Source organism: Paroedura picta, chromosome 3 (assembly GCF_049243985.1).
Source record: "Paroedura picta isolate Pp20150507F chromosome 3, Ppicta_v3.0, whole genome shotgun sequence".
In the NCBI taxonomy this organism is placed as follows: domain Eukaryota; kingdom Metazoa; phylum Chordata; class Lepidosauria; order Squamata; family Gekkonidae; genus Paroedura; species Paroedura picta.
Genome location: NC_135371.1, coordinates 131,952,045 through 132,240,402, shown reverse-complemented (window position 1 = coordinate 132,240,402; position 288,358 = coordinate 131,952,045). Strand labels below are relative to the sequence as shown.

At 43.9% G+C, this 288,358-nt stretch overlaps 3 protein-coding genes and 1 long non-coding RNA gene across 12 annotated transcripts in view; 2 read left to right on the top strand and 2 right to left on the bottom strand.

Annotated features, from left to right (window-relative positions):
- Positions 1 to 3,440, bottom strand: part of NAT9 (N-acetyltransferase 9) — a 7,748-nt gene extending 4,308 nt beyond the window's left edge. The window contains exons 1-3 of one of the 2 annotated variants that reach the window (XM_077327914.1): positions 3,115 to 3,440; positions 1,760 to 1,806; positions 726 to 835 (exon numbers count right to left, since the gene is read on the bottom strand). In XM_077327914.1, coding sequence (XP_077184029.1) covers positions 726 to 822 — 97 coding nt within the window. In that variant the 5' untranslated portion in view covers positions 823 to 835; positions 1,760 to 1,806; positions 3,115 to 3,440. Of the gene's footprint in view, positions 1 to 725; positions 836 to 1,759; positions 1,847 to 3,114 lie in introns of both variants that reach the window. The other variant, XM_077327913.1, reaches the window with a different exon arrangement.
- Positions 3,441 to 3,556: 116 nt separating this feature from the next.
- On the top strand, positions 3,557 to 103,430 carry SLC38A12 (solute carrier family 38 member 12). 6 transcript variants are annotated; one of them, XM_077327892.1, is made up of 12 exons: positions 3,557 to 3,681; positions 4,951 to 5,060; positions 6,155 to 6,261; positions 17,401 to 17,522; positions 23,644 to 23,725; positions 25,373 to 25,472; positions 27,383 to 27,418; positions 27,997 to 28,077; positions 34,845 to 34,944; positions 35,686 to 35,794; positions 72,189 to 72,282; positions 98,986 to 103,430. In XM_077327892.1, the coding sequence occupies exons 3-12, from the start codon at positions 6,217 to 6,219 to the stop codon at positions 99,744 to 99,746; spliced, it is 1,530 nt and encodes a 509-aa protein (XP_077184007.1). In that variant the 5' UTR covers positions 3,557 to 3,681; positions 4,951 to 5,060; positions 6,155 to 6,216; the 3' UTR covers positions 99,747 to 103,430. The 6 variants fall into 6 exon arrangements, with proteins under 6 accessions (XP_077184007.1, XP_077184010.1, XP_077184006.1 ...); XM_077327895.1 differs by having other exon boundaries at positions 3,676 to 3,807; positions 35,689 to 35,794; XM_077327891.1 differs by having other exon boundaries at positions 3,676 to 3,807.
- A 45,359-nt stretch (positions 103,431 to 148,789) lies between these two features.
- GRIN2C (glutamate ionotropic receptor NMDA type subunit 2C) lies at positions 148,790 to 254,970 on the bottom strand. 2 transcript variants are annotated; one of them, XM_077327888.1, is made up of 13 exons: positions 253,783 to 254,970; positions 220,902 to 221,325; positions 212,472 to 213,064; positions 206,967 to 207,081; positions 197,853 to 198,064; positions 191,333 to 191,510; positions 186,391 to 186,544; positions 168,092 to 168,217; positions 164,833 to 165,062; positions 163,385 to 163,545; positions 159,671 to 159,858; positions 154,548 to 154,780; positions 148,790 to 151,006 (listed from the first exon to the last, which is right to left on the bottom strand). In XM_077327888.1, exons 2-13 carry the CDS (start codon positions 221,316 to 221,318, stop codon positions 149,450 to 149,452), a joined length of 4,164 nt encoding a protein of 1,387 aa, XP_077184003.1. In that variant the 5' UTR covers positions 221,319 to 221,325; positions 253,783 to 254,970; the 3' UTR covers positions 148,790 to 149,449. The 2 variants fall into 2 exon arrangements, with proteins under 2 accessions (XP_077184003.1, XP_077184004.1); XM_077327889.1 differs by having other exon boundaries at positions 191,333 to 191,495; positions 253,783 to 254,961.
- LOC143832858 (uncharacterized) lies at positions 253,690 to 282,054 on the top strand. 2 transcript variants are annotated; one of them, XR_013229426.1, is made up of 4 exons: positions 253,690 to 253,760; positions 267,894 to 268,010; positions 275,291 to 275,524; positions 277,812 to 282,054. It is a non-coding gene; the product is annotated as an uncharacterized LOC143832858 (long non-coding RNA). The 2 variants fall into 2 exon arrangements; XR_013229427.1 differs by lacking the exon at positions 253,690 to 253,760 and adding an exon at positions 264,495 to 264,613.
- Positions 282,055 to 288,358: the final 6,304 nt, after the last annotated feature.

Genomic DNA, 288,358 nt, shown 5'->3' with positions numbered 1-288,358 from the left:
AGATCACCCAGAAGTGATTGTGAGAAAGTTACTGCAGATTGGGGTTGGGCATTTGACTAGTGCAGTATTTCTAAAACATGAACAATGAAAATAGTATTTCAATAATCAAAAAGTTTCATACTTGATTACAAAAGCACATAATTAACTCCTATTTTGAAACATCTAGTCTAGCTATTAAATAACTCTGGTCCTGTTCAGAGTTGTCTGTGGTTATAGAAGGGAATAAGTAGAAGGTTTGCTAGGCTGCTTAGGGCAGAACTTGATTACTGCAGGGCTAGTGGGCAAGTAGACTCAATTTGGGAAAAAAATAAACTGCTCAAGACTTGGTAGCATTCTTGGCTTTTTGGCATTCTTTTGTGGCTAGGTGACAGGCAACCTAATAGTTGATCAATCATCCGACTAGTCTGCCAGTGCCACTGGAAGTAGTTATCATTGTCATGTCAGGGTGTTGTTGGATTGTTGGACACCTGCAACTTGCATAATTTTGTCCTTCAGCAGTTCCTAAGGGTAAGACTACAGGCCATGTTCATACAATCCAAACAGAAAATTGGGTGTCACCACATTGTGTGAGAATCTGCTAAACTTTCATCAACACATCAGTTATGTTCACTTGGTGCCCCCCTGATCACATACATTTGTTTCATATACAACCTTGATTAGCACTTAGCAATGTATAGGGCTCAATACTCCATTCTCAAGCCCTGGCAAATATTCAAAACCCTCACTGTCTGTATCCTCTTGCCAACTGCGTTGCATCTCATATTCCTGTTCCAGGCTTAGTGGCTCAGATGCAGTCAGGCGCTGCAGCTCTTCTGATTTCATCCACTCATGGTATCTAGTGAGAAAAACAAGAAAGAAAACATGCCCTTTTCCAGGTCAATCATACTATACATGATGGGAGGAAGCTGGAGAACTGACCTATCTTCAACTCAGGTATGAAGACATATAAACATCAGTCTGACTATAACCCTTGCTCCTCATCCCAAATAAGCCAGGATTCACTATCTAGAAATATCACAGAGGCATGAAAGAGTGATAGAAAGATCCTGATACCCTGCAATGTATAATCTCTGTATAAAACTTAGTTTCCAACATTTTACATGTTATGTTTTTATCTCACTTTTTAGACAAAATTGCTGTTCCCAAAACGGCTCTCAGGATCAAAAATCAATACAATTGACCATGAAAAAGGGACAGAGGGTAAGAAAAAGCCAAGCATTGCTTTATTGAGCTTCAGCAGAAGACTCCCTTCCCATTTCAGTTTCTGGCAGCCATTAATAAGTCTGTAGAGCACATCTTCATTATTGCCAGGATCTTCTGCTGTACTGCTTGTGAGCTTCTCTCTCTCTCCCTCCCTCCATTTATCTATTCTTCACATTACCAGTTCCCCTTATACTGTACAGTCTATCTGTGAAGGTTTCAAAGCTGGATGTACTATGGAATCAATCACTCACCTTAATACTAGGGGGAAAAATTGGAAATAATTTTTTATACTTTCTACGTATTATATTCCAAAAACTTAAAAAAAAATTCTACAACAGTTATATACATATTCCATTAATTCAGTGAAGTAGCTTGAACTGGGCAATTGCAGCTATCCTGAGCCTAGTGGTCAAGAACAACGTCTCTGTATGTTCTTTTGTCAATAGAAATGAGATATTATACACGTTTTCCTTCTGAATGTTCAAAATTCAGAAAGAACATGTAACTTCCTAAGTCAAACTACTATGTTTTGTGGGGATGGAAACCTGTTTCCTACCTTGGTACATGAGCAGAGGTGTATGGTACCAAAGTCACTCTCTTCCCCTGTAATACAGTATTTTGGTTAATCCTCATAGCCACAAACCTGAAACAACAGGATACATTAGTGGAAGACATTACTTGACAAAATAAATGTAGATCACAACTGAAGGCAGTATTCACTATACATTTTTCTTTTGCTCTTTATTTCTCTAGAGTAGATACAGAGGATGAACAAACACAGTGTGCGATTAATGAAACTATAAATGATGCCATACAGTTTGGTATTCCACATTTACTTTAAACACTAGCTATTTCAAACAGGAACTACAGGCGTACATCTTTAACATGTATTCAGACAACGGACATTATTTTGTAAACTGGCTGTTTTCAGTGCAACTACATTGCCTGTCACAATATTCTGTAGAAGTAAGTTCTACAAGCTAATCCAGTCCTATACAAAGCTGGTTTAAAAAAAAAAAACAGGTTTATTACATTTCATCTGGCATCCTCTCGCTTATTAAAAAACAACAAAGCAACAGTTTCATATCCTACATCAGTGATACTCAGTGACTCAAAAGCCACGTGGCTTTTTGACAAAAAAATCTGTTTTTTTTTCTGAAGAAGAACTGATTGGCTGATTAGATTTATTGAAACTGAAGAAGAGCTGTTTTGAGGACCCTGCCTTATTACTGCCCAAAGTCTCAAAGCAGCTTGCAGTTGCCTACCCTTCCTCTCCCCACAATTGACATCTAGGAAGTGAGTGAGGCTGAGAGAACTGTGACTGTGCCAAGGTCATCCAGATGGCTGTATGTGGAGCTTCTCCAGATTCGACTGCTCTTAATCACTACAGCAAGCTGAGCACCATTCCCCAGTGTGGCACTCACACCATGTTCCAAGGGTATAGGAAAAGCCTTTGTCCAGTGAGACTTGTGGCTGACAAGTGGTTCCCACTTTGAAACATCCAACACCAGAAGGGACTTGTGGGTGGATGTGCAGGTCCTCTGCTAGGGACAACAATAAGGGCCTGGACACTCATTTGGATGAAGCCATAGTTAAATTCGTTCATTTAACAGTTTTGCCTTATATTATAGTATGTATGTGTTTGGTTGGGTCATGTACAGGACAAACAGTACTCTACCTACAGTACAGTTCTAAACAGAGTTTCGCCTACCTAATCCCTTTGACTCAAATTAACATAGGAGGGTATGACCCTGTTAGGATTTCACTGTTGATATTCAGAGCCCAAGTTTAAAAATACAAATCCTTCCTTACTTTCTCACTTTGTGAATTAAGCAGATGCCATCCCATCCCCCCCCCCCGAGAGCATATGCCCACTCTGCAGTTTAAAGATGGACTGAAAATGGTTATTACCTAATAGATCTACGATCTAAACACGAAGAAACCGTACGAACACACGTTAGTGCATTGAGAAGTGGGGATGCAGGAGGGGAGGCAATATAGTCGTCCTGAGAGGATGTCCTGGAGAAAAATAGCTTAGCTTCAACCCAAGATTAAACTTCAGCAAGTCCTAACCACCAGATTCAGGCTAAAATGCTCAGCATTAATAAAGGGCGGCGGACAGGAGCCACTAAGCGTCTTCCCCCTGCGAATATCACAACTCCGACCCCTCACTCGATCCAGCACTGTCCCAAGCAGCTGCCAACACAGCAGTCCACGCATGCGCAGTTCGCAAATGCACACTTCCTCTTTGTCATGTGCCGGTAGAAAAGAACCAATGGGCGTAGAAAGCGGTTCAGGCGGTTCTAGTCACGCGTACGGAAGGCGGCTGCAGCCTTTGATAGGGTTTTGATGACTGCAGTTGTACGCATGCGCTCTGGGCGTATTGCTTCCTCAGTGCGCTATGAGGGAAGCTGGGTTAGAGATGGGCGAGCGGCTGCTGGGAAGTGAGGCGGCAGCGGCGGGGAAAGGCTTTGTGCAGTGAGTGGCTTGCGGGGAGGCGGGGGTCAACGTGGAGGTGGGCGGAGGGACGCTGTGGGTGAGGAAGCGCCGTGGAAACCCAGGGAGGCTGAGGAATTCTCCCCCAGGAATGATCCCCTGGCACAGGTAGCGTTAAGAGAACGAATAACCTTCGCTGTGGGGCGCTCACCACAAAGCAGGGGGGCATCAGTAGGGGTTCTTAGCTGCAGTGTAATCTAAAAGGAAGTGAGAAATGGTGCATGGCTTAACTGACGTGTCTTATCTTAAGTTCCATAATTGTTATCTATATAGGGTAAGATGTAGCCTTTCTTCCTTGGCTCAGATATGTGCAGGTTTACAATGAGTCAGTGTAGATTCAAATGAGTAGTTGGTCTGAGGTCGTAGCTGAAGAAATGTACTTGCACACAAAAGCTTATACCTTGAGTAAAACTTTGTTGGTCTTCAAGGTGCCACTGGACCCAGACTTTGTTATGATGAATCCAGGCTGAACATATAACACATGCATTGTAGTAGAAAAGAGTCCAGGAACACCTTGAAGACAACAAAATTTGTGATAGTATGAGCTTCTGTGAGTCACTGCTCTCTTCTTTTTTGTTAGTCTTTCAGGTGCTACTGGACTCTTTTCTACAGCTAAAGATAGACTAACATGGCTATCGATTTAATATTAACACTATCATTGTGTGGTGTAGTGGATAAGAACATAAGACTTGTGCTAATGGTCCACTTAGTCCAGCATCCTGTTTCACATAGTGGCCAACGGTTCATCTGGAAGGCCAACAATAGGGCACAGAGGCCTCTGATATTGCCTTCTGGCTCTGACATTCAGTGGCTTAGTGCCTCTGAATGTGGAGATACCCCTCAGTCACTATGACTAGTAACCTCAGTTAGACCTATCCTACATGAATTTATGCAATCCCCTTTTAAAGCTGTTTATTTCTATGGCCTCTGGCAGCAAATTCCACATTTTAATAACTGTGTAAAGTAGAGTGGCAAACTAGAAAACTGGGCCACCTGCATTTGAATTCCTACCTCTACCATGGTTGATCATTGGGTGACCTTGAGCCTGTCACAAACTCTCAGCCTGGATGCTTCTCAGGACAGTTGCTGTGAAAAAATGATGCTGAGAAAAATTATGATCTAGAAACCACTTGGAGCCCCAGCTGGTGAGAAAAGCAGGATATAAACGAATAAATACATGCAAATACTTAACTCTAACTTTGTGAATTATATTTACATCTATTTGTTAAAAGTCTTATTGTATTTTTTCAGGATTCACATTGGCTTGTGGGGAAACGTTATTTTGCTTCGTAACAACCAGCCCTTCCTTTTGGAAAGTTCTGAACACATACAGCCTGATGCTTGTGCATGTTTACTCTGAAGTAAGTCCTATTTAGTTGCTGCCTTCGCTTTCAAGTCTGTGGTTTTGTTTAGTGTCCTTGCATGTGTCTGTGGAATTGAAAGTATTGCCTATACTGCACTGTGTTGATTGTATTATTCCTTAGTCTTGACATCCTGGTTTAGTGCAATGTTCTACCACTTCATTGGTTGTACATTTTAATCTATTTTTACAATGCAATCTCAAATGAAGTTACATCTTTCTAAGATCATTAACTTTAAAGGCATAAATCTGTTTAGAGTTGTATTGTAAAGGCATTGTTTTTATGTTTAGTTTGTTGTGCTTGTCAACAAGAAAGGTGTTCTATAATAAATTAAATAAATAAATACAGAGGTAGCCAGGCAACGTTGGCATTATGAAAAGCTTGTGTTCTGCATGTCAAAAGATTATTCTCCTGGCTTATATGCTTATAAGACAACATATTTTAACTATATTAGCAACTTATTTACTTCACTTGTACTGCAGTTTTTTCTCCAATGGTGGCCCAAAGGAGCTTACATCATTCTCCCCTCCCCTGTTTATCTTCACATTAATCCTGTGAGGTAGGTTAGGCCAAGGCCACCCAGCAAGCTTCTAAGGTAGAGTGGGATTTGAAACCGGGCCTGTCAGATTCTATTCTGATCCTCTAACCACTACATCAGGGGTGGCCAAACTGTGGCCCTCCAGATGTCCATAAACTTTAATTACCATGAGCCCCTGCCAGCTGCTGGACATCTCAAGAGCCACAGTTCGGCCACCCTTGCATGACATCATGCTGGTGTACACACTTGTGTGGCACTGACAATATGAATTTTATTTAAACGACGATTTCAAGCATGTACTTTAAGCTGTCTGCTTCGATCTTGTAGAACAGTAATATTGTTTGGTCTTTTACCATGATTATGGTTTCCAAAAAGGGCTGTGGCGTTAGTAGGAATTGCATAAGTTGTTATATGAGTGAAAAAATTTAGGTTGAAGTGCAAATACTAGCTGAGATCAAAGTCTCTCTTTACTTTTCATCCCAAAGAAGGGATGCTATTGCAACATACTGCTATGCTTGCTTTATGTCACTGATAGAACATGTGATGCTTCTTCCAGGACAGCCGTGGCAAAAAAAAAGGGGGTGACTTTTCCTCAGAGGTCCATCTGTCCCTTTCAACATGGCTGGAGGCATCACTGATACAGGGGAGCTCTATTCTCCTTATGTGAGTACTTAACATTAATATATTCACTTGCTGTGAATTTAGCCATTTTTTGCCTAAAATATTTTTGTATAGAACAGTTGCACTAGTCATGCTCAGAAAACAAAATAATTGATGTAAAATGAACTTAATTAGAGCATTGGAGCATGTTGCTCTTTATCTGGGTTCTTGTTTTTTTCTGAGTCTTGGGGTGTGAAAGTGAAGTGTGTGCATTCTTCCTCCACCCCTTTGCGTCTTTGAAGGGGGTGAGGGAACCCACCAAAATCAATGCCTTGATGCTTATGTCTTGACATAGAGAACTGCTAGTGAAAGTACATCTTTAATTAAAATTGTTTTGGTGAGCAATGTGGTTTCAACAGGTGAACAGAGGACTTCATCATTAAATAAGGATGCTAAAGACAAGATGCTAGTGACATTTCAAAACCAGGGTTCAAAGTGACATCCTCAAGGAATGGATTGAAGGCAGGTCTTGTCTGTTGCCTGGGTGGGATGCTTCTTGGGATCCATGTTCGTTTATGATGAGCCCTCCAGGGAAGCTGGGATATAAATATATTAAATAATTGATTATTTTTTCTGTATAAGTCTTGCAATATGTCTTGGGGATGTGACATGTTATCTTATGATCTAAAGTCAGGCCTGCCAATGCTTCAGGTTGTCTACCACAGGCCACCACAGATTGCTGGGTGTGTAGTATTGTGGAATTAAGTTACAAACTAGTTTGTTTTTCCCATTCTGCACAGTTTTGTTATGATACCAAGATAGAAAGTTAAGGTCAGCCTAATGCAGGCAGAAGTTCAACACCAGTTCACCATTGGGGCAATGGAACCTGTTCCCATCTTGTAGCACTGGGTTGTGTATTCCATCTCATAACCAAGGGGCCAGCAGAATGGCAGGCCATCTTGAAACCAAAGGACTTCAATTTGTGGGTTTGAAAGAAGAAATTCCACATCATCCAGGCCATTCAGAAAGGAGATCACCTGACATCCCTGGATTTGAAGGAGGCGTATTTACATGTGCTTATCTACCCAAGCATTCAGAAAATGTCTACTTTTTGTTTTTGACAGCCACATTACCAGTATAAGGTGCATGATTGGGGGATAGTGGAATGGAATACAGTGATTGCTGTACAGTTTCTGCAGAGACAGAGGAGTCATCTGTTCCCCTACAATGAACTTCACTCACCTGGGTGCCAGGATAGACACAATGAAAGCTAAAATTTTCCTTCTGTCAGAGAGACAGCAAAAAATCAGGGAGGAACAGTATAATTTTTTTTTTAGCTGAGAGCGTTAAAGCTGGCTCTTCTAGAATTCAGAGAATTAGTTCAGAACATTATTATTGTTGTTGTTGTTGTTGTTGTTATTATTTTATTATTATTTCATTAAACTTTTACTTATACCGCCATTCCCTTAGGAATTACAATAAAACCCATAGTTAAAACCATTAAAACCAATCCGTACTATCAATGTTGGGCAACAGGCGAGCACTAACTAACCCCACTAACCCCCCCAAACCGCCCCACGTTAGCCAAGGGACATCAGGTTAATAATATGGGAGTGAGGCAATCAGATCACTCAGATGAACCCAGGGAGTCCAGATCCAATATCGGGACTGCCCGCCCTGGCCTCAACCATATGCCTGGTGGAAGAGCTCCGTGTTGCAGGCCCTGCGGATAGCTGTTAACTCCGACAGGGCCCTTAGCTCTTCCGGGAGCTCATTCCACCAGGTTGGGGCCAGGGCAGAAAAAGCCTTGGCCCGGGTCGAGGCCAGGCAAACATCCCAAGGGCCCGGAACCACCAGTATGTTTGCACCCGCAGAGTGAAGGGCCCTGTGGGGGGCATGGGCAACCAAGCAGTCCCCTAGGTAGGCAGGACCCAGGCTGCATGTCGCCTTAAATGTTAAAACCAAAACCTTGAACTTGATCCGGAAACAAATTGGCAACCAGTGCAGATGTTGAAGTACCAGCTGAATGTGGGCCCTTCAAGGTGTTCTAGTGAGGACCCTAGCAGCTGCATTCTGTATCAATTGTAACTTCCGGGTCAAAGACAAGGGCAGGCCCGCGTAGAGCAAGTTACAGTAGTCTAGTCTGGAGGTGACCGTTGCATGGATCACTGTGGCTAAGTGATCTGAGGACAAGTAGAGCGCTAGTAGTCTGGCTTGGCTAAGATGAAAAAACGCCGTCCGGGCTACTTTCATGATCCATAGAAAGGGAAGCATCAAAGGTCACGCCCAAATTCCTGGCTATTGGTGCAGGTGTTAATTGCACTCTGTCCAGGCATGGGAGGCGCGCTTACTGAACCAGCCCTGTTCTACCCAGCCACAAGACCTCTGTCTTGGAAGGGTTGTTTCAGGCGACTCTGCCTGAGCAATCCAGCCACTGCTTCCAAACAGCTGGCAAATGTATTTGGGGGGGAGTCCGTCCGTCCGTCCATTAGGAAGTAGAGCTGGATGTCATCCGCATATTGGTGACATCCCAGCCCATAGCCCCAGACCAGCTGGGCTTAAGGGCACATATAGATGTTGAAAAGTGTGGGGGAGAGTATCCCCCCCTGCGGAACCCCACATGGGAGCTCGCAGGGTTCCGATAACTCATCACCCCCTGCAACCCTCTGCATCCGGTTCTGGAGAAAGGAGACCAGCCATTGTAGCACAGTCCCTCTTATTCCGGTTCCGGCGAGGCGGTGTGCCAATAACTTGTGGTCAACCACATCAAATGCGGCTGACAGATCTAAGAGCATGAATATGGGGGAACTACCTCGGTCCAGCTGGTGCCGGATATCATCTGTCAGGGCAACCAGCACGGTCTCCACCCCATGGCCAGGTTGGAAGCCAGACTGGTATGGGTCAAGGGCCCATAGCGATAGCAGCCGTAAGGCAGGACTGCCAGTCCTCTACCGGGGACCGGTACCGGTCCGTGGATCAGTTGGTACCGGTCTGTGACTCCTCCTTGTCCTCCTCCCTGGCTGCTGCCTCGGGGGCTGCCCTATCACTCTGCTGCCAGCTTACCTTTGGTGCTTTCCGGCGGCCACCATGACTGGGGTTCCCCCTTGGCGTGGCACTTTACAGCTGCAGTGCCCCCCACCGGGCGGCGGGAAGTCAGGGGTGCCGGCGGGAAAGCAAGTGGAGCAGGGGCTCATACGACGGCAGCAACATCCCTCGGCAAAAGACTACCCCCCACCCTGGGCCTCAGTAAAATTGTCAAGCGTTGGCTGGTCCCCGGTGATAAAAAGATTGGGGACCACTGCCGTAGAGCATTCAGAAATCTCTGGGGATCCATAAGTCTTTTTAGGGAGACTAAAATACGTCCATCACCCAAACGGGGAGAGGGTGGTACCCTCAGTCAAGCCTTCAGGGCATGGTGGTCTGTCCGTGGAATAATGTTATTTGCCACCAGATCTACCGCAACACCTGCGCCAAAGATCAAATCGAGGGTGTGGCTGGCCTGGTGAGTGGGGCCAGCAACAAACTGCGAGAACCCTAATGTCTCCATGGCTGACACCAGGTCCAGGCCAAGTCCTGAAGGCGGCGCGTCCGCATGGAAATTGAAGTCACCCAGGACTAAACGTCTTGGGTACTGCAACGTTCAGGCAGCCACCGCCTCCAGCAGTCCTAGCAGCGAATCTGTAGGTGCAGTGGTGAGCGGTACACCAACCAGATAACCTTGTTCTCGATCGATTCCCACTCCAAGCTGACACACTATCCTCTGAATCAATGGCACAGGGAGAGCCCTGAAGGAAAAGGACTCCCTGACCAGGATTGCCACCCCCCCCCCCGGAGCCGGGGTTGGTGCAGGACCGAATATCCAGGTGGTGTCAGATCTTTCAAGGCGACTGTCTCGCCTTCACGCACCCAGGTTTCGGTCAGGCAAGCCTGGTCTGCCTCATGCCTTGCAAAATAGTCCCGCAAGGTTGAGGACTTGTTGTTTATCGACCTGGCATTGCATAGGATCAGCCCCGGTTCCACCCTAGCCCTCTCTCCTGTGAACCCAGGTATGGGACAGAGGTTTGAAGGGCAGTGTCCGTGTCGACCAGGCCACTAGTGGTCTTATCAACCAGGCCACCAGGGCCTTCCCGGACCTATGTATGTTGCTGCCCCCCCCCTATTATTGAACCTCCTTCCATGTATGTCATGGTAAGAACTCTGTAATAGAGTGGTCCATAAATAATCAGGTATTCAAAAAGATATCAGACCAGTTTGGTACATTTGCAGCACGAAATAACTTGCTTGCATCAGTGTTTCACCCTGACTCCCACTGGCTCGGACATGGAAATTGAGCTGGAAGATCTAGTGCAGCAGTCCCCAACCCCCGGGCCAGAGACCGGTACCAGTCCGTGGATCAGTCGATACCACGCCACGGCTCCTCCTCGTCCTCCTCCCCGGCTGCTGCCTTGGGGGCTGTCCTGCCAGTCTGCCACCAGCTCACCTTTGGTACTTTCCAGCGGCCGCCATGGCTGGGGCTCCCCCTTGGCGTGGCACTGATGATGTCCCTCGGCAAAAGACTACCCCCCCGGGCTGCCCTATCACTCTGCTGCCCTATCACTCTGCTGCCAGCTTACCTCTGGTGCTTTCCGGCAGCCACCATGACTGGGGTTCCCCCTCACAGCTGCAGTGCCCCCCACCGGGCGGCGGGAAGTCAGGGGTGCCGGCGGGAAAGCAAGTGGAGCAGGGGCTCATGCGGCGGCAGCGACATCCCTCGGCAAAAGATTACCCCCACCCTGGGATTGTGGACATCATGGTGCAAGCAAAGAGACCTTCAACCAGATACCTCTATAATTACATCTGGTCATTTTTCAAGAAGTAGTCAGAGGAGTACAGTGTGAACCCATTAAAACTATCATACCAAGCTGTTCTTTCCTTTCTCCATCAGGTGTATAGTCTGGACATAGTTACCGTATTTGCCAGCGTATAAGACCACTGGACGTATAAGACGACCCCCCAACATTTCCACTCATAATATCGAGTTTGTTATGTACTCGATGTATAAGACTACCCCCTCCTCCGCACACCTTCCACACACCAAATAAAACGTAAAGGAGCATCAGAAGGGGGGGGGGAGAGAGGAAAAAGAGAGAGCCATAAAAAAAGAAAAGAAAGCAAGAAAGTATGCTTGGATTAGTGATTACCTCCCTTCCCCCAAAAAAGGTGAGAGGAGAGGGGTAACTCTCTCTCTTTCTGTCTCTCTCTTTCTCTCTTGCAAGTTGAGGCTGCTACAGCTTCCTCTGCTTATTTAACTGCAAACAAAGAGGGAGTAAGCAAGCGAGCGGAGGGTAGAGCAAGGAGTAACGTTACCTGCATGCCAAGTTTTCAGGCCCCAGTACTGGGCCGGCCGCGTTTGCTCTCTTCCTGAATGGGGGCGGCTTCAAAACCAGAAACCGCGAAAGGAAAAGGGAGGGGGAGTAGAGGCTGGCACCTCCCCCCCCCCAGTATCCTCCTCCTTCTCCACTCCTTCACCGCTCACTGGCCCAGCCAGCCTTTTGAGAGCTCTCTCTCCCCCTCCCACTTCAGAGTTTTATGTGGGAGGGAGGGCCTGTCGCTGCCACAGCGAGGTGGGGCGTGCACACAGGCACAAGTCTGGTGGGCCCAGTGCGTTCCGAGCCGGGAGGAGTTCGCAAGACAGCAGAAGAGTTCGTGAGCCCAGTCGACCCCCCCCCACCTGGAGGCATGTTTTTCAGGGGGAAAAAGTTGTCTTATATGCCGGCAAATGCAGTACATTGAATGGTTCAGTAGCAACAAATTATTCAGCAGAATTTACCTTTTGGACAGGGGACAGAATGAGTACCATCTGTAAACCACTCCGCAGAGAATAAAGCCCTAAGGGCTCTGTGGGCAGAGAAGGGGCGGGGCCTGTCCGTGATAAAAACCCGGAGGGACCAATCAGAACCCGTGAAGCGGCTCCTGATTGGCCCCTCCGAGTGCCACTCAGGGGCCAAGTGTGCGCGCCTCCCCATTGGCCACTTGGCCCGCCCTGGACTGCCCGCACAGATGGTTTGCTACTGGGAAAGGAGCAGGGACGGCGGCGAAGCAGGGACCTTGCTTGGGGAGGGGGATGTCAGGAAAGGAGCAGGGCTGCCGCGTCAAAGACGCGGCGGTCCTGCTCCTTTCCGGCTGCCGAGTCAGGAGCCTAACAATGGCGGGGCCTTCCCGAGCCTCCCCACCATCCTTCCCCCCAGGCCATGATTGCGGCCCTGACCACCGCTACTGCGGCCAGCTGCCCACCATCGCCGGCCTCCTGGAGGTGCCAGGTCATTGCGCCGCCACCCGGGGAGGGTCACCTTGCTCCCCTGCCCAGCCAGCCAGGATGCCTGCCGCCACCATGACTGACAAGGTAAGCTCCCCCGCGCCACCCCCACCCTCCCACCCTCCCTGCTCTTTGCCCCCCCGAACCGCTGCCACTTCACGCCGCTTTCCCCCCTCCCAACAACCCGCCCACCCACCTCTAGGAGTTGCTGCCTCGCTCCTCCCCACCACCGACCCAGCTGTCGCCGTCTTCCCCTCAACCCCTCAAAACTTAGATCATGACATGTGGTAACAGACCGATTCTTCGTGTTTGAAGTCTTAATGGGATCTTGATAGAACAGATCCAAGAGTATAAATAAGTTGGTGTCATATTCCAGGCAACTTGTGCAAGATCCACATGTATCAATAATATCTCAAGTGTACAGAAAAGTGCGGGTGCAATTAAAAAATTCTTCTGGCAGAAAGGAGGTCACTGCATACCAGCTGCATTGAATATCTTTAAGGCTAAAGCTCTCCAGTTGACTTTTGGGGCACAAATCAGTATAACTGCCAATCTAGACAGTAGAGAAAAGGTCCAATCAATTTCTGAGGTTGGTTTTCCTGGTGCTAAGCTACATTTCAAATGCAGCAGTTAGAACTGAGATGGGAATGGTGCATGTTCAGCCCAGGCTTTGGATATCTACTTTTATGTTCTGGTTAAAATTGCTGTTTCGACAGCAGGGCCTTTCAAGTTTAATTCTGACAGTCTCTTTTGTTGTGCCCTGGCAAACTGCACTCACAAAAAAACTGCTACTATGATATCTCATATCGATGTTGGCCATAGGCTATAGATCTTAATAAGACAAAGGTGACAGGAGTAGAGAAGCAACATGATCTTAACAAAATCCAGGATCTTCTTTTTAGGAACTCCTTGATGCAATATCTAATTAATGTTGCAAACTCTGAACCCAGGTGATCCTTTACCCTCCTTCATTATGATGTCCTACCCTCTGCATATTTGAGTGGGAAATTTAATAGACTCCGTGCCATGGAGCAGTTTTACATCTGCAAAGAAGGCCAAACTGAGACCACTAAGCATGTCCTATTTGAGTGCAAATTATATAATAGCTTACAGAAGTATTAGTATCAGTGCTTATAGATTGCCCCCATGACCTGACAAACCAATGCCTGCAACTGTTGTTATCAGATTAACAAATAATGTAGCTAGATTTGCATGGCTAGCTTCTAGAATTAAAAAGAATTGGGTTGCTAATATATCATTTGATGTACACTGGTAGGTTATATCTGGTTTGCTATTATTATTTTTTATCAGTTACTTTTATATTTTTTATAATTCACAAGATGTCATAGTCCCATTGTATACGGCACTGGTCAGACCACACCTGGAGTACTGTGTGCAGTTCTGGAGGCCTCACTTCAAGAAGGACGTAGATAAAATTGAAAGGGTACAGAGGAGAGCGACGAAGATGATCTGGGGCCAAGGGACCACCCCTATGAAGATAGGTTGAGGGACTTGGGAATGTTCAGCCTGGAGAAAAGGAGGTTGAGAGGGGACATGATATTTCAAGTATTTGAAAGGTTGTCGCTTGGAGGAGGGCAGGATGCTGTTTCTGTTGGCTGCAGAGGAGAGGACACGCAGTAATGGGTTTAAACTTCAAGTACAACGATATAGGCTAGATATCAGGAAAAAAAATTTCACAGAGTAGTTCAGCAGTGGAATAGGCTGCCTAAGGAGGTGGTGAGCTCCCCCTCACTGGCAGTCTTCAAGCAAAGGCTGGATACACACTTTTCTTGGATGCTTTAGGATGCTTAGGGCTGATCCTGCATAGAGCAGGGGGTTGGACTAGATGGCCTGTATGGCCCCTTCCAACTCTATGATTCTATGATTCAATTTTATATTCTATTGGACTGAGACCCAATATATTGAAGAGACATTTGACAGCTGTTGCAGCTGTGAACACATTTAGCGGCAGATAAATATATCAAATGCTGCCTGAAAGAGGCCACTCCAGTAGCACCCCCAGTTCATCACTGAAGTTTACTACCCCCTTTCATATGAACCAGCAGCTGGTATTGCCATAGTTTTGTCATCATCCTATACACCCACAGGTAAAATTGTGGCACAAATATATGAGGAGAGCACTGAGAATTTTCATTAAGAGGACTGAGTCCTTTAGATTGATTTTTTTTTTGTATCCCAAGGAGTTACCAATCTGGGCAGCATAGCTTCAAAATTGACTATAGTATTGGTAAGGCTTGTGAGGTACAAGGTCTCAGATGATCTCAGTGACATCAGCTGCTTTTGTGACCCTGACCTGTGATAACATTTTTGACATTTGTTAGGCACTATAGCCTGAATCAACAGAGTTCTATAGATGGTACCCTTGGGAGAAAGGCCTTTTAAAGAGTGTTGGGGTTAATTAAGCTTGGCTATATAATCAGTCTGAGAACTTCCCCCACTGGAGAATGAAAAACTGGACTTATCTGAAGGTTTCTTCTCTTCAGTGGAGCAAAGTCCTCCAATTACCCCACCTCTAAACTGGAAAAGATTTTCATTTTATGGTTATTCTGTTGAGTCTAATTATTTGGGGAGCTGAGGCTATTTTATGCCTGGAATGACACCCCTCTAAGTCCTGGAAAGGCATGCAAAAATGTGCATAGCCCTGCCTGGAGTGAGAGGTGGTGTGACTTAACCAGTCTTGAAAGACTTTGCCCTACTGAAGAGAATAAACCTTCTTCAGAAAAGTCATCCGAAGTAAGACGTATGTTATGGTCCAGTGTCATTCTACTTTTTTTGTGAAAAAATATAATTTTGACTTTTGGGTTGTATGTTGAAATGACATGTTGGCAGCACACTCTGTCAATATTAATGTTCCTAAATATTAAAGCCTAGGTTTAGGGGAATAGTTTTATCATTCCACAAATATGACTTTTGTTCAGTTCATTCATTCATATGCTGCCCCTCACTATGATGTCTCAGGGTGGTGTACATAGAACCAGTAAAGTGGGAAACACATTGAACTATTCTTTTAGTAGTGCACAGATCCAAACAGTGATAATATCAACATCAAAAATGTAATTTGGAACCATTGAACCGTAACTGTAGCAATTTGGAGAGGAGGAGATCATGAGCTTGGATCGAGTGGCCTGACAGAGATAGATCTGGTTGCAGGGAGGTCTCCCACTGCTCATGTTCAGTTGAAGGGCCAAATGCATGAGTTCTTAATTCCAGCACAGTACAGATTCTGCATTAACCCAAGGAATAGTTTTTAGTTTCTTCACAACAAAAACTGCAAGAAGTCCCTTTCTGCTGTAATAATCACTCTTTGGCAAACAGTGACTCCAGATAAAATATCATTTCAGATCTTGTGGGGTAAAAAGGGATTCCAGACTTAGCATTGTATAAAATTTCTTTGACATGGAAACTTTGAACTAGTCATTCTTGGTCAAACTTGAGAAAGTGATCCAAAAGTTTATAAATCCTAGGTAATACTCCTACATGTAATCAAAGTGAATCATATATTTTTTAAAAAACAGAAAAGTTGTTTCACAGAAAATGAAAAAGATGGGCACACAGACATGTATGAGGTTCATGGACCTATGTTAACTACAGGGGTACATTCTCTTTCTCCTTCCCCCTCTTTTTTATTGTGCAATACATATCTTTTTCAATGCTAGGTTTGTTTGAATGGATTCTATCTCCTTTTTATGGTTTAAATCTCTGTGCTAGTCTGCCACTTTTAGTGTTGCAAAAGCAATAGGTTAAGAAAAATCAGGACTATAATCTTTTTTTAAAATGAAGACTGAAGGGAAAAAACTGGTTTTGGAAATCACAGATTTTTTTTTTTAGTACAAAACCGAAATAATTGTACCTACAGCTTTGCAAGCTCATCTCTGTGGCATTTCTATTACTATATAGCCCTTAATACCTTTTTGTTCTCATGAGTGGTGATTTTCTGATTGCAAGTGAAGTTTGGAAAGGCCTAAATCAAATGATGCTTCCTGACGCACTTAGTCCATGTAAGATTGATCTCAGTCTTCAAGGGACAATATAGACCTCCAAGATGTTAAATTACCCGCTACCTTGAAGATTGAGAATTATAGGATTGCAGAGTCTTCAGGCTGTAAAGCTCTAAGAAGCTCTACCTGCCTCATTTTTAGATAAGAAAAAAATGCATTTCTAGCTGTGTGTACTATAAATCATTCTTCCGTGATACCATTCTTTTAAATCAGTTAAAGGAGAGCCTCCAAGGTTTCTGTCCATATACTTTCTCTACAGAACTAATTAAGTTATGGCTAATAGATGATACCTGCTGGGAATGGTACTTCTGCCTGGTTGGTTAAAAAAAATTCTGCAAACTGCTTGTCATCTTCCGGGAGATGAGTCAATAGACAAATTTCTATTCTGATGCCAGTAAGAACAGGAAAAACTTGTTCTCTCAAGGAAAAACAGATGCTTGTCTGAAAAGAGGATCCTGTATGATGTTATTTATGTCCCAACACTTCTGCCACAAATGCTTGGTTTAATGTAGTGTATGTAGAGTTCAGTCTCTGTCCCCACTAGCATAAAAATACTAAGAAAAACAACATAGCCTCAGGTTTGACTTTATAAGCATATGTTGAAACCTAGTTATCCCAAACAACTGTGAACAACTTTTGCTGTGCTACTTCACATGGAAAGGATGTAAGCAGGGATATTAGTCCCAGAAAAGAGAAACAAAATTGGCATAGGTTTCCCTTTGAAGCTAGACTCATAATGGCTACCTGACAGAAAAATGGCAAACAGTGAAATGGTACAATAAGCAAACTTTGTATCGGGGGGAGGGGAATTTCTTGGTACAATGTGTTTTAAGGCAGCTGATACATTTGTTGCCACCAAGTTCTAACATGCATGACCTCTTTTTGCAGGTTGGCCTGATTTATATGTTCAATCTCATAGTTGGGACAGGAGCTCTAACAATGCCGAAGGCCTTTGCTACTGCTGGTTGGCTTGTCAGCCTTATCCTAATAATGTTTCTGGGGTTTATGAGGTAAGAGCGCCTCTCTTCCTATTTGCACTTTACTAGGGGCTTGTATTAGTGAAACTGTGACTTCTATCTTTAAGACCACAGAATTCTGTCATCTTACTATTATGATTTCAACAAGAATGTTGAACTCGGCCTTGTTGTTTGGCCTTTATACAGTATATCTTGAATTCTGTGTCTTTTATAGCAGCGCCTAATGAATTTCTAGGGCCTCTTGTGGCGCAGAGTGGTAAGGCAGCCGTCTGAAAGCTTTGCCCATGAGGCTGGGAGTTCAATCCCAGCAGCCGGCTCAAGGTTGACTCAGCCTTCCATCCTTCCGAGGTCGGTAAAATGAGTACCCAGCTTGCTGGGGGGTAAACGGTAATGACTGGGGAAGGCACTGGCAAACCACCCCGTATTGAGTCTGCCATGAAAACGCTAGAGGGCGTCACCCCAAGGGTCAGACATGACTCGGTGCTTGCACAGGGGATACCTTTACCTTTACCTTTAATGAATTTCTGAAATTATTAGTTACATCTCTTTTCTGCCAGCTTAGGTGGGGTTCTTATTTGTATTTCAGAATTTCCAACCTGAGCAAAGCAGAAGGTCTTTCCTCTATGCCTTGATATTAGGACTGCTTCTCTTGCTGCTTCTAGTGTTTGTGTTCATGAATCCATTGTGAAAAATTCATTTTTGGCACTACTGCCTTTGTAATTTTAACAGGAGATGTTATTTATAGTCTGCCATTTCAAGGGAGATTACAAAGTGTAAGTCATTACAGTCAGCTGAATGTAATAAAGGCTAAATCAGAGTTGTCTAACTATTTTTTTCTGAAGTCTAAATCTGATATGACTGTTACTTTGTTGGGCTGTGCCATATGTGCCGTGAAATGTAACGTCAGGTACTAGAGATATAAACTTTATAAAAGTGATTTCAGATGGCAGTAGCAGGTGAATAACATTAGCAGACTTGATTGGGTTAGGTGTAATATGCAGAGGAATAGTACGTGTGGTGATATCAGCATTGGTATTAAGACAGGACACCTAGGTTTCAATTTGGTCCAGGAGGATGCAAAGAATAAATGGACATGTCTGACATTAGAAACCACTACATTAAAAAAAACAAACGGTGGGGAACAGTTTAACCATCCAGTACTGAGGTTGCACTACTCTTAAGAGTAGCACTACTCTTACAAATGAATTTCAGTGGGTGATTTGAAAGAGCGACTGCTGAATTGCAGCTTATAATGAAGCCCAAGACAATGCATCCTTCTGGACTGAATTGAGACCTGGGTTTCCTCATTAACAATGCCTGCTGTTGTCACTTGACATCCGAAATCACTCTTCAAGTTATAAGGACGGAAGGACTCACATTGTAGCTGACTCATGAAAGTTGCCACAAATTTTGTCAGTTGTTAAGTTGCTAGTGGACTCCTGATTCTTTCCACTAATAAAGATTGCAAGCTGCACTGTTAGAAATGGAGGTGGTGGTGGTGGGGGTCTCTCCAAGTGTTGATTTCAGATTGGGCAAAATCCTCTCAGTGCTAGTGATGGTAATGAAACAGTTAAAAAGGCAAAAGAGAGGGGGTTAATGTGAAGAGAAGCAGCCAGTAAGATGGGGAGGGAGAGAGGAAGATGTGTTGAACTGGAACATATGGAACGACAAAGGTATTATTAAATACTTAGCTATCTAATTCCAGCCATTAAACAATGGAATCCAGTCCAAGTGTTATAATTCCTAATCAGGGTCTTTTTGAAAGAAAATAAAATCCCAGATAAACACAAGAGAAATCTCATCTAAAAAACCCTCAGAATAAGCCAAAATAATTTATTTTAATTTCACTTTCTCCATATCCCAATGCATATTTTCCCATGCCCCCTTCTTTGCTTTTAACCATCTCTGTGTGTGACCTGGTCTCAAAATAAACAGCAATCTCAATGTAGATTATGCTTGTTAGAAGAATCTTCTTCACTGAAGAAATATGGGTGCACATGAAAACTTATACTATGAATAAAACTTCATTGATTTTAAAGGTGCCACTTAATTCAAACTTGGTTCTCACCTTGGGGTAGTGTTAAGAGTGGCAGCCTCTAATCTGGAGAATCAGGTTTGATTCCCCACTCTTCCACATGTAGCCACCTGATTGACATTGAGTCAGCACAGTTATCTCAGAGCTTTATCAGCTTCTCCTGCCCTACATGGTGTCTTTCCCGGGGAGAAGAAGGGTAGGCTGCTTTGAGACTCCTTCAAGTAGTGAAAAGCAGGGCACCCCCCCCCAAAAAAAAACCCCCAGCTCCTCATTACCCCCCCCCCCCCCAATGCTGTTTCTTCCCCCGTCATTCTGTTTTGTATAATTTAGGCTTTTCTCCAATGAGTGAAATGGCTATGGCAGAGCATGGTGGGGGAAGCAGTCTTGCAGATATGAGGGACCAAGGTCATGAAGATCCCCAATAGTGCCTGTTCCTTGTCTCTGAATGACAACTGAAATACTACTAGAATATGACTCCTGTCGTGGTAGAGCCCTTGATTCCTTTTAAGGGGAAGTGTGGCATTCTTTTTTGCTGGCTTCAGTTTGTTAGGTCAGGGTCATTTGCTTTGTTCTTCGTAAACAGTGAAGTAGGGGAAGAAGTTTGCAGACTCCAGTTCTAATAGCTTGAAATGTATGTTTTTTGTAACAAGAGAGAGAGAGAGATCCAAACAACCTTTTCTTTTAAGAGCATGCAAAATCTGTGTCAGTCTGGCCAGAATTATTCAGATCTTGTATGTTAAATTGTGAGATCATGAACAACAGCTGGAGGCAGAATTATAATATTACTAGGAAAAAAGCCCATTGCAACCAGGAATGCAATGGATGCTAGGACCCATGGGATACTGGCAGGCACAGATCTCTCTCCCCCTTGCAGTAGGAGCCACAGCAGGTAATCAGGGCTCGCTTGTAGCAGGGAATCAAGGCTCTCTGTGTCTCTCTCTCTCAGGCATCTGAGAGCAAAGTGGCTAGCCAGGGAAGGAGGGCGGGAGCTGTAGGGAAGGGCCAATCAGGCTCTATTCCAACTCAGACACCCGGACACGTTCCACAAATATTAAGAGGAACAATGGATAAGGATGAGAAAAAAATTATACTGCGGCTAAAAATGGCAGCCCCAGTTGAGAAAGAGGGCCCCCACTGGAAGTCAGGAAACTAGCCTCCCCGCACCCTTTGGAGATTGAATCAGAATGCCCTCCTCTGTCAAGTGAGTGAGCTGCATCTTCATATTGACTCTCACCAGGAGAAGAACTTAATTTCCCCATGTTGAATTCTTCATCGTCCCCGCCTTATCATAGTAAAGCTTTCCCAGTATCCCAGTGGCTTTGGCAACTTCATTTCTTGTCCCAGAACAGAGAAGAGTTTTTGCTTTGGTTTTACATAGACAGGATTTTTCCAGTCTCACTTTTGGGGGATAGGATTTTTCAGTTTCACTTTCTGTCTTTTTGCTTGTTGACTTCCTTTTCTTCTGTTTTCTCTCCACGTTTGATTAAAAATATAATTATCTCCTTTGCACTCGCTTGATCTTTTGACCAGTTGTTCCTTCCTTAACTAATTTTGGGAAGGTAAGACCTTGGAAGAGCCCATTTCTTTCCCCCAGAGAGAATCTGCAATGTATCATTCTATTGCTCTATTGAAGAGGGCCTTTGCCATTCAATAAAGACCAGGTGCTAAGGCTCTTCAGTCCGGGGTAGGGAACGCCTACTGCAACATGTCAATTTCAGAGTCCAGTGATCCAGGGCTTCTGTATCAGTTCACTTCCTGAACAATTAGCTAATTAATGGTGGAGCATGAAAACTGATGCATTATTACATTCATGTAGCTCTTCTACGGTAAATGTTAATATCTGGTCAATGTCTTGAGGTAGCACTAAGAACAAATATTAAAGGTGCCTGTCATGTCCCAGCCAGGGTCAGTGATAGTGAGGACTCCTCAGCCTGCAGTTGACAGTAGCTAACCAACAGGGGAATGAGGTTCAGGCATTCCCTGACTTACAGCTAAGAGATGGTGTAGGGTCACCTCTGCCCTCCAGCTCTGATCTGGCAATCAGGAGTTCAGAAACCTGCCCCCTCTTTCCCCAGAGTCACCAACTGCCTTGGAATTTTGTAGAAGAAGGTTCAGAAAAGACTTATAGGTTAGGCATCAGAGTGCACACCTTGTTGCTCAGTGCCAGGTGCCTTCAGATAGTGGAGATGAGTCTTTTGCAGCTTAGGCACTGAGAAGCTGGCTGCATGCATGCTGGCTCAGCCTGTGGCTATAAAGACTCATGAGAGAAACTTGTGGGTATGGATGCAGCATGTTTGCTAATGGTATGGACTGATATTTGGTAACCTGACTGCTTTGACATTACACTTCGGAGAATCCCTCTGGCCTTGTTTCTGCTGAGACTGTGAAACCTGACTCCTGGACTCCTTTGACATCAAGTTTCTGAAACTCCATCCAGCTTTGTTGCTGCTGACACTAACCTGACCCTGGAAGCTAGTTCCAGCTCTAACCAGCCTCAGAACAATACCATTTTTCTGAACAGCTATAGAATCCCTTTCCTGAATCAACATTTTTTGGGAGTATACTGTACCTTAGACTGCTACCTAGAATGATAGAGATCCCCACAGTCTCCAGATGCCTAATTCAGATCCCCCTTCTGTAAATACTCCGTATGTTTCAGTGAACTCATAGGAACAAGAGAACAAATCTAGTTTCTAGTGGCCCCTTTAAGACGAGCCAAGTTTTATTCAAGGTATATGAGCTTTCATGTGCACACACACTTCTTCATATACAATGTCAGGTACAAATGCATTGCATTGTGTGGGTGCACACAAAAGTTCATACCTTGAATAAAACTTGGTTGGTCTTAAAGGGGCCACTGAACTCTAAATTTGTTCTGCTGCTTTGGACCAACACAACTACCCACATGAATCTATCTTAGGAGCAAGGATTTCTCACCAAGCAGGTAGGAGAGGAAAGCTTTATCCTTCCTTTGAGTTCTCTGGCATGCTCAGAAAGGTCAGATGTCTTCACTTGTGGGGTTCAATGCACATGAGACACTGAGAAGCAGCAAGAGTCTCACTCCCTTGCTTTTGACTGTTTCCAGCCTGACTTGAAGTGAAAGACTAATGCAGCTCCTTCTCTGAATTTGCTCAGTGTATCAGATGAGTTAGTGATGACCACAACAGGGGCACCAAGGCAACCGAAATTTGTGAACCCTGCTTATGAATATATTTGCTATTTTAATTTATTATGACTATTGTATATATTTAACTTTTTCATCTCAGGGTACTTACTGACCTTTCAACAGAAAATAGTGATTCTGACTTTCAGTGCACTTCCTTCCTGAGTCCTGTTTGTGCATTGAGTTTGATCTTCTAAATTGCTTTACATCTGTAGAAGAGAAAAGCTCTATAAGAGTATAATTTTTTCTGAATGGAAGGCATAAATCATTACAATAGCAGTGACTGAATTGCTTTGGGAGAGTCTTTATAAAAGAAATCGTTCCAAAGCCTTGAAACCTGCTTATGGCATTCCCTGTTTTCTGTTTTGATTCTTTTCCATTTAATTTCTTGATGTTGCTGGGTTGTGTACAGATATGCTGCTTCATGTTTCATATCAGCCTTGAAATGTGTTACCCACTGGTGGTTTGGGGTTTGAGAATTATTACTTTGATACTTCCATTACTCTGTTTTGCACTTCTGGTTGCTTAATACCCTCTGGAGAATGTCAACTGCAGTAAAAGGACATAAGGGAAATCATTACCCATGCCTTTGGAAGGAGCTGCTATACTCTAATCCTAGCAAGACTAATTTCTCATTCAAAGTTGATAAATGAGTTTAGTGTGCCTAGCAGCAATAAGATTTATTTTTAGGTTCTAGTAAAAATGAGAGAAAAAAATCGTTTCACTGGAGTCATGGCAATTCATATTTAAGATCAACAAAGTAAATTGTGATGGTGAGTGGAGACTTCTGATGGGCCACTTGTAAGTCCCATAACAGGAATGACAATGGCATGCAAAAGTAGCCTTGATCTTGTGTGTCTCTCCATCCGTACAAGTTGTGCAGACATACTGTTTTGGTCAGACATTACAGCTTACTTGTATTATCTTCAAGTAACTAGCTTTCATTTTTATACTAGCTATATGACAACAACCTTTGTAATGGAGGCCATGGCTGCTGCAAATGCCCAACTTCGTTGGAAGAGGATGGAGAAACACAAGGTTGGTGTCGCAACTTAACTTTATTCCAAGTTCCATTTTCTATAGTCTTATGTTGTCTTTTGACTGGCTGTCTTTCACCTCATTCGTAATATTTACCCTATAAAATATATGTTGTTGCTGTTGTTAGTTGTGAAGTCTTGACTAGACACACTTTTATTGGCAGGGTGATGTCTCTGCTTTTTAGGATGCTGTCTAGATTTGCCATAGCTTTCCTTCCCAGGAGCAAGCGTCTTTTAATTTCTTTGCTGCAGTCCCCATCTGCAGTGATCTTGGAGTCCAGGAAAATATATATGTATACCTTAAATGGCACTCAAGGTGCTTTTGAATTTAAAAATAAAATATTTTAGTTAGCATAGAGGGGGATAGTCAGGTGAAATTTGGGGTAAAATCATTAAAAGTGCAGACTACAGTTTTTAATTTTTATGTCACTGAGAAAAACTTATGTTGAGAGACTTTTGTTCTAGTGTTTTCCACCAGACACTTCAGTACACTTCCTTCCTTCTAACTCATTTGGTTTCCACAATCCAGATACACTCTTTCTAGTACCCAGACCACTTCTTTTGAAGCACTAGTATTTGTCCAGAATTTTAAATTAACTCTTAAGGGCTCCAAAGGCAGTTTCCAGCCATACCAGACTAGGGTTCTCTGTGCTCTTCAGAGCTAACTCTCAGTTTGAGAGCAGGGAAGTTTCTTGTCTCTCTCAAAGATCTATCCCTTTTCCTTGGCCTGACTGGGAGTCTCTTACTTCCCTAACTTCCTTGCCAACTTTCCCCCAGTTCTCTCTCTGTGTTAAAGCTCTCTCAGCTAAGGCTGAAATCAGGGTCTCTCTAGTCAAGGCAGAAATCTGACTCTCGGTACCCACTCAGTTATTTATACGTATACTTATACATATACTTACTGCAAAGGAGCCTCAGCTCAACTCTTCCTGGGACCGAATGGGTTAGGCAGATTAGTGGCGGTCGTAATGGGGGGGGGCTGAGGGCCAATTGGAAGCTATGGTCCGGGTCAACCTAATGTCTAGTGGAGGAGCTCCTTTTTGCAGGCCTTGCAGAACTGTTTGGGTTCCATCAGAGCCCTGATCTCCTCTGGGAACTCATTCCACCAGGTGGGGGCCAGAATGGAGAAAGCTCTGGCCCTGGTTGAGGTTAAGTGGGCTTCTTTGGGGCCAGGGACCACCAGGAGGTTGGAGGTGGTAGAGCGGAAGGCTCTTTGAGGGGTGTAAGTGGAGAGGCGATCCGTCAGGTATACTGGGAAATCTGACTGAATCTCTTAAAGCAGAAATCTGACTGAATCTCTCTTCAGAATGCAGCTCTCTTAACACTTTCTCCGCTCAGCAGATGTTAACCCATCAGATTGCTTGGAACAGCCTGTCACTCAAGGACCACTGTTTCTGTGAAGAATTAACGCTTTTAAAAAGTGTAGCCCTTCACAGTCCCCTACAAATCCTGCAACATTTGTCTCTTTGTGAATGTCAGTCTTTTTCCCCCAGGGCTGGAACTGCAAGCATAATAAAAGGCCAGCAATTGATGGGGTTAGTTTCTTTTCATATACATTAATACTATTTGGTTTTCAGAACTTCTGTTTCTTGGCAGAATTCCACAGTAATCCCACAATTTATACAGTTATGGTCATTTCTTGCTCTTCTAGGAAGATGATGATGAGGATTCTTCATCTGGCGTTTCTGATAGTGATGTTCTCCTCCCAGATAGCTATGAGCGATCGGAGACGCGGCCTATCCTTTCTGTTCGTAAGTACCTAGTTGATGCCACTTTATTTAGATTTCTATTTATTTCCCACCCTTTCTCTAGCAACTTTGCTTAGGTTATAATAAAACAATATACATTGATAAAATACAATCTTTAAACCGCCCGTGGCGCCACGGGCGCCACGGACTATATAATTCGCTAAGGGGTATGAAGGTGGGATTAGTCCGTGATGAGGAAGGGTCCGGATTGGACCCTTCCTCATGACAGACAATCGGAGGGACCAATTGGCAGGCGCGAAGCGCCTGCCGATTGGTCCCTCCGATTCCCAGCTCCAGCAACTGCGAGCCGCGCGCAGCGCGGCTCGCAGTTCCTCCTGACCTGACGCGGCGAGAGGCGCTTTGCGCCTCTCGCCGCGTCAGGCCGCCGACCCAGGGAGCCCCTGGCAGTCGCGCGAAGCGCGGCTGCTGGGGGTTCCCTGCCTGGCGGGCTGACGCGGCGAGAGGCGCTTTGCGCCTCTCACCGCGTCAGCCCGCCGCCTGGGGGAGCCCCCGGCAGTCGCGCAAAGCGCGGCTGCCTGGGGTTCCCTGCCTGGCGAGCTGACGCGGCGAGAGGCGCAAAGCGCCTCTCGCCGCGTCAACCCGCCCACGCCGAAGCTCGGACCAGCCTGCAAGAAGGCCGGACCTCCACCGCCGCCGCTGCCTGCCGCTGCGCCGCCGCCTGCCGTTCCCCCGCCGCCGCCGCCGCCGCCGCCCGGCTCTCCCCGCCCCGCCGCCGCCGCCAAGGGGCCGGGCCCGCTGGCCAGCAGGGGAAGGAGCGTCGGCGTCGGCGGACAAGCGCCGGCCGAAGGGGACGCGCAGGCGGCCGGCAGGAGCAGCAGGAGGAGGCGGCGCCGGAGGAGGACCGAAGCCCCGGCTCGCCGCCGCCGCCGAAGGACCCGCAGACCAGCACGCCGAAGACCATGGTAAGGTCCTAGCGCCCGCTGCATTCCCCTGCAGCGGGCTTGATTACTAGTACTATATAAAAGTAATTAAATTGATAAAAACATGCTATGATAATGATGCTTTCCCCACTTATTTGAGTGCCCCTCTTCAATTGAAAGAAAACAAATTGATAAATTCTGCTCTTCTGCCAGATGGGTAGAGAGCAAGTGTGCATTCTGAAGGTTACCTGCCAGATATGGAGCACATGTAGAGTGCTTCTGTTCTCCCTGCTAGAAGGAATACTGCTCTAATGACCAATTGTACTCGGTTGACAGGTGGGAGGAGAAGGATGCCATATTTTGTTTTGTTGTAAGCTGCCTTGAAGTTTGTGTGTTTAAAAGCCAAAGTACAACATTTTATTTTTGTTTTTTTAAAAAAGATATCTATTAGTAATGTTAGGTCTAAACCTTTTTTAAAAAACCCTCTTCTAAAGCATCGATTCCTGGTTCTGTGGAGGCAGAGTGGTGAAATGAGCCCACAGGTATGTCGTTATACCACAGGGAATGCAGGGAATGCAGAATTTATTCAGCTAGCCCTGGTCTCCAGCTGCAGGGCCATAAAGTATTTACCTTGCCAGCCAACACACATAATTCTTTTTTTCCTTTCACCAGCAAAGAGAGAGAGTTAGAGATATGTTTGTCAGACTCTATATTTCTGACTAAGATAGTATCCTTCAAATGAAATATTATTGTTCTCCTCTAAACCACCATAGATGTAGGAGAACTTTGAAAATCTCACATCGAATAATTCAGATTCACACATGTGTCCCCCTGCCTTATCCTTGTACTTTGCTAAGCATTGGCTGAGTTAAGCTTCCATGTGAATAGAACAGGCCACCAGATCATCAGTTTTGGAAACAGAGATGTAGTTACTTGGATAAGCAGTCAAAGCATATAGCTGCACAACAATTTACTGACAACATCTGAGCAAAGGAAAATAAAAGGAATAATACATACATCCTCTCACCCTAGGTCTAAAACTTACCCCCTGTGATGGTGAAGTAAGAGGTAGGCAGAATAATCTTAAAAGTTTTGTTCAGGCTCTATTCATTTCTTTGTTTCTTCACCGGTTTTCTTTTGGGCCTTGTTCATGAAAGTCTGACTCTGTTCAAACACTCAAAGAATATCCAAGTCTTTTCTCTCCTCACAACCCCCCCCCCCCTGTCCTAAAATTTCCAATCAGCTTCCAGAAGATCCTTTGATGATTTAATGCAGCCCCCCAGGGAATGGTCTGTGTTCTTTTGGCTAATTCCATCAACATATGGATTGAAATCCTCCCCACATGGCTAGGCAAGCAAAATGTTGCAGGACAACTTGTTAAGGTGCTAACCTCTGAACAGTCAGAAGGAACAAATCCAGCATGTGCCAACAGCACTGTAATTGTCACCCAGGATCCTGGGGTGGAATAGTTTCCTGCAGGGAAGAGGTGGCATAGGCAAACCTATGCAATCGGTTGTTTAAAAGCCTGTAAAACGTAGAGAAAAAATGGCTTATGATTATGGATTGAGCAGAGTCTTCGTGCTACTTGGAAATATTTTTTTGGGGGGGGGAAATCTTAAGAATGTCCTTTTTGTTCCAACCTGCAGAGAGACGAGGAGCACCCAATATTTTTGAAATCACAGAAAGGATAGAGATGGGTCAGATGGCCTCCATGTTCTTTAATAAAGGTGAGCTTTGAAGATCCTGCTTCTTGTTGGATTATTGTGTTACATTTCCTGTAATTTAATTGGTTACAGTTGTTGAAAATTCTTTATACTTCACTGGAGTTAGACTGGTGGAACTCTGCGATTGCACTGCTAGTGTTCTTCGTAAAAAAGAAAAGGCTGAAAATGTGGCACTAAGTATCTTACAGGTTCAAACCAAAATACAAATAAAAATGTAATTTGATAAGGATTGCCTTTTGGATGAGTTGCATTAACTAAAACTCCTGGTTTTGGCAGCTAGCTGGCTTGCATACCATGCTGCTGATGAATGCCCTATTAGACCCAGATGACTTGTTAGAGGTGTGAAGAAAACATGATGCCATTCTGTTTAAATTGCTGCTATGGATAATATCATCCAGTAGAGGGTGCACATATTACACACAGTAATTCAAAACAAGGTATAGTGGCTGTTCTGCCTTAACAAAATACTAATTACTTGGTAATCGCAGAAAGGGATTGGAAAGGCTGTAAGAAATGCCTCCTCTGTCAAGAATGGCAAAGCAGGAATTTTGTGATCAAATCTGCGACTTTCTTCTTTTAATATAGGGAAGGACACTTTTGGGCTGTAGCATTCTGAAACACCATGCATGTTCCACTCATCCACAGATACAACCTGTCAGCATGGATATTCACATCCAGAGAATTGACTTCAATTTATTTTACAGTTTGATTATTTTAAGCAAATTTTAAAATGTGCATTTGGTGTTTACTAAAATTGTAAAGGCACTGAAAACCATGTGAAGCAGTTTGTGTTGAACCTGCATACAGATTTATACCCTTTACTTGTTTGTTATCTACACTGAAACTGTACTGAAACTTTATGCGCATTTGAATAACATGCGTTATTCTTCAAACCCAATTAGACTGGAACAGATTTTAGTTTTACAGAACTACTGATTTTTTCCAACGTGTCACACAAAACGGTGACTTGGTAGGTGAAACCAGTCATACAATGACAGTGCATATACAAAACTATTTAAAACCCATTTCCCATTTTTCTTCTACCTACCCACTGTATATCCTTCATTTTGTCCAATCTTTTGCAATGTTTTCCAGTCAGGTTCCTCATAACAGAACATAACTTCCAGCTCATTGTGCATGTTAACCTGGCCGATTTCCTATCAGGTACAAAGATTTATGTAGTACACTTAGCATAGTACTTTCAGAGTTTCAGGTCTTGCTGAAGGAATGTTGTGGCCTGGCCTGTTAAAAAGCAGAATCCTTATTCCAACTGTATTTTCTGCTCTCTTCCCTTGACTGTTTTAACAATCTGACATGGCTTAGATCTGCAATCTTAGATGTTAAGGTGTAGTTAAATCTTCGACCTCTGACTTGACTTCTTTCAGTAGGGAGCACATTTTCAGTCCAACCTGTAATGGGGGAGGATAGATTACTCACCATTTTCTGTGGCGGATCGCTAGTCTGAGGCATAGTTGGGTGCTCTCTACAGGGAATCTGCAAGTCATTTATTGTAATAATAGATTCTAGGCATATACATCATGTACTTTCCTTGCAGGAAGTAATTGATCTTCCTGTTTTGTGTGCTGTAATGAAAGTATTGATCAGTAAGGGTCAGTAGCAGTTGATAAAGCAGAACTGACACTACTGTCTGCCTGTAGGAGAGGACAGAGGTTGGCAAGTGGTAATGTCACGTGAAATCCTTTGCTGTTTATGAAGATCAACCTGTCCTGAACAAGTACTGAAGAGGGGGACTAGGATGTTCTTACAGAAGAGCAGCAAGACTGGGTGAAAAGCTGAATTTGCAAATTCCCCAGAATAAGGGGCCTTAAAATAGAAATCTGATCTTAGACTTAATGGCATGCTGCCTCTTGAATCAAATGCTTTGGGGTGTTCTAGTCAAGGGGCACGCATTTCTGTAGTCCAAAGAATGAAAGAGTGGTATAATCAGCACCTTATCAACAGCTTTATTCCCTTCCCAAATACTTCTTCTATAATAACATAGGATATAAAGCTCTGGTCTGGTGTAGAAGCATGATTCTAGCCACTGCAGTAGAAAGTGAGCACCATGCCCTACTAGTATATCAGTGTTGGCTATGAAAGTTGAATGTGAAATGAAATTTTAACGTTTATTGTTGAAATTGAAGCCCTAACAACTATAAAAATAAAGCATAAAAAAGAAAAAGCTCACACTAGAAACAAGTGATCGCAATCTTACTTTGTCCATGATATAATATGAAAATAAAATCTGTAAGAAGTTATTAAATGTGGATAAAATTACAAGTGTAAAGTAAATGAAATAGAATTCAGGTGCATTGACTATAGCGAGGATTTCTCAGCCATACTAGAAACAAACCTTTTCCTAAAAAATTATGGATGAGGAAATGAAATTAGCAATCATTAACATGGCAGGAGGGAAAACATCTGCCAAAAGAACCAGAGACAGTAGACAATATTGTGTTTAACTTAATTAAAACATCATCATATAGAGGGCAATGCAGGACATAATGAATAAGATCTTCTACTTGGTTAAACTCGCACTATATTGGCTATGAATACTTTCTCTTCCTAAATGTGGACACTTGCAATTCATCGTCTACTTTGCTCATTTATATGGAGTGGTTTGGGCATTGACTACTATCATTTGTGGAAGCCAAACTCATTGAGGTGTGTCCCGTTCAAGCATTTGCTCGGGGAGGGGCTGTGGCCCAGCAGTAGTGCATCTTCTTGTGTCTCAGAAAGGACCAGGTTTAATCCTTGACATCTGCAGCTAAAATGATCAGGAAGTAGGTGATGTTAAAGACCATTTCTGCCTGAAACCCTGAAGACCCACTGCCACTAGTAGGCAATATTGACCTTGATAGACCGGTGGTCTCATTCAGTATAAAGGTATCTTGATGAGTTCATGTGAACTCTTCATAAGTTTCAAAGTTTCAGTAAAAAGGGACTATGAAGAAAGATAGTACTTCCTTGGCTTCTTAAAAAAAGAACTTTCCTCAAAGCGAAATAATTTTTCCTCTTGTTGACTATATCGGATAAGAAATATCAACAGAAAATGAACTCTTCTGGACCTTTTAGATGAAGACTAATTTTATTGGATGAATCAATATCTGGTGGCATCTGTCAGACTTTTGAGAATCCCATCTTGGTGTCCCTTTTTTAAACTTTAAAGTTCTCATGGCTTTATTTGAGTGGAGTTGAGTTGCAAATAGATTAAAACAGTGTCTTAAAGGCTTTGAGACAAGTCTTGGATTATGGGCAGGATGAAGCATTCACAGCATCTTGATTCTTCATGTGAGTCCAAATTCCCTTGTTCTTTCCTACTGCCTGCCAGTAATTCATGAAGCCTTCTTCCTTTCTGTGATTTCATGTTTATTAATTTAGGGCATCGTATTCTTGGTTTACAGCCAGCCGCTGAAGTGGTGTGAATGGTTCGCAAGAAATAACCTCATTCTCCCCCTCCTTACAAACAATCCATTTTCCTGACCTGAGATAGCCCTAGGGACACTAATTACCCCACTTTGGGCTCCACATATACTGATGGGGTACTAGAAAATTTCTCCAGCAGGGCAAACAGCCCTCTTCCAAGGCTGTTTTGAATCAGGAAAGGCATATAAGCACCCACGTTCTACAATACTTATCTAAATCAGGGCCACTCACTTCATTTTAAGTTCCTGTTAGCAAAACATAAATACGCGTCTGACTGACAGGAGTTGTGTTAGACCTGAGCCAAGGACTGTGTTACATATATTTAGGTAACATGTAACTGAGACTTGCTTGATTTGAACACACATCATAGAGGCGTCTTGGATGCTGTGACTTGCTGGGAAAGTAGGACGTATGTGTTCTCTGTGTTTAATGTTTGAAGTAGAACAAGTGCCAGAGCAATCTAGTCATATATGGATGGCTCTGTTCTGTGTACTGGGGTTAGAACATTATATTAAAGATGTCATGAAGCACTCCATAATAGCAGTTGAAGTATGTTTTAACATAGAGATGCTAATGGTAGTTGGGGTTTGAAGCTAAGAATCTAAATTTCAGACTCATTAGTATTCTTACAGAGGTTCTCTTTACTTTTTTGCTTTCGTCCCATGATCCTATAATCACCTCTTTTTATGTGAAACAGTAGCATATGTTGTTTCTTTGTCTCATCTGCCTTTTGATACGAGATCTGTTTAGACTCACTCTACATTTAGGTTGAGGTGTTCAGTTTTGTTCCTTTCAAGCCAAATTAGTGCATTTTGGCATCTCTTTATCTTTTATTGATTCCTGCTCATCAGAGCAGAGCTGCCTCTTAGTAGTTCTTTTCATCTATAGAATTGTTGAAACACCCCCCTCCCTGCTTTCTTTAGAGAGTAAAGGTATAAGGGCAGCAAATGTCTCCCATGACACCATGAAGGGTAATCTGTTCCCATGCACGAAAACTCTTTGTCAACTGTAAGTGCATGTGGTTTTAAAACTGAGCTACTTATTTGATCTGTAAGGTGAATAATATGTATTTAGTAAAAGGCCTCTACAGCATGGAAGTCTGCAGGAAGAAGGCCACATCATCATTATAGGTTACTTTGCTTCTGACCAGCATGGTTTGGGTTGCCCTTATTGGTTGTGTTTTCATTGCTTGTGCTCTTGTGTTAAAAACACACGAATGTAATGTTGAGTCTCTTGGGAAAATTTGGCTGCCCTTAGAATGCAGAATCCTGGCCACTAAATGAGCCTAAATGTGATGAGCTGTGTCCTAAATGAGCTGTGATAATTAATAAAAGAATACAATAATATAGTGGAACAATGGAACAGTAGTGAATAGTAAAAACAGCAAACTGATGGCCCCATGGTTGGATGGTTCAGACGATGATTTTCATGGAATGGAGGCTCAGGAGCCCAGAGGAAGGTCTTGGTTCTGGTTGACTACAACAAAATGCCTGGCAGAGGAGCTCCCTTTTGCAGGCCCTGTGGAATTGTTCAAGTTCCGTGTGGGACCTGATCTCCTTTGGGAGTTTGTTCCACCAGCTTTGGCCCTGGTTAAGGTCAAGGGATCACTGGGCAGTTGGAGGTAGCAGAGCATAGAGCTCTTTGAGGGGTGTAGGCAGAAAGGTGGTCCCAGGTACACTGGGCCTAGACCACGTATGGCCTTAAAGGTGATTGCCTGAACCTTAACGTCTGATCCAGAATTCAACTGGTAGCCAGTGCGGTTGTTAAAGGATGGACCGAATGTGGTAAGATGTTGCTGTGAGGATCCTGGCTGCAGCATTTTGGACCAGCTGTAGTTAAGGTCAGGCCTGCGTAGAGTGAGTTGCAGAAGTCCAATCTAGAGGTGACTGTTACATGGCTAGGTATTCTGGGGCCAATTAGGATGCTAGTAGTTAGGCCTGGCAAAGAAGAAGAATGCAAGCTGTGCTACTCTCATGACCTGAGCCTCCGTTGAGAGTGAGGCTGCACTCTGATTGGCCCTGCCCCTGCAGCTCCCACCCTCTGTCCCTGGACTCTAGCCTCTTTGCTCTCAGATGCGCCTCAGTGGAGCCAGTATCAGGTAAGGGGAGAGGGCCCTCGGCAAAGGGTCATGGTGGAGGGCCTGCTAACGAGGGCCTCCGGGCCTGCTAAGGAGCTCTGTCCAGGGCCTGCTAACAAGCTGGGCAGCTCCCATCCACCCCACTTGATCCAGCTGACAGCTTGCGGCCCAAAGCCACCTTAAGCTGCCTGGCTGGGAGCCAGGGGAGGGGACCCTTTCAAGGCCCGTTCTTAGGAATGGGCTTTGAAGCTAGTTTAGACCAGTGGTCCCCAATCTGCGGGCCGTGGCCCGGCGCCGGGCCGCAAAGGCCATGGCGCCGGGCCGCGGCTCCCTTTCCCCGCCCCCCCACCGCAGTAAAAAACTTCCCAGGCCGCAAGCTTGCGGCCCGGGAAGCTTCTTACTGCGAGGAGGGCGGGGAGAGGGAATCAGGGCCGGGCCGCGCCAGTGCAGGCCGCGCCCGCGGCTCACGGACGTGGCCCGATCCGCGGGCGCGGCTCGATCCGCGGGCGTGGCCCGATGCGTGGGCGTGGCACGCGCGGGCGCGGCCCGATGCCCTGCCGGTCCCCAGCCTAATAAAGGTTGGGGACCACTGGTTTAGACCATAATCTGATTAGTTTGAATCACCCATGGTTTGTTTTGATTCGGTAGAATCTGTTCAATTGTATCCAAATTTATTCAACTGAATCCAAATCAATTTGGCACCATTAAAATCAATGGCGCCATTGAGGTCTATGCATTTTTTTCCCTTTTCATATTTTCTGGGCTCGGAGTAGGGTGGGGGGTTGAAGTAGAGGCACCAAACTTGCAGCATGGCTGCCGGAGCCTCTCCTCAAAAGAGCACTCAAGTTGCACAAAGATTGGATCAGCATGCCCAATGTTAGGGGCACCCAGAGATAAGAAAAAAAATAGATTTTCTGGTCTGTAAATAAAGCCTCATCATAGAAAATAATGGAGGTCAGGTGGGGGCTCCCTCTTTGAGTGCTCCTATAACTGCATCCCCTGGTTCAATCTTTTTGTAACTTGGGTTATTTTTTTGTTGTTGTTAAGAAGATTGGGTTGACTTCCAGCTCTTTTACAGTGAACTAAGTTCCATTGTTTGTTGATTAGTCTGCTTCATGCAGTCCAAGCACTATGAGTTTAAGAAAGCATCATTCACCAGCATGTAAAATATCCAAAAGGCTCCAACATAAATCTTGGTCTGTAAAGTGAAATGGCAGTAGTGGAATGGCTTAGCTCAAACCTACTTTTACTATTCCTTCCTTTACAGTGGGAGTCAACTTGTTCTATTTCTGTATAATCATCTACCTCTATGGTGATCTGGCCATCTATGCAGCTGCAGTCCCAGTTTCTCTCATGCAGGTGACCTGGTGAGTGTGCTTTCGGTGGCAGGTTTAAAAAAAAACATCAGATTTTAAAAGCATCTGGCTGAAATGTTGATGGACAAGTAGTTCCTTCATCCTAGGTGGCTCATACAGACGGCTGACCTGCATTGAGCTGTATTTAAGTGTTCTCTTGGATGCTCATTAACAGCCATTCAGGGCTGCTTTATTTTTATGGAGCTGCAGTGTTTCCACAGTCAATTAAATCATCTGGTTAAAAGGTGTCTCTGATGGATTAGCAGTAGACTTTAAAAATAATGGAAGTACTTATAAAACAGATACTACCTTAGAAGCATTCCCCTTTCTCTCCCACACAAAAGAGAATATCTCTTCTAAGATGGGTCCTAATGGGATATGTGTGGACATTGTCTCAAAACAAAACAACCCTTTTCTTTAGAACTGTTTGTTCTCAATCAAATAAATCAGTTGTGATCAATTAAATCATGCAATTAATCAAGTATGGTGTTTATAATTTAATGAAAGACTGAATGTACAGATTTTTATTGGCAGTTCTGTTATTTGCAGCTCTTTAATGATGTCAGGACCAAAGAACATATTTTTACATCTTCCCCAAAGCAAATTTCTAGAGGAATATGATGGTACTTGATATGTTTTGCACACCTGCCTTCTGCCTGAGCCTTTCTGCTGCGTGATAGTGGTGACTCAGAAGAGGCTCTTTAGGTTTCGTGAGTTGGATTAATTATGGTCTACTTTTGTTCTCCTCATCAGCAGCGTGAGTGGCAATCATTCCTACAGTGATGAAGATGGCTCCAAGTATAATGACACCGCCAAGTGCTGGGGTCCAATCAGACGGATTGATGCTTACAGAATTTATTTGGTAAGTGTCCACAGCTAAGATGTTGACTGAATTTTACATTATTTTCTGAGTAACTGTTTCTAAAGTAATATATTTATGCACTCTACACTTAATGTTAGTCATTCTGCCCTTCTCCTTTTTCCTTCCCCTCCTCTGTATTTTGTAGAAAATCTGTGAATCAAGTGATTTACATGGGCACTCTGAATGCTGGACTAAGCAGAGTTACACTCTTCTAAGCCCACTGACTTCAGGGAACTCAGAAGAGTGTCAGTCTGTGTATGATAGCACGGGTTGACTCACTTGATCAGCTTTGTAGTCTGCCTAACTATAAATGAATACTTGAATCAATGTAATGGGCCATCAAAGGTAATCTGGTATGGTTGCCCCTGCTCTAGCCTCATCGAGTAATCTCTTTGGAATAGATTCAAGGTGCACATGGAAATATGATGTCCTGATTACTTGTCCATTTTGTTTTGCTACTTATAGCTTTTTCACTTTTCCTTCTGCTGGGCCACTCTTTCAAAATACTGCTATAATAAGCCCCCCCCCCCCCGTTGAGCTACTGATAGCTATATTTCAGTATTCAGTAAAGTCATGAGGTTTTTCTAAAGCCGTGAAAGTTTATATTACAATGCATCTTGAAATCTTGTTTTGTTATCTACAGTGTGTGTGCTGAGATGAGTCATGTTGAGCGGTTTAGATAAGGCTGTACCTTGTATGTTCAGCAAGGTTCCAACCCATTAAGAAAGCTGCTTGTCTCTATTAGACTGGTTTCATTAGCATTTCAGTGAATTTTAGGATTTTCTCTGACTTCTATGTCTGTACAACTGGGTGCTCTGGAGCATCCGTGCTAGAAACTCGCATTGACATCTGTAGCAGATATAAGATACAATTCAAGAACAAAATATTTCTGTCAAGAAATGGGGAAGTTTTTAAAATGTATTTTCTGAATGTAAAAACTTAGCTGAGCATTCCAGAATGCAAATCAAAAATGAAAAAAAAAACTTGCAGATGATGGTAAACAAAGCTGGGTATGAGGGTGAAAATGACCTGGAGCAATATCTAGTTTTCATTTGAGTCTGCACACCTTTGGCCGAAAGTGGGGGCTTGTGTGTGCTGATTGGATCATTTTCCCAAATAGCACACTATATTATTATTTTTAGTAATAATGCTGTAGCAGGAGCTAAGCCTCAGGAATATTAGCAAATGCCACAGCCTACTTAATTATTTAAAAGAAATATTATTGCTTTATTAAACTGCATCTAGGCCTATTTCTTCAGAATTTTTACATGATTGAAGATTTCCTCATGGAATTTCAATAACTCTTTGACTCACCAGAAGGAACTCATCAAGCAAGGCAGGCAGGCATTAATTACTGCCCACACCTCCCAGATATTGCACTTATAATTCATAAAGATAATTGTCATTAGCCAAAGGTTTTAAAAAAAACCCTAGTAGCTATGTAGAAGTATTAGATTCCCTCCCTGAATGGGCAAATGCTATGATACTGTTATTTTTGCTTGTTTTTTATTTATTGTTTGAAGGCAGTTTTAATCAGAGTTTCAGTCCTATTATTCCTTGCTAATTTAAGTACTGCCATACAGTCAGAAGATCATTTTTGTATTCTATATATGGCATCTAACATTCCTTCACATAATTTAGCAGTTTAAAACAGAGGGCAAATACTATTTTGATCAGCCATAAGCGCATGTCCTTAATCTGTCTGGTGTCGAGGCAATTCTCTGGTCAGTTTTTAAAAATTTCTTTGCTGTGATATTCTTTCCATAGCATGTAGAAGAAAGGATCATGTCAATGTTTGAATGCTGGATGCCTCTTGACCTTGGGTACTGAATTTGCTAAACTAGGAGAGATGCTTGCTTCAGTGAACTGGAAGGTGGGATAGCATTAGGACTGAGAGGGAGAAAGTTACAGAGGAATATAGAAAGACGTGCTGTGAGCATACAGGTGGAGGGACAAGAGACTAAATTATGCACTTACAATTAAAATTAGCAAAAATTATAATTATTTGTTTTGAATAGTAGCTGCAGCAATATGAGTAATAATCAGTAAAGGTAAAGATGTATCCCCTGTGCAAGCGCTGGGTCATGTCTGACCCTTGGGGTGACGCCCTCCAGCATTTTCATGGCAGACTCAATACGGGGTGGTTTGCCAGTGCCTTCCCCAGTCATTACCGTTTACCCCCCAGCAAGCTGGGTACTCATTTTACCGACCTCGGAAGGATGGAAGGCTGAGTCAACCTTGAGCCGGCTGCTGGGATCGAACTCCCAACCTCATGGACATCGCTTCAGATAGCATGTCGCTTACCACTCTGCACTACAAGAGACTCTTCAATAATCAGTATCATACTTTTATTTAGATAATTTATATTCTACCTGTAGTCTCCAGAGATTTGCTTAAAGCAACTTGATTTTTTGGAGAAGGCACATTATTGAGCTCACCCACCTTTTGCATGTGCACCAAGCAAATACGTTGTTTTTAAAGTGTGTCCACATTAAATTGTGTAACTAGTCCTACCTTTCCTCCTCCCATGAGATATCAATAAAAATATTAGTATTGTTCATACACTCTGGAAATATTCAGTATATTTAGAATTACTAGAATGTCAGATTTAACCTTTTAGTAGGTAGGGATGTCTTTTCTCTACAAGCTGGGCTAGCTCTAAGAAGCCTCATTTGGGGCTAGGTTCCTGGCTTGGCCATTGACCTTTATTGCCAAGAGCTGCTTAAATCTGTCCATCAGCCCTTGCTGCTACTGCTGCAAGGTGGCCAGGGTTGCATTGGAGGGCAGGGTGGAACGGGAAGCTAGGTGGAACAGGGAGCCTTCCACCACAAGCAAATAACTTTCCTAAAATCTATAGGGTTTTCTCAATTTTTTTCTTACGATGTTGGAGCACTTAACATGGCTGAAGTAGAGCCTCTGCAGCAAGCTAGTTACAGCATAGGAAGGAATGAAGATTTTCAACCTGATGTTAGAACACTTTATTTAGATATTCTGTTAGGTACAATGGGAATTCTTGGCAAGTATTAGAATGGCAGGCAAAGAGAGAGCCTTTAGAATTGTGTGAGTTTCTTCAGAAACAGTAATGTTTGAAATCTTTGTAATACCATGATTGACAAATTTATTCTTAGGAATCTGAGACCAGTACACTTTCATTTCTACCTACTGTGATACATTTTTGAATTTATATACATTAGTTCCCACATTTGTTTGTGATTGTACAGCTAGGAAATCTTTTTTCTTTTTCTTTCCAGTTTCTTCTTTTAAAATTCATGACAATCATAGTTCTGGGATAATTAAGCATTTTAAAATATTGTATTACATTTCTATGCCACCCTACCTTGCGACTCAGGGCAGTTTACAGTAAAAATTCATGGAACAATACAAGGAAGTGTAATGATTATGAACATATAACATTTCTAAGGGTAGAACTTGTAGCAGTAGGACGTTTAACATTTAATCTTTACTATTAGAATATTTGGACACATCATGCGATCAAACTTGCTAGAAAAATCATTAATGCTCAGTCAGTGACAAAAGGAAACGTGGTTGCCAAAGGATCTGCTGGCTAGATATGATTAAAGCTGATACAGGGATGACCATGAACCAAGTAAAAGAATCCATCCGAGACAGGGGCGCATGGCGAAGACTTTTTTATAGAATCGTCGAGGCTTGGACATGAGTGAATGGATGACATCATCATTAGAACATTCTAACTGTACAACTATGTAATTGTGTAACTGTTTAGCCTACTGTGGTTTGGCTCTTTCATCTGCATTGTGTAGTTGGTGGTGGGAGAGGCCTCTGGGGCTCTAGTTGATTTCATTGGCCTTGACTTACAGCTTGGTGGAAGAACTCCATTTTGCAGGCCCTGTGGAATTTTTTAGCTCTCATTTTTCATCTTACATATAACTGTTTCTTGGAAAAGCCTTTCTATCTCTTTTGTGATTTTTTTTTTACTTCCTCTTCCCCTCCATTGCAATAATAACTTTATATCTTTGGGCTGTGAAACTGGAGGAGATAGTGGCTGACATAAAACCCTGTTTTATAATTTTGTCTCCTAAAGTCCTTTGGAAACAGTCTCTGTTACTATGCTTCATGAATAGAAGTAGGATGCTATGACAGCCCTGTTCACTTCCTTCCCTCAGAGGAAAGGTTTTCCCTCCTCCTTTCCTTTCTGTTACTGAGCCAGCCAAGGGATCTGTTTTCTTTCCTAAAGAACTCTAGCTGGCCCACCCTGTCAAAGTATAATATTTTGGTTAGTTGCTGAGCCCAGGAACCTGTGGGAAGGATTATGACCTTTCTTTAACTTGAATGGCACTTGAGACATTTTTATATTTCAAATTAACAAAATATTTTATTCAACATAGAGAGGGGAAAGTCAGGTGAAATCGGGTTGAATTTCTGAGGTAGCTCAATATAGATAATTGAGATAAAATCAGTACATGTGCAATTCTTATGTTTCAGGCTAATGAGAGTTTCTTAAACTTTTCACAGTAACTTAAATCTTTGTGGAGAGGCTTTTGTTCCAGTGTTCTCCCCAAAAACTTCAATATACTTCTCTGAGCATTCTCTAACTCTTTTTGTTTTGTCCACTATCCAAATTCCTTCTCTTGAAACACCAGTACTTGTCTGGCTCTAAAGGCAGTTTCTAACCACCATGACCAGGGATCTCTGTACTCTTCGGAGAACTCTCCCTGTTTAGACTGTTGGAAAATGCCACCTCTCTCTAGAAGATCTATCCCTTTTCCTTGGTCCAAATGAAAGTCTTTGCCTAATTTCCCAAACTTCCTTGCCAACTTTACTAAGTTCTCCATCTGTATTAAACTGCTCTCAGCTAAGGCTGAAATTGGACTCAACTTAGTTAAGGCAGAAATCTTAACTGATTCTCTTCTCAGCATGCAGTTCTCTCAAGACTTTCCCTGCTCAGTTGATGTTAACCAATCAGATTCCCTAGAGCAGCCTATCAATCAAGGCTCTCTTGCTCTGTGAAGGAATTAACCCTTCACAGTTCTTTAGTTGTTTTTACAACACTTCTAAGCTTTTTAAAAGTGCAGTCTGTCACAATGCCATCTACATAATGAGAATATTTAGACAGGTTAAGCTGCTCTCTGATGAGTTTCCTGCCTGTGCAGCATTTTTAATATTGCTCTGCAGACTCCAGCTTACGTAAGTGTGGCTGCATTGTCTGCACACAGTCTACTGGGCTTACATTAACCTTCATCCTGCAGAAATTTCAGTATTATCTCATTTCTCTTGTCAATCACCTTTGAAAGCACAGTCTTGAAAAATAAATAGGTAATGGAAACTTATGTTGTTAATGCTTAAATCAGTCTTCTTCCCCCTTCCCCATTTAATACTTAATTCTGTGTTCCTTATTTGGGGTTTCCAGATGGGTTTTGAACGTGAGGATATGCTGGCAATGGTGGCAGTTCTGCTTGACCTGGTAACCCTGGCTGGTTGGTTATATCTTTCTGTATTAGATGGATTAAAATAGTCTTTGTCACAGCAAATAGAAAGCTGTGGAGTACCATTGGATCTTCAATTGCTCTTTGAGAAACAAGCATAGACTGTGGCATGGAGTGCTTTCCCCCCTGCTCTGAAAATGTCACAAAAACTGCAGCTGGTGGAAAATGCAACTACTTTTCTGCGTATTTAAATGGGTAGGTTTGAGCATATATCACCATTGCTGAAGTGACTGCAAGGCTTCCAGTTTGTTCCTGAAGACTGTGATGACTTGGGCCCAGTCTAAGGGACTGCCTCTCATGGTGTAAACACTTGCACGTATTTAGATCTGCCTGTCAAGTTCTTTTATTCACCTACTTTCATCTATTAGTGTGATTAACCTCAGTGTTTTGTGAATGCACCACATTTATGGAACAACATTCATGAAGAAATCTGACACATCCTGAATTTCTTCAGTATGGCATGTAAGACCTGCGAGTTAATGCAGGTCTTTTGTTGATAGTTACTTGGATATTACTATTGATGGCAGTTTGGATATCTGAATGCTGTGTGAGTGGAACTAACTTGAACATTATGTGGTAGGTATTGAAATGGCAGGCTTTGTGGGTGGCTTCATAAAAATCAACATTGTTTTTATTTTGAATTATGATCATGATAGGTTTTAGTGGTGTGTTAGTCACTCTGAGCTTTCGTTTGAAAGAGTTGATACAAATGTTTTAAATAGGTCCATAGTTGCAGCAAATAATTTCTTTTTTGCTTTGTTACTGAGGAAAATGGAAGAACAGGATGCACATATAGTTTAAATGAACAATAATGTTTCAGTTTATTATTACTTCATATTCTCAACTTTTTAATGTTTATACAGGATGTTACTGGAATGTTAGCACATAAATGCAAATAGAGTACAGGAAAACAAGGTAGAAGAAGAGTTGGTTCTTATATGCCACTTTTCTCTACCCGAAGGAGGCTCAAAGTGGCTTACATTCGCCTTCTCTTTCCTCTCCCCACAACAGACACTTTGTGAGGTAGGTGGGGCTGAGAGAGTCCTGATACTATTGCTCAGTCAGAACAGTTTTATCAGTACTGTGGCGAGCTCTTGGTCACCCAGCTGGCTGCATGTGGGGGAATGGGTAATCAAACCTGGCTCATCAGCAGTTGGCGCTCCTAACCACTACTGGATTTGCAGTTTGGGCCCCCATTGTGTAGAAAGGTAGCATATAAATGGAGTAAATAATTAACTAAACATAGTAGATACTGCTTAATGGCTGTTCTATTTAGATTTCTAAGTCCAAGTTGGCATGAACCTGTTATTTGGAGCCATTTGTTGGACACAACACAGGTATTTGCTCTGTGATCTTGTTACAATACACCCCTGGAAGATACCAAAATGTTTCCTATGTAATCTGAGGTATTATTGTATTGTACCTTCACTGGTTACGTATGTTCTTTGTCTTACTGTTGATTAGCAATGGAATATAACTTTTTGATTGCTAAAAGACATTGAAATGCCTGTGAAATTATTTTTAATTGTAGTAGTAGATAGCCATCCAAGGTATGTGATCCTGGATGTAGCTCCATAATTGCAAACGTCACCTCTGCTCCCTTCCCAAAGTAGTTTTGCTTCCATTCTGCCTGTCTTCTTCCTTAGGGCATAGCCAGGAAATGGCTGAAGCTCCCAGGATAGGGAAGATAATTGCAGAAGAAAGCATTGCAGAAGGTGCTTTCTCCAGTGTCACTTTGTTCTGTTTGAGGCAGTCTGGTACATCTGTTCTATTAGGGTCTGGACTGGGGCTTATTAGCTAATCAGGATGGCGGCCTGGTATCCGTGTTTACAGGTTTGCAGATGCTGCAGGGAGCCCAGCATGTACAGGCTGAGCGAAGATGAGAGCACAGATGGTTTAATGGAGATTATCCCAGTTGGAAACATGCTAGTGCAGTGAATAAAATGAGGGCTCACAAGCATTTACCAATTCTCTTTAGAAAGGGACAATGTCACCCCAGCCTGACACTTATTAAAATACTGAGCAAGCAGAACTTTCCCTGTCTGATAAGAAAGTTATCCTGACTCCATCAGAACTCTTTAGATTCAGAATACAAACAGAAAGTACCAAAACTGAAACAAGTGGCTTGCTAGGTATGCATTTTTCCTGATCTTCTGTCTCTGTTTGGCGGTATGTGAGTGAAGCTTGTGTGCCTGCATAGACCCCAGCCAGCAGCTTCACTGCATCTCTCTAATTGTTCTTAGGGATATAACCGGCCATCACTGGGGGATATGTGATGTATGCCATGCATAGAAGGGCATCAGAAATAGATGCTAGTGCTGCTCATTTTCACTATATTGTGAAATGGATGCTTGGTAGAAATAGTCATTCTAGGTGTAGGCTAATAGTCCCAATCTTTTTTTTTTTAATTAAAATATTTATAACCTGCCTTTTCGAGTAGATGATAAAAAACAATGTAAAGTGTACAAAACAAATCCTCAAACCACTCCCCTATAAGATGCTTCCTATCTGTACTTCATTAAAAGCCCCTGGCAAGAGAGCCAGTGCCATATGGTATTTAAAAGTATCTGACAAGTTTCTGGGGGAATCTGAGTTCAAATCCCCACTCATGCCATGGAAGCTTGTTGGGCGACCTTTGTGCAGTCACACTCTCTCAGTCTAACCTATGTCCCAGGGTTCTTGTGAAGATAAAAGGGAGGGTGGGCAGTGATGAAAGCTTCCTTGAGTTCCCATTGGGGAGTAAGGCAGGATACAAATGAAGCAAATATAGCCCATTCCACAAAGTGGAAGCTACAATAGAAAAGATATGGGCTCCACTTGATGCCAGGAGGAATATCCTAAGTATGTAGTTGGGGCCAAACATATGGAAACTTGAGGAGAGCACCTGGCATACAGGAGAATATGAAGAAAGGCTGTTCTTTAGATGTGTGGGTCCGAGGTCATGAAGGGCTCTAAAATCACAATCAGCACTTTAGGCTGCACTTGGGGAAAAACTGGCAGCCAGCATAGCTAGTTTAAGATTGGGGAGATACAATCCTAATAGCCCCTGATAATAATCAGGTTCCCATTTTCTGAACCAGCTGCAGGTTCCAAGTTATCTTCAAGGGCAGGCAACAGAGCATTACATTGATCCAACCACAAGTTTACTAAAACATGGTGTGACTTCTTAGAAGAGAAGAGAGTTATCAAACAAAATGCAGCTGACAAAGTGCAGTCTTGGTCACTGTGCCAACCTGCTTTTCAAGCAACAGAGCTAAGTGCAATAACACCCCCCCCCCAGCTCTCAACCCAAAAGCTAGCTCAGTGCCATCCCCTGTAAGTGTATCCAGAGTAGGTCTAGTAGGTGCTAATCCAAAGAGTCAGGAATTGAAAAACTTACTCCTTCATTTTCTACATGTTAAGCTTCCCTTTATGTGCTTCTGTCTCAGTCTGCGGCTTCCCTGGGCACGTGCCCTCCTCACCGGAGGGCCTGTGGGTGGGGTAGTGGCCGGGTGGTGCCGCCGTCCCAATCCGGAAGTGCCCAGCTTTGCTGGGCGCATCCGGATTGGGCCATGTGCTCAGCTCCTGGAGGCAGTCGCTCCAGGGGCCGGGCCAATCCAGACTGGGTGCATCTGGATTGGCCCACTGACCTGGACACCACCCAGACACCACCTGGAAAGGGTGGCTGTCCAAGCCCTGACAGGCCGCCTACATGGCTCTTTTAAAATTATATAAGGTCCAATGGTTAAGATATATACGGTAAGTGTTTTTGCTTTTCAACAAGGTCTTTGAAACTTTGAGAGAGGCTTTTTTCTCAGTTTCTGCTTTAATTCACAAGCATATGTTTCTGAGTTTCACTGACATTTCACATTTAGAAGGCAGGAACATGACAACCAAGTTCACCAAATCCTTCTCTATACACAGACCAAGAATCTCTTTTTTAAGAGCTATCTCCTTTTTCACTGGGCAGGGATTACTTAACTAAAAGCAATTTTCCTTTTTGGCTTGAATGGGGAGCTTTGATCCACCCACTTCTTGAGAGGCCACTGCTCTTGTAGTAGTTGAGAGCAGTGGCCTCTCATCTGGGGAACTGAGTTTGATTTCCCCCACTCCTCCTCCCCATACAGCCAGCTGGGTGACCTTCGGCCAGTCACAATTCTCTCAAAAACTCTCTCAGCCTCACCTCACCCTCACAGGCTGTGTGTTGTAAGGAGGGGGATGGTAGGCAATTCTAAGCCGCTTTGAGACTTCTTTGGGTAGTAAAAAGTGGGGCAGAAACCCCTCAGCTCTTCTTCTTCTTCTGCCACTTTCCCAGTCCACAGTCTGTGCTATACTGTCTCTTCTCCAAATGTTACTTCCATACTGTCATTTCTTAACTGACGCTCAGTAGAATTCCATTTGAACTGTATGTGGAATTCAGTCACACCATTGCAAAGAAGATGATGCTGTTAAAGTGCGTCAGTGCTTGAGAGGAGACAGATGAAGTTTAATGGCAGGGTCTCAGTTTACTCTCAGTGTTCCACAATTAACAGCATATGTGTCCGTTAATCTCCAGTTTTGACAAATTTATTTCCTTCACTATTTTTCCCCCTAGAATTAGACCCAAACAAATTATAACTTATGTATCGTCCTTGAATCTGATAAACATCTTCATCATGCTGTATGATAATTTATTGCTCTCCTTCTATCTATATGTATGGAATGATAATTTCCCATTTAATTGTATCTGAGGAAGTGCTTGTACACACAAAAACTTATGCCTTGTTAATCTTAAAGTTGCCGCAGGACTCAGACTTTGAACTGCTTGTCACTTGGACTCTGTTAGAAAATTAACCCTTGAAGTCTTGCTGCCCCCAGCTCTGTAGCCTGCCCTGGAATGCCCAAAATAACATGTCCTATGGTGTGCCTCACACTCCATAGCTATCAAATCCTAGCCCTGGGTGCCCTTTCTGACCAAAGTTTGTGTGTTTGGCGGGTGGTATTTAATGAAAAAGGAAGTGCCAGATAGAACAAAACCCCCATTAGCAACCAGAAGAGAAAGTAACCAATAGTTGCAATAAATCTACCTGCTGCTAAGCCTTTAAGGCAGTTGTCCCCAGCCTCTGGTCCAGGGACCAGGACCGGCCCGTAGATCAGTTGGTACCGGGCCGTGACTTCTCCTTGTCCTCCTCCCTGGCTGCTGCCACTGGCAGCACCCCGCAGCGGGCGGCGGGAAGTCAGGGGTGCTGGTGGGAAAGCAAGTGGAGCAGGGGCTCAGGCGGCGGCAGTGATGTCCCTCGGCAAAAGATTACTCCTCCCCCACCAGGCCTCAGTAAAATTCTCAAGCGTTGACCGGTCCCCGGTGATAAAAAAATTGGGGACCACTGCCACCCACTATCCAATCCCTGTACTGGTGGGCCCTGCTGAAGCTAAGACCTTAATGAGTCCTAGGTGCTCCTCTGAAGACACTAAATGCCGACTAGCCATGCCTGTAGAACTGTCCTGGAGGTGAAGGATGTCTAGGCTTGTTCATTGCCACAGACCCAAAGAAACAAGGCTAATGCACGTTGTACACTGCTTCAGTCCTTGATATGGCACTGATAAAGAACATGAAGCTGGGAAATTTAAATGGCCAAAAGTCTCCAATCCACTGTGTGTGTGGGGGGGGGGGGGAGGAATCACAGCAGACCAATAAATCAGTGAATATGACACCACTTTAAATAGGGAAGGGGAAGGTAGAATGTGTCTCATGACAGCATCCCCTGGCTCAGGCCTCCCCTCCCATTTGATTGGCTAGCCCAGAAGTGATTGACCTGGCCATATAGCACTTCAGAGAATCCACTCCCAAAGAAGCCAAATGGATGGCTGTGGCCGGTGAAAGCCTTCTTTCTCCTTCAGTGGGGGAAGAACTCCAAGACTTGTTAGGTCACGTCTCCACTTGCTCCAGGCAGAGCTTTGCCTGTCCGTGCTCTCCTCAGGGCAGTGGTGGTGCAGGCAGTGGTGGTGCAGCAAATAGCGCCAGCAGAGTTCAGGTGACTTCAGTGGTGCAGCCTAGTAACCTGACAGGGAAGAGGGTTATCAGCAGGCTGGGAGGTGGTGTGATGTTCCAAGCTAGGCATCCAGTAACCAGAATTTATAATTATACCTGGCAAGCTTTTTAAACATGGGCATAAAAGCATAAAATTGATCTACTTATGCCATTTTGTAAAGACATTTAAGGTTTTTTTACATGAGGGGATAAGTAAAGGTCTGAGACCAAACACTCTAAAGAGACAGGTATCTGCCCTAGGGAGGTTAAAGGAATGAACAGTCTGTAATAATAAACTCATTCAAAAATATCTTAAAGGGTCACACGATAGTGTTTCCGGTTGAGCATAGATTCCCTACCTGGAGTCTCAGTAAGGTACTCCAGGCTTTGACAAAACATCCACTTGAGCCCTTGAAGTAACTGGAATTAAAATATTTGTCATGGAAGGTTGCCTTCCTCATGGCAATAACTAAAGCGAGGAGGGTTTATGAATTAGGAGCTCTATTCATCAATAAGGAGCTTTGTATTTTTCATAAGCATTCAGTCATCCTCAGAACAGACCCATCCTTTGTTCCAAAGGTGAACTCCAGTTTCCACTTAGCTCAACCGATACTGCTTCCTTCCTTTTATCCTTATCATTTGGTAAAGAAGGAAAACAAATGGCATAAATTGGATGTGAAAAGGGCCTTGAGGATGTGCTTCAAAAGAACTCAAATGTTCAGATTGTCAGATGCTTTATTTGTGGCACATTGTACAACAAACTTGGGAAGCAAGGTATCAAAGTCACTTTCAAGTGAAGAAATTTGCGAGACTGCTACTTGGTCCTCCTTCATGACCTTTGTTCATCACTATAAAAGAAGAAGGGGACGACAGAGAATGAGGTGGCTGGATGGAGTCACTGAAGCAGACAGTGCAAATTTAAATGGACTCCGGGGAATGGTAGAGGACAGGAAGGCCTGGAGGATCATTGTCCATGGGGTCGCGATGGGTCGGACACGACTTTGCACCTAACAACAACATAAAATCAAAGCCCTGGAAGTGGAGATTGCATTCAGCAGATATATTTTGAAGCAGGATTTGTGTTAAGCAGTGTAAAAAAGAAAAGAAAAAAAGATCACTTGCCCACCCTGTTTTTAGCTGGTTTATATAACCAGTCTTGTAGGACTTCCCCCACTGAAGGAGAACAAAACATTGGCTTACCTGCAGGGACATTCTCCAATATTATTTTCCCATCACTTAGATTGTTTGAAATTTGACATTGCAGAACCATTACCACAAAGGTTTGTTTACAAAAAAAAGTTGTTGACTACTTTTTGTGGTTATTAAAGACTTCTGAAATCTTGGCAATCTTATTATGGAGCTTGGCCATTCTATTCCTGGAGGAGTCAGCCTACCACAATTCTTGAAAGGCATACTAATTTGCATAGCCCTCTCTGCAGCAAATGGAGGTATGATCTAACCAGTCTTGGAGGACTTCACCCCACTGAAGAGAAGAAACCTTCAGGTAAGCCAATGTTTCAATCTCCCTGAGCTGCAAAGCCAGCAGGCAGGTGAATCTGCACTGTGGCTTGTTGAAAATACAAGAAATATTCATATAAGCACAACCTGGCATAGAGTGTATGCTCTTAAGCCCATTTATTGAAATGAAGAGGTTTAATGTCCTTAACTCTGTGTTGAATTGTTTCCAACTCCCATTAGAAACAGTTTGAACACTACATCGGAGTATAATTTGAGGCACAGAGATATGAGTGACAAGAGAAGTTTAAGGACCTATCTTGATAATGTGGGTCTCCCATGGGGGACTTGTTTAGTGCTATGTATGTTCTTGAATGTGTACTTTACCTTAGAAATGCATAATGTGATAAATTGCTTTAGTGTTATTTGAGCAAACCATTATTGTGGGAGGCTGATTTACTGGAGTATCACTTAGTTGAGGAATATCAGTTTTGAGAAAGCAGCTTGATTGCACTTGACAGTCTGAGACTGCTGTGAATACAGAGACTTGAACCCCTTTAATTGTATCATATGTCTAAAGAGACTTAGCATGCAGATCTTATTAATACAGGAGAAATCTCATCCTTTCCAGACTATTCTTATTTCTTTAACTTGATACATACAGCATTTGCTGGCGTATAAGACTACTTTTCCCCCCTGAAAAACATGCGTCCAAGTGGGGGGGTCTTCCTATACGCCGGGTGCACTTCAGTTGGGATAGACATAGCTGCCCATAGTGGCCTCCCGATGCCTGCCCGGTGCCCATAGTGGCCTCCCAATGCCCTTCCAGTGCCCATAGTGGCCTCCCCATGCCCACCCACCTCATTCTACATACTATCCAGTATCGCGCGGTATCCAGCGCGGCCGCAGCGGTTCATCACCGAGGCTGCGATGAGCATCAGCAATGAGACAGGGGTGCCAGCCTTTTTGGCGTGACCAGCCCGTTCTGCTCTGCAGGAAGCAGCGGCGCTCCGGCCTGCCCCTTGTCTACGCAGAGCTCATACATGCGCACTTGCACACTAGTGCCAGTCACAGGGAGATGCAGGGGCGGGCCGGAAGCGCTGCAGTTGCGCTGTGGCCGTACAATGATGACAATGACAAGTACTGTAATGTAATGTAACCAACTCTATATTTTGAGTGGAAATGTTGGGGGTTGTCTTATACGCCCAGTAGTCTTATACGCCGGCAAAGACGGTATATTGCCCTAGTGCTTGCTTATTAGACAAATCTGGCACACAATTTTACTAGTTTATTCACTTTAACCTAACATAGTCCACCCTATGTATCACATATCTTGAGGACTGTCTTACTCTAATGTTGTCAAACAAGAGACAGATCTTTCTTGTCTCCAGGTTTTTACAAGCCAAGTATAAATGCCAAGATGCTTTGAACAAGTTTCTGAGGTGGAACGTATTTTCTGGCTTTCTGTTTGGTCATTCTGTTGAGTTAGGATAAAAGAAAGATCAGATGACAGCATGGTGCTGTGGCCCCCAGATAGAGACTAATCCTTGTAATACACAGCAGAGGGGAACTTGAAGAAAAAAGAAACCACTAGCTTGACAGGATTAGGTTCTCTGTTTACAGAAAGATCAATAACACAGGGGACTAGAATGTATTCTTTACCCTTAACTCTGTCTGTGCTCCGTGATGAGAAACATCTTCCTCTTTTTAATTACTGTCACTCATTCTAACACTGAGATTTTCTGGTATATTTTTAAGAGGGGACCTCTACAATTGGTTTCTGCCCTCTCCAACACCATCAGCAACACTTACACAACAGTTACAGGTATGTTTGTTTGTCATCCAGCACAGTTTGTAATTACTGTCAGAGCCCTGTAGGCCAAAGAAACAGCCCAGCTGCAGAGGCCAGTATACTTTAGCTGTGCTAAACCACAGTGTGCCAGTCTTCCAGCATGGTATAGTGGTTAAGAACAGTAGCTTTTAATCTGGAGAACTGGGTTGCATTCCCCACTCCTCCACATGTAGCCAGCTGGGTGACCTTGGGCTATCTCAGCCCCACCTGTCTCACAGGGTTTCTGTTGTGGGGAGAGGAAGGGAAGGCAATTGGGGACTGCTGCTCTGGGGCAAGAGAGAACAACTCTATCCTCTATATGGCAGCTTTTTAAATACTTGAAGATGGTTATTGAATCCCCTCTTAGTCATCTCCTCTCCTGGCTAAACAGACCAAGCTCCAGGATAAACAGACCAAGCTCCCCCAACCTTTCCTCATACATCATGTTGTTTGATTTGTGTTTAGATTACTGAGAGTAAGATCTCTCCGCTCTTCAGTGACCAGATACTTTTTGGTAGTTCTGTAATGTCAAATTGTGTGTGTATGTGTACACACGTACATACACACATATACACACACATACATACATGCACACCTAGAAAACACACACAACCCACACAAGTATAGATGTTCATTAAACAAAGTTAATATATATGTTATGCTAATGGAGAGAGTGTAGGGGACAGCAAGATGAGAAAAGACGGATATTTAATAAGAGTAGGTGGCATAGGTTGCCCAAAGACTGAGATTGCTGAACTGCAGAACAAAGTATCTGGAGGTCCCAGGCAGCAGCTGCATATCAAGTAGCAGCTAGGGTAAGATTGGAAGATTTCCTTTTGGGAAGTAGACTATATTAAGGAATTTATGTAATGAAAATGAAAAAATATATATGGGAATGCTGCAGTGGTTATGTGGAAAATCAGATTACTAGATTTTAAGATTTTAAGATATAAACCTAAAGTTTCCTTTAAAATTTCATTTTTGAGGTCTGTACTTAAGTCTGTTTTCTATAGAGTGAATAGAAATCTGATTTTAGCTTCTAGATTTGTATTTAGAATTATACCCATGTAAAGATATATCACAACCCTGGATGGTATGCCACTAAAGAGGTTGCTTTGAATCTTAGGGTAGTCTGGAGTGGGGTTCAGGCACAAATAAGAAATTTAGAGGTTATATCAACCTAAAGAAATGATCCTGCAGAATGATGTGTCTTAGCTGCCAAATTGTTTTCCAAAGTGAAATAACAAAGTCCATTGGTCCGAGGAAGGCCAAAATGAGGAATAAGATTGATTTGATGTTGCAAAATAATAAAGCTTTTTATCCAGTCTCTTATCATTTTCTTTTAATTCAACTAGTAAAGCCAAAATGGATCCCAGGTATATAATACCCCATTTTCTATTTCTTCCTCTATTTCTTCCTCAGTGGCTTGTACCTTCATAATATTTAATTAATTTCCAGTTCTCTTCAATATATCTCAGTTTTTCTTATTATATACTTTGGCCCACTGCTCTCACTGTAAGTGGAGGATTCAGCAAAAATTCTATTATGGGGGCCTCCTACTTTTGCATGTGGCTCTTGTCTATGTGCGACCACCTGCCCCCTTGACCCCTGTACTTCTTGGCTCCTCAAAGGAGGTGGCCAGAAGATAGGGGGCCACCTCAGGAACATTATAAACTTCTCCCTGGATTTTGGGCCGTTCCCTGAGCGGTTGGTGGTGGTCCGCCCTCTCGTAAAAAGAACAACGCTGGACCCGTGGGACCCTGCCAGCTACCGCCCAGTGTCGTATTTGGCGTTCCTGGGTAAGGTGGTGGAGAGAGCCACGACGGACCAGCTCTTAGTGTTCTTGGAAGAAACTTCAGCACTCAATCCATATCAGTCTGGCTTCCATCCTGGCCATGGGGTAGAGACAGTGTTGGTTGCCCTGCTGGATGACCTCTGTTGCCAGCTGGATAGAGGCGGGTCAGCTGTACTGGTTCTTTTGGACCTATCAGTGGCCTTTGACATCATGGACAATGAACTATTGGTCCACTGCCTTGCCGGCACGGGGATAGATGGCACAGCCTTGCGCTGGATACACTCCTTTCTCCAGACCCAGACCCAGAGGGTAGCTGTGGGGGATTTCTCTCATCCCTACAGACTCCCGTGTGGGGTCCCTCAGGGCGCGGTTCTCTCCCCCACATTGTTCAACATCTTTATGCGCCCTCTGGCCCAGCTGGTACAGAGCTTTGGACTAGGTTGCCATCAGTACGCTGATGACACCCAGCTCTATCTCCTTATGGGCGCCCATCCGGACTCTCCCCTGGAACCATTTGCCAGATGTTTGGAAGCAGTGACAGAATGGTTTGAGCAGAGTCACCTGAAACTCAACCCCTCCAAGATGAAGGTCCTATGACTGGGAGGGAGGGGGCGGGTTCAGGAAGCACGCTTACCCACCCTGGCAGGGGTGCAACTTACCATCACAACCCAAGCTAGGAAGTTGGGTGTGACCATTGTCCATAGTCACCCTGACTATGGAGGCACAGGTCAAGAGAGTAGAGCGCCAGGCATTTTTCTATCTTTGCCAGGCTCGCCTACTAGCTCCCTACCTGTCCCCCAACCACTTAGCTACAGTGATCCATGCGACGGTCACCTCCAGAATAGATTACTGTAACTCACTCTATGCAGGCCTACCCTTGTCCTTGGTCACTGGTACACCTTTGGAGGGCCCATATCCAGTCTGTGCTGAGGCAGCTGCATTGGTTGCCAATTGCTGCCCAGATCCGGTTCAAGGTTTTGGTTTTAACCTTTAAGGCCTTACGCGGGTTAGGACCCACATACCTGAGGGGCCCCCTATTGCCCTATGCCCCCCCACAGGGATTTATGCTCTGCGGAGGGAAATCTATTGATTATTCCCGGCTCCAGGGAAACGCACCTAGCCTCAACCAGGGCCAGGGCTTTCCTTGTCCTGCCCCCCTACGAGGTGGACCGAGCTCCCGGGTGAGCTGCAGGCGCTGCGGGAGTTGGCAACGTTCCGCAGGGCCTGCAAGACAGAGCTCTTCTGCCAGGTCTATGGTTGAGGCTGGGGTCGGCGAGGGAGATCTATTGCCCCCCCCCCTGGATCTGAAGTGTACATCACTCCTGCTCCCTTTTTTCCGTCGCCTTAGCAGTGGAGTGGGAGTGGGTTATCTTTTTCCGCCATGTGAGTTGTGTCTTTTAATGGGGGGTTTAATGGAGTTTTAAAGACTGTTGTTGTTACCCGCCACGAGCCTATTAGGGAGTGGCAGGAAATAAATCAAATAAATAACCACAATTCTTGTTTCAAAAAATTCCAGGACAAGGAGATCATGTGACCAACCATCCTTGGTCCAAGAGAGTTTGGCTAGGCAGCTTTCTCTTCCTTTCTAGTGAATACTTGGTGTTCACAAAACTTTTTCTGTGAGTTGAATGTCAGAACTTTGTCCTCAATTTTTTGAATGCTAACCAGTAGTGTTATCATTTCCTAAATGTAGGGAAATTTGTTTCATTTCTGTCTCCCTTTTTTTCTTTTTTAATATTGCGTGGTATTAGGTTTAGTTTCTAAGCCTATGATTATAAACCATAAAATATTCTGAAGATACAGAGCGCTGAGAACCAATTTCACAGCAAGGTCTGTTTATACCTGTATGAAGGTTTTTTTAAGATGCTTCACATTTGAGTAAAAATTCCAGAAGTTGGCATACTAATAAATAGGCGCTCTGTGTTCACTGTGTATGACTAAGCATGGAACAGTATGCAGAATATATAACAAAAATATGGATATTATGTTCCTTAAGTTTCCAATATTAGCCTTATGAATTGAGCAATTTCCAAGGAAGGCAAATGAGACAATTGTAGCATGACCCTACCATGTGCAGCATGCATCTTTGATGAGTTTTTTTAAAAAAATGAAAAGAGCTCAGATGCAAGCAGAAATTTAAGTTGTACTCATTGCTGAGCCATAAATAATGAATCAACAAATGAGATTTATTATAGTTAAATCTTATTTTCCACAATGACTTATTTACAGTTCAGCAACTAGAGGATTTGGGGCAGAAAGAAGAAAAAAATTGGTTTGGGCACAATTAATTTCCTTTTTTGCTTCTCAGGATGCGTGTGTGTGTGTGTCTGTGCACGTGCATCTTTTAATAACGTAGTAATCATTCATGTTAATTTATTTTTTATGCCAGTATTAAAACAGCTGTTACTGTTTTCTGTCTTGAGCTGCAGCCCCACATTGGGACTGTGCATGTGCAGGCCTGCCGTGGAAGACATTTACTTGTTAAGCTCCTATAGAAGGCATTCACCCCTAGTGAACCGCGCCTGTGTGGGATTTCCTGCCGGGCTGGTCACATGCTCTTGGGGCAGAGCGCCCACCCTCCTCAGTTCCCTTTTCACTGCTGCAAGCTGAGGACACTTCTACTAGTAGCTATATCAACTTTTTTGTGTGTGCTGTATATTGTGGTCCTATTTTCGCCACCATTGAATTTTTCAAATTCCTAATGGCTTCGAAAGCAATCTTTAAGGCAGTGGTCCCCAACCTGCAGGCCGGGCTGCGAAGGCCATGGCGTTGGGCCGCGGCTCCCTCTCCCTGCCCTCCCCCCCCGCAGTAAAAAACTTCCCAGGCCTCAAGCTTGCGGCCCGGGAAGCTTCTTACTGCGGGAGGGCGGGGAGAGGGAATCAGGGCTGGGCCGCGCCCGTGCGGGCCATGCATGGCGCATGCGCATGGCGCATTCACGCCCGCGCCATGCGCGGGCGCGGCCCGATGCGTGGGCACGGCCCGATGCACGGGCGTGGCCTGATGCCCTGCTGGTCCCCAGCCTCAGAAAGGTTGGGGACCACTGCTTTAAGGAGTGCGGCCAGAGTAGGGTAAAATACCTCATTTGGGTGAACACGATCATTGCCTCCTTTGTCTAGGAGAAGGTCATAATGTGGGCAGTTGCCCAATATGTCAGAGGTTTACATTGAAAGCTCAGTCTGACAGAGCCTCTCACCTTAAGGCTGCCCTTTGGGAGAAAGCCCTTTCTGGAGCGGCTCCCACAAAATCTTTGTCAGCCCTACCTAGACCACCTTTGGTATCTAAGGGCCCATCAGTTCCGTGTTCCAATCTGCTTTCAGTTTGGTCTGTAGTGACTACTCTGACCCCAAACCCTAAGCCTTGTAAGAGAACTGCCTCGTCATTATCGAACTCAGTCAGTGAATGCCCCTGCAGTGGACCTAGATGAATGTAGATTGGCTTCAGAGCCTCCAGCTATTAAGCAAGCTTGTAAGAGCAAGAATAAAGACAAGTGCCAAACTCTGCGGGCCCTAGCACTGGCCCCTCCCAGAGATTTCAGGATGACACCTATCAGCATGCAACACCATTGCCAAGAATCAACAGTTCAACAGTGTGAGTCAGATTTTTGGAAGGAAGTGCCACTAGTTCCATTGGGGATTCTCTGGTTTGGAGACTAATTTCTCAACTGTCTTTAGAAACTTCCCCCACCTATTTGGGATAGTGGGGCTGCCCATTGGGAGGTGGAGATATGGGCCCATTAGTGGATTTTGGTGAGAGTACATTGGAGGTAGGATCCTACCAATAGCACTTTGAGGAGATGGTAGAGGTGGTGTCGACACCTCCCAGGAATCACCCAGATGTTGCATTGGAACTGTTTCCAGATGATATTTTGACAGAATTGGCATCAGTTTCCCCTGGGGAGGACTACAACTCTACGGGGAACAACTGCTCAGAATGGCCAAGGCCCTAGACCTTGATGTCTCAACCTCAGATGCATGTCTGAAAGATAAAATCTTGAGCCGGCTGTATTCTGAGAGACCTACAGTGATAGTCCTCTCAGTTATTCAAGGCTTTTCAGGTTTGAATATCCTGATTTGGACCAAGCCAGCCTCTATTCAGGCAGTCTCAAAATGATTGAAACTTTATACCGAATAAAATCAGAGTGGGCTGACAATTTGTCCCTCCACCCTTCTCCGAACTTGACAATAATAGAGGATATGCAAACTAAGAGACATCTAGGCCAATATTCTTTGACTTGTCTTTTTTTGAAATATCTTGGCAGCGGTGTGAACTGAGGAGGGTGGGCGCTCCGCCCCAGGAGCATGTGACTAGTCCGACGGGAAATTCTACACAGGCACAGTTCACTAGGGGCAAGAGCCCTCTATAGGAGCTTGGCTAGTTCTCCATGTCTGACCTGTGCATGTGCAATCCCAATGTGTGCCTGCACACAAGATATCAGTGAATAACAGTTACAGGTAAGCAACTCTGTTTTCTTAGTTTTTATCATTCATGGGTTTAGATAGAGCTGCTCAGACTCATACCATCTTTTGTTTTGTGTGTTTTTTATCATAAACTGAAGCACTCTTAGATTCTAGTTCTAGTGAAGGGCCATCTGGTGCTTTTACTGATGATCAGAATTTATACTGAAGGGAGGTGCATGTTAGCTGTCAGTTACAGTAAAGAGTAGTCAGACAGCAGTTAAGATGGAAAAAGAGACATTCCCGAGGGTACTGGCCACATGAGAGACAGTTATAGCCACTTTTCTGTTCTTGACAGTTGTAATTGATCTTGTATAATGCCAATCTGTTGAGATATTGTTGTGCTGTCCGTAACTTCTATAATACTAACATGAATTTTTGTGTTGCAATGACAGTACTGTTGCTGATGGGTTTAGAAGTTCTAAATAAGTACTCCAACCCACCAGTGATGACCAAGTAGACCGACTGGGTTTTGAAACATTAGACAGAAACCCCATCTTTTCTTCCAGGTAACTGAAAGGTGTAATCTGACCTGCCTCAGCAACTCTTATTTAAATGCCCTTGCACTTATTGGCAACTAGACCCAAAGCTCATTACTAAGCCTTAGGGTATCTCTTGGCCTGTGGATAAATCTGCAAGATGAATAGTGTGGAGGGAAAATTGAGTATTCTTCCTTCTATCAGCAAACATGCCTTGGTTCGCTGACTTTTATTATTGTTTAAACAACTGCTGGCAATCTTATTCATCATGTCTTCACAGCTATCACTATGTCTTCATATGCTTCCACTTGAAGAGGTCTTGGCTGAGAGTTGCTTTTCCTCTCTGTTGAAATACCTGTGTCCTTTCTGCTCCTGTAAAGGTCTTGTGCTTGGGAGTACTAGCTCAGCTAGAGTTATGCATTACTCTTAAGGCATCACTGCTTGTGGGAATGGTTTTTACTTCCCCAGTCTCCCCTTGCCCCACAGCTGTAGCCTTCCCAGGTCATAGGCAGTGAAATTGCTTAGCTTGTTTTAAAGATGTGATTTTCCCTGTGAGACGCCGTGCCACTCTCCTTTGAAAGAGAACTGTTTTCTGTAGAGCGGTGCCAATTTTTAAAGCATCACTGTTATCTTTGTAAGATCAGCTATATGCCTTCTTATAGGAATCTATCCCTTTAAAATCTTTATCTGCATGGATTTCTTGTAGTGACTCACCTTCCAGTCTGGACCCTTGCAGCAAGATGGCTCAGCCTGGCACATTGGTTTCAAATATTAAATGGTGGCAGGTGGATTCCTGGAAATGATGCCTTTTGAAAAACAACTCATATGAGAGGTGTTAAAAGGCCAGCTTCAAGACCTCCCCAACTGAGTAAGCTGGTCTGCTGCTCATTCTCACACCAGCCTGCAGGCAGAGGGTAATGCAGAGAGACAAGCTGTCTCTTCATCCAGCTCTTCCTTTATCCTATCATGCCTCCATGGCACCAGGCTTCTAATTTATTCTTGTCTGGAAATACTGTCTTCAGATAAAGTTAAAAAAAATTTTTTTTTGCAACTCCATCTTGTTTTCTGGGTCGCTGTATCTTAAGCTCAAGTATACTTGCACATTTTGTGTGCGTGCGCAGAGCTCCTTGTTTGTTACTTCCACTGCCATAGATCTTTGTGTATATATGAGAGGAAGAAATGAATAGAGATGAAAGGAGTCTTCCCCTAAATAAGACTAAGCACTGTGTTTGATCTTTGTTTGAGAAACGTTTCCGTGCTAGCAGCCAGGAATGTTATAAATGACTACAGCTGTTACCTGAAAATCTGATACCATTTCTTGCCTTGTTCAGCTTTGATGTGATGAAACTATCTTCTGAATCCATTGACATTTGTCGTACAACAGGATAAAATGTGTAAGATTTCAAGATTTGCCTGTTTGTTCTTCCTCAGACTAATTTGCTGAAGCTTAGTAGGCAAGGTGATAGATGCTTTCGATATTTCTAAAATAGGTAGCTTAGGAGATGAGTTGCAAAACTTCATGTAGTCATGGACCATGTACATGAAAATCTAGCCTTTTCTGTTTCAAGAAACTTACTAACATCAGTTTCAAGAAACTTACTAACATCTGCAAAATCCATTTTAACTGTACATGTGCTCCCCTCCCTCCATTTCTCTCTGAGATGCTCAGATGAAAAGGAGGACTGAAATATTGTTATACTAGAAATATAGCCCGCTGTATAAGGGATACAGTGGGCACTAGGCACTCACAGTTTGTTGTGTCCCGCGGCGACGGCTCTCCGTGGCGGCTCCCTCCCTGTGGCGTCGTGTCTAAGCGGCGACGGCGGGGGAGGCAGGGAGGGCCCGGCAGCCGCGCTCCGCAGTTGCTCCCGGCTTCGCGCCTCTCGCCGCATCAGGCCGCTGGGCAGGGAGCCCCCGGCAGGAAGGAAGGGGAAAACTATACCTGCTGAAATTTCCTCTTCTTCTATACGACCTTTAAAATATGCAAAAAGCCTATCCTCCTTTTTGTTTAATAATTCCCTATGCTTTTTACCCCCAGAAAAATAGGACTGGTGATAATGTTTCTTCGGTTTACCACCTGAGGTTGTTGCACAGTGTACCCGTTGAACTAGTAACATAGACTATCTATTGCAATGGCTGTAGAAAATGTCACTTTTGTAGTCTGCTCTTTAGTAAAAGAAATACTAAAAGTGTACTGTTTCTTAGACAAACCTTGCAGCTTTATCCAGTCAGCTTTTTATACTAATACTCTTAAAAACACACACACACAAATTATCCTGGTTACTATTTTGTGATATTTAGTGCATTGTACTATTGAGCCTTGCATTTCCCCAGAACCATGTTTTGGAAGCTTTTAGAGCTAGCTTTTAGGCATGAAAGTCTCCTTCCCTTCAAGACGCATCCCCAACCTTGTTAACAGACTAATTTTTCATTTATTCTTAACAAAAAAAGTTTGAGTTGGTTGCAGGTTCTTGCTGCTTGTTAAATTGCAGCTTCACAAACTCTGACTTATCTGAATATGAGGATTTGTATATTTGACTGTTCAAGATTGGATATAACCCCATTGTGCCTACTAAAGGCAATTGGCTGTAAGAGCCCCTGCTGAATAAAATGTATATACACTTTACAGGCTAAGAGGTGCAATCTTCCTCCCCTCCTTTGTGTTTACTGATGGGGGCTGGGTAGTTTGTGCTCAGGTTCATCCTACGCTTCATTCCTTCAGACCCATTTGAGAATCATTAGGAACAAAAGATATTTTTTCTTAATAAAGGCGAGTAGAAAAGAAATCCATAATTCAGGCACAGTGATTTGTGTCCATTTCCCCTCTAGTAATGAGCTGACTGGAAGAACCTTGAAGGAGAGGGAGTACTTGAAGATGTACTTTGAAACTGATCAATGGTGGTGAAGATTGCTTGAGAATTTATAACCATGCAAAAGTGAGATTGGAAAAAAATATCTGGAAAGAGTTTACTTTAAAACCCTTCTGACACTTCTGTGTAGGAAGCATTGCAGAATTCAGGCAGTTGTGTTCTCTGCAGAATTTGCTAGCAGAAATGTGTCTCCAGAAGAGGCATGCCTGCAAGGCCAGGAAGAATGGGAAACTGTTGGAGGCAGTGTTGCTTTGTATCTCTAAAAGGGCATACCTTCAGATGAGCTAGAAAACAGTAGGAGTCTCCCATGAAATTGCTATGAGTGGAGATCCCCCCCCCCCACACACACACACACACCGTGAGACAGAATTTGAGACTGAGAAATGAGGGAGTTGTGTAATATTGTAATATGGGGTGAATTCAGCTACCCTCACTCACATTGACTGAACAGTTAGGAACAGTTACCACAATATTATTAAGATCAAAAGAGGAAACTTTACAAAAATTAGGGGACTATTCAGAAGGAATATAGAAGAGATTAAAGAGAGTAAAATCCCACAAGAATGCCTGGAAAATTAAAAAACAACAACAACAGCAACACATTAACTGAGACCCAGATAAAATGCTTACCTCAAGACAAGATGTGTGTGTGTGTGTGTGTGTGTGCACTAAGTGCTGCCAACCCATTTCTGACTTATGGCGACCCTATGAATTAGTGACCTCCAAAATGTCTCATTATTAACAGCTTTTCTCAGGTCTAGCAAACTGAGGGCCACAAAAGGTACTAAGGCTAAAAGGATGACTGTGTAGTTAATGGACCAAATCAAGGGAGCCATAAAAGACAAAAGGCTCCTTTTAACAAGCAGAAGGACAAACAATAAACGTTTCTTCAATTATTCAATACTAGATCTAAAGCCCATTTTATCCTTGAATAAAATGGGCGCTAGCAACCGCTGGCCGGGGAAGCCTTCGGAGGGCGAAGGCTTCCCGGGGCCGGGCTCTGCGTGGGGCATTCTCCCGGCCTGTCTTGGGGGCGGGGAGAAGGCCGCTGGGCAGGCGGGCAGCCACGTGGGATGTCGAGCGTTCTCCTGGGGTGTGGAAGAGCATCGGCTCGGCCGCGACTCGGAAAGGCTTGTGTGGGGGTGGGAGAAGGGCACGCGGTCCTCTGGCAGCTTACCAGAGCTACAGGCGAGACGCACCATGTTGGAGACGCCGCGGCGGGGACGAAGGGGGCTGGGGCTGGTGGGTGATGGGCGGGGCCGTGGTGGCGAGGACAAGCAGGCATGCGCGGAAGTCCGCGCATGGCTGTTTCAGTCCGGCGCCATGGTGGAGGTGGCACGGCGCCGCGGCAAGGGGAGAAAAGGGCCAGTGAAGCGGAGGACAGCGTCAAGGTAAGTTGGGTCGCGGCCACGGTCCTGGGAAAGGGACGGTGGGGGTGGGGGTGGGAGGGCGGCGGCTCAAGAGGTGACTGGCAGGCGTCGGGTTCTTGTGGGGGGACGGGGGTCATGGAAAGGGGTGGGGGGATCGAGAGGGGTAGTCAGCGGTGGGTAGGTGGATGCGTGTGTGTGTTTTGGGGGCGGGATGCAGCGGCGGCGAGGAAGATGCAAGGGGGAGTTAGTTGGGGGTGGGTGGGCACGTGAGTGTGGGGGGTGGGAAAGGAACAGGGAGGCCATGTCGAAGACGCGGCCTCCCTGCTCCTTTCCCAACGGAGGGGAGTGGTCGCTGGGAGGACTCACCGGCTCGGAGGTCTGTTCCTTCTGAGCGATCAGTCCCCTAGTGGTTGAGGCGAGGCCGGGCCAAGCGGACAATGGGGAGGCGCGCTTTGTGTGCCTCCCCATTGGCCCCTTGGCCCTGGAGTGCCACTCGGAGGCGTGAATCAGGAGCCGCTTTGCGGCTCCTGATTCGCCCTTCCGAGTTTTTATCCCGGACAGGGCCCGCCCTAACTCCTCCCCAGGTGCCCTTACTGCTTTATTTAATCTGCTCCGCAGGAGCGGTTAAAGATTAGGAGGCAGGAATCGGTTGCTATGGAAATGTTTGAGCCTTTAGATGACAAATATATCTCCCTGTATCTCAAAAAGGATATTGCAGAGCTGGAAAAAAGTATGGAAGCAGGTAACTCTGATTAAAGGATTGCATCATCTTTTGTAAGAGAAAAGCTGAAGAGGCTTGGAAGTTTCAGGTTAGAAAAGAAAAAAGATTGATGGGGGGGGGGGATGATAGAGCCTTATAAAATTATGTGTGGGTTGAAGAAAGTGGATAGAGATAGCTTTCTCCCCTTCTAGTTCTTGGGAGTACCCAATGAAGTTAATGGGCCTTAGGTCAGAACAGACAAAAGGAAATAATTAAATTAGATTGTGGAATTCATTGTCAGTGAATGTACTGATGGCATATGTGTGGATGATTTTAAAAGGAGATTAGACAGATACATGAAATATAACTACCTCAGTGGCTACTAGCCATGGTGTCTAAAGGGAACCTCAATGTACAGAGGAAGAAAAGCTCTGAATACCAGAGTTATGAGGAAATATCAAAGAAGGCCTTGTCCCCTATGTTCTTTGTTGGTTCTCCAGGCCATTCCTTGATACCGGATGTTGACTAGATATAATGCTGATCTGATCCGGCAGGGCTCTTCTTATGTTTTCTTGGATGCTTTGGGCTGATCCTGCGTAGAGCAGGGGGTTGGACTAGATGGCCTGTATGGCCCCTTCCAACTCTATGATTCTATGATTCTGTGTTCTTCGGTCTATCAACACTTATGCAACATTTGTTTTGAGGTAATCTTATCTGTTTGTCCATTTGGGATGCTTTGTCTGTCCTCAAGCTGGACCAAGATGCTATGCTTTCCAGTTTGTTTTGGTGCGTTCTAATTTTCAGGGAACACCTGTTCCTTAATTATCTGCATCTTTCATCTGTCTCTTTGTTTTAATTCCTTTCTGATGTATGAGTTAATCATCTTTTGTTGAAGGAGGATTGTATTAACAGTCTGACCATGTGTTCCTAAGAAAGAAGGGCTGGTTACTGAATTGTAATTCTAATTAGATCTCTGCTGCAGTTCTTTTGTTACTGATATAGGTATTAATAATAACATGTCATGTTCCTTGCATACTACTTCCATGATCTGGGACCTTTATATTTGAAGGACTGTCCCTCTGTGCATTGACCCACCTAATAACTTTGTTCAGCCCAGCATATTTTGTTTGGCATTGTTCTCCTAACAGGAGATATGATTATCCTCTAAGAAATCAATGACATCCTTAGTGTTTGTCACTACCCCATGGAACAATCTGCCTAAGCAGGTGTGCGGGGCACCCTTTCTAATCCACTTTTGCAAACTGGGTACAATGACCTTGTTTCAGTGAGCTTTTCTTGGCTGAGATCCAAATGAGATGTATTGCATTTTTGTATGGGCTTGTTTCTGAAAGCAAATATTTTGGCATTTGTCATGTACTGGTTTGATTCCTTGTAATCATTTTAATTGAGATTTATTGATCCCCCCATGGAATTATTTTGTTTGTAGGACTTACATTGTATAGAGAAGTGGGGTAAAAATGTAAATAAGCCGAAATAATATGGCTATCTGCTTTTGTATCAGGTTGGTAAACAAAATAACCAATGTAGATGAAATTCTGGTAGTGAGAAAGGGAAAGCATGCTGCTTTTACAACTCTCTTCCCCACATTTGGCTGGAGCCCACAAAAACCAATCTACTGCTCTAAGTAGTGGTGGCTTACTGAGGCTGACCTACGACAAGAATGAAAGCAGTGTACAAAGGCTAGTCAAATGCAACCACATCCATCGCATTCCAGGCAGGCTGTAACAGCAGGAACTCCTTGAGTTAATTTCTCTTCATAGTGAGAAGCAGGCATCTCTGCACGCCACTGACCTGAACAGCTACTGGTGGCCAATATGAAATTTTTGGGCAATGTGCTTAAGCAGGTGGTAGCCGTTCAACTTCAGGCGATCTTGGAGGAGATGAATTATCTCGATTAGTTTGGAATGGAAATTACCTCGGTCATCCTTACAGATGATCTTCATCGGGAGAGTGATTGGGGGGGAGGGGGGGGAGACTGTTCTTGTTGATTCTCCTTGATCTCTCTGTGGCAGATGATTCCTTCCCTTCCCCTCCTCCTGTTAAAAAGCCACATAGGTTTAAACAAAGCAAGCAATTTACCATATATTATCCGAACAAAGTTGCTGCAGCCTGCTGCCTGGAAAGAGGAAGGCACAGAAAGAAGAGTCCTGGGGAGCCTGGGCCCTGATTGTTTCTGGAAAAATGTACATCCCCTTGGAATGCTATCTGGACAGCAGTGGGGGGAATCATCAGAAGGCTAGGAGATGCAAAGAGTTCCGGGCTCACCTGTTGGCATCCTATCCCTAAATTTTCTTAGCAAAACAATACCATGGAGAATTTAATGTTCAAACACTAGTCTTGTGTAGCTAAATTTTTTAAAAGATGGTTAGAATCATAGAATCATAGAATCATAGAGTTGGAAGGGGCCATACAGGCCATCTAGTCCAACCCCCTGCTCAACGCAGGATTAACCCTAAGCATCCTAAAGCATCCAAGAAAAGTGTGTATCCAACCTTTGCTTGAAGATTTCCAGTGAGGGGGCGCTCACCACCTCCTTAGGCAGCCTATTCCACTGCTGAACTACTCTGACTGTGAAAAACTTTTTCCTGATATCTAGCCTATATCGTTGTACTTGAAGTTTAAACCCATTACTGCGTGTCCTTTCCTCTGCAGCCAGCAGAAACAGCATCCTGCCCTCCTCCAAGTGACAACTTTTCAAATACTTAAAGAGGGCTATCATGTCCCCTCTCAACCTCCTTTTCTCCAGGCTGAACATTCCCAAGTCCCTCAACCTATCTTCATAGGGCTTGGTCCCTTGGCCCCAGATCATCTTCGTCGCTCTCCTCTGTACCCTTTCAATTTTATCGATGTCCTTCTTGAAGTGAGGCCTCCAGAACTGCACACAGTACTCCAGGTGTGGTCTGACCAGTGCCGTATACAATGGAACTATGACATCTTGTGATTTTGATGTGATGCTTCTGTTGATACAGCCCAAAATGGCATTTGCCTTTTTTACCGCTGCATCACACTGCCTGCTCATGTTTAGTTTACAATCCACAAGTACCCCAAGGTCTCGTTCACACACAGTGTTACCTAGAAGCGTATCCCCCATCCAGTAGGCATGCTTTTCATTTTTCTGACCCAGATGCAGAACTTTACACTTATCTTTATTGAATTGCATCTTGTTCTCATTTGCCCATTTTTCCATTGTGTTCAGATCTCGTTGAACTCTGTCTCTATCTTCCGGAGTATTTGCCAGTCCTCCCAATTTGGTGTCATCTGCAAACTTGATGAGTAGTCCCTCCACCCCCTCATCTAGATCATTAATAAATATGTTAAAAAGTACCGGGCCGAGCACCGAACCCTGAGGTACCCCGCTACTCACCTCTCTCCAGTCTGATGAAACACCATTGACAACAACTCTTTGAGTGCGGTTCTCTAACCAATTCCCTATCCACTTAACTATCTGAAAATCCAGATTGCAGTCCTTCAACTTATCTATCAGAACATCATGGGGAACCTTGTCAAAAGCTTTACTAAAATCCAAGTAAATGACATCAACCAAATTTCCCCGATCCAGCAAACCTGTTACTTGGTCAAAAAAGGAAACTAGGTTGGTCTGGCAGGACCTGTTGGAGACAAATCCATGCTGACTTCCTTGGATCACCAAATTGTCCTCCAGATGTTTGCAGATCGCTCCCTTTAATATCTGCTCCATTATCTTCCCCACAACAGAGGTCAGACTCACTGGTCTGTAGTTTCCAGGGTCATCCTTCCTCCCTTTTTTGAAGATCGGAATAACGTTTGCTCTTTTCCAGTCCTCCGGGACATCTCCAGTCCTTAAAGAGGTTCCGAAGATGATGGACAAGGGCTGTGCAAGTTCTCTGGAAAGTTCTTTGAGTACTCTCGGGTGCATTTCATCTGGACCAGGGGATTTGAACTCATCTAGTGCAGCTAAATGCCTCTCGACAACCTCTCTATCCATGTTAACCTGCCACCCAGACACTGTCCTTTGGCTACAGCCATCTCTAGACGTGCCTAAACACTTTGACCTGTGGGAAAAAACAGATGTAAAATAGGCACTAAGCCTTTCTGCTTTCTCTGCATCTTTCGTTAGAGTTTGTCCATCCGCACCCAACAGCGGGCCTATTGCCTCCTTTACTTTACGTTTGCTCCTCACGTAACTGAAAAATCTTTTCTTGTTACAGTGGGCTTCCCTGGCCAATCTTAGCTCACTCTCAGCTTTGGCCTTTCTAATGATTGATCTACAGTGCCTAGTAACCTGTAGGTACTCTTCTTTAGAGCTCTGTCCTTCCCTCCATTTCCTGAACATTTTCCTTTTCTTTCTTAGTTCCTCTTGAAGTTCTCTGTTCATCCAAATAGGCTTCTTAGAGCTCCTGCAGTGTTTTCGTATTTCTGGAATAGTCATTGATTGAGCATGCAATAGCTCTTGTTTGAGTAGCGCCCACCCTTCACATGCTCCCTTCCCTTCCAGCATTCTCGTCCATGGTATGACACTCATCATGTCTCTGAGTTTATTAAAGTTTGCCCTACGAAAATCCAACATCCGCGTCTGGCTACAAGCTTCCTTGGCTCCCCATCTCAAAAGGAATTCTATGAGGACATGGTCACTTCCCCCTAGGGTCCCCACCTCCTTCACCTCATCCACCAACTCTTGCCTGTTGGTCAGTATTAAGTCCAGTATGGCTGAACCTCTTGTGGGTTCATCTACCATTTGATAAATGATTGTAGACACAATGACAGGTGACACAATGACACAATGACAAAGACACAATGACTTCTTATATGATGTATGGCTGGCTAAGATGCTTCTTGCCTTGGCAGAAGAGTGGTGTCCTGGTCGTAGGTGACAGCTTTATTGTTATACAGCTATACATTTAGCTGTAGAGAGTTCTATAAAAACATAAGGTAAAGGTAAATGTATCCCCTGCACAAGGACCGAGTCATATCTGACCCTTGGGGTGACGCCCTCTAGCGTTTTCTTGGCAGACTCAGTACCATTTTGCCATTCCATTCCCTTCCCCAGTCATTACCGTTTTACCCCCCACCAAGCTGGGTACTCATTTTACCGACCTGGGAAGGATGGAAGGCTGAGTCAACCTTGAGACAGCTGCTGGGATCAAACACCCAGCCTCATGGTCAGAGCTGCAGACAGCAGGTCAGCTGCCTTAACACGCTCTTCGTTCTACATAATTCTACATAAAACATAATTATACATTAAAGGCAATTAGTAGAGGGACCCCACAATAAAAATTATAATAGACTTAAAATTAATATTGATTTAAAAGACAGAACTAAAATTAAGCTTCTGGTTTGATTTTCTTTATAGCTTCGACTACTTCTCGTATCATTATGGCACAGTTCATAATTTGTCTTTGTTCTACTGTAATCTCAGGTTTCTGTGTGACAGTGACAAAGTACATAGTGCATGAACACATGTAACTGCTCACAACACACTTAACAAACTTGACCCAGATACACGGTTGGCAAGTCTTCCAATAATCTACGGATATTTGTGTATCTGTGGTACACGTACACATATCCCAGGCTACCAAGAAATATGAGAATGGGTATATGCATAGTTGACACATGGATGGCAAGGTACATGAGAAGTACTTTCTCCAACTGGCCTGGTCACTTTTGCTTCTCTGGCAAATATATGGAGTGCATACTAAGTGTGATTAAGAGATGCTTTTATATAATGTAATACAACAAAACAAATAACCTCTCATTGCCTCCTTTCCACTGGTATAAAGCATCCTTAAGCTGCATCTCAATGGAACCCTGTTATTTCCTGAGTGTTGCATGTCAAATCAGAACATTAAAATCTTTTGCAGTCATTAGTCTCCCCTGTATAGTGTTACCTCTTGCCTCTTTAGTGCAACAAACAAGTTAGCTCCTGGACCACATAAGAACTCTGTGGCAAAAGCAGGCTTCTGAAATACAGCTGAACACTGCATGGGGTCTTTTACCTTGAAGAAATTAATAATAAATGTCAGAGTTTGAAATCTTAACATCTGTTTTAAAAGTTCTTTTTTGTTTATCGAGGTAAATGCCTGGAGAATGAACTCATCACATTGGCAATGACAGTATTCTGGGAGAAACTAACAATACAGCAGTGAAATGAGAAAATTAAAATGATCTGAAGTTCATGCTATTAATAAAGTTACCTGAGGGAAATAGAATATTAAGCAGTGGAAAGAAATATACATTAATACAGAATAGAAGAAAGTTGTTCAGGTCTTCATGCTCATTCTCCATTTCTACCAATCAATATGTCTAATTTTCATCATGGCCCCACAAGTGGATGGAACTTCTAGCTGATTTTGTCAAATCAAACTGAAATCTGTTATGGGTTCTGCTGGGCCAGAACCTCAGAATTGGGTTCAGTTCTGGTCTTGAGAGAATTTTATGACATACTTAACTGTAGTACAGAACAAGAACATGTAGCATGACAAGAAGAGGTTAGACTAGTGCAATGGTTTAATGATATGGCCAATTTTGGTCACTACTTTATTAATGGAAGCATTTATACACCAGTTACAGAAATAGCATGTTATTTTATTTATTTATTTATTTACTTACTTACTTACTTACTTACTCATTTACTTATTTACTTATTTATTTATTTAGCACTCCCTTCTTTATCCCGCAGGAATACTACCAGTTACCAAGGGAAACAAAATTGGGTTTGACATTGAAGTGGCACTGCTAAAATATAGACAGTACACATACTCCGGTTTTAATATAATAAACATACTAATGAAGCCCATTATATATACATTCTTACCATAATATGGAGGAGGGGAAGCATTCTCGCAAATCATATACTACATTGAACAGTTAAGTAAAGAGATAAGTATTTCCCTTGAGTAGTAACCCTTCTCCCTCCCCACACTTTCCCAACAAAATTCGTCACCTTGGGACAGGATTCTGTTTCATTTAACTCAGTCCATACTCAGCCACATTTGAATCCTTTTGACATTCTTTTAGTGCTCTTTAAGCCTCTCTTCTCATTATTATCTTCCTTAGTTAATTAGGGTCCTCTGAATAGCACTTCATACCCCGTGACAGCAAATCAGCATAAGAGATCACAGCAACTTTGCACACTATGCAGTTTCTCTGATTCCGCTGTATGGCTATGCAATGAGAGAATTTGGCATAGATCAGCTGTTGGCAGCTGATGTTTGTTTTTTGTCCAGTTACTCTGTGTCTGTGTTTATGAAAAGACAACAGCAAGATGCTGTTTTATCATAGCTGTTTTCTGTATGCATTTGAAGCATCAGCACAGCATGTTCAGAGCATTCAGCTCCTCAATTATAATGTTCATTATGAAACTCTTTGGATGTTGCTGGAGGTTAGCATTTGCTCCCCTCTCCTCAACAGTCTTTGGTGAGTCTTTCATTGGAGAGAATAAGGAGTCAAATGGATACTCTAGAGGCAGTTTGTTTCCTATTTCTTTCCAGATGGGATGATTAAAGAGTGCACAATGGGCACCCCTATTTAACACAAACATTTGTAGACCAATGGAAGCCTATTGGGACAGTATGATTGATGAACTTTCACCAGTTTTCCTATCACCTGTAAAAACGAAGATTAGCAATAGCTAAAAGTGGTTTATTAAATAGTGCTAAGAGGAAATTGTTCAATTATATTAGATTATTTTTAACAATTACAGGATTACTAATAAATGATGCCATTCCAAGTTTCTGTTATTATATCGAGCATTTCAGTAGTAAATAAGAAAGGGAGTCCTTTTTTATTCCTAGCACAACTACATTCCAGAGAAATTGCTAAGATACAGCCATCTGTTGATATATATTTATTGAAACTATATCTTGCTCTTCTGCAAGGGTCTGAGTACCTATTTAACAATTTAACTGTATTTAACAATTTTACAAGGTATAATACACTTCAGTAAATAATGAAAATAAAACTGTTGCATATAAATTTTAAAAAATCCTGCATAAACCTCAACAATCTACAGATGCTACTACTCAAAGGCAATGTACAATATTTCAGTTACTGTTAATCCATCCGGTAACTATCAGCAGATGGCCTTGGAATTCCCAGGTTTTTCTGAAGTCAGAAGGTGTTGGAATGTAGCATATTGCTTAAGGGAGACAGTTCCATAATTGAGGAATACCTATGGGAAAAGCCCAGTGTCTGACAAGAGAATGAAGGTGCTGTTTGACAAGAAGTAATATTCAGAAGAGATTGTTGAGTTGATGTAAGCACACATAGAGGTGTGTGTCAAGAGAAGTGGTCTCAATATATAGGCTCAAACTCTCAAAGGGAGTTTATTAAATGCCATGAAAATGTGTATTAAATAATCCATCTCAAACAGATTTATAATGTTTTAAATAATGTTCTAACAAAGGAGAGGCCACAAAGGATATATTATAATACTAGATATTAAGCCCTCTGCAACCAAAATACAGCGGGCGCTCGCAGGGTGGGTGGGTGGATGGAGAGGCAGAATGAAGAGAGGGAGGAGCAAGGGAATGCTTCGAGGAAGAGAGGCAGGTAGGTGCAATGAAAGGTGCTGGGCCAGGGGTGGGGGGAAGGGGGGAAGGTTCCATTGGGAGAGGGGCCAGTACCAATGGGTGGGAAAGAGTTGTGGGTGGGTGGGTGCGGGAAAGCGGTGGCGGTGAGGGGGGATGGAGGGAGCTGGGAATCATTGCCACCCCATCCCGGACTGAGCCCTCCCGCATAGCCCTTAGCCTTTTGTTTATACCGCTCCTGCAGAGCGGTGTAAAGATAAGTAACAGACATAAAGATCTAATTAGAGGTCAGTTTTTTTCTTGGTTGTTTTATCTCCCCATTAGTAGTGATTACCCATGATGTCAAATTTAATTATTGCTATAACATAGATAACTTTACCTTTCAAATGTACAAGGTAAGAATAGAATGTAATTTTTATTTTTTAGTAGTAGAAATATATGATATACATGCAAATCAAGTTAGAATGAGTTTGCCTTTAGCTGATGCAACCTAACATCTATAAAACTAGGAGGGATCTAAAGGACTTTTTGAACAATGTATGCTTTAAAAAAATTGTTTCCTTAGAAGGAAACAGAATAAGTAAATTGTATAAGTGGGCATTAAAATAACACATTAAAACATGGTACATCTAATTTCATGCCCTCTACAATGAAAAATCTCTTGGCTCTGTCACAAAGAAAATGTAATACTAGTATGGGATGCTGGCAGTTTGTGTGCTGACTTTATATATTGTTGATATCTGAAAATTAAAAAAATTAAATCAATAAGGACATTACAGGGTACAATTTATTGTTAAATCCTCTTGTTCGTCTGTTTGGTGATCTGAGTCTACCAAAGAATGAAATTAAACTGATGGATAGAATATTTACAACAGCCAAAGCTAGAAAGAATTGGACATTTCTAAAAAGAAGAAGAAATCATGCCCAACTTAAGAACATCATTGAACTTTTATATAACCAACTAATTTGATCTCTGATGGAAATATTAAATATTTTAAATTGAAGCAAGAATAGCAGTCTTTTTGTCAGCTATAACTTTATTTTGATTTTTCTGTGCTTTATATGATCTCTGTCTTTGTTATTCCTGCTATAATTTCTGTGTGCTGTATATTTAATATGCAATTGTATAATAATACCTTCAGTTCATTAACTTATAGTCGAAAGCTCTTTGGGGTCAAGCCATCAGTGTTTTAATTCCACTGTAATGGTTTGCAGCCTATAAGATTAAACAGAAGGGGAAATTTTGTAGCATCCATAGCAAATGTTTGTGAGCCAAGCACAGACAAGGTTCTGGTTCTGCCTGAGGCAGGAATCAGGCATGCAGCTTGACTACCAAGCAGGGTGTCTTCCTGTTAAACAAATAACAGCTCAGACAAATCCTCTGTTATATACTTCTCTAAAAGAGGTATCTCCTCTATATTTGTATGATGTTCTTAACTGAATTTTGTTCCTTTTCTATTTCAGGCAGCCTTTACATTCCTGTTGGGTCCATTCGCCTTTTTTAATGTGCAGAAAACAAAATATCTACAGATTATGACATCATTGATGAGATGGATAGGTAAGTCCATGAACCTATGATCTTCAATCCATGTATACGTATGAACACACATAGTCTCTCAGCAACACTAATCAGACTTCTCTGGTGCCACTCTAACGAGAGGGACTATACTTTACTGCTTGTAGATCTAATTCTTGGATTGACTTCTCTTTTGTAATTTTGTATCTAAAAATATAAATAAATAACTAATTTAATCATGTATAGGTCATTTTTATTGAAAATCCAAATAAATTGTTAATTCAGGTGTGTTTAAAGGAAAATACATACCGTATTTGCCAGCGTATAAGACGACTGGGCGTATAAGACGACCCCCCAACATTTCCACTCAAAATATAGAGTTTGTTACACTACATTACAGTACTATGGGCCACTATGGGCAGCCAACTGAAGTGCACCCGGCATATAGGACGACCCCCCAACTTGAAGGCATGTTTTTCAGGGGGGGAAAGTAGTCTTATACACCAGCAAATACTGTATATACCCTTGATAAATTAAGATAATCACTTCAGATTTTAATAGTCTTTTTACTAGAGAGAACTGACTTAATTTAAAAGGTAACTAGTGCCAATGGTTGTTTAAATAACTTATTGGGCGTCTGATGTAAGTCCTTCTATTTGTGTGGGCATTTAAGTCATACCCTTGGAAAACAATGCATTAGTCAATGTATTAGTGTTGCTTCTTTCCTTTGGGGAGGGAAGATAGCAAAAGAGCATTTATAGGGGCCACCTGGCCGCATAGAATTATCACTGGGCTAGGATGGATAATTAAAAAGGGGTACATTCTTGTGGCTGTTTGGCCTCCTGCTTGCCGTGTTTGCCAAAGCTGGAAGTGAAACTCCTAATCCTAATGTTGAATTGCCAGCAGCAGCAAACACCAGGACATGGAGCAGCCTTTTTGTGATAAGGGACTGTGAGGACAACTGGATTTCCCCCCCTCTTTTGTGAGATCATTATCATGGTTGATGTGAATGCTGAAGATGTAGAGACTGGTATCTTCAAGGAGCTTTTAATATTAATGCTGATTAGGTGTTGTGTAAAATTCCCAAATGTCAAAATCTCCCCTTTGTGGCATCGTCACATAAAAGCTTTGCAAGCTGTGTGTACACTGGCAGAAAGGTATTAAGGGTGAAAAATGTAATCCCTCCTCAACTTTGTGGCTCAATTTTGATCAGCTAGTCTTCGCTCTGTGAAGATGCATCATGCCAACTTCATCCTGTATCTGTGACAATCTGACAGCTGTCTGGGCTGCAGTAGTTAGATGGCTAAACATGAGCATACAAGCAGAACTTTACCTCTCTTTGCTTGTTGAAGAAAATAACTGTGGGAGCAGTTTGGGCGTCATGTAGGGAAAACTTGCCTATTCATTGGATTCTTAGAACTAGGTCAGGGGAGGAAAGCTGTTCCATAGGTCAGGGGTAGCCAGCCTGTGGTCCTCCAGATGTCCATGGACTACAATTCCCATGAGCCCCTGCCAACATATTCTGGCAGGGGCTCATGGGAATTGTAGTCCATGGACATCTGAAGAACCACAGGTTGGCTACCCCTGCTATAGGTAACATTTGATGACTATGGCAGTGTCCTCCTGTCTGTGCAGGACAGGTGATTTTCAGTGATTTTTCCTAAAAGAAGGAATGTCCTGTCTTGGGGTTATTCAAATGTTTTTTCAGGCAGCAGGCATTCTTTGAAAGTATGTGTGTGATTTTAGATTTGTGCTGGTTCTTAGTATTTCTCTTGAGCACAGAAAGGATTTGCAAACTCCACGCTGTTTAGAGTAAGTGAAAATGTAATCTCTTCTCTGCTGTGATACTGTTGTTTGCATCTAACGCAGGCCCGTGTGCAAGAACAGAAAGAAGCAAACAAGCTTTCCCCTTCCCCCCTAGCTCTGTAGAAAGCATTTCCAGGCGTATTATAAAGTTGCAGTGGGGTGCCAAATGTGCTTGTAGAAGTCATCTTGAATTTTCATGTCAACCTCTTTGTGTGTTAGAACAGTTAATCCAGATTTGCCTGTTAAACTGTTAATAGAGACTTGTCTGCTGATACTTTCAAGGGACGACTGTCTCTACTTGGAGTTGTTAATTTTTTTCTAAATCAAATATAGCTTAGATGTTGTATCTCTTTTATGGAGAAAGGAATTTTGGGTAGAAATTTTAGGGAGGCTGGAATGTTGGGCAGCTGACCCTATTTAGGAAATGGTGCTTAAATCCTCTTGGGTATGTCTGCCATAGGAGTTTTCTTATGCTCACTGTTTCACTCAGGCTGGGCCTCATCAGTCTGTTCTGTCAAGTGGATGCTAAAATATTCTGTCAGGTGAATGCTAAATTAAGATGACTATGGGCTGAGCAGATCCTTTTTGACAACAGTAAAAGCACTGAGTTTGAAAATGATCTCTGAAACCTGCTTTTTTTTCCCAGCTGCAGCATGTACAATCATTTTGTTTTCCAGACAGATACCTAGTAAAAGATCAGGAAGGCCAGGACTATTGCGTAAGAAATCCTTGAAATCCTCTTGGGCTTCTGCATACCAGGCTGATACAGTAAGCAGCACTGGAAAATGGAGGGGTGGGCAGGAATCTGTTAGCTGGGCCTTTTGGGCATGGTCTGTTAATAAATGTTGGCATGATGAAGCACTCATTCTGTCACAGAAAATAAAAGGAAGAAGGGCATTTGAAATAGAGCTGGCTCCAGACCAAAGGATCTCAACACAGACTCCTGGAGCTTTAGTTTCTCTGCCTTCTCTTCATCCACCATAACTGGAGTACAGGAAGCCTACAGTAAAATCACCAACCAAACAATGATTATTATATCAAAATAATATACAGTTTAAAACTAGATTAAACCTCCCTTGTAAAGCACAAGCTGCCCGTTGAAAAGAATGCTCCCCCAAATAGAAGATCATCAAAGTGAGGGGCGAGGGTGGGCTGTGCTTTAGGTCAACAGATAGCTGCAGTCTGGGGGAGGCTAAGTTCAGGAATCCCTACAGTGCGTGCCACATTGTTTAAAGAGACTTGGGGGAGAATTAGTGCTAGAAGGGGCAGGGGATAGCTTGAGCCATGCATTTTATTGAGCTGCTGGCACTTCATAGGTATATACATGTGTAGGTAGTGTTTCTGTTAATTAAAGGGTGAGATAAAAATTAAAAAGCAGAAGTTATGTGCTCATTGCAGCATGTCCCATTAATATTCTGGCTGCCATACTGTAAGTCAGTTGAATTTTCTGGACCATCTTTAAAGAGAATATAATAGTCCAGCCTTTATGTTAACAAAATATATATGTTCTGGTCTACTTTTTCCAGGACAGGCTGCACAGTGAAACATTTTGGGTTGGTTGAACCACTGCTCTTCACCGCCACCCTGTTGTACCTAGAATCAGAGAAGCCTCTAGGAGCTCCCCCATATTGTGAGCTTGTTCTTTCAAGGAAGAGTAGGCTATAGACGTCTAGGCATAAGTATACACCAACAAGGATCAGTGTAGCCAGATCTGAATCTGGAGTCATGATAATGTGATCAGTGATAGAACATCTGCTTTGCATTCAGAAGGTCACAGTTGGGGTCCAGTCTCCAACCTCTCCAGGTAGAAAGGATCAGGTAGAAGGTGATGTGAAAGACATGGGAGAACCACTGCCAGTTACAATCACAAATGACTGTGAATAAGGCAGCTTCATGTGTGTGTCCACATGTACTTGACAGCTTGCCACTAGTATGTGATTGGAGTTTTTGTTTGCTTTTTGCACATATGATATAGATGTAGTGTTGCTTGAATTGCTGGATGTTATCTGGTCTGGAAGCTAAGATATTGTGAGTCTGAATCTACCATCGGTGGAACCGGACAGCATGACTACAGAGCAGCTCTAGTGATGTACCTATGTGTGTTGGGAGGGAGAGAAAAGCTTGTAGCAAGCAGCAATTGTGGGCTCTGTGCAAACTCACTATATACACTGGTTATATACACTATATACACTTTTCCAAAGTTCATCTCCAAATTAATGGCAGTATAATCCTGAGACTTCATGTTAATTTTGTGATGAGAAAAAATGCTGAATTTTAGTGAGAAGGTAATACCTTGGATTAATTCTTTATTAGATCAATGTTGCCCCCTTGCTTTCAAAATGAATTTGAGGAAGCAAAATATGCTTGTTGCTAAATTTGATCTGTTATTCGTTCTCTTTTTGTGTAGATTTCATGTGTCTAATGGATTTGAACTTTGCAGAACTTCCTTCTAAAGGTTGTTTTCTGAAGAAAGGTTTTACAGATTGCTTCTGCAACACCATCTTGTCTGTCTTTCCAATCTCCACAGGAAATGCAAATGGAGAGATCTGGTTAGAGCTAAGCATACAGTGCCTCTTCAGTGCGCAAATGCTGGATACACACTTTTCTTGGATGCTTTAGGATGGCTAGGGCTGATCCTGCGTTGAGCAGGGGGTTGGACTAGATGGCCTGTATGGCCCCTTCCAATTCTATGATTCTATGATTCTATAGTAAGATGCCTCAGTGGTTAATCATGTTTTTTTGCTGTAAAAATATCTGTCCAGAACTATACAGGAGAATTATAGATCATGAGGAAAACACACTTAGTAGGCAGGAATTCATCGTTAAATAGCTACAGTGTGTTGCCCATTAAAGTCTTTAATTACAGCTTGTTAGAGTCAGGGGCTTCTAACAGGAACTGGTACTGGTTGCAAATATTATAGCACCATGATTATTGACTCTTTATTGCGTCATCACTGGCAAGCCTTTTAGGCAGTCCTCCCTCCGAGGCCGTTTCTGTGCATTCTGCTACAGTCGCTACTACATCTGGACAATTAAACATTTTATTGCATTTTAATAATGATGCCTTCTGCAGTAGAATGCTGTCCCTCCAAGCTTTGGACTGTATTGGCTGCATCATCTCTCAGCCCCTCATCTTTTTGATGATAGTGTAAAGTTTCAAACTGGTTCATCTGCCCATATTGTCAAATTCTTGAATAGGGGAAATTAATGCCCCTATCCCAAGATCACCTTACAACATAGGTGAGTTTTAGATGCTGTGACTGATAGCTGCATCTAGATGATTAAATTAATTCCTCCAAATTCTATGACAATGGTATGATATGACAATAAAATTAAACAGCACTGATTTTTCAAGTCACTGTGTGTTCCCTCTATCTCACCACATACACATATTCATTTTATCCACTTAATTAATTAATATTGAGATTTATAGACCACCCTCTCCAACAATAAAAAGTATACAACAATAAATAGTACAAGATGAAAAATAACAGCAAGTGAACACTTAAATTCAATTAAAACCAAATTCTTTAATTTTGGCAAGCATTTTCAAATGCTTGAATGTTAACGTATGTCTCTTTTTCTTCATATGTACATAAACAGAATGTCAGTATATATGCAGATTCTTGAACCGTGGACACAGGTCTAAGAACAAGGAGGGTCTGAAGACTTAACCAGTAAGGAGGCTCCATATAGAGGGGAGACTGAGCTGGGAAGTAGCTGGGAGTTGGAGGAGGGGGATAGCAGCTCTCAGGAGTCATCAGATAGCTCTTGTGACATTGTAAAGGAACACCCTTCACTGTTGCCTTTTTGCTTTCTGTAACCCTTCCAAAAACTCCAATTAAGAGAAATGATCCAAAGGGGGCACAACCACAATCATCCTTGTCATCTCTTTCCTTCCATGACATGGCAGAGGCTCCCAACATGAAGGGGAGGCCAGTCTTCACACCAGCTACAAAGATAATTACAGCCACCTCATTGATAAGGTGGCTGCCAAGGATGCGGCCCACACCATGGAGACCAGCCTACAGCATTGCAGTTGTGTCCCACAAGAAGCAGGCTCCATCGAGAAGGCATGAATGAAATTTAGGCCAAGAAGTACCTGTGCCTGTCAGAGGAGGAAAGTCCGGCACCATCTACTAAGAACTCTTAGAGTGGGGATGACTCTTCAGGGCCACTCAAAAGTGTCAGAGATTCTCTTCAGTTTGTGACTCCTACCTCAGGTTCTCCGGGGAGGGGGAGGATCTGCATCTTCTCCCCTCACCCTGGTCTACCTTCCTCCTCTTTTCCTTGCCTTTCTTGAATATTTTTAACCAATAGCCTCAGACAGTGGTTTGATTTTAATTCTGGCAAGTTCTGCCTTCTTTGGAAGCTGGAACTGAGCTGAAGGGACCTGTGCCCATGAGGCTCACATTCTGTGCCTTTGGACGACTTTAGAGGGTCAGTGATCTAGCCTTCCCAATGTCTCTTATATGTTGTTGAAGCTCCCCTCCCTTACTTAAATTCAGCTCCCCCTGTAGCTCATGGAGGGAGCCTTTCAATTTGAGCTTTCCGCTTACAGGCTTGGGGCTGGATGATCTTCCTAGCCCCCTCCCCCAAGATCCCCATGGAGGCCTGCTTGTTTGCAGTACTAGTCTAGTCCTGCCCATTAGAGGGGATATTCATCCATCAGAGAGAACTGCAGTTGCTGGCATGATCCTACCTGTGGCACCCAGTGTCACTGGTGCCCTTCTGCTGCTTTTTGTGGCCTCTGACATTCCTTGACACATGAGACATAGAGAACTCCCCCCTCCCTTACAGAGCAGCTATGAAGGGGCTCAGTAGGGTTCAGAACAGAGATGGCGGGCATGGCTGACTTGGGGGGATCACAATATGATTTCCAGCTGCTTCATGGCTTCCATTCATTACCAGGGCTGGAAGATTTTTATTAAGCTGGCATTTCCAGCATCTCTTCCAATGTGAAATTGCTGCCCCTGCCTCCTACCATCTTTGCAGGATGGTGAATTATGGCATGGGGGGAAGCTGTAGAGATAATATTAAAACCAATTTTGAATGGTAATAAAATAAATTGGCTTATTTGGGACTTAATAAACACTGTACATTTATTAGTTTCTGAAATTCAGATAGTCTCTTTAGATTCCCCAGTTCAATTTCCCCAGTCTTCAAAAGATACAGCTCTCTTCTAACTTTAATTTTTGTTGGGTTCAGATGGCTACTTTGGTAGAGGTGTTTTAGTTTAAATCAATAGAACTGAATTTTTACAGAACCTCCCAAGTGTTCCTTAGCCTTGAACTAGGTCTGAAGGACACATGATTTTTCTTCCCGTGGTAGTTCAGTTGTCATCACCTGTCTTCTCCAAAAGAAGAATAATTGGTGAGAAAAAAAGAACATCATTTCCCAGACTTCTGTATAGGCTTAGAACACTGGCTTTAGTCGTGACCATCCTGCTGTCATTTTGAACTTAAAATGTAAATATATCTAGAGACTGCATCTCTGAACCAATTTTGCTATATCTCTTTAAATTAGGTATTGCTAATTTAAAGAACGGAGTGGGAATGGTTCAGTATTGAGAACTCTCGCTAGTGCAAAGATATAAAATCTATGGTTATTTCCTTTCTTATCTAATGAAATTAATCTGCCAATATTCTTACCATTTAGACACTCACTCTTTCTGAAAATTGTAGTATAACATGAAAGTTTATAAAACAGCCAGTTAGAAATTGTGCTTTTTAGAATCTGTTTTACATATGATTGGTGGTATGCTGGAAGAGTTGATCCATACTTAGTATTGTGTTGATATAAGAATGCCTGGTAGATGCCCTTCTATCTTTGTGTGTGTGTGTGTGTGAGAGAGAGAGAGAATGTGTTTGTGTGCATGTATATACATGCTTTACTTAGTCCCTGTTAGAGAAGGCCTGACTGATCTGCAGTGGCGTATCAAGGGTGGGATTGTAGGGGTGATTCGCCCTGGGTGTAGGCAATCAGGTGTTGGAAGCCGGTCTGGATCTGTGGCCTGTTGAGAGGTGGGGCTGGTGCAAGCAAATCTTGGTGCCCAACTCCCGAAGAGGCGGCAGCAGTCATCCCAATTTGATATGCACTCCCTCCAGGCTCTGCATGGGCCATTTGTGCTTTCAGGGTCTCCCTTTTGCTCTTGACTTGCAAGTGAGTCTGAGAGGGACCCTCTCCCCAGAAAGAATCTAGCCCCTTGTGCATCCATCTGCAGTTTGACAACAGCAGCTGGAAGGCACCTTGACTGCCAAAGTGTACGCCTCCCCCCCCCAAGTCCCCTAGAACCAAAACAGAGTTGGCCTTACCATAACCTTCTCAGCTGCTCTTAACTGACTTTTCTGTTCCTGCCTGGCAGGAACTTCCTTAGCAAACTTTGTTGTAGGGGAAAAGGGGGAGAAAGAGAGAAGGGCCTGAGTTGCAAAATGAGGAGATAGAGTGAAAAGGAAATGTGGGGAATGCTAGACTAGATGTAGTCAAAGCAGCACAAGGGGTTCCTGTAAAAGGCTGCTTTCAGGGGAATGTTGTTTTTCTCACTAGCCACAGAGTTTGGCAACTCCTGCAGTTATCTTGGCAGCATCATTCCCAAACTTCTTTCACTGGGCTGCCATTGGGTGTGCATTGCACTGGCTATTCTGTCAGACCAACATTCAAGCAGGCCTTTCTGGGAATCCCAGAAAGTGACCCACCTTTCTGCCCCTGAGGAAAGTGTTCTGCACACTGCCTAGCTGTATTATGGAATGCAGCCTAGAAACCAGCTTGCTTCGAGGCATGACAACAATTGGGGACTAACTGCATGAAAAATGGCTGCCAGCTGATTGTGAGTGCCAGTGGATGACCACAGCTCATTTTCGCTCAGCTTATATCCTAGTTGCTGTGTAACTTTTTAAAAAGATGTGTTGCCCTTCTTATAATGAGATGTAAAGATAAGCAATCCTGTGCAGCCATATTACAATGCAGGTAAAAAGAGGCTGCATTACTAAATATGCATACTTGGAGTTCTAACTGGAGATAAGTCCCATTTTATTCAAGAGGGCTTACTCCCAGAAAGGATTGCTGCCTCAGTGAGGCTGACCTGGCCCCAAGAGTTAAGCACATCACCCTCCTATTGATTTGAATACGTGACTGAGTCCTTCACTGTCGTCAATGAGAGTTTAGAGTGCTTTTGATTTGCCTTGATTATGTCTGGATTTGCCAGCTGGCCAGGAAAAAGCAATGTCCTATCCCTTTAACAGAGGTATTGCATGGTATCAATTTAAATAACATCACCTGATACTTGCTGCAGGCCCAATTGATTTTAAAGTGACAGTTAGAGGAGCAATTTAAAAATTAGTAATGCTAATTATGTCCATATTTAGGATTGAGTTGGAATGCTAGTGGCTATCAAAATCATAGACCTCTGACATTTTTAAAAGCATATTTGGATTCCTGCATGAGTTTGCAATTCATATTGGAATTAAGACTGATAGAAAAGAAACTGCAATGCTGAAAACTTAACCACTATTTTGTTTCCCTCACAAGGCCTTGTTTTCCAGTTGTCCTAGAAGGTATAAAGGTAAAGGTATCCCCTGTGCAAGCGCTGAGTCATGTCTGACCCTTGGGGTGACACCCTGTAGCGTTTTCATGGACGACTCAATATGGGGTGGTTTGCCAGTGCCTTCCCCAGTCATTACCGTTTACCCCCCAGCAAGCTGGGTACTCATTTTGCCGACCTCGGAAGGATGGAAGGCTGAGTCAACCTTGAGCCGGCTGCTGGGATCGAACTCCCAACCTCACGGGCAGACAGCTTCAGACAGCATTTCTGCTGCCTTACCACTCTGAGCCACAAGAGGCTTATCCTATAGGTATACATATTTTAATTTTAATCAAAGCCTTATCCTTTATTAGGGAGCATGCTATCAGCATATCCTTTGGCTGTAAGAGGACAACTGTAGCGAAGACTTACATAAAATGGCCGGATGGCTTCAGGGGGGTCTGTGCTGTACCAGCCTTAGTGAATGGCCAGCAAAGGCAGGAGCTGTGGTAAACCCCATTTCATCTAGGGGCTAGCTCTGTGAAGTGCAGGAACTTTTTGACAGGTTCTGTTCAGCATTACATTGAGCTTACACAGCCTGGCAGAACTATTTTTTCAGGACCCCCCCCCCCCTTTTCTTGGGCATACATATATGTATCTTGGGCATACATATATGTATGCTTTAACTTTCACAGCTTGGCAGTTTTGGGCATCTGAGCAGATCCTTTAGTGCAGTGGTCCCCAACCTGCGGGCCGCGGCCCGGTGCCGGGCCGCAAAGGCCATGGCGCCGGGCCGCAGCTCCCTCTCCCCGCCCCCCCCCCCCGCAGTAAAAAACTTCCCAGGCTCAAGCTTGCGGCCCGGGAAGCTACTTACTGCGGGAGGGCGGGAAGAGGGAATCAGGGCCAGGCTGTGCCCGTGCAGGCCGCGCCCGCGCGGCCCGATCTGCGGGTGCGGCCCGATCCGCAGGCATGGCTCGCGGGTGCGGCCTGATCCGCGGGCGCGGCTCGCGGGCGCGGCCAGAAGCGTGGGTGTGGCCCGCGCGGGCGCGGCCCGATGCCCTACCGGTCCCCAGCCTAATAAAGGTTGGGGACCACTGCTTTAGTGAGATGGGCCTGTGTGCCTACCTCCCCTATTTTGGGGCTCCATTATAAGTTCTGCGGTGTGAGCCACCATGTGGTATGCCTGGCTTGGGAGCTGTGCCCAGGCTTACCTTAGGTCAGTGGTCCCCAACCACAGGGCCATGGCCCGGTGTTGAGCTGTGGCAGCCTTGGCACCGGGCCGCGGTTCCCTCTCCCCACCCCCGCCCCTCCCTGCAGCAAGAAACTTGCCAGGCCGCGAGCAAATCGGCCGCCGAAGTGGCTGATTAGCTTGTGGCCCAGCAAGCTTCTTTCTGCGGGAGGGGAGCTAATGCTATGTGAAACTGCCGTGCGTGATTTCATATAATTATGAAAGGAGCAAATTATCACTGAGGCATCTCCAAAGGGCCTTTGGCCCACGGAGACAGCAGTAGCGTCTCCTCCTCTTTGCCTCCAGGTGCTTCTTCCCACCAAGAATGTATCTTGCTTTCTTCCCCCATGAGGAGTGAAGCAAGAGGGTATTTATTTTGAGAAGGTGATTCGTTATCATTATGCTGTGGCATATTGATTCTCTGCTTTGGAAAGGAAAGCTCAGTCATGCCATCAGCTAGTGCTGATGGATAGTTCTGTCACAAATGTGTCAAAACTCTTAGCACAGGGCTTGCTTAAACAAATGGCCCTAAATAGGTTGAGGAGAGCAATGGGGCATGGGATCCACCCTTTGTATTAGTTTGCTGTTGTGGGATTTCAGGCTGTGATCTGTTTTGGGCCATTTGGAGACATGACAACTAAAATAAGGTGTGTTCTGTGCATATTAGTGACATTTGTTTAGATTAATCTTGGATTGTAGCTTGGAAAATGGCTGGCACTGGCAAAGGTAGAAGAGCTGAACTGCTGAGAAACAGAAGACTGTTCTTTCTATTGTTTTATTATAATTAGAGAACAACTCTTTGACTATGCTTTCTTGCAGATACATAGAATTGTTCGCCAGAGTTGTTGAAATGTTTCTTGAAGTGCCTGAATGATAACCTTAAGATTTTAAAGTCATCATTAGACATTTTGTCGAAACAGCAGCCACTGGATTCTCAATCAGTGATATTCTCCAAGGGCCTGTTTATATTTTTGTATAGCTCAGTAAGGAACGCAAATATTACATTTATATTCCATTTTCATAAATGCAGCCAAACTCTAAGCAAGTTTTTACTGACAAGATAAAGAACGTTAAAGCATAAGGTAAAGGTATCCCCTGTGCAAACACCGAGTCATGTCTGAGCCTTGGGGTGACGCCCTCCAGCGTTTTCATGGCAGACTCAATATGGGGTGGTTTGCCAGTGCCTTCCCCAGTCATTAAAGGTAAAGGTATCCCCTGTGCAAGCACCGAGTCATGTCTGACCCTTGGGGTGACGCCCTCTAGCGTTTTCATGGTAGACTCAATACGGGGTGGTTTGCCAGTGCCTTCCCCAGTCATTACCGTTTACCCCCCAGCAAGCTGGGTACTCATTTTACCGACCTCGGAAGGATGGAAGGCTGAGTCAACCTTGAGCCAGCTGCTGGGATTGAATTCCCAGCCTCATGGGCAAAGCTTTCAGACGGCTGCCTTACCACTCTGCGCCACAAGAGGCTCTTTTCCCCAGTCATTACCATTTATTATTTATTATATTTCTATACCGCCCTCCCCGGAGGCTCCCCCCAGCAAGCTGGGTACTCATTTTACCAACCTTGGAAGGATGTAAGGCTGAGTCAACCTTGAGCCGGCTGCTGGGGTTGAACTCCCAGCCTCATGGGCAGAGCTTTCAGACTGCATGTCTGCTGCCTTACCACTTTGCGCCACAAGAGGCTCTTTTAAAGCATAAGAATTCCCCATTAATTCTTTGTCAGTTCATTGACTCTTTGTCAGTGAGTGAGTCCAGCAGTAGCCAATTCTGAACCCTGTATGTTATGGTATTTCTGATCCTATTGATCATTTTGAATTCCTTGCACCAGTCTGATGTCTCCCTGGGGTTATATTTTTTCTCATCCAATAGTCTGTATGTGAAGCAGCAGAACTGATTCAGGAAAAGTCCATCATGTTCTACTACACAATACTTGATGAGTTTGGAAAGGCTAGATTAACTTTGCCCATTCCCTGGCAGCTCTGTGTCCTCATCTTTCTGTCATAAATGGAATTTTTAATATCCCCAGGCTTTCAGACTTTCCCTGAGTGTTTAGATATAAGCTCATACATATTCATTTCACATCTGGCCATAAGAGCAGTTCCCAGTAGTACAGTTGTCCTCTTCTCTAAAATCAGGATCTTCTGGGTCAAGTTGGTTACACAGAATTTTCTTTCTTGAAAGACCTGCTGAGCAGAGTCAGTCTCATCCCTCTGAGCTATTTGCAGAATTTCTCTTATTCATATCTGCTTTTGTCCTTAAAGGGAAAAGCAAAGAATGGAAGTTGGTCTTGCTTCCTAGTCATGTGCAGTACAATCATATTGTTCAATCACATCTACACTCTTGACTGGTAATGATTATCTGGAAGTATGAGAGCATTGGATGTATTTTCTGTTACTTTATTCTTTTCATAGTATTTTAATTATAACTAATACTAATTATAATACTGATACTGCTTTTTAACGTATTAGTTTTGACTAGATTGCTAAAACGTAGGAATGCTAGACCTCATTTGAATGACTGCAAAAATCTATCACAGATGCATAAAACCTTGCAGCTAAGAGAGTGATAGGTCTGCTTTTATCTTCTTAGAAAAGAGATAATGTCTCCATATTATCAATATTTTGGACCAAAGGAACTTAAAAAATTGCTAGGCTCAGTCAAAATGTTTGCAAGGTATCTACATTACCTGCATCACAGCTTGTAATATAGTTGAAAAGCTAGCATGCCTGTATTCTGTAGCAAACCTGGTAGCAAACTTAAAAAAAAAACTTACTCCCGTTTAAACCAGGTATTTGTTTCAGAATGTTTCCATAATAGATAGGTTTAGAGTATGCAGGCAACAGTGGGGGTATATTTATTCTAGCTTACACCTGTTATGCACACAAGTTCTCTCTTAAGAGCATGACATTTATATGAAAGCATCAAGATTCTACACAAAGTATAGTCTTCAAAACTCTATTTTACTGCCCTCAATTTGTTACGGACTTGTTCTGAATATTGACTATTTTGGCCACCAGAATCATTAAACAAATTTATTAATAGAACATTGCCAAACTCTGCATCATCTGGCTGCTACAGCTATGAGAGGTCTGACAAAGGCATTATCTTTGGCCTTTGTGGACCTTGCTGCAGCATTTAATTCATTGGACAAGAACAAACTTTAGCAGAAACTCCTGAATCTGCAGTTAGATCCAAGTTTAATGTATCTAATTGAGACAACAACAACACTAAAAAGGTATAAAACAGGGGGGTATTGGTCCCTCTGTTGTTCAGCCTATATATTAATGATGTTGTAGAAACACTAGAGGACCCCCCAGTTTATTGCACATTCTATTTGCCAGGCTAAGATTTCTGTTCTCTTGTATGCAGATGACATCGTGTTGATATCACTGACTAGAATAGAGCTGAAGAGACTTTTTAGATATCCTAGGCGTAAGTATATTGTAAGGATCAGGGCTTGTCTATAAATCACCTTAAAACCAAGGTGATGGTTTTCAGGAGATACCAAAAAAATAGTCTGGAGTATTCTGGGTACCCGAATAGAACTGTGTAGTTCCTACAAATATTTTGGGCATGACATTCAGTGAAATAGTACCTTTAATTCAAAAGAAAGGCTTCCTTGGGAGGTGGTGGGTTCTCCATCTTTGGAAATTTTTAAACAGAGGCTGGATAGCCATCTGACAGAGAGGCTGATTCTGTGAAGGCTTAAGGGGGTGGCAGGTTACAGTGGATGAGCAATAGGGTTGTGAGTGTCCTGCATAGTGCAGGGGGTTGGACTAGATAGCCCATGAGGTCCCTTCCAACTCTATGATTCTGTGATTCTATCGCTAGCAATAATTTTCCCCACTCCAAGCTAGTTTACCAAATCCATCAAGTCAGCAGAGATAAGAAAATAATCTATACTGTAACATTTGCCTCCCAAATGTTCAAATAGGTAAACCTAGTCTGCTCTCTCCTTGACCATTTAAAATAATAAATGTTCTGCCATCTATAAATGTAGCCATTAGTTTACCAGATAAATAGATTTATTATTATTATTATTATTATTATTATTATTATTATTATTATTATTATTATTATTATTATTATTTATTAGTTAGATTTATTTCCCGCCACTCCCCGTAGGCTCGTGGTGGGTCACAGTAGTCTTGTCCCCATTAAAATACCCATTAAAAGACTTTAAAACAATCCCAACATGGCGGAAGCTCTTATTATTCCCACCCCTGCTTCTATTAATATTACCGGAGACACAAAATGAAAAACTTCTAGGGCAGTACTATTGCATGCATTAAAATCACTCACAAAAATGAAAGATGTCCTAGGATATCTGTAAGTCATATAGTATAGCGATCCCCAACCTGTGGTCCACGGATCACATGTGGTCCTTCGACTAATTGGAGGTGGGCCCCGAAGGATGCCTTCTCTCCCCCCCCAGCCCTTTACTTCATCCCCCCCAGCCCTTTACAACACACTTCATTGTTGTGGCGTGTCTGTATCTTATTTTGAAAGGATGTTTAAACATTACCTATAGCGATCAGAGAGCGCTAGGGCAGTGGTTGAGAGTAGAGGAGTAAACTACCCCTCCCACCGGGCCTCAGTAAAAGGCGTTGAGTGGTCCCCGGTGATAAAAAGGTTGGGGACCACTGATATAGTATATCTAGGATATGTGCCTTAGGATAGCGATCCCCAACCTGTGGGCCGCAGACCACATGTGGTCCTTCAACTAATTGGAGGTGGGGCCCGAAGGACACCTTCTCCCCCTTGCCCCGGCCCTTTACTTCATCCCCCCTGGCCCTTTACAAAACACTTTGGGTGTCATTGTCTCCCATCACTCCCAGATGGGACTATCTCATTGCAGAGAAACAAGCTCAGGGTTCCCACTGATTTGTCATTGTCATGAGTTAAAATTTCCATGAAAATAAAATGTTCCTTATGTTCATTGTTGTGGCGTGTCTGTATCTTATTTTGAAGGGATGTTTAAACATTACCATAGCGATCAGAGAGCGTTAGGGCAGTGGTTGAGAGTATAGGAGTAAACTACCCCCTCCCACCGGGCCTCAGTAAAAGGCGTTGAGTGGTCCCCGGCGTTGAGTGGTCCCCAGTGATAAAAAGGTTGGGGATCACTGCTTTAGGACATCTGCAAGTTATATAGTATATCTAGTTATTAAACTGATTCCAAAGAGTAACAGTTGACTTCTTCACTTGCTGCAGAGACAAATAAATATTAATTAAAACCAGTGTTAAGGAGCCTATCTCAGCAAGAATTACTAATGCCCAAGGACAGAGAGTAGGAAGTGAAAAGCTTTTAAAACACAATGATAGTGACATCAAACTAAAGAGACCTCCTGAAGGACTTCCCTTACCACCAGATTGAATAGCATCAAGAGAATAAGTCTGACACCCAGACAACAAGATTGTGTCTAGGGCCTGGGTCTCCTGAAGAAACTCAAAATCATTCTGTGCCATTTGTTCACTATTTTCTGGGGAGGAATTTTCCAGGGCACCATCTCCTGACACCGCTCGGTTGCCAGGGGGTGTCTCCTCCAGACCAGGGACAGAGGCATGCTGTGGCGCTTCCTTCATCTCCAGACATTAAAGGTTTTGGTGTTCCGTTGACCCATTTTGCTGTCATTACTTGGCATGGATTTATTGGAAAGAATCATATCAGGATCTAGTTTGTCCAGTTAAAGGATTTGTTGTCTCGTCCTTTGGGTCCTTTATCTCAGTGGTCCCCAACCTTTTTATCACTGGGGACCACTCAATGCCGGGGACCACTCAATGCCTTTTACTGAGGCCCGGTGGGAGGGGGTAGTTTACTCCTCTACTCTCAACCACTGCCCTAACACTCTCTGATCGCTATGGTAATGTTTAAACATCCCTTCAAAATAAGATGCAGACACGCCACAACAATGAACATAAGGAACATTTTATTTTCATGGAAATTTTAACTCATGACAATGACAAATCAGTGGGAACCCTGAGCTTGTTTCTCTGCAACGAGATAGTCCCATCTGGGAGTGATGGGAGACAATGACACCCAAAGTGTTTTGTAAAGGGCCGGGGGGGGGGGAAGGTATCCTTCGGGGCCCATCTCCAATTAGTCGAAGGACCACATGTGGCCCACAGGTTGGGGATCACTACTTTATCGGATGTTTAATAGAGAATGAGGAAGGGTCAGTCATTTGCTGAGATAGTGAAGCAAGGTCAATGAACATATGCTCTTCACTAGATTTTTTCCCTTCCATGCTTTGCCCAGAAAGAGCAGACTCACAAGGAAGTAGAGGGACTTGAAAGCTCTAAAGGTAAAGATATCCCCTGTGCAAGCACTGGGTCATGTCTGACCATTGGGGTGACGCCCTCTAGCTTTTTCATGGCAGACTCAATACGGGGTGGTTTGCCAGTGCCTTCCCCAGTCATTACCGTTTACCCCCCAGCAAGCTGGGTACTCATTTTACCGACCTCGGAAGGATGGAAGGCTGAGTCAACCTTGAGCCGGCTGCTGGGATCGAACTCCCAGCCTCATGGGCAGAGCTTTCAGACTGCATATCTGCTGCCTTACCACTCTGCGCCAAGGTTTGATGTAATTTGAGGTATGATAATTTAGAATTTATTAAAGATGGAAAAGAATAAAGAGCTATATGATCCTCACAAATCAACCCTGGGATCAATTCAACATATCCTGTCAATTAAACTTAAATTCTGGTTCCAAAGAAAAGCTAAATGCTGCTTTGCTACCCATTTGTTGTTCCACAACAAATGTACCACAATAAGGGAGTATATTTAAAACGATTTTATTTATGTTCAAAGAGAGAGGCCCTAAATTTGTAGAATTAGCACAAAAGGCCTTTGTTTTATTCTTGTGGCATCAGAAGTTGATTTTTGCCTTAATAATAATGTTAACAATAAATCTTGATTTTTCATTGAGCATTTGAAAGTCTGAAAGTCTTTCCATTAGCATCTGAAATCTTATTTTGGACCATAGCCCTCCCTTAGAAGCTTAGATTAAAAAAGAGTCTGGAGACAGAGGAAACACGTCTCTGCTCCTGGCAACCCAGCGGTGTCAAGAGATGCTGCCCCGGGAGGACCCACAACGGGGGAGGGGCTGTTGTGCTGCCAATGAGCCCTAACGGGTTGGCGGCTGCGTGGAGGGCACCCTACAGAACTAAGAGTGGGAGAGAATGGTGCAGCCTTCAAACAGCTTGCTGCAGATCGGAGGCAGTGCAGGTGAACAATGCCAAGGGTGAGGCAGAGTGTCACAGCCATCAAATGGTTTCCCATGGCTTAGAGGAGGCACTGGCAAGCCAAACCAAGAGGGAGGGAGGCAATGAGATAGTGTCCAGGGCCCACTTACTCTATGTGGGGACGTTCCTGGCCATGCTCGCCCAATAGTGAGGCGGCCCTAAAAGTCAGGTCTCTTACAGCCATTCTCCTCAGCCAGCCTAGTCAGAGGGTTGGGGCAGGATGAGGTAGGAGGAACAGCCACGCTGGTACCACCCAGCTAAAGGGGCCTGTGAAAAAGAGACCTGGAGGAGCAAGAAGTGGTGATTGAGAGGGAAAGGTGCCTGCGGAACCTGAAGATGACCAGAAGCATTAACACAGAAGGAGGAGTGGCAGAGCTGTGTTAAGGGCGATTTGGAAGGAAGGATGAGGGGAATAGAAGGAGGGAAAATGGCATAGGGTGGTTGTTTGGTTGGAGAGATAGGAAAAGACAGAGTGGGACACGTATTGTAATATGGAGCTTGGAAAAATAAACATTGAACTCTAGAAGCAAATGTGGTTGTCAGTGGTGTGCTGAGGACAACAGCAGAGGGTGGCAAGGAGCAGTCCCACCCCCCCACCCCCCACCTCTGGGGCATGATAAACAAGAACTTTTTAAAGTTGAACTGTTTGGTATGGATTTTTTCAAGTGTCTCAGCTTTTTAGCAAGTATATTATAATTTAAAAGCTCCTTGATCCTTATAAGGAATACAGTTGCTAGGCGAATTAAAACTCCTTCTCCTTGGGCTCTGTAGAGAAGGAGCTTGCATATAATTGTTGAGATAACTATATCCATTTGTTACGTATAAAGAGGAAGCTGCCGCACAAAAATAATCATCTATTTTATTTTGTTTGGGAAAGGGGTGGTGGTAAGTCATAAAAAGGTAATTCTCTTTTAGTCCCCATAGTCCCCACTTCCAAATACTTATTGTAAAATGTATCCTTAAAATTATAATATCCTTAAAATTATAATATTAGTAATAATGGCAACAAAAGTTCAGAACCCCCCCAAAAAACCTAAAATAAAAATAAACACAAATTAAACTTAAATTAAAATTATAATAAACATTAAATTATAAGTAAATAAAACATGAGATGATAAAAGTTGTTATTGGGGAAATAACACTATAGAAACAGAGGAGAGTATACAATCTCTGCCTGTATGCCAGCAGTTCCCCCCTTATACTCAAAGCTAATTAGGCTATACTCAACATCTTAGCAATGGAGATACAGAAGACATCCAGGAAAGAAAAGAAGCTTAAAGCTACCAAAACAGTGGCCTTGAAATGAAACAAAACAAAGCAAAATGCAGATCCAAATCAGCAGGTTTGAAAGAACACATAGCAGATAAAAGATAATAAGATGGGGGGGGGGGTTAGCTCTTCACAGATCACAACAGTACAGTACTGCCCAGCCAGCCGGAACCGTAGGTATTTTAACTTGTGTTCTCAGTTTTTCCTTCTTATGATTAGCCCTCATTCTGTACAGTATCTCCCTATGTCTGATCTCATGGAGGAGGCTGTATTTCCCACTTTGAATGACGTGTACATGGAAAGAGTTGGGAAGTTTTGTTGGCTTCTACTCTTATCTGCTCAAATTGTCTGAGAAGAATATTTTCCCCCAATTATTTTGGAGAAGATCCTTGCCACTGTTTTTCACATGATGATTTCTTTAGCTGAATGGGAGCAAGTAACTGGTCAGGAGCAAATATACTGGGAATGTCTGAGGGCCTTGGTGGTCTGTGTTGACCCTTGTTACCTCAAGAGCCTGCAGACAGCTTCACACAAGCCCACAAAAAAACCCTGCTTTTCTTTTTCTGTTGAAAGCTATCTGTTCCAGGCTATCACCCTCACTTCATTTTGATTTATCATTGGACAAAACTGAGTTTAGGAGCTTTGTCTTCATCATGCCACTTCACTGGGACAGGAAGATAAATCTCCCTTGTGAATGTTTAACTCCAAACCTCCAGCAACATAAGGGGGAAAGAAATGCCCTTCTGAATTCCCTTGCCTAGAAAAGTAGGCCTGCCAGGATGTCTTTCAAGTACAGGCCATCAGCAAACATTTCTGAGTTCTGCATTTGAAGAAATCTATTTTCTTCTAGGAAGAAACATCAACTGAAAGGATATGAAATGGGAAGGAAGCTGCTCATTGCTTTAAAAGGAAAGATATCATTCTCATGAGATAGGCTGTGAGAATGGATTCTTCAAGCAGCTTGTGCAGGTTTTTTAGGGAGGAGAAGTGACCTTGCCAAGTTTCCCTCCTGTGAGAGATTTATTGTGTTGTTAAAAAATGGTATGTTTGCAAACGAAGAAACATCTACTGAGTAAAGGATATCAGTCCCACAAATGCCGTGATTCCATTCCACTGGGGAATTATTCTAATGTGTAAGCTGCTTATATTATGGAAAGGAAGGAGTTAAATATACAGTGTCTACCTGATATGGGAGTTTGATGAAAGAAATAGGTCAGATCATCACCCTTGAATAAGCAGAGATGAGCAAGATTTACTGTTTCTCTCTTGAGCATGAAAAGCAGTTCAGAGGTCTTACAGTTAAATATAGAGGTATGGGGCTGGGTACCACAAGTCAGATCCTTCTCCCCACAGAGAGTCTTATGTATCTTTGCCTTGCATTTCCTGAGAGAAATCTTGCTAGTTTGTTCTTTCTCTTCCTTTCCTATTATGACCCTACTGTCCAAGCTCACAAGTCTTACAGCCCTGCTAAGAATATTTGGTGTCCTCTCAAGCAGGTTCTAGAATGACTTGGAGAGCATGGCACCTTTGCTGAAGTACTTTGCAAGTTGGGTGTTACTAATCTGGAGGCAAGGGGGGATTTGTAAGGAACAGCCCCAAACTGGTTTATATGGTGCTGTGGCCTCTCTAAATAGAAAAGCACAGAGATTCTTCAGAATGAGAGAGCTGAGAAACATTTTCCATCTGCTTCCCACAGCAACAGCCAAGGACAGTTATATGCAGTAAAACTCTGTGAGGTCCAGGAGATAGAGCTGGATAGTGTAATAAGTGTATATAGTGTATATAAGCCCCAGTTTCTACTGTGAGCTCATTTTGTGTCACTGAACAGGGCACCATCTCAACCCTCAGTTCGATAAGAATAATGACCTTATCTCACAGGGTTGTGGTAAGGATGAACTCAAAATTGTGAAGTAGTTTGCAAATTAAGAATGTTCCCTAAATTAATAATAGCACTTTGCCAGTTCTTCTTGACTGATCTTGCTTTTTATATAATTCATCTTGTATAATGCATTTCATCCTCTTGCTTTAGAGTACATCTATAGCACAGCCTGCTGGAGGCCAAAAGTGAAATAGGGATTGGATACTTAGTTACCACAGTGTGCTGGTGTGTACTTCTCCCTGGAGCATCTGAAGCTGATTACTGTTACAGGGTTCTGTGATAACCACCAAACTCACACATTAAAGCTATTTCTAGGCCTGGGTTTTGTTAGATTTCTTTGACAGACTCACCAGGAATACCTGTTTATTAGTGACTGATAATCCATAGCAACACCTTCATACTTTCCCTGTAAATGTTTGTCTAAATACCCAAAGTGTACTCCTGTTCCCACATCAAAAGCTATCCTGGATAAGCGTTCTCTTCCTATTTTTTGATGTATGAAGTTGGGAATAGCCACTTGCAATTTGTGGGCTCCCTGTAATTCCCATCCAGATTATTCTCAGGTTCATCTTCATGTCTTCCCAAATGGCACTGCTTCAGAGCAGGCCTGCCACAAAGAGGGTGTTTTTTTTTTGAAGTTTCTAGAATCTGAAGCATAGTGCTCCCCCTCCCCTCCCACTCAGCATATTAATGCTTCAGGCACTCCTACCCAAATATCACATGATGAGAGGTGGAGGAAGCATTCTCTCCTCAGTCCTTTTTCTGCCATTGTGGAGGGAGTACATACAACAGATACTTACCTCATTGAAATTGTAGGTTTCTTACCTCATGTTTTCTACAATAATTCAGTGGCCCTCCATCTGAAAGCCACCTTATGAGAACAATCACTTGGGGTTACGAAATCTGTGGATTCCCTTTAAAAACAATCCAGGGTTACTGTGGATTCCCTTTAAAAAAGAGCCAGGGTTACCGTGGATTCCCTTTTAAAAAGAGCCAGACCTGATCCATGGTCAAAATATGATCACACAGAAGTGGCTCAGATCTAGAGAACAGCATCCAGATCCAGAACCACCGGTTTAAAAAGTGAAAAAGAAATCATAACACCGAATGCCGTCTGCTATTCAATCCCTGCCTATCGGGGCTGACACAACATTTAAACTACCTATTGCTGACCCAACTCTATATCAAAGGCCACTCTCACCTCAGCACCAAATGCAAGTTAGTTCAACATCTCCATGACATGAGAGGAAGTCATCTTAATGCCAGTCATCCTCGCCAACTTGAACTTGCTGCTTTTTTCCTTTCACATTTAAGGCATCGGAGACAGACCTTGAATTAAAGTATTTCTAAAAGACTTGGCTATCAGTAATTTTGATCATGTCGGTACTCAGATGATGAAGTATACAGTCAAATAAGGGTTGACATGTTAAACCTATTTACCAAGAGATATGACAGCTTTTGTAGACCTAAGATTGTGTGCTGAATTCTAGGAGGCATATGTGACCCTGGGTACAATAAATGACCTTGTAGTTCTGGATGGCTGACTGCACTGAGTGGAGTTAATCTCTTCCCTCCAAGGAGAAAGCTGTACAAAGTGTACCTGAATGTATCTCTAGCCTCATCTTTTCTCCTAGATAACAATCCCACAAGAGGAATAAATTGTATAAACTCCGGGTTTGGGCTGATACAGAGTAGCTCTGACAAGTGGCCAAGTAACAGGGTATAGCACCTTTGTCCCATTTTCCTCCCTCAGGGGCAAAATTTTACCTTTGTTTTTCTTTCCCTTTGTGACTGAAGAGCTTTCCTGAAGAACTCTGGCTGGCTAACCCTGTTGCAGTGTGATACTTGGGCTGTTGGCTCAGTCCAGGAACCTGAAGGAAGGTTCTTAAATGGCACTCAAGGCATTTTGAAACTCCAAATTAATAAAATATTTCATTGAACATGGAGTGGAAAGGTAAGGTGAAATCAGGGGTAAATTTTCTGAGGTTCATTTTCAATCTTCTGTGCAGTCCCAAATTAGGACTGCACTTGTTCAGTCCAACTTCCAGAGGCTCTCTTACAGCTTTTTTTTTGAGCACTCTGAGGAGAGGCCCACCCCTGCAGAACCAATTATATATTTATATATATAATATATAATATATATTATATATTTTTATACATAAAAATAAAAGCACAGAAAAAGAATGAAAGCCAAATAATAGAAATTATAAATTCATCACTATAAACTTTTGAGATTCCATGTGGCTAAGACATAAAGTATTCCCAGATAATTCAAATTCATCTGATTATAACAGGATGATTTACATTAACCTTATTTCAAAAGTATTTTCTTTAATCTTTAAAGTTACCAGTCTTCAAATCATTTTTTCTGTTTAATGCAAGAAGTCAAATAAGGGGTTTCCAATTAGTCGAATTGTTGTCTTTTCTGTAATCAAAGACAGAAGTCTAGCCACTGCTAGGAATGTGAGTCCCCAGGTGGGTCAAAAGCAGAGGTCACAGAGGTGGACATTAGCAAACAAACAAAAACTCTGTGAGAAATACAGTAATCCAGTGGTGGTTACCTCCATCCCAGTAGAAAATTTACAAATAGCAGTACCAAGACGAAGCATACATTGTTTAATACAAAACCATCAGATATAGTAAAATAACTTCTTTTAATGCAATGGAACTGTTCTATAAAAACGTCTGCTATTCAAACTGTTACATTGTAAACAAACAGCATAATAGTCAGACAATCATATCCAAGTCTGTGCATTGTTAACAAGTGGTATAATGGCCAACAAAGTAATGCAGTATAAACGGACAGTACGGTAACCAGACAAAGTCTATACATTAACAAAATGGCGCAGTGGCTAGATAAGATGGGCTTCTGGTAATTCCTCATTTCATACCTACCTTTTTCAATTATCTTCAAAACTGAAGAGTGCTCTCTTAGTAGAATAACACACTGATAACAATGTTTAAATAATGTTAAAATAATGAACTATTTTATCAAACACATGCAATTTACAGCTTGCTGCTTTAAAATACTCATCACTTTTTTCTATTGGATCAAGCCTCTATGTGGACTAACATCCCTCAAATGTGCTAATGACTTCTGACCTTGTTTGGTGAATCAGAAAGATATTAGAAATCCATATTTTCCATAAGTATGTTAGAATAATACAGGCATGTTAGAATAATACAGGTCTTCTTTGGCATTCTAGCCTTACAAATAGCACAGAAGTCTAAACATATATGTAATGAATCTCCTAATGGCCTGCTGACAATGCCTTATGTCTTCTAGATGCCTGACTGATAAGATGCAGCTGTGTCTCCATGTTTACAGTATTAAAAAGACAATACAGAAGTTCAGTAAAGGTTATTAAAGCCTCATAAAAATTGCTTTGTTATTTAAAAAGACTCTGTATCAAGTATAAGACATTACTCAAACAATCTATATTTGTGTCAGGAACCCCTAAAGGCATAATAATAATAATAATAATAATAATAATAATAATAATAATAATAATAATAATAATAATAATACTGAAAGCATAGTCTTATCTTTGTAACAACTCTAGTCTAAAGGCTAAATACAAATCACTAAATTATACTTCTGAAGCTGAAATACTTGTCTATTTTTATATTTGTTATAAAACTATGCCTTGCGGGCCAGGCTCAGGATACCACTCCCTCCCCAGTTGGGCGGTGGGCGCATTTTTGCCCTCCTGCGGAGACTTATGGATCCACTTGGCTTCTGGAATGCTCTGTGGGACCCGATGCCTCCTGACGACTCACTGGCAGCCTTGGTGGAGGACTGGTAGTCCCACCTGACGGTCGCTATAGATGAGATTGCCCCTAAATGTCCTCTCTGCCCTCAACTCAAATGGGCCCCCTGGTACACGGGGCGCTCTAGGAGAAAAAAAGGGAAGTGAGACAACTGGACCGAGTGTGGTGGAAGACTCGTAACAAAGCTGCAAAAACATCTTATCGCACGCTTATGAGGGCGTATGAGATGGCGGTGAAAGTGGCAAAACAGGAGTTTTTTGCCATGGAAATCATGCCCACAAGCTCTCACCTGGCCCAATTATTTAGGGTAGTTATATCTCTCACCACCCTTGAGGGGTGCCAAAATATTAGTCAATTGGAACTTGGCTGTGAGGCATTAGCGAATTATTTTGTGGTTAAAGTCTTTTCGCTCTACCGCGACCTTCCTGCCACAATTAATACAGTAAATGAACTGGAGACCTGTTGGCCGCCTTTGGTAGTGAGGTTTGATGGCTTTAGACAGCTCTTTTCTTCTGAAGTGGAAAAGTTGCTGAGGTCGGTGAGGTCGACCACTTGCCCCCTTGATCCCTGTCCTTCTTGGCTCCTCAAAGGAGGTGGCCAGAGGATAGGAGGCCAGCTCAGAGATATCATCAACCTCTCCCTGAGCTACAGGGAGTTCCCTGAGCAGCTGAAGGAGGCAGTGGTTCACCCTCTCCTGAAAAAATCAACGCTGGACCTGCAGGACCCTGCTAATTACCGTCCAGTGTCAAATGGAATTCTTCAGTTGAGAAAGTCAGTTAAGGTGTAACAGTTAATAACTGACAGTTGACTGGGAAAGGGGGAGGATCCCCATTCAAGCCTGAGGGAAATAGCTCAAGAAGGATCCCCATTCAGGAAATAGCTCAAGAAGGATCCCCATTCAAGCCTGAGGGAAATAGCTCCTAGAAAAAAGGAGGATGATCCCTATCCAGTCTGAAGTAGAGGATCAGAAAGGATCCTGAGACAGAAAGTGGGTAGCCAATCCCTAATATGTCTGCAGGAAATAGCACATAAAAGACAGAGTGATCCCCTAGCCTAAGGAAGGGAACAAAAAAGCTTATTCTTGTTTATTTAAGCAAAGACTGTCAAGAAATCTCTCATTCTGTTTTAAGGATTTGTCTGAATAACAGAAACAATTACTTGTTTGTGACAACCTAAAATAAAACTACCATCAGCTTCTCATGTGCCATTTTCAAAACAGGACATAAGAAGGATTTTAGTCTCTCTTCTCAGTTCCTTAGCCTGGGTCAGCTCATCATTTCTTGTTAACCTACTTGGCCTTGCCATAACAAGACTTATTTTGACAAGCTAGTTAAACATCATTAGGGAAATTGATGCATTCAAGTCTAGTGTTCAGTACTTTATTTATTGCCATACTTCCATTTTGGAATAGCCATAGGCAAACTGTTTGACTGTTACTTAAGCAGACCAATTTCCATGTGTTCTTTATGCATACTCTGAATTGTGCAAAAATATGTGTAAAAATATAGTATTGCCTTTCTTCAGCAATAGCTATTTAAAGCCAGATGGAATGAGCATCATTTTTGTGTGTTCTGCTACATCCAAAAGAAATCTTTCATTTAACCAAAACAGTGCATATTTGCTAGGGCAATTCACCGAGACCAAAAACCCTGCAGTAAAGTCAAGGTGCTGAGTTCAAAGCTGGTATTGTTTTCTTTTAGGACTCTGGGGGCAACTCTGATAAGTCAAGACCATTTCCTGAGACTCAGGTGCTTCTGAGAAGATATGATGTCTAAATAAAACTATTTTAAAGATAGCCCCAGTGTACTGCCTGGCGTAGACCTTGCATATTGATGACTCCATCATAAAGCTGTTATTTATATGTCCTTTCAAAAAAAAAAGTGTATTTTCCTTATCTTTTGATCTATAGACATGCAGAGAGATGTGAAAAAGATATTAGAATGGAAATATATATATATGGATCTTAGCTGCTACTTACTTAACCATATTCCTTTCTCTCCTTCCCGCCCCATCCTTCTTATCTTCCAGCATTTGTCGTCATGATAATTTTCGCCCTCATCCGCATTGCCAAGGGCCAGGGGGAAGGTCAGCCCCCTCTGGCACAGCTCTCGGGGATCCGCAATCTGTTTGGAGTATGTGTTTATTCCTTCATGTGCCAGCACTCCTTGCCATCCCTCATCACTCCCATCTCCAAGAAGAAGCATGTTAACAAGTTGGTCCTGCTGGATTACATCTTAATCCTGGGTTTTTACAGCCTCCTCTCCTTCACTGCTATCTACTGCTTCCGCAATGGGACTCTTATGGACATGTACACACTCAACTTCACCAGTGGTCAGATAGTCCCTTATGCCTTTTTGAACTACTTCCTGGGCCTCTTTCCAGTGTTCACCATCAGCACTAATTTTCCTATCATTGCCGTGACTCTGAGAAACAATTGGAAGACCCTTTTCCACCGGGAAGGGGGAACCTACCCATGGGTAGTAGATAGGATTTTTTTCCCAGTCATCACTTTAATTCCTCCCATCCTTGTGGCTTTCTGCACTCATGATTTAGAGTCCTTGGTAGGCATTACTGGGGCCTATGCAGGGAATGGGATTCAGTACATTATCCCTGCTTTCTTAGCATACTGTAGCCGAAAAGACACTCAGCGGGTTTTTGGAAGCGGTACACTCAATAAACATTTGTCTCCATTCCGGCACACATTCTGGATTGGGTTTGTGCTCCTCTGGGGTCTTTTTTGCTTTCTCTTTGTAACTGCAAATATCATTTTTACTGAAACAAAGATCTGATGATGGAACAGTGCTGCAGTACTGCTTGTCATGCAGACACTTCAAGGTGACTTCCAAGGTCTCTTAGCCTTGCACCCAGTAAGAACTTTTTAAAACAGTCAGCTCACTAGTACGCTCTTTCATGAGTGATGAGCTGGATCTTGCTTTTGTCAGTTTTGGATGCTGGGCATTGTGTTCAGTTGCTTTTAATTTAACTTTCATGCCCCAACATACACAACTATGGCTTTGAATTCTTCACTAGGCTTGCCCAATATCTGACTTTTTTTGCCTTGATCAGAGATTCACGTATGGAATGCCTTCGTCTCTGTTGTGCCATGAGCTGTCAAGAAGAGGCTCTTGGATACATACCTCTTTTAATGCAGAGGACTATTATTGCTGGTATCAGTCTAGCAGCCAGTGAATCAAACAGGTAGTGATTCCTTCTCCTGTCCACATTTTCAGCTACACGGGGGTGGGGGGATTCAGATGGGATGTGGACAGCTGGTTGAAGTGAAGTGGGGGCTTCACCAGGTATGCCATTTTCCAGGATGAGAAGGCCAACCTGAACTGTACAGACATCCAACTTCCTGCCTACCCAGTGGTCCTTGAATAGTTACCATTTTTTCTCAGCATTTATTTGCTGTTTGTTACAGCCATCTTAACTTACATTTTTCTTTGGTGCGTGTAATGTCACTCCTGGTGTCCCAGAAGCCGATGTGGATCTAAAAGGAATGGCTTCATCTGAAAGGAGTGCAACTATGTTTATTTTTCTCATGGCTTTGTGTTTGCCAGTTTCTGATTTCCTCTCCTTAGTTGCCTATATACTATGTGTTTGCTGAGAATCAAGTGCCACTAAGAACTGCTAAGCCCCTCGCTTCACAAGGACTAAAAGGGAAAGCCTACTTCTGCAGTTCTGTTGTGCTTCTCAGTAGCCTCTGCCACTGCTATTGTCCTCCATTTCATAACAGTGCTGGGGCAGCAGGGCAGGCCACGGCTGCCAAAGTCACTGTATGGACATGATAGTGCTAACTACTTGCTGGGCAAGTAAGGTATAAAGGCAATCGCAGAATGCATGGACTTATCTCAAAGCACTTGTCTCTAAACTGGATGATGCCAGACATGGGGCTTAGCATTTAACCATGTCTTGATGCATAAATAATTATATGCAAATTTAAGCAGAGAAAATAAAATCATGGAGGCTAAGAGAAAGTCCCTCCTAAAACCATTGTTCCGTGTCTTCTGTCTGAATATAAAAGCCATATAATGCTTTCTGACTTCTCAATAGGCCTGAATTCCATTGTAAAAATTCAGCTCCCTTCTCTTGTTTTCATGTTCAGGGAATACAAAGAAAATCACCTATCTTCCCCCGTCTAATCTGTCTATTTTACAGTACATGTATCTCAACCTATACATAATGTACACCTGGGTCTGCTCTAATCACATCACAAGGGAAGAGCTGGGGAGTGATTTTAAGTGAAAAGAAACAGATACAGGTGCCAAACTACTGCCCTCCTTTGTCCTTGTCGCATTTTCCTGCAGCCCACCCCCGTCACTTTTTGCTCAACCTCGAAAATCTGAAGGGAGCCTCGGTGAAGATAGGCAGAGAAATGGGGGGGGGGCTGGTCTGCATTCCTCCCTCTCATGTTTCATTTGGATCTCCAGCCTCTCACGCTCATATTCAAGGCTGTCCTTATCACGTGTAAAAGAATTACTTCTCAAGCGACAGTTCTCCACCATGCTTTGAGGAAACTGCAGAAGTTAATGAGTAGATAGAGGAGTTTGGAAGGAGTCATAGTTCATAAATATTTGTAATATGAGAGCTTTGCTTTTTGCTCTTTTGCCTATAAATATATTTAAACTACATTTAAAAGCCATTCCAGACCGTGGACTACGTTGTCTTCTTTTAGCCCAGTACAGCTGTGATATTAAATGTGGCATTTCACCAGTGTGATCTAAGCAGTTTAGTTGTATTGGATATTATTAAAAATCAAAATTATCAAGCATAATTTTCCATCCAGTATCAAACTGAATTGATTCTACTACAGAAACAATCAAGCTGGCATAGACAGTGTCAAAGAAATAGCCACAGTCACTTAAGAGTAACCGAACTCTGATCAAAAATAAAATGCCCTTGGTATGTTACATAAAGCTGGGCTTGCTAACTGGGGGGAGCTTGCTCCAAGCTCAATAAAACCTGACATCCTCTTGCTTCTTGATCTCAAGCTGTACTTGGCCGCCCTTGCTGGTACATTGGAGTCACCTAAACCGCCCTGAGAGTTTACAGATAGCTGATGCTGCTCCTTTGCGTCCAGGTTTGGGAGAGCAAATATCACAGGGCTGGGCAGTTTAGATGAAATGGAAACACAAGTGAAGCAGTGGTTCACCACTTGTTTCTGTCTCAAAACCCTTATCAGATAGTGACCTGCTCAAGTCACAGATGCTGTGGCAGAGTGGCCACATTCGCTCTGGTCTGAAGCTGTTTAAGTAAATAAAAGAGCGGTCACATTCTGTTCCAGTCACTCCTTGTTCTGTATGAAGCAGACACTGATAAGATCAGGAATGGCATTTTAACAGCAGAATAGATGCACCCAAGAAATAGCCTTGTAATGGATGAAAATTGTGTTAACTGTAGTCTTCTCCTTCATTTTGCCTAGCATATAACACAGATCTAACATCTATTTCAGTTCACTGGATTTCTCACAATTTTGCCTCATAGGAACTAACCTGTCATCATGTACTTGTCTTTGTGCCCAATAGACAAAGGGTTTTTCTTCCCTTCCCCTCTTTGTCTCTTTTATTTCTTCTCTGCAACCCAGCTCAGAAGCGTTTCCTTATGTGTCTTCATATGTGTTACACCATGTACTGTCCAGAAGCACTAAATGTGGTGGAGCAGCAGCGGAAATTGTTCAGTTTGCTGGCCTGCAGTAGCAATATTTTTGTGGACACCCAGTCAGCTTGTTCAGGGAGTTCGTTGTTTCTCTTTACACAGCAGATTGAAAGGATGCAACAGGCGGCCTCACCACAGCCACCACCAAAGAGTTTTCTGCCCTCCTTTTTCTCTAGAGCCACAGTCTGTCGCATTACGTGCCTTTTTGCTTAGATCACAAGCTCTTCTTTTAAATATTGTCCCCAAAGTGATGAGACGTAGGACTGCGGTATCGTCCTCAGTTGTCGAAATAAACTCCACAGTGAAGAGAGTGAATTCTCTCAGAATGGATAGGAAGAAAGATTTAGAATGGTTTGATACTAGTGCCTTCCATCACTACTACCCCCCACCCAAGCGCTTACTTTTATATTTTCTTGTAGTGGGCACCGAAGTAACTTCCCAGGTGTAAGCAGTGAAAGAACCTACCTCAATTCCTGGTGGAAGCACTACAGTATAAGGGACATTTTCAAAATCTGCCTTAAAACATTCCACAGCTATCCAGGCCAAGGTGGGCCAAGCATGTAAACTAGTCTGTGGTGTGTGTGTTTATCCACTTTATTATAAGAAGGTGGGTGTGGGATCAAGGACTCATTCTAACTTAATGTGGTACAGTAGTTGATATTTTCCCCATCTGGTTTGACATAAGATTATGTTTTTTAATTGGCTGTTATAATGTTAACAATTTTCCTCTCTGGCTTTTTGCTGCTCTGTGTTCTCAGCTTGTCCCTCTATGTAATTATTTTTCAGAAAGGCATAAAGAAATAAAAGCACATTATACATCTGTTGTGTTCGGGCCTTTTCCTGCGTGCATTGAGAGAGAGTATCTTGAATTGGTTTTGGTTGATGGATCAGTTGACAGAAGCCATAGAGGGGGTAGAGGAGCAGCAGCAGTAGCCAGAGAGGGCATCCGTGCTGGCAGCAGCCCATGGAGCAAATTTTGCTGTCTCTTGTCCCCTTGTATTAGTCTACTACTTCCTTTAGCACTAGGTGTTCTCTGAAAACTCAATTAAAACTGCTATACCTCACCCATCCCAATTACATTTCCTTGCACCAAAAAACTAAACAAATTGAATCATTTTGCTGCCTCAGGCAGCAAATGAAGTTTCTTCCAGCAAATTTATTATCATCATAAAACACAGCTTGATTTATGTTAAAATATTAAAAGGAACCTTTTAGGATGGAAATAAACAGTTTATTCTTTCGCTTTCTGTTGCTCAAAAGGTCTTTCTCTTTGAGGGATTAAAGGGCAACGGGATTTATTGGAGAACAGGGCTGTAAACTGAAATCAGAGTGGCACCAATGTTGAAATCTGCCTTTCCAAACTTCAAAGGCCATGATGGAGAAAGGGCCACACTAAAGAGTGATAGCACTGAGCAGAGGGCTGGACCAGATGGCTACTAGGGGTAAAGCCCGGTGCAGTCAGAAATACACCTGGCTCTAGGACACAGAAGAATAAAGAAAGTAAGTTACAAAGAAAAAAGAGAAGGAGGACGAAAGGACAGAAGGAAAGTTAGAAAAAAGAAAATAGAAATGAAGGAAGAAAAAGTAAGGAAGTTATATAGAAAAAGGGAGGGATGTAGAGAGAATGAAAGGCAGGAAAAAATAGGCAGAAAGACAGAAAGGGAGGAAGGAAGAAAGCTAGAAGGCAGGAAAGGAAGGTGCAGCAGGCCATCAGGTGTTGCTGTGCTCCTTGGATGATGGGGAAGCAAGGTCCAGCAGGCCTTGCCATGTGAAATCGGACCATTAGGCCCTGGATCCTTCCCCCCATTGTCCCAGGCTCCTCTGGAAGCCAGTGCGGGTCCACTTGAGCCTCCTGCAGCCACACCAGTACAGGGCAGGCTGCAGAGAGGCCTCTGGAGGCTGGCACAGGCCTAGTTGGGCTGGTGCACAATGTTTTCGGGTTGGCTAGTACAGGGTTGGCTGCAGAGAGGCATCTGGAGTCTGACATAGGCCTGGTCAGGACAGCGTACACTGTTTGGGGGGCCTTCCAGCTCCCTGGGCCAAAATGGGTGGCACCAAGGCCTGCACAGGCTGCAGCAGGGCCATTCGAGCTGGGGGTGGCTGTTTGCGGGGCATTCCTGCCTCCCTGAAGTTGGGGCAGGAATGCCACTGTGGCCCCCATCCTGCTAGTGGGCAGCCATTTCGTGGCCTCCCACCCCCAGGATCTTGGGCCACCAGTGGGCAGCCTTAGAGGCCAAAGTGGCACTGGCCTGCAGCCCAGCCTCTTTCCCCCTCCCTCCCAGCCACCCCACTCAGTCAGCTTACCTTTGGGAGGTGGGACAGTATAGCAGTGGGCTCTTCCACCTGGAGGAAAGAGGAGGCGGGAGAGGCAGCCAAGGGCAGGGCATCCCCTACCCAGTTAACTGGTCAAGTGAGTGCCCCATTAAAGGGCCATGCCACAGAAGGCCAATCAGGAGTGTGAGTCCTTTGTATTTTAGAAGATAGAAGTAGATAGATGATAGATGGATGGATGGACAGACAGATGATTCTACTTGGAAATAGTTACAGAGAGAAACTTTTGGAAGAGGTAGCTCTGGATAATTCATTTGCTCCCACCTAGATCCATAGATTAATAGTTCTAGTCATAGGCAATTTCTGTACATCAGTAAAAATACATTACGCCAGCTCAATGGCAGAGTGCTAAATATTATTGCATCTCCCAGTCCCTCCTCACCTGTTTGCTGTTTTGCTATCATCTGCCGCCTTTTTGCGCTTCTCAACCTCGACATCTGCTACTGGAAATGACGGAAGAGAGCAACATGCTTCATAGGCGACTCTCTTCTGCCTGTCAATCAATCCAGGCAACCAATCTCCTTTCTCCATGTTTTAAAGGTCTTGCAATGCCTAATTTTTTTAAAATTCATACTTCTCATAGATACATAGTACTTTTTGAATGCCACTCCTTATGGGATCACGAGAATTTTGAAACTGCTAAAAATTAATCTCATTCCTGATTGGGGAGGGGGGAGAGAGAGAAAACTTTGCATGCTTTGTGTTACAACTTTGGGAAAAAATATTTTATTTCTGGCATCACCTGCATGCTTGTCTGCCTATTCGTTGCTCCAGGATGTTAGGCATTTGTTAAAATAAATTCCCATCCCCAGGAACACGGGAGAGGGAGGCGGGTGCGAGGGCAGGACGAGGCCATCACCTTTCACGTGTTTTAGCCTCCATAACTTCCCTCTGCTGGTTGTTCTCCCGTAGCTCGCGCTAAATAAGTTTATGAGATTCCCCAACTTGCGCTTTAAAATGGAAGGTGTAGCTAGCTGGTTACTGCCAAGATGCTGGATGTTGGCAACATTATATGGAGGAGCCAGAATATAATGACAACATGAGGTAAGCATTTCACTACATTTAACAGGTGCGAAAATGCCCATAGGATTTTCTCATAATGTAAGGATTTTAAAACATAATTTCGATCAATGGTTTGCAAATCGCAAAAAAAGCTTATATAGGGCCTTGACTTCTCAATTTGATTTGTTTTATAACAAAATCAGAGTCCAATAGCACCTTTAAGACCAACAAAGATTTATTCAAGGTGTGAGCTTTTGAGTGCAAGCACTCTTCATCAGACTATGAACTATCATCATAACAGTGGGAGTTCATAGCCTGAGGAAGAGTGCTTACGCTCGAAAGCTCACACCTTGAATAAAGGTGCTACTGGACTCTGATTTTGTTGTGCTACTTCAGACCAACATGGCTACCCACTTGAATCTGATTTGTTTTATGTGTTAATACGAAGGAAAGTTAACCTAGTCACCTGACACACTAAAATATGATTAAAAGTTGTGCATCCTGGTTCTCCAGTTATGTATGTACAGCTGGAAAAGATATTTGTTTCATCTACCCAGGGAATTCCTAGAATAAAATGCTAGTTGTTATACTTTTTCTCTAAAGCAGCACAAACAGTACAGCCACTAAGCCAGATGATTCAAATTGTTCAGTCCAGGGGACTGTCTATTTTGTTACTCCTCGTTCATTCTACAGACTACCTCTTTTAGAAAGAAAACTAGCACAGCAGTAAAGGTACTGATCTAGAACCCTTCTCCTCACTGTTTGTTTGTTTTTAATTTTCTGGGAGTTTTTACTTAGTATTCAAAACACTCTCAAAGGAGTCTCAAAGCAGCTTACAATTGCCTAGCTTTCTGTTCCCCACAACAGACACCCTGTGAGGGAAGCGAGGCTGAGAGCTCTGAGAGAAGTGTGACTGTCCCAAGGTCACCCAGCTGACTGCATGTGGAGCATTCCTTGGTGAAGGAGTTTTCAAATAGTTGGCCATAGTCCAGTGCCAGACTGTGAAATGTCCCTTTCAGCCAGTCTGAGGCACATGGTCTAGCTTTATCTGTTGTGGCTAGATGACGCTTTATTATCTCTGTCCCGAGCAGCCTTGTCCTCCAAACAATGATAGGCTTGACTCAGCCTTTCATTGCTCTCAGAGTACAGTGAAGGCTCTTCTGAAGTTGCTCCTTCTAACACAGCACTGGAACTCGCTGGTACTTGAAGAGAAAGATGCCTCTTGCTGCTTAATGAAGATGATGACCTCTGCTTCAGTGTGTGAGGAGAGATATGTGTGTATAAGAATAGTGTTTTCAACCAAACCCTGAAACTCAGCTAAATGACCAATACGGAAGAAGAAAAGCTGGGTTTTTTGTATCTTACTTTCTACTACTCAAAGCTCACCCTGCCTCCAAGTGGGACTATCCAATGTCTCTCTTCAGGATTCTGTCTTGTTTTTCTTGCCACTACTGGAGGAGTTTGTTTTCTGTATCTTACTTTTCTTTACCCAAAGGAGTCTCAAAGCAGGTTGTCCTTCCTTTCCTCACAACAGACACCCTATGAGGTAGGTGAGACGGAGAGAGTTCTGAGAGGTCACCTAGCTGGCTGCATGTGGACAGGAGGAGATTCAATTCTGGTTCTCTTAACGACTATGCCAAGCTGGCTGTCTCTGCCAAGTTCCCAGATATACAGAATGAAATGAAGAAGGATCAATTATATGCCACAGCATCCAATTTAATCCCCCCCCCATCATTACATATGTGGGCAACTTGTATACTGACAGCAAGTGTGCTGTTTTGGTTAGATGAAGAGGCTAGATTTGAATTCTGGAAAGGACTGTTGCATGGATCACTGTGGCCAAGTGTTCTGGGGGCAGGTAGGGCGCTAGTAGCCATGCTTGGTGCAGATGGAAAAACACTGTTTGTCAACCAGGGCTGGTGTTAATTGCACACTGTCCAGGCTAGGCTTGTGCACTTCAGCACGCTTTGGCTGCTTCGGCAGCCATTCAAACCCAAGGCAGCCAGTGCCGTGGTGTGTGTGTGGGGGGGGGGGGAGGGGGAGGCAGCGGCAGTGCACCAGTCGGTGCCCACACAAACGTGCAGAGTTCTGTGCCTGTGTGTGGGTGCTGGGTTGCATTCCGCCACCGGCACCAGCCCTCACCACAGCACTGGCCGCTTCAGGGTTGAATGGCTGCCGAAGCACGGCAAAGTGCACAAGCCCAGTCCAGGCACAGGAGGTGTGTTTCCTGATCCTGCCCCCTTCTACCCAGCCACAGGACCTCTGTCTTGGAGGGGTTGAGTTTCAGGCGACTCCTTCGTCAGACCTTCAAGGCATGATGGTCTTACCATGGTGGTCTGACCATGGAACTATGTTATTCGCCACCAGATCTGCCGCTACACCTGCGCCAAAGATTAAATCAAGGGTATGGCTGGCCTTGAAGATGTGTCTGTGCCAGAGGCCTGATTTAAACATTTTGCTAGTGAGTAGAATGGTCTTGCCCACATGCTCTTTCACATGCCTATTGTCTTGCTTAAACCAAGCTCTTAGCAGCTTCACCTGAGAATTTATCATTCCTGTGGTGGTTGTTCTGGCACACAAACATTGCAGGCATAGTAGCACAGCTGACATGGAGGCCTAGGCCTGTGCAAGACTGCAAAGGTAAGTTCTTGCTTGCCAGCATCACAAATTGGGTTAACACCTGTCAGATTAGCTTTTCTTAAAGGCAAAAAGACTGTCACAGATTTTTAATAGCATATTGAAGTAGTCACTGTAACTATGACTATGCATTTGCAAGAGATGTAGTCAAAAGCAGTGAGAAATTAGCTTAGTCACGGTGCCTATTTATTCCCCCCCCCCTCCCTCTGCTGGGGATACCAGCTGTGACTGTGGCTGCTCCAGTAAGAACCTGAATGGCACTTCAAAGTCATTGAACTCAGCCCACCTACCAGACTCCAGATAGCAACAACTCTGTCACTTGTATTCAGCAGGCAATATGAAAATTCACACTCTTATTCTCAATTAGTTTATCAGAGCGAAGGGGGAACACCCCCTGGATCATTTCACACAGCTAACAGATTGGGAAATCTTCATTGTACAGTTTAGATTGCATTCCTATGATAACTCAATTTGGGCTAATTAAACATTGGTTTGATATTTAAATCTGACTTGCTGGAAAACTTTCTTGAAACTTCCCACCAAATCATACTTGCAACAGAAAAAGACTTGTGTGAGGCATCTCATTTTCCCCTCCCCTGCTGTTTTCTCCTTCCCTTCCCTGAAAGCCCCCATCGCCTCTCGCCTTTACCTGATTCCTTCTCTCCTACCAACCTACCTTGTTCTGCCTTCTTTCATTTTCCCTACTCTCCTCCTCCCATTAGCCTCTCCCTAGGCAAACTGCCTGAGTTGCATGGAGCTAGGTCTGGACCCAGTTATGCAGTGCTGGCTGCAGGACCTGGGACTGGTTTCATTGTGGGAAACCTGCATGGACATGTATTTCCTTCCTCCCTCAACTTCCTTTTTTCCCTCTTCTTCACAACTTTCATACCTTCTCCCCACTCTGTGTCAGGATCTTCTTCTGTAGCATCCTGCCAGGGTTTCAGTGAGGAGGGGACCTTGTTGCTCTGCTCTAAAACCAGATGTGCTCTCTGTGTTATCTCCTCTCTTGCTATGCCTTTGAACTGCTGTGTAGACTAATTGGTAGTGATATGTTAACAGGATGGCACCAGGAGTTATCTGCTGTTTGACCTTGAGTGCAAAATTAACACCTGAGTGTAGTCTGGGCTGTGGTTCTCCTGGGAAAGAAGTGAGCCCGCCTTTTCTAAGTCAAGGTATGGTAGTAGAGGGCCATGGGAGGGGAAATGATTGGGAAATATATTGATCTGTATGTAGCTAGTTAATTTGTTCCAACATGAAACCTCATCTATTCTACCTCACTCTTTCAATAAACTACCTCTTGTTGCATCCGCTGAGACTGTTTCATTGAGGAGTCAGTGGGAACGTGACACCCTGCTTCCTTCCCACCTGCCCATACAGCTAACTTTTATCTCCCCCCTATCTTCAGCCAAAATGAATGAAATAGAAAGAACATTCCCTTCCAATGCTCATGTTTCTGGATTCAGTGGGCTAGCTCATTACACTCTAGGGAAGTGATGGTCAACTTCTGTGCTGTGCAAAGCAGCCAGAGGTATCTCTTGACTAATAAAGTTACTGGCATTTGCCAGCAAATGCCTCACTTATTACTTGGCCTGTGTGCTTGTGTATAGTTGTATATCATTCGAAATCAAAAAAAGGCAATGTAAAAGTCAACCTCCTCCAGTGCTCTCCCAAATCCCCATCTGGGTGGCATCTTCTTTAATTGAGTGTTGGCAGCTGTGGGTGGAGGATTGTTACTGTTTTAATGTACTATATTTTGTTAGTTTTAAGTTCTATATTTTGATGTGAAGTTAACCATCACGAACCAGTTGGCCGGGAGTGGAGACCTACAAATATGATGATTTTTCAAAATTAACTGTCATTCTTAACCATATTCATTTCTGAGTGATAGTGCCATTTAGGGGCCACATAAAACTGCTTCAGGAGTTAGCTATGACTTGCTGGTCAGATGTTAACTATTCCTTCTCTGGGTGACAAAGAAACACTCAGGGCCATTCCGCACAGCGCTAATATTGCCGAAGTGTTACCATTGTGTAACGCTATTTATTTTGCGTTGTTCACGACGTCGTACACAATCTGCAACACTCCTGCAACACTCTCGCAAAAATCGCTTCGTTGTAGCAATTTTCGGGGAATCCATAAAAGTGGATTCCCCCTAAAAAAAACGCTTGACTCTTGAGAACAACCTGCAACACATCCGAAAATGACATGTGCGTTCTCAAAACAGCGGTAGCAAGCATGTCCCTCCCTAATCTCTCGCACCCGAACTTCCAGCGTCCCGATCGCCATTTTTTCCCTTAAACCGGCCAAAGCAACGAATCAGCGATGCTTCTATGGCTGGAATCCCTCCACAAGCAATTGTCCGTAAAGTTTCCGAGCACAATACAATCCCCTGTTTGACACTGCACTAATTTCGGCCAGAAATAGCACTGGGGGGAGGGGGATTTTTTCTTAAATTTCAGAACGTGTACACAAATAAGCGCCAGCTCCTAAGCCAGCAAAAAAAGGTCTTTCTGATACATTGAATGAACGAATATGCGTTGCTACTGGTCTTTTTGTGTTTAAAAAAAACATTTTTAAAGGAAAACACGAACACAACAGTTAATTGGCTGCTCTCTTTGATTGACGGCCAGGGGAGGGAGGAAGCGCGGAAAAATATTGCCTTCTTTGTTGCGATTTCAGCGAGACCGGAAATTTGTGCGTTACGATAGCAGCGCTAGTGGGAGAGCCTTTTTTTTTATTGGACTGGCTGTGTGCATTACCGAGACCTGCCGCTTTTGCTTCCGGTGCTTTTCAATAGCGCTCAGACTTAGCGAAATGGCCCGTTGTGCGGAATTACCCTCATTTAACATGTTGCTTACCTGAATTCGGCATCTTAGAAAAAGACCTAGGCTGAGTGACTCGTTTGCTTAAAAAATCTATCTTTGATCTTCTCTCAAGGGCTGACCTACAACTTATGGACCTCAGTGATCAGGGAACTATTTCTAAGACAGCCAACCTCTGGCTCAAATGTTATCTGTCTTGTATGTGGATCTGCCGAGGACAGAACTTGAGGTCCGAGGCAGGATCCAGGCAGACGCAGATCTGACCAATGCGCAGCAAGGTTCTTATCTGCTGGATCCAGTCAGTTTAAATCAGGAAGTTCTTTGGTCTGCCACTTGTATATATGTTGGGGTTTTCTGGGGGGTTCTTTGGTCTTCTTGTTGCCTGCCACAACATGTATCCATTGCGGAGATCACCAATAAAGAGCAGTGCATTGGACCAGTAGCCTGGCAGTCCTTCCACGAACCCACATTTTTAACAGTATCTTTATTCATGTTTAGGGAGCCAACATCCCCCCCCCAAAAAAAGCAGTGCTTCAGTTTGTTTTTTTGCATACTTGAAAGAAATGTCCATTTTTGAACAAGGTCAGCTGATACCTCCCAGTTGTCCAGTGGGATCAGATTAAAATGCATACATTCCTTCTTCTCTCGCCATGGTATTCCTCAGTTAAAATTAGCTTTAGGCAGTTCTAAGGAGACTCCAGAGTGCTCAGGGAGATTGCCGCAGACGTCAGTGAAGAAACGACATTTGGTTCATTAAAACACTATGTGAATTATTGTCTTCCCAGCATACACAGGGAGCCTGCTTTTTGAAAGCATTTTCTGATCTCCCTGGTAAGTACCCTGTTCTTCAGTTGGCTGTCTCGTCCTACTGCCTGCAGTTTGGTCCTCTTTTCAAGGCACAATTTTTCTACCTTCGCAGTCGAAGCTTCCCCCACAGAGAATTCTGAGAAATGTAGTTTGGTAAGAAATGCTGACACTTTCCTAAATATCCCACACCTCTCTCACAGAAGGGAAGGGGATTGTCTATCACACCAGTCTGAGGCTGTGTGCACATTAGGAGGCTTAACACATTGCCTGTGCAAGACCCCCAGGGAAAGACTGGGAAAACCTTCCAATTGCAACAAGATGAGAACCTTGTCTGGCTTTCTCTTCCTCTTTGTACACCGTACATTGTGTCATTTGATAATAACACCAGTAATGGACTGGAAACCTTGAATGGGATCAGTACTGGAGAATCAATCAATCAATCAATCATGACTCTCAACAGCAAGTTTCAGAGAGTGTAGGAGAAAACGAAGAAGAGCTGGATTTTCTATACCCTGTTTCTCACTACCTGGAACAGTTCCAAAATGGCTTGCTAGCATCTTCATCTCCCCACAACAGACACCCTGTGAGGTAGGTGCAGGACTGAGAAATTTCTAAGAAAACTGCTCTGTGAGAACAGCTCTAAGAGAACTGCAACAAGCCCAAGGCCACCCAGCTGGCTGCATGAGGAGGAGTGGGGAATCAACCTTGGAAGGAGGTAAAGATAGTGTTGCAAACTTGTTCAATTCATAGAAGCCTTGGATGCTTCACAGTGTTGTTACAAACCATGGACAAACCATGGAAATACAGCCGTGATTCATCCCACCTAGCATCAATATGGGAAGATTTCTGGGTCCTGACATGTTTTTTAATGTTACTGGGATGTCATCTTGTAAATGGCACCAGGCCATTTGTCTGCCACTGAACCAGGGATAAGACTTTCTCTAGTACAACAAATGTGCTCTTGATCTACTCATAAATCCTGCCTCCCAAAGAGCTCCACAAGGAGTTGTCTCCCTGCCTGTCCTTCCCAGCACCACCACCATTCCATCTGTTCCTATGCATGTTCCCTAATTCCAGTTGATTCAGTGAGGCTTATTCTCAAAGAAGTGTGCTTTATGATTACATCCTGAAATTGTTAGAACAGAGAACAATATAACTGCAGAAAGAAAATGGTTAATGGTGGCGGGGGAGCTGGTGGTCAGTCAAATGTAATCATATATTCTTCTTTAGTGGGGGAAGTCATCCAAGCTGGTTAGGTCATGCCTCTGCTCACTCAGGTAAGGCTATGCAAATTTTGCACAGCTTCCAACTAGAGTGGCTACAGGCTGGCTGGTTTGGATAGCTCTGCTGCTCAGGTAGGAAGCTAGAGCCCTGCTCCAAGCCAAAAGTACTACAATTAGAAAATATAGGAAAAGCCTGAACAAACTCTGAGAGCTTTAGACCTTAAGAATTATTTTTTAAAAAATGAATTCAACTAAGTAAGCTTGAAAGAGGCCATTTACACATGGAAATAGAACAGGGTCTGGCTGGAAGAGTGCCATGGCAATAGAGGAAGTCCCTCCCAATCAACACTTCAAGGGAGTTTACAAAGAAACAGTTGGGTGAAAAAGAGGAAATTCCAGATGGAATGTCTATGGATATCCTGCAAGTACTGAAAAAAAGACATCCTGACCTCCTTAGGTCTCAGGGATGCCTACCTTCCTATATCCATGCCCCTGGATTCCAGACAATTCCTCCTTTTCTTTCACCAGGGGTGTCAGTTCCAATGCACAGCCTTGCATTTGGCCTCTCTTCGGCCCCATGAATGGTCACCTAGTTATGGTAGCCCTGGTGGCAAAGATATGACAAAAGGAGATCCATTATACCTCTATCTAGGCAACATTCTGATAAGTGCAAAGGATAATGTGTCTGCAAAGATATTTACAGGAATGACTAGAAATCTGACAATGCCAATTCCTCATAAATATTCTGGAAAACATCCCTATGATCCTGCAGGCAATCACTAAACCACCCTTCAAACTGTTAACATCAGTTGAGCTAAAACTCCTGTGTTAGAAGATGGTTTTCCTGGTAGCATTCCTGCTTGTCAGAAGGATGTTGGATGTTGGCAGCACTGTCTCCAGAAAGGAACTCTGTTTCCCACCTGTAAGCATAAGAGGGAATATGTGAAGCAGCAAAAATAAAAAGGGATGCATTGCAAGAAAGAGGCAAGAGAGACTCGCAAAAGAACACATGCAGCAGGGCTTGGACATGACTGGAGGATCAACCTGTGGTCACTCCAATAGGAAGCCACACAAAATTTGCATAACCCTACCTGAGCAATCAGAGGGATGACCTAACCATCTTGGATGATTTAGCCTCCCTGAAGAGAATAAATATTCAAGTAACTGCCAATGTTTTGTTTTCTGTCTTTGTATCTTCCCATGAGATCTCACCTGTTTCCCAGCTTCAGATAGTGTACTACTTAGAACATAAAAAGATGTAAGATAAAGAACCTAGAATGTAACAGAATTCATGAATTGCATGTTACACAGGTTTCTTTATTTAAAAAGGAAATATTTGCATTGCTGCTGGAAATGTATTGTAACTGCACTTATTTCCAGTCCATGATTAGGTCATTGTGGTTCCTAGTTTAAACAACTCAGAGGTGTAAATTTATTAGACAAATGAAAACTGGCATTAGGTACTTAATGGATATTATTAGCAATTGGAGGGAGGGGTGTTGCATCTTCTTACTTGAATTCTCTAAGGTCACTGAACACAGTGAAAACCTTTAATTTCATTAGAGGATGTTTCTGGTGCCTAGCCTTAATGCCTTTTGAAGTCAGGAGGAATTTAGCATTCAGAATTCTTGACTTAAAAATCTGTAAGTTACTGTTTATTGAAATGTGGCACAATAATCCAATGTTTGCTAGATGTTATAAGCAGTCTTTCTAAGATAAAAAGAATGATTGCCTGATTGTGTAGGATGGATTTTTGAAGCTGAAAATTCAAATTACACTCAGCTTTATGGTTGGTCCAAAGCCGTGTTTGCCAAGTATAATATCCTGTGCAAGAGAAATGCAGTGTATAATTTCTAAAGCAATCTCCTTCCACATCAAATTAAACTTTCACGTGTGCCCCTTGAGGCCTCTGCAGAACTTTTTTCCGTCTCAGCTCATCTTTGACTTCCACACTGATGATCACCATTCCTTTTATCTTTCTCCTGCTGCTATGCAACCATTTCTGAACTGTTCCAATGGCCAGGATTTCTCTGTTTCATTACTGATATTTTCCCCTTTCTCAATCATTTCCTCCTTTCAGTTTATTTTCCTGTCTTTAATCAACCCAGCCCTACTCACTAAAAAGTGCATGTCCTTAGATTCCTCTGAGTTTTAAAAGCACTCTTTTGGGCTTTTGCTGAAGTGTTAATGCACTTCTCCTACGAAGAATGAGAAGCGTGGGGACTCTTCATGCACAAGAGCAAGAGCAGAGAAACTAACTTTTAAGCGGACAACTTGCTTGGAAGAACAGGCTTCACTGCCACCTATTTCAGAATCAGAATCACACAGAGCTGGAAGGGACCACAGAGGGCCATTCAGTCCAGCCCTCCACCTTCTATTGTCTCCACACAGGGAAATATATCTGGATAACACAAACAGGAGCCAAACTAATAAGAAATCTTGACTCCTACTCTAGGGTTAAACTGGTCCTTCAAGTTGTCTCTTTAATATCAGTTTGATCTGCAAGCAATTAGAAGGTAACTAGGGGCCAAGCCTAGGAATACAATGGGCACTAGATTGGTGGAATGGAAGAACTCTGTGGGCGGCCTCCCCCTCCCCCAGGACCTGGAAAGGCTGCAGGCAGCTGTTAGGGAACTCACCGGAAGGGGCAGCTCACATAGCAAGGATCTGCAGCCTCCAAGCCTCAGAGGGAATTGGAGGGAGAAGGGGTGGTCAAGTATGGGGGACAGAAGGCGATTGGCTAGCTGCTGGACAGACCAACAAGCCAGTTGGAGGAGAAGGCATTCAGGGACAGGACAGCTGCCCTGAGTGGGTGTTAAGTGTTGAGTGGCAGTTAGCCATGAGACATGCTCCTCCCCCAAGGCCTTACCAGAAATATATAGTGGAATAGGTGAGATTTAACTGCATGCCATGAAAAGCTTCAAACCACCCTTTTACACTTTTCAGACTGCTATTGAGGACTTTTTAAAGGGTTGCCAATTCTGGGTTGGGAAATGCATGGAAATTTTTGGGATGGAGCCAGGAGTGGGCAGGATTTGGGGCAGGAAGGGACCTCAATGGAGTATAATGCTATGGAGTTCCCCCTCCCAAGCATCCATGATCTCCAGGCAAACTGGTCTTGCAATTCCAGGGGATCCCCAGGTCCCACCTGGAGGCTGGCATCCCTGTTCGTCCACCAGCACAGGTGTCACCTGAGGAGAGCCTCAAGTGAGGGGAGCCATTTTTCAATGGCTTTTGCCATCTGCTGGTTTTTCAGCGCTCATATCGGAAAGAAATTCCAGGGCTAAAGAAAGCCAGCTGTTTGGCACCACCTAGCTCTGTGGCTGAAGCACTGAAAGAATTTCTGCCTGTGAATTTAAGCCTTGTCTTAGTATGGCTTATTATATCGTTATATTTTCTTAGAGTGGCTCTTATTGTAAGCCACTTGGGCCCTGCTTGCAGAAGGAAGGCAGGGTTGAATCATTTTAAAATAAATATCTCTTTTTCAGTGGCTTTTGCCATCTGCTGGTTTTTCAGCGCTTATATCAGAAAGAAATTCTGACAAAAATCTCCTTTTGATACTATCAAAATGTTTTAATTAATTGATCAAATCATTCACTTGAATAAAGTAACAATAGACAATGGATTAATACATACATAAGTGTTATAAAAAAGGAAAAAAAGTTACTGTAAAGTGTAATTGTATACCCAGAGTGATTACTTTTGTATCTTAAAATATACTGAATTTTGTACATAGTGAAAGAAGTGGATTTCATATTAAAGAGAACACATTTTCCATACTAAGAGGGGGCCAGTTGTTGCACATGTATGCATCCAATACAAGCAGGGAAAATATGCCCCCCCCTTCAGAATGTAGATATGATTTATGAAATCCAGCAATCTGTCACTCTTAATAAAACAGTAAGGGGTTTTGGAGTGGGCTCAGTCCGGGATGGGGGGGCAACAATTGGCCCCTTGGCCCCGGACTGACAAGCGGAGGGGCCAGTCGGAAGGTGCAAAGCGCCTTCCGATTGGGCCCTCATCAGGACAGACCAAAATTCCATCCAGTCAGCCCAGCCAGGGGCAATCTGGAGACATGGCTGCCAGTCTGCCCCTGACCACCACAGGGAGAGGAGGTCAGCATGGCTGCCAAGGGGGATGAGAACAGAGGCTGCATCAGCCCTTTTCACCCCAAGGTTGTCCTGTCATGTCCAACTGCAAATTGCCTCAGAACCCTGACAGAGCTGGCAGGAGGCTGGAGAGTGCGCTCCCCCCCCCCCTTCAGGCCTGCTGAGAAGAAGCCTCTGACAGGAAGGCTTCCCACACAACACACACATTCCCACACAACACACACAGAAACTTCCCACACAAAACACACATTCAACCCCATGGACAACTCCCCTTCCTCTTCCCACTGCCAAGCTCTAGCGCCCGTTGTATTCTTAGTAATAGGATAAAACTCTTACAGTTAATTAAAAATTCTTTAATAGAGTGACAGCTCTAATAAAATTAATTAAATAAGACCAGAAGAAAATAGAATTCCTAGTCTCCCCTACATGAACCAGCCCATCCTGAGCTGTGTTTTAGTTTGATTTGTTAAGGGAACTACCCCCCACACACCCTCTTCTGCGGCTCCTCAAGACCTCACCATCAGACCTATCCTCAAGACCAATCCTGCACCCCACCCTGGGCAGTCAGTGCAAATCTTTCAGCACAGGGGTGGTCCTTGGATCCAGTCCCCAGCAATAATCTGTCTGCCATGTTTTGGGCTAACAACAGAAAAAAGAACCTATCCTAGGCTATAATAAACAATTCCACAATGAATGATAATATATATATAAATAATATATATGTGGCCTTTGGCTCACAGGTACAGGGCAGTCTATTTAAATCCTGCCAAGAAGAATTGATCCTATTGAAGGACTTCATTAGCAAACTTCATTAGCAAACATTAAGTTGAAAAACAACCACTGATGAAAACTCACTTGAAAATGGTTATAATCTGGAGGCGGTTTGGGTTGTTCGATTAAATCATTGAATCATAGAGTTGGAAGGGGCCATACAGGCCATCTAGTCCAACCCCCTGCTCTATGCAGGGTCAGCCCTAAGCATCCTAAAGCATCCAAGAAAAGTGTGCATCCAACCTTTGCTTGAAGACTGCCAGTGAGGGGGAGTTCACCACCTCCTTAGGTAGCCTATTCCACTGCTGAACTACTCTGACTGTGAAATTTTTTTTCCTGATATCTAGCCTATATCGTTGTACTTGAAGTTTAAACCCATTACTGCGTGTCCTCTCCTCTGCAGCCAACAGAAACAGCATCCTGCCCTCCTCCAAGTGACAACCTTTCAAATACTTGAAGAGGGCTATCATGTCCCCTCTCAACCTCCTTTTCTCCAGGCTGAACATTCCCAAGTCCCTCAACCTATCTTCATAGGGCTTGGTCCCTTGGCCCCAGATCATCTTCGTCATTCTCCTCTGTACCCTTTCAATTTTATCTACGTCCTTCTTGAAGTGAGGCCTCCAGAACTGTACACAGTACTCCAGGTGTGGTCTGACCAGTGCCGTATACAATGGGACTATGACATCTTGTGATTTTGATGTGATGCCCCTGTTGATACAGCTCAAAATGGCATTCACCTTTTTTACCGCTGGATCACACTGCCTGCTCATGTTTCGTTTACAATCCACAAGTACCCCAAGGTCTCGTTCACACACAGTGTTACCTAGAAGTGTATCCCCCATCCAGTAGGCATGTTTTTCATTTTTCTGACCCAGATGCAGAACTTTACACTTTATTAAATTGCATCTTTATTAAATTGCATCTTGTTCTCATTTGCCCATTTTTCCATTGTGTTCAGATCTCGTTGAACTCTGTCTCTATCTTCCGGAGTATTTGCTAGTCCTCCCAATTTGGTGTCATCTGCAAACTTAATCAGTAGTCCTTCCACCCCCTCATCTAGATCATTAATAAATATGTTAAAAAGTACCGGGCCGAGCACCGAGCCCTGAGGTACCCCGCTAATCACCTCTCTCCAGTCTGATGAAACACCATTGACAACAACTCTTTGAGTGCGGTTCTCTAACCAATTCCCTTTCCACTTAACTATCTGAAAATCCAGATTGCAGTCCTTCAACTTATCCATCAGAACATCATGGGGAACCTTGTCAATAGCTTTACTAAAATCCAAGTAAATGACATTAACCGAATTTCCACGATCCAGCAAACCTGTTACTTGGTCAAAAAAGGAAACCAGGTTGGTATGGCAGGACCTGTTGGAGACAAATCCATGCTGACTTCCTTGGATCACCAAATTGTCCTCCAGATGTTTGCAGATCACTCCCTTTAATATCTGCTCCATTATCTTCCCCCCAACAGAGGTCAGACTCACTGGTCTGTAGTTTCCCGGGTCATCCTTCCTCCCTTTTTTGAAGATCGGAATAACGTTTGCTCTCTTCCAGTCCTCCGGAGCATCTCCAGTCCTTAAAGAGGTCCTGAAGATGATGGACAAGGGCTGTGCAAGTTCTCTGGAAAGTTCTTTGAGCACTCTCGGGTGCATTTCATCCGGCCCAGGGGATTTGAACTCATCCAGAAGAGATTAGACACGTTTAGTTACGTACATTGTGAAATTATTTATTATAGCCTAGGATAGATTCTTTTTTCTGTTATTATTCTCATTTTTTTCGTGATGTTTTGGGCTAACTGCAGTTTCCAAACCATTCTCATTAGCAGCTCCGCATAATGTATATTACAGTAATTTAATCCGGATGTTATCAGAAAATAGAGCACCGTGGCAAGAGTCTGTTTTTAAAGAAATGGCCCTAGCTGAAATATCAGCCAAAGCTGGCAAAAGGTACTATGTGCCATGGAGGAGAGCTAAGCCTCCAGCCATCAGCTAGGATCTAGGAGGATCCCAGGCCTCTATATGTGTTCCTTCAGGGGGAGTACATCCTTCTCCAGGAGAGGCTGGCTCACTTCCTCAGTCTTATTTGGGTGGAGTTGTTTCCTTCTCTAGGCACCTGTTCAGTTCTTCCACCTAATTCACCTGTTAAAAAGAAATATGGCTGGCTGACATCCACATCCTAGTGTCATTCCACACCCTTAAACAATCTCTCAGAATAATTTCATGTAGATGTTAAACATCATGGGAGACAAATTGGACCCCTATGGGACCCATAAGCATTTCAGTGTTAGATGTAAGGCCTTGGACATCTTGTGATCATTATAAACTTGCTTTCCCTATCTGTGCAAAATGAGATTATGTTCAGGCTGTAAAAGCCAGTGTCTCATGGGAACAAAGTGTTTCATTACCTAGCATGCACTCTGAATTTCCATGCTTGTTTGTGCAAGTGTGGGGCAGAGATTTTTATTATTGTTTTTCACTTTATTTACTCTTCATGAATAATGTGAAGGCCAAGGGAAGGTTCATTTTCTCAGGAACTGGCATTTCAATCAAATGAACCTGCGAATGGGTTTTATGAAAAGCCCTAAGGGTCAATGGCAAGTGAGTACTGATGACTGCAGATTTTAGGGGCATGTCAACTGATATTAAAAAAGGAAACTGAATCCAGGAAGAAAACAGGTTGCAGTATCGATATCTCCTGCTTATAACTTTTTAGCTGGAAGAGGACTGTTATGTAAAAATCAAATACACTGCTAATGACCTAGGTAGCTCTGTTTCTCCTGGATGGTAGAATCTTATTGGATGTAACCACATTATGGCTCCTGCTCCTGCTCTATTTGGATTATATCCCAAGTTATCATTTGGGTCCAGACAAATACTTCTGTAAGCACAAAGACTTATTTATGTGTGTGGAGTGGGATTTGCCTGCCTCTCCCATCTTGTGGTATCCCAAAATAACCCCATAATCCTGTTTCTGTAGGGAGTGAGTTGCTAAGGGAGAAGAGGAGTGGGGAAATCATACTCCATGGGTGCAAGTCGATGGGCCTGTGGAACTTTTCATCTGGATCCAAGCCCCTACCATATGCAAAACAGCAATGCATTGTTACAGAGATGTCATATTCATGCTTGCTCTGGGTCCCTGGACTCCTGAGAGAAAGGGGGTATCTAAATATTTTAAATAAATAAAATGGAAGGAAGTACTATAAACTACTCACACAATGGGTCTCTGTGGGGTGACCTTTTTCAACCTTTTGACCATGGAGGAGCCCTGGAAATAATTTTTCATGCTTTGAGGAGGATGGGAGGTGATGTCAGCTGACCACGCATCTGGCCACGCCCCCAGAAGTGACACATCACTAGAAGTGACATCATCATCCATGTTAACAGGCAAACTCAAGGAGGAATGAGGAGGGAGAGGCAGGAGCTGGTTTAGGGCGGGAGGAGGAATGCAGGCCCCGCCCCCTCCCAGGTACAGAAGCCACAAGAGAACTCATTCACATTTGGGAGGGCAGAAAGGGAACAATGGAAGTGGCAGGTTCCGTAATAGGGTTGTATATGGTGGCATCTGAATCTGCCGTTCTAGACCGACACAGCCAGCGCCACGCCACAGGGGGGTGGGGAGGTGCTGGTGCTGGTGCGTAACTCAGTATACACATGCCTGCGTGTGTGCACCAGGTTATGCACTGGCGCCCGCACTTTCCCTCTCCCCCTGCAGTGCAGCGCTGGCTGCATCAGCCAGGAAAGGCTGATTCGGGTGCCGCCACACACAACCCTATCTAGCTTGTGGCCAAGTCCACCAAGGCAGGAGGGGAAAGGCTGCGGACCCCCCTCCAGAGCTCCCGCAGATCCCCCAGGGGTCCACAGGCCCTTGTTTAGGAATCCTTACTGTAGGGTTTCCAAGGCAAGAGATGTACAGAGGTGGTTTGCCATCTTCTGCCTCAGGTTAGCATTCTTGGACTTCCTTGATGGTCTTCCATCCATGTACTAACCAGGACTGATTCAGGAATTTAGTGAAGAAAATCAAACAGACTCTAGTGGCACTAAGAGAATTCATTCCAGCATATGCTTTCTTGAGTTTATTTCATCAAATTCAAGAAGTGTACTAACATTTGGACCATGCATTTATATTCCCAACAGAAAGATGGGGTAGAGGAGTGATGTTATAAAGAGTTTACCCCATGCAGGTCCAACGACAAGAGCAATTGGTTCAGGGTGGCTAGGCAATTCAATAGGGATTCTGTCCACAGGGTGTGACTTCTTTCCTGCTACAACCCTACATTTTCTCTGTGCGATGCTGCTTCTGAGGACAGGTAACACCTAGGAACAGCATAGTCAAAGGTCTATAGCAGAAAGGGGGATTTATACCTAGCAGCTGAGCAGGGTGGTCTGTCTTCTCTCCAAGACCGTGACATGTGAATGTATTTGTGTGAGAGTGAAACAAGATTTTTTAAGTTACTTTCTTCTCCCCTTCTTCTTTGTGTTTGGCAGAACTATACTTTCAACACTGACCATTCTGGTAAAAATCTGTTGCCTTAGATGACATGAATGAGATTTTCATAGAATCATAGAGTTGGAAGGGGCCATACAGGCCATCTAGTCTAACCCCCTGCTCAACGCAGGATTAGCCCTAAGCATCCTAAAGCAAGTTTCTAAGCTGTCCCCCTAACATCAAGTGATCACTGATTTTAAACTATGCATAAATCCTAGAAATCCCAGATATGACCAATCTATAGGCAAGTAGAATTAAGCAGAATTAGGCTGGCACCTCCTTGTGGCATGGAGCACCAGAATTGTGACACAGATGTGCTGTGAATTGTATGCCCCAAATGCTGCCATTGTATGGATTTCCCTAATATGGGCCAACTACAGCTAGGAGTACAGGTTTGTATTTTTCCTCCAAGCCAACTCTTGATCGATCACTTTAAAGTCTAGATCCAAAGATTTTTGTATGGAAAGTGGAAGAAGGCTAGTAATCATCCATCAGGGCCATTGAAACCATATCTCAAATGTTAACATTTAGTCTGGTGAATCAACTTATTTGCAGTACATCCATCACTTTAAAAATGCCACCCTTTTCCTGAAATGTAATCTGGGAGTCCTATTTCCCATTCCATTTGGGAATATTATTCTTAAAATGTGTTTATCCTTTCCCAATTGACCCCATCATAGAACCCCTCATGTACCCCATCAGTCCACTTGGGTCCAGTTCAGGAAGCTGGTGTAGGAAGGCTAAATTATCCAGTCCCCCACATTTTATGGTCCCTATCATCTGAGAACTGAGTTCCCAGTGTGGCACTCTTAAGGCAGTCCTCATCAAAAGTCTTTGTGGGTGATCCAGACATGACCAAAGGAGTATGTAACATGAAGTTAGGTTCTCAGTTAGTATCTGCCTTTTCCCGGTTGCCTTTTCAGGTCATAGTAAGTGAAGTGATTCAAAAGGAACTTTTCCAATTTAATTTCTGAGGCAATATGACAGTGCCTGACAGAGAAGTACTGTTATTGCCTTCTTTGCATTCTTCTGGAATAGATTTAATGTGTTTTGCAATATTTATCATTTGTACGGGGAGTCCTGTTTTTGGTCTTCTTAGAAGCATCTGCTTTGCTATTTGACTTTGGGAAAGTCACTTGGCTTCTTTATGCCATCTGTGAGGTGTCGGATAATAATGCTGCCCATGCAGGGGTGCTGAGAGGCTTAATTAATGTTTGAAAACCATGGTGTGAGCATCTTTTCAAAAGCGTTATAGAAGGGTAACAAATAATTGTTAATGAAGAAAGAGCATTTATGTCATGGAACTCAGTGTTCCCTTGTTTGGCAAGCTGGGATGCATCACTGAGTGTGGTGGGAAAACTCCTTGACATGTCACTCAAGCCATGGAAGCTTTCTGGGTGACCTTGGGCCAGTCACACACTCTCAGCCTAGCCTACTTCATGGGGTTGTTGTGAGGATAAAGTGGAAGTGAGGACACTGGTGTGAGCTGCTTTGGGTACATTTGGGGAGAACGCCAGGGTACAAACTAGGTTGCTAGTTCTGGGCTGGGAAATACCTGGAGACTTTGGGAGTGGAGCCAGGAGTGGGTGGGATCTGGGGAGGGTGGGACCTCAGTGGAGTGTAATGCTATGGAGTCCACCCTCCAAAGCAGCCATTTTCTCCAGGGGAACTGATCTCATTAGTCTGGAGATTAACTATAATTCCAAAAGGTCCCCAGGCCTCACCTGGGAATTTGAAACCAAGGGCTAGGTGATCTGCAAAGACAAGACCAAAGAAATGACCGACTCCAGCATATCTCTACAGTCTGTTTAATGAATAATGTGTTCCATGTCCAACCTTCTCATGGGTCAAGCTTAACCTACGAGAAAGTTGGACACAGAATACATTATTCCTTAAACAGACTTTATTGAGAAGGCATTGAGTCAGCCATTTCTCATCCAGTGATTGGCATCCCTAGGTAGAAAGAAATTAAAGAAAGAAAATCTGTCATTCAGAGTGTGAATGGTTTCCATGGTGGGTTGCAGAAATAATGGGTACAATTTTCTGTAGAAGAACCAAGCCACTGTTTCCTCTAAGGATCATGAGATCAAAGGAGGAAAGTTGTTGGCTGTATTCAGATCAATGGAGGCTCGTTCACTAATTTTAATGGTGCAGTGCGCCTCCCCCCCCCCCCCAACACACACACACCATTCAAGCTGCCTCCAGCCCCCTTCTGCCTTCCAGTTTACTGCCCTGGGGTGGCCAAGAATGCAATGGAGGGGAAAATGAAGTCATGTGATTTTAGGCAGCAACTTTTGCAGGAGTTTGCCAGGGGTGTTGTTTTTTAGTCATTGTAGACTGTTCCTACAACTTGCAACTCTGTCTTTCTAAAGGAACTTAACATTTCAATAGGAGTGGTAAATAAAATCATTTTTCATTGATCTCAGATATTAATAGTAGGTGTCTGTTGTTGTTGTTAGGTGCGAAGTCATGTCCGACCCATCGCGACCCCATGGACAATGATCCTCCAGGCCTTACTACCATTCCCCGGAGTCCATTTAAGTTTGCACCTACTGCTTCAGTGACCATCCAGCCACCTCATTCTCTGTCGTCCCCTTCTTCTTTTGCCCTCAATCGCTCCCAGCATTAGACTCTTCTCCAGGGAGTCCTTCCTTCTCATGAGGTGGCCAAAGTATTTGAGTTTTATCTTCAGGATCTGGCTTTCTAAGGAGCAATCAGGGCTGATCTCCTCTGGGACTGACCAGTTTGTTCGCCTTGCAATCCAAGGGATTCGGAAGAGTCTTCTCCAGCACCAGAGTTCAAAAGCCTCAATTCTTTTGACGCTCGGCCTTCCTTATGGTCCAACTTTCGCAGCCATACATTGCAACTGGGAATACCATAGCCTTGACTAAACGCAATTTTGTTGGCAGGGTGATGTTTCTGCTTTTTAGGATGCTGTCTAGATTTGCCATAGCTTTCCTCCCCAGGAGCAAGTGTCTTCTAATTTCTTTGCTTGCAGTCCCCATCTGCAGTGATCTTGGAGCCCAGGAAAATAAAATTCTTCCCCATCCATTTGCCAGGAATTGAGAGGGCCAGATGCCATAATTTTCTTGATGTTGAGTTTCAAGCCAACTTTTGCACTCTCCTCCTTCACCCGCATCAACAGGCTCTTTAGTTCCTCTTCACTTTCTGCCATTAGAGTGGTATCATCTGCATATCTGAGGTTGTTGATATTTCTCCCTGCAATCTTGATCCCAATTTGTGTCTTCTCTAATCCCGCCTTTCTCATGATGTGCTCCGCATACAAGTTAAATAGGCAAGGCAACAGTATACAGCCTTGCTGAACTCCTTTCTCAATTTTGAACCAATCAGTGATTCCATGTTCAGTTCTCACTGTTGCTTCTTGACCTGCATATAAGTTTCTCAAGAGACGAATAAGATGCTCTGGTATTCCCATATGTTAAGAACTTGCCACAATTTGTTGTGCTCCACACAATCAAAGGCTTTAGCATTGTCAATGAAGCAGAAGTAGATGTTCTTCTGGAACGCCCTAGCTTTCTCCATGATCCAGCGTATGTTGGCAATTTGATCTCTAGTTCCTCTGCCTCTTTGAAATCCTGCCTGTACTTCTGGAAGTTCTCAGTCCACATATTGCTGGAGCCTAGCTTGTAAAATTTTGAGCATAACTTTGCTAGCATGAGAAATGAGTGCAATGGTGCGGTAGTTTGAACGTTCTTTGGCATTGTCCTTCTTTGGGATTGGAATGTAAACTGACCTTTTCCAATCCTGTGCCCATTGTTGAGTTTTCCAAATTTGCTGGCATATTGAGTGTAGCACTTTTACTGCATTGTCTTTTAAGATTTTGAATAGTTCAATTGGAATGCTGTCACCACCACTAGCTTTATTGTTGCTCAGACTTCCTAAGGCCCATTTGACTTCACATTCCAGGTTGTCTGGCTCCAGGTCAGTAACTACCCCATTGTGGTTATCAGGGATGTTAAGCTCACTCTTGTATAGTTCTTCTGTATAATTTTGCCACCTTTTTAAAATCTCTTCTGCTTCTGTGAGGTCCCCTACCATTTTGGTCCCTTATCATACCCATCTTTGCATGAAACGTTCTCTTCATATCTCTAATTTTCTTGAAAAGATCTCTGGTCCTCCCCATTCTATTGTTTTCAGTAGGTGTCTACTGAGTGGTAACTATTATTTATACTTCTACAAATTTTATTTTATTTTTTCAAGCAGCAGACAAATATTTTTTTTAAACTACCCCCATTATATCTATTTACCTTTTCTATTTTTCTGCAAACCTGGAGCTTCCCCAGACTTAAAGGTAAGTACTTTCTATTTGTCCATGGCTGTATTGTGTGCATTTTTAAAAATGCATTTTCCAAGGTCAATGTTCAGAAATATGTAATCGCACAGAAAGCACTATGATATCTGAATGTGTGTATTATTTATAATAATTATTAACATGTATTATTATGAATTAATAATACTTATTAATAATAATATTTATTGCCTGTTGCTTCCAGACTAGCTGGCTTGTGGTGGGTTACAAGATAAAATCCCCACAATAAACCCCCCATAACAACCATTACAGTCCCCACAGTGGCAAAAAAACCCACTGTTCCCTCAGCTCAACGACCCTCCCCCAACCTGTGCCTCGGAGGGGGGGGGGAATGTTGGTGGGGAGTTTGGGCTGTTCCAAGGAAGGGCCCCTAATCTTATCTGCCCTGGCCTCAATATGGTGGAAGAGCTCCGTCTTGCAGGCCCTGCAGAACTGTGACAGGCCCTCAGCTCTTCTGGGAGCTTATTCTATCAGGGCCCTGGTTGAGGCCAGATGCACTTCCCACAGGCTGGGAATCAGGTGTGGAATCCAAAACAGAATTCTGTCCTTGGTGTAAATGATTAGTTACAACGTTTCACTGGGGCTTGCACGGGAATTAAATTTTTAAATGCAGAATGCAATGCCTAATGCAATAGAAGAAGGTCTATTTACATAACCTATAACTTCTGTTCCTTTCCCTAATTTGCTCAATCTGTTCTGGCTCCAGAATTTTACAGTCTAGTTTACAGAATATGACTTTCCTCATTGGAACCTTCAATATACCCAAAAGTGCCCCAAAGGAGCTATAAACAATAGTTTATTGCAACCCAGGCTGATGTTTCCAAAGGTATTTTTCTTAAGTAAACATAAGACCAAAATCCCTGGAGGAGAAATCTACAAAAAATCCCTCACTCCCTATTCTGTTGCTGATTCATTCTTTTTAAGCCATGGACAGAAAATTGCTTGTTCCTTATTATTGCTAAGGTCACCTGACCCCAATCTGTCAGTGTTATGGGCCTGGCCAATCACTGGCTCTTAGCTAGACTGTCAATATGGTGGAGGGGAATATTACTGAACAATTTCTTCTTCAGATTGACTGGTGGAAAATGATGCAAAGTGTACATATGATGCTATATGATAATTCTTTGCAAAAACAGATCAGTCCTTTTGAGTTCTGTGACCAATGTTTGAATTCGACCATACCCATCAAAGATCTGACTATTTATTTTATTAATTTGATTTTTAGGCCGCCACTCCTAGCCAGCTAGCTCACAGTGGCTAACAACATTCATTCTATTCTATTAGAACCCGCTCCCACCCTCCTATAATTCTGGATGGCTCATTTCCTAAGACAGCATGTTCTGGCAATTGTTACTCTTTGCCAGGAGACCATTGCTGTGGCTGTTAGATGCAGAAATCATTCAGAGGTGCATGGAGAAGTCCATCACAGAGAAAGCAGAAGTTTGGGAGTCAATCAGAGAGGCAGGGGTTTCAAATCTCAGCGTAGCATCTGGCTCAGAAGCGTGTGCATTCTGATTGCAGGCAGTTTTTTTCCTGGCAGAATTTTAGGGTTGCTACGTAGCTATCAAGCAGAAAACTCTCTCGGTGATGTGGTGAAATAAGAAGCAGCAATATGGATTTTTATTAAAGGATTGCCTGTCGATTGCTAATGCTTGGCGGTGTTCTGACAGGTCAAATTGGCTGTATAGCTGTACCTACTGGAAGCCCATTACTGAGAAGCAGAGGGTAATAAAGCAGGTTACAGATGGGGAGGTGGTCATGGGTAGGTGAGCAGTAACCTCTGGGTAATCTCTTTAATTGCTCCATTAAGGATTTTGCTGCCACGAGTTATTTTCTGTTTGGAATTTCAATCCGTGATCTTCAAAGCAAGCAAAATCAGGTGCTTGTGTTGTTGCAAAGCAGTTGTTTCCAACATCACATTTCTTTAATTTGATTGTGATAAGTGCCTCTGGCCTGGCTTCATTTTTTCAAATGTGCCTTTCTTCTCCCTTGTTTTGTGACAAGCCAGTTTATAATAATTGCAGTTATGAAACGTTCTCTCCCAGCATCCAGGTTGAGAGAGGCAGGTGCTGCAACAACTTTGTATTCTAGTGGTTTGGCAAGCGATCATTCTCTGTACTCCCTCCTCACCTCACCCCTCCTTCACCCCTCCTGATCCATCTGTGTTGCTCAAAATCTGATAAGCAAAGATCCAGTTCACGTGTTTGTTCTCAGGATTATATCAAGAATGGCAGTGGAGCTGTGGGGCCAGCTTGGTGTATTGGTTAAGAGCGGCAGCTTCTAATCTGATGAGCCGGATTTGATTCCTCGCTCCTCCACATGCAGCCAGCTGGGTGACTTTGGCCTCGACACAGTCCTGATAGAGTTGTTCTCATGGAGCAATCCTCTCACAGCTTTCTAAGCCCCACTTACCTCACAAGATGTCTCTTGTGGGGAGAGGAGGAGAAGGTGATTGTAAGCTGCTTTGAGACTCCAGGTAGTGAAAAGAAGGGTATAAAACCAACTCTTCTTCTTCTTGGAGAAAGACTCCAGTAAGACTGCGTTGAATAAAAAGCCAAAGCTGAGTGACTGAGGGCTACAAGCTTGGTTTGGCATGGCAGGTTCAGACCAGCAACAGCTGACTAACATGTCTCAAACCTACTGGTCAGGTTCAAAAGATGGAAGCTCAAGTCTTGCCAAACCCAACAACAGAAAAAGTTCTCTTGACATAGGAGGACAATTTGGTGCCATAGCGACAAGGTGGGTTTGCTACAGCAGATCTGGAACAGATGAGACGTGCCATGCACATCCACCTCTTATAGAAAAGCATTATGTGACACCAAGCAGGCTAAGAAACACATTCCGCCATGAACATCAGGCGGGTAAACTATAATGATTGGGGTACTTAGACAGAATTTTAATTGTTAATGAGTTGATGTTACTTTTGATAATATTTTGTTTAATTTACAAACTAATTGTTTTAATCCATGTTGTAAACTGCCCCAAGCTCTTATGAGAGTAGGGTGGTATAAAAATTCTGTAATAAATAAGTAAATGTTGCACTTCAAGAGCTTTGTTAAGTCCTTCAGCAATCCATTCTGACTGTAGAGATTATGGATGCTTGAACTTGAGCCGAAAATAAGACTTCTCTCTGGGTGAGATGAGACCTGAAATGTATTGGGAAGACTGTGAGAAAGCTGTGGCTGGGTTCTTGCACACCATGTAGCATGGAGCTGCTTCAGCAGTACCACTTTGATGCCTCTGGCGTGAGGGGAAATACCCACAACATAGTGCCTCCTCTCTGGCTTTAATGTTGCAGTAGCCTCACCATTAGTAAAATACAAGTCTACAGTCAAAGTGTAAAAATCCTATTCTGCTGCTGCTTCACAGCTAGGTATTTAAGCCAGCTGGAGGCATTTTTGTACAGATCACATTAATTTGGTAGTAGATTGTCAGCTTCCTTCAAAGGATGCTGGGAAGTATAGGAAGTAGAACGACACCCATTGATGCAAAAGCTTCCAACCAAGTGAGAGGACCCTGGGTCTCTGTCTCCAGCCACTTGCATAAGCTCCTCCCACCCCATGCTTTACCTTGTTGGCTGCCTCTGGGGTCACTTTAATCTTAGGGAAGTGGTGGAGCTCTCCTTTTGTCACATGGTACCCTGGAAAAGAAGTCTAAATGGATTGGGACTCTTCACATTTGCCTAGATGAATATAATCATCATCCCATATTGGCATAGATGGAAGGAAGGGAAAATGAGTTTCTCTTCTAGTCTCAATTAGCATATAAATAAGATATGCAAATAAGCCTAGCCCCAGTGTTTTGTTTCACTCTCTGGCAGCCCACAGTGGGCCAGATATGTTCCTAAAAGGAAAAGATGGGGAAGTCAAAGTCAGTTATACATACCCTGCCCCTTGGGGAGGAAGCTCTTGGTTGATAGGAAGGGCCATTTTTCTTCTCTTAGCATGCAGATCGAAGTTGTAAGGCACAGGAATCTGATGCCATTTTCTTTTTCATGTATCTGGAGCAGTCCCATTGTGGTGAATGTGGTCAGTCACCAAGTTCACACTGAAAGAATGGGCAAAACTAAATCTGTAGCCTTTGAGATTTGAGCTTAAGACGCAGGATGGAGATGAATAAAACATGCTGGAAACCCATTTGGCAACATACTATGGAGGTTTTTAAATAAAAAAGTGCTATTAATTAATTAGAAAAGAGCACCTAAGAATGAAACTCCAGCCTTTTGAAAAATTCATCATCCTGACACATCAGCTTCTAGCTATAAGGTTTAGAGGGGAACAGGTGTCATGTGTACATTTTCCAGCTTCTTTTGGAATTAAAAAAAATGTAAGAGCATTTGAAAACAGGCATTTTAGTTCACTCCTCTGTTGCCTAAATCCTAGTTTGCTAATGGTATTGCCAGATGTTTGAATGGGCTAAAACACAACCAATTTTTTGCCATCTCTAATAGGGGTGAGAGATCTGCCAAAGTTGGACGGGTTACCCAGCTGCTTCCCAATTGCTGTCCTGCAGCATCCTTGCTTTGAACGGAACAGGCACCATTTTTGCCTTCTTTGACGTTTCTGAATTTGGCTTGTCTGATCCAGTTTTAACTGTGCAAAATGACGCCATAGAAAAATCTATTCAGCATGGCAACACTGGTAACTGCCTAGCAATAGGGAATGATCAGCTCAGCCAATCCACCCCCTGCCGGGTCAGGATAGAATGCGGAATGGAATATGCACCAGGAAGCACTTCAGCCTGGCAAGTACTTAATGTTAAGCACATGATTGAGGCTCTTGTTGTCTAGAGGGTTTTAGCACTGTGCAGCATCAGAGCAAAGAGCTCTCATGCCTGCAGTGTGCATTCAAGTGCTTACATTGGATCAAGGTCTCTAGCACTGAGTGGATGTCTTTTTTCATCTGAGCCATCAGAGCCACCACCTAACTTCTGAGTCAATGGCCTCATGTGGCCTACAAAGCAATAACCCTCTGTGACCTTTAAACACAGGAAGATAAGTTATTATTCAGCTCCTTTCTCCATTCCTGTCCTTTTCTTCAGTGATGCTTTGGATTGTGGTGTACAGACAATGAAAACAAAATTGAACGGATTGGAGCCTTTGCCCCTCTTTTCCCCTTTTTGCCCACAAATTGATCCCCCATTTGTTTCTGCACTGAAGGGACAGGACGTAGATACTTCCCAGCAGCCTTTTAAAAAAAACTTTTCCATCTTTGTCACTTGAGGAAAACAGTCAATCATCTGCCAGCACCTTTGATCACCCTCCTCCCTGAAATCATTCTGGTTTCTTTCTTCTTCTATTAATCACACCAATCGCATTATAATGCAAAAAAGCTTAATAATATATACAAGTAGGTGGTGATACAACAAGGTGGGTTTCTGTTTTGTGCCATCCCCCCTCAGACACACACATGCATGCAGCATGAAAACACATTTTCTAAAAATTATGCAAGTGATTTATGCATGCAGCTGAAGGTTGCCTGCAGAATACGCTTGAGCTTCTCTGGATTGTAGTTTTAATATCAATGTCATAATTAGTTTCATTTTAACAGAAACAAAGAATTTAAATGCAGAGAAAGGTGCTTGAAATCTTACATCCTACCACTTTGTGCATGGGGCATGGAGTTTTTCTGCATTCTCTTTTTCTGAAGCCCCTTCTAACTATGATCTACAAGAAGACCCTTCTAATACTGATCAGGAGCATTACTCTGTTGGCCAACAAGGCTTGCCTTTAGAATGTGGCCTCCATTTGCTGAGGCTTGCCTTTAGAACATGCCCCCCATTTACCACCTGGAGCATCAGAATTGAGAATGGGGGGCGTGTTCTAAAGGCAAAGCTTGTCAACCAAGCAGCAGTCTGGCTTGAGCAATGCCTGGTGATCTGAGACGGTGGGACTTGGGGAGGAGAAGGACTTCAGACGTCTATATTGCTATATTGCTCCTAACTGACCATTTTTTCCATGAGGACTGATCTCTATTGTCTGAATATTATGTGTAATTCCAGGAGATCTCTAGGCCCCACCTGCAAGTTACAAGCCGAGAGAAGAACCGACAACGACTGTTCAATAAATGCAGTTTATTAACTTCAAGTGTCTTAAATTCAATGTTTTAAAGTTGGAAGTCAAAATGGGTACCTAGGTTCATGCCACGGTTTCAGAGAACCTCCTTTTTCAATGGTTACAAGACCCGGCCTTATAGTATGGCATACTGTCCCCAACAATCAGTGGCACACCTCAATAGTCTAGGCTTGTGCCAAAGCCAGACACTATTAAAAGTCTGCCAAGACCCTGCTGGGCCAGACTCCATCATTTCCTCAGCCACAGGCTTGACATGGCAGCTGCAGCCTGAAACACACATTGCTCTCCTCGTCCCCATCCCCGCATTGTATTGCTGAACAAGTGACCAACAGAACTGTGTTTGTCTAGGGGCTCCTAGGCCATCTCTTGTTGTCTCACACCTATGAGTTATTCCTACGCCCATCTGACAGGGAAAATTTCTCCCCCCAAACCAATAGTTAGTTGGTTTGGACATTAATATAATGTCTCCTTTGTTTAAGCTCATAAAGACCCATCTTTATCTAAATAAATAAATAAAAATAAGTCTCCTTCCCGGGAAAAGGCCATTGCCCAACTTAGCACCTATGGAAAATTCCATCCTGTGCTTACCTGGTTCCTATTACATATCCCCTTTCCCAAAAAGGCATAGGTAAAGGTAAAGGTATCCCCTGTGCAAGCACCGGATCATGTCTGACCCTTGGGGTGACGCCCTCTAGCGTTTTCATGGCAGACTCAATACAGGGTGTCTTGCCAGTCATTACCGTTTTACCCACCAGCAAGCAGCTGGGTACTCATTTTACTGACCTCGGAAGGATGGAAGGCTGAATCAACCTTGAGCCGGCTGCTGGGATCGAACTCTCAGCCTCATGGGCAGAGCTTACAGACTGCATGTCTGCTACCTTACCACTCTGTGCCACAAGAGGCTCTTTAAAAAAGAGGCATACTGCTGGATAAATAGATGACAGCTATAGCCAGGGGTGCCTCTTACTAGCTTCTACTGGTTAGCCAGCTGTAGCCTGTCTTGGGCAAAAAAGGTCTGGTCACTGTGGTGCATGCCTTGGTAATATCTAGATTTGATTACTGCAGCATACTCTACATGGGGCTACCCTTGATAACTGTTTGGAAATTTCAGTTGGTGCAGCTGGTGCAGAATTTTGCAACCGGGATGTTGACTAGACTGTCTAGATCAGGGCTTCTTAAACTTTTTTCACTCAGGACCCCTTCTCACTTGAGAAATTTTAACGTGACCCTGAGTATGTAGATATATAAAATATATAAAATAGGCATACAAATCAAACATTTACTGATAATAAATCATAAAGAAGGAGGCCGGATCTTTAAAACTAGTGATTACATTTTAAAACTATATAATACAACCCCCCTATCAGAAAAAAAGAGTGAGGGAAAACACGTTATAGCCACATTTCTCTTCCAGAACTGCCCTTACCCCCATGACTTACTTAAGAGAAAACCTTCCTGGTATCTGTCTGCAGGACAATTTTCCTCCTGTTGCAGATCTGAAGCCTCTTTGGCTATTGAACCTCCCCCCTTTTCTCCTCCCCCCAGCTTGCTCAGCTTTCTTAACCGTTTCATTGCTGCAGACAAAAGAGAAAAACTTCAGTGCCACAGCAAGGCTGCCCTCAAAGGCATCCTCCAATGCATCCTCCCAGGCTCTTCCTCCAAGTCCCAGGCATTTCCCAGTCTGAAGCCAGCAACACTATATGTGAGTTCAACACCAAAAAGTTAAGAGTATATGAATGTATAGGCCCAATGATTCTGACAGTTAAATTTAATTAATATAGACAGATATACAAAAATATACATGTATTATTACAAGAAAGCTAAAACAGAATTTGGCCCTCATGATAGCTTCAGCTGAGAATCAAAATGTTCACTGACAACCAGAAACGACCATAATTGACCATAACCAGATGCCATTTGGCCCACCGGCCTCTCTCTACGGTCAAACAAAGGACACTATGGGAAGGCTCCTCACCTCACAATGCAACAGTCATTTTTAAATAAACTGACCAAGTTGAAGGGTTTTTGGAGGGAAAAGGGAAACTAGAACCAATTATTAATTATTAAAAATGGTAAATTGGAAATAATTTGCCCAAAAGAGAATATATTTGAAATTTCTTACTAAAGATTATTGTCTGTGACCAAAGGTAAAAATATTAATCAGACACCTTCTTCTCATTCTTGAGAGTTTGCTGCCATAGTCGGGTACACTTTCCTATAGCAATGATTCAGTTGTGTACCTAATTTTTTGGGGGGGAGGGAAATACTCTTATTTTAAAAATTAGAGAACTGTTAAGACATGGGAAAATACACGTTTCATATCAGTTGAAGTTACCTGAAGTCAGGAGTCACTAGGAAAGTAATTGTACAAAGTAAGATGTACAGCAGTGATCCCCAATCCCCGGTCCGGGGACCAGGACCGGTCCGTGGCTCCTCCTCATCCTCCCCTGCTGCTGCCTCGGGGGCTGCCCTGCCACTCTGACGCCGGCTCACCTTTGGTGCTCTCTGGTGGCCGCCATGGCTGGGGCTCCCCCTTGGCGTGGCACTGCGCAGCTGCTGCTGGCAGTACCCCCCAGCGGGCAGTGGGAAGTCAGGGGCACTGGCAGGAAAGCAAGTAGAGCAGGGGCTTGGGCGGTGGCAACGTCCCTTGGAAAAAGACTACCCCCCTCCCGGGCCTCAGTAAAATTGTCAAGCATTGACCGGTCCCCGGTGATAAGAAGGTTGGGGACCACTGACGTACAGTACTCTTTTTTAGGCTCGGCAATGGGATGAGGCAATCAGGATTTTAAAAAAGGCATGTCTCTGCCCATGGGACCAACCACATAATGTTGGAGGGAGCAGGGGAAATGACCCCAAATTCAAATATGTTGAAGACTATAAGTATTATAGGACATTATTGATTAATGCTAGAAACACATAGCCAGTCAACCTCTTCATTTAGACCATGTGAGTATTCAAAGTAACCCCCCTCCAAAAAAAAAAGTTTCTGAATTTGTGCAGTCACTGAAAAACAGCAATCGCTTCTTAAAAAGTCACCTCAACTGAGTGAAGCTGCAGTTAAGAGAAGCTTTATGATTGCATACAAACTAGCTGCATCATCCAAACCCTTTACAGAAGGGGAATTTGTTAAAAAGTGTATGTTCATGGCTGCAGTAGTAGTCTGTCCTGATAATCAGCAGCCGGCTTTTGCAAATAGATGTCTCTGAAGAAACACCTTTACAAAGAGAATTTGTGATTTATCTCAGGATCTTAAAAGGCAACTTACAGAAAAAGCTCAGTCCTTTATTGCATTTTCAATTACAAGAGATGAAAGCACAGATGTTACTGATTTGGCACAGCTTGCAATCTTTATTCGTGGAGTTGATCGAGAGATGTGCGTTACAGAAGGAAGTGCAGAAATAGTTCCAGGGAAAGACACAACCACAGGTGATGGTTGCTGGGAGCCCTGGATAAAATTGGTGTCGACCGGGCAAAAGCAGTGAGTCTGGCCACAGACGGAGCATCACAGATGGTGAAGAAAAAACTGGAGTTACTGCAAAGCTCAAAGAAAAATTGTTAGCTGCAAGCCCACAACATCAGTTTGTCAATTTTCAGTCATTTTGCAACAGGAAACTCTGTGCAGTAAAACAGTGAAGACAGATAAGGTGATAAACATACCATTTGATTTCAATTATTGATTGATGACACACATATCAAGAAATATTGGAAACGTGAAATGAAGATTTTTGTGAGAATGCAATTACCATGAGAAGAGACCCATGACATGCCATAACAAATTACAGCACAGCACACAATATATGAGGTAACACCTGGTCAGGATTGTTTTATAGTGTTTTCTGTATGAATGTCTTTTTGAAAAGCTTGTATTACTGGCCTGAGGAAGGCCCTTGAGGCTGGACATGTATGGCCCTCTGTTGATCAACTTGAAATTATAACAGTTTGTTTTGACTTTTAAAGCAGACTGGTGTTCAGACCCTATGGTTTTCCCTACTGTGTACATCATATAATAAATGTTTAATCCAATATTATTTTATTTGATGCAGTTTGACCCTTGCAGTATTATCAGTATGTTTTGGGTTGAGTAAGTTTCTCCTTTACCTTTGTTGACAAATATGACCAGACATGGGGTACCATGTCACAGTGAAGTACAAAAGTTAAATCATGGAGCTGTACTGAAACAGTTCTATGAACTACAAAGTACAATACAGATATTTATGGATAAGAAAAGGAAGGCTGTCCCAGAATTGCAAGATAATGAATGGCTTTTAAGGTGGATATTACAGAACACCTGAACTGTTTCAACACAAAGATAGAGGGTCAAAGCAAAGATGTGGAAGCATTTTATGACAGCATTTGTACCTTTGAGATGAAGCTTCAGCTTTGAAAAAAGCAGCTTCAAGAAAATAATTTGATGCACTTTCCTACCATAAAATCTCTCTCCAGAGAAGTACAGAAGAAAAATGTGTGAACTCAGAAATGAATTCCAGGACCGATTCTGCATGAGGAATTTGCCCCTGGAGAGCCTCTCATTGCTCGTGGCAATCGCAGCAGCCTGGAGCTCTCCAGATTTACTTTGCGATGAGCAAAATCACAATTTGCCACTTCTTGTTGCACTTCCAATCAGAGTGCAAACAGAGGCAAGTCTGTCTGGAGGGAGAAACATGTGACAGCCTGAGTAGCATGTTGCCCACCCTTGCACCTGCCCTCCCCTCTCCATTTCCTGCTTGAATTTTTTTTAAAAATAGCGTGGTTCACATAGCTACGGGACCACAAAGCGACATGCCCTCACTTCAAATAAAATGTTTTCTTCAGTGTGCATGGTAATATTGGGATTGGCCAGCTAAAACACATTCCTGTTTGTGTTTTCTGGCAGTAGGATATGAACGGGGAAAAGGGGGGCATGTAATCCAGCAGCCCTCTCCCTATCAGCTTAGCATCTGTGCTCTTTGTTTTAAATCTTTATCATGAACACATAATCATCAGGGTCTAGTTACCATGGGCGGCCTATCACAAATCTACCCTAACATAGAGACCATTATACAAAGAATCCAGAGATGTAAGGAAATTTCTTATTGTTGTGAAGTGATCCCAAAGCAATGCAGAAGTGCAAGTTTGAAAAGAATAAATGTTTTACTTTCATGCCATTTCCCCATAGCAACGTGGAAGTGTTTTTTTTTAAATTCTGGACTCAGGGAGGGGGAAAGGAAGTTTGTGTCCCCAAAACAACTTTATTTGTTGTAGCTTGACCTTCTTGTGACATCTTGAGACATCTTGAGACTGTTTTATGTATTGTTCTTTGTTCCTATGTAAACCGCTCTGAGCCTTCGGGGAGGGCGATAAATAAATAAATAAATAAATAAATAAATAAATAAATAAATAAATAAATTTTTCTGTAATCTTTTGTGGATTACTTGGAGAGGTTCCAGCTATTTACCAGCCAGGGCTGACCCTGCTTAGCTTTTGAGCTGTGATGAGATCAGACTAACCTGTATCTTACCACTTCACTAAGCAATGTTTGAGGCCTTCCTCCAACTGAATAGCCACTTGAGTTGGAGGGAGGCAATAGCGCTTATAATGAGGGTTCTATATCTGAAGCAGGTGGCGATGAATGAAATCACAGTGGATCAAATACTGATTCATCTGCACATGGAATGCTTTGATCCCTTCCAGGGTAAACTTAGGAAATCATTATGGTGTTGAATATTCTGGAAGTAAGGCATTGAAACATGTGACAGATATTTGATTTGCACAGACCTAGAAGTGTCATGGTAGAGTAGCGGGTTCCCCTTTTTGAACTTCTGTCAGAAGACAGCTTTGTGAAAACCTCTGCTCTCCGTTGCAAAGAGATCAGATGCCGCTCACTGTGTCATTATCGTCCCCTCTGAATCCCTCCTGGGTATCTTGCTTTCGTTACTATCCCAGTGCAAAGCTTTTGAGTGCCACAAGGGAGCAAGCGATTTCTGAAAGGGATGGAACTTGTTTGTGAATTAATTTACAGCCAGCCCTGTTGATTTGCCCTACGCAGTGTTTATCAGTTTCAAAAAGACAGCTCTGCCTTGCTACAAGTAGCTCTATTTTTCCATCTCTCCAAAACCTCACTGCAGCCTCTAGTGTCTGTTAACTATAGGTTCAAATGGGTAGCCGTGTTGGTCTGAAGCAGCACAACAAAATCTGAGTTCAATTGCACCTTTAAGACCAACAAAGATTTATTCAAGGCACGAGGCTCACACTTTGAATAAATCTTTGTTGGTCTTAAAGGTGCTATTGGATTCAGATTTTGTCCTGTTAACTATAAATAGTCTTGTTCACCCGCTGGCCACATGTGCTCAAAGTTAGGGTGTGCTCAGGCATCAAAACAAGGTGGACAGGCTTTCTGAGTAAAGAAGGAGAGGCAAGACAGGTAATTCATTCAGTGTTCCATTTACTGGCCAAGACATCTATTAAATTTATGGAGAAGGTGGAGAAAAGTTGGCTTTGCTCCATGGGAAAAGAATATGTAGCAATTCCTACTTTAAAATACAGCTCTGCCCTACCATCAGCCAGCCTTTTACGTCTATTTTACGTCTAAGGACTCTAGTCTATTTTATAATTGTATTACTTTTAGTTATTTGGATATTTATATGGAGAAATGGATGAAAATAAAGAAATAACACCCCGGATGGTATAGAGGTCACTTGCAAGGTCACAGTGTTTTACCCCCCTTCTGAATCTTTTAAAAGCAACATGTCTAAGGGAATGGAGAATTTATGGTTGAGGCCAGTACACAGGAAAGAACTAAGACAGCACATGCGCCTCCCCTACTGACCAATTGCCTTGGGCTCTCCTCCTATATTCCCTCCTTATGGAGGGACTGGAAAAATGACTCTGCTTGTTGTTGTGCTGCTAGCTTTCAGATGTTTAAATATTTATATGTTTTATGGTTTTTGTTATATTGTTATGCTCTATGCTGGCCCAAGATGTCAGGTTCATGGGGGGTGGGTTGTAAATGTAAATAAATAAATAACAAACTTTTATCATGATCTCTGCTCCTGGATCCAGCAAAACGTCTGAACTATGTTTGCTTCTACCCCAGATGGCTCAACCACAAGCATTTTCCATGTGCCAGAACTGTATATTTCTCAATTCGTCAACTCTACATGAGTTTTGGAAACCAATTTGTTGCTTTAGAATGAAATATGTTGGCCATTTTGTCATATTTCAGATTCCTTATCAGAATCATACTGTAAATAGTAAGAAGGCATAGGTGTCCTACATGTGGGTTAGTGCAAATGAGACCTGATTTCCTATTTGAGTCCAAATCTTCTCTAAAATATCCCCAGGGTAAGGATGCTACCTTCCTTCTGCCGCCTCCCACCCAAGCTGAGGGTGCTGCTGGCTTAGGTTCTAACACCCAATTAAAAGAAACCCTCATATTCAAGGCAGGGACCCAAATCACAATTGTCAAGAAGCTTTAACACAGTTGTCAAGGAGTGATGAGGTCCCACTGCAAGCTTGGAAGGAAACTGAGATTCAAAAAATAAAAACCATAAATAAAGTTTATAAAGGAGAATAATGCATATCTCTAGACTGAGGATTAGCAGATCTCTGACTCTCAAGATAATCAATCAAGATAACCCACAAGAAATGCACTTAGATCAGCATCCAAACATTATGGTTAGATAAGAAGGAGCTAGGTGTGTAACCTGTTTCTGGGATCAATTCCAAACACTTTAAGAAAGGGGAGGTTTCCAGGTGGGGAGGGAGTATGTTTGGGGGGTAGTCTTTGACAGAACAATAAAGTAGAGCTTTGGCGAGCAATTCAGACAGTCCAGTTTACATTCTTGGAATAGCTGGTCCATGGTAGACAATGGAATACATATTGGTCTGTATCCAGACCTGGGTGTAATCTGCACAGGGCTTTTTACCCACTCCCAGTTTGAATGAATCCCTACAGTGTACACTGAATTTGATTTCCACTTTGATTTGGGGCGCTTTAAATTTTCTTTCTGCAACATGCATGATTGATTCATGGTGACCCTACCTTTCCCTCACAATATCCTGTAGTTGATATAAGCCTCAATATTTGAAAGACCACCATGAGTAAATATGTAGATGGCTACTTTCTGCAAATTAACGTGCCTGGGGAAAAAAGGAGTCTTCCCTGATTGGCCACAGCGTCAGTTCAAGGACTTCCTGGTTCCCAGGTCCCTGTCTTAAAGTGACAGTGCTCCAGAAGCCCTTCTCTCAGCAGAGATTCGCCTCTTGAATTTATTCCTCCCCTCCACTTCAAGAAAAGAAAGAAAAAGACTCCTGCTGCGCTTGCCTTCCCTCCCTGTTCTGAGCTTCCCCAATCACGTGCAGAACAGTTTCTATTTCAATTGGGGGAGGGGTAGAGAAAGACCGAGTTCAAATCGATCTGAATTCAGCAGGATCCACACTGGGGAAAAAAGTAAGTGCCCTGGGTGTTTTATTTTTGCAGAGCTAACATGAGCAGTTCTTTTGGTGGTTAAAGGTATCTTAATTACTTGGGGTCCTTGATTAAGGGCTTGGCCATTCAGCACTGAGCAAAGTGAGGTTTCTCTCTAAAGTGGCTACTTCACTCCAGTTAGCATGATGCAGTCATGCTTCTTCTGCTGGCTCTGTTTGTTTCTGGGATGGCCAGAAACCGATCTGGCCCAGTGCAGACATAGGGAGAAGTTGGTTCCATATCTCACTGAATCTCAGGCAAGCCAAGGATGCAGAGGGACAAAATATACAACACCTCCAGATTTCCTTGCATCTTTTGTTGCCTTCATGCCTGCCCTGGCTGGGAAACAGGATATGGAACCAGATGGACCCTAGTTGAAATCTCCCTCCTCCTTGTGGCTCATTGCCTCTTTTCTCCGACCCTTCTCACTTTCAGCAGGAAGTACTGGGAGGCATTAGTTATTAGTAGCACATATGCAATCAGTTTGGCCAGCTATTGTTAACAGCTATATTCCTCAATTTGGCAGGGCTGTAAGGCTTGTAAATAAATCCAAACATTGACAGAGCTGCTTTGCTTGTCCGTTTCTCTTGTTTTATTAAAGCCCGAGCCCTTGGTTTCTCTCTCAGCTTCTGAAATCTCTTCCCTTGCTGTGTTCCTATCCCTGTCACTTTTATTATTCACTTTCCCCTTGTCACCTAACCAAGGGAGCATTCTCGTAGCATCAGCGGAGGAAGGAAATGTCATGTATATACGCTAAGAAGAACAAAAGTCGCCTTGGCCTTCTCCTCTGATTTATCATTTGGAGGTGGGAGAGCCTGACATATCTGAATTTGGGGGCTGTGAGTTCTTTTCTGACGCTCCCCTGTTTCTCTGAGGTCCGAGACATCCAACAGCATGAGGCGACCGTATTGGGCTTGACTGCAGGAGGAAGCAAAGGAAGGAGACTGAGGAGACACGGAATGTTTTGTGAGAACAGGAACTCTTTGTTTATCTCCCAAAGGTCTTCCTCTGAGGAAATATGTTAAGGATTGCAACAAAAATTGCATAGAGGTCCTTTTTGGTAGGATTGCAATACAGTGTATTGTATACACTACGGAAAGGTCAGAAAAACAAGCCTTTTGGAGCACTGGCACTGTGTGCGAGTACACATGCACGCCTGTGTGCAAGGGCCTAGGATGAAATGCAGTCTACAGTCCCAAATCCTCCCCCCCCCCCTGCAAAGAAAATGCCAGAGTCACATAAATGGTCTTAGACTTCCTCCTTCTGTTCTCTTTGTCCCTGAAAATACCACTGTTGGGTCCTTTGGCTAATAGGAGTCTGAGTGAAAGATTCGGACCCTTTTCACGTCCCATTCAACTGTGGCCTTTTCCAGGCAAAGCCTGCAGCATGTCATCTGTCGCAGTGAGATTCTCTTTTCTCCTATGATGACACTGTGGCAGCAAGTCTTGCCTTGCGACCGACCACTAGGCTTGCTTCTTATAATACCCACTGAGTGGACTGCCCAGTCCAAAACTCCTCTTGTTCTTCCAAGCCAGCTTTAAAACAGGCATAATCCTGTTATTCCCCCCCCCCCTCCAGGTACCTCCCTTCCTGGAACTAGTCGCAAAGCTGCCTAAAGAACAGCATGCAGTTGATTTGATATCTCCCTGGTTCCATTTCCCTGGTCTTTGCTGTGTTGGATTTAAACGCTTTTCTGTCATGCATGCGTGCACATGTGTGTGTGTGTGAGTGCATACTTCAAATGGGCTGGTTTGCCATAACTACAGATGCCAGTATGGATTATGAAAAATGACCCAGGCCAGGATCTAAAGAACTGTGCTAGAAGTTCTGTGCATTTGAGAGTTTGGGGCTTCACAAAGAGCAGTCAGCACATAACTCATAGCAACTGCCTTTGAAGCCAAAGGAGCGTTGGAAAAGCTGTTTTGATAAGGCTGGTGGACTTGCTTTCACAGGAGGCAGGGAAAAACCTCCTTGGGTGCACCTGAACTGACTCTTTGGATCTCAGCCAAACGGTCAGAATCTTATCAGTTACAGACAGGGCAGAGTTCTTCCCGTGACTACCTCTCCAGAATCAAGGTCAGGGGTGTGGGCAGTAGGAAAAGAACCAGAGGGGCAGGATAATGCAAGGCAAGCACCAGAAAGGGGTGCCCTAGTGAAGAACCAGTCAAGGTTCAACGCCATGAATGGAGGGCATGTCCCCTGCTGTACCTCTCAGCACCTATGCAAAGAGAGAGAGAGAGAAGGCATGACATCACTATGCATGCACACTAGGAGCAGACCCTTCTGAAAGGCAGCAAAAAGTGGGGTTCAGGACTCAGTGTGGTGCAGTGATTAGCAGCGGTGGGTTCTAATCTGGGAAACTGGGTTTGATTCCTGGGTGATCATGGGTAGTCACAGTTCTCTTAGGGCAGGTCTTCCAGAACAGTTCTCTTAGAGCTCTCTTAGCTCTACCTCCCTCACAGAGTGTCTGTTGTAGAGAGAGGAAGGGAAAGGTGTTTGTAAGCCCCTCTGGGACTCCTTTGGAAAGTGAAAAGCGGGGTCTAAAAACCAGCTCTTCACATCAGGTGGGATTTTGCGATCTACCTCTGGGCCCCTAAAGCCCTACTCTGGAAAGTGTGGCTGTATGGATATGCACACTGAAAATATATGACTGAAGTATGTTTGATAAGCCCTTGGGCAGCCCATTTAGCCAGCCTGTATGAGTCTTGTGGCATTGTGTTGCAAACAAGTACAAGTATGCCTTAAACCAGCACGTAGTGTTAAAAAATAGCCTAAATTTCCATGCATTGTCCAGGTTCTAAAATACATGAAGATCAATGTGTAACTCGGAGAGAGCTTTTGAACTCAGCTTTTAAAACAGCAGTCCATTCCCTCCCCAATCAAATCAGAAGATAAACTGTTTTTTAAACTAAAGAAAGTTTAAAAAGCAATTTGTGACATGGCACAAGGGGTAGCAGGCCAGAAAGAGGGAGCGGGTCCAGGATTCTGTGGGGTTCATTCAGTGCGGTTAATTGAATCCAGGCATGCTGGGGGATTTCCCTGACACAAACCCTGTACTTTCTTCCTTTGGTTGAGGTGTTGAGAGGGGGAGGTATGGCATTATCCTACCGGCAAACATTTTGTAAAAGCTGGAATTGTGAATTAAACTACGTCCCATTCATATTCCTGGACAACAGGGGACTGTCCCCATGTCAGCCTTTGGGAGCCACATAGCAGTGTCCTAACTTGAAAAGAACTGGGGATGTAGTGTCCCCCCGCCTTCCCCTTTAGCACCACAAAGCTTCACAGATCTCCAGCTATGTTGTTGTGTTGCTGCATCCATGTCTGACAGCCCCAGAATAATGATATAATGATATAATGTGATATGATTTAAATATCTGTGCCCATCTCCCCTATATTTGCTCAGTGCATAGGCCACTTGAGCAAAAGGTATAAAAAAGAATTATGGCAGGCTCTTCTCCATGGATATCATCTGTGAAACAACCCACAACGTCTGTATGAAGGTGAATAGTTTGCTTTCCCTACACATTGAAGCTACTTTGTAAGTCTAAACTGTTGTGACTAGCTTGCCAGTATTGTGGAGCATGTTGCATAAATATTCCTGCCGGTCAAAACAGCACTGAATAGAAGGAGGGAAATGGGGGATAAATGTTTTAAATAAAAAAAAACAAAAAGGTGTTTTCAGGGAACAGTCCTTTTATGTCCACTGCCTCCCCAGATGTTTTGGGGTAGCCTGGATGCCCACACGGATTTATTCTCAAACTGTCAAGAACTGGGAAACTGGCAACCGTGGGCCGCATTATATTTTGGAGCCTCTTTAGTAGAGGGCAGCAGGGAACGCTGGCGAGAATGACTCATCTGCCTTGGGAATCATCAGGACCAGCTGTACCCAAATACTGTTCCCTTTACTCCAATGTTGTTACAGCTCGGTAGGTTTTGAGTAATTATCCCAAAAGACAGCTTAATTTGGCTCTATTTGTTTTTCGTTTAGGGCTTGTGCATGTTGCAGGGGTGGGGGGGGGGGGGGCGGGGAGCAGGATCCCAATACTGAGGGGATTAATTGGAAGGTGAAAATGAAGCTAGGACAGGAATAGATCTTTACTGGCCTCAGACAGGTCAGGAGGGTGCTGTCTCCCATCTGTTTCCGTTATGTGGTGAGTGTGTACGGGTGGGTTTTTAAATTCTGAGGGGAATGTCTGATCAATGTGTTTTCTGCATTACCTTTCAGCATACCTTTTGGTCAGGTTTCTTGCCCAAGTTGATTATTTAACAGTTTATGAATGGCTGGTTAGGGAAACAATATTTAGGCACAACACACACTTCCGCCCAGCACTGCTGGTGATCAGAAGTGAGGGCTGAGGTTAGCGAGCTTGTTTTTCCCACGGAGGGATTCTGCGGTAAAAGCCTATGCTAACCCATGCTAGTATTAACCAGCAGCCACTTCAATAATTATATTTCCAGTCTGAAAGTAATGCTATATTCCTATAGGGCTTCGGATTTGCCTCTCGGGTACTATGTGATGCCTTAGGACATGGAACACGCAGCTCTCACCTCGGACTAGTCTCACAGGACAGGAATGCATTATCTGTCACCCTGTGCCGTCCAATTACAGGTTAGGAATTATAGCATACACCAGCGGCTGTCATTTGTTCTCAGCCATGCCCTTGATCCAATGGATACAGCAGCAGGAAAACAACCCAGACTTTTAAAAGTAGGTCCTAAAATCCCTGCATTTATTTTGTATAGCTGCCAGATCCCCCCTGGCCCCTCGTGGGGGATAGGGTGGCCAGATCCAAGTTGAGAAACCTAGGCTCCATCACTGAATATATTATCAATAAATGGGCAGACTATCTTATCCTGTCCTGCATAAAGAGGCATCAGGGAAGAAGGAAGCCCTGAAACCAAGTCAATATACCCAATGTCTAGGAATAACTCTTGGACTAGCACAAATAACCTTCCCTCGCCTGTTCATAAAATGGCAAATGAGACTGACAGTTTAATCTTGTACAGAGTCTGAGTCACTTGGTATAACATTACTTAAGGCTGCACTTTCAGAGTTGCTGCCTAAGAAGTTGCATGCTTGGGCATCCAGGTTATGCCTTATCTTGCAGTCCTTTGTTGTCATGTAGCATTCCCATAGTTTTGTAGTTTCTCAAGTCCAAGGGATGGAGGGTCCCTAGCCTGACTTTGACACCAATGTTCAGATATTAGGAGGGTGTGTGTATGGGGTGGGGGGTGGGGGGACTTAGTTTCCAAAAGCTCTAGCCTGATTCAGATTGGGACAATACTGCAAAGAGGAGAAGATCCTTCAGCTATCTCCTGTATCATTTTCTCAATCTGAAATGACACTGGGCAGTGTTATTTGCCCCCTGGGATGGTTTTGTGCTGGGAAGATGGCACAGAGGGGAATGCTGAAGAACCTTCACACCACAATTGTGATCCAAACCGGGGCCCTGGGCACTTGGAAACCAAGTTCCCCCATGCTTCATCCTTGACTGTTGGTGTCAAATATGATTGGAGGAATCCCAACCCTATAAAGTTAAAATGTGCAACCAACAGTGTCAAAGCCAATTTGGAACATGTAGGTCTGGCCACAGTTGCACTCTGTGTGTGCATGCATGCATAGACTGGTCCAGTGGGCTTTGGGGGCCTTCTCTGGCTTACCCCCACCCTTGGGATATGAACTATGGAATTATAATTATAGAGTGCAAGGTTAAAAAAAGACAGACAATCCTCTTTCACACCAGCAGCCAGTGCAAAGAGCAGCAGTTCCCAGCACTTTTCACCCTGAAGTGCCACCTTGTTCCAGCAACTTAGCAGGCCTCACCCGCAGGTCCAATTTGGAAAAGTGGCAGCTCTAACAGTGAAGGCAAATGAAGACATGGTTTTAGTCACACCCAAAGTCTCATGCTATCTGGTGACATTAAAGTGAAAGATTAGCAGTTAGGTGAAGACTCCGTGGGTGGCCTTTGATCCTGCTGTGACTATAATGAGACAAAGTGAACGAAACACAAAACAGGCCTTGTGGAAATGAAGAGACAAGCCGTATCAAAGCTGCCCCCCCCCAAAAAAAGCGCGAACCAAATTGAAGTATTTCCTGAACTTTCAGACTGTCAACTTTCCTTTAAGTATGTGGGGGAGGGGGGACAGCAGGTGGGGCAATGCCAAGCTGTGATATTTCCCAGATATTGGGCAGGTAATATTTCAGAAACCGAATGGCATTTTTCGTGACCCAGAGAACTGATAGGTGGCTCTAGACAGCACGGAAGCTCACCCTGAAAATGTCATCATGACCAACTGCACTTGTATTCCATGACTGTATTCAGAATGGGATAGATCCTGCTTGCTTTTCCATTGTGAAGGAGGAAGGAACTCCCCCCTCCCACACCCACCCACCCACCCACCCACTGGGCTGCACCTTCAGACCCACGTGGAAACTGATGGGGACTGCAATAAGGAGTGGCATCAGATGGGAGCAAGCATAAGAACAAGGCAGGATCTAACCCAACAATGATCATTCTGCAGGCCTGCTATGACTAGATTCAGCAACTCCAAACCAGGCTTGCAAGTTTAAATCTATACAATAGCTGGATGCTTCTTTCCTGGGGGATTGGGTTGGCATATATTTGGTATCTGATTTATATTCTTCACAAGCTGAAGTGATACAAAAGGATATTACAGGCTTTTAAAAGTCTCATCACTTAATTTACAGGCATATTGTGGATGACAGGCCTGACCGTGGCCGGTACGTTTTGCTCTCTTGTTTTGTGAGGGCGGGATGTGCATGCTCAGTCTCTGTCTTCCTTCATCTGCCAAAAATGTTTCCTACTGCCCTGGATGTAGTGATGGCAGCTACTGCTGAAAAGTGCATTTTGGCTCTAAGGTGGAGCAGTGATGTCAAAGCCCTTCTAAAGCAAATAAATGGGGATGGAAGGGGGGAATTTCCAACACCAGAGGGTTCATGCTTCCTATTCTAACCTGTGCTCTTTGCAGGCATTGCTTTGCATTCACTGTGGACTTTCCTCCTGGCTTCCTCGCAAAGGGTAAGCCCATACCTTTGGCCCTCTTGACCCTAAGGACATTGTGGAAAGCGACCTTACACCAGGCCAGCCAAAAGGAAAGAATGAAGAAAGGAATACATTTTAAGAAGTGTGTCTTTAATAACCTCTGTTTTGGCATTTGGGGTTCTGTATGAGGAAACAGAAAGTAATGTAAACACTAAAATATCACACGTATGTGCCTGTAAGTCCTTTGTACAGTCCCCATTTAGGTCAGTGCATATGGGAAAGCAAGATAGTCCTAATTCTTAATAGGCCGTTGGGCATCTCCAGCTGCGTCACAGAGAGCATGCTCTGAAAGATAAACTGGCACTGAAATGTGAATGGTTGACGCCGAAATTGATACTTAAGCTACCCAACGAGACAGCATGACTGTGAATCACCACCATGGGAGTCTTCTTGCGCTTGATGAGTGTCCCAGTGCCTAGCGATGGAAGACTTTGGAAATCAGTCATTTAAGTACCTTCAGCAGCTGCTGCCTTTTTTGTTTTGTTTGTTTTGTTCCATCAGTTAGTGAAGGAGAAAGGTCACTTGCTCTTATTTGGATCCAGGTCAGCAGAAAAGAGACAAAGATCTTTCTTGTTGATACCAGTGGAGCATGAAGAAGCAGACTGGATGAGTTCGCCTGTTGCCCTTGTTGGGGTTACTGGCTCCCAATGAGTGGTCCCCCGCATGTATAAATGCTAATAGGGTTACAGATTTTGTACCAACACCCTCAGCAGCATCCCCTTTTCCATCTCAGACTTCGGATTCTAGGCTAGAGATACGTCTCCATGATCTTGTGGCATAAGGGCTGCCCATCCTCTGGGTGGCCAGAAAGTCCCTCCTATCTGTGTCAACCGACTGGAGAAATGTTGGATCCACCCTGGTCCGTTCCCTGCAGTCTCTGTATGTGCTACCAAAGTACATGCTCTTTGGACCATGCTCATGGACCAAAAAATCCCTGCTGCATGGGGAACAGGGAGCTCGAGTGAAACAGTGCTGGGTAGCACTGGACTGCTCACACAGTCGAGGAAAGCCCTGATAAAGGTGGCCCCAGTAAATAGGAAGGTTTGTGTAAGAGTTCATGTAGGCATACTGCTTGTGCACCACTGTGGAAGAAGCCCTGTGCATGCCTGAGCTGTTTTGTAGGCAGGCCTCCCGATATGAAGGGAGCCTTGTGGTTTGAGAATGCAGTAGCTGTTGGTCCTTCCAAGGCAAACTATTGGCCGCCACACATTTCCTATTGCACGGGTGACTTGGCCTGAGGGCATTGGTAGGATAGTGGTGGATTCCATGATGGATTCCAGGCACTGGTGATGTTTTTGGAGCTAGACCAGATTTGGGGAAAAGATCTGGCACATCCCCATAGACAGAGGACGTTCCATGATGCTTCCAGATGCCTAGAGACTGTGGCCTCTCATACTGCTCCCAGGTTGACCTCGGGAGGTTATGTCTGTGGCTCTGCTTCTCCCTCCTTTGCTCTACTGTGTCAGATTCTTTGTATATGAAAGGTCTGCAAGTCCTGCCAGCTCTGGGGAAGGAGTTGTGTACACATGCATGAGGCAAGAAGTGGTTTTCTAAATCCTTTCTCTTCTCAGAAATGGAAACCAGCCTTGCCATCTGAGCTGAACTGTCATGTCCACCTTCTCCATACACCAGCTGAACATTCGGGTGGAGCCTTTCCTTTCTTCTAGGCATGGGAAGCTTTTGCTTATGCTGAGGTGGGAGGAACTCCCTAAGGGAACCTACAGGAGAGTGAGGAGCAGCACTAAGGTGGTTTCCAAGTGGCACATGATTTTTGATACGAGTTTGAGGTATGGTTCTTACAAAGCAGTGTGGGGAACTGTTCACAGTGGAACCTGGAAGAACCTTATCCTCAGAAAAGCTGCCTCGGAACTTCACTGGATGAAGTATCTGTGGCTGTTCACTTGTCTCTGTCCAGATTTCATTGGCTGGCACCAAAGGCTGTTGGGGCATGGGAAGTAACGGTGTAATGGGTCTCCCAAGCTTCTCGGTTGTTGCTGCATTGGAGAACTGGTCTGGCCTGTTAGGACCACTTGTGTTCTGAACCACAAGCTGAGGAGTCCTTAAGGAGAAGGTTGTTTGGAGGTTTTCACTCCGGTTCGACCAATTCTCAATGGTGCGCGTTGCATTCTCTAAAGAGTTCCCAACACTAGCCGTCGACACCATGTTTTTGGCAGCCTGCAGCATTTTCAGCACGTTGGCTTGAGCCGAGTTAGCAGTGACATCAGGCTTGTGAACACGAACAGGACTCTCCGGGTTCTGAACGCCATTAAAACAGCTATAGATGCCCTGGGAGGGAAATAAGAGGAAAAGGAATGCAATGATCAAAAAGGCTCCCAAGTGAATGGAGAAAAGAATGCAACTGGGCACATCTTGGGAAGGGCGGAGCTGGCAAGCTGAGGCTTGGACACACCAACTTCATGAAGGATGTTCAAAGTACATGTAGCTCAAAGACCTGGAGAATATATAAGTATTTGGGAAAGACTATGAGGGTGATTGCTAGTTATATCAGCCTGACACTACTTTTGGGGTTGTAAATCAGATACTTCCATCATGGTCAGGAGGGGTTCTTTTTCCTCCACAAATAGTCTGCTGGGAAAAAGATTGGGGCACTTTCGTTGTTTAAAAACATAACAGTTGTCAGGTCTTGGTCAGCAGATCTCACTATCACAATTAAAACCTAATATTAAAATATAGGTTGGGAGGAAAGTCTCTCTCACACACACACTGGCCTGGATCAGATCACCTGGGTATGCCGACTTCGTGTTACTGGAGGTAGCTGGTTGACAAGTTTGTCCCTATAGGCACCTCAAACATTGGCTGATCCAAGTTCCGTCGAGTTTACATTTTAATTGGATATTTGTTAGACATGGTTTCCTAACAAATAGATGTGTTTCTAATGGCAAAAGATCATTTTTTGGATTCCATATTTTCAAGAGCACTTCTCTTTAGTGCTCATTCATATATAGAGATGTCTCTCTCTCTCTCTGTGTAAGCTATGAGTTTCCAGTGGTTATTGGTTAAGTGCTACTACACTGAGCTCCTTAAATAACAATTGAATACTATTAATCTGGATAGTTAAACCTTTCAGAAAATACAGATTTGGAAAGTGTAGAAGCTAGTACAATAGCTCCCGAACTCTGAAGCACTTTATCTGAAGCCCTTCACAGCTAAGACACAAACAAGAAAATCTGCTATTCTAATACCAGAAATCCAATCCCTGTTCTCTATGAGCAAATCCTCTCTCTATTGCTTCAGTGCACACCAGCCCAATATTTCATAATTTCAAATGCATTTCACTTTGATCAGATAAGGTAGTGGGGGAAGCAAACCGCCAAGGTGGGTGTTTGTGTGTTTTGAAGGAACAAACAATATGTTCTGGAAATGAAAATGGAACTGTGGTGAGGACTGGCAAATCAATTCCCTGTTCATTTTGCTGGTGCATTTCTAATTGGGGAATGATTGTGTATGGTTCTTTTATTGGTTTAATTTCAGATACATTTCCCATGAACTAAGCATAAGTGATGCATTTCTATACAAATTGCTTTTAGCACCTGTAAGAGAGAGAGAAAGAGGTGGATGAATTTTGACAAAAGTAAGATTGCTATGAGCTTCTTGTCTTGGCACATGGGGAGCTCATCTTACCATAGGGCAGGCTTTCTAAAACAAGGTTTTGTGAAACCCTGGGGTCTCTTGATGGCCCTGGATGAGTTTCCCAAATGGGTAGGAGTTAATTAGTTCTTTATACATTTTTAAAATTTATTAAACATTTATTGGATGATAGGACCATATACAGTCATGTTGACCCACCTCCTGCCTCCCAAAATGGCCAATGATGGGTCTGCAGGGGAGCATGTACATAGCTATGCTTCTCAACCATGTTCTGCATGATTGCACCACTTATGGGGTTTCTCAAAGCTTGAAGGATGTTTTAGGGTTTTTTCAACAGTAAAAAAGTTGAGAAAGGCTGCTGTAAGGGGACGCATTAACTCATAAGTGTTAAGGATCATGGAACTGTCGCAGATAACAATCCCAGACAGTAACAATCCCATGATAACAAAATGTTGCTTGCACGTTACAGCAAAAATGAACAAGAGTTTTGTGACACCTTAAAGACACCAGAAGGCAGGACAAGTTCTTGTGGAGTTTGGAGTGGGCCTTTTCAGTTAAATGTTTGGGTTGGTATGCTGCAATTGGTAGGTTCTCAATGGGACCTAACCCATCCCCAAAAGTTCTTATGTGGATTTCACATATCCACTCCATACTGGCATCTAACTTTGCAGGGCTTGGAAACTAAGCAGATTCCTTACTTGGATGGAGGACCACTCCCTCTCCCCAATAAATCTGCCCTTCATATTACAGATGCTAGTTAAGTTGTTGTGAGGAGACAGACTCTTACAAAGCTATCTGAATTGGCTGCTTAGCTAGAGATACTCTGAACCCTGACAGGTCTCTGTGCAAAGATGTGGAATCTGGAAGAGAAACAGTCCCTTCTTAACCTGCTCTAGCTAACAGGATTCTGTTTGTCTTTTTAACAAGGACATGTGTCACCAACACGCCAGATGACAGAGTTAGCCCCTATGCTGACCTATTGAAGCTCATTCAAAGGCAGAAAAACATCTCTTCTGCACTGAGGACCATTTTTAGATCACAGACAGAAATGATTAAAAAACAAATAGTAAGACTGAACCCACATATCTATTGTTGAAACTGGACTTGCGGGTCAGGCTTCTTTATAAAAAAAAGAAGGCTGAACAAACAAGCAAGTTACACGCTTCGGGGGAAAGCAAACAGACACCAAAATAATTCTCTAATTCTCTCCGGTCTCCAGATGATTCCCACAGCTTAAAACCACAGTGACATGGTCCCCCCCACAACCTACCAAGAACTTCTCTTTAACTGATGCTTATCTCAAGAGATGTCTTTATTTCTATTGTTCCAAGGAAAGGGAGAAGAAACTCACATCTTAAAATGCCAAATTATAAACTCATGCCATACTTCTTATACATTTATCTAAGTTTGGCCTGATGGCAAATTAATTATAGTGTTGCTTCCTGGCCTCAATCAAGCTGCTGAAAATCCTGATCTGGCCTCCACTCTAGGTAATGAAATCTTATTCAAAGTGTGAGAACAAGGTTATCTATAGGTTCACTTATAAGGGAAAAAAGCAAGGAGTGTTTTCTCTTCCCATACCCATTCCAGAATCTTTTAGGTTGGGTATTAATTCCTCAAACCCCCACCCTGAATCAATGCACAATTTGTGTGTATGGATTCATTAGCTATGGCCAGGAGAAAAACCTTCATTAGGGAGGAATTCTTCCAGCTTTTAGAATGTGACCTGGAGCTAGGGAAGCTTCCCAAAAAACATATGGACCAGACCCATCATTAGATACATCTATGTGATCACCTAGGAGGTGAAAGGATGCTAATCAGCCCTATATGCTACTTTGCCCATGGTACCCAGGTCTGTCCTAGCAGGGGCCCTGAGCTCAAGTGGATGAGCTGTGAGGGGGCCTACTTCTTCTCTCCCTCCCCCAAAATGGAACCCACTTCTGCCTTCTCTCCCTCACAATGCAGAGGGAAAGGAAGGTGGGTGGAGGCTTTCCCAACCCACTGAGGTGGGAAGAGCAAGGAGGGTGGGAAACTACTTCCTGCTATGCCATGGTCTGGGGGGGGGGGAGCAGCTTCCTTGGACCAGCAATAGGTCTGGCTGGTTCTCCTTCACCTGGAAGGTCAAAAAAGGCCCTCCCCAATTTAAAACCAGAAAATATTCTCAAGGTGAACAGATGCCCCTCCCTGGAGAAGGGCAGTGTGCAAGCATGGAACTTACCCTGCTTATAGCCAAAAGGAAATCGAGCTTGTGAGACTTGGGAACAGAATGTCGCAGCTTCCAATACACCAGGTGCTCCCAGGCAAAGACCAGAAGGCTCAGCCCCATTGCCACTAGCAGCATGTAGAAGACGCCCGCCATGTTGTCAATGTCTAACTTGCTGCTCATCACTTCATTCTTTTCATTTTGACAGATCCCAGACAACCACACAGTCTCCAGCTTCTGGGTTTCCCCTGGGAGACAAACAGACACAAACAGAAATATAAGTTATAATACCATTCTGTTCTGCATTAGTAAGATCTCATTCGGAATACTGGGTCCAGTTCTGGGTGCTACAGTTCAAGAAGGATATTGACAAGTTGGACCGTGTTCAAAGAAGGGTGACTAAGATGGTTGAGGGGTTGGAATCCATGCCTTATGAGGAGAGACTGAGAGAGTTGGGTGTGTTTAGCTTGGGAAAAAGGAGGACAAGGGGTGATATGATTGCTGAGTTTAACCGTATAAAAGGCAGACATGTTGAAAAGGGGGCCAACTTGTTTCCTGCAGCTTTAGAGACAAGGATAGGAGCAATGGGTTCAAATTATGGGAAAGGAATTTCCACTTTAGTATTAGAAAGCATTTTCTGATGGTGACATAGATGTCATAGATAGAATATGCTGCCTCAGAGGATGGTGGAGTCTCCACTGTAAGTTTTTAGGAGGAGATTGGTTGAGCACTTGTCAGCAGAGTATGATTTTAAGTCCCTGAGAAGGTGGGGGGGCTAGATTGAATGACCCTTTGTGGTTCCTTCCAGCTCTATGTGATTCTGATTAAGAAAAAGTTAACTTTTAACTAAGAACTTAGTCTGACTAGACATTTATTCATGAGGATTGTACACAGAAATAGTACTGTGACATCTTAACAGCTCTAGTTAATATACTTATTACATACTTTTGGATTATTTTTTTCCTGTTCTCAAATACTTGAACGGTGGTTACACAGAAGATAGAGTAGATGATCTCTCTTCAACCAGAGATCAGTAGTAGCACTAATGGGTGGAAATGACAAGGAACTAGATTTTGGCTAAATATTATTAGGTGGAAGTTTCTAATAGTTGTTCAACAGAGTTGTTCAACAGTAGAACAGACTGCCTCTAGAGATGGCAGACTCTTGTTCACTGGAGGTCTTTCATCAAGGGCTAGATGACTATCTGTTGGGGATACTGTAGTTGCATCTTCCTGCATTACTTAGGGTAGTGGTCCCCAACCTTTTTCAGGCTGGGGACCGGCGGCAGCAGGGAGGGTGATTGCCTCCACCCACCTTCCTTGTCCACTGCTTTAAAACAGTGATCCCCAACCCCCTGTTCGAGGACCAGTACCAGTCCGTAGATCAGTCGGTACTGGGCCATGGCTGTGTCTAAGACATTAGGTGCTTCAGCCCACCAACATCAACCCAACTTTACAGAAGTCCAGGTCACAAAGCTCCACTTCTGCATTCCTGCTCTGAATAGGACTCCCTCATCTCACATCCAGGAGCGCCTTATTCCCAGGGCAGCCCACACAACTCCGCGGCAATGAGGTTCCTGCCTGCTGCCTTCAGCGACCACAGTGAAAAGAAACAGAGGCCACCTTGCTCCCCCGTCCTTCTTGTCCCTCTGCCCAATCAGAGGAGCCGTAGCGGCCACCAGCTAAGCCCACCCTTCCAGCGCCATCCAATGACGGGTCCTCTAGTAGACTACCCCCCCCCCGGGCCTCAGTAAAATTATCAAGCGTTGACTGGTCCCCAATGATAAAAAGGTTGAGGACCACTGCTTTAAAAGGCACCAAGATGATTCATTGCAATATCCACTGGTATCAAAAGGATTGGCAGAAAGTGCAAGAATCACAAGAGCATTACATGGCGGGAACATCGGCCACATTGGGCGTGGATGGCAGATCTTTCTGGCACATTTCTGCTGAGGTATTGTTTTTCCTCACTGTCCCTTTTGCTACCTGGGAAACTGAAAGAGTGAGGTGCCAGAAGAACAAGCTGATTCAAACATTTTCTGTTGTCATCAAGTGTGAGAAATCATTTTATTTTATTACTGACATCAACTGCATTCAAATTTACTGTTGACTATATGCACCCCCCTACCACCCATTCATGGCCCAAATATTTTCCCACTGTTTATACTTTTATAATCCCAGAATACAAATTAGTCAAGCAATGTGCATTGTTATACAGACAGAAAAAGTGATTTTCTTAATTTGCTACTAAATGATGATTTTTTTGCATTTTAAGACAGGCTATTCCTTGACATGCTCTCAGTGGCTGTGAGCAGACACATTATCACAAAGCAAGGCAAAGACAATATCTATGATAATAAAATAGTTATGACCTAGCCATTGCATTTAGAGCCAGACATTTTCCCCATTTGCCTCCCGACATTTTCCTACTTCAGTCAGAATGACACTCATTTGCTTCATTTCCTTATTTGACACTGTATTGGCATGCACAGAATTTTTGTATGCAGAAGACACGTGCTTTTGGTTTACAGAATTCCCAGGCCTCCTAAGCTCAGATTCATAGTGGAAGGAGATTTTCCCAATTAGTTAAACTTTTGGTCGATCCATAAATTTTGGAAGGGTAAAGCATTGCTGGAGATCAGAGAGGCATCCTCACTTGTCTCAGTTTGGAAAAAAAAGGCAGAGTTGAAATTTAAACCAGCCCTTGACCCTGAAAATGGTTTCAAATGCCAGGGGACAGTTCTGCAATCAGTAAAGCACCCTCACACGTTTACAAAAAACATTTCTGCAATTACAGCCCATGTGCCCAGTGGATCTGGAATCACTGCCCCTGCAGCAGGTATCCAGGTCAGAAAGTACAGTATCCAGGCAAGGCTGAGCTTGGACGGCAATCGTTTTAGAAACGAGTGACTGCCCAAAAGGAAGCTGTGCACAGGGCTGTTCTTCTCCTTGCTTCTCCAAGCCTACTGAGTGGAGAGGAAGGGAAAGTATCAGCAGCACCCCACAGTGATCCCCCAGTCAAGTCTTTAATTGTATTTCTATTGCTCCCGTAACTGCACACACCATCCCTTTGCCTAGGTTTTTTCCTGTTCATCTGTCTCCCCCTGTGACTCTGATCCCCACTATGCTTCATATTTCTCAGGCTTGCATTCCATTAAAATATTTTCTCTTGAGCTCCTTAACTTTGCGATAGATAGATAGATAGATAGATAGATAGATAGATAGATAGATAGATAGATAGATAGATAGATAGATAGATAGATAGATAGATAGATAGATAGATAGATAGATAGATAGATAGATAGATAATCAGGCAGGCAGGCAGGTAAGGAAATAGATAGGTATGTAGGTAATTAAGTAGATAGATGATAGGTAGATAGATACACTTTTGCACACAGATCAATTGTACAGGCTCTGAGTGATAAGAGAACATTTATTTCCTTCTGAAAGTAAAGGAGAGAGAATTTTCCAGGCACCTGACAAGAGATGCTGTGCTTGAATTAATATTAACCAGAAACACAGTGGTCAGGAAGAACAGATCTATGAATCCTTCTCAGAATTCTCCCTACTGACAAGGGAACTCAGTCTGATTGCTTGGCTGCACAGAGGCCAGCCAGAATTCAAATGTACTGCAGGAGCTCTTGGGTATAGGCAGCAGAATAGAACCAAGGGACAGATCTGCAGATGGCACAGTGGCTTTGCTGAAACACTGGCAGAGGAATTGCCCTGAGGTTACAATCCAGATCTTAGCGCCTACTCTAGCTACTTTAATTTCAGCTGTAGTCATGATGGGCTCTTGGATGTTCTTTGGATTCTTTTTGTTTAATTCTTTCAAGCTTAGAAGAAATAATTTTTAAAATAAGCACAGAACTGCTGTAATTTTTGCCCCAAAAAGGAGGACAGAAAAAGGTGAAGGGAGCAAAAATGAAACAAGATAGTTTTGCTTTGCATTTGGTAGATCTTTGTGACAATATTGATTCTGCAACTCTGGAAGGACAGAAGCCTGACTTTATTCTGTTAAGTCCCTCAAGCACAAAACTTGAGGGACTTCTCTAGAGACTCAAGAGGTCAAGTGTGTCTGCCAGTCACGATGGCCAAATGCTCCTTAACTTGCAGTTTGGTCACAAAATGGGAGATGCCCCCTCAAGCACTTCTTGGATTCACACCTGATTTGTGTGTCCAAAGTGCTGTCAAGTCACAGCCAACTTATCGTGGCCCCAGCAAGGACTTTCAGAGCACATGAGAAGCACAGGGGTTGGCCACTGCCTTCCTCTGCAGAGTCTTCCTGCTGAACTTTCAAGAGCTGGTGAGACTGGGATATACTCTGCCACCTTCCCTCCTTACCAGTTCCACACACATTGGATAATACACTTGCAAAGTGCTTTTTGCAGGTGAAGTTTCCTGTGTGAAACAGGAAAATCTACCACCAAAGTGCATTGAAAGGGTATTATCCAACATATGTGGAATGAGCAGCTGATCTAAATGGTTCTAAATATAGTTTGTGTGTGTGCCTATTCTTACATTGCTTTCCTACTGCCTTCTGCCCATTCTGCAGTCTACCCAATCCATGTGACTGGGGGGGGGGGGAGGTTAAGCGTAAGAAAGAGATGCTTTCCTTGGATATCTCCATTTTCTTGGGGAATGAGGGAGTACCTTGACATGTCCCCCATATCCCAGCCCTGTCCCTTTATGCCTCCCTGACTCCCGAAGTGAAGCATGTTTATCAAGCATCCTAAACTGGATAGCAAATATTTTGCTGCAGCCTAGAAGCCATCATCCAGTCCAATGTGATGAATGGCAATGACTCTACAGGCACACCTACATTTGAACTGCAGCTGGTTTCAAATGCTGCAAGGCCTCTCTGTGATGACTCGGGGCCACAGGGAATCCAAGCAAGCCAGTAAGTTCTACACATGAGGTTACTTGCCCAGCTTCTATGCTGGCCTGAGCAGGGCCAACAATCCTGCCTCTGCTCACAACACTGCTTGCCTTAAATCGCAGACAGATCAACAGTGCAATCATGTAGAATGTTGGGTCTGACGGAAAAGCTATATTAGATTTTTTGGAACATGTTATTGGTGAATATCCATTCATCACGAGTCAGAACCCCTCTTGGGGAAGGAGACCGGCAATACTCACCATCTCCCAGGAACTGCAGAAGGGCTAGATCGATGGCCCTCTTCCACTTGGAATCCTTCTGGAGAGCGATGCCGTAGCCTGTGGTGGCAAAGACCTTCCCACTGCCAATGGTCACCAGCTTGCAGCCCTCATCCTTGCCAGCCATGTAATTCAGCACTGCAGCATCATATATAAAAGCATCCAGCTTCCTGGAATCAAGCAGAGAGACGACGCAAACAAGGGAACCGCCTTGTAAAAGTGACTTCTGTTCTGCAGCTTTACAGGCTGAAAGGGAGGCCTCAGAGGACCACAAGTTGACATATGAACGAGCAAAATTTGAGAAGCCATACAGTGGTATTTAAAGGAGTATATGCACTCTGGGACTGGAGAAGGGAATGTGCACAGCCTTCAAGAAATTAATAGCTGACTGCTCCCACATTGGTGTGATAGAGACTGTTTCTACACTAGGGATATAATTTAGATTTGAATTTTTAAAGGATCCATTTCATCAGTGAAATTCACCTCTTCAGGCATGGCCACAACAAAGGAATTCCTAGAAAAATTATTTGCATTTTTTAAAGCAGGGACTAACGGGGTCTTATTCAGGGTGGCCAAATGCAGAAATGCTTGAAATCAGTTTTTTTCTCCCATGCTTGCCATTTTGATTTGTTTTTTCCTCATCACTGAGGGGGGGGGGGGGAAGCGCGTGATCACGTGACAATTCTGTTTCTAAGTTTCTAAAAAAGCAGTCTTGCAGTCATACACAGCAGTGTTACAAAGTTATAATGTTACAACTCAGGTTTGGTTATTTTTAAATTATATTTGGGACCCTGGGGGAAGGAGGGGGCACTTAAAGGCACAGAATGGTGGGAATAAGGTGCGCAATGAAAACAAAGGTGAAAGCAGGCATCATTCTGCAAAAACCCCAAAAATCCACATTTTTTGAAAAGGGGGAGGGAGCAAAACATGATAGGAGGCTGCCTAGTTCAGACTCAGTGCGAAAAGCATGTTGTGAATTTCAGCCTAGGAAATAAGGAGAGGAAAGCCCAAATTTGGAAAGGCCAGAGTCGACTCGCAGCATCCAAAGGAAGTCCAAAGCGAGGCTAAAACAAGATATGTCTCCTGAGGTGGAAACAGTCCCCACATTCCACAGGCACAAGTGTGGTAAGTTGGAAGGCATGTTGTTTTCCCCCCAGTGATAAAATATTGTTCTTTGAATGATATGGGAAAATATAGAGATTTTCACAATCAAAATGCTGTCTTGAGGAAAGGCATACGAATCTAACAAAAGGTTTGGACAATTATGCAGCTAGTGTTTGAAATAACCATATTACACGAAGGGTTTTAGAAATGTCTATAGCAGGGGTGGTCAAACTGTGGCTCTCCAGATGTCCATGAACTACAATTACCATAAGCCCCTGGCAGCAAATGGAGAGCCACAGTCTGGCCACCCCTGATCTATGGCACGAGCTTTGCAAGGTAATGTCTCAAGGAGGGAAAGCAGCATGCTATAGCCCAATCTTATCAGATCTCAAAAGGTAAACAGGCTTAGTACTTGGACAGGAGACCACCAAGAAAGACTTTGCAGAGGAAGGCAATGGTAGACCACCTCTGCTTCTCACTTGCCTTGAAAGCCCCCTGCAATAGGTCAGCTGTGACTGGACAGCACTTTACACACGTGCACACTTGTGCATGGGTTAGCTCAAACAACATCTGGTGAAGAATCCAGTGCATTTGGTAAAGAAGCAAGAATGTGGACCCCATCTCCGTTGCCAGCTGGATCGGGGCGGCTCCGCCATTCTCGTGCTTCTAGACCTGTTGGCCGCATTTGATGTGGTCGACCACAAGTTATTGGTACACCGCCTCGCCGGAGCTGGAATAAGGGGGACTGCGCTTCAATAGCTGGTCTCCTTTCTCCAGAACCGGACGCAGAGGGTTGCGATAGGGGAGAATATGTCGAGCCCTTGCGAGCTCCCGTGTGGGGTTCCGCAGGGGGCGATACTCTCCCCCACACATTTTAACATCTATATGAGCCCTCCAGCTCAGCTGGTCCGGGGCTTTGGGCTGGGATGCCACCAATATGGGGATGACACCCAGCTCTACTTCCTAATGGACGGACGGACGGACTCCACCCTGGATACATTTGCCAGCTGTTTGGAAGCAGTGGCTGGATGGCTCAGGCAGTGTCTCCTGAAACTCAACCCCTCCAAGACGGAGGTCCTGTGGCTGGGCAGAAGAGGGCAGGACCAGGAAGCGCACCTCCCATGCCTGGACGGGATGCAATTAACATCTGCACCAGTTGCCAGGAATTTGGGGGTGACATTTGATGCCTCCCTCTCTATGAAGGCTCAGGTCACCAATGTAGCTCGGACGGCGTTTTTCTATCTTTGCCAAGCCTGGCTACTAGCGCCCTACCTGTCCTTGGAACACCTGGCCACAGTGATCCATGCAACGGTCACTTCCAGATTAGGCTTCTGTAACTCGCTCTACGCGGGCCTTCCCTTGTCTTTGACTTGGAAGTTACAGCTGGTCCAAAATGCGGCTGCCAGGGTCCACACTAGAACACCTTTGAGGGCACACATGTAGCTGGTGCTTTGTCATCTGCACTGGTTACAAGTCTGTTTCCGAATCAGATTCAAGGTATTGGTATTGACCTTTAAGGCTATACGCGGCCTGGGTCCCATCTACCTGCGGGACCGCTTGGTTGCTTATGCCCCCCACAGAGCACTGTGCTCTGCGGGTATGAATTTACTGGTTGTCCCGGGCCCACGGGATGTTCGCCTGGCCTTGACCCGGGCCAGGGCCTTTTCAGTCCTGGCCCCAACCTGGTGGAATGAGCTCCCAGAAGAGCTAAGGGCCCTGCGGGATCTACCAGCTTTCCGCAGGGCCTGCATGACGGAGCTCTTCCGCCAGGCATATGGTTGAGGCCAGGGCAGCTCTCCCACTAATCCATCGGAGGATCCCCTCCAATATTGAGATCTCTAACATCGAGATCATTGTTAGATCTGTTGCATTGGCGCCACCCTTTTTCTGAATATTATTCTCCCCACCAGGCTGAACTTGGGGGAAGTTGGGTAAATATGATTAGAATTGTGACCACCGCCGCTTATATGTTATATGTGACATGTTGTTTGATGTAAATTGGGGTTTTTATGGGGATTTTATTGTGTTTTAACTGTTTATGTTGTAAACTGCCCTGAGACCTATTTGGAGAAGGACGGTCTAAAAATTAAATAATAGTAATGGTAATGGTAATTGTAATGGTAATGGTAATGGTAATGGTAATGGTAATAATAATAATAATAATAATAATAATAATAATAATAATAATAATAATAATAATAATAATAATAATAATAATAATAATGATGATGATGATGATATAGTGCCATGTGTTGCATGAGCTGGGTGAGTTATACAGTTACATATATAGGCCCCAAGGGCATGCACGAAGGTTGGGGACACAGTACACACATCCATTCAACCTCCCTATCCTCTGCCCCCTCCCCGGGGGGGGGGGTAAGAAAGTCACATTACATGGAGGGAAATCCTTCCATCTACAGAAATCTTCCAGTGGATTCAAACCAATACCTATAAGCTGCAAAGGACAGGATACCCCATCAATGTCGTTGTCTGTCTGCAGAACTTATGGTGGGTTCCCTAAGAATCAGGGCATGCTGTGAATTAAAAAAAAAATGTTCCATGATATTCTTAGAGGTATTGGTAGATGCCTACCCCATCTTGAGGCTGATCAGGGCATCCTCCACAGAGCGCTGGTTGTATTTCACCATGTGGGTGTGCATGTCATGGTAGTTGCTCCGAATGTTCCGCTCCGTGCTACCGTTGGGGACTGTTCCAAAGCGGAATGGGGGATACTGCTCTTGGGGCTTCTGGAACTGGAAAGGAAGCCACAACAAAAACATCTATACTGTCATCCACAAGAGCTAATTGTGACCTTTGCGCTGTCTTACTATCATCTCAGCATGACGTCATGCTGAAAGAGAGAGAGAGCTGTTTTTTTGTATCCCACTTTTTACTACCCGAAGGAGTCTCAGAGCAGCTTACAGTCACCTCCCCTTCCATTCCCCACAACACAGATACCCCAGGAGGTAGGTGAGGCTGAGGGAGCCCTGACTACTACACCAAGCTGACTCTCCTAGAAAGCTCTTCTATTTATTATTTATGTATTAAAATATTTGTACCCCACCTTTCCTTCTGGTTTGAAGTGGCTTTTAAAATGTTTATCAAGTACTGAGAAGGTTGAAGAAATATAAACATGCCGCCTAATGGTATAAATGCAATGCACTCATTGTTAAAAATATTCAAATATATGAAAATACATGTATTTAATTCAAAGAAGGTTAAAACTGTTATAGGCCTAAGAAATAGCCTGATATCAACATCATCATCACTTTAATTTTATAGTCTGCCCTTCCCAGTTGGCTCAAAGTCAATTGATAAAATATCAAACAAGGACCAAATGACCCCAACCCAATGTGTTTTGATGTGATGGCCTTCTTCAGTGGTGAGGCATACAGAAATTGTCAGATATGCTAGCTCCATATAACACCTAACCACAGAATTTTAAAAAGATCAATTAAAGGTGGTCCTCTTATTAACTGTGACTCAGGGTCGCTCAATTCTGCACCTTCCTTCCAGGGTCCTTGGAAAAAAGGAACATATTTGAGTGCCCACCTCATGACAATATTTTAGCATTTTGTGGATCCTAGAAAAATTGCCTTACTCAAGGTAAGGGCAATATGTAATGTTTTACCCTCTGCTGGTAAATCTTAGCTGACATTTAGCTGTTACCTGAAGTCTGCCTACCCAATTATCACCTATTCAAGTGGAATAACTCTGAAGTTCTCTTCCATTAGCTGAGGGGTAATTCTGCTTGTAAAAAGGCCCCTTCCCCATCAGTTTTCACCAGTCCCTCCCTACCACTACAGACTTGCTTGTTGCATCCTAGTGCCCCCTCCCGCAACCCCGGCTAGCTGTGATTCCAGGAGCTGCACCGGAAAAGAGACTGCAGGAAAGATCCACTCCAAGACTGCAATTATGTACCATATATCCATAATCATTTTTCTTACCTTGGGGCTACTCCAAGCTAGATAGGCTCATTACATCACCACACTTAGCAAGCTTAGATTTATTACTCAACCCCTGCCCTGAGCCCTTCTCACCTTCTTGTCACTCAGCCCAGAGACGGTGTCAATATATTGCTCCTGGATCATGAACGCTGCCAGATTGGCTGTGTAGCTGGCCAAGAAGATGACGGCAAAGAAGGCCCAGATGAGAACCATGATTTTACTGGTAGTGCCTTTGGGGTTTTCAATGGGCACTGAATTGTTGAAGACCAGGGCCCAGAGCAGCCAGACTGACTTGCCGATAGTGAATGAAGGGCCTCCAGATTCTAGGGGGGAAAAGAAAAAGGGATTGGAGAGCCGCATGACTTCTTTGCCAGGCATAACATGTGTCTTTAGTAGACTCTGTCCTCACCATCTAGCAGCATATGTTGCATGAACAAATGAGAAGTATTTGTCAATAGTAAATTTAAAAGTTAAGTATTCCTCTTCTCATATATGGTGGAAATGAAGAAAGCTAAAAATTAACAACGGAGAAACAGTTAAGGATATAATTTATAGTTAAATCCATCACTGTCTTTTAAATCCTAAACGTAAGAGTTCTTTCTAGAGACAGAGAATTAATTTCCTATATGGTAATTTTTGTGAGCATTCTACATGCTAGATATTGGAAATCAATCAAAATTCCAAATGTTAAGGAGTAGTTTGATAAAGTGCGGGATCATGCTTACATTGTTAAAATGGCTAATTGTCTTTGCGTGAAGGAGGAAAGACATAACTGAATGAATCTGCTTGAAATGGCATTTGTTTTATTAAATTCAGTAATGATGATCAATATTCTGATGTAAACTATTGTTTTAATAGCTTGTAAATTTAATTTCTGATTTAGTACATTGTGAGCCTGTGATATTGATAAGCTTTTAAACTAGCAAAAGCCAGCAAAAAAATCAAATGCACTGAGGTGGATCCAGGCTTCGAAGTACACAAAGAGTTTGCTAAAACCCTTCACCAAGCCCACACATACTCCCAGTCATTGCTGAGCAACTGGATGCCACGAAGGGTGCCACTAGAAGGAGGATTTGATGAAACTGACTCTCCCCTTGCATAAGCTTGCTCAGCTACCCAAAGATTGAGAAAAGAGTCTTGCCAATTCCTTCTTCTTGCTCTCCATCCCCCATCCCCACTTCATGAGGGTCCCCAGGAATTGAGCACTGGCTTTCCACAGAAGCAAGACACTATGAGATAAAAGGATGGAAGGATCTGTTCAACAGACTTCCTCCATTCATACACCTTTGGGTTCAGCAGGCTTCTTAAACTTAGTGAAGACTTTTAAAAATATTTATTCCAGAAATCCTGGACACCTGGATCAGAATTTGCTTTTGGGTGGGGAGTTGTTTCCATCATTAAACAAAAACCTTCACTTAATAAATTGTTCACAAAATTGTTTTTGTTTGTTCCCCAAACACCCTTGTTAAGAATACTTTATGATTAGGATTTAAGGTCCTGGTTTAGCTATTGCATTAATTTCCTTTAGTCTGAAGCAGGTTTTTGAATGTGGCCTTTCCCTCTTTCTGATCAATGGGGATAATATTTCCAGGGATTGTACCTGGCACTGCTTAGATCTTCCTCCTGCCAGATTGTAGAGACATAGGAGAAAAACATTCTTGGCTTTGAGGCAATTAAGACTCTCATTTGTTGAATGAAATGGGGACATGTGCATTAGATTTCCCTCCTTTCCCTGGACTTTCGATGAGAAATAGGGAGGGGACATAAAGCATGCAGGCAAGGGGGGCTATCCCCGTACTGTCTCACTGCACTCTGCTGGGTTTAATATTTTCCCCTCAGCCTACCTGACTTTTGGTACCAAAGCCTGGATGGAAGGAAAAAATGTCTCAAAGAACCAGTCATGCATGTGATCGGGCAGAGTTTCATTCCCTTTGCCAAGTCTCCAAATTTGTTTAAAGTGAGGAAAATAAAGGAACCTGCTGTATTATAACTGCACTGGTGGCTCTACCAAATCTAGCATTCCATCACTATCTGTTCAGAATTCGGTCATTCTTCAGAGTCTGTTGTTAATAAATTTCTGCCCTCCCAATAACTGCAGGAAAATAACCCCAAACGTCACAATGGGTTTTAAACCGACCCCGTATGTCTATCTTCTCAGTGGTTTCAGCCTTCCCAAGCCAGTGTCAATGTGATTCTTGTATCATTTCTACATTAGGATACCAAGATATCATTAAAAAGCATTTTTTTAAAACACACACCCTGAAACCCAGAATTGGGGGAAAAATTAATTCCAGAGAACAAGACTTCAGGGAGAGGAAGAAAGCAGCAGGGTCCCAGCAAAACACGTCCTGCCAGAGTCTTTACAGAGCTGGATGATGGAAGCTAAAAATAGGCTGTATATTTTTACTCCAGGCTCTCGGCTGCTCTCTCCTAGTACTTACCCGTTTCCTCCTGACTTCCAGCATCCTTCCCCATATTTGATCCCTCCTTGGCAGCAAGCTCTCCCAAGGTCGATGGCAAGAAAATCGGAGAGCTCTCTGGAGGGGAAGAAGGCCTGGTCCAAGGTGGCAGTGGGCAAGGAGGGATTTATACCTGTCACTCCACAGACTCTTTTCACACACACGTCAGGATGTCTATGTTTGAATGAGCATTTATCAAGGACAGGGATGATATGGCTTGCCTGGGGCTGACAGTTTCACAAAGCAGCCGTGAGAAATCTTCTCCCCAGCTCACCAAGATGAGGAAGTCGTGAGCAGGCATAGCCACTTGCAGAATTTATGGACAGGCCTACAAATCAGGCAGAGTGATCCGGCCAGCAGTTCACAGCTCAGGCACAACTGGATTGTATCAGTTTAAAGTGAAAATATGTTATCACACTGGATCCCCGTTTAAGCTGACTGAGGATGCAGTTCTACAGACAGTGCCACTATTTGACTGGGAACATTTCCATCATATTCTCACATTGCAGGCCTATGCCTTTCCCTTTATATATATGTAGAGGAAGGGGTCAGAAATGAAAAAAGGAATTCACAGCATCTGGCATACTTACTTTTTAAAAAGTCCACGTGGACAAGAAAATCCTAACTTTGCAACCCCCATAGCAACCATTCCAGCTGTACTGTGACCTTTCCCAAAACTTCACAGAGAAAAGCCAAGGAAGACAGAACATACCATAATGCTGTGGGGGATCTGGGGGAAAACCTGCTTCCCAAAAAGACTTGTCCTGGGTGGGACAACCAGGGAGGAAAGGGCCTGAGAAACAAAATGGAATGTAGAGTTGTCTGTTTTACATGCCTTCTGCATTGTCCATGTTTTTTACGATGGCCTTCAGTCGATTCAGAAAATTACTTACTTTTGCCACTGGTTAAATTCTGGTTGTAGCCAACAGGGCTAAAATATTCAAACATGAAGACTGTGATGGCAACCACAGTGAGACACATCACGAACATCATCACCCACACGGCTGGACTGTAGGGTTCTAGAAGGCAAAAGAAAGCCAGTCAATCCGGTGCACAGCAAGCTAGCAATCACCTGTCTGTGTTCTCTGGTTGTAACAGAAGTCTTGCCCATCAGTATTTAAATGGGAGGCAGCATTCCCTGCTTTACCCCCTGAATGAATTGAGGTTCCTCTTATAACCTCCTAGAAATAGTAGCATGCCCCCTCCCCTCCCCCGGATCCCCTTAGTATGAGTACAGCTAATAACAAAGATACAAAACGGTTGCTACCATGGAGCCGAATTCCATCTCAGCAACACCTTGTAGCAGTGTGCTGGATTTACATACATCTAAGAGAGAAAGAGTATTCAAATAACACCCAGTGCTTAAAAAGTGGAATTCATTCCTACAGCATTTTATGAAATCTTCCTGGCTTTCTACCATTGGAAGACTTGTGGTTTCGACTAAGAGCTGAGCTGAATGACATCAAGATGATGTGGAGCTGTTTACTTCCCACTTGTCTGACTTTCCAAAATTCTATAAGACTGATCAGTTTTATCTAGCACTGTCCAAGAATTCTTGCAAGCAAGCAGGAGCATAGAGCATAAGGATAGCTGTGAGTGCATGCGAGGATTTAGGTTTACATTTCCAACATCTAGCTCTAGAACTCCCATATTAGTTCACAGGACCAATTTCAGCCATATTGGCTGGGTGCATGCCAGTGCTTGCTGCAGCAAACACTACAAAGTGTGCCAAGAAAATGTGCAACCATAAACATAGTAGGTAAGCACTGGGGTAAAACCAAAAACTGGACTGTCTCTTTTTTCCCTTTCCCTAAACAAAAACTGAACCCTTAATTGGAAAAAGTCTTTTAAACCCAAACCAGAACATAATAATAAGTACACAAAACTTCGGTAGGAGGAGTTTTATATCTGCTATTGAGCTAGAAGAAGAAGAGTTGGTTCTTATATGCCACGTTTCTCTACCAGGAGGAGATTCAAAGCAGTTTACAATCACCTTCCCTTTCCTCTCCCCACAGCAGAGACCCTGTGAGATGGGTGAGGCTGAGAGAGCCCTGATATAGCTGCTCGGTCAGAACAACTTTATCAGTGCTGTGGGGAGACGAAGCTGGCTGCATGTGGGGGAGCAGGGAAGCAAACCTGGCTCACCAGATTAGAAGTCCGCGTTCCTAACCACTACACCAAGCTGACTAGGACTTTTTCTGCCCTCCTGCTTTTTTCTGGATCAGTCTAAAGCTTTGGAATTTCTTGAGTGGATCAACATGATACATCCAATCATTAGATTTTCTGATCATATTGAATCTCAGTCTATTTCATTTTTAGATATCATAGTATCTTTGAATCTGGCTGGGAGTCTTCAAGTCAATATTTATAGAAAAACCTCTGATTGGAATTAACTTCTTCATTTTAGTTCATATCACCCTTATAAATTATGGTTCAATTTACCATATGGCCAGTTCCTCCGTTGCAAGTGGAATAGCACCTCTGAAACATCTAATTGTGCTGCAACACAGCAACTGGAACTTAATTTATTTCCTCAAGGTTATTCCAAAAGAGTAGTTCAAAAAGCTAGATCTAGAGCTGATGCTATTAGCAGTCATCTCTTTTTCAGACAAAAGTGAGAGATCAAGAGAATAATATAATTTTGTCACTGGAATATTCCAATTTATCCTCTTCTATTAAAAGGATTACTCATAAATATTGTGGGTTGATACAGAACATTCCTGGGTGTGAAAAACCTCATTTGATAGGTCTGAACCGAGGAAAAACTTGAAGAATTTTCTTGTTCACATGGATTTTCAGTTGACTAAATATGTGGACCACAAACATAAGGGTTTTCGTCACTGTGGGGCTTGTGTAGCTTTGTGTATCTTATGTTGTGTCTGATTTGGCTGTACCTGGTCGTGATAGAGTCTTGCATTCTAACAGCTTCTCTAACTGCAGTTCTCATTACAATTCATATTTGGCTTTTTGTCCTTGTCCCTTATTAGAGGTAGTCTTGTCCACCAGATCCATAAAAACACATGTGTTAGAACACAAGTCATGTATTGAACAAAAAGTACTTGAAGCTCCAGTGGTGGAACATTGTCTCACTTCATACCATGGTGCCAAAGACATTTCATTTTTTTAAATTTAATACTATCAAGCCCCATGCTTTTAATTGCATCAATATTACAAGGATTCTTTTGCAGCAGGAGGCCTTCTACATTTTTAATAGGACTGCCTTCATCCTAAGGGTATGACCATCCAATTGGTTCTGTCTTGTTTTATTTGACTTTGGTTTTTCCGAGTCGCTTCGTATGAGCAGTTTTTTTTTGTTAGTTTCCCATTAAGGATCTGTTTAACAATTTCTCTTCCATTCTACTGGGGGCTATTCACCAGTTTGAATGTTTTTTTGAGGAATTTTGGCATGCTGAGGTTTCTTCCCCACATTTTCCCTGGGGAGTTTATCTCAAAACAATTCTTAAATTGGGCTGCAACCATTCTTAGTAGTTATGCTTATCAGTGATTTAGACATTATTATTTATGTTTCAGTTTAAATTTGAAAAACTGATGATGCTCTTCAAGATTTATAAGGGGTAAGGTAACTAATTTTAGTTAAAGTGCAGTCAGCATATAAAATATCATTAACATATTTGTTATTTGGAATCTGTTTTGTTCTAGGTGTGTCACTACATTAGAATCCTTATTTGATTCATAGCCCTACAAATTTACACTACTGGTAAGACTGTCCATGTGTTAATTAACAATGCCAATAAAGGTATTTTGATTTAATTTGAGTGCTGGTAAGACACTGAGACATTATTCTGCCTGGGGATATATATTTCACAAAACATACAATGCAAAAAAATTATTTATTTCACAACATTTTGTAGGTTGTAATTTGTGTATTTAAACATGGCATCTTTTGTTCCTGTACTATTTATAATATTGTTTTTGGAGGTCTGCCCCTTAAAGAAGCCTGATGGGGCAAAATGCGCACTATGCGTGAATTCTCCTTGGAGTACCTGTTTTGTTCTGAGAAAATATAACAGCCACTCTTTGTATTTGGCTGGAAAAATGTAGTGACATCTGTTATCCTTCTCTAGATTGTTATCACTGTATTATCTGTTGTATATATTTTCATTGGCTTCTTAGAACCATGCTTATGGTTCTTATTTGTCTATGTATTACTTGCATTGTTCTTTAATATATTCTTGTTGAAAAAAATACTTTGTTGGGGGGAAACATTGTATGTTTTGCATTATTAAGTTAGGTAGCCAGGTTTTCTCTGTCGTCCCCTTCTTCTTTTGCCCTCGATCTCTCCCAGCATTAGGTTCTTCTCCAGGGAGTCCTTCCTTCTCATGAGGTGGCCAAAATATTTGAGTTAAACTTAAATGGACTCCGGGGAATGGTAGAGGACAGGAAGGCCTGGAGGATCATTGTCCATGGGGTCGCGATGGGTCGGACACGACTTCGCACATAACAAACAAACAAAGCCAGGTTTTACATGGACCTTTCGGTTTCTGCTTGTTCAGTGCATTGTCCGTGTTCCCTTTGTTGTTTGTTTGGTTAATGTGCACAGATGGCAGAATGGAAGCAGGTATGTGCCCTATGTGCAGGACTGTCAATAGTATGTATCATGAAGGAATTATGGGGAAAACACACAACTGCATATATTTCTGCAGTGGACAGCCCTGAATCAGATCCCATTAGAATCCACTTGAAAAGATGAAATCTTGTTTTTTGGGGATGCCTTTGCTGAGAGGCAAATGAGGGGGTAAATCGGGACTGCATCTAAAGAAGTAAATTTCAGTGCGGAAATGGACAAAAAAGTTGACCCTTTCAAAATGCAAATCCGAACGATATTGCTAGTGCAGAAACAGTTCCAGAAAAAACCTGTTGCAAGATAGGTCCCAAAGAGACAATAACAGAGAACTATTAGTGGTCACACACAGCTCTCAACTCTAACCAGTTCAACGCATCATCATTGACTTACAATCTCTATTGAATAATGACAGTTTGCTTTCATAAGTACCGGGGGGCAAACCTTTACTTGCTCACAAACAGCCCCCTGCCCCCCAATATCAAATCTTAACCAGTTCTGCAGGGCCTGTAAAACAGAACTGTTCCGCCAGGCCTATGGTGGTGGCCTAGTACAAGCATCAAGATGCTGGCCTCCCCACTTGAAAGGTCACCTCTAAACAATCTCTCCTCAGTTTCTGCAGTCATATAAGCACCTTACAGAGAGGTGACAGCTTGAAGGCTGAATAATAAATAGGGTTGATTTTAATTGTAATTATGAATTTGAGTTTTAAAATCTACTTAACAAATGTGGTATTTTAAAAAATGTCTTATAAGCCTGATCCCTTCCTTGACACTATACCCTATTCATAACAATTCCCATGCAGATGTGGCAAGGTAGGGAACAAAACCATCTATATCCAGGCCCTAGATCTGAAGCTAGAACTGCCTTGCAGACTCATAGGGAGAGTGGAGTTAAAATAATAGCAAGAGTCTTGTTCAGGACTGAGAATAACTGCATACCTTATCTTTGCAGAACATTTTCCTTATCTATTTAGATCCACTGTCCCATGGGACTGAGTCCCTTATGCATAAATGGTAATCACTAGGCAAAGTTACAATCAAACCCCTTAACTAAGTCTAGCTTCCATGGTTACTGATGACCCATGGCTTAAATAGCACTCCAGGTTACCAAGAGCCCCTGGGGAAGGGCAGTGTATACATGTAAAAATGAAATAAATAAACCATTCTTCATCCTTACCCATAATAATACAACATAGTAAATGAGCGACTATTTAATTTATGTATTTATTTATTTTTTCAGCTTTTATACCACCCCTCTTGGACCAACTTTCTCAGAGTGCTGTGCAGCATGAATCTAAAACACTGGTTACAAGAATAAAGTTAGAAAATATATTTACATTAATCCATTAAAGTTAACAATTTAAAAGAAGACAAAAAAAATCAGCACCAATAGATATTAGTCTCTGGATAGTTGGTGGTATAATAATATAAGGAGGCGGTAGAGAGGGAGAAGGGACAGAGGGAGGTCCAATCAACTGTTTAGGTGTACTTTCTGCAGGACTTGACCATAAGCTTAGCGGAAGAGTTCTGTCTTCCAGGTTCTGCAGAATTTAAGAAGTTCTGTCAGGGCCCTAATCTCTCCCAGAACTCATTCCATGAGAAGGAAGGCAGGTCTGAGAAGGCCCTGGCTCTGGTTGAGGCCAAGTGGGACTCTTGGGACCAGGGAATCTTAGCTGGTTAGTGTTGGCTGACCGCAGTGCTCTTTCGGCAACATATTTCCGCCTTTCCCAGGGCCTGAGGGGGTGGGGGGTTCAATTACAGCAGTGGTTCTCAGCCTTGAGGTTCCGACCCCAATTGGGGTCGCCTGGACCCTTCCTTTGCTCTAGCACCGGCCCCGACCATAAACCTGGTGGAAGAGCTCCATTTTATAGGTCCTACAGAAAGCTGAAAGCTCTCCAAGGGCATGCAGTTCCTCTGGGAGCTTATTCCATCAGGTTGGGGCAGGACCAACAAGGCCCTGGCCCTAGTCAAGGCCAGGTGAGCCCTCCTGGGGCCAGGAATTACCAATAAGTTAGTACCTGCTGAACGTAAAGCCCTGCATGGGACATAGGGCAAAAGGCAGTCCCTCAGATATGCAGATCCCAGAGCACAAAGGGCCTTAAAGTACAACACCAAGACCTTGAACCTAATCTGGGCCGCAACTGGAAGCCAATGTAGCTGTCTCAGCACAGGCTGGATATGGGCATTCCAAGATGTTCCTGTAAAGACCCTAACAGCTGCATTCTGTACCAGCTGTAATTTCTGGGTCAGGGTCAAAGCCAGACCTGCATGGAGTGAGTTACAGAGAGACTGTCCCATTGGAAATGGAGTGGATGGGGGCACCCTCTTTTGGAACCCCTTGAAGTGGACCCTCTGGTCCAATTGTTGTGAAATTTGGAGGAGGATCAGGGGAGAGTCTCCCAGAGCTACCCTGACAGTTTGGGAGCTGTAACTGAAACCCCCACTCTCCCTGGCCCTGGGAAAGGCAGAAATAGTGATACTCCCATTAAAGTCAATGGCGCCATAGTAGCTAATGCATTGTAGCTAATGAATATTCACACACACGCCTGATTCCAAAGAGCTGTTTACATGAAGGTCATATCCATCTAAAGCCATGACAAGGGAATAGGGCTGCTGAGCTGTTCCCTGGGGATTTCCTGCTGCAGCCCTTGCAAACTACCTAAGTTGGAGATGCTGGAACTTCAGCTTTCCCCCACTCCTGCCTTCCTTGTCTGCCCCTCCTGGACCTGATGCATTTCAGGTGTGCACACAACAACTGGGCGACAGTAAGGGGCAGAAGGGGGGACTGTGTGGGTCAGAGAACTAGTTGGCAGGAGGAGGGGGCAAAAAACACAGCAGCAGCACCTCCTCACCAAGCGGTCAGTTGAGAAGCCTAGGAAGGGGGGAAATTATGCTGCTCTGGGCCTTCTGTAATTATTCCCAACAGCAGAGGCCAAGGCTGAGAGAGGCCGCTTGCCTGGTTATGCCAAGAGCTGGTGTGGTGTAGTGGTCTGGAGAACTGGATTTGATTCCCCACTCCTCCACATGCAGCTGGCTGGCCTAGGGCTAGTCACAGTCCTGATAGAGCTTTACTTGCAGAGCAGTTCTCCCAGAGTTCTTTCAACCCCACTACCTTACAGGGTGCTTTTGGGAAGAGGAAGGGAAGGCAATTGTAAGCCGCTCTGAGACTCCTTCAGATAGTGAGAAGCAGGGTACAAAAGAACAGCTCTTCTTTTCTTCTTCATCTCTGAAATACTATGTAAGAGTCATGCGGGCACGATCAAAAGAGGATGGGAGCCAGGTTGTCGCTGCCACATGTACATAAAAAGAGAGAGAAACAAATAGACCGAGAAAGACCTAACAGTTGGCAAAGGATAGCAATAGACAATGAGAGGGAGGGAGGGAGGGAGAGAAAGAAGGAGGGAACTTCAGCATTAAAGGGCAGGCTGAAGGATGGGATTAATTCAGGCCCTCAAAATACAGCACCAAGGCCCATTTGTCAGCTTGTCCTTCCCTGTCAGGGAGGACAGAAACTTTATCTGATGGCATCAGATGCATTTCATTAGTACGTTGAGGCAGATGAGAGGGAGTCAGCAAAAGGTGCGAAATCTGTCCACAAGAAGCAGAGTCCTCAGGGCTGTTTTGCTCCCTAACACTAATAAAAAGATGGCTTAGATTGGCAGAGGGGAGCTCCGTCTATTTAAGTTCCACACATAAAATATTCATGGAGCTTTATCACTTAGAGAGGCGGAGGAATTTCCACGGATCCCAGCAGACTCCCGGTGCTCACTTAAGCGGGGGGATTGCAGCCCAAGAAGCAGCAGCTGCAATATGGAAGGGCCCCCCACTCACCAGTTCAGACAAATGCCTCCCTCGGTCCTTAGCTGAGTGGGATTTTTAAAATATACTTACGATCCTTTACCGTTGCTGAAAGGTTACATGTAAGATTTGAGAGGCTTTCTGGCATAACAGCATACACAGACATCTGAAGGAAAATACAGCTGCACAACATGTACACAGCACATGACCAAACAACTTCTTACCACTACTCCTGTTAATTATCCTAGATGTAGCCAGGGGATCCACAGAAACATGGGGTGGGGGGCACTCATACATTGGACACATAATTGCTGATAACTGCTGTCTTGGCTTCCATGTTTTGTACCATACTGAGATAACCCTTATGGCTTTGGTTAAAAATCTTCACCTTAAGATCAGTGCTCTGATTCTATTGTGCTACTTCAGACCAACACGGCTACCCATTTGAATCTATCCTTAAGATCAGTGCATGTAGCTATTACTGTGTGTTCAAGAAAATATACCTATTAGACATGCATTTGTATGACCTTTCTTTAAAAAAGATGGGGGGACCCAGGGCTCAGTGCCAGAACATATACTTGGCATTCAGAAGATCCTAGATTTGATCCCCTGCATCTCCAGTTAAAACAACTAGGAAGTACCTGAAGTGAAACTCAGCCTGAGATTCAGGAGAGCTGCTGACAGTCTGAGCAAACAATGCTGACCCTGATGGATGACCAGCGGTTTGATTCAGTACAAAGCAGCCTCATGAGTCCAATCTTGTCCACTTTCCAATATGGGTGTAAATCCTCATTCTACCACCCTTATTGCCGTGTTTAAAAAATCTTACACCTGGGTGGCTTGCAGGAACAAAATATGTCAAATTTGGGCAGTGGAGACATGTCCTCCCCAAACTGCAAATCTGGGTACAGGGGAAGCAGAACTAAAGTTTACTGGGGTGCATTACTATAAATACATGGGCTGAGGAAAACCATCTTAAGCAGTCAACAGGATCCAATAACCCCACCAAATACAAGAAAACCCACCAAAAAGTCAATCACTTCAAAGTAATTATACTCTACTATAAAGTAACTAGGCAACTATAGTAGTGTGTGTGTGTGTGTGTGTGTGTGTGTGTGTGTGTGTAAGGGAACCAAGTTGTAGAGAAAGGTACCAGTTCCCAAGGTAGGAATCAAATCCTCTAGGCAGCAAACAACCCCAGTGGGGAAATGACATGATCCACATGATGCAATATATGGGGACAGAAAAAAGATGATTGGGAGCTAGATAAAAGGTGTCCTTTGGGGAAAGATGTTTCTGCTAGTTATAAGGCAAGTAGTCATATTCACAAACAAAAGATTCTTTTTCTTTCCAGGTTTGGGAAGAGAGGTATCCATGATGCCACCTGTCTAGTTGAAGAAGAGAAATGTGTTTTTTGGGGTCCTGGGAAAAGAGTCATATGCTAGAGGAAAGTTTTGAACTGATCCATGCATAGTGAGCAATTTTAAGGTAAAGGTATCCCCTGTGCAAGCACCGAGTCATGTCTGACCCTTGGGGTGACGCCCTCTAGCGTTTTCATGGCAGACTCAATACGGGGTGGTTTGCCAGTGCCTTCCCCAGTCATGACCGTTTACCCCCCAGCAAGCTGGGTACTCATTTTACCAACCTCGGAAGGATGGAAGGCTGAGTCAACCTTGAGCCGGCTGCTGGGATTGAACTCCCAGCCTTATGGGCAAAGCTTTCAGACGGCTGCCTTACCACTCTGCGCCACAAGAGGCTCTTGTGAGCAATTTTAGATCAAACTAATTACATGAGACACATGGTATGTAACAGGAGGTTTCTTTTGTGGTTAAAGGTGCACATTCATCACTGAGAGGCCCCCAGAGAGAGCCTTATTCTACTCCATTGAACATGATGGTATTAAGTCTTATCTTTTGTCATGGAAGCTGGGTCTCATGGGTCTCATGACCTAACTTGACACTCAAAGGAGAACAGGGCCCAGCATCAAGTTGGGGGACGGATAGACACAAAGTATAGCAAATCCTGTCACTATCATACTTTTCAAATGTATTTATTTCACTCTTCAGAGATATACAACAATGTACATTATTACATTATTACATTTCTCACCAGAAGCACATATTGTTCATGTTCACTGAATCCACGCTTGATCGTGGAGTGGGCCAAGCAAATCTCAGTGATTCCAAGAATTAGCCCATATCCCAGTGAAAAATCTTAGACCCATCCATCATCTGCTGTGTCAAAAGGCAGGCATGGCTATATATGCCAAGCAGAGCTCTGCAAATCTTTCTGGGGTGTGACTGCAAGATGTCAGCTCTCCCGTGGTAGACGCAACTCACTTGCTCCGTACCATGCTGAAAAGTGCTAACTTGCATAATATAACATTTGAGGTACCAAATGACAGAAAGCACAACACAATCCTGCACAAAGTCAGCTGAAATAGCCATGTGCAAAAGGGTCACATTTCACAGAAAGCTCTTCTGTGAAAGGGCATTACATTATTTTCCCTGTGGATGTTTTAACTAGTGGCCTGCTTCAAAATGCCTGTTTTCCATAATTGCTATTTTGCAATTCCTCCCCAAAAACCTAAGATGGCTTCTCAGTTCATTGCAGGAATAATTTTCTGTGCCCAACTGTCCTCCCTTTTGTTTATTTTAGTGCCTGAAGCTTTTGGCATAGATGAAGGTTGGTGCTGCAGAAATACGAGAAAGGAAGTGACAGCTTCTGTTTCACAACAGGAAGGAGGAGGGGCAGGCCTAAGAAAGCCCCATCTGCCTTGGAGGGACTGTCAGGGGAGCCAATGGGAAATCTGTGTCCTCACCTTCCCCTGAACACTTGTCTTTGGGGGGACTGTACAGAGGGGAAGGCAATGCTTCCCTGGCATCATTCTTCTTTTAAGGGGAAGGAGAGGTGTGTGCCACAAGACACTGGAACTGGGAGGTACAGTTTGGCTTCTGCCCTTCACCTCTCAGAAGCTGAAACAAAAAAGTATTCCACAGAATAATGAGTGAAGAATTGAGGCAAAGGAGCCGGTGGAGGGCAACAGCTGAGTGCAGAGGCTGGGAAGTCTCCAGATCGAACCTCACCCCAGCCATGAGCTCTGAAATAACTTGAGGCAAAGCAAGCCATAAAAATAGGAACTCTTTAATGATACCAACCAACACTCTGAACACAGCCAGTGAATGAGCAGGGAAACGACTGCTCCTTATATAACCCTGTTTCCCAGTTTGGTGTAGTGGTTAGTTTGGTGTAGTGGTTAGGAGCGCGGACTTCTAATCTGGCATGCCAGGTTCAATTCTGTGCTCCCCCACATGCAGCCAGCTGGGTGGCCTTGGGCTCGCCACGGCACTGATAAAACTGTTCTGACCGGGCAGGGATATCAGCGCTCTCTCAGCCTCACCCACCCCACAGGGTGTCTGTTGTGGGGAGAGGAATGGGAAGGCGACTGTAAGCCGCTTTGAGCCTCCTTCGGGTAGGGAAAAGCGGCATATAAGAACCAACTCTTCTTCTTCTTCTTCCCACCTAAAACCTTCCTGCACACAGGAAACACAAGCACACAAAATTAACCCTTTTGTTGCTCAATACATTACACCCCTCCCCCCTTGTTCGACATAAACTTTGAGGTGCCCGGGGCGAGTTCGCTCCTTAGGAGAATGCCTCACTTGTGCCTCTGGCAATGAACGTACTGCCAATGGTGGCTCAGTCACTTCCAGGTTTGTGTCTGTACCCCTAGTCTCCCTCCATTGTGGCTCAGGCTTAACATCAACCCCCCCCCCCTCCCAGTGTTTGTACGGGGATCCTCTGGGTTCCCATCTTTCTCCTGCAGTTGCCCAGGGGGCCTATCCTCAGATTTGGGCTTGGGCCAGTGTGACATGGTGGCACATCTGATCTACATGCCACCTGACAACTGTCCTGGCTGGCCAGCTGACCTGGTAAGAAACTGGGCCGGTTGCCTTGACAACCTGTGCTGGGCACTACACTGGACCAGCCCTGTAATTTTGCATATACACATGCTCTGCCGGTGCAAATATCTGCAGCCACCCGCCTCACAGTGTCAGCCCTCCAACCACCAAGCCTGGATACAGGCAACCCAATAAGGTTGTTAGCCACTGATACAGCAAGAGTTCAGCCAGACTCTGGCCTGTTGCCACACACAGTGTCACATGTTGTGCCAAAAGGAAGCTTGCCAAAGGACAGTTCCAGTCCCCAAGCACTATGCACTGCAACACTTCCTTCATTGTTCACACCATCCACTCCACCAGGCCGTTCATGGCCGGGTAGAATAGAGGGGAGATTACCTGTCAGATAAGTCCGTCATTCAAGAATGTCTAGAATTTCACAGAAGTGAATTGCATGCCATTGTCTGAGACCAGCACATCCAGCAGTCTGTGAGTCGCAAACAGTTGGCACAGCTCTCAGGTGACAGAAGCAGACGTCATAGACTGGAAAGGGGGGACATCGAGCCATTTGATGAAAGCGTCCACAACAATAAAAAATGTCTGCCCCTGGAACGGTCCTGCAAAACCAATGTGGAGCTGTGACCAGAGGGCTCCGGCCTGTTCCCAGAAGTGAATGGGAGTGCCCGGTGGTGATGGCCACATTTCTTGGCAGGCCAAGCAGTACACCACCCAAGCCTCTACTTCAGCATCCAGCCCCAGCCACCAAACATAACTGCATGCCAGGACCTTTATTCTAACCATTCCCAGGTGACCCACGTGCAAAATGCTCAACAGTTGGGACCAAAGGAACTTCGGTACAAACACCTGAGACAAGCCTTTCCGTTATGCTCTGAAAGAGTTCAGAGGCAACACTGACCCTGAATTGGAGGTGGTGGACCTTAAAGGTGCCCTGGTGTGTCACAATCGTGTGCGTTTCCACAGCCTCAGCACCCAGGACCAGTTGCTGGTATGCCTGTGCCAGGTCCAGCTTAGCAAATACCTTGCCTCCCCCCCCCCCCCCCGCAAGGGATGCCAGCAAGTGACTTATTACCAGGACTGGGAATGCACAGGGGGGCAGTGCTTTGTTTATGCAGCACTTATATTTGGCACAAAAGTGCACGTCACCAATTGCCTTCAAAGGCATAATTATAGGAGTCTCCTAGCAAGCATGCAGCAGTGGTTCTGACACTTCCTGGGCTACGAGGTGGTCTAACTCCACATCTATTTTGGGATTGAGAGCAAAGGGCACCCAGTATGTCTTCAACCTCATTGGCGGGACAGCAAGATCCAGTTTGAGTGTTATCAGAGGGCCATACCACAGTACTGATAAAGTTCTGGAAGATCACCCAAGTTAGTCCTTTCCCCTGAAAGTCCAGAGCCCTATAAATAGCCAGTGAATTACCTAACAAAAGAATCAACTTCTCCAGATACTATGTGTAACAGAGACATATGTCTGACTGTGTTAAATAGTTCTTTTTAAAGTGTCTCTTTGTGTGTAACTGAGGCAGAAAAGGAAGTTTCCTGAGAGTAATCACCATTAAATGACATTGGGTTTATCTTTGGATGGCCCCCTTAATGTACCATAGTCCAGAAGGGGAGGTTTTAAATTTTGGAACTGATGAGGTAAACTGAAGCTCTGACCTAGGCTTTCTTAACCTCTGTTTCGTGAAACGCTGGGTTTTCTTGACAGCCCTGGGTTTCCCAAAAGGATGGGAGTTCATTTTTAAAAAATTATCCTTTAAATTAAACATTTATTTATTATTTTGATTTATATCCCACCACTCTCTGAAGACTTGTGGTAGGTCACATGAAAACAATTTAAAACCCCATTAAAATCAAACATAAATCCCCAGTACCATTAAAACCCATAAAATGATGACATAATCCCCAATCCTTCCCCAGTCAACCATCACAGGTAGAGGATCGCAGAGTGGAATAGCGTTGATGAGATTTATTGGGTGATATGACTACATATGGTCAAATTGATCTGCTCCCCCTCCCAAAATGGCAAATGGTGGGCCTGGAGGGGGTGAGAAGGGACAGGACCACGAGTGGGTGTGTCCACAGCTATGCTCCCCAGCCATATTCTGCATGATCACACCATTTCTGGGGCTTCTCAAAGCCTGAAGAATGTTTCAGGGGTTTTTCAATGGTAAAAAAATTTGAGAAAGTCTGCTCTGACCAGAGAGAAGCATTCAGCCCTGGATATCAGCTTGCCAAGGAAACTTACCAGCCCACAATAAAAATGACAACACTGGTTGAACCTACACAGAAACTTAACCCAACCTTCTGCCTCCCCCTTGGCAACTTTTCCAAATTAGTCCTGGGATATCACAAGGTGATTGATGAATTTGGCATCGCACTGAGAGTCCAGCTGGAAGGAACAGCTATCAGTCGTGATGAATAAGGACAGCCATAAATTTTAAACCGACAGTTAGCTTCATCCCAATGAAGTGCTCTATAAAGTCACTGAGGAAACCTCCCACTTCTCTGGCTTTGCCGTGTCTCTTTGGCCTGTTGGGACCAGGGCAAGAACTGTGTGTGACCTGCTTTAGTTCAAACCGTAAGTCTCTGACAGATTGAGGGGGGAAATCACAGGCCCGGAAAGATCAGTGGGCCTTTACAGTCAGGACAGACTCAAGGGAGGAATTTTGCTCCGATCACTGTCAGAATTATCTCCGTGAACAGACTTGGTTGGTCTTAGCCGTTTAAGATACAATCAGGGTTTTTGATGTAATCTTGCCTGTAAGTGTTATTCACTAAGGGAAGTTCCACACAAAGGCATGAAAAGATGCTTCTGCTATGGAAGCAGTAGTTAGCAGGGCAGAGGCAGAGTGGAACAGCCTCTACATGGCCCTGTCCCCACCCCTTCCGCTTGTGATTTTCACATAGGTGCAGAAGCACCAAGGTGGCAGTGATCGTGGTCACAAACCCAACCGGGTAACTGTCCTATTCCCATTTGCAGCAGAGCCACACAAAACCTCCTCCGCATATTAAAAGGACACTTTGAAGGCAGACCTTAGCTGTACCCCCTTCCTTAGATTGCTTGTGGGTACAGCTTCTGCATGGAGCATCTGGAGTGGATCCTGCCCCTATCCTACCATTCTACTGAGCAAAGTTTTATGTAGGGGCTCCCAAGATGGGTGGGATGCCCACCGTTGGGGCAGTGGAAGGATCTGGGAGGGCAGTGAGGAATCTGGGGGCAGCAGAAGGCAGCAGGCATGGCTACATTTTCCGAGCAAGAGATGTTTCAAGGTGGCTTGCCATTGCCTGCCTCTGGGTAGCAGTGACCCTGGACTTGTTTGGTGGTCTCCCATCCCACTGTTGTTCAGGGCCAGCCCTGCTTAGTTTCCTGGATGAGATCATATTCCTGCTAAGCTCCTTCCCTCCTCAGACTCTGTCCTTCCCAGTACCATCACAGATCTCCAGGAACTTCTTAACTGAGCTGGTTCTACACTTACTTTTTCTCCCTCCATTGTTGATCCAGCTGAATTCAAATTGATCTCAACCTGGGTCTTTCACTTTCTTTTCCCCCGAATTGAAACAGATGTTGCCTTCTACACCTAATTGTCTAGCTGCTCTCTCCTTCCTGCTTGATTGGGGAAGCAAAGAGGGGGGAGGGGAGCAGTGGTCACGAGGCCCCAGCTGGCACTGAAGGAGCACAAGGCTGGAGAGGGTTTTATTTCCTGCTGTTTGTCTTCTGACATTATAGCCAAAGCAAGCAGGAGGGTGGGTGGGAGGATGGAGCACGAGGTGGCTTATTTTTCTTTTCCTGAATGAATGGGGGGGGGGGCGGAGACGAGGTGGGAGGAAGATAATTCAAAATGCAAATCTTGGCACATAGAAGTGTGGGCTTTCAGACAAGACCACAGTCACTTAAAAAATGAGGGCAAAAATAAATTTTGCAAGGGAATGGCAACTGGGAACCAGCACCCTGACCAATCAGTGACAGACTACCGTGCTACGTCAGTGTTGGTGTTGGAAGCACAGATGAGGGGGAAGAAGTTAATCAAGCAAAACACAGAGATCTACACTGGGGCTTTTGGAGTGGTTTTCTCAAATGTAGTGAGTTATATCCACTCCTAGATATCGTGGGGGGAAAGCAGTTTCACCAAGGATCAATCATAGATGTCGCAGAGAGAAATTTTAAAGTGCTAAGTATCAAAATGGAAACTGAATAACATGTAGATTACTTTTTTTAATTTGGGGTCACTGGGGATAAAAAGCCAAGTGCAGATTCAGTCCCAGAGTTGGTAACTCTTCCCCATCTTTGGGAGGCTGGAAAAGCCTTCTCCCATTTGCTTTTGTCCATGGGATTCACCACTGCTTGCTTTTCTCAAGTGCTCTCACTTTCTTTCCCTCTTTCTTTCCCTGTCTGTCTTTCTCCCCACTGAGGATCCAAAGTGGCTTTGTACAAATGACTTTTACAAGGAACTTATGTAATTTTTTTTCCAGAGTAAAATATGGCCATTGCATTACAACCCCAAAAGAAGTGTAGGGAATATAGTGTGCTTTGAATTTGCAGTAGACCTAACACCAGGAAAGAGCTGTATGTTTGTATTGGGGGGGGCACTAGGGATGTGGCCTGGGAGCCAAGGGGTGGCAGCCCGAAAAAGTTTGGGGACCACTGGTTTAATGCTTTCCTCCAGCCTAAGGAGGAAGGGCAATTTAGAATGGAAAACCACCCTTAGAAAGGCTGAATCTGCCCATAGCCACCTCTGCCTTTTCTCCTTTAAGTCATAACAGAACAGATTTTTCCTTTGCTCTATTTTAATAGGGAAAGGCACAAGAGCCCCATGAGTCCTTCTTGGAATTTTATGGAGGCCCTCCCAAATGTGGACTGGCTGGGGTTATCCTTGGTTATTACTTGGATGGGAGATCACCAAGGAGGCCCAAGGTCACTGTCAAGAGACTGTTTTCAAATGTGTTTCCCATGACCTGTATGATATGTTTGCTAGCTGTTTTATACCTATCCAGTGTTATGTTGCATCCATCTTTACCTGTTTTAGACAAAGAACAGGGGCAGCTGGGAAATGTGAGCTATGTTATTTTAACTTTGTAACCCGGGGAGGCTGGCAGTAAATTTCCAAGAGTCTCCTTGGTGCCTCCTGTTATTGCCTAACCTTGGGCAGCAGAGGCAGTAGTCCTGGTATGTTTTTATTCCTGTAGCTGGTGCTAGTTTGCAGCATGTGAATCTTGCAACATGCACATGGAGTTTGGCACCAAAGGTACTGGGGGGGGGGGGAGCTGGGAGTAGCCTTATAGTTAGGCAAAGAGTTTTCATGTACCTATTTTGTTAACCTTTCAATAAAGAGATTTCTTTAACTAAGAGTCTGCTTATGGGGAACTTGCCTGGAAAGTGACAGTTACACTGTAACGGCGGGCAATGGCAAACCACCTTTGAACATCTTTTGCCTTGAAAACCTCAGGAGGTCACCAAAAGTCTACTGCAACTTGTTGGCAATCCCCCTCCCCAAAAAAGGGTGCTAGCAGAGACACATTCATCACACAAGATATAATTCTTTCATGTTGTACACTAATCCAGGCACAGAATTACAGACTAGTTGCTCTAGACCAACTCTCATGAATGAAAGGATCCTCAAGACGTTCTTTGGAAATAATCTCAGGATTAGGAGATGCTATAATTTCATTGGACCTCTTGTTCTATTGGCCAACTTTGAGAAGTGTGAGCCACCACTGAAGAAGGGAAAAATATTTTACAAAAGAAGGGATTCCAGAGGGATAATAACCTCCTTAATTTAATTTATATCTCTGGAAAGTGATTAAACCAAATAATGAAATAATTCATTTCTAAATATCTAGACCTATATAGGGTGATTGCAAATGTTTGGCATGAATGTGTTAAGAGCAAATCAAGCCAAGGTGAGTTTCCTTCACTGATGGGATAAGCTCATGTAGTAGATAAGGGGAATGTAATGAATATCATATATCTTGACAGCTCTGCCTCTTCAAAGCCCTGCTATCGTTGTCCTGGCAGGGGAATAGCTTGTAACTATGCATCTGATCCTATCTTTTGCTGCCAGTCCTTCTTGATACCCTTTCTCTTTAATATTTCTATCTACATGACTTGTACTGCCAATTTTCAGAGCCAGCTGCAAAATATTCTTTTCAAACTCTTCATTTTTACATCTGCTAATCTTGGCCTTTCTTTTCTTTCTTTCTTTAACCAATATCTCACAATAGGCCCAATCTTTGATTCCTCAGCCAGGTTTTCTACATATTTGACTATCAGGACAAAATCACTGAATCACAATCCATTTCCTGTGTTTGGATCTGCTTCACTGATTTTTATTGACAGAGCCTGTGTTTTGTTGAATTGGGATTCTTCCTGTAAAAATGCTCATGTATTCATCTGCACTTTCCTGCCCTCACTGTCTATGACTTCACTTGCTCTCAGTAATGTCATCACACAAGCAAATCTGATTGCCTACATAAGCACTGTGATGTCATCTCATTTGCTGTGTAATCCCTGATTCAGTAGAATTTCCCAAGTGACTAATTCAAGAAGGAGAAAGAGAAAGGCAATCAGCAAAAATCAAACCAAACAGTAGCCATCAGGGGAAATAATAACACTACATAGGATAAAATAGGGATTGTTTGCAATATGTTGAAGAAAAGCTTTCTCAATCCTAATAACAACAGCAATTTTCAATTTAAAAATAGAAACTGAAGAGTATCTGGCACAAACTTAATTGTGCATAAGTACGCCGTATGTGAATTAAAACATCTCCATTATCACTAGTACACATGAGCTGGAACTTCTGGGAAAATACGTCAACAGCCTCCTTGCTAAAACTCAGCATCCAACATGCATTACCATTTCCACATCTCTTCAGTCCAGTTGGCCATACCTAGAAAAGCGGAGGGTGAGACAGTCCCATTGCTTCTTGCCACCATAACACTGATGCCGGTTTCTACAAAGGGCACAGAGAAATCCACAATTTGTGAGCGCTCCTCATTGATGGTGAGGGACCCAATGGCCATGTCTGCTCGCTTGTAGTATACCTGAGGAAAGAGAGAGAGAAGTGAATATGAAAGGATGTAAGTGAATTCTCTCTCTCTCTCTCTCACTCACACACACACACACCAAACACAACAAACTTAACTCTGTGCAGCTGAGAAGACCAACTCAGGTTCTTCCCTGTCCCATTCTGCATTGCTTAGCAAATGGAAGAGATTGAGGCACTAAACACCCCCCATATTTAAACAATCGTCTTTGTACACAGAAAGCCCAGCTGCCTCCCTGTCATACTAGCTTTCTATGGGTATGGCTGCTCAGGTTGGTTCCCAGCCGCATCTGCCCATTGTTAGCTGGCTGCATCTTCATGGCACGGCCTCAACCAAATGCCTGGTGGAAGAGCTCTGTCTTGCAGGCCTTGCAGAACTGTGATAGCTCCATCAGGACCCTCAGCTCTTTTGGGAGCTCATTCAACCTGGTTGGGGCCAGGACTGAGAAGGCCTTGGCCCTGGTTGAGGCCTGGGAACAACCAACAGATTCAAACCTGCAGAGCAAAGAGTTCTGTGGGGAGCATAAGGAGACAAGCAGTCCCTCAGATAAGCAGGCCCCAGGCTGCAGATGGCCTTAAAGGTAGGAATCAAGACCTTAAACCTGATTCGGAAGCTAATCGGTAACCAATGCAGCTGCCTCAGCACAGGCTGGATATGGGCCATCTAGAATGACCTTGTGAGGACCGTAGCAGCCACAATTTGAACCATTTCCGGGTCGGAGATAAGGGAAGGCCCATGTAGAGTGAGTTACAGAAGTCTAATCTGGAAGTGACTGTTGTGCAGATCACAGTGGCCAACTGGTCTGGGGACATGTAGACTAGTAGCCTCATTTAGTGCAGATGGTAAAATGCCACTTGGGCTACTCTTGTGGCCTGAGCATCAATAGATAGAGATGCATGAAAGATCACCCCCAAATTTCTGGCAGTATGTACAGCCATAAGATGCACCCCATCTAGGGTGGGTAAATGTGCTTCGTGATCCTGCCCCCTTCTACCCAGCCACAGGATTTCCATCTTAGAGAGGTTGAGTTTCAGGTGACTCTGCCTGAGCCATCCAGAAACTGCTTCCAAACATCTGGTGAAGGTTTCAGGGGAGAGCTCTATCTCCATCAGGAGATAGAGCTGGGTGTCATCCGCATACTGGTGACGCCCCGGCCCAAAGTTCCAGACCAGCTGTGCCAGAGGGCCCATGTAGACGTTAAATAATGTAGGGGAGAGTATCGCCCCCTGTGGCACCCCACAGGGAAGCACAAAGGGGTGTGATAACTCCTCCTCCACTGCCAGCCTCTGTGTCTGGTTCTGGAGGAAGGAGACTAGCCACTAAGTCTATCCTTCTAATCCCTGTTCTGGTGATGCAGTGAGCTAACAACTCGCTATCGACCACATCAAATGCAGCCAACAGATCTAAAAGCATGAGGATAGCTGAACTACCCCGATCCAACTAGTGCCGGAGATCATCCATCCATGATCTTTATTGATATATATATATAAAGAAAAGAAGAACAGTTAATTACAGTAAATCCCTGGCCCTTAACCCCCCTCCCCCCAGTCCCTGAATCTTCTTGCATCCTCATCCAGCCAAATATTACAACTAGAAGCTCCATTACTCTTGAAAACCTTCCAACAGCCTTTTATTGACAATAGATGTACGTTTTGCCATCTTCGAGACATCAGCTATTTTGTCTAGCCATAACCCAATGGTGACTATTTCCTGGGATTTCCAGTTCTAGTATATCTTACCCTATTCTCCTTCCTCACATTAAATTCACAACTCCAACAATATTCATACACTGGGAGTGTGGGGATTAGAATTAAATTTTAGCTAGAAGGTTTGCTTGATAATTTCCCCCCAAATTTGTTTCTGTTGCTGCTTCTGGACTGCCTAAATTTCCTCATTTGCTAGACATTTTCATAGGCAGACAACCTTGTGCAGAAATAAAACCTGTTTCTGAAAATAGTTTAGATATGAATATGAGAGTTGTAATGTATACAAACAGCCTTTGGGGGTGAGTTTCTGCTTTGCATGTTGTTGAGATTTGTCTCCAGCTGAGCCGAATAGCAGCTATGGAGCTGGAACCGGAAGTGTATCAGTGCTTTCCAGCAAGGCTCCCAAGCAAAATAGCCATCTGGACTGGTCATCCAGGCAGTGGAGAAATCTCTTGCATTCCCCTCCTGATTTATTTGCACAAGGGGATTTATGGGCAGGAGGCATGTTGGCTTCAAGAAGGCGAGCAACTGTTTGTTGGGGAGTCTTCCAGGGATAGATATACTCTGAGTCAGGAGAAACCATCAAAGGGAGCAGAGATACACCTGCAGATGACATACTGAGAGACTGCTAGCTAGAAAAGAAGATAACCAACATGATATTGATCTGAACAATACATTGGAACCAACAGGTCCCCTTGGTGCTGATTCTCTGAACTTAGGCAGACCATGAGAGGGAAAGCAGGAAGGGACAAACCAATGCTTGGGTCTTGTGGCCCTTTCTTATATGCCCAGGGTAATGCTGATGGCCACTTTGGGTTCAGGAAATAATTTCCCTCCAGACGTGATTGGTGCATGAATCCTCTGAACATAGAGCAGGGTTTACTGGAATTGGGGGCAGGAGGTAGCTGTGAAGTTCCTGCATTGCACAGTGGGCTAGATTAGATGACTTTGGGAGACTTTTCCAGCTCTCTCTTTCTATGCTTCTAAATCATGTATGCCTAGTTACTTATTTAGAAAGTGTCACCCCTGCAGGGATTTGCTGGAGGTGGCTTACAAAATAAAAATAATAAAAACAAAACATTAAAAGATAATTGAAATCCTGGAATGGTGTGTGTGTGTGTGGGGGGGGGGGGGGAACCAGCCCAGCATGAAAACATACATCATAAAAAAACACAGACACCTTAAAATATATATTTGCAGACTAAAATAGTGTTAAAAAGTCAAACCCTTAATTAGAGTTCAGCAGTGGAATAGGCTGCCTAAGGAGGTGGTGAGCTCCCCCTCACTGGCAGTCTTCAAGCAAAGGTTGGATACACACTTTTCTTGGATGCTTTAGGATGCTAGAGCTAATCCTGCGTTGAGCAGGGGGTTGGACTAGATGGCCTGTATGGCCCCTTCCAACTCGATGATTCTATGATTCTATGAGTAAACAGAAATGTTTGCCCTGGCATATATAGGAGACCAACCAGATGAGCCTCAATGAGAAAGACATTTCACAAGGGAAATACCACTACAGGAAGAAAAGCCCTGTCTCTGGTTGTCACCTGCCTCATCTCTGAAAGCTGGGTGACAGAGAGCAAAGCTTCTGAGGCAGCCACATTTCAGACCAGGACCATGACATGCAAAGAAAGTATCTTAGGCTTCCCCATTGCATTTTTTTCTCAATCTCAGATAGCTCCAGAGAATGGCTATTTGCCCCAAAGGGACAATTGCAGGTACTGATGGTTACCTACACATTGTTTTTCCCCAACAGACCAAGCAGCAACTCTCAGGGACATTTCAAATCAAGATAACAATGGAGAGATGCTAACCACATAGGTTGTCTCCTAATTAGTTGGGGGAAATAACCTTAAAGCAGCCTTTCTCAACTGTTTTACCATTGAAAACCCCCTGAAACATTCTTCAATCTTCAAGAAATCCCAGAAGTGGCATGATCATGCAGAATATGGTTGGGTAAACATCCACCTGGGGCCCTTCCCCTTCAGACCCATCATTGGCCATTTTGGGAGGGGGGCAGGTCAACATAAATATATATGGCCATATCACCCAATAGATGTTTAAGAAATTTTAAAAATATATACAACTAATTAATTTCCACCAATTCAGGAAACCACAAAGTTTCATGAAATTCTAGTTGAGAAAGCCTGGTTTAAAGGAAACAAAATGAGAGGGGGTAACTGGGATCCTCCACCTATTTATATGACTGTTCTCTGAGGATAACTTTTTAAATTAATCAGACTAGGTTCACCAGAAATGTAGCCTTGATTTAGTCTCTGGCACCTGCACTTAAAAGCTTGCAGGTAGAAGTATTGGAAATGACCCCTTCATAGTTATTAACTACAAGGCAGAGCCTAGAGTTCTCCTGGAATTACAATATATCTCCAGATTATATATACACCAGTTCCCCTGGATAAAATGCCAGCTTCCAAGGGTAGATTTACCATTATATTCTCTTTGGTGTACTGTACAGTCCTGCTGGAGAAGCAGAAGTCCTAGAGTAGATACAAAGAGTGGATGTCATGGATCTATGATACCATAGACAGAAGGAGAAACTGATTGTCACTCTAATGACATTAAAGCCCGGAGGCCAACTGGAGATTAAGAGAGTGATGGAACTGCTGTTGGCTGATGTTCTCCTATGGGTCTTCACTTTTTTGGCAGCCAGTTATTCTAGCACAAACATTTGGGTCAATATGATAACATACAGAACAGACACATATAGAATCCTACAAATGATGTAAAGTGGGAGACAAAGATGGGGGGGGAATTTAAATTTTGGTGGGAGAAAAGTGAAGATTTGGGTGAGCTGAGCTTTGTACTGGATGTGCCATCATAGAGTGTAATATCACAGGTGTGCTATACTGCCTCTGAGCTCCCTCCTCTCTCTAAGCTCTGCCCTCCCCAGGAACCACAGCCAAACCTCCAGCAATTTCCCAAGCTGGAGCTGGCAGCCCTAGACCTTCTGCCTGAGGCCTTGGAGGACTGCAGTCAGTCAGTACAGACAATACTGGGGAATACTGAACAATGGCTGGACTCAGTATAAGGCAGCAGCTTCCTGTGTTTATGTTCATCCCCTTACCTCACCGATCATGCCGTTCCAAAAACCATCCACTATTTTTCCATGTTTCCCGTTTGTCACCAGGTAGAGGTCATAGGAGAACTTCACTGTCTTGGCCAGCTTCTTTAAAATATCAATGCAAAAGCCTTTGCAGCACAGTTTGGTATATGGGGGCTCGTCGCCACTGAAAAAAAAGATACTATAATCACACACAGGCAAGCAATTTAGTTCTTTGTCTCTCACTCCCCCCCCCCCCCCCAACATTGTTGTGTTAGGGCCATTGTCCCACTTAAGTTGCCACTTAAATCCCTAGACCAGCCTTTTTTTTTTTTTTTTTACCTTGGAGGAGCCCCTGAAATATTTTCAGGCTTCAAAGAGCAATGGAATGGGGCCAGAAGTGGTCAGCTGGCCACACCTCCCTGTTATGCCCAAGGAAGACTGCGGGAGGAAATGTAAGGAGGAGGTTTAAGGCAGGAGTAGGCATCCAGGCTTCACGCCCTTTCCCAAATGTGGTAACCATGCAAGAACGCCACCCCCAGGCCAATGAAAACAGCCAGTTCCCTGTTTTCACAGCAATGCCAGGAATATCTGGTGACAAGTAAACAAATGAATCTGTGCAAGCTCAAAAAACAGTTTACTAAAAAAAAATAACTAAAAAAAACCCTTCCTGTTTAGAGAGCAAACAAAGTTCAACATAATTTTTCAACAATATAATATTCAACAAACAGGTCCCAGTGAGTTGCCCTTGTTTCGATATGCTTCATCCATGTAAAACAGGTAAAGGTAAAGATAAAGGTAAAGGTAGCCCCTGTGCAAGCACCAAGTCATGTCTGACCCTTGGGGTGACGCCCTCTAGTGTTTTCATGGCAGACTCAATACAGGGTGGTTTGCCATTCCCTTCCCCAGTCATTACTGTTTTAAAATACAATCTCACAAATGAACGAAAAGAGATATAATTGGCAAATGCTCTAATTCTCTCCGCATCCAGGAACATGCACTGGCAATCGCTCATGGCGTTCCAAAACAATTTACCTCATTCTCTTCCATTTTAGCCTCACAACAAACCAGTGAGGAAGGGCAGTCTGTGAGGGTGTGCCTGGCCCAATGGCACCCAGCAAGCTTCCATGGGAAGACGGGGACTTGAGACTTGGGTGTTCCAGGTTCTAGCCCGATGCTAACCCTGTATACGAAGTAATGGCTCCTGGCTCCATTGCTTTGCTTCAGGTGATTATAACGCAGTCATTGTGATGTGCTTCTTCTGTATCAATGCTGCCTTTATAAAAGACCAGCTACAAAGCAGCGTGGTACTGAATAATGGAGCATGCCCAGCACATAGGACACAATGTTTCCTTGTAAACGAGCTACATCACTTAATCAGCAGCAATCAATGCACCCAAGGGATTGCTCCCTTTACTACACCTCATGGGCATCTCTGTGTGTGTGATGGCATTACAGCAGACAGCCCCCCCCCCCACACACACACACACCAGTTGTCATCAGGCACCTTTTCTTCTTTTGCCCTCCAAGCATTTGTGACATTCTGGAGAACAGTATCCTAGCTACACTGCACGTGGGCCATGTTGTTGGGAGGTGGGAGCGGGGAGACCAACGGAGAGATAACCCACGCTTGGGAGTTCTAAAGAGCAAAATGCAGGTTCTTGTTTGCCTGGGACCATTAGTTGTGCTCATTCCAGTTCCCACATTTTTTGCCACACACAAGTTACTGAGAGTATCTTTGAAAGAGCTGCCTATTCACTTCTGGGCACCATTCAGTGTGCTGTATTGCTTTCAAAGACTTAAAGAATTTGAGACCAGACTATTTCAAGGACTAATTGCTCCCACATTAACTTCCCCATCAGAACCTGCACACTGTGCCCCCCACATTCAGAAATGAGAAGGACAGTAATCAGACACAAGGGCTTTTCAGCAGAACTCTCTCCCCACAGCTGCTCACTTGGCAGCTAAATGAACAAGGTTAACAACACCACCATTTCAAGGCCCACCTTCAAGCTGGAGCTGCTTAAACTGCTGTTCCATATCAGCTGCCAACGTGTCATCACCTGCAAGCCTTTTCATATCGCTGGGCATGGCACATCAGTTTGCTAGCCTGTCAGTGGTCTGTATTCCCCAGTCCTCCCTCCTCGCCTTCGTGGGGCTCATGGAAGGATTTTGGGAAAATGGAGTTCCCACCGCTGCCACCTCAATCACAATTGGGGTGGGGAGGACTTGCAAAATGATTTTTTTGCCATGTTGTGGAAGTTGGAGCATAATAAACCAGTCACAGGTCACTTCACATCCTGACAAGTGGTGAACAGAACCTTGCCGTGATAAGAGTTCCCAACAGTTCTGTCCAGGATGATGCCCGTTTGGACGAGCACAGGCAAAACATGTATTCATCAGGCAGAAAGCCCAGAGTTTAGTCACAGGCATCTTCCATTTAAAGAGAGCCAGTTTGGTGTAGTGGTTAGGAGTGCGGACTTCTAATCTGGCATGCCGGGTTCGATTCTGCACTCCCCCACATGCAACCAGCTGGGTGACCTTGAGCTTGCCCCAGCACTGATAAAACTGTTCTGACCGAGCAATGATATCAGGGCTCTCTCAGCCTCACCCACCCCACAGGGTGTCTGTTGTGGGGAGAGGAATGGGAAGGCGACTGTAAGCCGCTTTGAGCCTCCTTCGGGTAGGGAAAAGCGGCATATAAGAACCAACTCTTCTTCTTCTTCTTCTTCTTCTTCTTCTTCTTCTTCTTCTTCTTCTTCTTCTTCTTCTTCTTCTTCTTCTTCTTCTTCTTCTTCTTCTAAAGGACAGAAAGTGTTGAGGAAGATCTTTCCCTGTCTGACATGCTGGGGAGACAGTCAAAGCAGACAGGACTGAGAGAGATGGATTAGTAGACTGAGTATAAAGTAGCTGCCCACAGTTCTAGCTGCCTGATCAAGTGCTTAGATGTATGCTGTGTTAAGTTACCACTTGGTAAATTGTTTCTCACCCATGAACACTCACAGTAGCAAAAAAATTGAAATGAAAGGGACATTCTAAGCTCCGAAGAAGGACACTCCTAACCTCAAAAGCCTTCAGTACATTTTATAAGTGTCACAAGCTATGAGTTAGAAGATTTTGTGCAACTCTCTAAAGATGGATTTGGAGACATCTCTACTTCCAGTTAATTGGCTGTTCCCTGTTGCCCCTCGGAAGGCAATTTCAGAATCTTTCTTCCTGGAATGGCAGGAATATCTGTTCTGCCAGGTTTCAACTAACATTTATTTAAGAGAAAAAAGTAACTATTCCTTTCCCCTGCAGGCTAGCTGACATAACCTTGATCCACCAACGGCAGAGGTCATCCATGGGTAGGTGATTAATAACGACGGGCACAACTTTCCAGGTTCAGTCCCAAAAGGGACATGTTGCAGGCTGCTTGCCATGAACACCTTTCTGGCTAGCTGACTCCATGGAGCTGCCACAGCCTTGAACCTGCAGGATGGGTCACCACACAAATGCAGTCCTGAAAGTATAATTGATGGGCCAGCTCACCAGCTGGCCTGTTGGGAAAATGTTCCATTTAGAGACACAGAACAGAGTGAGCACTCTGCTCCAGGGGCTTCTCTCTGCATCAGGAGCTACGGGCCAGATATATCCTGCTGAGGGTATTGGAACTAAGCCAGTCTTGTCTAGAGTCACCCAGCTGTCAGTATTTGGACAGTATTTCATCCCTGGCTGAAAACCCTGCCACAAACTCCTCAAAGATTCAACCAGTGAACAGTGTCATCAATTCTTTCTTACAGCTAACTTCTGTCTTTGTCAGCACACACATTTTCCCTGCTAAATCCTTCACAGGAGAAAAAACAGAGATCTCTACTGACTGATAATCATTTCCATAAATCAAGACAACTCCTAATTCAAGAGTCACCCTGGGAAGAGAACAAATGGCACCGCAAACTAACAGCAACTATTCCACCAACCAGCACCTAGCATCCATCATGTCTGTGGAATTTTTATGCAAATTCAATTAATTGTGAGATGCAAATGAAAATGTGATAATTAGCTCCAGTTTTCCAGCTCCAACATACAATTTCATGGTGGCTTTTGGTTCTCTTTTTAAGGAACACACTTCTCTAGAATTGGAACTATGGAAGATTCTCATTTTCTCTCTAGGGCAGATACAAGAGGGTCTATTCCGTCACACACACAATCCCAAAACCTGATGTAAGGAGAGGACTCATAAAATCTTCCTACTAGCTTTGCAGTTCAGTTGAAAGAAGTATATACCCATGAACTGAAAAATTGACTTGTATCTCCCTACTATGCTTCCTGTTGATGTATTTAGATGTTTATCCCATGCCTTTCACCCAAAGGGGACCCAAAGTGGCTCACAAGCTCCTCTTCATCTATTTTTATCCTTCCAATAAGGGTAGGCAGAGAGAAAGAGTGATGAGCCAATGGTCAAACCTGGCCTCCCAAATCTTAACTGGTGTCAGCCAGTATACTATGCTGATATACTATGCTGGCTCTCGCAAGGTTTCCTGTTTGAACTCACCTATCTGCTGCTCCACTTGCGGGGGGAAATTCAGAGATGGTCTCACAGGGGCAGAAATTAGGATCACCTATTCATTCTCACACACACACACTTCAACATGCAACAGACTCGATGGGAGTTAAAAGGAGTCATTGATGAGGTGTTGATCTGTTTACAAAATGTGGCTTATTGTTTACTATGTCCTGGAATGAGAAAATATGTGATAAGAAGTTTCTGTTCATCTTCCACAAACCTTTTTAATTTTGTTCTGTTCCTTTATTTGTTTCTTGGTATGTAAGTTAATTGAAAATGATTATTTTTAAAAAAATGAGGCGGCAGCATAAGAGTTCTGCTCCACTCTTTTCACAGAGACCCTAAATAGTAAGATGTTCTATGTCAGACATACATGCAGGGGGAAAACACAAAGGAGCATTTCTTTGCAGGGGACCACCTCAATAAGGACACTGGACTGTACTCTTTTGGCATGAATATTGGCCACAGCCTTTATTCAAACTGAGCGTGGCAAGCATGGGTGATGGATCTGGTCCTCTTGTGGTCAGCCGACCACAAGTTAGCCTATTTCAGCAGGCCCCTCAACAGGTTGCGTTGGCTAGCCAGCCCGATTACCTGGGCCTAATGGCATGCTAATTAACAGGAGGAGGCAACCTGGAGTGAACCCACTGGACATCTGCCTCTGTTGTGTTCTTCTGCCACCCAGAAATGCCAGCCTTCAACCAGGCTCCGCATCCACACAGTCCCTTAAGGGGGCCCCCAAAACCTGGGGAGGCCAGTGCACAAGCTTGGCCACCCCATAAAAGATCCACTCCATGCTTCCAATCTGCTGGCTGCGACAATTAACAACAAGACAAACAAACAAAATCCTATAACAAACATTATGCCAATGCCTAACAACAGGGAGGGTAGGTGGGCTGTCTCTTCAGGTGCCCAGGAGGGAAAAGAGGTCGAGCCATGTCAGGCCATCTAGCTGGCCCTGCCCCTCTGGCACCACCCAGACACAAGATGCCACCCAGGGGATGCCGAGGCTGGGAGTTCTCTCCCACCAGCCAGGTCCTTCTCGGCACTTCTTTCCCCGTGGCAGCAATGGCCCCTTCAGTGAGCCTCAGGGACGAATTCCTTTATAACATAAATATTTGTAGACTACAGCCCACCTCAACAGCATCTGAAGTGTCTCCTTCGTTGGTAGAATTACCGACTATATATTTGGTATAGCTGTTAGACTGTTGGTCTTGGACCATTTAATTTTGTTTGCAATATCTTTTTCACTTTTTGGTAGTAGTCCTTGGTAGTATTCTTATTAACAAGGTTACATTGTCAGCTTCCAAAATTGCAAGATATGTATAGTTTTTTTCAACATCCACTGTTTTGTCGTTTTTTTGGCATCTTGACTTCCTTTGTATTCAATGATCTTTCCTCTATTCAGTGCTAATGCTGCATATTTGTTAAGGCCAAATTCCATGAATATCCTTGCTGAATATTCAAACCGTATTTAGTAAAGAATCAATCTCTGATGATGACTTTCCACACATTTTCAACTCATCTATATACAATAAGTAAGAAATTCTGGGGCCTGTCTTTGAAAGTTGATATCTTAGGCCTGTGCTGTTTATTGTGAATGGTATTTAGGCAATGACAAAGAGCAATGATGATAGTGAGTTTCCTCGGGAAATTCCTCATTCGATTCACTATCAACCTGGCGTTTCATTTAGTTGTGGCTTTTTTGATAAACATGACAGTTTCACTCATGCCTACCATTTCCAGTGTTTCCAGTGTGAGGGGTGAATCAAATGCCTTCTTGTGATCAATCATAGCAACATTCAGGTTTGTCTTCTGCATTTTACAATTTTGTAACATCAGTTAGAACCGGAGCATGTGGGAGAGAGATGGCCAATCCAGAAGAGGTACAGTGAGAAGATACGAAGCAACCCCTCCCTCCCACCAATAAACCAACCTTAATTTGAATATGAATGAACCCTGCAGTAATGCTGGCCTTCTACTCATGCCCTCATTTACCTCTCAGTGTAGTTGGTCTGCTTCCGGCAGGGGACAGTATTGCGTATGCACACGCCTGTGTTCGGATCTGTGTTCTCCACAATTACAAAGGGCCTCTCCTCTAGGGTAGCCACTGTGAGGTGGCGATTGTCTGCCATAGGCTGCAGGAAAGATCCATAGCGTGGCCACACCGGATAATTCATCTGGATGATCCCCTTCTCCCATTTTCCCACCTGGAGAGTAGTGGAGAATAAGAGAGAGTTCAAAACCATGCAAGAAATGCCCTCTGTTATTGATATATCTTTGCCGTCCAAATGGCTGGTTACTCCTGGACAAGGTTTGTGATGGGGGAAGGAGACTCTAAGAAGAGCTAAATCTCTTTACAGCTTTACAGGTCAAAGGATACCAGCACTCTGAAATATGCCCTGAAGGCTACAGGAAGCCAATATGATCTGTGGAGCAACAAAAGCTGCTGCTGCTGCTGCTGCAGCTGCATCTTTCGCCAGGTCTGGACAAAAACACCTGCAACTGGCAGACAATCATACCCAAGAACAATTTGCCGCACAATTCGATTATAAGATCAGCAGGCATTCTGGGGCAGTTTATATTCAGTCTGTTTTGTACAGAAGTGTAAGACATAAGTTTTGTTTCTCTTTCTGATTGAATGAAAACAATTTTAGGACTCAAACGCCTTCTGCAATTGGTTCTTATGAGTTATTGCTTATTTTTGGAGGGGGGGGAACATTGTAGTATTAGCTTTAAACCTGCTGGGTTTTAAAAGGACACAACATAAATTGGCTAGATATAATACATACAGAGATTGAACATCAACATCAACTGGCTGTAACCCCTGGAAGGAAGAATGGAGCAAAGTGTATTGAGTTTTTCTTTGATTTTGTAACATTTGCCTAACGCCAGCCACTAGGTGGAATGCATGTGAGCCTGTTGCTAACCCCAGGTCTGCTGCTCCCCATCTGCTACCTCTTTTGGAGCCCTGGTTATTGGGAATTACAGCCAACAGCTGACTCATGCGCTTTCCAGAAAGCTTGGAGGCTGGCATTAGAAATGTTTTGTTGGAGAAACAAGACCTTATTCCTTGTCATTTACAACACGAGCAAACAGTTGACTGTGAGATGGATTGAAGAACTCACTCCACACAAACATGCACTGAAAACAAGGTCAGGCCTAGCTCTTTTAATCATGTTTTAGCCATCATTATGAATGCATAATGGTGATTAAGGGCTATTATGGAAAACTAATACAAGTGAGTATATAATGAGTGAGAATCAAGATTTCTGCAAGATCAAAACTGAAAAGGGATATGGTATAGTAATAACATCGTGTTCTGGTATATTGGAGTGTTCTGAATTAAGAAAATCATAAGTCATAATAATATTACTAGAATTTTGTTGAAATTATTTATTTCATTTTTCATTTATTTATGTTTTTATATAGTGATCTAACAAAAGCTATATCTAGTATCTAATGATGAACATGTCACCAGAATGCAGGGTCAAAAAATCTAAACAAGGAGACATGTACAGATGGAAGGTTTCGCCACAAACCTGGGAAAATGTAAAAACATGGGGAAAGGGGGGAGGAGTTAGCCCCAAACTGGACTTAGAGGGGGAAAAGAAATCTTACAATATAGCAGTGTAAGATCTCAGCTGCCATTGCTGTGAAGTATAAAGAAAAAGGCAGCTGCTGATGGTGATGTGGTGCCAAGGGGTGATACAGATGGTAGTGGTCCAGAGAAGATGATGGGTGGACAAATATAAGGTAGACAAGGGGTGACCATTGGCATTGGGACAAGTAAATGGCAGCTGCTGCTGTTGTAGGGGGGAAAGGAAGAAAAAACTCGGCAGATGGTCAAGACAGCCAGCAGCAGCTTGGAGATAATAGCTGTTGCCACCCATACCACAAAAAGAATACCGAAATAGAGCAAAGGCTAGGACAGAAGAAGGCATGTGGGGAAGAAGGTCAGCAATTGTTAGTAGCCCTTCAATAATATTGCACCAGTATTGAACTTACACTGACTGGCAAATATGGATTCTGGAAGATAATGACCATTTCTGCACAGAGGGGTAAAAGGTGAACTTGCAAAGGTGGGATGGTAAATCTTGCATTTGCAGCCCTCCTCATGGGAAGACCCCTCTTGCATTTTCCTTCTGCCCCATTGTGGCTTTTTGCCTCCTGACGAGGCTTCAAGAGAAAGCAAAACAAACTTCTCCTTCTGCTCCTTGACTTGTCAGTAACATCAAGCCACGAATCACAGCACAGCAGTTCTCCTATGGACAAACTCCCCCCCCCCCTCGAGCCCTGAACTTTTTAAAAAGGCACTTCCACGTTGCTGTATGGTAATGGCACAACACAGATGCATTTTTAATAAAAATCAACACTGCCGTGTTGTTATGGAAAAATGCCAGACCGATACCGCATTCCGGCGCCCTTTGGGAATTCGTGTTCTTTTGCACTTTATTTCTGCCTGGGTGGATTTCTGAGATGCTGAACATGGTCCCTGGAGCCTAAAAAGACATTTTGTGTTGATGGTTGGCTTAAAAACAAATTGCCAAGACCCCTGTATGATCAGGAGAAGGCTGCCCGATCATCCACCCACCACCTCTTTCCCAGCCTGATCACCTTCCCTTCTTTCCCAGCTCATTCCCCACCTCCAGAAAACAGAAAAGGGGCTGTGTTTTGTCTACATGGTCCCCAAAAGACTACGGATGCTTTAAACAATATTTTATTTCATCGTTGACAATGTAGGTTTGTGGTCACATTGCAACATGGACCGTGCCATATTAAAAAAATTACTCGGATCAGGAAATGGAGAGGGTAAGGCAGGTGTGGGGGTGGGACAATGCTGCAGAGACTATTATGTCTTCCCCCCTCCATATGGGCTTGCTTCTGGTTGCTCAACTGTTTGCTCACCAATGGTACGCATGATTTAGGGTTGTACATCCAGTTTTGGTGATTTTCCAAATTGCATTTTTAAAATGGCCCAAACTCAACCCAACTGCTGGACACCCTCGAGATGCAGGCAATGAGATGTAGACGGGGCTCTAAAAGCTGCCAACATTCAAAGGCTGTTCAGGGGCAACTTCCTCGTGTGGCAATGGTCAATGTCAGCTACCTCTGAAACTGACCCAAGTTGCAAAGGTCACTCCAAAACAGGATTGAAAGCACAAGCACCAAACAATTGTCATGCCTCTGAGAATTTTCCAGGCTCATTAGATTAGATCAGGGGTAGTCAAACTGCGTCCCTCCAGATGGCCATGGACTACAATTCCCATGACCCCCTGCCAGCATTTGCTGGCAGGGGCTCATGGGAACTGTAGTCCATGGACATCTGGAGGGTCGCAGTTTGACTACCCCTGGATTAGATCATTATAAGGCCACAGGGGCTGATTAACAGTTAGCTTCTTTCCCCACCTAAAAACAGGTATGCATATCCATTAGACCATTGGTCCCCAACCTTTTTATCAATGGGGACCGGTCAACGCTTGACAATTTTACTGAGGCCCGGGAGGGGGGGAGTCTTTTGCCAAGGGACGTCGCTGCTGCCTGAGCCCCTGCTCCACTTGCTTTCCCCCCGGTGCCCCTGACTTCCCGCCATCTGCTGGGGGGCGCTGCCAGCAGCAGCTGCGCAGTGCCATGCCGAGGGCGAGCCCCAGCCATAGCGGCCGCTGGAGAACACCAAAGGTGAGTTGGCGGCAGAGTGGAAGGGCAGCCCCCGAGGCAGCAGCCAGGAGGAGGATAAGGAGGAGCCATGGCCCGGTACCGACTGATCTACGGACCAGTCCCGGTCCCCGGACTGGGGGTTGGGGACCACTGCATTAGACAATAGTCTGTCCAAGAGAAGTTGTGCTAATTTCATCAACTTCTAAAACCCCTTCCTTCCATCCACACTCAAAAGAGATCCAAAGACTAATTGCCTGCTCCACTCTAGCTATTTCCCATCCTAGGTCATCAAGACACATACCTTTAATTCTGCCCTGGTAGAACAATCATGGTCATTGTTTTTGTTCCTGGGAAACTTCCAAAGTCCCACCTTGGGCTTTCTCCTCACTGTCTTTGTCACACACAGAAATCACCAAAATTGAATATAAAGGAAGAAAAAAGGCTAAATGTTGAGCGATTTGAAATATAATTTCAAAGAATTTTGTATTATTGAGGTCACTTTGAAAAACTTAAGCAATCAGAACGGGGTCCCAGGTATTCAATAAACCTGTTTTTCTGAAACTTCTTCAGGGATTGCTTGCTATTCTCCATATGGAGATTCTTTTTAACAGTAATAGTTATCACCTTGGCAATTGCTCCTGAATGATGGGGTTTCTCTAAGGCTTGCCCCTATTAAAATTCCCCTCAATAAAACCACTTTATTTCAGATTAGTTTATTTGTTTCTAAGGGAATAACCCTCGTATACACTGGTGAAGATCGGTAGTTACCCCTCTTATTAGCTAAATCCCCCCCATTCCAATATCTAATTTGGGTAACGCATGAATAGTGGCTCTGTGACCACCATCCAGCCTCTCTAAGTACCCTGGAAACATTTAGACTTCAGGCATAATGGGACTTCCTGGAAGAAACTTGTGGTTAGGAGTTCATATGTGGGGCTGACTTAGTGTGCATGATTCTGTCAAAGGACTGACTTTTCCTTTTTATTTCCAGCATGTGTCATTCAGCCATTCATATTGGCACATACTGTCTGTGAAAATGTCTGTGAGGTTTAGTAGAACATAAAGGGGTGACACATGTTTGGTTCCTTGGAGGTCATCCCCTTTAGGGCTTTCAGAGTTGGTTGGTTTTGTGCTAAGGCACATATAGATAAATAGGGAGTCTTCACTTAGGATAAAGAAGGGCTTTCTCAGAATTTGGGCTGTGAGCCATCATTTTATGCTCAGTAGTGGGAGGGAGTTCCTATTGCCACGGCACTTTAAATACCCTAAGGATTGTTCCAGATGAGAATAATTTTAACTGTGCATCTGGTGTGGGTTTCAGCAATTTGTCTGGTTGTGGAGCAAGATACTCTTCCCTTCTGAAAAATTAGCCTTCTGAATTTAGACTAGTTAGAATTCTGTTTGGTTTCAAATCATCTTCCTTCCAATGTGACAAAGTTAAGTTTCTTAGACTTTGTTTCCTCCTTCTCACTCTACCAAATAGTTGAGTCAAATTTCCGTTAAGATTGAGGTGAATCCTTCCCATCCCTGAGCTAATGTCCTCATTCAGACTTTCTCTTGTAGGAGAAAAACCATGAGAGAGTAGAATGTTCAAAGGCTTGCTTGGACAAGTTAGAGAAATTGGTGACCAAGAAAAGGATGAACCCATGGGAGTTGGACTCCTTCAGATTCCCCAACCCCCTGCAGATACTATGCAACACTGGCTAGGGAGACCATGGCCGGGCTTGAGCTTAGGCAGCTCTATCAGTCTTGAGCTTAGGCTCAAGAGTCAGACAAACTGCAGGTGGAACGCTTTGATCTGGTCACAGGAAAAAACGGTTACACAATAGTAGCACAGGAGACTAAGAAACAGTTAGAGAAGGCCAAAGCAAGAGCTGAGGCCACAGAGAAAAACGTAGTAAAATCAGAGGAACAAAAGATTCAGGTACAACATGCAGAGTAGTACCCAGTGCACCCATGTTAGCCACTAGGTGTGCCAAAATGAAATAGCCACCCTAAAACAGCAGTTAGGGCTCCAAACAGCTTGCTAGTTCAACCTGAGACTCTTACCAGTTTGCAAGAGGAAGCAGTCCCTAAAAGCCCTATAAACCCTGGCTGTAAAAATTCAGTCCCACTTCACCCAATCAACATTGAGACCGTAGAGACGCACGCTGTCAGTGATAGAACACAATGTCAGGAAATCCAGGAGACAGTTTCCTGGAAGGCCACTGAGCTCGGCCCCTTTGATCAGGACACTGGTATTGCAAGGCTGACCATCAGTTCCCATTCGCCTCCCACCACGAACGGCAAGGACCTAAAACCATTAGCCAGGCTCTGTGCCTCCAGTGTAGACACCCCTGCCACCTGTGACCTCACGTCACTCAGTTTCATTTGGTAGATCATCTAACTCATGCAACTGGTTTGGCCCAAGCAAGCCACTGTCATGGAGTGCCAGGCTCCAAATGAAAACCCCACGTCCTGTGTGGCCAGGAAGGAACACCTTGCCACCATTGCAGAATGGGTCCCATAGTACAATGGGGCTTCCTTCCCTTGTCAGTTTCATTGGTCACCTGCTTGTAAAATATTCATGGATCGAAATTGAACTGCAATTCATAGAAATCTTTTCCAGCTTAAAAAAACCTCAGACAAAGGACTTCAAATTTATTGCTGAGATACAACTCCAAATTTCAAGGATTGCAAATAGAAAACTGTGCTAAGGGTGCTTATTGTAATGCACCTTTCAGCCCCCTGTCTTTAATAGACAGAATGATGTGATTCTGATTAGGGCTGCACTCTAAGGTTACTGCTAAGGAGAACCAAGAAGACCAGACTCAATTTGTGACATCTGGATGTCAATAAAATATGAACTATCTGATAAGCTTCTCAAATTCTGTCCAGTCTAAATTAGGTTGTAAAAATTTAAACTTTAGTACCTGATGTTTCTTACTACTGAGACAGGAAATATGTGAAATGAGGATTATCCATTATTTTTCAACACTTCAATGATATCATAGTTTAATTAGAAGCAGGTAAACTGGATAATTCAACTTGTACCTTTCAAACTTTCTTTAGATTTTATTCACAAAAGAAATGTTACTGTTGTTAAAAGACTATTAAGGGAGACACAAGTGCAGCTAACCATCACAAACACAATCATATTTTGACTGTGTATATAGGCCTATGCTAACAGAACCATAGTAAAATCTGTTATGATACACAAGAGAGCATTTTGACAACTAAAGATGATCATATGATAAATAAATAGCATAAGCAGAAAACATTTACAGAAATAGAGTTTTCTTAATTAACACCAGTATTATTCCACAGACAGCCTTTTATCTTTTCCAAAGCAGTTTATGGCAGTCTTCCAAACAGAAGGGGAATCCTGAGTTGATATAGTTAGTAATACACGTTTATCAAATAGGGCCCATGACACGCTCTCACCCCCAATGCACATGTGCAATGAAATGTTTTGGCATCTTAAGTGTTTGGCTGTCTTCCCACTTGAAAGGTGGGGGGAAATTAGCAAGGGCCAAACATCCAACTGCAGGGAGGAAGGCACACCACGGAAATGTGCTCAACAATAAAGTATTTGATTATATGAATGGACTTCATCATAGCCCAACTGAGAATAGAGTCCCATTGACTCAGGCAGTCTGAATACTTTAATAGGGCCCGATGAATGCATGGCCCATCTGCTTCAGTCTTCTGCAACATCCTGGTACATCTGAGCACATGGTACAGCTCAAGAGCACATGCATAATAAAACATTCTAAACAGGTAAAAAACATTCCACTGTGAATCAGGTCTCTTACTACAGAGGGCCACAAATTAATGCTGAGAATTAGAAATATGTTGACCAGACAAAAGCATAAGACTGGGACCCTAATAAGAATATATGTTTAAATATTAATTGAAAAATTCAACATGTCAGGATATATATACAGCACTAGGTCTTTTGCTCCTTCTACATGTGAAGTGTGATACCTGGGAAAGCTACAGTCCTATGTCAGGAAATCAACACTGAGTGACCGTTTATGCTCTGAGAACTTCACTGCCCCAGCTCCTGTGCAGGAGGCTTCCCCGTGTGCAGGAGGCTCCCTCGTGTGGGTGCAGGATGAGGTGGGGCAACCAGCCATGACTAAAACTCCAGCCTGCAGCCTGGCATGAAACCTCCAGTGCGTAAACGGTCAATGTGAAGTATATTGAGACAACTCAATTTGAGTTCATGTCAGTATGGCTTTTTCCATTCATTTTCAAAACCAAAATATAATTTATTGCCAAGTCATCAGAGTTCTCTGCAAGATCTTTTCGACCTACATCTCAAAAATATAACTTGTTTAAACCAATTTGCCTTCACATAATTTGGCCACTTATTAATTTAATTCAATTCCATGCGAGTGAAAAACTATGAAGCACTCTTGCGCAAACAAGGACATCTCAATGCACCCGTCCTATTGAGTTACGTGTCCCATAGTATCTGATATATTATCAAGGCATTGTAAATTAAATAAATTAGTTGTATAACACTGAATAAATGAATCCAGAATTTCATTTCATGGTGCTTCAATTTGTTTATGAAATGAAATTAAATTGCCATACCAATTTGGAAGAAAAAAAGCTCCATACACAGCTCTATCAGTCAGATGAACTGTCACAATGGCAGAAAGCAGCAACGCTGATAAACATACTGGGAAGGACAAGTAAAGTGGCAGCTGTGGACCTCCATGCATCCTTAAGTTTAGAATTCAGCTGTTTATTCTTTCTTCCTCTCTCTTATCCTCTCTTCCCTCTGCTGTGTAGATACATGGCCCATGAAGCTGCCTTATACCAAGTCAGACCACTGGTCAGAATTGCCTGCTCTGAATGGCAGCAGCTCTCCAAGATCCCACATAGAGGTTTTCCCACCACTTGCAGATGCTGGAGACTGAACCTGGAGTTTGCTTAATGTAACACAGATGAGCTACTGAGCCATGGACACTCCCCATGGCATAGGTCACCAAGAAATCCTAGTCAGGCAATCTGAGGATTGAACTACGGAGAATCACAACTGCAGATTGAGAAAGAAGCATTCTAACATGGTCTCATGCTTGTACACCTAGAAAAGACAATTAAGAAGAAGAAGAGCTGAAGGAGTCTCAAAGTCACTTACAATTGGCTTCCCCTCTTCTCCTCACAGCAGACACCCTGTGAGGTAGGTGAGCTATGAGAGCTTCAAGAGAGAACTGTGACTGGCCCAAGGTCACCTGGCTGGCTGCATGTGGAGAAGCGGGAAATCAAACCAGCTCTCCAGATTAGAGGCTACCACTCTTAACCAATACACCAAGTTGGCTCTTAAATCCCACTACCACAAATTATGCAGTTGAGTTTCCCGCATTTGAGGAAATTGCAGGAGTGCAATAGATGAGCCTCACACTGGAAAAACCTACTTTGTGATCAAGGAGGTAAGAACAGGTAAGAGCAAGGAACCCTTACCATCTTCCAGAGCCGATGCCGATTCAGTGAAATCACCGCCATGGTAGGCCTGATCAAGTAGCCGCCTTCGTTAAATGAGAAATCCCTCTGCTCCCAAGTCACATTGAGCAAATGCCTGTTGAGAGGAAATGGAAAGTATTGCTGAAGGGAAAGTGTTAAGCATTTGATTGCCTGGCTTCTCAAGAATAATACACTCAGCTCTTCCTTTTTCTGGCTAGTGCTTCTCATCAGTCTCTCCTATGCTGATGTGAGCTTCATAATTTCACAGTAAGATGGCTAAGGTGCATTTTACAGGGTTGAGACCATTTTTCCCCCAGGGAAGTGAATGGTGAACAGGAAGATATTTAATGGAAGATGTACCACCTTGCAACTGTTGGTAGGAGAGCTGTTTTCTTAATCCATCAAAACTGCATCTTGCTCAGGAAACATACATGGAGTTATTTTCGTAACAATTTTGCAAGGTAGGCTGAGAAAAGTGTTTGGCCCAAGGTCAAAGTTTGAGTCCAGTGGCATCTTTAAGACCAACAAAGTTTAATTCTAGGCATAAGCTTTTTACTACCCGAAAGAGCAGCCTACCATCACCTTCCCTTCCTCTCCCCACAACAGACACGCTGTGAGGTAGGTGGGGCTGAGAGAGCTCTGAGAGAATGGCCCAAGGTCACCCAGCTGGCTGCATGTGGGAAAGCACAGAATCAAACCTGGTTCTCTGGATTAGAGGTGGCTTCTCTCAACCACTACACAAGCTGGCTCTCAACAAGACAAAAAGGACTTGCAGGCAGAAATCCTTTCTGTAGAGAGAAGGGTCCCACAATATTCCAAGCAATATTCTTTCTCTGTAACTTTCCCATGACTTTTGGAGGGATTGGTGGAGTCCTTTCTCTGCTGGCTATTTCCTCTTCAAAATTCCTGCCCCCTCAAAACAACTGCTTTCCTTTTATAGGAGACAAGACACAGAGACATGTCCCCTGTCCCCTTCAAGGGGCTGAAGCAAATTAGAAAGCATATTTGTGAGGAAATACTACAGGTGCTTTTCCTCCAATGGAGCTTCCAATGATTGCTCTCCTTTTTTAAACAACTGAGAGGTGAGTCAGAATGACCGTTTATGCACTGGAGGTTTCATGCTGGGTTGCAGGCTGGAGTTTTAGTCGTGGCAGGTGGCCCCACCTCTTCCTGCACCCACACGGGGGAGCATTTGGCCCAGTGCACCTCATCTGCCCCCTATTTGTGTTCCTGCATGAGACCTGGGGCAGTAAAGTGCCCAGTGCATAAATGGTCTATGATACACAATTTGACCAAGTGACACACAGTAAAATCCATGCCCTTTGGCTTCCCTGATCCCAATGTTCAGGCACTCATGAACAGATAGGTTGGGATAGAAGCAATCTTCCAGTACAAACCTCTTGTCTTCCACCTCACTTGGTAGTGAAGTGCCTCCTTAAAAATGTGAATACCAAATCTATGACCCATGAATTAGAACAGAATACTAAGAAGCAGAGGCAAATTAGTCAATGTCATGTGCTGTCTAGTAAGAACACTATCCCTGTCCCAGAAAACAGTCTATTACACTTCACATGAAGAGCATTTTTCTTTTCCCAAAACAGCCCCTTCCATTCCTCTTAGCCATCTTCCAATGGATTCTATCTTCTAAGAGATTCCAAGACTGCTACAACCATGTTTTGGATTCTCAAACTGTTCCGCTAGCATCACCAGTATCACTGATTAACACATGGTTTATACCCACAGAATGCTTTCAGGATGATGCTACTACTCATCAATGCCCTAGAATTACAGAACCCCAAGTGGAAGTTGTAGTTATATGACCAAGCATTGCTCCAAAAGTGTGAATCTGGAAATTAAACAATGTTTCACACACTGTTGGCTTCTTTGTATTGTTCAATTTAGCTTGGTCTCTGGTTCATATCACATGTCCCTGACTTTGCCTCCTCTTTTATTCTCCCTCTTGGAGGGCATGCTGCCCCTTTTTGCAACTTTGGCGATGAATAAGAGTGACCAAAAGGAGGAAAAAAGAGAAATTAGAGATTAGGCAAACATGGAAAGGCCCGATTAAAAGGCTGACTGTTCCAACTGGTAGGAAACAAAAGGGAAGCTGGATTACTTCTTACCTCTTTTGTTTTACCTGGAACTTTGACCTTGCACTTGTACTGCAGGTCTAGAAAGGTTGTTTCTCACATTACAGAAATAACAAGCATGCTGTGTGTTCACCATTCAAAGCACTTGTGATGTGTGAATATATGACATTTATGCTATCAGAAGAAAATATTGGTAGAAGGCAAGGCCAATTGTGAGTCTTCACAGCTGGCAAAATGGACATCTGTACCTGTTTCACATAATTATGGAGTTGATCATTAGGGTTGTGCCGGATTTCAAATATACACATTTTCAGCATGAAAGTGTACTCCAAGGGTTTTGTAGGTTTTTTAGTGGCTATTCACTGCTCCAGCCTGTCTCTGCACCATTTTTTCCCACTAGGACTCACTTTTAACATATTCCAACCAATTAGATTATGTAGAAAGTCCAAGGGCTTCATGGTTGATATACAGAAACATAAATCTGTCTATCTGCTGATGACAGAGATCTCTTATATTGCCCTCACTCTGAAATGGAGCGCAAGAAAGAGTAAGTCTTGAGTTGCTTCAACACTACGATTTTGGAGGAATTGCAAGTGCAACATGACCTTAGCTCTTTCCAAGCATGTTTCCTGTTTCCCTTTTAAGTCACTGCAAACATAAACCACTGTGCTCTGACTTAAAGGGGAAACAAGCCCCTTTATGTATGAAAGCTCTGCTTGCAGCCAATCCAAAAGAGGCAGTGCAAGAAAGCCATCTTATCAGCTCTTTGGGGCCAACATGACAGGAAGAAGTTGGTGGGGAGGGGTGGCGGCAGCAGTGAGCAGCACAGTGACAAAACATGTGGCTTCCATCCTGACATGCCTTCCCCTTGTACGTGAACTGCTTTTGCAATGGGAGCAAAGCTCTTGGTCTTGTTGAGCTGAAACACTCATTTCATTGCGATGCAAATCCATCAGCAATGTGTAGCAAAGGAAGGTGTCTTGGTCCATTTGCCATGCTTGCACACATCCATGCTCCCCATCCATGCTCCCCACCTGCTCCTAAATAGCAGGAAATACCTCCTTTCACAATATTCCACAAAGAACTGCCAAGCCTCGAGGGAACTTCTTTTGTGTGGCACTTCCAACTACAGGTTGGGAAATTCCTGAAGATTTGATGGTGGATCCTGGGGAGGGCAGGTTTGGGAGAGGAGAGGGATCCCATTGGGGTATAATGTCATAGAATCTACCATCCGAAGCAGCCACTTTCTCCAGGGGAAAGGATTTCTGTTGTCTGGAGGTCATTGGTAATTCCAGGAGATCTCCAGGCCTTTCAATATTGAATATTGCCCTTCAAAACAGCAGGCTTTTTTTTTCTGTACCATTTTTGGCTACCCCTGCTGATACACTATTGTTTTGTTTTGCCAACTTGGAGGATGGCAACCTTTCTTTTATGGGGCAGAAGGATTTACGAAAAGTTCTATTTAGCAGTGTTCACTGTGAAAGGAGAAGCTGCATTTCCAGCATGTTCACTGATTGCTCACATTTACCCCAAATTATCCTCACTTTTCTTTCCTTGTATTCTTTCCATTTGTTGTTTGCCCCACTAGACAGGGGTGGTCAAACTGTGGCTCTCCAGTTGCCCATGGACTACAATTCCCATGTGCCTTTGCCAGCTGTGGGATCTGTAGTTCATCAACATCTGGAGAGCCAGAGTTTGGCTACCCTTGCACTAGGAGAACCATCATGCTCTTCAGTTCACTAGTGGCTATAAACAACAAAACCTGCTGGGAGATGTAATCATTTAGGACAGAAAACTGGGGATCATTCTGCACAGAAAAAAAAAACCCTTAGGCCAACGCAATGGCATAACGCTAAAAAAAATGCACCTCCCAGAATTCCTCACCTGCTGGTTCCTCTGCTGCCATCTTGCACTTCCTGGCATTTCACACGCCTGCTTGAAATGGCGGAAGAGGGGAATGTGCTATACATGCTCCTCTCTTCCACCTGTCAATCAAGACAGGCTGCCAATCACCTTTCTCCCTCTTTTAAAGGGACCACAATGCCCGCTATTTTTCTTAATGAGACTTATTCGTTTACAGGCATATGCGTTATTCATGGATGCATAGGACTCCTTTCACTGCAATCCCTCTTGCAATCCAGTGCCTTGAAGCTTAAAAAAATGGGGTGGATTTATTGTTGTTGTTGTTATTATTATTATTATTATTATTTTGGTGGGGAAGAAACATGCTTTATGGGCAAATTGGTGGGGAAAGGTCTATTTTGTGCTCTGCCTGGGCGATTGTGTGTCTATTCGTTAATCCAGGCAGTTTTTTTTTAAATAAAAAGAAAGCCCTATTCCGGGTTAAGAGAGAGGGTGGCGGGTTCAAGGGCAGGCACTGGAGCTGGAAATCTCGTTACTTTGGAAACACACGTGTCTTGTGTGAGTGACTTGCTGACTGCTCTCATCCTGATAGCGCTACATGGCAGGGGTAATCCAGTTTTGTGGATTCCCTTGCAAGCACTTTAGAATGGAGGATGTAGCTGCCGGTTTGCAGATGTAACACTGGATGTTTACGATGTCGTGCAAAACACAAAAAATATGGTGTTTGCAAAAGGTAAGACTCACTTTTTCAATCGGGTGCGGAATGGTCCTGGAAATTAGTTGAGTTCTGGCCTGGGTCTAGGCTGCCTTACTGGGTCTAGGCTTCTTAACAAGTTGCAATGACCTTTGCTAGGATCTACAGTGGACTCAGTTGCTAGATACAGCAAAAGCCTTTAGATTGTAATTTTCTTGAGGCAGAGACTTGTCTCTATTTTCCCCTTGAGTTACTCTGTAAAATATCATGGTCTCTGTAAAATATCATTGCACTAGACAACTGCACCTCCAGGATGTTTAAGGAACCTGATGAACTTCTCTGCCTGGATTTGAGACTCTTTCAAAGGAAAGAGAAAATAAAATGGCAACAGGAAGAAGCTTGAATAAGTTTCACATATTTCTGATAAAAACTCAGAAAGCATTGCTGTGGCATTTTCTGCATCTGACTATATGGACCTTGCACAACTTCTTGCCTCTCCTTCCATGCTTCAAACAGCTGCTTTCCCCCTTTGCTGCCAAACATGGATTCTTCTCTCTGCTTTGGCTGCACATGCCCTTCTTTCTCCTCCAGCTCTGACCATCCTAGCTAATACCTTTGTGTAAATATGTGTAAAAATATCTGGAGAATTCTGGCAGCAGAACGGAGTCATTTTAGATGGATAATGGTCAACAGTACAGAAACATAGATCTGTCTTAACTATTAAACCACCCCATCCAAGAGAGCAAATCTCTTGGCTTCATTCCACAGGTTTGCTGCAATTTCCATTTTAATTTCTGATGCATGCCCACAGATATGCACTGAAATGGCGCTCCTCAGTTTGCTGCTGCCCATGCTGACCTGTAGAAAGTGTTGTTTGCAGCAGTGCTGGGAGGCGCCTTGCAGTCTCTGCCCACCATCGGGAGGTAGCCATAGGTCTTGAAATAGCTCTCTGCCCCCAGGGCGATGATAGCCACACCATCCTGGACTTTCTGCCTCAGGCTCATTTTCCAGTTCTCGGTGACCACGCTGATGAGGCCAATAGGAAAAGAGCTGGGGGGGACATCCATGCTCCCCACCGTCAAGCTAGGCACAATCCAGACATAGCCAGGTCCAATCAAGCCAACCTGCTCTGCCACTTGGAAGAGATATTCTGCCTCCTCCCTTGAGCAGTACACGATCATCACCTGAGCATCTACCTGACGCAGCAACCTCTGCATTCTAGTGTCACTTCCATCCTGAGTCATCTCAAAGGTGAGGGGTTCATGCATCTCCCAGCCAAAATAGCTGGCATCCGTGAAGGACCGTATCACATCCAGAAAGACATTGTATCCTGGGTATAGGCTGGTGATAACAACAAAGGAGCTCCAGTCATACTCCTCTAAGACTTTGAAGATCACCTGGATCTGCTGTTCAATTGAGGCACCCAATTGTAGAAATGCAGAGCCGGGTTCCTACAAGAGGGGAAGAGAATGAATTAGTAAGTAGAAATGTAAAAATAATGTAAAAATGTTAAAAAAAAAACAGTCATTGATTTTTAAAGCTACATTCATAGACTTAGAAATAGCCTTGATCATCTTGCTCTTTTAGGGATGCCAGCCTCCAGGTGGGACCTGAGGATCTCCTGACATTACAGGTAAATTCCTGACTACAGAGACTGGTTCCCCCTGGAAAAAATGGCTGCTCTGGAGGGTGGACTCTATTGGCATTTTACCCCATTGAATGCCCTGTCCTCTCCAGGCTCCATCCTCAAATCTCCAGGAGTTTCCCAAACCGGATCTGGCAACTTTACCCTTCCAACTCCATGCTGACTACATGGCAACAGTTTGCCCATTCCAATACAGGACCGACTGCTATAGAATCCAGGGGAGAGGCCAGCAACTGGGCCCCAGTTCCTGCTTTGACACCTGTTCATGGCATAAGGTTGCTCAGCTCTGCAGAACCTATTGTGCCCCTCAAAGCCATTTCCACTTGTAAATGGGAAGCATAAGCACCACTATAATATATACAGCTCTTGGGTTTGGATCCACTGGAATGTTTCTGTGGGGGAAGCCTCCCAGGCCTGATTTATTCTGTTATTCTGAAGTCTTCTGGTTCCAGTGAAAGTCAACAGATACAGACACTGAGTTTCATTCCAAGTGAACTGGTTCGATTACAGATAAGTTTATATTAGGACTTTTCCTTTTCTCAATTTGTAGTTTGGTATAGATTGTTGCAGCTTAGGACAGTAGTTGTTTTTCTTCTGGAGTGGCTGACCTTGGCGAGCTGGAATGATTTTCCCTCCCACTTAGAAAACACAGAGCCTAATTACTGTTTTCCAGACATTGGTCGTTGGGAGGGAGAGAGCTTTGTCTCCTCTCTTCCCCTCTGTTTCCTAGGGCCATTTCTGCCCTGGAGGCTTCATCCCAGACTGCAGGATGGAGTTTGAGCTGGGACAGGTTGCCCTGCCTCTTCCTGCTTCCACACAGGGGAGCATTTGGCTGAGTGCACCTTGTCCACCCTAGATTTGCACTCCCACATGGGAGCCAGGCCAGTGAAGTTCCCAATGCGGAAACAGTTAACCTAGGTTGTGGTTTGCTTTATGCTGTTTTATATGTTTGGTTTGTTGTTACTTGTTATTAAACTGCCCATATAGAGGCAATTTTGTGTTCTGGGTTTGTGCTTTTATCGTGCAAATACATTAATACTCTCAGTTGTATTCTAGATGTTGTATCTATTGAGCTTCCCTGCAGCCACTTTGTTATCAGCGTCTGTGAATGGCAACTGTTTAAGTTTTAATTTTACAACAGTTTTACTGATTTTATCAGTATTTTATTATTATATTTTATTTTATTTTAACTGTTCATATTTTATATCCTACTCTCCACTAGGGATTATTTCAGTGGGTTTTAATCTGGGGCTTTTATTAGAGCCATATTTTAACTTAATAGCACCCAGTATTTTACAAGCTGTATTAATTTTAAGCCTTTTTACTAAGAATTATTTTGCAAGGCGTTATTTTAGTTTATTTATTTATTTAACTGGTTTTATATACGCTCATCTCTAGTAATACTTCAACAATAATGGAGGGAGATCTGTCCATAATGATGGGGAAGTGTCAGCTGCAAAGAAAAGTAAGATAGAGGAATATTTTCTGCAGCTTTTGCCAACTATACTCACCAGCAGGTTTGCCCCTTTACTAAATGACGTGCCTGCACCACCTAGATTTGAAGATTCTATATTGCCCCTCCTGAAGCCCCCAATTTACCTGAAAGCTTTTGACGAATTATCAAAGCAGAATGTGACCAATAGGTTGAGATCTAAGGAGTAGATGGTGATTCTTGCATCTCAGACACAACTGCTTGCAAAATGCCACCCAAATGCAGTTTGAAAAGGAGGGGGGAAGCTAGAAGTGGGAATCAACTTCTGTTGCTCTGTGGTCCTGCTTCAGCCACTCATGTTTTATATCAGAATTTCCTTCCAAGATGGGTGTTTTATTCCAAATATTATTCCTGATGCTTCTTTATTTCCTTCACTAACAACTATCCCATGTTGTGCAAATCTTCTAAGTTTCATTGTTCAAACATCCATCACACAATTTTTACAACAAATCCATGGAGAATGCCACAGACCAGTAATGAATTGCAGACCTTCATGTCCTCCTCTGTTTTTCTAATATCACTTCCTGCACATTCTCCAGGATTCAAAATTTCTTCTATGACAAAGTTTGAGTCTGGTGGCATTGATGGAAGGCAGAATTCCGGGCCTTTATCAACCTTCAGCGAGACTAGAATACTTGGGTAGGACTTTACTTATCAGAGGAGCCCTATGAATTTGTACAGATTCTGCTTTGTGAGAATAATTTAATTCCCAGTTACATTCATGTATGAGTTATATGACTAGGTTCTCGGGAGTGAGATGATCATGCATCATGAGAATGTGCTTGCTATTAACCTTCACCTGCCATGTTCCCCCAGGTGGCTGCAGTTCTTAATCATGCTGTGCACACAGGGACAAGTGTGACAGAATTCATTATGGTGCCACTGGGGACAAGGGAGGATGGGGGAATGGTGCTGGAAGTCACTTTTACTTCCCATTGTGGTCAAAATTAGACACAAATATTTAAATAAATAAATAACTTCTTATTTCTCTTTGACCTCTCCTGTTTGCACCTGGCCATGGCTCTCATAGCATTCATTACCCAATTGTAAATCATCAACTTCCAGGCAGGGGGAAGTAATATCCTGGGCTTTTTCTCCCTGTATATTGCCTAGGCTGCTGCTAATTTTTGTTTAATTTTTCTATTATTATTTCATAACATTTGCTTAAAGCATTTATACCCCAAAAACTGAACTACAGAACAGCTTACAATAAAGAGTTATATATAATATAAATAGCAAAGTAAAAATCTAATTAGAGCAGGGCTTGTAAAACAGAGCGGTTTTGCTGGGCCTATGGCTGAGGCAGAAACAACATCTGGAGTCACTGGCCTCCCTGCCAGAAATACACCAAATTAAATTAAACTACATTTATTGTAGTTAAAGGGCCTGATGATCCTCCTCCTGCTCCTTCGTGTGGGATAGAGAAAAGCGGGCAATAATTTGTAATAGTTTAATGTTTTTAATTAACTAATTTAACTAAATTTTATTTTGCATTATATCCTATTTATGAATTTTGTTTTGTTGGAACTTGTCCTGAGGTGCCAGACAGTGGACAGGTAATAAATACTATTTAAAAAAACAAATAAACAAAGCTGAATATTTCAATCAGAGCATTAAAAACAGAATAGCAGAAAAATGAATTAAGTTGCTAAGATATTTTAAAGGCAACAGTCAATCAGCAATTGATGGCCAGATATAAATACTTATTCAGCAGCAGAAGGAAAGGGGTGGGTGGAGAGATCAATTAAAGCCTGGGGAAATTGTTATGTTTTCACCTACTGAAACCAGACAGGTCTCCAAAGAGAGGGTGTTCTGAAGTCAGGGTGCTGCAATTGACAAGGCTCCTGTTTATCTCCTCCAGGGGGGAGTGCAGCTGAAAATTATGCCATTATGATTTATAACAGCAGTAACATCAAAGGAGGGGGGAAAGGGGCAGCATATTTGGGTGGCTACAAAAGTGAAATGCTGTAGTTAAGTCAACTATCTCCTCAAAGCAACAGAAACTCATAAATTCATGATGCCCCCAAGAGAACTAGCCAACTGTGAAAGAGAATAGGAAGTATGTAATTAGTATAAAAAAGAAAAAGATCCAGGGAGAAGATGAATGCTTTGCTGAAAGTAGCTGAGTTCCAAGGAAACACATCGTAGGGTCTTGCCTCTGTAGGTGCATTTTTGTGGTTCATATAGTGCTACACCCCTACAGAAATGAATCCTTCAGTCATGCAAAAAGATTGCCCGGAGGAGCCAATCACTCCACAAACAATGAGTTATGCTATTCTAAAGAAAGCCACCATTCATGGCATATAATGCAATACTATTAAATGGATTGTATTTTAGTGAAAATTTATATTAAAACAGAAAAAATTGAGCAAGATTTTCCCATTGTCCATAATATGTCTTTATTTGTTTACTTTTAGTTTAGTTTAGCTTATTTACAGTCCATTGACCAGTGAATTCCAACAAACATATTAAAAGTATTTGTTTAAAAACATGCTTATCCTACCATTCTTTCACGATAGGGTGCCCAAGGCAGCTAACAACCCATGAAAAGTGAAATAAAATATTTAAATGTTGGAATCTAAAAAACTATGCAAACATTAAAATATATTAATGGATAAATACCAAAATAACAAGTGAAAAAGTGTAGTTACTCCAACATACAAATACTGTTCTTGTAAGGAAATAAAATGTCCAACTGTTGATCAGATTCACATGATAGATAATTTTTGACTGCTCTCTTTGTAGCTTGATAGTGCCAAAGTATCATAAAAATAGATTGGAGGAAACCTGAACATGCTTTCACATGCATTAGAGTATTTCCTGTTGCCTCCTGAAAAATGTACACAGTGGATACTCGGAAAGACTCTCCTGTGTGTAATCTGTGCAGCACTTGTAACCTGCTACTGATACTCATAATGGATGAGTGGCTGTGGGAAGAAGGAGAGAATATGATATGGCCATTACTGCATTAGCCTTTCCCTTGCACACATGAACAGTAGGTCAAAGACGTCACTTGGGGGTACATTGCTGGGATGCTGAAGAACTAATTGAAATACACAAGGAGGCTTCGATAATGGGTACTTCAGAACAGCTAAAGATAACCTGTGTTTCTCTTTAGAAAAAAAAAGCTTTCCACCAATCTAGTATGAACAGCACCACGGAGAGCATTTTCACTGTGGCTTTTTGCTGTGCTGATGCTGGCACCGCCATCATAGTAGTGTGATTCACAATATGTCGGTTGGTCGCAATTAGATGTGAGAAAGTACACAGAGTTGCTGCTGAAAATGGCAAACTTGTGCTGAATTTCCCCTTCCACTTCCCTGTAATGTGCAGTAATTGGAACTGTGACATGGCATCATTGTGCATTCCCTTGAAGTCATTCAGCAGCAGCCAATGATGAGAAGCACAGTTCCATTACAAGGGAGAGGAGCACAAATGTAACACATGTCTGGGTAGCTGTTCCCATGTAATCCAGATGCCACAAATACATATGTGAAACTGGCCACATTGAAGTATCTGTGACATCTGGTTAGACTTAGTAAATTGTTCATTCAAAGCAGTTGATCACATAGAAGAACTCATATTTTTGTATGTGTGTACTAGCAGAAAAGCCCATTGTATAAAAAATACAACGGGATCGAGCATCCACCACCCACCATCCACCCCTGGCAGCCCTGGCAAGGCCTTGCTAGGCTGCAGTGAGGTTGGTTGGGTCGGGGGCTAGCTCTGGCAGGTGCTTCCTGCCTCCCACATTCCTAGCAGATTGTGCAACTGTCAGTTGCACTCCATCTAGGGTGGCCAAGCATGCTTCCTCTCCTGGCCTTTTCCTACCCAGCCAAAGGACCTTTGTCTTTGAAGGATTGAGTTTTAGGTGACTCGGCTTGATCTAAACTGTCACTGCTTCCAAGCAACTGGCAACGGTCTCGGGGCAAATATGGGCATCCATACATTAGGATATAGAGTTTGGTATCATCTGTATATTGATGGCACCCATGTCCAAACTCCTGGACCAACAGGGCAAGAGGGCGCATAAAGATGTTAAATAATGTGTGGGACAAAACTGCACCCTGTGGCACCCCATATGGGAGCTGTCCCTTGATGTAACACTTTGTCTGCAACCCTGGAGAAAGATCAGCCATTTCAAGACTGTTCCCCAAATTCTAGCATAGGTGAGGTGATGAGCAAGAAGCTCATGATTTACTAGATCAAACACGGCTGTGAGATCCAGTAACACGAGAAGTGTCTATCTGCCTTGGTCCAGCTGGCATCAGAGGTCATCCATTTGGGTGACCAAGACCGTCTCCACCTCATAGCCAGAACAGAAACCTGACTGGTAGAGATCAAGGACTGATGCTTCATCTAGGTACACCAATAACTGGTCCGCAGCAGCCCTTTGTGCCATGGTGACAATAAAACCTCAAGTGATGGACTGTAAATGAATTGCTTGCTGTGTGGAAGTAACCACCACAGGGATCAATTTAAAGTCACCTTCATGGAGTGCTATGTGAGTAAAATAGCCACTGGGTCTTCTAGAAGGCATGGTTTAATTTGGCAAGGCCCAGTAGCAATGTCTTGTTAAAAATCCAGATCCATTTCCACTGGAGAGGCAAAACTTGTTTTTGAGTCATCTGTGGACATTTCCCTGGATTATTTTATGACACAAAAAGTTGACATGAGAATGAGCATTAAGGGGGCCTGACAAACGTGACAAGGCTGATCCCAGCATGTCCTTAATTGTTCCTAATAATGTCTTAAAGGGTTTTCCTCAGATAAATATCACACATAACAATTCAGAGTCAGTTTTATACAAATAAACCAAACTGCTGTGGCTATGAACATGGCTTGGAGACCAGGGGGGAGGGAGGGGGGGACTTTGCACATTTTCCTATCAGCAGTTGACAGTAACCACCACTGACACTCTGCTATAGGTGAGCAAACTAAAAATAATCACCCAGTGCAGAGTCCACCGGTAGGAAACCAGCGTACCCCACAGCAGTCAGTGCCCTCTATTTGCATGTGCCCTGAGCAGATGATTTAAGATGCAAACACAGCTTGGCTGGGATAAAGCATGGGAGTGGATCCACCCTCGCCTGCCCAAGGCTCGTCAAAATTGTTCTAAAGGGACTCAGGGTGGCTTGTTCTTAATATTGGGAATTGCTACACAAGAAAGGCACAATCAATTTCTTGGCATTCACTTACAAAACCAAGCCAGAAATGGATGAACAAACCTCACTTGTTGGCAAAGTCCTTGGCCATACAGCTTCCTTCTCTCAGGGGAACCAAGACATTCCATTTCCTCTACTTCAGTAATACAGAAGACAGTTATTAGACATTCTGTAATTGGAAGAGGTTCATCTCATTTCCGTGGGTAGAAAACCTAGAGTTTGCCCAGTGTATGCTCTAGAACAGGAACTTATCAGGGCCCCACTCCGTGACAAAGCAATGTTTCCTAGACCAATAGGAAGGAGGATTTCCAGGTATGGTTTTTGCACTATTCCAGTGCCTTTTAGCAGATGCTTGACTTTGAGAGATTCAGCAGGCATGAGTTTTCTGATTGCTATATCTCTATCCCTGAAATTTTTCGCCCTCTACAATACTGCATCTCTGGCTGCTGCGCCCAACACAAGAACAGAGGCACTAAACAAATGCCGATATTCCTAATGAGAAGCTATCAGAATGAAGTAAAGAACTGGTCCACTGTTACACCTGACTGCCTACCAAATATATTACTATCAGTATGACCAGGACCTCCATTCACTATTAGGCAGAACCACAGCCCATACCTGAGTTGAAGCACCCTAAAGGCTGATGGAACATGTTCTGCTAGCTCAGCCTATTAATGCCAAATTTTTGTTCTTGGACTCATTGCCTGGCCTATTTAACTCTTTTCCTGCTGGAATTCCTACAGCTTGAGTAGGATGGATGGATTCCCTTTCTCTGCCAAATTCCCTAGCCCTAGTTCTGGCTGCTCACCTTGTTTGTTTCACAACCTACATCTGTTGGTTGTCAGGCTGGTGGATTTCTTGGAGCCAGATATTAATTGGTATAAATTGCTACAGGCTGGTTGACAAAACTGAGATAATATGCTTTTATGAATATCCTACCCTTCCCAGTCCCAGCTCAATGATCCAGAACAATAAAGAGGTTTCACCTTGGGTGTCAGGACCACAGCTGAGCCTCCACTGATGCTGATGATAGGTACATGAGTTTGGGATGAGATGAAGTCAAGGATCTGTGCCACGGCCTCTGTACCAATGTTGTCTTCAAAGACAATCCCATGGACCTTTGTGTTGGCAAGTATGTCACAGATTTGAGTCAAGAGAGTGCTTGGGTTGGTGTCATTCACTATCACTGTGACAGGGTGGATCTCCAGTGGAATGTCCAGGAAGCTTTGTTGTGTCAGCCGACTGCGTATATGGAGAGGGTATGAAGAGCCCCCAAAAACCACAGCCACATTTACCACTGGTTCCCCAGGGCTTGGTGACAAAGTTTCCATTAGGACAGCTGAACTGCCCAGCACCATGGACAGCACCAGGGTGTTTGTCAGAGCTCTTCCCATGTCCACCATGGAGTCCCTGCAACCCAGAAGAAAAATAAACCAGGGTCAGAAAAGGCAGTCACAAAAATATATTGACAGCAGAGTTAGAAGAATTCACAAAAGGTGTGCTTTTCCAGCAGGTAGGGTTTAGGTAACATGACGCATTGTGTTCAAACACCTGTTTACTGCATTTATTTTTTATCTTTACACTTAAAAATATGATGTAGACCACTGAAGTGATCCTGCATTAATGAAGTTTGTACAATTCTAAAGAACAATTGCCTCACCCATTTGTACAAGACCAACTAGTAGCTCTACCTGCTACTAGTTCTCCTCTTTCTTAAAACAGCCTCATCAGTTCCTTCATCTCCTCAGCTCCATCTTTTAACAACCATTCGACGTGCCTACCAATTTCACTCTTTCCTAATCTCAACCACCTATCCTTACCAGGAGTTTGTTATTGTTGTCCTGAGATTATCTTTCCCTCAACTGTTTGCTGTATCCTTCCATCCCTATCCTCTAGTCACCACTTCCCCCACCTCCATCTTCTCATTTGTCTTCTCCCCTATTTGTTCCTACAACAGCCCCTTTCCTGCTCTCTCCCTGACCTCCACCTCTACATGTTTTTCAGCCCAGCTTCCATTTACTGCCACCCAGTGGTCAACCCCCACTGCTTCCCTATTCCACTCTTTCCGCTTGCAAGCGGTCCTTCTTTTCAGCTCTTAGTAGGGTTATCTCCATCCTGCTTAGCTCATGTTGCATCTCTGCATTCCCAAGTGACACAGCTGTACTATTCAGTTTTTATTTCTTAGGTGTCTTGATTAGAAATGATTCCTCTAACATACAGAATAGCCAGAGGCAACAAACAGAAAGGGTTTGAGGCTACATTGCCTGTTGCTTCATATAGCTGACAATCAAATATTTAAGAGGCCAGATTCTCCCATCCTATCCGCTCTACAGATGATCCTTCAGCACTGCCGATTATCGCCACTTACTGACATCATTGCTGGCGAGCCACACCGTTGACAAGGCTCCCCTCCCCCCCCCTTTTGCAGGGCAGAGTAGAGGATCAGTACATCTTATCCCACTAACAGAATCTCTCAAGTCAAATGCAGCCGCTAATGCTCCATTACATTTGCCTTCTGGTGGCAGAAACTGAAGAAGGCTTGATAATCTCCTTTTCCAAATTCATAGACAACAATCTCTTGCATTGTTGACCAATTACTTTTTAGTCCCAACATACTGCCCAGTATACCTGTCTATTAAGTAGGAAGGGAACTTTAAGATATAAGGTAATCAGAGCAGATATTTTTACCTCACCTCCAACTGCCTATTTCTATGTGTTACATGCACAGAAAGCATAATCTGTCAGCTTCTGGGGTATGCCAGATTTCATTTTCAAAGCCTAACACATTTCTAGGGCATGCAATTCGGAGGGGGGTGGATTGTGCAGTCCCTATTCTTCCTGCCCTGACACTATCCTCGCTGCCACTTCTACATCTTAATGCTTACTTGCAGCTAAGCCCTAAATATTGCAATCAGAAAACATTGTCTTTAGTGGATAATTTCTTGCATATATGCAAAGAGTGTACACTGCTAACATAAATCTAGGAATTTAGTCTTGCTACAGAAAGTACATCAAGTCCTCAGTCCTACAATTAGATTCATTTTTAAACTTCAGGCTCAGCAGATGCCTCCTTGCCAAACAGGTTGTTTTCCATGGAGGAAAGTGGTGTGGCAATTTCTCCTTCATCTCTAATCCCTGTCACAGCTAACCCACATTTAGGCCACCAGTCCTTCAGTTCACATTATATTGATTGTGCGATTTATAACTACGGAAGTCCAGATCTAGCTTCCAAAGACAACGTGATTTCTGCCACTAAAATTATGGTGGTGAAGATTCTCTGGGTTGGTTTGAGGAAGGAAGGAAGGGAGGGAGGGAGGGAGGGAGGGAGGGAGGAAGGGAGGAAGGGAGGAAGGAAGGAAGGAAGGAAGGAAGGAAGGAAGGAAGGAAGGAAGGAAGGAAGGAAGGAAAAAACAAACTCAAGGCAGTGCCTTGAGCTCCATGCAAGAAATGGGATAGCAGCAAAATGTAATTCTGCATTAAGGTACATATACATTTCACAGCAGTTTGCAAATGCTGTTCTGTCCATAACACAGATTAGAAACTGAATTAAACTAAGTTAAGGAAAAGCACATAGCAAGTAAAAGCATTGTTTCCTTAACCACAAAAACAAAGAATATGAATAATATTAACACTTATTAAATTCAGATTCATGAATATATTAGGGATGTGCAACCATACATTCAAGAGCTGGCATAAACCTATTTGTCAACAACATAAATATTCCAAATCCAAATAGTATTATTTTACTTTTAAAGAATTATATCCCATTTTTTCCTCACTTGTGGGAAGCCAAACTGGTTTATCACATTTTCTCTCTCCCTCTCCCCCATTTATTCTTGTAAAAACAACCTTGTGGGTAGTTTAGGCTGAGGTTGTAATCCAACACCACCTTATGCTGACTCTCTTCTGATTTCTTATGTTTCGGGACAGTAGGAAGCCTTCAGAATATGATTGTTATTTTGCCACCTCACCACTATGCTTCATTTTGTGGGGCAGCAAGGTGACTAAATCCGCAGAACTGTATGTGACAGGGACAGCATCCAGCAAGAACAATTAACTCATCTATACATCAGACAAAATAATCTCAATTGGACATAGCTAAGGCTCTTGCAGTTTCACCTTCCTTTAATGTTATTTTTGTTATTGTTATTAATGTTATTGTTGTTACCAACTTACTGTTACCAGAATGATGTTACCTGTACTATTTTGTTGTTTTGTGTAAACTGCCCTGAGCCTTTGGGGAGGGTGGTATATAAATACTATAAATAAATAAATCAATAGCTGTGCTCTCTTCTTTCTGCCCATCATTGTGCACCTCAGACTTTGGGATGGCATTCTAATTCTCTATAAGCATAGGTCTCATTTATGTTAATTCTTATGACTTTCTCAGTGTGTCAATCTCATCTGATACAGCATCATAACAAAAAAAAAACGATTGACCGATTGTGTGCAGCATTTCATTTTCTAAAGCAGTGCCTGCCAGGCTGGGAGAAAGGCATGTTTAATACATGCTGTACAGCAGGACAGAGAATATCTTCGCCACATTTTATCCACCCATGTGATAAAAAGCCTACCTGAAACAAGAGACAGAGGCTTTGCTTACATTTGCTAGTATTGAATGAACAAAGGCAAGTAGGTCTCCGAAGTCAAAACCAAGGAGGAAAACCAACCAGATGGTGTTCCTGATAAAATAAAGCTTTTTTTTTTTACACAGTTCTTTGTATTCACTCTTTTTTATTCAAAAATTATTGCTGCTGGTAGAATAGGGCACCTAGATAATTATATATATATTTGCTAGTAAGCAGGGAGGTCTACAGAGATGGAAAGGGAGAGAAGATGGGCAAGTGCTAGTCTCCCCCTTCCTGGCAATAAACAACCTGCCTGCCGTTAAACTGGAGGGGGGATGAACAGTAGAAGATAAAATCCTTTTCCACAGGTGACATGGAAGAGTGTATGAGAGAACTGACGATTCAGGACCTGAGACCTCTCTGATGTGTTTATTGTATTTAAAAGTAATGCAGACAATTAGGAAACACATGGATTTCAATCCACCTGTTCATAGGTAAAGTAAAAGCTCTATTTTTCAACAAATCTGTGCAGATGAAGGAGCTAACCTTGTTCCCCCCAAACCTTGCTCCATTTTAGTTCTTAACACATTTTCTCCCTCTTTTTGTTTCTGTTTAGGCATCAAATTGTAGCCAACTTATAATGACCCTGGAGGGTTTTCAAGGCAAGAGACATCCAGAGGTACCCAAAGAAGTCACAGCTCTGAGCAGCAACCCAAGACCTCCTTAGTGGTCTTCTATCCAATACTAACCAGGGCTCACCTGTTTAACTTTAAAGATCTGATGAGGCCAGGCTTGCCTGTGTTATCCACGGCTGGGATTTCAAAGCATAGCATGTCGTTTTTGCTTTTCATTTACTGCTTGCGGTATAGCATAGCGTGGAAAGTATGCTCTAATCCTGTGCAGATCAGTGATTCTTAACTGGAGCCATATAGTTCCCAGAGGAGGACGGTTTACAAGCATTGGCCTTAAAGGAACTCTGGACTCAAACTTCATCCCGCTGCTTCAGATCAACATGGCTACTGTCCAGATAATATTTAGCTGTAAGTGTGTGGGCAATGGACTCCAGGATTTTAGACACCCTCCCCCCCCCACCCTCAATTGCAACTTCTTCTGCCAGCCAGCAGAAAAGAGTAGCTTTATACAGATAATCTCACACAGAGGACAAAATCTCCTCAGCAGGTCCTTGAAAAAACAGCATGCAGCAGAAAGGAATCAAAAACAACACAAAGGGGTTGTCCATCAGGCACTAGGGTCTCACTGAATGCATGCACGTATATCATAAAGTAAAGCATGCTGTCCAGATGCAGCCGACTCGTGAACGACAACCCCTTGAAGTATCACCTCTTGGGGTTTTCATGCAATAAATGAGCAGAGGTGGTTTGCTATTGCCTTGGTGGGTTCCTCTGGAGAGCGGCCCATTGTTGCCACTTAAGTATCAACCATGCTTAGCCGCTAAACTCTCACAAGGTTGGCCTAGCAGGCTATTAGGGCTGCTGCAGCACATATATCATAAATATATCTATATGAAGAGAATTGCCTTTTCTGGAGGGCTGTTACAATGTCCTAATTTTTAAAAATTCATTGTGAGGGGTATTGTTTGATAATGGTGGGTAGTAGTACATTAAAGGTTAAGAATAACAGGAACAGATTGTAACACCTGTGTTAAATTACACACACTTTTTTTTGCAGAGGGGTTTATGTAATCCAGTGCAAGAGTATGAAGCAGAGTAGGAGGCAACTGAGAATCATATTATTGTGCAGCGCAGCAATTGTAATGAAAACTGTTAAGATGGATGGGAGGGCTAACGAAGGATGACTGGGAACAAAATGGAGGCATGAGATGAAGGTCTCTTTCAACTGTGGCACCTATCGCACAAAGGCATGGGAAGGAGAACTTGGTTGGGATGTAGAAAATGGAAAGGCCTCATGCATGAGAGTTCATAGGGAGCTAAAACGGGCAGGAAGAGAACACTGAGAGATCCAAAGCTCAGGTGGCATGAAGAAATAGAGAGTGACAGGAGAAACCAAACAGGGCAGAAAGAAAAGTGTGGGGGAAGACGGAAAAAATGGTTGGGCATCCAGGAGTTCTGAATGTGAAAGAGAGAGAAAACCCAAGCCTACACATTCTGTACACAAGGAATTGGGCTCCTGTGATCACAATAATCTGTGCCAAGCCTTCTGCAACTGTGATTAGGTTTTCTAACATTTATCAAATGCAAATGTTTGAGAACTTGCATTTTTGGTAACTTATTTCACATTTGCCAGAATGGGGAGAGGGTGGGATGAAAGCAGCTCTGAGGAAGAAGCAAACATGCAAGAAAGAGAACCGAGGGTGTAAACCTATTGGGCTGCATATTATTACTTTAGAATAGCCTCTATCCAAGTCAAGGGGATTTTCTTCTGAGTCAAAATGCACAGGATCATGCTGCTGGTGTTCTTATGGTGCAAAAGCAATAAGACCACAGGCTTCAAACACTAGTGTAATGAAAGCACATAACAAAAAGCATCAAATAATCATGGGGAGTGGGTGGGGCAAATGAAAGCTCAGGGGCAAAATGCTGGAATATGCAAGACCTGCAGTGTGCATGATGATGATGTTGATGACGATGATGATGATGATGATGATGATTGGATTTATTGCCTGCCACTCCCAGACTAACTGGCTCATGGTGGTGACAAGATAAAACCCCCACAATAAAATCAACAGTTAATCCCAACCTTACAATCCCCCCCCACGGTGAAAATGCTGTAACTCCCTAGTCTCCCCACACCCCTTAGCTTAACGAGCCCCCCAACCTGTGCCTCAGGGGGGGGTATTAATAGGGAGTTGGCTTGATGTTGCAGCTATCCCATGGATCTTGATTTTATTTGTCCCAGCCTCAACTGAATGCCTGGTGGAAGAGCTCCGTCTTGAAGGCCCTGGGGAACTGTGAAAGCTCCATCAGGGCCCTCAGCTCTTCTGAGAGCTCATTCCACCAGGTTGTGGCCAGGACCAAACAGGCTCTGGCCCTGGCTGAAGCCAGGTGCACTTCCCACAGGGTAGGGATCACCAGGGAATTTGCACTTGCTGAGCAAAGAGCCATGCAGGGGACCTAAGGCAATAGTGGACCCTCATATATGTGGGGTCAGACCACAGATGGCCTTAAAGATCAATACCAGAACCCTGAAATTGATCCAGGATGCAACTGGCAATCAGTACAGCTGCTTCAGCACTGGCTAGATATGGGCCTTCTTAGATGTTCCTATGAGGATCCTAGCAGCTTCATTTTGTACCAGCTCAAATGTTCAGGTCAGGGAGAAGGGATGGCCCTCTCTTTTCCCTCTCTTACTATACAAAATTATTTCTCTTTACAATTAAAATATCTTGTTCTTTAAGCAGTCTGGTGCCCTGCCACTCTTTGCATATTTAAACTCTGCCAACAAAAGAACTCCTCCCCCCCCCAAGGAGTTGAAACAAAAACAGGCCTCTGCTTTTAGGAAAACATAGAAAACATAGTGATGAATGCTTTCATAGAGGAAGATAGTATAAGCCATGGCAAACCTGTGAAGTCTGTAAAATAATTTTTTCCTTTTGCGAAGTCTTTCTCCATAGCCATGAGGACTCGAGACTTGATTTTACACATGTCACTTCATAAATGTCTAGATTCCACTTCCAGCAAAAGGCAGATACAAAACAGGAATCTATTTAAGTAGAATCCAATGTCTGTGTTATGGGTTATAGAATGCCCCTGGAGATTAAATACCTTTCAGATTATTCTTCATTTTTAAAGAAAATAGATTTACCCTTTAGACCAGTGGTTCTCAACCTCCTAATGCCTCGACCCTTTAATACAGTTCCTCGTGTTGTGGTGACCCCCAACCATAAAATTATGCAAGTGTTCTTTCACAGAAATTAAAATGAAACCGACCAATGGCATGAAGATCCATTGTTCATGATTGTATATAACATGTTTTTTTCCCCCTGAGGTTTCTCAGTTCAGTTCTGCCTCTTGTCCCGCTGAGCTGCGGCGCCACCTGGAGTGCCTGGCAGGAGACTGCGCTGTGCGAGAGCTACTGCTGGAGTGGCTGGTGGCCGAGCGTGGGCACCTGCAGGAGGAGCAGCAACAGTGGCAGTGCCCCTCCCTCCCAGCCAAGCGGCTTGCTCTGCCGCAACCCCTGTGAAAGGGACTTTTGACCCCCAAAGGTCAGTTAATTAAAGCCCCACCCTCTTAGAGGGCTTCTTTCCTGTTGCCGTTATACTCCTAGCACCCTTGAACATTTTTCATATCCTTTTTAAAGGTGTGATGTAGCAATACTATTTCTCCCCTTCTCATCCTTTTTCTCTGCTGACGCTGGCTGTCCCCCCGCTGCCAGCTGCCAAAGCAGCCTGAAGAATCATTCAAATAATAAACTGTATTTCACAGCCCGATAGGACCCTTCAGTTCCATCCACTCTAAGATTAAGCACCAAGGGTAACAATAAAATATTTAAAACACTTCAAGGAAAAGGAATTAGGTCTAACTACTTCTCAAAAGGAGGGAGTTATGGCAGTGGGCTGGGAGAGAATACAACACAGGATTTCAAAACCCTGCAAGTTTGGGAAGACCCACTGATTTCACTGAGACACAGAGCAACCCTGGGCATTCCCACTGCAATATCAACCTTACAACAGCATTATTTGAGGCAAATGCAGAATGTCAAGGTAAAATTTGCATGTACATGCATCTTTCAACATACTGCTGGGAAACCTTATTAGGTAGCCCAGGTTTCCCAAGCACATATATAGTAGTGCTGAACTATGTATGTACATGAATATTTTACTTTAATGTTTTCTCCATTTGCAACAGAAATGGTGCAAGATGGATGTCTCCTGCAACAATTATAACTTGAAGAGCTATATTACACCTGCATAGGATCGTGGCTTGGATTAGTTCATGCAAAGGCATCTGCAGAAGCCGAACAACGCCTCCTGCCAAGTTCTCAGCCTGGCCTGGAGTGTCCCTAAAGTTATCCAATAGAAGTAGAAGAAAAAGAGCTATTTTTTGTACCACTTTTTATTACCCAAAAGAATTCAAAGTGACTTACTATCTCCTGCCCTTCCTCTTCCCACAACAGACACCCTGTGAGGTAGGTGAGGCTGAGAGTGCTCTCAGAGAAGTGATAGCGACAATGTTTCTCTCATTTTTCCTACCCGCACAGCATTCGAGCAATACAGAAATTGCCAAGGTGTATAAAAAACACTCTAATCCCAGCTCAGATTCAACAGTTTCAGTAAATCATGATGAAAGCCCAATGCAAGCAATTACAAAATAACCCAAACATAAGCCATCCACTTTTCCTAAACCACTGTGAATTATAGCCCCCTGTTAAGACCTGGAACTTGATATAAAAACGCCTGTACCCCTCTGAGAGAGCTTAAGTTAAGATTGCTCCCATATTAGCAGTGCAGTCTATAACGGCTATTACTCCTTCACTCAGTTTTTATGAAGAATCCAGACAAAGGTGTTACCAATATACTGTATTTCAGTATTATCCCTCTTGTTATTCCCTCTTTTTCAGACTCTTTTTGTGTCTTTTTGCATTTGAATTACAGTGGCATTGCTAGCCGGCCAAGTATGAATTGGCAAAGCACTACTAAGGTTTCTCAGAGTTAAGGTCCTTTAAAATTTGATATTTGATTCCAGAGGCAAGGCTGGTAGTTAACTATGACTTTTCTCTTTGCAACCAAGTGATTGTTCATTTGTGATTTGTATTTTGGTCAATCATAATTGCATAAAATTATGATAAAAATAAAAGAATATGAAGAATTGTTTTGGCTGTAAAGAAAAAAACTGATCAATTCAGGGATGCCACAGCAACTGCAAGTGACCAGGAATACGTGACAAATCGTCTTGAACATATGAAAACAGAATTATCTGCCATAATTCAGTAGAATTCAAGCCAAAGTAAGTGGGTGAAGAACTGCAATCTTTACAATGCATTCTGAGCTAAGAAAAACATTTGGAATAAACTAAACAATTTAGTGACAAATCACTCAGTTTACACCAAGCCCTATTACTAGCTCGGAATATTCAGTTGTAATTCTTCAAGCACAAATTTGGTCCTGATGCTACTGATCTCAATGAGAAGAAGCTACTGATCACAAATGAGTTAACTTATTTGTGCACATAGGATCAGATAGTACACTGCCCAAGCTACATGCACATTACACCTATGCAATAATTATTACCTACAGGTTCAAGACTTATTGAAGAGCTACTAGGACAGCAGTTCTCAACTGCTCTGAGTTGGCAACCCCAACTGCGGTGACGGCGGGGTCGGCATGCGCACGCACACAGGCAGCGTGTGCATGCGAGCAAGCAAATGCACGTGCGCATGCGTACAACAGTCGGGTGGCACGGAGCGGCGATGGCAACCAACCTGAGGACCCTGCAGAAGGGGCAAGGTGACCCCAAATGGGGTCCCGACCCACAGGTTGAAAACCACTGTACTAGGATGACATGCAAATCCCAGGATACAGGACAATCAGAGATAAAGGTGATGTATACAAGAGGACATTTCACCACATGCAGCTCTTCTTTCTGTGCTATGCTTCAACATGGACCAATAATTCTTTTCAACACAGCTACTGAAAGGAAGTGAGCTGCCTTAACCTCTTTTTGCATCTGTCAGGACACCCCAGCCATAATATTTATTCATTCAAAATTGCATCTCACCTTTCCAAAAAGTGGCTAACAACAATTTTTAAAACATCACAAACAACTATCTATAACCTTAATAAAAATCCTACTACAATGAAAACTTCAAAACATAATAAACCTCAAATTCTTCACCATATAAGAACAGTTCAATATATTTAACCATTATTTCTTTTGGGGTGATAATGTATTAGTTTTATAACAAACTAAAAAGAAAAAGAGTACAGTAATATTGACTTCCATTGGTTATAGTTAGCCCTAATTCAACTAATACAATTGATAACTATCTATGTATATGTAGTCTGTGTAGTAATGTCACAGTTATTTAAATACTTCTTCTGGTCTGCTGTTCACTAAGCTGATTAGCTTTGCCATTTTAGATAATTCTCGTGGTTTATTCAGACATTCCGTTTTATTTAACCATTTTTAATCAATTATTCTTTTGGGGAAAAAATTACAATTTTGCAGATTTTTCTAAGGCTAATTGGGAGAACGTTCGGTGTAGACCCCAGAAGGTCCTTTCAGAGTGATGTTGGGGCAACTTTGCAAACTCAACCAGAAGGAAGGATAAGGAAATAAAGAGACCAGACTGATCTAAGAGACATGCGGTAATAGACTATGTGCAGACATTATACTGAATGTGCATGGCCAACAGAGTTTGTAGTAGTGATTCAGATGCTTTCCATACATGCATTGAACCTCGATGTATCATGTGAACATGTGCACATTGTGGATATGCAAAAAAAATGTTTTTTTCCTACTTGGATCTATTATGCGCGCGCCCCCTCCAGTATTTCCAGATAATCCCAATTTTTTTCCAGGTCCAATAAAACCAAGAAGGATTTAAAAAAAAAATCCAGCCTGATCATGGCTTCTCCTGCAGACAGACCTGACTCAGAGGGCTTCTGTTGTGATGGAGTTTACCCACCCACCCCCAACAGAAACTATCCCCTGGATCTGTGTGCTGAGGGGAGTTCCCTCCCCTCCACACAGAGACCTGAAAGCCAGTCCCAGCCTGGGTGGTGCTGAGCTGGCAGCTTGCACCATCCTGGCCAATCCTCGGACTCCATTTTGCAAGCCATTTAAGAGGTCCATTTTGCTTCCCTCCATTTGGAAAGGGAGGAGAAACAAAATGGATCTATCTATCATCTCCAGATGACAGAGATCATTTCGCCTGGGGGAAAATGGCAGCTTTGGAGAGTGGATTCTTTGGTATTATACTTCACTTGGGTCACGCTCCTCCCCAAATCTCAACCTCTGCAGCCCTTCTCCCAAATCTCCAGGAATTTCTCAACCTGAAGCTGTCAAACTATTAATCTTTGCCCTTTATCCAAGAAATGCAAATACAGCAGACATACAGCAACCTCATGTTATTGCTTTGGGTTCTTCTTCTCAGAATTAGATCCAGGGGCACCCATTCAGACTTTAGGTACAGGATAGAGATTTTTTTTGGGGGGGGGGATTCTCAATAAAGTTTAAAGGCTTGTGCTTGCTGTGATAAACTTGCAACCCCCCCCCCCAAAAAAAAACCCAAGTATGTTTTAAGAGCATTTGTTGCAGGTAGCTTTTATATTTGTTTAGTTACGATTCTGACACACAGACATTGCTGGATGACAGACCCTTTTGCTTTTAAGGAGCAGCAAGTACGTTGTCTCCCATGCAGTTTGAAATCTACATGAAACCTCTGGGAGAGGTCAACTGTCAACGATGTGTGATAAAAATGTATCTAATCTGACTGGGGACGTATCACATCTAGAAATTACCATCGATCAAAATAGCAAGTTTCCCCACAATTCTGTATCTGTCTGGCTCGTCAGTAGAAAAAAGGAGTAGGGGAGAGAAAAGATTTCACAGCATGGTAGAGAAGTCCCTAGCCTGCAGTCTGAAGAGTTTTGAAATAGATGTGTTGCAAACATAATTGGATTAGGTATGTTGGGTACAAGATGCCCCAAAGGCTAATTGGACAGAGGCGCAAACAATAGCTGCCCTTTGAGAATGTAAACGCCAGAAGTTAATTAGGTAGCTTACCCGGTACTAATCAAAACACATTGATCCCCAGTAAAAAAGATCCAGAAGAAGGCGTTCAGCCTGCTTGCATGCATTTCTGCTTCATCTGAGGATTCAGGTTTTAATCTGGATCATCTCCTGGATGGCTGTCCCACTTTGCACATAACACTAGGAAGTTATCCTTTTAAGAATAACCATATACTGCAGTGCCCGTGGGCGTCAAAGCAGCCATGAATGTGCTTCCTGGCACTCACTTCTGGGATGTTGGGGGTAAGATCCCTGCTTGACATGGCCTTCCATGAAGACATATGTCTCTTCAGGTCTCCCCTGTAGAGACAATGCCTGCATACTCTCACACACATGATGCCAGATAATCTGGCCATTTTTGACAGGGAAAGGACTCTTTAGATTAGGATCCTTTCTCTCCTTTTGACTGCAACCTGAATGTCAACTGGACATGCTTGAATTTTACCTTTTCTGCAATATACTTCTTGTGAGATTTATATGCTGCACTTCTATAACTAGGCAAAGATCGGCTATATTAACCAAATATCCCTACTACTTTTTTTTAAATTCCAGAAGTGCCCAGAGGCTGAACAAGGTTGGGGAATTCCTGTTGTTGCTGTTGGTGGACACCCACCGGACACCCAGTCTCCCTAAATGGTACCTCTTCTCATGCCACTGAAATTTCTTTTCATTTTAAACCCGATAGTCCCTGGGTTTATGACTGTATGATCCAGCAAAATCTTGGTAATGGTTCAATAAAAGTTGCAGCTTCCTTTTTCTTGGCCTTTGTTCCATCCTTTGCTGTTACAGCAGCTTGATGTGTAGACATGACTAGCTGATAACAAGGCTTACCTCCATATCATTATGTGTTGAGTTCTGCCAATCAGGTGATGCTGAAGACAAAAGAACAAGACAAGACAGATCCCCCTCCCCAGTTAGTGTATTATTCTTGTAACAATACTGATTGGGTGTTTCATACTTGAGTAAAGTCTCATCATTTATTATTTGTAAAAGGAATCCATCCTCACCCTTTATAAAGGTTAGCCTGGTGTAGGTGGTGTCTGGTGCCTCATTTTGTATGCCATCCTTCCCCAGGGGGTTCGAAGTAGATATAGCATTAAACAATAAAATGATATATAATATCCTAACATTATTAATTTAAAATGAAATCTCACAATTCCAGAATAGCTGCCTTCTACTCTGTAGAGAGAGATGGCATCCATTAATAATAGGTGGAAGAATTAGTTGGTGCTTTGGGCACTTTAGGCATGGAGGTGAGAATTTTGATGTTGTTTCTTGGCCTCAGCCATAAGCCTGGTGGAACAGCTCCATCTTACACATCCCGTGGAACTCTCTAAGGTCCTGCAGGGCCTTGATCTCATTGGGCAGAGAGTTCTACCAAGCCCGGACATGGGCCAAAAACGTCCTGGCCCTGGTTGAGGCCAGTTTAACCTCTTTGGGGCTGGGGATCTTGAGCAAGTTCTGCTCACTAGTTTTTAAGTTGGGGGGGGGAGGTTCTAATGGAGATTGCTTAGTTCCTTCCTGTTGCAAGTAAAAGAAAATGCCCATGGTCATTGAATAATATAGAAAATTGCCATATTTAATCTTCATTTAGAGAGCAATTGTCCTCAGAATCCTATTAAAGCTGGGAATCAGGCATGCTTATTCCCAGGAAAGTGTCCTCAGGCCTGCCCTGTCAGTACTCTAGCATGCTTAGTTAGGTGTAACTTTAATTGTCTTATAACATAACCTTCTATATGTACAATTATGTCCTGCAGTTTGCTGCTTAGGGAGGCCAGCCTCCAGGTATCCCCTAGAATTACAGCTCATCTCCCAAGTACAGAAATCAGTTCTCAGAATGGATATTTTGGGGGTGGACTCCATGGCATTGTCCTCTACTGAGGTCCCTCTTGTCCTAAAAATCCACCCCCAAATCTCCAGTGGCTTCCCAGCTTTGAGCTGGCACTGGCCCTCCACTCCCCGTCAGTGGCCTGGGGGATCTGGCAACCCTATGGCTGCTGTCTTCCATCCGGGAGCTTCCAGCTTCTAATTTCTGTTTTGATTTCTTTTTCAAATGACGCAGAGGTTTTTGAAAATCCTTAATCCTTAGGTTAGAACAAGTGCCGTGGCTCAGTGGCAGAGTACCTGCTTGGCATGTAGAAGGTCCATCCTCAGCCTCTCCAGCTGGGGATCAGGAAGCAGGCAAGGAGAAACCCCCCTTCTGAGACTCTGGAGAGCAGCTGCCAGTAGGAGCAGACAATACTGACCTTGAGGGATCAAGGGTCTGATTCAGTCTAAGGCAGCCTCACAGTACAAGCATTTCTACATCTAAAACCCTTTCATAATCTCTGATGGAATAGGAGACAAAGTAATTAACTCCAGTATATTATAGTTGGTATTAACAATGTAGAGAATATTTGCAAGAGCATAGGGGGAGGGAGGGGAGAATGGCCTAAGGACTGCAATCATGGGTGGTCTGGGTTTTTTTATATGAACAATCACAGAAGTGAAGAGCAAAACTTAGGGGACAGGAATCTACTAGAGTGGCTGGGCATTTGTTCATAATTTTTAGTGATTGTTCATATTTCACTAGGGAAATATGAGGAAAATTATGCCACAAGATTGGCCATATTTTTAACTATTTCTCATATGAGACACACTCACAATGGAAAATAGTAACTTGGAATAATGGGAGGCTGTGCAACTCAGGAGCATGAAGTCTCAGGCTGAATTCTTGCAGCCATTCTGTACCTCTAAAAACATAGAGTTAAGCAACTACAATTGCTTAATGCTATGAAATAACGCATCCCCACCACTACCATTTCTCACCTCCTTGCTCTCTCGCTTTCTTCTCCCACTTTCTGATGCTTCCAGGCACTTCGCACGGCTGATTAAAATGGCTGCGGAGAGGGACTCGCAATACCAGCAAGTCTCCCCCTGCCTGTCAATCATGGCAGCCAGCCAATCAGCTTTCTCCTTTTTTAAAAGATAAAACTTCTCCATTGCTATGTCTATGCATATAATCAGAGATGCATAGTACGTAGTTTAATGCCAGCCCGTTTTGGAAGTTTGACACTTTAAGATGAACAGAAGTAATTATTTCATGATTTGGGGGGGGGGGATTCAGAAGCATGCTTTATGTGCCAACTGGCAGGTGGGATTTTTTTTTTTGTTCTGCCTCTATGGAGCAATGTGTATCCATTGATCCAGGCAGCTTGGTACCAAAAAAAAAAAAAATTCAGGGAGAAGGGAAAGGGAGGCGGGCATGAAGCCAGGCACTGGAGATGGAGATCACGCGACTTCTGACCACTTTGGTTATGCACAGCCGTTTCGCTACTGGTTGCTGGTTGATCGCCTCCCACTTGCGCAATATAGTTGGGGGAATCCACTTTTGTGGATTCCCGAGCTAGCACTTTAAAATGGAGGATGTAGCTGCTGGTTTGCTGCTGGAACGCTGGATGGTGACAATGTCATGTAAAATGTAAAAAAATAAGCATCTGCAAGAGGCAACCCTTTCACTACATTTTCTGGGTGCGGAATGGTCCTTGGCCTTTCTAGTTAAAAGGCTCCAAAAGGCATGGCTGGGAAAGACCTCTGTCTCTTGAAAAGTAACTGTCACTCGAAGTAGGTACTGGGCTGTCTGACATGGAACGAAGCAGTTTCAATCACCAACTGCGTATTCAACCTCATTGATGAATCATCTATCAATTTAAAATCACATTAGTGGCCTGTTTTCAACTTCATCATTAAAATGATGTGACTCAATGCCCATAACTGTAATGTGGTCACAACAGTCACTTTGATGTCCTAATTGGTTTTGCCTGGATGATGCGGAGAACAGCGAGGCACAGCCTCTGGTTCAAGCGTGGCAAGCTTTGTTACAGCCAAAATGAGCTTTTGAAGGTAGCTAATGCTTCCGGATTTCTGACCCTGTGTGCTTGTTTCTGCCTTTTGAAACAGTTCAGCAGGGTAGGCAAGGGCCAGATAGCAGGGGGTACCAAAATGGCAAGGAACCAGGCCAGTGAATGCAGTATTTCCCCCTGTTGCTTTCAAGCCAGCTGCTTGCATCTGTCTGGCTAGAACCCGGCAGGGAAGGGTCCACCCAGCAAGAGACACTTCATGCTACAAATCCAGCATATCTGGAAATCGAGTTTTTAATTACAATTGGTATTTCCAAGGCTCTTGCTAGCAGATGACATCTTGCAACCACCCTGCAAACCTCCAGTATGTCAGTGAGGCTCATTGATAACTGAGATCAACTCAATAGTTTGGAAAATTAAAATGGAAGATTCTCCTACTCCCGTTTTCATGCCCTGTTATTAAGAGTTTTGAGTGTCAGGAGATTTCGTCCTCATAAGTAAGATTACTAGAGCAATCCTGAACACAGTAACATCCTTCTAAATCAGGACTCTGTTTATGATTGCATTGTAAAACTGTGGGTATGTTGAATAGAAAACTACATTTTGGCCATGAAACTTTTTTTAGCCACATTCTGCCTTCTGGTTCAAAAGAAAAGCTCCTCCCTCTTGGGACCATTCTCAACATTTCTCAGGGGAGTTGAGAGTGTGTGTGTTTTTTAAGGGAAAGATGCAACCCAAAAGCTGCTGTTTCTCCTCTGTGCCAACTCATATATGCATGGTAACTTAAGAGTTGTAAGCCAGAAGCAGTTATTAGGTGCCAGCACCTTGCTGATCCTCTTAACCCTCAGTACAGGTAAATAGAGAAGGCCCAAATGCCATACAAGCAGAAGCCCACCACTTGCTCATATTGGGGTTCGTGGTTGTTGTGACAGCTCTGCAAAGCCATATTACTTCTCACATGCCCACAAACACACATACTGAAGACTCCCTACATAACCTACTCTGGCCAGTAAGAGAAAAGGTCTTTTATATTCTAGCTGTGAATTTCCAAGTATTTTTAGTCCTTTGATCAATAATTCATTGGGAATTTGGCATCAACTACCTGAGCAAAGGAACAAAAAACCCCACAGTCTCTTAAATCTGTGATATGCTCGTTTTAATTTCTCTTCAAGGACAGTTAAATACCTTTTAGGAAACACTTTGTCCCCACAGATCTGATGTGTCACTAATGTACCAGAAATTCCTGCATCAGGATTTGGTCACTCTGTAGCATCACATTTGGTCAAGGCTACTTTTGTCTTGTGAGTAACAGATTGAGGACTGCACTAGGTATGTTTAGGCAGGCATTGGTTGAGGACCCTAAAAATAACTGACTGACTGAGGGCAATTCTGCTCCAGTGACACCACTCTGGGGTGCCAGCAGGGTGGTGCAGAAGAGCAGCATGCTCTGCCGCTTCTTACGTCCCCATGGGGGACACATTTTGGTGGCAGAGCTGGTCCGTCACCTCTTGTGTCCCCATGGGTGATACAGCCACGGTGGAAATGTTCCGCTACATGGGGGGGAGGGGGAGGTGCAGGAAGGTGGAATTGGGTGAGAATGCAATCCCACCTTCCTGCACACACAAAAATGCCCATTCGGCCCAGCAGCACCACAAAGCACTGCAGAGCCAAGTGGAGCATTTTTTGTCCACTCTGGGCCTCCGTAGGACAGGGAGGACACTGGCCTTCCACACCCGGCTTCTTCCTGTCCACACAAGCCACCACTGGGCTAGGCCCCATAGGACCCTGGCACGCTTGAGGGAACATAGAAAATATCCACATTCCCTTAAAGCAGGACAACGGTGGCCTAATGCGCACCAGGCCCAGAATGGATTAGCCCCGCTTCCATATGAGCGTCCTCTTGGCCTTTTCTCCCCATGCAGAATCGGCCTGACTGAGAGAACTACTGACTGACTGCAGTAGGTAATATTGTTTAATGTCTAACAAAAGCACAGATTCTTGTGGCATCTGAAAAACCAAGCACAAGCTTCCTTGAGCCACTGTCAGATACATTACGTGAAATCTCTTGCCTTTAGATATGGGTACCCGCATGTACACATGTATTCACACACACAGTGGGACAGGGAAAAATCATGCATTTCCTGGCTTATTATGTTCAAAGGAAGAAGGGGGGGGGGGAGGAAAAATGAGCTATGTCAGTTAATTTAAAATGTCTTCAACTTTCAGACCCAAATAACAATCTCTTTCAGTCAAAACGGTCTGGCAAATTCAGGTAATGATTTGAAGCTACTTCTCAGTGATTTCTCAAAGGCTCTAGGCTAAAAGAAGACCCCGCACTCATTTTATCTACAAGCCTCACCTCTATAGTTTTTTTTTAAATTCCTTACTACTAAGAGAGAAAGAAAAACATAATGAGATCTGAACTAAGTAATGAGCAAATAAAATAGTTTGCTGTCACTACTACAGAAATCAAAAAGAAAAGAGAAATTGGGGAAGTGAAATCCATTTCCTTCACTTCAATGGTCCAGTGTAGAGAGATGGTATTTTGGAGGATTTGTGCAAATAATGGCCAGGATCCAAGGATCCTCATACATGCGTCAGAAGAGGAATTAATGGATGCTCTGGTGCATATACACAATGGAATACGTGCACCAGAGCATCCTTTATTTCCTTTGCCACCTTCTGCTCTGTCGTATGTTGCTCCAGATGGTTCCCTGATTTGGGGGGAGGGGCTTTTGGGGTGGATGGCATGGGGTCAGGACTGGCTCAACCCAATAGCCAATGCAAGCAGTTGCTTGAAGCGGCAGAATGCAAGAAGCACCGGGATAATCTGAAAACTAGCAGGGTGAACACTATCAATTGCCCCTCCTTTGACCCTTGAGATTGATTGAATTAAAATATAATTATCCCATCCTTTCCTTAAGCAAAGGACCCAGAGCAGCTTCCGTAGTTCAAACAACAATATCTAAATAAACAAAAGCCATAAATGTAGATGAAGATAAGTCTCTGCTTAGTGCTGTTTTAACTACCCTCAAATGCCCCCTTAAACCATTCCGTCTTGCACTACTTTCTAACAATCAGAAAGAAGGTGCCCCGCTGAGAACCTCCAAAGGCTGTTCCACACCGCCTTCCTATTGATTTTAACAGGCAAGTGACTCCTTCCCTGGAGTTGATGGGAGTTTAAAGGGCTTTGGATTTGCCTCCATTATGTCTGGCCAGGGAAAACGAATGTCCTGTCCCTTTAACAAAGTTTTTCATGGCATTACTTTAAATAACATCACCTCACCTGGTATTTGCTGCAGATCCAACTGATATTAAAGTGACAGCTAGAGGAGCAATTTAAATGCTGGTAACTCTAATTATGCCCATGACATCATAATCAAGGACATCCAGCATATATTAAAGTGTGCTTAGATTCCTGCATTTGTTTGCAGTTCATACTGGGATTAAATCATTAAAAATTATCCATTCTGGGTGTCAAATACACCCGGTACACCCATGGGGAGCTTTGTGTGTGTTCCTGCTGGGATTGCATTTCCTCTTCAGGGTTACATGCAAATAGATCTTTATCCTGCTTCTCTGTGTAACAGAGTTGTGGGCAATACTGCTTTGAGCTTCTTTCTGTGCCACATGAAGCATCACCTGCTGATTTCTTCAGATCAAGTTGCTGTTAAAGGCCACAGAGAAGACTGGTCTGTGTTTCCCCTGGTCCTTTGGCAAACCTGCACTGGAGCAGTAGGTTAAAAATCAGAATGCTAAAGAGGCTTTTTAAAAGCTGGGGAACCACAGTGTTAAAGAGACTTCTGTTCCCATAAGAACTGTGTGTGTGTGTGTGGGGGGGTAATTTCCACTTATCCCTTCTTTCTGTATTCAATCTGTAAAACATTTGTAACTCCACCATGCTAAACTGCCCCTTAATCAAAAAAATTACCCATAAACAACAACAACAAAATTATGGCTCTAGGCAGCAGCAGCCCCATAGAGTCTTGACAATCTAGCCCAAGATTACTTGGTTTCAGAGCACAGATGGAATGACAAAATCAAAAATGGTTAGGATATATTTGCAGAGAAGAATCAACAAAGTGAGGGCAAAGCATGCGACCGAGATGTAGTTCTGCATGGCTAAGCTGTTTGCCTTCTCCTGTGCCGCTGTAGGAATCGCTCAGCACTGCTTGTTCCTATGCTGTTTAAACATTCCACTCTACAACATCAAAATCTGTAACTCACAACAGTGGTGATAGGTGTAGGTGCACCTACCACCTGCTCTCATATGACTGATAGCCAGATCCAAGCTAGGTTGGCCCAATGCAGGGGCCATTATGCTGGATGTAGAGGAGGAGGTGACAGGCAAACTTACTCCTGTCTGTGACACCATTGGCCAGGTCCAGCCAAGCAGCCTCTGCAGGGTGTAGCCACAAAAGCCGCTCAACTCAAGTCCAACTGGAGCAGGCAGAGGACAAGTTGGACTCAAGTACAACTGGAGCAATGAGGAGGCCAACACAGACTCTTCCATTATGAGGGGGGAAATGGCACTGGGAATCCTGTGTTTGATTTCTCAAGTCAGTCCACAGACCGGAACCAGAAACTTAGGAAATAAAGTTCACCCTGAGCTGGAAAGGAACACAATTTGATCATTCTATCATTCATTGAGATTAGATTCAGGTGGGTCACCGTGTTGGTCTGAAGCAGCAGAACAAAGTCTGAGTGGTCGTACCTTTAAGACCAATGAAGTTTTATTCAGACTTGGGTGTACATGCATACTGTATCTTCTTCAGATACAAATTGTATCTGAAGAGGTGTGCATGCACAGGAAAGTTTATACCCTGAATAAAACTTTGTTGGCCTTAAAGGTGCTGCTTTATATCATTCCTTGAACACATAAAATATGGCACACAATCTGAAATGTATGCAGTTACATAGTTATAGGGATAATCTATAGGAATACTGAAGAAGAGTTGGTTTATATACCCTGCTTTTCACTACCTGAAGGAGTCTCAAAGCGACTTATAACTGCCTTCCCTTCCTCTCCCCACAGTAAACACTGTGGGAAGTAAAGCTAAAGATATCCCCTGTGCAAGCACAGAGTCATGTCTGACCCTTGGGGTGATGCCCTCCAGCGTTTTCATGGCAGACTCAATACAGGGTGGTTTGCCAGTGCCTTCCCCAGTCACTACCGTTTTACCCCCCAGCAAGCAGCTGGGTACTCATTTTACCGACCTCGGAAGGATGGAAGGCTGCGTCAACATTGAGCCGGCTGCTGGGATCGAATTCCCAGCCTCATGGGCAGAGCTTTCAGACTGCATGTTTGCTGCCTTACCACTCTGCGCCACAAGAGGCTCATACTGTGGGAAGTAGGTGAGGCTGAAAACTTGGGAACTACAACTCCATGAAGTGAACTAAAGTGATTTCTCCAGAGAACCTAGGAACTATAACTCTATGAAGTGAGCTAAAGAGATTTCTAGTCAAACCCTCAGCATCCTTGCAATGCCATGAAATCTCTGGGGTTTCCATGATAAATTGATATAAAATGGATATAGATGTATAATATAGATATATTTTTTCTGTGTGCATGAGCTGGGGAATACAGAGACTTTAAAGGGATTGTTTGGCATCTGAATATAACTTTTTAAGATTACACACAAATTCGATGTCTCTGTGTCTGGTTGCAGACAAAAGGATAAAAATCGTTCAAGATTTTGCTCAAGTTTTTGACCTAGGACCCTGGTTCAATCCAGCATACCAATTATGCACATGTGCAAAGAAAACACGGGCTCCAATGGGATTATTCACAGCCATAATGTTAATTATCATACTTGAGTGCTTTGCTGGGCTGGGGCCAAAGTGTTCCCCTTTTTGCTCATCTTCATCCCCAGCTCTGATCCTCCTTCACCAGAAAAAAAATAAGCACTGACAGACTCAAGGACCAATGCACACGTGCATGCTATGGGTAGAATGTGCTACCTCCTTAGCAATCAAACAGTAACCCCCCCCCCCCCAGGGCCAACTCCAGGATCAGAGAAGGCTTTTACCAGTTCCCAACATAGCATGAAAAATTGAGGTCAGCATCATAACTGATTTCTGCTGAAATTCAGCCAGGACCCTTTACTATTCTTAAAGAGTGCTGGGAGGACCTTTATGATAACAAGCGATCAGAATCTGACATTAAGATGATACATGGATTCTGACTCGGGAACAAGAGCTACATAACTCAGTTGGAACACCTTGAGCAGGCAAAATAATGTCACAGCCATTTCAAATCCCACCGGCATCTTTTGCCTTGTCCAGAGCACACACCATTGCAATGTCTTGATTTTGAAAATTACTACTCTCTCTCTCTCTCTCTCTCTCTCTCTCTCTCTCTCTCTCTCTCCTCTTACTAAGAAGCAATTTCATTCTACCATTTTTTACCATTCTACATTCCTTTTACCAGTTTAACTGTACTACCACCCGCCCCAAATTGTGGACATTTATATTGTCATCCAAAGAAGAGTTATACCCTATACTGTTCTAAGCCCATTAACTTCAGAGGGCCTAGAAAGGCATGGAAGAAGAAAGAATTGATTTTTATACCCTGCTTTTCACTACCCAAAGGAGTCTCAAAGCGGCTTACAATCACCTTCCCTTCCCACAACAGACACCCTGTGTGGTAGGTAGAGCTGAGAGAGCTCTTAGAGAATTGCTCTATAAGAACTGTAACTGGTTCAAGGTCACCCAGCTGGCTGCATGTGGAGGAGTGGGGAACCAAACCTGATTCTCCACATTAGAGGCTGTCATTGTTAACCACTTCACCAAGATATGCAACACTGCACAGGATGGCATTGCACGAAGAGCTAGAATTTTGTTAGCAATTCCCCCCCTCCCATTACAGTTCCAATTGTTCCTTTGGGGAGAGGTGATGCTCTTAAGTCTCCTACTGTAGAGATACCTTCAAAATCCTCTTGGACAAGAACAAAAAGAAGCATAGCTTGACCCAAAGTGTGATCATGCTACATGCACTATCCAGTCTGGATTAGGAGAAATTTCGTCTTCACTGAAGGAAGCCAGTGGTACCTACAGGCCATTTTGTTCTAGCTCCAACAGCCGTTAGAACAAAAAGGGAACAAAAACTATTCCAGCTGTGGACCATGGTTCCCAACTTCCAAGAGTCCTAAGGAAAATTCAGCCTCAGATTGGTTCTTCTGGTGGAACATTATGACCAGACTCCTGGCCTGGTCCTGCTTTAATTTTGATCCACACAGACACACCCAGGTTTATTTATTATTTATTAATTTTATTTATTACCCGCCACTCACAGCAAACTGGCTCATGGCGAGTTACATGACTCCATACATAAAACTCCCATTAAAAAAACCAATAAAATTATAAAACAATAGTAACAACATGACGATAAAAATAACCCACCTCTACTTCAACCAACTCCCTAATGGGTGCCACAGGCAAGATGTGCTGCCATCATTGCTGGTGGATCAACAAAGTGGTATATCTTCCTTGGGTGGGGGGGGGGCTGTCCAATGTTCTACAGCATTGGCCTCAACCAGAAGCCTGGTGGAAGAGCTCCGTCTTGCAGACCCTGCAGAAAGCTAAAACCTCCCGCAAGGTCCACAGCTCTTGCAGGAGCTTATCCCACCAAGTAGGGGCCAGCCCACTGGGTTGTTAGCAAGGTCTTCCATTTGTTCTAGCATTTTAGCTCTATAGCAGGATCAGGTGGCTCAAAATACTAAATAAGGTAGTTCCCTTTTGCAGCAATATCTCTCAGCCAAATCTCATAACGGCACAGTCTACAGCATCCCACCCTCAGTGTAGGAAAGGGGCCCTTCTGACTATTTTCACACAAGGAATAAGTTCCTGGACAGCCTTTGAATGTTGGCAGGTTTTAGAGCACCCTCCACATGACGCCGCCTGCATCCCGAGACTGTCCAGTAGCTGGGTTGCAATTTGGCCATTCTTAACTTTAGATTTCGGGAATCACGAAAGCTGGATTTACCACCCTAAATTGTGCATCCCATCAGTGAGCAACCAGGGATAAGACCATATGCAAGGGGAAATGCACGATAGTCAAAGGTGAAATAAAATCTTTAAAGTGTCCATGGTCTGTTTGGGATCAGGCAGGCAAAACACAACCCCTTTTCTGTTTTCTGGAGGTGGGGAATGAGCTGGGAAAGGGGGGGGGTGATCTGCCAGCCTTCTCCCAATCATACAGGAGTCTAAGCACTTTGCTTTTAAGACAGTCATTCACACAAAATGTCTTTTTGTGCCTCAGTTACCTGTCCAGCCTTCTAACATGGGCAGGCAAAAACAGCCCCATTTGCATTTTCTGGAGATGGGAAATGAGGTGGGAAGGGGTGTGTGTGATCAGGCAGCCTTCTCCCAATCATACAGGGGTCTGATTGCCCTGTTTTAAAGCCAACCATTGCACAAAATGTCTTTTTGGGCTCCAGGAACCATGTTCAGTGTCTCAGAAATAAACTGCAAAAGAACACGAATTTCAAAGGGGGGGATGCTGTATCATTCTAGTGTTTCTTCATAGCAATGGGGCAGTGTTGATTACTATTAAAATACATATGTGTTGTGGCATTACCACATAACATTGCGGAAGTCTCTTTTAAAAAAAAATCTCTGGGTTGTGGGGGGAAGAAAGTTTCAGTCCATGAGAGAACTGCTGTGCTGTGATTGGTGGCTTGCTGTGATTGACAAGCCAAAGAGTAGAGGGAGAAGTTTGGCTTTTTCCCCCTTGCAGCCTCATCAGGAGGCAAAAAGCCGCAATGGGGCAGAGGGAAAATGCGGGGGGGGGGGTCTCCCTGTGAGGAGGGCTGCAAATGTGAGATTTACTATCCTGCATTTGCAAGCAGGAAGCCACTCATGTTTTACCCCCTCTGTATGGAAATGGTCTTCTGTTTTGCTGGGCATCCCAATAACCTGAAAAGAGTGCAGCACCAAAGGCACATTTTTCTGCACAAAACATTCCTGAACCTGAATTCTTATGCAAGTTAAGATTTGCCCACTAAGGCTCTCTCAGCTAGCCGGAGGTGGCAGGCCACTTAAGTTTCCCCTACAGATTCTTGCACAACATGGAGATCTGCTCCTGCCATTTGGGACTGAGAACACCAGAAGGAAATTAGTGAGACATGCTGTTAATGGAGAAAAGCCTCTGATAAGGTCCATAATGCTGTGCAGAGTCTTTCCAAGTTCATGGAGTCAAAGCATACTGCCGAATTCAGCTTCACCATTACAGAACAACCTCCTCATGGAGGTGCAGCTGGCCACTTCACTTTCAGTCTTCAGCAGACAGCTGAAGATTTCTTGTATTGAGCACTGCAAGCCAGCTTGTTGTAGTGGTTAAGAGCAGAGAACCAGGTTTGATGCCCCACTCTTCCGTAGGCAGCCAGCTGGGTGACCTTGAGCCAGTCACACTTCTCTCAGAGAACTCTCAGCCTCACCTACCTTGCATGGTGTCAGTTGTAGAGAGAAGAAGGGGAGGCAATTGTAAGCCACTTCGAGACTCCTTCAGGTAGTACATAGTGGAGTATAAAAATTTAGTTTTTACTTAGTAGCAGTCCTGAGGTTTTAAAATGTGAACTTTCAGGTGCTTTTATAATTGTTGAGTTCCATAAGGTAGAAAGACAGCTAATAAATATTTTGAATGAATGAATGAATTCATTGGGCATTCTGCCGCCCCCCCCCCGACTGCCACCACCAAATAACATAGCCAAAATCCATCAGAGGTAACTGCTGACTTTGGCCTTGAGAATATATCACCAAGAAGCCATGGCCAAGTCATCCCCAGTTGTTCTCCTTTGAAAAAAGAAACAACAGCTAGGCAGACTGTTGAGAATCAGACATGAGCTACACATGAGGCAGCATGAGGAAGCAGTGGATTCCTGAGATGGTAGAGCTTAGTGTCTTTCGGAATCTCATTTCTGTACATTCCCCTATGTTTGCTTTTTTATTCTTCCTTGAAATTAAAAAAATGTATTCACGAAGGAGACAGATTATAGACTGCTTTGAATTTCTTCCCACAGGGAGGGGGTTTTGTTCCAAAGCAGAACATTTTAAGATGGCACCTCCCACTGGCAGTCTGAAGCGGTACTGTTCATTATATCTCCTCAGGATGGTGCCACCTCAGTCCCACCTAATTTTGCTCTGCTATACATCATGGCAAACCAATTAAGGATAGCAGAACTGTGAAAGCCAGTGTAGTCATAGAGTGCTTCAGTTCCATAACATTGTGAGGGGAGGCAGAAACTTTTATTTCTATAGGCTACCAAGTGAGCTTTATCTGTTGGAAACTTGCCTTTGGCAAGTAAATGATTTTGCCCCAAAGTCAGGCTGCAATTTTACTCTCAGACACTAAAATTTTGTTGGTTTTAGCAGGATCTGAGGTTAATTCACAGGGGACAGAGGCTGATGTGCTGTCCTAAGGATACTTTCCTGGGAGAAAACCTCCTAAAATAAAATGGGACTTACTTCTGAGTAGGACTGGTCAGTACTGCTCCCTAAATTGCCAATCCAGAATTTCCCATGTGTAAAGCATGTGATGGTTCTATTTTACTTTGTGAAGCATGAAACCATTACCAACTGCAGCATCTTGCTTCATGTACACATGTAAAAATAGACATTAGGCATGCACAACATATAATGAACTACATGCAGGATGTGCATGAAGTAGCTGCTACGCAAGAAACAGATCTCATGTGAAATGGACCATTATAATTGTTGTGTTCTGTTGACATCCTTTATCAAGTAAGTGGCAGAAGGAATTCTAGAGCAAGCATATCCTGTGCTTGTGAAGTGGTATAGATACTACTAAAGCTTGCAGCTGATAAATTATCTGACTAGCTACAAAAGACAAACCCAGGAACTGCATTAGTATCCCCAAAGTAGATAGGGAAGGCATTTCTTTCCATCAGTCTGCCTGCCTAGTTAATGGAATGGGGGCAATAATGGGAAACTGCTACACATTCATAGTGCAACAGTAACTAGGAGACGTTGGACTTGCAGGAATGGAGTATTTGCTGTCATTTTAGAAAATAAGCCAATCTTTCATTGGCACATTAATTTGCTGGAATGCAATTGTGTGCTAGAGAAAAATACAACTAAAACTGTAATAAGATTGTAGTTAAGTACTCCAGATTTTCACTAGTTTGCTTTTCATAAACTAAATAATTCTTGCTCCCACCAGTTCATTCACCTGTCCATCCTCTGCATTTGTCAAAGGTCCCTTAAAAGAAGATCAAATGCAGGTAGCTCAAACAGGATCAAAGAAAACAACTATCAGTTTCTCGAAGCGGTCTGCTACAAGAACGTAGCTGACTGGAGCTTTACCTCATGAGAACGTTCAAAGGACAGAAAAAGTCACTTGTATTTTAATTAAACTATTTTAAATCTTGAGGAAGGTTACATTAAATGAGTGTAGACAGATTTGTTTTTCTTTAGCTACCTGAATTTGTTGCTGAATTTCAGCAACATCAAGTATATATAATTATAAACTAACATTCTTTTTACCAGTTTAACTGTGGATGAACTAAGCAAAATGGAAAGGGCAAAAGCCAGAAACTCTGGATTGTAAACTGCTTATGTGCCCACACAGTAAAATAACTTTGGGCAAAATAAAACCTAAAGATGCACTTCTAGAGACATGTATAATATAAAGTCAGTGCCCTGGATGCCTACACATTTAAACTAAATCTAAAACAGAGACTAAGATATTTGCTTGTTGTTGCACCTGGTTGACTTAACCCATAGGAATGTGATTTCAAATGTGAGCATGGAAAATATATTTAGACTCTGTGCTTATTTCAACGATAGTGTGCTGATATACCAACAAAATAGATATTCTTTTTAGAATACTAGAAAATTAATTAAAATTAGATTTTAGTTAAAGCAGATTCTTTACAACATTCAGTTATTATAAACATTTCATTTAAAAAAATTGGAGTGGAAATTGAGCTTTATATGAACATGTTAAAACCTAGTTTAAAATTCCTTGAAACTGCATCTGAATCTATCAGTATATTGAGAGGCTATTTTTGTGTATAAAAGCAAGCTACTGGGAAATATTCAACTCTTGAGGTTAAGGATTACAAATATATAGTATTGATACAGTTGTTGCTTATCTACTGAGTCCATACAAATGATCTGCTACTCCTACGTTATTCCCATTCTCCTATGTTATTCCTATGTTGGGATATTTACTTTCCAGCTGACTAAAAACTACTGGCCCCTGCTCCCAGAAAGCTCTGAATATGTTACAGTCTGATTTATGTATGTTTACTCAGAAGCAAGTCCCAATTTGTCCAATGAGACTTACTCCCAAATAAATTTTCTTAAGCCTTAGATTTCAAGTATGCGACCCTGCTTAGGATCCTTGAATGTAGAGAACACTCATTACAAATCTGTCTCTTATCTCTAAGCAGATATATTTCTGCAGTGCAAAGGGCACATGGGCCGCACAACTAATAGCGCAATCCTACATTGAGTTACTTAGGCTCATGCCCACTTTGCATCGGATTGCGCTACAATGATGTAAACTTATGTTCCTATGATGTCTAAGGGCTCCACTGACTTGACAAACAATGCCTTAATTGTCGCTCGCAATCAGTATGCACACTTGCTTTGGAAATGGAAATTTCAAAACGAGAAACTTGATTAATAAATGATGTAAATTACCTTGATTTAAATCAATCACCTTGAGTGCCAAGTGACACAAGCACTGCCAAGCAAGAGGCAGACCCTGAACTTGGAAGCTGGGAAGAGGATGAGCTGCAGGCAGGTGCCTGTCTAAACCTTGCTTTAATTCAAAAGGACCTGAATACTGGTGTCCATCTCGCTCCTTGCCAGCCATGGCAGAGCCATGGCAGGTGGCTCTAACAACACACTGCCAATTCTGCCTACTCTCTCCTTTCCCCAGTAAAATCCATGTGTGTGTATGTATGTGTGTGTGGGGTGGAGGGGTGGGGGGTGTTCACACTGTTTCCCAGGCTTGCATGTTCTGAACGTTGCAGATCATTTCCCCCCTAATGGTAGTTTTTAAAAGTGTATTAAAATGAGGGAGGAAACACAACCTCTTTAATCCATATTTCCTAAAGCCCTCTAAATAAGCATCACATAAGTACTTATTTAGGGAAATTATTTAAAAGGGAGATTATCAGCCGAATGGATTGAGCAGCCAATGCTTCTATGTTCAGGTGGCCAGTCTGAATATTCCTGGCCTTTGGACAAGACAGGATATATTACAGTGATTTTTTTTTAAATGCAAGCAAACATTTACTAACACTTCTCAAAGAATGTAGAAAAATATGATGATCCCAGTTCTGTTGCCATGAAATGGGAGGGGAAATTAGATAACAAGCATTTAACATTTATGAAGCAGCCAGAAAATGAAGAATACTGTACACTGTTTCTCAGCAGAACCCAAGATTGGTCTTCTAAAAGTGTTGATTACATTTTGGGAACTCAAAATGTCCTGATATGCTTTCTTGTATTTCTTTTCCTAATAAAAAGTATCATACCATCTACCTTGCCAACGTCCTGCATGCAAAGTATGGTTTTGGGAGGGTAATTTATGAGCATGTTGTGATGTTTTTAAAGGCATATCTGTTAGCAACTATAATTCTGATGGTGCTGTCATAAAAATTTCATGTGTCATTATACCAAGGTGCATTATGGACTGCCAAAGACTGCAAAGAAAGAAGGGCGTGAGAAAGAGAAACCAACAGGAATAGACATATTTGTGCAGAAGAAAGTTGCTACAGAAATTGCTCCAGGAAGTTCTCCTGCATATGCTCCATTGAAATGAATGTAGCTGTGCCAGAGCAGATGAGCCCCACTCTAAAGATAATGTACGTACAACTTCATGACATTGTCCCCCCTCCACACTGTCCAGCACAGACAGATGGCCATCTTTTCCCCATAAAACCTTATCACCAGCCTTTCTTCCATCCAGGAATGCATGAGTTCCATGGAAGTCCTTCCAGGACTCTTAGTTCCCTCAGGACTCCATCCATTCATACCCTCAGACTTCATACAGCTCAGTCCTAGATTTCTGCAGAACTTTTGCATCCTCCTTGGCCTTAGGGACAAAGAATTCCATACAACATTTAAATATTTGTCCTGATCATCATTTAAATATTTGTCCTAAATTATATAATTTAAAGTCCTATTGATTTCAACAAGGGATATCTCTGCATGCATGTTTCGTGACCCGATAGAAATCTATGGGGCTTAACAGTTGTTCACTTCATATCCATTGTCATAATCATGATAATTCTCCTGAAAATTCTATGTAGGGCACTGTCTTCACCTTTACAATTAAATTAAAGTTCAGGGGCACTTTGGAGCAGTAGTTCTCAACCTTTGAGGGTCGAATGACCCTTTCACAGGGGTTGCGGCAGGGCAAGCAGCTTGGCCAGCAGGGGGCATCGCCACTGTTGCCGCTCCTCCTGCAGGTGCCTGTGCTCAGCCGCCAGCTGCTCCAGCAGCGCCTCCATCATAGCACAGTCTTCCGCCAGGCGCTCCAGGTAGCAGCACAAGATAGGCATGGTGGGACCAGAGACAGAACTGAACTGAGAAACACTGTGGGGAAAAACAATTTATATTGAACAATGGATCTCCATGCCATTACTCAGTTTCAGTTTAATTTCTGTGAAAGAACACTTGCATAATTTTATGGTTGGGGGTCACCACAACATGAGGAACTGTATTAAAGGGTTGCGGACTGGGGGTTGGGGACCACTGCTTTAGAGGCTAACAAAATCTATTCTCGCATAAGCTGTTGTGAATCAGCATTCACTTCATCAGGGGCATTCGGTTAACATGTATATATTCACAACTGAAAGTCAAGGGTGCAAAGGAAGAAGTTCAATGTGTTCTTGAGAACCCTTTCCTGACAGCAAGCCCCACTGAATAGACCAGAGTAAGATTCTGAGTAGACCTGCTGCAAACTGAGCTGTTTGTGGGTGGAAGAACTGACTTCTTCAGATGCACTGGAGCAGATCTCCATCAGGACAATACTTTTACGTTCATGGTAGAAAGGAGGATGTTATCAAGAAACAGAATCACACAGAGCTGGAAGAGACCACAAAGGGCCATCCAGTCCAGCCCCCTCACCTTCTCAGGACTTAAAAACCACATGCTCCTGATAGGTGCTAATCTAATCTCCGAAGAACTTCCAACAAAGGAGACTCCACCACCCTCCAAGGCTGCATATTCCATCTACGAACAATCCTCACTATCAGAAAACACTTTCCAATATTTAAGCGGGACCTCCTTTCCCATAATTTGAACCCATTGCTCCTAGTCCTTGTCTCTAAAGCCAAAGTAAACAAGTTGGCCCCCTCTTCAATGTGTCTGCCTTTTACATGGTTAAACACAGCAATAAATCATATCACTCCTTGTCCTCCTCTCCAAGCTACACATACCCAGTTCTCTCAGCCTCTCTTCGTAAGGCATAGATTCTAGACCTTCCACCACCCTAATCGCCCTTCTCTGAACTGGGTCCAACTTGTCAATATCCTTCTTACAAACAAAAAAAGAATTGCAATAGTCTTTTAAGGTGCCATTGGCCTCCTGTTTATTTTTTTCCTCTACAAAAGTATCCTAAGACACTAGTTACAGTGTGGAAAAGCAAGTATCATTGATTTACACCTGCAAAATTAAGAAAAGAGGAGCATAGGGCAAACCTCCCCCCCCCCTCCTGTCTTTTCTTGGCTGAGCGACATAGATACATGAGCAGGGGAGAAGGTGATGCAATTCTTCCCAACAGGAAGCTCCTGGAAGTTTCACCCCACTGCTGTTCTCTCTTCCCTACCTGCCCCCTCCCCCCACATGGCTTCTTTCTCCATCACTCTGTCTGGGCCTTAAGCAGTTCTACGAACTAGCCTTTTGGGGGGAGGGTGTCCTCCAGAAGGGGGTGATAGCAATTCACAGACTCCCCTGTCCCCCTCGGCCTCTCCTTCCTAACAGGACGTTTTGGAGAAGAGCCATCAATATTATTCCGAGCCTGTCATTTCCCTTCCCTTGAGCTCCCCAGGCAGCAACAGTTGGAGGTGAAATAAAGCGGGAGCGGGACCCATCTAGAACACAGAGCCAGAGTCATTGGGAGACCTGAGCAGAAGCGGAGAAGCAGAGTGGGGAAGGGGGGCAATCCGAAACATTTGTCCCTGGGACAAGCCTCCCTTCCCTCCCTCCCTCCCTCCCCGGGTCAAGCTCAGACAGACGGGGAGGGGGGGGGGATTGCAGCTTTAAAAGGTCGCCTATGGATTAACCCAAAATAAATGCAAAGTGTCCTGCCTCAGGCGATGTTACGCAAGGTGCCAGATAGGGCTGTAAATACTGACACTGGGCGATTAAACAGATGCAGACCTGCGAGTGGCGACCTCCCCAAACCTGCCTGCTCCTTCTTCCCCGTCCCCCGAAACAGACCCGGCATGACCCCCCCCCCACCCCCGCCCAGGTAGATCCTCGGGAAGGAAGCGAGGAGAGCGGGGTAAGGGGGGGGGCGGAGAAGTTGGGGGTCGGGGAGGCAAGGAGTCCGGTATTTCCCCCCAAAAAAAGTTCTTCTTTGGGGTTTCCGAACTTGGAGGCGCGCGAGGGGGCGGAGAGGCTGCGGACTGGCGAAGGCGACCGGGACCCCCACCCCTCCTCCCCGAGGGCCCAGAGCCGGCGCCGGTCACGTCCGCGCCTCGTCGGCTCCTGGCGAGCGGCAGGCGGCGAAGGTGGCCGGCGGCGAGGTAAACAAGCGGGGTGACTTACTAGAGGGCGAGGGCGGCGGCGGGCTGCATCGCCTGCTGTCCAGCGCGGGTCCGGGCGGGGGGCGCTCGCCGGGCAGAGGGACGCGGCCGAGCTGCGGGGCCAGCCGGCGCGACCCCAAACTCCTTCGGCGCCTCCTCCGCCTTCCCGCTGGCGCGCCGGGCTGCTGTCAGGAGGAGCGCGTCCCTCCGCCCGTCCTTCGTTGGGGGGCGGCGGCGGCGGGATCCCGAGCGCCGGCCAGGAGGAGGGCGGGAAGGAGGCAGGGAGGGAGGGGCGAGGCGCGTCCCCACGGGGGGCTCCCCCTCAGGCGGGGCAGGCGCGGGGGCGGCCCGTGGCGGAGCCGGACGCCGGCTAGGGTCTCCTTGGCGCTCCCCAGGGCCCCGCGGCGGCGGCGGCGGGCGGGACAGCCGAGCGACTCTGGGCCAGGCAGGCAGCGCGGGGCCCCGGCGGAAGGAGCGGCCAGGTGGCGTCCCCTCGGAGCGGGGTCGCCTGGGCTGCCATCCCCGCCCGCCGCCGGCCAGCCCCGGGGGGGGGGGAGGAGGACGGTCTGGTGGCGCGCCCCTCAGCCGGGGGCCGCCGTGCGCCTTCGGGGACGAGGAGACGGGGCCGAGGGCGCGGAATGGGGCTGGGGGCTGTCCTTGCCCCGCAGTCCCGCGGCAACCGAAGGGCACTCCCGGGAGAGGCGAGGCCGCCCCAGCAAGCGCTGTCCCCGGGAAGCGTATCCTCCTCCTCCTCCTGCACCTCCTCAGGCGCGACCCGGGACGGCTCTGGACGGCCGACGGGCCTTAGACGGCGCCGGCATCGGGCAGGCCTCCTCGAGGGAGCCGAGGGGGCGCGGGACTCGGCCCGACGTGGCAGGGGCGTGCGGGGACGGGGGTCCGGCCCACAGGGCTAGTCCGAGGGGCGGCGGTACCCCCGCGACCACCACCCCCGCGTGCCTCTGGTGCCCGGACGGCTCTACGACCCCCGCCGACAGGCTGTCCGCGATGCCCTTCGGCTGCCCCTGGGCCGCCCTCCGCCTTCCCGCGGCCATCCTTCGCGCCCCACACTCTGGCCCCCGCTTCCCCACGGCGCTTCCGTGCCGGCCTCTCGACACTCGCTCGCTCGCTCGCTCGCCCCGGGCCCTTAAGAGCACGGCGTGGGAGGGGCTGGCGGGGAGGCGAAGCCCCCTCCCCTGCTACGCAGCCGGCGGGGAGGGGGAGGGGAGGGGGCGACGGCGTCTGGGAAGAGGGAGAGAGCGGCGGAGCCCTTGGCACACTCCCACTGGCGCCCGCGCCCTGGCGGGGCTAAAGGTCAGGTGAGCCGGGGGGGGGCTGGAGGCGAGGGCATGGCCGAGCCCCTTTCTGGGTCGCTCCCGGGCCCCGAGTGGATCGACGTCGACCGGAGGAAGGACGTGCCACTGGGCTCGCTCGGAGGGAAGGATGCCCGTTGGCAACTTCTCTCTCGCCCAGCCCGCCAGTCAGTGCTGAGGACTAGTTAGGAACGCTGCTAAGAGTTACCCGGAACGGCGCTCCCATCTTGCATGAACAAGCGCGCAAAACACAAGAGCGCTTTTGTGACTGGTGACGGGATACATTTTTAAACCACACGTTCGACTGTGTATATGTTGAAAAGAGTTAGGCAAGGCAGACAAAAAAATAAAATGGGGGGACACGCGTGCATAAGGAGTGAACGAAAGAACCCGACTCAAGCCTCCCATCTCTTCAATCTTGACTAGTTTCATCGCCGCCCTCCTGCACTGAATGGAGCACCTCCACTGAATGGGCACTTCCCTTGAGGAAGTTCTGCAGGCTTTTGCCATGCCTGGGTCCTTCCGGAAAAGAGACACTGTGGCAGAGAGAGAGACAGAGAGAGAGACCGAGAGAGCTCCCTGAGGATGTAGTTAGCCAGAGCCGAGACCTAATTCTGCTCTGCTTGAGTGCCAGCTTCCTCACTCCATTTAAGCATGACACACACTTCATAACAAGACAGTTCGTGCTGGACCTCAGCTTTCAAAGCAGGGCTCTCATGGAATGCTGGAGGAAACACTGCCCACACTGGCTCAGCATGAACAACCCAGAGATCCATCTTTTGACACAGTCATTCAATACATTCAATACAAGGCTAGATAATTTTCTAGAGCTGCCAGCCAACCCCCACCCACCCCACATCCTGACACGCCCCTTGCTTTTGTACCACACAAGTCAGAATTCATCCTTTGCTGGGTTGACTGTGTGCCGAATATCACAGAATATCCTAGCTTATCAACTTGTATTGCTCAGATAGCGACAGCTTTACAACTCGATCAATAAAAGCATTTACTTTTAGCTTTCAGAGGGTACAGGTGTCATCCCAAGTGTGGTGATTTGGCTATGACACTCCATAAACTGAGCATTTTACTAGCAATTCAGACCAAAGGCACTCAGAATGAGTTTTTTTCTCAGTCAGGGGGGAATGTGATGGCCTTCACTTATTTTTAGCTGAGAAACCATTCATTACTTTTCCCACCAGAATTTTTAGTCATGACTTCTGGAAAGTTGGGGCACAGTGAGTGGGTTGCTATTTGTAAAGACCTCTGACTGGCCTCTTTCTCCCTGGTCTCTTCCAGCTCCCAAACCACAGAGTAAAGGTCAATGGATTGGAGCATTCCTTTGACAGCAGGACACAAAGAAATGAGAGTTGCCTTCTGGCTTTGCAATCAGTTCTCTATCTTTTTAATGCGATGTTAAATAAGGGGGGAGGGATAGTAAAAAAAAAAAAAAAGTACCCCAAATTGGATATTGAAAATATTACGAACCAAGTTTCAAAAGCTAAAAAGTACCATTCGTTACTTCAAATTGCTGCGTAATGCCCAATTCCAAATGCTTTTTGACATGTAAAGGTAAAGGTATCCCCTGTGCAAGCACCGGGTCATGTCTGAACCTTGGGGTGACGCCCTCCAGTGTTTTTATGGCAGACTCAATACGAGGTGGTTTGCCAGTGCCTTCCCCAGTCATTACCGTTTACTCATTTTACCGACCTCGGAAGGATGGAAGGCTGAGTCAACCTTGAGCCGGCTGCTGGGATCGAACTCCCAACCTCATGGGCAGATAGCTTCAAACAGCATTTCTGCTGCCTTACCTCTCTGCGCCACAAGAGGCTCTTTTGACATATAGTTTCCCCCCAAAAAGTATGTATAGAAAGTTATTTCTATTCTGCACACAATAGATAATGCACTTTCAAGTGCACTTTAGAAGTAGATTTTCCTGTTCCACACAGGAAAATCCAGCTGCCAAAGCACATTGAAAGTGCATTATCCTATGTGTGCAGGATGGGCCCAGGAGAAGGAACTGTTGCTACCAGAACTCTCCAAGAATCCCTCACACACCAAAACATAAAAACCCACTGAATAGTACATCTTTTATAATGTATCCCTGAACAATAAACTTTTGCTTTGCAGATCCCTGACCTGGGCAGAGTCTGCATTTACTTTGCTTATTCCATTGTCAATCCTGTTGAATTCAGATCTTTTTGAACTCGGGTCTTCCTCTCTTCCCCCCCCCATTGAAACAGGAAAGTGTTCTGCTCGTGGTTAGGGTAGTTCAGAAGGGGGGGGAGCCAAGCCTCTTTCTTTTCTTGAAGGTGGGGGGGAGGAGCCAAACAGGGAGCCACTTTCTTTTTTGGAGGAGGGGAGAGAGGATCGAAGAAGGCAGAAGAGGGAGGAAAAAATCCAATACTGACAGAAGTCGAGAGAAATTAGGGGCTTCTCCTTTAAGGTAAACCTGTCACATGAGCAGCTTTGGCCAATCAGGGGTTCTCTACCACAGAGCAAAGCCTAGATTCAAAACAGCCTGCTTTCTCAATTTGATTTTTAAAATATCGAGCATTAAAAGCACTCTAAGATATCGCACAATAAAGGTAGGGTCATCCCAGATCAATCCTTCTCGTTGCAGAAGGAAAATTTAAATTGCCCAAAATCAAGACAGAAATTGCATTCTGTGTAGATGGCAGGGACTGAATCAACCTGGGATTGGAATAAAAGCTCCGTGCAGTTTACACCCTGGATAGCCCAGGCACGCTCAATCCTGCCAGATTTCAGAAGAAGAGCAAGGCTGACCCTGGCTAGAATTTGCACTGGGGACCCCAAAGGATTTAGGTGTTAGTTCCTCCAAGAAACACTTGGGGTCATGACATGGAGGCAAGCAATGGCAAACCACCTCCAAGCATCCCTTGCCTCGGATATCCTGGCTATACTGTAGATGCCACACAATAGCTAAATAGTGCTTTGCAGATCAGGACTGAGATCTCAGCATCCCATTTATATCCTACCTTTAAAGATGGAGGTTTCTCATGGGAGCTTTTTGATGAGCAGCATCCTCTCACTATGTTAGCACCGACTACTGACCAGATGAGGCTTCAGTAATACTTGCCTAGAAGCAAGGTCAGTCCAAGAGACCAAAGGGAAACCTCTGGTTGGGCATTTTCACACAGACCTAGCACATCATAGCCGTTTGTGTGTTGTTTGTGTAGCTATTCTTCAGTGTGGGAAAGTCTACTTTTAAGTCAGATGTGTATTCCTGCAAGTATAGGTATTAAGCATTCATGTGTGAAAAGGTTTAAAAGACACTAGAAGCACTGCCCACCAGAGAGGACTGGAGCATCAAAGCAAGGTTGAAAGAGAAGGGACAGAGATGGAGTCTTCTCATCATGCTCCATCTGCTCCTTTCTGCTCTTGAGGAACAGCTGTAGGCACTGCGATTGCCAGGAATGACTGCCAGAAGGTTGGACTCTGCTAATCTCTAAGGCAGGGCTGTAAACACTGTTCTACAAAGCAGCTCATGCGCTCAAATGTGCTGATTGTGACACAAGGAGACCCACTGAATTTTCTGAAAGCATAATAATTGCAGCGATGGTGCCATGATCCTGGGCGGTGCCTAGAGGGGATTTATTGCTATTATTTTTCACATGGCTTGTGTGTAGTGTAGCCAGGAGACCTGAGGACTGTCTGGCAGCCAGGCAAGGGGCATTCAAAGTTGGTTTATCATTGCCTGCCTTCACGTCATCAGCTCTAGTGTTCCTTGGGGAAATTCCATCCAAATTCCTGGAGGTCTCCCATCCAAATAAAAACCCTGCTTAGCTCCCGAGATCTAATGGGATTGGGCTTGCTGGGAATGGGAGACCAGCTGGGAATCATATTGAATCTATTCTGATCTTTTGGGAATAATAAATGAATGAATGGTGCCCATCGTATTCTGAGAAACCATAGCAGAAACTCAGGTGTTCAGAGCACAAGGAAACAGTCCTAAAACTGTCTCCTAGGGCAGTAGTCGCTACAGCTTAAATGTGACAAGAGAGGGGAAGGCAATGCCGCTACTGGTGTTTAGGATTCCTTAGTTTGGTTGTGCATCAGCCCACAGCTAGTATAAAGCCAACCCTCATTTCAGTGTATTTCAGGTAGAGGATCAATGTGGAGTCCAAGGGCATGAAGGGAAAGCTCTAGAATCATCCCAAGGCAATGTTACATTCCCTGTCAATACTAGAGAAAACTCCATCCCCAGTCATACATGACAATGGGAAGTCACTTTAACAATCCAGGGAATGAATGCGTGAGAATCAGAAGTTCCACTTTGTGTCCTACTCCTAACCAGAGGAAGACAAGGGAGTCTGTTACAGCAGTGCTAAACAGCTATATATAACTCAGGCTCTTTAAGGGTGCCTATCTTTAGAACTCTAGGCCACAACTTTAGTCTCTGGCACAGTCACAAGTATCCTATTGAAGCCAACAGAAAGGGGAATTGCTGAGCAACTGATCTGTCTCTGCACAGAAGCAGTGCCAGGGCACTAAATATGGACTCCATCCTGAAACCTTTGCTCCAACTGGGAATACAATTCCTAAGAGTAAATGCTGCACTGGATTCAGGTATCCGATCCTAACCTCCCAACTAGGGCCCCTTACCTTAGTGACCAAGTCATACCAGTGTATATTTTCAAAGGAACTCATACATAATGTGAGAATCTGTTCTCTACTTGTCGGTGTAAATTAGAATGGAACTTCTGGTAGCTGGCCAGAACTGTCCCCAGGCAAATTTTGCAGCTACATTCCTTTTTGTTGCTTACACTGTTTTGAGAGGAAGAACCTGGAGCTGGGTAGGCTGTGGCTCAATGGCAGAGCATTTGCTGGGCATGCAGAAGGTCCCAGGTTAAAAGACGTGGTATCTCTGCCTGGGATTTTCGATAGCCGCTGCCCGTCTGAGTTGACAGTATGGACTTCGATGGAACAAGGGTCGGGTTCAGTATAAGGGAGTTTCATGTGTTCATGTGAAGTTTTAGTATTTCGCTTTGCTTGTAGAATGTGAATGTCTTCCCTTGAGATTTGAAAGGGGCAGGTGATACATTTGGCAAAGAAGAAGAAGAAGAAGAGTTGGTTCTTATATGCTGCTTTTCCCTACCCGAAGGAGGCTCAAAGCGGCTTACAGTCGCCTTCCCATTCCTCCCCCCACAACAGACACCCTGTGGGGTGGGTGAGGCTGAGAGAGCACTGATATCACTGCCCGATCAGAACAGTTTTATCAGTGCCGTGGCGAGCCCAAGGTCACCCAGCTGGTTGCATGTGGGGGAGCGCAGAATCGAACCTGGCATGCCAGATTACAAGTCCGCACTCCTAACCACTACACCAAACTGGCTCAAAACAAACACATGTGCTCTAAATCTGTGCAAATAGACATTAAATCAGTAGCAAATAAGTCACTTTGATTTAAGGATGAAAGGGAGTGGCACCCAGAAAATCACAAGGACAAACAAAACTGCAAAATATGCTATTGTGTATCCTCAAATGAGAAGGAAGGACTCCCTGGAGAAGAGCCTAATGCTGGGAGCGATCGAGGGCAAAAGAAGAAGGGGACGACACAGAATGAGGTGGATGGATGGAGTCACTGAAGCAGTAGATGCAAACTTAAATGGACTCCGGGGAATGGTAGAGGACAGGAAGGCCTGGAGGATCATTGTCCATGGGGTCGCAATGGGTCAGACACGACTTCGCACATAACAACAACATCCTCAAATAGGGAAATGGTTGAGAACCAAAAAGAACCAGTTCTGAAATACTGAGTGACAGAAGCCCCTTTCACATTACCATTCTAAACCAGGTGTTGTTGGCCTGGTTCAGAGTGAAGCAAGTGAGGCTGTACAGCAAATTTCCTTTGGTTAATGAGCTCTCTCTTTGAAGTGCTGTGGCCCTTTCAAAGACTGCAGCTTTTCCCTCACACCCCTTTTTGCAGCACAAACTTCCTCGAACATATTTTTGAACATTCAACGTTGAGCGCTATGGTGATTAAAAAAATAAACAGTTTGAGGAAGATCACATTGCAAAAAAGGAGGGGAAAGAGCTACAGACACTTTAAATAGCACCCCAACAGCAATTCAGAAGTGCGACAAAGAGGGGAAAAGAGAAGGAAGCAGTTCCCATCGAAAATGGGAACCACATCTTACTAACTGGACACAAGCAGCTTTTTATGAAAAGGTAAATAAAAACTGCTAGCTCCCAGTTACTAAATGGGTCTGTGTGTAATGACCAAAAAGATCACCAGCTACTAAGATGGAATACAAAGGCTGTTTGAAAGGACCCAAGAAATTTAATCCTGACAAAACAGAGTGGGTTAATAGAAAGGCAGACCAGGGACATGAAATCTTGTCTTGGACATTGGGTTGCCAGCTCTGGGCTGGAAAATACCTGGAGACTTTGGGGTGGAGCTGGAAGCGGACAGGATTTGGGGAAGGGAAGGACCTCAATCGAGTATAAAGCCATGGAGTCCACCCTCCAAAGCAGCCATTGTCTCCAGGGAAACTGCTCCCTGTCGCCTGGAGATGTGCTGTGAAACTAGGATGCCACCTGGGGACAGGCATCCCTACTTGGACAGGATTATACTTCCCTGGAAAAGCCAGTTTCACAGTCTGGGAGTGCTGCTTGACACATCAGTGGCCTAAGGAAACCAGGTGGCTCTGCAGTGGCACAAAGAGCTTTTGCTCAGATTTGACTCGTGCATCAGCTGTACCCAATCCCTGGTTCAGTCAGATCTAGCCACAGTGATCCATGCCTTAGTTACATCTAGAATGGACTATTGCAATATATTCTACTTGGAGCTCCCCCTGATGAATGTTCAGAAGCTATAGTGAGTGCTGAATGCTGTGGCTAGACTGCTGGCTGGGGCCACAGGGGCATATGACCCAGGCACCACAGCAATTCCATTGTCTATGGATCCAAGTCGAATTCAAGGTGTTGGTTCTATTCCTTAAAGTGTTTTGTGTCTTGGGACCATCTTCTCCCAAACATTCCTTCCTGGGAATTAAGATGACAGGGAGAGAGTCTCTTGGTGGTCCCACCAATCAAATAAGTTTATCTGCTGAGCACATGAGAGGGGGCCTTTTCAGTGGCAGCCCCACAGTCATAGAACTATCTCCCCAAGGAGGTGTACCTGCTTCCCCCCCATTTTTGATCTTCAGGATGCAGTCGAAGACAATTTTGGATTGCAGTTAACTAATTTAGGCTTTATTTATTGGCAGTCCTGATTGAGATTTTATATTGTCATCAGGGTTTTTTTTTTAATGTCTTATTTACATAGTAAGCTGCCTTGAGTTCTACAAGGTAGAAAGGCATAATAAATGTTTTCAGTGAATAAATAAAAATAAAGAAGCTGAGTCAGAGTACAGGACAGGTTAATTTACTAGGTTACAATTAATAAAAATACTAATAGTATAATATTATTGATTTTTTAAAAAAAAAATAGGTAGATGGCAGTTTAAGCTGGATGAAATTATTTATGTTGTTGTTCATTGCATGGTTGAATACCTACTTGCATAATGCTTGCCAGCCTCTGGGTCCACCCACTTTCTGTAAGCTGAGACCCTGCTGACCTTAGCTTCTTAGATCCTCCCCCATCCCAAATCTATCACCTAAATGATGCCCATTGTCCATTAAAAGTACAATTCTGTTCCCCACCTAGAATCCCAATATATATAAGCACAGATGACAGCCACATAACAGATCCAAACTAACCTTGACTTCTTGCCACAAAACAGGCATATTCAAATATCTTGTGCTAGTTCAAACTGACAAAAGCAGCCCATGCAAAGGATGTCACCTCATCCTAAAGAATGGAACTTTGTTGCTTGCATAGCAGGTCTGATCCTGCCTGTGAGGTATTGGTTACTCCAATTATTATTGTTTAATAAGTGCATATAGGCTAGTCTGAGGGCATTGCTGGGGTGGGGGTCCAGAGCCAGCACTAGTAAATTTGAAAGTCTTTCAGTTAAACCCTAGAGAAAAACTGTCACAGACACTCAAGAGAAACCAAACCACCATGTCCAGGCATACAAATTCCCATAGCAGGAGTTGTGTGTGTGTGTGTGTGTGAAATGCTTAAAGCAACACTAGTCACTGACAGAACAAACAGGGCCCCCGGCTTTCTTTCCCATGAGGCATATGTATGCAGCCAAAACCTAAAGTCAACAAAGCCAAGTTTACACTCGTGCATAGGAGGTTAGCCTTAATCCACTACAGGTTTCCTGTAATGTCAAATGAGAAATGGGATCCTGTAAACACAAAGAGGGGAGGGGAGGCAGATCCATACCGGGTAATTATAACTAGCTGCATTGCTCCTTGCCCACAGCCTCTGAGCACTCATCATGGCTCTGCCAGCCCCTGCCTACAATGGTCATGCACTCAGAATGGCCTAAGCAGTGTTGGAGTACAAGGCTGTAGTTTTGGGCTTTGCTCTGTATAGGTCCTTCCAATTTCACCGCTGTGAGGCGGGCCTTGGGCACTCATTAGGCCTCCCAGTAGTGCCATTTAAGTGAGCTCGGTCTGTCTCTGGATCACTGGCTGTGCTTCCTTGAAAGTTTAATGCCTTGATTCACCCTAGTGGCTAATTTTTGTTTGATATCTGCTGGCTATTAGTGGCTTCCAGCCCCCTGGCAGCATGCCCATTTCCTTTGTGGACCTTGACATTATAATATGGGGTACATGTTCACCTGCCCCATCTTGTTAACCCACAGGTTAAGTGTATACATTGTAGTGCATTTTCTCCAGAGAAATAGGTCTTGCTCTTTTGTTACTATTTTGCTTGGCATCTCATAGCACAGCGGGTGGGGGAGAGTCGTTGCTTATGCTTATATATTCATAATCCCATCGGCTTACCCCAAGTGTGTCACAGACAAGCATTTGTGGGTCTACATTTTTATTCAGCTACTCTATAAAATGCACACTAATACATTCTGTTTTGCATAGACGTGGCACAAGGCAAGAACAAAAATATGAATCTTTATTTTGGCTTTTGTAAATGAGCCTAATTACACTGGAAACAACAAAAAGAGGCTTTGCCATGCCTCAATATTGGTCTGTCTATAGCTCAGGCAAGCCATCCGTGCTCTGGCCCTGGGGCTAACTCAACAAGCTGTCCACATACAGAAGTCCCATTAACTTTAATTAGAAGCACCATTTGCAGGACCAGATTTCCTTTGATTGTTGATTAAGAGCTCCATTTTGCAAATGTTTCTATGGCTTCAAAAGATAATGGTGTCCTTAAAAAATACACATCTAGTCATAACATATCAGAAGTGGCCCATGGCATTAGACGCAACACCCCAAAAAAGGGGGTAAACCCCCATTAATTACTCAGGGTCTGATGTCTGGAATAACAATGGATCCTCTCTTTGGATCACATTTATAGACAACTAACTTGTGTGTTACATTTTCAGGATAACTTCAGGGCTGTGATGTAAGAGATTGTTTGCATGTGGCTCATCAGGCAAGCAGAGGACGGGAAAGTCTTTGCCCCAAGGTGCCAGGGCATTAAGGAGATGGATGACATCACTGAAACAAGTATACCTCAAGAGCTCTGGCTGCTTTTTTAAAAAAAGAAAGGGAATGGACATGTTTTGGGGAGCAGCAAACCTAGCCTGTTCTAGCACTGCTTTATGGGAAACTGTAGAGCAGTATCCAAAGGCCAATTCATAATCATAACAGCTTGGCATATCTGTCAAGTTTTCAAATGTGGAAAGTGCTTGACATACATTATCTTGTAACTTTTAAAACCGTGTAAGATAGGTCGATACAACTAGCCCCATATTACAGATTTGCAAGGGAGGCTGACAATATGGCTTGTCTATTGGTGAGCTCATGTCAGAGATGAGCCTCAAACTCAGAACTTTCTGTTTTGCTGCTTAAGTCTCTTAAACACTGTGCTAAATCAACTTGTTGGCAAATCTAAATCCAGCCTGCCCTGCAAAGAATGCCAGACTGTTGCATCCCCACTGAATACCCTTTGGCTTCTCCCTCAGTTTGGCAAGGCTTTCTGCTGCCTATGCATTCTCCTGCAATTACAGGGAGTACCAACAAATTGCCTCCAGAACTATAGGGAGGGGGCTGAAAGGAGGGGGGAAAGCCAGATATGAGACACCACTATGGGGCTTGAGCATCCACAACTAAACCTCCTTGATTCCCTTGTGTTTGCCTCTATAAGAACATGTGACTATATGAATAGTGGGATGGGATATCTATTATACACATAAAAGATTTGTTTGATCTCCACATCTGATCCTGCTCCATTGGGCTACAGATTCAGATTCAGAAAACCTTTATTGCCATAGAATTTGATATACATGCAACAACAGTAAAATTTCCAAACAGAGGCTTATGAATAACAATAATAGTGCTTTATATAGTACAGCCAGTCTGGAGATAGGTTTGTCCTTGAAATAATCAACAATATTTTTGCAATGTCCACAGTCACTAAAGCTCCTTCCCACTCAGCATCACCTTCACCAGATGTTCCTCTTCAGCACACATATCCCATTGTGCTAATGTTGTGTCATTCACATTCACAATGTTTTATTGTGCTTTTATTGTTTTAGGGGATTGGTTTTTATGTGACCCACCTCGAGCCTCCGGGGGGAGGCGGGATATAAATTAAATAATAATAATAATAATAATAATAATTATTATTATTATTATTATTATTATTATTATTATTATTATTATTATTATTTCTAATTCATGTGCTGGAACAGAAAAAGAACACAGACATAGAAGACATAGGTTTAGAGTCTCCAACAAGAAGGAGGATCTTCGAGAAATTGCTCCATCACAGACTAATTTGCCTCACAGATACGTTGTTGTGATCAGATGTGACTATGTGGGAAAAGTCATTCTGAGATGCATTATAGGTCAACCACAATGTTAAAACAAGAGAATATCCTGTGGATGAGTTTGTTCATGCAGCTACATAAACAGTGAGGGGCAATAATTTTGCCACACCATCAAGTTTTGAATGTAATTTTTGATGGTAATTCTGCTGTACAATCATGTTTTGAGAAAGTTTCCTAAATTCTGAGGAATACCCGTAGTTACAATAGTGTTACTATATAATCTGGAGACAATAGTGATAAATGAACCCTATACATGTGTCTGCGTGAGGGAGACATTTTGACACTGGGTACAAATTTAGTGTACAAGAGTATCAAATAAGATTAATAATTATTTACTGACAGCAGCAAATTTGGTGCTGTCATTTCAACAAAAGACAAATTCCTGCCTTGAGTTGCCTGCATTGGAGTCCAAGATTTAGGAGGAGGATGCAAAAGTAGCAGGATGACTGGAAACAAATGTGGTTATTATGGCACACATAACAAAACAAATGGGAGACTTGTGGCAGCCTTCTAGACTTAACAGGTTTTGTGTGGCATAAAATGTTGTAGACTAGAATCCAGTTCATCAGATGTGTGAAGGACGTCCTCAGTTGGCAGATTACACACAAAAAACAGTGAATTGCAAAAAGCAGTATGAAGCACAAGTTGTCTATGATATTTTATGGAAAGATATGGGACACTCGATTGCTGACCTAAAAGTCACCATTCTTTGAAGGGATAATTGACCATGAAACTGCTGAATTAAAATTTATCAGAAAATTTAATACTACCCAATTAGTTATCAACAGGGGTTCTGTGTTTCTCTCACGCTGCAGGTGTTAAATTAGCTTAGCGAGTCTAACAATATTGTGTTATCGTCTATTACAACGGCACTGAATATCCACTTTGCTTATCTTGTGTTCATTTGAAGTTAGTCTAGAAATGTCAGAGTAGCTACTTTTTGGCTTTAGTTTTAACCCCACTGTTTTACTGCTCTAGTCTGGGAACACTGATGCCATCATAAATCAGGTAGTCTTTAATGTGCTACAGCTACAAGACTCCTTTTCTGCTTCTTCTGTAATGGATTAGCATAGCTCCTCCCCTGGAATAATAACACCATTTGTGTAAGCCCTGTACACGCATGCAGCAGCCGCAGTAACCTAATGCTGAAACATGCAAGACACAAAAGTTTTTATTGCAAGAAAACAACCTTGTTAAACTGCCTTCCTTTCCAGCAGATGGGTGAGAAGTACGTATTTCATCCTGCTACCTAACTTTCCGTATATAAAGCCTTGAAGGGCTTCATATAATTGGTGCAATTAAATGAAAGCCAGTGTATAAAATGATATGTTTTTTACCAATTTACTGAAAAGACGTCAGAAATTAAGCATTCTTGTATCGGGTAGTCAGTTTCCAGATGGAGACAGGAGGTCCCCCAGAATTCCAACTGATTTCCAGGCTACAAAGATCAGCTTTGGAGAACAGATTCTGTGGTATGCACCTTGAACTCTCCCCTTCACAGACATAGACCCCAAGCCTCCAGGAACCTCCCAGGCTGGAATTGGCAACCCAATCTTTTACAGATCAGGGTGTTGTGGAACAGGGTGACTATGAGAGTCAGCATGGTGTAGTGGTTAAGAGCGTCAGACTCTAATCTGGAGATTACTCACTCCTCTGCATGAAGCCTGTTGGGTGACCTTGGGTCATGCTTGGTTCTCCCAGAACTCTCTCAGCCCCATCTACCTCACAAGGTGTCTCTTGGGAGAGAGAAAGAAAGGTGATTGTAAGCTGTTTTGAGACACCTTAGGGTAGAGAAAAGCAGGTTCTGTTTACAATGCAATCCTGAGCAGAATTACATCCTTCTAAATTCACTGACTTTATTTAAGATTGCATTAACAGGCACAGAACATAATTCAGCAAATCCCTGGCAGATTATTCAACTGTCCTGTTTTTCTGTTGTGATCTCATCTCTGCAGTGGTTCTCAAGTGGAAGATTATCAAGCATTCCTCAATAAGAGCAATAATGGCAGACCAGCTTCCTTGAGAAACTGAGTGCGCACCACTGCTGACCTCCTACAAATGCAGAGCCCAAGGTAAATGCTATGTTCTAGGATACACTATCAAGTTCATGAACAGAGACACTGTATGGCCTAAGAGGTCTAGGGAGCAACATGTGCACACAAAAGAATACTGCCCAGAATCGTCTGCAACGTGCAGAAATATCATGGCAGTCATCTATGGCAGACATTCCTTGGCAGACAAATCAATGTGAAAAAGTTCCCTTTACTATTTAAGATGTGATAATTGCTACTAACTAGAAATATTGCTAAACTTCTTTGTTTTTATATAACAACAAATTTAATTGATTTATTTTGGCTAAATAATAGCAACATTTAATGATAGCAACTATTGAGCTGATTACAATTATTGAATTTTCAACACATAAATATTGTAAAATGAAATTTTATATTAAGTTCTTGCATCAGTTCAAATAAAATATATGTTGTGATCCATGCACTTTGTTCTTCCTGCTTAACCTAAGCAGCCCAAGCGTACTTTTCAGTGTTGGCAGAGTTTGAATAGCACTGGGCCAAATGCTCCGCTGTGTGGGAGTAGGAGGAGGCAGGACAACTTGCCCCGGCTCAAGCTCCAGCCTGCAGCTCGGTATGGAAAGGGTCCTGGAGTTGGTTCATTCAAATGTGGACAATAAATTTCTGATTGGAGGAGATCTGCAGTATCAAGGTGCCATTTATCAGGCCTTCCATTCACCAAAAGATGGTAACTTGCAGTCAGGTGCAGTCAGATGAGCTCTCGCGCTCCTACAGACTTCCTTGTGGAGTCCCACAGGGCGCGGTCCTCTCCCCCACACTGTTTAACGTCTTTATGCGCCCTCTGGCCCAGCTGGTGCGGAGTTTTGGGCTGGGTTGCCAGCAGTACGCTGATGACACCCAGCTCTATCTCCTAATGGACGGCCGCCCGGACTCTCCCCCGGAACCATTTGCCAGATGTTTGGAAGCGGTGACAGAATGGTTCGAGCAGAGTCACCTGAAACTCAACCCCTCCAAGACGGAGGTCCTGTGGCTGGGACGTAGGGGGCGGGAGCAGGAAGCGCGCTTACCCACCCTGGGAGGGACGCACCTTACCATCGCGTCCCAGGCCAGGAACTTGGGTGTGATCATCGATGCCTCCCTGATTTGGAGGCACAGGTCAAAAGAGTAGCAGGCAGGCATTTTTCCAGCTTCGCCAGGCCCGACTACTAGCGCCCTACCTGTCCCCCGAACACTTAGCCACAGTGATCCATGCAACGGTCACCTCCAGAATAGATTTCTGTAACTCGCTCTACGCGGGCCTTCCCTTGTCCTTGATCCGGAAACTTCAGCTAGTGCAATATGCAGCTGCTAGGGTCCTAACTGGTACACCTTGGAGGGCCCACATCCAGCCAGTGCTGAGGCAGCTGTACTGGTTGCCAATTGCTGGCCGGATCCGGTTCAGGGTTTTGGTTTTAACCTTCAAGGCTTTACGCGAGTTGGGACCCACATACCTGAGGGACCGCCTATTGCCCTATGCCCCCGCAGAGCCTTACGTTCTGCGGGAGAAAATCTGTTGGTCGTTCCCAGCCCTAGGGAAGCATGCCTGGCCTCGACCAGGTCCAGGGCCTTTTTGGACCTGGCCCCTGCCTGGTGGAATGAGCTCCCGGGAGAGCTGCGGGCCCTGCGGGATCTTTCAACATTCCGCAGGGCCTGCAAGACGGAGCTCTTCTGCCAGGTTTATGGTTGAGGCCAAGGCTAACATCTATGCCCCCCCGGGGCCTGGGATTAGGATTGGGATTGGGGATGGGTACCATCAGTATCCCCTCTCCACCTGCTAGTAGGGAGAGGGGGAAGTTGAAGCCGATCTTGCCATGTTAGCTTGCTAACTAATAATTGTTGGATTGTAGTTGTTGTTAATGGGTTTTAATGGTTTTTATGGGGGTTTTAGAATGTTGTAACCCGCCACGAGCCGCAAGGGAGTGGCTGGCAATAAATTGAATAATAATCATAATCATAATCATAATCATAATCATAATCATAATCATAATCATAATCATAATCATAATCATAATCATAATCATAAAGGGAAAAGCAAGGGTAAACCCTTCCAGACAGGCCAGTCGTAGAGCTTTCCTGAGCTGAAGAGAAGGAAAAGCCGGAGGTGGATTTTACAGGGGAGGCTTCTTAGGCAGTGGAGGGGGAGAGGCAGCAAACAGCCTTTTGATGGAGCCTCTGATGGAAGAACTCCTGCAAAGAGAGATTCCAATAAGCTCCTCCCCTGCTTCTAGGCATCTGAAGCTTTTTAAAAAGTTCACCATGAGTTGAATATGCCTCTTGCAGAGACTGTAGTTTGCACGCTGAGAGTGCTGAGTAAAGTTGCAACAAGTAGATTTGTATGGAAGGAGATAATGTTGTATAGAGAGTGTCTTCCTAAGAATTATCTAGAAAGAACTGAGTCTATGAAACAATTGGTTATTATACCACAAAAATATTGAGAAGTTGTTCTGAGAGCAGACTATGACACGCCTTTTGGGCTTTATTTTTGCGCGCGCGCGCGCACACGCACACACACACACACACACACCTTTTGACTTGAATTTCTAATTCATTCTAATGGCCAAATGTTAACAAAAGTGTGCAAAATTACTGCAGCACTCTGCAGGAACAGCCAAACAGTGCCTTTAAGAACATTTCCTATAGTCAGCCAGGTCTTCGAACAAATCTCAGTTGATGTTTTTGGACCTTTGCCTAGAACCCAGTCTGGAAGACAGGTCATCTTGCTGGTGGTAAACCATACATCTTGGTTCCCATCAGCATTCACACTCAACTCCATCGTGGCCTCCAACATTGCTAAAACTGTTACTGTTTAGTTTAATGTGTGGGTAGCCAGAAGTCATCATTTCTGACCACAGGGCAAACTTCCCTGGTAAATTGATGCAGGTTTATGAACTGACAGGGATTAAACATACCCCTATTGTAGCTCATCATCAAAGGACAAACATATTGAGGAAAGGTATGTTCTGAATAGTAGTTAACGAGTGGTGGACTCCATTCTGGAGAACTGGGGTTAATTCCCTGCTCCTCTACCTGCAGCCAGCTGAGTGACCTTGCCTACTCACAGTTCTCTTCGAGTAGTTTTCTCAGAGCAGTCCTGTTAGAGCTCTCTTAGTTCCACTCATCTCACAGGGTGTCTGTTGTGAGGAGAGGAAGTGAAAGATGTTTGCTTTTGAATGCTTTTGGATTGTGAAAGGCCTACTAGCACCTGATAGACTGCACTTGTCGCAGTTGGGGAAGAATGTGTTTGGCAGGAACCTGGGGAGATTCATCAGGAGAGCTTTAAACTGAAGCCACAAGGGGAAGGAGACGTTCAACATACGGAGTGTAAGGAAGGAGACAGATTGCTTGCACTCGATCTTTGTTGGTCTTAAAGGTGCTACTGGACTCTGATTTTATTGTGCTACTTCAGACCAACACGGCTACCCACTTGAATCTATTTCTAATCATGATTCTGTGCTATTGCACAGCTAACAAGAGCAATGCCAAGACCTCTGCATTTCCTAGTTGTGTATCTGTGGGGAATCTTGCCAGTGCTATGGTGAGGGAAGGAGTCAATGGCATGGAGCAAAATAGTTCTCAGACCTAAGAAAATTCTGACATTCAACAATGAAACAGGAAGCTGTTTTCAAAATGCATATTAGGAAGATGTGCTGGTGGCTGACGCTTGCCTCCACTGGGAGACCATCGGGCAAAACAGGTTCTACCACCCGACACAAAAAGAGGACATTTCTATCAGTTTTTTTTTAAGTCCAAAAGAGGACAGACACCAAAAAAGGACCCAGTCTCTAGGAACAGGACATTCAGAAACCCTAATATAATGTGCAGTAAATTATTGCCTAGTTGCATTTGGATACCACAAGCAATCCAGCACATGCCCATGCAAGGAAAATGTCTTGTATATGAGTAGCAATATTATGATCCATACATGGATCTGCTGCATAGTCTTAGATGGTAAGAATTTTGTAATGTGGGATGCAACTTCTACAGCCTATAATTAATTGCTTCCCCTTTGAATCAGTGCAGTATGTGCTAGTGTGACCACTCTAAGCTTGACTATTATATCCTGGCTTTGATTCCTTAGTTCAGGGATTTGAAGGTATGGAAGCCCACAGCCCTTCATGATGGAAAACAGGAATCTTTCCATAATTAACAAAACAACTTTAAATCTTATAATTAAAATCTGGACATTTTGGAAACTTTGGGTCTAGTGCCATCGGTATTTTCAAAATATAATTGTATGGTGCTCTAAAAGTGTTTCAACTAGTCAAACCTAGCCACTTCCCTGATTGCATAACCTACAACAAGAGGCCAGAAAGGTGCATGTTTCCCTCACTTATTTGGTGGGGCTGGGGAGTGGCAGGGGAGGGGCTGCCAAGCTGTCATGGGGATATTTTGGGGGATCCCTATTGGAGGTCTAGTCATATCTGCCTTTCTGTCATTCCAATTCTGCTTTTGAACGCTGGTGGGCAAAATACTAGGTTCCCAAACTATTTTCCATCCGTTATAGGAATGTGAGCATCATGCTTTCCAGGGAGATGTGATAGAGCTCTTTTACTCTGCCCATCTGTAAGTTTTTAAGCAGTTTAATTGAGCAGACAGTCTGGAAATGTAATCATGCATGAATCACCATAAACCTCCATGAACAGCACCAAAGTTTGTGAAATGTTTGAGTTGGGCATCGTTCCACGAACATTGCTTTGCGAACCATGAACTGGCTGGAATCTGTGACAAACTATATTTCATGAGCCAGTTTGTACACATCCCTACTCTACATACCAATCTTTGATTTGAAGTAAACACTTGTTGAAATCCTTGCCACTTGGCATTATTTACAAGGGCAACTTAAGCTAGTTCTTGCAGGAAAGAAAATCGTAGTACAGGAAACAGCCATTGTGAGAACAGAGGGGTTGCCAGTGTGAGAAACTCCAGTTCACTCCCAATAACCAGACTTCATTTGAGAAAGTTATTTATTGAAGGAAATTGACTTGCTCATCATGGGGTCCTTGCTAAGACTGGGGTCTCAGGCAAGCACTCCCTTTTTAACTAGAAGTGTCCAGCCCCTCCTAGTACCCAACCGTTTAGGTGCGAAAGGGTCTTGATGGATAGACTCTCCAGGCTCAAGGACCAGGAGACAATATCCTAGGCAATTGGGTTAGGAGCATGGCTTTTCTCACCTTGAGTTGAGCACAGGAAAGAACCGGCTACAGGCTTCGAAGACTCAACATTCCAAGGATTGGGAGGTCCATTTAGCAAGCCAGTGATACCAACCAGGGCACCAGGCTATGTAGCAAAAGCGTGTCATAAAACGGGTTACAAAGACAGATCAAAAGACATGGCAAATATCAATCTTGATTATGCCATCCAGACCCCCCCCCCCCCAAATCATCTTCCTGTCACCCCAGGGCCAGCTTCACAAGAAAATGCTTGTGGAAAGCCTGGACCAATTTGGGGGCACAGGCATGATCTGCATCAACCCACTCCTGCCCGCCCTACAGGAATTCTTTCCAGACCACAAAATACTGTTCAGCCAAGAGTCCAGGATCTCCTTCACTTCTTAAGGGTGTGCTCACCCACAAACACTGGAACAGGCAGGGCAGCATCTGGGTGCCAAGGGTCTGAGAGCAGGGCATGCTTAAGCTGGCTGGAATGGAAAACAGCATGCATGTTTTTATAAGTCTTAGGCAGGGACAGTTCCACAGAGTCCATTTCCAAACTGGGGAAACATTTTTCAAATGATAGCCCTCTTTAAGTATTTGAAGGGTTGTCACTTGGAGGAGGGCAGGATGCTGTTCCCGTTGGCTGCAGAGGAGAGGACACGCAGTAATGGGTTTAAACTACAAGTACAACGATATAGGCTAGATATCAGGAAAAAAAAATTCACAGTCAGAGTAGTTCAGCAGTAGAATAGGCTGCCTAAGGAGGTGGTGAACTCCCCCTCACTGGCAGTTTTCAAGCAAAGGTTGGATACACACTTTTCTTGGATGCTTTAGGATGCTTTGGGCTGATCCTGTGTATAGCAGGGGGTTGGACTAGATGGCCTGTATAGCCCCTTCCAACTCTATGATTCTATGATTCTAAACCATGGGATGGAATACGGAAGCCCAGGAAGTCCAATTGATCCCTGTGGAACTCACACACCTTAGCGAACAAGTGGTTCCCCCAGAGGTGTTTCAGGCCCCCAGTCTTGGCAATCTGTGAGAAACTCTGATTCCCTTCCCTCCACCCAGAAACAAGCAGGTAAAGGTGGGCATTTTATCCAATGATGGACAACCTATCGCAATGCAAATTAGACTCTAACAAGGGACCAATCCGGGGCCCTTGTTAAGGGCCAATCAGGTTTCTCTGTTAAGGGCCAATCAGAGTCCTCGGCGGGTTGCCTGAAATCTATATAAGTTGACTTGTGTGACTGTTGTTCCATAGAAGTTGTTAATAAAGAGCTGTTTTCTAAGAACTTGGAGTCCAAGTATTGCTGAACCCACAGACTTATTCCTGGGGTTGCCAGATCCAGGTTGGGAAATTCCTAGAGATTTGAGGATGAAACCTGTGGAGAACAGGGATCTCATTGGGGCACAGTGCCATCTTGAGTCAACCCTCAAAAGTATCCATCTTCACCAGGGGAACTGATCTAAATAGTCTGGAGATGGGCTGTAATTCCAGGGGATCCCCAGGTCCCACCTGGAGGCTGGCATGCCTTGAGCATGCACATCCTGGGCACCTTCCCATTGTTCTGGAGTATCCACTATCCACCCTTCTCAATAACTGTTATCTCCCTAGCTTTTCACACTCCTTACTCCCAGACTTTCCATTTGGACTTCAAAGATTGCCCAAGGATCTTGGGCTCCTCTTGTATACTCCACAACACAAACTCTTGTCCTGTCAGAGCTCACATGGCAATGTTCCAGTTGGCATCTTAAGGTGCTACAGCACCTTTTGTCTCGGTGATCTCTGTTCACTTCACAGCAAATTAGAATCTACAGGACTTCAGCAAAGCAGAATGATTGTATTATATCTGCTTCCTGACTAGGCAAAGAGCAACAAGGTAATTTGCCCAAGGTCTATGTCTAAATTAAGCCTAAAACTTCCTTCTGCCCAAAGCCCTGGATTCATCCCACCTCAAATCAGCCTCTTGTTCCTTGAATAAGACTCAGTGACTGCCTGTAGCCATTTTACCAGAGTTCCATTTTAGCCCTGCTGCCAGACCAGGTGCTCATTCACCAACACATTAGAAATGCCAAATGACTTTGTCATTTTGCCCCTTGAAAACACAATGTTTTGTTAAACTTCAGGACTAACCCTTCCTCAGAGAGCCTGATAGAAACATGCATCCATCAGCCTTATGGCCATGGGACTGATCAGCTGCTGCTGCACGGGGAAGAGCCGGGTGGCTAAGGGAAGAAATGGACTGGAAACAACGGGATCCCCCCCCTCAAGCCCCCAAAGCAATACCACGATGGTCATCTTCAGCTAAAGGTACAACATCCCAGTCCAACAGACATACTACAAAGCTGGATCCTGTACAGGTAACCAACTGCAATGAGTAACAATTCACAACACACACACAGAGTATTGTGAGTGTGTAAACTGTGCTCTGCCATGGGTTGGAGGAACAGAATTACTGGGACGGACTGTAAAGAAATCTCTGTTTCACACTCTAAACAAACTCATTAATTGGACATATTAAGGACCCAGTTACACTTTAGGATTTCTTCCATGGGTTATTTTAAATAGCCTTTTGTCCTTTTGCAAATTCAGCTGACAGGTTTGCTTTATGAAGGAGAAGAGCAGGATGCAGAAATAGGAAACCTTTTAACCTTTTCCTCTGCTGTTATTTTCTCACTGGAAAAAGCCCGTTCAGTATTCCTGCTGGAGAAAACGTGCAGGTACCTCTCCAATGGAGGTAAAAAACAACCCAGGAGTGGGTTTTTCTGCAAGAAAATGGCACCAGAGGAGACTTTTCCCTCTCTCTTTTCCCACATGCCCATGTGCCTCCCTGATAACACAGTCTTGGCCTCTAAAGTTGGCACAGACTTTTAGAAGTTTAAAATACGCAGGGGGAAAAAACCCTTATGAAGTGTGATGCGTTTTACTAACGTAGAGACGCCAGAAAGCAAATGTGCCAATCTAATAAATTGGGTGGGTGGGTTTGAGTTGCCACTGAAACCTCAGCCCTGCATGCAGCAGGAATGGTGCAGTATTGCAACCCTGCAGAATAGTATGTCCTTTAAGCAAGCAATCCCACCCCCCTCCCTCTGCAGTCTCTCAGCAACTGCTAAGGTAATGGTGAGCAACAGCAAAAGCAAGCAATTGCAGAAAACCTATAAATGCACCATCAGTCTGAAAGCAACAACTACTGGGGAGAGATTGCACCTCTGAGCCACCCTTATAGAGTTGAACCTTGTCAAGACACACAAGCGCAATGTCCCAATATTTAAGGTGACCTTCATACTTATGCAGCTTGTGGTCCACATGCATGCTCAATGTGTGATGTGCATATTCAGTTACTAACAGAGCATGTGTATCACCCTTTTTTCATTCTTGCGATCTACAAGTTGCAGAAGTATGAAGATGCCCTAACAATCACTGTGTGAAAGCCCCTTAACCATTTATTTATTTATCTTTATATTTATATACCACTTCTCACCAAAGTCTTGCGGTGGTTTACAGAAATTCATAAAAACAATAAACTCCCATAAAACCCCATTAAAACATAATTAAAACACAATATCGTCCAGCAAGGTCTATCACTCTCTATCTGGGAGTGAGGGACTTAGTTGGTTTTGGCTAGAGATCCACAGCTGACAATGCCGGGAGTCGCCCTGGCCTCAACCGAAAGCCTGGCAGAAGAGCTCCATCGTGCAGGCCCTGTGGAAAGCTGACAAATCCTGTAGGGCCCACAGCCCTTCCAGGAGCTCATTCCACCAGGTTGGGGCCAGGGCTGAAAAAGCCCTGGCCCTTGTCGAGGCCAGGCGTATGTCCTGGGGATCCGGGACCACCATTAAATTCATACCCACAGCGCGAAGAGCCCTGTGGGGGGCATAAGCAGATAAGTGGTCCTGCAGATAAGCCAGACCCAGGCCGCGTATAGCCTTAAAGGTTAAAACCAGAACCTTAAACTTGATCCGGAAGCAGACTGGTAACCAGTGCAGATGGCGTAGCACCGGCTGAATATGGGCACTCCAAGATGTTCCAGTGCGGACCCTTGCAGCCGCATTCTGTACCAGCTGCAATTTCCGCGTCAAAGCCAAGGGTAGGCCCACATAGAGCAAGTTACAGTGGTCTAGTCTGCAAGTGACCATTGCATGGATCACTGTCGCCAAGTGTTCGGAGGGCTGGTAGGGCACTACAGCATGGCAGAGCCCCCAGAATTGTGGTGTCCCTTGAACTGCAGGGCCCATTGCACATACTATATATGAGAGCCAGCTTGGTGCAGTGGTTAGGAGAGCGGACTTCTAATCTGGCGAGCCAGGTTTGATTCCACGCTCCCCCACATGCAGCCAGCTGGGTGACCTTGGGGTCGCCACAGCACTGATAAAGCTGTTCTGACTGAGCAGTGATGTCAGCGCTCTCTCAGCCTCACCTACCCCACAGGGTGTCTGTTGTGGGGAGAGGAAAAAGAAAGTGACTGTAAGCCACTTTGGGACTCCTTTGGGTAGAGAAAAGCAGCATATAGGATAAACTGTTTCTGGATATGGGGGAAACAATGTGTCAAGAAACCAATCCATGCAGTCGTCCTTGGCCAACCATATCAATAATACACTCTTCTAACTGTACTTGTCCATCTCTTCATTTTCTCCTTCTTGCTACCAGGCTGCCCTGCCATGGCTGAACAGAAACTGTACCAGTACACTGAAGACTTTCGGACTTCCCTAAATGCATCTGAATATTGGAAAGAATTTCAGTCAAGTCAGCTACATTTCAAAGCTTAATGAATGGGTTGAATCTTCTATTCACTCCACTCAGTTTGTATCACCACCTTCCTCCAAAGAGCTCAGCATGGCATGCCTTTTATCTACCCTGAAAAGTAGGCTATGATAAGAGAAAGCGATTGGTCCAAGGTCATTGCCAAGGGGTTAATTGTATTAGGGCATCACGGCAAAATAAAACAAACATTTAGTGGCACTTTCAAGTTAACAACATTTATTTTGGTCTAAGCTTTTATGAGTCACAGCCCACTTCATCAGATAGATATGTGAAGAAAAATCATCGTGGGAAGTTGCAGGGGGAAGAAGTCAAGGGCTGGTGTGAATCACACCGGGCATCTTTCAAGTGTAATCTCAGTGCTGGAGAAAGGCAATGTGTGAGCCCTGTCATAATTCAATAGGATTAGAGGTTATACATACTGAATGGTGAACAGAGGTTTCAACAGATAGACGGTTTAAGGGAAGTTAAATGATATTGGTACAAGATTAAGGTGACCAGATTGTCCCACTTTTTGCGTTCTATAAAATTTTTTGTTGCTCCATATAGACAAAATTTTTACTCAAGAACTCCCCCGGTCAATGGTGTCCCGCTTTACCAGTGTTAAAATCTGGTCACCTTATACAAGATTATAGTCTGATACAGCATGTAAAGAACAGCCAAGTCAACTTTTTAAAAAAATCTGGTGAGCCAACAACACTTGTAGAACTGTTCTAGAATGTAATGACTGAAGGTGCCAAGTCACTGTTGCGGTCAGGATGAGATGTACTGTTTCACTTTTGATGAGTTAAAATTCAGCACTTGCATTTTGTATATTCCCTTTGAAGTTTGTGTGTGTGTGTGTGTGCGCGCGCGCGTGCGCGCACGTTTTCTTGTAACAGTGGCTTTCAGGTCTGTAAAATAATGTCCAGGAGAGTAAATGCTTCCCTGTTTGTTTTTGAATGTTGTGCTTTCTTCTGTCCAAGTTGAGTTCATTAATTCTTTCACACAGAAAACAAAATATTTCTCCAGTGTAGGCAGTAGAATGGCATTGCTGGCACATAATAAATCAGACAATGTGCAGGTAGAGGAGCCCTGGATGATATAGCTGATATTATTTGGTCCTGTAACAGTCTTGCTTGAGTATATATAGCAGGGGTGGCCAAACTGTGGTTCTCCAGATGTCCATGGACTATAACTACCATGAGCCCCTGCCAGCATGTGGTGGCAGGGGCTCATGGTAATTGTATTCCATGGACATCTGGAGAGCCACAGTTTGACAATATGTGTCTTTCCGTCTTTTTTCATTACGGTGGCAACTTATCTTTTTGTGGGTCTGTTTCTTCCCTTCTCTTTTGTCAACCTCCCCCCCCCTTTATTGAAGGGGAAACAAAGGATGGAAATTAGGTGGACCTCCGATTCATAAGCCAAGTTGACTTCAAGTTCATAAGCAAGAATCATTCTTGCTAAGCAGAGATGCAATACATTGGAGGAGGGAACAAATCAACCTTAAAACCTATAGGACACTTTAATTTGCCATCTGCTAAGGATACAGCTTTTTAAAAAGAAAGATTTCATTCAGCTCAGAACGATAACCACAAGAGATCTAGATATGAACATCTTGAACACTTTGCAGAGATGAGCAGCACTCTTTCTTTGTAATGCTTCATCATTGCTTCTCAGCACTGGGTTTATCCTTAAAACACCCCAGCAAAGTAGAGCCCTGGCCATCCTGTTATCACCACGCTGCAGTTAGGCTTACAACATTCAGCCCAGTAGCCAATAACGTTGTGGAGAAATTAGCGCTTTTTAAAAAACAGTTCAATTAAACCTGATTTGAAGAAAAAGTGATCTAAGCATCAGTAGACAAAGCATTCAAGAAAAGTAGGAATGTAGATTGTTTAGTCCTAATATTGTTTACACAATCACATGAAGTTTTGAGAGCAGGTGGCTCACAACACTGAGCTGCTATCTTACTGAACTGAGCATTGTTCCCAGCTAATTTTGGTATCATGTGAAAGCTTGTGATTTATCAACAAACACGCATCAGTTACCCAGTTTACCTTGCTAGTGACTCCACATTTTTTCAGACCTGGTTCCAGTGATCCTGTAACTATCTGGGAATAAGGACCCAAATGGAGAGCAGTGTAGTGCCATTTTGTGAGTACCTTTGCTTGTATGCCACCTTGATACTCATCTTCTTAACCTGTATATTCTGTTTTATCTTAATAAAAAGATATTACAAAACCACTGCAAATTGTGTTAGTGGCCAGAGCCTTCCTCGCTGAGGGGAAGTTTGCCTGCAAACACCCTTCTCCAAGATCACCTTCAGATTGTGTTGCATTGCCCGGCAATTGCTTCACCTGGCCAAAATGTACAAATTTATGTCAGTGGTATCCAAACTGACCAAATTGCACTGTCTGCTCCCAAGCAGAAATTGAACTGTACACACCAACCAAATGCCACACTTCCAGGAACTATTTGGATTCCTTGGATTATGTCACTGCAGGCCCCCAGGGGCTGACTAACCGCTGACATTTTCTCCCCATTCAAAAATAGCAACGCATATCTGCAGGACAATAGAGCTTCTAAAGGTGTTGCTAATTCCATCAACCCTGAAACCTTTCCTTCCCCTCTTGCCTCCAAAACTCAATTAGATAATCACTAACAGCCTGCCCGACCTATCCAGCATCTAAAATTTAGGGTTTTTAGTTTCATTCAGGTTTTAGTTTCATTCAGGTAATACAATTATGTTTTTTTTGTGTGACTTTTCCTGAGAGATTCATTAAAACTCCACCCAATTATAGTCCAAACAAGATAATCACATGCCTTCCAGTTTCTTTATTATACACACATGATCCACTCAGTATCTGGAAGCAATGACAAAATGGCTCAAGCAGAGTCATCTGAAGCTCACCCCTTCTGGAAGAGTCCAAGCGAGGAAGCACGTTTGCCCATCCTGGACAGTGTGCAGCTATCTGTGGCTCACTCTGCCAAGAACCTGGGCGTGATCCTTGACGCTCCTCTCTCTATTGAGGTGCAGGTCACAAGAGTAGCTTGGCTGACATTCTACCACCTCTGCCAAGCCAGACTACTAGTGCTCTACCTCAGTGGTCCCCAACCTTTTTATCACCGGGGACCACTCACCGCTTGACAATTTTACTGAGGCCCGGTGGGGGGGGGGTAGTTTACTCCTCTACTCTCAACCACTGCCCTAACGCTCTCTGATCACTATGGTAATGTTTAAACATCCCTTCAAAATAAGATACAGACAAGCCACAACAATGAGCATAAGGAACATTTTATTTTCATGGAAATTCTAACTCATGACAATGACAAATCAGTGGGAACCCTGAGCTTGTTTCTCTGCAACGAGATAGTCTCATGTGCGCCTGCCGGATCGTGGATGAAGTAAAGGGCCGGGGGGGGGGGGGAGAAGGCGTCCTTCGCAGCCCACCTCCAGTTAGTCGACGGACCACATGTGGTTCGCAGCCCACAGGTTGGGGATCGCTACTCTACTTGACTCTGGAAAACCAAGCCGCAGTGATCCACATGATGGTCACCTCTATATTGGATTTCTGCAACTCGCTCTATGCGGGCCTATCCTTATCTTTGATCTGGAAACTACAGTTGGTCCAGAACGTAGTGGCAAGGGTCCTCAAAAGAATACCATGGAGGTTCCACATCTGGCCTGCCCTCTAACAACTTCATTGGCTACCAGTTGAATTCTGGATCAGACTTACAGTTTTGATAATCACCTTTAAGGCCATACACGATCTGGGCCCAATGTACCTGAAGGACCTCACTGTCTATACCCCCCAAAGAGCCCTACGTTCCACCACTTTCAACTGGCTTGTGATCCCTGGCCCCAAAGAAGCATATCTGACCTCAACCAGGGCCAGAGCTTTCTGTGTCCTGGCCCCCACCTGGTGGAATGAGCACTGAACATGCACTTACGGTTTCATTGAAGCTTGGAAAATATTTTGGGGGCTCCTCCATGGTCAACAGGTTGGAAAAAGCAGATTTAGAGAGTTTATAATGGAATGACTTATATACATTGGTGGGGATTCCATTGGTATCCCACACTTGCTAAATTCCCAATCAATATCTAATTTGAGTAACAGCTAGACACAAAGATTTATTGTGAGGACAGGGCACCTAAAATCAAGAATATGGGGGACTGATTTATTATAATCATTGTGACAACCCAGAGACTGTATGCTTAGTATCAGTAACTATGTTCTGAAAGTTGAAGTGCTGTTAAATAAACTGTCTACATTTGTATATTACAAAGCTCTGTTTGTTGGTAATAGTTTCTTCTTACAAAACCGAATTCTTGTACTTACTACTGAATCTAACAAATTTTTCTATTATTAATTTTTAATTAAATTCTATGCTTTTCATCAACATGAAACAGGAATCCTGTGATATTCAGGGACTATCCTTGAATCCTCCTGGGTGCCTCAGATCCTTCTAGGTGCCACTGGACACTTGCTTTATTTTGCTATTGCACACTACACAACTATTCATCTGCAATTATGAGCTTTAGGCAACCAGAATATCAACCAATAACTTAAATACCAAAGGTTTCCAGTATTCTTCACAAGAAGCCTAACCCTGGAACATCCTGCTGGTTATGAAGATGGAAACAATTACAGTCATTAGCCGCTGGGCTACCCTGAGATTGCTGTCTGATTTCTATGAATAGGAATTATGGCTTTGTCTAAGTCTAAGAGGCAATGTTCAATGGGAGCCTTGGCCTTTGAAAAGGAATGTTAATATTCTTTAATGGCTATAGACAGTCCCTCAGTAGGAGAGAATGATCAGGATATGGCTTCTTGATACCTCTTGTTTCGGGATTTATCAGAGAAGGTGTGCTAGTGCATATGCCAGCCGTTTGTGTTCAGAAAAGGAGAAACAGAGAGGCAGAGCCGTGGGTTGGCACACTGCAAGGCAGATCTTTCTCTGTGGATGTGATGTGGGGTTATTGAACTGGTGCATAGGTTCTTCCCTTCTACTTACATTCTATTTGTGTCTTTGTAAAAATGCCATTATTGATTGATTGATTGTATTATAATGCCATTATTGATTGATTGTATTATTATACTGCCCTCCTGTAAGGCTCATAAAACATAGGGGTATATATTGTAATCATAATAACAATAACTATAACAGTAAGAACCAGTATTAAGTAACAATATTATAAAATTAACTATACAATAGAACTTTTCAAGCCAAACCTGTAGGGCAGTCAGTTGGGTTCAGGACATGGAAGAGATGTCTGGGGGCCAGCAGATGGTGTTAAGTCTGTCAGCTTCAACCGGACGACTGGCGGAGGAGCTCCAAATGTCTGTAATCATCTTATCCAAAGGAAATTACATGATGCCCATGGAACTTCTCGCCACTTGGTGGGAGACATGGAATGCTTTTACAATGTATAATGTTTATGTAACCGGAGTGTCCCCTATTCAGGAAAAGCTATGGTTGGTTTTAAAAGAAATGAGTATGTCACTACATCTGATTGTTTTGATGCACAACTCCAGACAAGAGTTTACTGTTAGGACAGAATATGGAGAAACAGAGTGGTTTCCAGTAGACAAAGGAGTCAGAAATAGAGTATTTAAAACAGAGCATTTTATTTCCCTGCGTCTTTAATCTATATGTTGTATATAATAGGGAAAGCTCGATTAGATTTAGATTAAGGTGCAGTGAAAGCTGGTCGAAGAAAGAGTAACGATTTGAGATATGTGTCAGAATCCTCTGATTACTGCCATGATTTATTCTGTCTTAGCCTCCGTGTAGCCATGTTGTCTGTGTGTTCTCTAAGCCTGAACTGTCTGCTAACTATCCAGCAAAGTAACAAGCACTGTTTTCACTGAAAGTAGTAACTCTGGGCACTCCAAGGCCAATGCTAGGCATGTTATCATTATTGGACGCATTCCTGGATGGCACCTGGACATGAAGAGCTTATTGTGTCTGTGTGTGGGTGAACATCTCTGGGCGGGAAGTTTGGGGGATAATATGAGATGATGCCACATTACTGGCAGAAAACAGCAAACATTTGAAACAACTCCTGATGAAGGTTAAAGCAGATAGTGCCAAAGTGGGGTTATAGCTGAGCATCAAGAAGACAAAAGTAATGACTACTTAAGCATTACACAACTTTACAGCTGACACCTTCAGTACTGGTCAACTTCTGCATCATTCTGCTCTCAAGGGAACAGAAGCTGGCCCATCAACAAAGCTAGAAACTCTAGTAGGCAAATAAATCCTGAGATCAGCCAAGGGAACAATATTTGGAAGATAAATAATGCAACCCAAAACAGCTGCTTCTAGTCCTACTTAGAAGGTAGGTTTCAGAAGACGGTGCTGGGGAATGGCTGCTCAGCTTCATATCCTTTGGCCTATGGCATCCAACAAGGTTTCTTCTTGTCCCAAATGCTCTTTAACATCAACACAAAACCACTGGGTGAATACATCTGGAGTAGGTATGACAATATGAGGATGACAGCTCTATCTCACACTTCCAGGTGATCCCAAGGAGGCTGTAGAAACCCTGAATTTCTTACACATTATCCCCCCTTAATAGCTCCCCATCCAGTAAAAGGGTCATCAGGAAACATTAACACCTCTAGTTCTACTCAGGTAGTGCAATCATATTTCCTGGGCACCCATTAAGGTTTCTTCTGGAGTAATGTCCATACCCAGATAAACCGATCATGTGTCTCCTGGTTATAGTACTCCCTCTGGCACCCATGCTCAGGTCCAGTCAGCAAAGATAGGTTGGTTCAAAACATCAGCAGTTTATTTACAGGGAGACAACTACAACAGCTTCAGCTAACATACAAACTGGAGGCTCAAGCATGAGCTCCACGCAAAAGTACTGAACTAAATCATACAGATATTGGACAAGGAGCAGATGGGCTTAGTACATATATACAAAAAATATACCACATATTGTTTTAGGGGTTAGCACATCACCATTGCCTGAGGTAACATTGTCCCTATAAAATAGAGCACCCAGCACCTAACTTGTGTGTATTCTGGGCACCTTACACACACTGCATACTTGAAGGGAGGCTTTCTTCCTCCTTTCCACAAAGAGCTGGCCATTTCACAATTGAATATGTGGACTTTTATTGACAACATTTATATACCGCTCTTCCCTAAGGCTCAGGGCTGTTCACATGCAACATAGAGGAACAATACATCACTCAGTTATTATGCTGGATAGAAATAACAGTAATAACAATAGTAGTAATAACAAAGTGATAATAGTAATAACAAAGAGAATAATATTTATACGATCTGAAGAGAAACCAGAGTATAATATTGCCACCGTTTTCACCCCTTGCTTTCCTTAGACAATCTTGTGTGTTTGTTCCACATGTTTTTGTGTGCATCATTGTACCTCTTCAAGTCTCTCAATAAAGAACACTCCCAATTTACATCTGACTGCTTATTTAGAGGTTTTTTTTTAAGGGAACAGCCCTGTTACCCCCTCTTGCTAAAGTCTCCTGTTAATAGCTAATTTCACCAGTTAAATAAGAACTGAAATAAAAATGAATAAATATTTTATTTGTATACTCCCCTATCCTTGTTGGCTTAGGGTGGTTAACAACAGTTAAAAATACACGATAGACAATAAAACAATATATCCTTTATAAAAACCACCTCCTATTATTTGTGTCCTTATCTGATCAGAGTTTGGGGTGGGGGTGTTTCTGTTGGTGGATGTTTAGAGTAGAGAGGCCAGTATCTCATGATGTTATTGCCTGGCCTCAAAGGCCTGGCAGAACATCTCAGTTTTGCAGGAACTCCAAAACTGTTTAAGATCATAGGTTGTCGCTGCATCCTGAGCCCCTGCTCCACTTGCTTTCCCGCCGGTGCCCCTAACTTCCTGCCGTCCACTGGGGAGCGCTGCCAGCAGCAACTGCGCAGTGCTACGCCAAGGGGGAGCCCCAGCTATGGCGGCCGCTAGAGAGCACCAAAGGTGAGCTGGTAGCAGAGTGGCCCCCGAGACAGCAGCTGGGGAGGAAAGAGAGGAGGAGCCACAGCCCGGTACCGACTGATCCACGGACCGGGGTTTGGAGATCACTGTCTTAGAGGACAATTGAAGGCTTCCCCTTTTGGGAAGCCTTTAATCAGACTCCATTTCACTGTCACACCCAAATACAGGCCCCTGAGAAGATTAGGGCTGGCATCTTCTCCACAAATTGATAAGGGGGAGCAAATCCTCATTTACCCAGACATCTGCATTTAGATGTCTTGGTGAATGAATTTGAATTAAGGCTTCCCAGATCATAAGGCCTTCAATTGCACTCCTATGTGAGGAGAAAGAAGTAAGGGAAGCAATGTTGGGAGAGTCACCCAAGCATGAGAATAAACTGCATTTGTGCCTGTTGCCATCAACTTCCTGCTTATCAGGATGTCTAAACTCTTGTGATTGTTTCTCAATAGCAAGCCCCATTCCGCACCAGGTTCAATGTGGCAAATTGCTTTCAGAAAGAAAAAACGGAATTTAAAATAGTGGAATTCGGCGTAACGTATACCTACCTTTGTAGTGGAATCCAGTTGCGTTTCAATCGTTTCCCACAAGTTTCTGGTCTCAGCTAAAATCGCTAGAAAGGAAGCGATTTTTGCCATGCTTTGTCCCGCCCCTGGCCGTCAATCAAGCAAGCAGCCAATGGGCGGTTGTTACCATGCTCCGGAAAAGCCCCTTTGCCTTTAAGAACATGTTTTTTAAAAAAAGAAAAAAACATGTTGCAATGAATATGCCTTGATTCCTTGCTTCCTCCTAACGTAGAGACTCATCTAGCTGGCAGCTGGCGTGTGAGCTGCCGATTCATTGTTGCCACGCTCTCCCGAGTGAAACCCCCCCCCCATGCACGGGCGCAATTTTCGGCCAAAAATAAAGGGAACTTGCAAACGGGGATGTGTTGTGCTTGGTGACTTGAGGCGAGCTTTAAAGCAGCTCTGTGGAGGGACTGCATCCAGAGAAGCCTTGCTGGGTGAATGAAGGCTCGCCGGTTCGTTGCTCTCCACTCGCTCCTAGAAAAAAAAATGGTGATTGCTTCGCCGGAAGTTCAGAGGAGAGAGCCGGGGGAGGGACTTTGCTGAAACCGCAACAATGGTAATGCACAGAACTTTTTCAAAACTGTTTCAGATTTTTTGCAAGAGTGTAGTGCTTTCCAGAGGGTGAATCCACTTTTTGGGATATCCCTGGAAGCGCTACAACGAAGCGCTTTTAGCGGGACTGTTTCAGGAGTGTGGCAGATTGTGTATGACGTCATAACTGCATATTAGTAGCGATTACAATTTGCCACACTCCTGCTACATTAAACCTGTGCGGAATGGACCCAACACTAGGTAGCTGTTGCCACTGTTCTATTCCGTCTGTCCTTAGGCAATCTGCTTTTAGCCCCCTGTTATGCTAAAGTAATTAACATATGAGGTGAGGGAATAGAAACTTAGAGCTACAGATCCTTCTTTATAAAATATCAGAGCTACCTAGGGATGCCAGCCTCCAGGTGGAACCTGGAGATCACCTGGAATTTCAGGTCATCTTCAGACTACAGAGACTAGTTCCCATGGGATAAAATGGTGCTTTGGAGGGTAGACTTCATGACATTTTACATCATTGAGGACCATCCCCAAAACTCTAGGCCTTTCCCAACCTGAATCTGCCAAACTACCAACACATTCCATGCCAGTGGCCTGGAGGGATCTGGCAACCCTAAAGTGATCCCCCAAAATCTATTCATGCTCATGAATAAGTAAAATTAATCAATTTGGGGGCTTAAAACATACAAATATGTTCATATGACCATATGGATTTTACAAAGGAGGCTGCCATACACTAGCTTGGTGTAGTGGTTAGGAACACGGGCTTCTTACCTGGAGAGCCGGGTTTGATTCCCCATCCCCTCATATGTACCCAGCTGGGTGACCCTGCGCTTGCCACAGCACTGATAAAGCTGTTCTGATCAAGCAGTAATATCAGGGCTCTCTCAGCCTCAGCTACCTTACAGGGTGTCTGCTACCTTACAGGGGAGAGGAAAGGGAAGGCGATTGTAAGTCGCTTTGAGGGTCCCCCTGGTAGAGAAGAGCGGCATATAAGAACCAATTCTTCTTTGTCTTCTTCTCTTCCTCTTCTAGCTATCTGGGTCTCACCAGAATCCCTAGGAGTATCTTTTCATTCTTACTTTCCTGCACAGGGTTCTTTCACATAGTTATTCTAAACCAGGCCTTCTCGAACAGAGTATCGTGAAACGCTGGGGTATCCTGATGGCCCTGGAAGGGTTTCTCTAATTGGGTGAGAGCCTCAGGGGAGGGCGGTATATAAATACATAAATAAATATATTGGCTGATATCACCATATATGGCCATGTCGACCTCTCCCCACTCCAGTGGCCAATGATGGACCTGGAGGGGATGGGAAAGGAAGGGGCCCCGAC

What these genes read in the sequence shown, in the direction of transcription:
- SLC38A12 (XM_077327892.1), top strand. Translation starts at nt 6,217, where the DNA reads ATGGCTGGAGGCATCACTGATACAGGGGAGCTCTATTCTCCTTAT. An exon ending in AGAGGATGGAGAAACACAAG is followed by an intron (nt 23,726 to 25,372) that starts GTTGGTGTCGCA and finishes TTGCTCTTCTAG; the next exon opens with GAAGATGATGATGAGGATTC. An exon ending in GCGGCCTATCCTTTCTGTTC is followed by an intron (nt 25,473 to 27,382) that starts GTAAGTACCTAG and finishes CTCTCACCCTAG; the next exon opens with GTCTAAAACTTACCCCCTGT.
- GRIN2C (XM_077327888.1), bottom strand. Translation starts at nt 221,318, where the DNA reads ATGGTGGACATGGGAAGAGCTCTGACAAACACCCTGGTGCTGTCCATG. An exon ending in GCAAACAACACTTTCTACAG is followed by an intron (nt 207,082 to 212,471) that starts GTCAGCATGGGC and finishes TCCTCTCAACAG; the next exon opens with GCATTTGCTCAATGTGACTT. An exon ending in TCTGCAGTTCCTGGGAGATG is followed by an intron (nt 154,781 to 159,670) that starts GTGAGTATTGCC and finishes TTTGTCTCCCAG; the next exon opens with GGGAAACCCAGAAGCTGGAG.